The sequence below is a fragment of the Carassius carassius genome, chromosome 28, assembly GCF_963082965.1.
Source record: "Carassius carassius chromosome 28, fCarCar2.1, whole genome shotgun sequence".
Lineage (NCBI taxonomy): Eukaryota > Metazoa > Chordata > Actinopteri > Cypriniformes > Cyprinidae > Carassius > Carassius carassius.
In genome coordinates this window covers 14003009-14232769 of record NC_081782.1, presented here as the reverse complement: position 1 = coordinate 14232769, position 229761 = coordinate 14003009, and the positions used below count along the sequence as shown (strand labels likewise).

Below are 229761 nucleotides of genomic sequence, written 5' to 3'. Positions count from 1 at the left end.
AACTCATATGCATCTTAACCAGTATCTACAGCATATTAAAACTAAAATAATCATTCTAAGTACTTTAGTTTGAAAGTTATTCACAAGCACAAGCATATAATATTTCAGGGATATTTTAGCTAATTTTGGCATAACATTATTTTGGCTAATGTGTTCTTTACTTCATTAAAAAGTCAATCAAACTGTATAAAAAATATGTATACATAAATATGTATACATATCTATGACAAAAAAAAAAAAACCCTAATACAAGAAACAGATTTTTGGGATGCGTTTTGAAGAAAATACTATTTTAGTCATTCTATTAAAAAATTCCACAGTTTAATAAAATGTGTTTCTTTGTATTTTCTAATTGTGAAATACTACCAGTTTAAGTCACAATTGTCAGTGCATTCAGCAGTAATCCACTTTTGTGATATTCAGCATAAATGCACATGAAATCCATGGATTAAAAGCGTAATGTTAAAAGCAAAGGCTCTAAGGAAAATTTAAATAAAATGTTTAGTGTCTGATTTAGGTCAGGTAATCTCTTTTTGATAGATTAAATAGATAATGTAGTGTAAAAACAATGAGTTTTCACATCCTGTACAACAGAAAAAAGTCCTCGTCCCATTTTTAGATCAATCACAGATACAGTTTTTATAATGCATTATGCATGGGGCAAAAATACACAAGTCAAACAAAAAAGCATTAGAACGTTTAAAGGAAATAACTCAAAGCCTGCATAGGAATATCTCGGTCATATTCCATCCTTAAATCTGAAGGGGAAAAATAATTCATGAAGAAAATTTAGCATTAAGTACTTGTGGACCATTAACTTTTTTCTACATGACATTTCCTCCAATTTATTTATAATGAACAGTATGCTTATTTGAAATGAATGCAAATATATATGCATGGAATCTTATGCTTTCTGGGAATTTCCCTTAAAAACACATTCTTTGTAAAAAAAAAAAAAATAATAATAATAATAAAAACAGACTGATCTTGTCTCACAAAAATCAGTGGTTCAATAAATCACAGGTTATCCCATTTAGCAGAGGTTTGATTCTTTCAGGTTGAACAGGTGAGTAGCTTACCTAATGTTCTCACTTTTAGTGTTTTATTGATTTACAGATGTGATCTAGCACGAGTTTGTTCCAAATATCAGTAATCAGTGCATTGTCTGCCTTGTAAGCTATATGGTGATTACCTTAAATGGAGTTATGTATAGTCAGTGATGGTTACCGATTTTGTGATATTGTCCAAACAGAATATTGTAACATAATTACTGAAAGCTTATCCATCCCAATCTGAGCTGCTAACATTCACTTCCACCTTCAATTGGTCCAGTAGTACCTTAAGCGCATGAACATGTCTCCAAAAGTGCATTTGACCTCTTTACCAGTAACTCCTCTGGCTATTGCAGAAAAACAGTACGTTCTCCAATCTGACATAAATAAATGGACTAGTATGAATCATTTATTGACCTTCTGAACAAAAGCAGCATGCATTTAAGTGCCTGGGAATTTCCAGTGAAGTTATCCAAAATAAAACATTAATCATTTCCCCATGAGGCATTTGGTGCTATAACTGAATACATGGGCTTTTTAAGTTCACAACAGTGCAGGAGCTGCAATAAAATACACATCTCCCCTGAGGACACATTCATGGCTATTAAAGACACTAAAGTGTGTGAGTGCTGAATGTCTCTTTTACATGCATGAAACCCTTAAGCAGCACATTAAGATCAGGCTTAGAACTGTATAGTTTAAGTTCGTTTTCTCTTAAACTACCTCACCACAAATAAAACAAAAAAGATAATGCAAGGCTATTAAAGACACTAAAGTGTGTGAGTGCTGAATTTCTCTTTTACATGCATGAAACCCTTAAGCAGCACATTAAGATCAGGCTTAGATCTGCATAGTTTAAATTTGTTTTCTCTTAAATTACCCCAAAACGGAAACCTCAAACCACCTCACCACAAATCAAAAAATTAATGCAAGGTACCCACAGGATATTTAGACAGTAAATATTGATCTAGTCGTGGATAAATATAGTATTCAATATCTAACAATAATCAAACATCATTGAAAATGTCCATTTACATACCGTTTTTCAATTATTGTTAGCATCGTCATGTTGACACCATTTAGAACTCAAGAACTACACTCTATGACTGTTTGCTCTGGACATCTGATTTCCTTACAATTTCGTAAATACATATTTAAAGGTTAAATTTGTTCATGGTTGTAACATCATGTGCTTCACCTGCAAACCAGATTACATTTTCTTACATAATATTGTTTCAGTAGTCTTTGGACTGGGACGGTTTTAATAAAAAGCATATTAAAACAAAACAGTTGTTTAATCCAAATACCGTGATCCTAATTCAAGCTTTATAACCTAGTTTTTAGAACATAGTTTAGTTTTTCCTTAAAGTAGCAATTACTGAGACCCTTGAAATGACATTGAAGTTTAATACTTGGTAAATTTTGAGAATTATAAGATGCACGTTCAGGCATTTATTCTTTCAACTTTGCCTGTTGTAATAGTACAGTGGAAAATCATGTTTAGCCACCAAAGAAACCATTTACTAATAATAATAATAAAGAAAAAAAACTTATATTTTTCACGTATTGATTTTTCAAGTTCAAATACAGTGACCAGCATCTTGTAGCCACAACAATTAGTTCCTTTTGCTGTATCAGAAACACTGATTTACCAGACAATAGAGTGGATGACATGCAGAGATTTCCATCTTAAGCAAAAGCTAAGCATGTTCTGAACAAACTGACAACATTAACAATTAAAAACACTTGCTAATCGACACAATGTTGTCAAAAATTAGATATTTATAGAATTTACAAATAATGTCACTGTATACGATAAACTGGAACGCTGATGCCAAGAGCGGATCCCATCCTCCATCTCAGTCAAGTCATTTACTCCACAAGAGGGCCACAGCTTTACAAATCCCCACGTCATGGTAGTTGAAGTAGCACAGGCCAGCGAAGGTGATGCTCGACAGAAGGAAGAGGCCAGCATTAGCCATCTTGATTTTAGAGTCTCCGTGAACATAATCTGTCAAAACCTGGCCAAGACCCCTGGAAAACACAAAGTAAAATGCAATGCTGTTCTTTTCGTATAATGATATTGAAGAATTCAAAGATGTCCAAGATATTTAACAACCTACAAAATAACATCTTATTGCAGAAATCTACACTTCTACAGTATCTGTACTTCCTACACCATTATTAACTAGAATAAATTACATTAAATATAAAATACAATTTTAAATGCAATAAAACAATTTGGATTTTTAAAACAATATTTGTTTGAAATGTAGTCATGCATATGGTATTTTGTAAAACTTTCTACTGTTACCACATGTACACCCAACTAAAATAATAATAAATAAATTTAAAATCTATATTTATGTGTGGCCCTAATGTAACTAACAACAGCTTTGCTAAAATTAGAAGTGTGGTTTTTGAATGCCAAAGGTCCTTGCACGAAGGGTGCAACAGTCACTCATGACTTGGCTTTGCAGACCAAAGCAGACGGCTTCATTTCATGTCAGAAACTATTTTTAATGGTATAGTGCAATGCTCAATTGAATCTGACCCATCAGTTACTAAATTGCATATGGAATTACAACAGTCACTTACTATTAACAACTGACTGCGCTAACATTTACTGATAATTGATCTAAATTATTCTCAACAGCTTTCCATAATTCAGAAAAAATATCAAGGCATAAAAACTAAGGACCATTTCATTTTGAATATGTCAAGCAATCATTATAAAACACATATTCTCTTACCAGTGACCATGCAGAGTAAGTGCAGCTGCTAAAGTGTAGTCAACAGCAGGGACGGGGTAAAAGTATGCCATGGGTGCCAAACCCAGAAGAACTATGCTCAGGATCCGCTCTCCCGTCCAGTGCAGAGAAGCCGCTTTGGACACAGAGCCTGCTATTAAATGAAACAGTAACACATCAACAACTCTTCTTCACAACAGAGCATCTCCGTCAACAGAGTCTCCATCCTGTACCCCAACAGACGAAAAGACAAAGCTGAAGATGACTTTCTGAGTGTTTGAGCTTTATATGTTTAGTCTGTAGCTCTTAATGACCAGTGTTTTCATTCTGTCTTTCCCAGCGATCAACTTATTTCCCATTTGCTCTGAGAACCTGACAGGTGGATAGTAATATCCACATTTATCATCTGTTGCCTATTACACTGCAGTCACCTGTTAATACAATAGACTGTATACAAAACATACTCATTTACTTGACTAATGAAACAATCATGATTAGATTTGGACTTCTGAATGTTAAGTCACTTAAATTCAGACCAAACGAAAAGGCTCTTGTCTGGCAGTACTGTCAAACATATATTCGGACAATAAAATTATAGCAGTAGACAAAAAGCTCTGTATTGATTTACAACGTTTAAAACACACACACAATCTAAAATCACTAACCATAGTTGGATGGAGTTGCGTGGATCTTTGCTGATATCAAGTGATAAGGACAATCACGATCCTTCTTCTGCACGGCCAAAGGTCTGATGAGGGAGGAAGAGCGAAATAAAAAAGCTGTGGAAAGTGACGAGAATGAACATTACAAAGAAACTCAGAATTCAAATTTCACGCAATTTGATGTTCATCCGTGACGAATGAGGTCATTGAAGCATGTTCATACAAAGCTTATATAAATGATTTAAAACACCCACAGGAGAAAGTATTGTTTACTTTAAGCCTTTACAAATAACGTTACTCTCTATGAACGCAGACATTATTATATACTAATAAAGTCCACGTCATATTCTAATCTCATACTGTGTGCGTCATTGCCTTCACCAAAACTTTTACATAAATATAATAAAGTTAATTGTTTAATTTAGAGAAAGAGAAGAGACAGAGCTGATAAACATATTAAATGACAGGGTTTAGTTAGCATGGTAGCTTTTCAGTCCAAGTACGCATGCTGCGATTAACATGAAACGTCATTGGAGAATGATTCCTTTTACATACGCCTTGAAGCTAAACAACTGTACTACACTACAGGATGAGGTGCCGAGAAGAAAAGCATGAAAACACTCAAACTTACGGCTGACACCTCTGTGGCAAACAGAACTTATCCTTACAAGAGCCGCCATGATTCTCACGAGCAGTCCAAGGTCACTGGAATCACCCGGATGTGCTACTGCTGCCAATGACCGCTGAGATTAAATGAACCTTTACATAAAATGTGCGAATAAAATCGCTCAAAATATTTACATATATTAGAGTACTTTATTTTAATATAGCTAATTTCATCGAGTTAGTATTTTAAGCATCTGGTTAGTACCAATTTAAACAAAATTTCATTTATGATCTGATGTGTGGATGTTCTTTAAACTTACTCAACTTATGTTCGGTAAACACTGGTCACAGACACGGAGATGTCCCTTTGATTTCACCAAACTTAGGGTGAAATTTAAGAAAAACAAAAAACATATAAAGGCCATTGAAAGTTTTAAATGGAGGTGTTAAAGTGGTGATATCTAGTAGGAGAGTTATCTTTTTTTAGACTGAATATATACAGTATAAATAGAGGATGCAAGACAAAATATAATAACAAATACACAATTTTAATAACCTATAATCTATGTAACATTTTAACATTTCACTTAACTTGTAAATATATAACAAAACGCACGTAAATACAATTTCATTTCATTTGAAGAAAATATATGATTAATGTTGTTAATAATAAAATAGTCTGTAAATACAGTACTAGAATATTCAGTAAAGTACCATGTCAGTAATCTAAAATAAAATAATAATACACTGAATCTAGTTGCATTGTTACAGGTTAATTAATAATGATATATTGTACTGAGTGTCATGATTCTTGCATAACTGCTTAGAAGATCACTAGCATCTTAAATTTACATACAATTTAATAAAACATCAAACAACTCCAAAATGTCAACCACATCCCTCAACTCAATCTACTCATTTACTCCACAAAACAGTTGGTATTTGACATTTAGTATCATGGCAGTTGAAGTAACAAAGTCTGGCAAAGACGATGGTTGTCAGAGTGCGGTGATATCCATTGTTTTAAGTCATATTTTGACATCTCCGAGAGTGTAGTCGGTCAAAACCTGGCAAAGGAAGAGCACAAGAAGGTTAAATTTCTAATAAGGCAACTACATTGTTTTCAAAATGTCTTTAGTGTATTATTAAGCACACTGTCATGCTTTATTTCCTACTTTGCATTATTTATTTTATCTGCAGCTCTCAGAGCAGATTTCATGGCGGTCTCAATCCAGGCGTGAGGTCTGGCCGTGTGCTCTCCTGCAAAGTAAATCCTCCCCTCGTTCTGGACTATAGACTTACTATAGTCTCTCATCTGGAATGGAGTGAAAATGGCAAAGGCGCCATGGCTATAAGGATCCAGTCCCCACTTTTTCACAACACCCCCGGTGTAGAGCTGGCGGATGTGTTCTCCATGGATCTTCACCAGATCATTCAACACCATATACTTCAACTCATCTTCATTTATAGTCTGTAGGAATGCAGCTTCATCAGAGGAGGTGTAAGAAGCCAAGACAGCGCCGCCTGATATCCCAGAGAAATTATGACTGGGGTAGTGGATGAAACGTGATGGCAGATCTGTGATGCTTTTCCCACCCCGGATGCCATCATTCTCCCAGAACCTTTTGCTGAAACTCAGCACTACTTTTGTGGAGCTGGAATAATGCAGCGACCGCAGTGCCTCCATCTTTTCGGCCGACAGAGGAGGCTTAAAGTCAATGAGGAGCGTTGCTTTTGCTGTGGCCGTCGCCAACACATAATCTGCAGTAATGTTGGTCAGGGTGCCGTGGTTGTGCCGGTCTTCATATGAAACTGTCACGTTGTTCTGTGTTTGACTGATGGCCTGGACTTTTGAACGCTTCAGAATCGTTGCATTTAGTACCGTGTAGAATGCATTAGAGAATGATTCAAAGCCACCTTTAAATTCAGAATACCTGAAAAAAAGAGATGTAGATATTTTGATTATGTTTGATATCATCTTGTTATTTTAGCTGATATGTCCTACCATTAAAAAGTCTAGAGTAAGAATGTTTTTTTTTTGTTGCTGTTGTTTTTAAGAAATTATACTTTCATTTTGCAAGGATGCATTAAATTGATTAAAAAATAACAGTAAATACATTCTGGAAAAAATCCTGTCATGACTTACACCAAAAAAAATTCTGAAGGATCATTTAATAATAAACGCAGCCTTGGTGAGTGTAAGAGACTTCCTTAAAAACATTTAAAAAGTTTTGAATGGTAGTGCATAGAAGACATAAGTTTGGGTTAACTGTAATATCTTACGTGTCATTGTCATTTATATCACACTGGATGTAAAGCATCTCAGTGAGGGCCGTGTAGAAGAAGCTGTTCTCATTCAGGACATCACCAATCATTCGCAAAGCTCCTCTGCTCAGATTTCCCACGTTAACTAAATACTCCTGTTACACATTGGATTTAGAGACATCCTGCCATTAGTACTCATATTCAGACTTAAATACATTTTTAAAGCTTATTGTAAATGCTAATTAAATCTGATGACATATTACAGACATTTTACCTTAACTGAGTATGAATCATATTTGTTCAACATTTTCTCACAGCCCATTTTCTGCAGTTCATCTTTTAACTAATAAAGATCCAAGAAAGAAAGGAACAATCAAATATATTAGCAAATAAATGATAAAAGCAAGATAAGGGGAAAAGTTGTGTTATTTAACAATATTACATTGTTAATGAATTCATTATTAAATAACCTCATTCATTTTCCTTTTAAATAAACATCTGGCTGGCCAGATACATAAACATTTTTGAATAAACTGAATTTTGTCTTTTCACTCACCTTGCCCAAAGCCATGTCAAACAGTTCTCTGGCACTTTTCCCCTTCTCCCAGTCATACACAGGGTAGTTCAGGATGTCTGGGTTCTGCTTTACAGTGTAGGTTTTAAAACGCAATCCATTTATAAAATAGTATGTGTTTTCATCGTCCTGTACGAATGGTCCGAACTCCAGGCCCAGCTTTTGTGCAAAATGCCTAAAAATCCTTGAAAGTGATATAATTGAAAACAAGTTGATTAAATTGAGAGTTCACCCAAAAATAAAAATTGAAGAAATTGTTAAATTTTATTTTCTTTGTGCACAAAATGTATTCTCATAGCTTCATAACATTACGATTAAACCTCTGATGTCACATGGACTATTTAAACGATCTCCTGACTACCTTTCTGTGCCTTGAACTTGTCAGTTGTGTTGCGGTCTATGCAGAGTCAGAAAGCTCGCGGATTTCATCAAAAATATAATATGTGTTCTGAAAATGAATGACGGTCTTACAGGTTTGGAATGACATGAGGGTGAGTAATTAATGACAGAATATTGATTTTTTTGAGTAAACTATTCCTTTAAGTTGTGGCCTGCCCTTCCACCTTCTGACCACCAGGGGTCATTGTCACTTGAGCAGAAGTTTTGATCATGTCAGGTTCACATTTTGGATTTCCTGTTATTCATGATGAATAAATACATTTCTGCACTTTTATCTTTACTCTCAGCTGATTGTGGTACAGTTTCACACTAATTATTGTACTGTCTACCCTCAGAAAGTTACATGAGATGAATATGAAATAGAATTTGACTCTCATGTATAGAGATTAAAAAGAACTTACTTGTGGAAACTTGGGATCCTCATGGCACCGAGTTCTGCATACCAACCCTCTTTTTTGTCCCTATATGTTAGAATTCTTCCACCTATACGCTCACTTGCCTCAATAACAGTCACCTAAGAGCAGAGAAAAAAAGAATAGGCAAAAGCAGCAGAAAACAGAATTAAAGGCTATGTTCATTTCAATTCTATTATAATGACGTATAATTATAATACAATTATTAAATAGAAATTAGGTGTGCTTCTACAGAAAAGACCTTAAATAAACTTTAATCATGCAGTGCTTTACGGAAACATTTTCTAAGGGTTTTCTCTGCTTCACCCATTGTATATAACCTTGATTACTGTCTTTTTTTTTTCCTATAGTCACAAACATGACTGATTTCCTCATAAGTTAGGAAAAGCCAGGTCATGAGATTGGAGATGTCATTTTGGAACGTTAGTGGTCTGAAAGAATTAAACCCAGCAATATAGATAACTGAACTAACTTCTCGTATAAGAAAGAAATGGGGAAAACATATTGTTCTGCTTTTACCATTTATTTCTAATGATCTCTTGTAACTAGAGACATGATTAGCAGCACCAATCATTTTTCCTGTGTTTATAGAGAACTCTGCTAAATGTTGCTTTGTGCTATGGATAGTGTTATGAGACCTTATGTCCCGCGTCCTCCAGGAACTTTGCAGCAGTGAGTCCAGCAGCACCTGCTCCGACGATTACCACATGCTGAGGGTTCTGCGATGGAGGGAGACCTTGTTCTGTTAGCTTCAGAAGGTAATCATAATCAGAGTCTTGTAAGCATTTGAAAATAGGGTCTTCGTCTGTAGATCCACCAGCATGGTAGGTGAAAACCAAGATCAGCGCCAGTACTGCAGGTACTGTTGAAAACAGACGTTACAGTGTAAAATTATAAAATAAAAGAGTTACTGGCAGTCAGGCTATATGTTTGAAATTTATTTTCATTTACACAATGCAATTCCTTATGCGATTAAAATAATTAAGTGTTCATAATTAAACAGTATTTGAAATGTGAATTTTTGAAATCAAACTCCAGTAGTTCAGTCAATATTGTCACTTCAAAATGGATGCACTAAGAAATAGCCTACCATAAGCCTTTGGGTTTAGTTATGTATTTCGTTACACTTTTAAGAAGAGTGCGTAAAATAGGTATGAGTGGGCCTACTTTGTTAATATGAATATTTTCCATATTTATTTCCATATGCTATTAGGCTACTTATAGCCTAAGGGAGTTTCTTAAAAGTTTTTCATAAATTCCTCTTATTCTTCAACATTTGCTGCTACCTTTTTATAAGGTGTCAAACATGGAACCTATGCTACTTTTTTATAAATAGGCTAATTTATTTAGTTATTTATTTTTAATAGGCTAACTGAACCGCAGCTGATACTTTAAAAGTGCTGCCTTGCTAATTTAAGTTATGAAAATATTCAGAAGACTAGTTCCGTTTTCCAGCAAAACGATCCTGTTTTCCCATTTACTCAATACAGGAAGATTTCTCCGCACATGAAAGTGGTTTCGGTTTGCTTTCTTTTTATGAATGAAAAACACTCATGGCACCTTGGAGTCCTTATAATTTTAACTTTGCATGTAGCCTATGTCTCCGCAACTGATTCAGACAAGCATTTTGGAGAAATCAAAAGCTCATGTCCTTCTTATACTCACAGTATTTACACGGGCTAAAGTTGTGAAACATTTTGAACTGTGCGTGCCAGAAGCCGGAGCGCCTCGCGCACCTTCTCTTGCTTAAAGTGGAAAGCGAAACCTATGGAGAACAGAAGCAATATGCAAAGATATGGAGAAATCTGGGCAGCATAATAACTGTTATATCACTGTAACAGTATAAATCACAGACAAATTCAAGCTATAAAAATTCAAAATGATACTCACAATCCACTTGAATAATTTACTAGGTACTCACCTTCGTATTGAAAAATGGTTAAAAGTGGTCCAGAGCTTTACTTAACCGCTATAGATTAAATCTAAGGTGTAATTGCTCAAATTTAATTGACTGAAGAGACAGAAAAAGACGGATGAAGTATCTGGACAGGCTATTCCAGCTATAAATACTATGTCTATAACGAATCATGTGTGGGCTCCCCTATTCTGCAAGAAATATTTTCCCACACAGACTCAAGATTCAACCACACTGAACAAATTAGATTAGTGAGCTTTAGTATTCATTAACATACCTAATTTCCGCCAGAATCAATCATTTCTGCCTCTCATTTATGAGTTTATTCTTAGGACTTTATGACTTAATTTAACATCTTGGTAAATTTCTATCAAAATTACTTGTTTCCCCTTTCCACCAGACATTTTAAAATCTTAGGAAAAAATAATTCATAGATCACTTACCAGGTATCCTGTTACTCTCTCTGACCGACTGCCCTGATCTGTTTTATAGACTTCACCATGCAGAAACTGAAAGGATGGCTAGGATGTAGATGATGTATTAAGCCACAAAGTTTCCGAGGCAGTCATGTTGCAGGTTAAGGAAAAAAACTGAATCTTTATCTTCATGGGCCTATTTAATGGGACTTTTTTTTTTACTCCTGACTACAGCACACTTATTCGTTTCAACCTCAAAGTTCTGTTTCTTGAGTAAGATCAAAAGACTGGTCACAATTCTCCTCTTCCCTCTTATCAAAGCTTGAGCCTGTGTGAACTTGTCAAGTCAAGTCTGCATTACGAGTGAGAGGTATGTCACATATACACAGACATACACCATTTAAGAGTTGGGGGTCAGTAGGTTTTTTTATATTATTATTATTATTTTGAAAGAACTTAATTATTTCAGCAAAGACATGTTAAATTGTCAAAACATTATATTAAAGACTTAATAAAATATAAATATATATTTTTTATGAATGCTGTTCTCTTTCTCTTTCTTTATATTTTATAATCTGTTCATTGAACATTTACAATAATAACAGGATACAGATACAGGAGAATCGTGAAAAAAAAAATTCCCCCACACCACCCAAACAAAACCTTACAGCTTTAAAGTATATACATAAATATATGTAAGTATCCACACATATAATCACATACTCCAAACAAGATTCAGGCCACGATCATAATAACATCTTAATGCTTAGGTTAACACACTCTAAGAAGAAGTACTGAGATATTAATTTTCTAAATGAATAAAGCTCATGACATCCCTCATCCAGTCCTCTAAAGATTGAGGGAGTTTCTGTTTCTAAAGCAGGAGAATGCGCCGTCTGATTAATAATGTTAAGAAGGCAAAAGTCTCTGCAGTATTTCCAGATAAACCAGTGACATTTGAAGGAAGTCAAAAAAGTGCAACCAAAGACACTGAAGAAAGGAGTGTTGGTGATGCTTAAGAATAGGATATGCTTTTAATAACACTTAAATTCATCCCTCACACTTTATTTAGGGCAAGTGTGTTTCACATAGAGGTTTTCAAAGGCTGGTGTGAATAAATATAGATTTAACTTAAAAGAGACAGGATAGTTTGTGCATGCCCCGATGTTTTTAATTTTTATTTGCAGCCAGAATGAGGCTATGTGAACATCACAGAGCGCTCAACATTCTCATGTTTCATTCATACTCAAAGCCGGAGGGCAGAACCTCCAAGACAGAATCATAGAAGTAATAACTTATGCTAGGAAATCCCTAATATGGCCCTGTCCAAAATGGAACACTTCATGTGTGGACACTTCAGGTCCCTTTCGGACTTTTACACTGGTCACCACCTGTCCATGAGACCGTAGAGTGTCCCATTCATAATTTTAGCATCCAAAAGGGTGCTGTATTGTCCAGCTGTGGATTTGATTTCTTAGCCAATACAATTATAAAAAATAAGAGAAAAATACAATGGGTCAAAAAAAAGAAAAGAAATGACTACATTTGACATTTCTATCCCCCTCACTTCTGAAATGATGGCTACTCCCCTGGGCTGATGTAAATTCAGCTTTGCCACTGCAGGGGGCTGGGATCCGGAAGGCCATGGTGGAGCTGGAGGGCAGGAGGAGTCTGACAGAGCCAAAAGGACAGAGGGACGAGGTGAAGCCGGAGGAGTGGAGTCCCAAGGTGGCGGAATGATTGACGACAGACCAAGGTGGAGCCGGAGGGACGAGGGAGCCCGGTGGAGCTGATGGACTGACGGGCCACAGTGGAGAGGAGGGAGCTAGGAGCCATGGTGGAGCCAATGGGTCGAAGGGCCGAGGCGAAGTCTGGGACTCGGAGGCTGGAGGTGGAGACAAGGGATGCCGACTGAGAGTGGCAGACCCTGGGCGAATTCAGCACACAGATGGTGGGCTGATGGAGAGCAAAGGGGCTGACAGGTGACAGCGGTGGCGATGGATAACCAGAGATGACAGGAGAAGGCAGGAGGGTGGGTGGTAAATCCAAACAGACTAGATCCAGGCAGATAGATCATTCAGGGCTGACAGAGAGTTCATATGTAGGTGGGAGAAGAGGGTGCATATCTGCATATATATCCAGATTAATTTGATCCATATTAATGTCCCTAGAGCACTGCTCACCCTCAGCCATGGAGCAGTGGGTGGAGTTTCCCTCAGCACTCTCTCTGTCCATGACACTCTTAACCGGGACGAGCTCTGTTGCCAGCTCTCGTTCCTAATCTGAAGTTGCTGCTTCTGCCTCTGGGGCGATCCTCAGCTCTGTTGCCGTCCATGGCAATGGCTCATCGGTCGCAGCGGGCTCTGGCTCTCCATCAAGTGGTGGACTCAGACTTCGGCTTCCTCCAGCAGGGAGATGGTGGGCTGGGTCTGGAGTGGGGCTGGTGTCGTCTGCAATGTCTACACTCAGAGGCGATCCACAGGACACCAGCATGCATGCACAAAGGTGGCGAAATTCCCCCGAAGACCATCTCCGGACAACCATGCTCTGCACTCGTTGTTCAGGCTGGTATTGTAGAAGGTGCAGAGGCAGTAGTCCGGGTAGTGGAAATGGTTGGCGATTTCAAAGAATAGTCTTGTATGATCTTCGAGGGAAAGGCTCCTCTGCTCCAGCAGGAGGAGGAAGACAGCAGGATCAAACTAATCAAATCAGGATCAAATCAAACTAATGCCACGTTTCCACAGAAATTACCCAGAACATTTGTACCGGGAACTTTTTTTCCCAGGAACTTTTATTCCCCCCAGACCTGTATGGGATTTAAATCCTGCCATGATTCAAAACTGAAAATACAGTTCTGAAAGATTGAAACTAAGTGTTCGAAAACTCAAAATCTTACAAAAAAAAGCTTTGCAAGATCGAAAAATAAGATTTGCAAGCTTGCAAAATGTAAAAAAAAATTAAAATATCTCTGCAAACGTTGTTTTTGAGATTTCCTTCTTCAGAACTGCAACATTTTTTTTACGATGTTGCGCAAACATTTTTCCAGGTGAACCTTGTAAATGGTGATCTGAAAACTGGTGTGCGAATGTGTGAAAAAATATTTTTTGAAACTCTGAAAACAGAGTTTTGCAGGCTTGCAAAGTGGTAAAAAAAATTACATTTCTTCAAACATAATTTTGTTTTTGAGTTTTCCCTCTTCAGAAGTGCAACACTCTTTTTTATGGTGTTGTGCAATCATTTTTTCAGAGTTTCGAATTTGTCACTGTTCTCCCAGTGTATAGTTTGTTTTCAAGATTTGAAACCTTGTAACTAGTGATCTGAAAACTGGTGTGCGAATAGGTGAAAAAAAGTTTTGAAACTCTGAAAACTGAGGTTCAAAGGGGCGAAACTTATTACATTACATTACATTTGCACTCCTATTGCAGACTATTTTTTTTAGAGCTGAGTTTACAACACCCACTTTGCGGAGATACGCCCACACAGTTGCGAGCTTGCGACTCGCGTGATTTGTGGCAGCGTTGTCACACAGCTCTGCTCTGAAACTCTGAAACTCCAGACTGAGCGAAAATGAAGCTTTGCAACCTCGCAACTAAAAAAAAAGCCTGGAGGGAGGGCCTTCTGCTCTTGGCCAATGCTTTGCTGTCTGCTGACGTACAGTCCAATCACAAGTCGTATTTACTGGAAAGGTGGGATTGACCGACTGCTCCGCCAATGACAAAAGCGCACAGGATACGCAAAATAAACGGTCCTAAAATTTAAAAAAGGTTACCGACTTGTCGCTGGATTTCACCATACAATTGCCAGTAGCCACTGAGTTTACCACTGATAGGCCGGCGGTGCATCAGTATACACACTCACCTCACGCAGCGAACCACTCACTTTCCTCAACTCAGTTTCTTTTTCGGGGGGCGGGGGGTTGGTCCTGTAGCTAATTTCACATAATGATTACAAATTACAAAATCAGAATTTTTAAAAAGGTTTTATTGAAAATTTTGAAATTTTTAAAAATGTCAGCTCTATCCTCTCTCAATCCGTCACAAACAGCGTATGAGGACAATGGAAGCAATAAAAAACAACAAATATACAAGTGCTATAACAAGTCTCAGTTATCTTACACGTAACAAAGGCTTTTAAATAATATAATAAAGAAATACAGATAACAGATAGAATAGAAAAAGAATAGAGCAAGCTAGAGTTATAGGTCTTTTTTTGCCTTTGTTAATTGTATAATAAAAGAAAACCGATAGAATACAAAAGATTAGAAAACTTAATATTATTCTTTTTTTTAAGAATAGTGAGTGTTAAAGTTAGAAGGTCAAATAGATTTGGAAAAGATGTGTTTTAAGCTGATTCTTGAAGATAGATAAGGATTGAGTACAGACAATCCAGTAAAGATTTACCCAAACAAAGGTCTGAGATTACAGAATATCCTCAATGCAGAAAACACTTTCTTTCACACACACACACAGTATCAATTTTAGTGATGGGGTGGAGAACAAATAGTTTATCATATGTTTTAAACATTATATATTTATTAGCCTACTTATTTATGTTATATATATATATATATATTTATATTTATATATACTACTTATATAATGTATGAAAATACAAATGTTTAGATTATAATTCAGGTTTATTTTTTTATTATTTTTACAAAATATAGATTTTAAAATTTCTCAATACATATAGCCTATAGTGATTGCAGAAAAAAGTTAACCATGCATTCATAAATTTGTAATAGGCAATTATTTATAATTTTACTGAAATATTTTAATAAAAGTAAAAAAATACACTGTACGTACACCTTTCTGAATATTTAAATATAATATCTAAATATTCTTTTGGATGCACTATAGAAGTCACTTTAATTGTAATATTCGGTCCCTACATGAAGAGAGAGTCAGTGGTCCACTGCGTGAGGAAAGTGAGGTGAGTAAGGTAACCTTATTTTAGAACTGGACCGCACGCCATCCAAGAGTAGTCCTGTGCGCCAATGAATGCTATCTATCGATCTGTGCTCGATTACTCTGCCTTCATCCTCCAACTACCCGGATGTCTGTCTCAGTAACTTGAAATTGAATTTGAGAACTGAATCTGAATTTAGCAATTCAAATTCAGTTTCTGGTGGCACATATTTCAGCCCATACCTTGTGCCCCTGATAATTTTCTATTTAACAATTTTTTTTAGAAACATTTTCATGCCTGGAGTTTCATGCCTTAGACCGACCCACTTTGGTTTTTTTTTTTTTGTTTATTGTACAGTTTTTAGAGCAAGGTGCTGCTGTCAGGGGAGTCAAAAGATAATTACATCATCATTAGGGTTGCCAATTAACGTCAGAAATGGAAAATAAGGGACAATTGTGATTTTTTTATCTTTTACTCTTAAAGAAAATAGTGTTTATTCTTGTATTCTTGTAGAAAATAAGTGTTTATTTTTGAAGAAAATAAGGGACAGACTAAGGGACGCTCTACATATTTGTACTGTACCCTAATGTAGGCTGTCTGCATGTTGGGTAAAAGGTTCTCAGAAATAAATCACAATTGTTTTGCTTAACCTAACCTAAAAATATTTTAAATGTCATACTAAAAAAATGTCATCTGCCTTATATTTTAAGAGCACATAAATGGCAAAACTATTTAAACTGCTTGCACCATGCATAATGAATGCATTATGATGATTATAATTGATATTATAATTACGTTATAATTACGTATAATTAAGTCATGACGCAGAAAGTGCATAAATTAAAAATGTTGTCAAATCTTATGATTTTTCGTTTATTTTATTTTATTCGAACATTATTTTAATCAGTTCGATGATCGATCAGTACTAAAATTATGAAATCTGTCAGAAATTATTTTGCTTAATATATGGGTGTAGGACCGCGCAATGGTCACAAGAGGGCACATATCCAGGAAAAAAAACTTTCGTGCAGCTCCCCCCATTCATTTTGCGCCCTAGGCAACTGCCTATGTCGCCTATGCCATGGGCAACATAATGAGTTCAGGGGCGTGACAATGTTTTATATGACATCAACATGGCGCAAGAACGCATATAGAGAAATAATATTCTAAAGTATTTTAAAATAGAAAACCATTATTTTAAATCATAATAATATTTCACAATATTATGCTACTGCTTTTGATTAAATTAATGCAGTAAATAAGTAATTTCTTTTTGGGATTAGTACGATTAGAGACGCTGTTGCCCAGGTGCTTTCCCGAGACAGTGAAACTGTTTGGCCTTCTTTAAGTGTGTGCTTAAATGGACAAGTGAACATAAATAGTTGGAAAAGTAATCGAATTCTAGTTAGTGCATTAGATCGGTGCATTCCATGATAGAATCCTTCTGTATAAACCTGCTGCTGTCTATGTCATTAGTGTTAATCAAATCACAAAACAAAACGAGAGAATCATTCAGTGCTCTTACTGAATTAATTTATATTTCATATTTAAGACTAGTGCTTTTTTTTTTTTTTTTTTTTACATTTGATTACTTTATTCAATTTCTATATCCACCATCTTTCAATATTGGAAAAAAATATGTTTTCTGCGAATTGTGCAAGGCTTCCACTTTATTAGACATGGTAAATAATAAAAATAACCAAGTGCAATAAATAGTAAAATTATTTGTACTGAAACCCAGTTTTTTTATAATTAATACAGATATTAATACATATATTAGTGCTGTCAAACAAAGAATCGTGATTAATTGCATTCAAAATAAACGTTTTTTTTTTCACAATATATGCGTGTGCACTATGTATATTTATTATGTATGTATTACATACACACACATACAGTACATATTTTGTAAATATTTACATGTATTTACATGTATATATTTATATTAATGTAATTTATATTATGTATAGATATATTTAATATATAAACATAACATATTTTCCTTAAAGGTCCCATGACATGGATTATTTCCTTTTCTTTAAATGCTTTTTAATGTTTCCTTAGGTGTACTTATATTGTTAGTATGATTTTTACATTTAAAATTTAGAAATAAAAAGCATTTTTTATATCCTGATATTAGCCCTCTGGCTTGAATGCTCTGTTTGAAGGGGCGTGTCTGCTGTGAGACTCCGAGTAAACGACAACTGTTGTGATTGGCTGACATCTTTGCATTTGAAATGCGTATTTCATGTGGAACCCCTCTCAAATATATATATATATATATATATATATATATATATATATATATATATATATATATATATATATATATATATATATACTATTACAGCTGTCGAGATTAACGAATCGTGGATTTGTTGATTATATAATTATTTTTTCGATCTTGTCCCATCACATGAAAGGCTGCAGTGATGAGCATTGAGTAGACAGAGTCTATTTATCGCGTGAATGCAGTCATCTCGTCATTATTGCAACACGTTTTCTCTCACAAAATGCTTTCACCACAACTAACATCAAACACATGAATACAGTAAGAGCTTTGTTGTGCAGTATAACAGCATCATTCGTTGTAACAGCAGTTTAGTTAAGAGTATGGAATGATATTGCGGACATTATTCAAAAGGAATCGCAAATTGTATTTGCAATTGCGTTTTCAATTTGTGAACGCATAAAATGTGACATAATCCAAACGCAAATGCAAATCGCGCATTACCGTTTGCATTTTCGTTTAAGCGAACGCACAGTGTCTGCCAAATTTAAAATGGAAATGCAAAGTCAATTTGCAATTGTGTTTCCCATATCTTACGAGCTATGAGCCTGTCATATTTAAATAGCAATATTAATTACCACATTTGCCTTTTCACTCTCTCTGCACTGTGCATGTAAACTGCCAAAACTCATATGGAATCGCAATTCCTTTTGCATTTGAATTTCCGACGTCTACACGGACACCTGTCAATCAAGTGACAGGGGTGGGGCCATTTTATTGGGCGTGTTTGCATTGGGAAGTGACGTCACTCACAGTCGACGGTAATAAATAATGATTAATTAATTAGTGTGGACTTTGTCATTTAAATACTTAATAACCAATAAGGTTAAGGATGTGTCTTAAAAATTACTTCATCTTTTCTGTCCTGTGAAGCTTTACTTAAAAAAATATGTTTCCTGATATTGACACTTTATGTTCTTTTGTGGTGCTGAACACAAATCCATTTCTCATCTCTTCTGGTAATGCACATATTCAAGTCTGTTCTGGAAGAATTTTTGTATCTTCGAGCATACTAAAATGTACCATGTTTTACTATGTTAAATATGAGTTATCGATAGTGTTTATAATTAAACCACAGTAGCCACAAATGTACAGTTGTCTGAGACGTTATGAAATGTTCTTTAACATCATGAACCATAAAATGTAGTCAGTGCCTGCTATGGTTTATTTTCATAATATGTAAACACAGGTCACAAGTTAACACGGTCACATTTCCTTGATTCAGCAGCTGCATGATGTGCCGGCTTCAGAGAGATCTGAAGCTGATTCTCTGTAGATCGGTAGCTTGGTGGTTAGTGACTCGTCTGGCGGTGCGGCGTTTCTTCTTTTAGCGCGTGTTCGAAACCCGCGCCAACATGGACTTCATTTTGTGTTTATCCTACTTACTTCAGCCGTGAAACTGGCGATCATACTAATAACTTGTAATCTTTACAAGAATATCTGAATCATGCAATGAGCAAGTCTGCGTTTATTAAACACTTAATATTGCGTCAGTTTGTGCTTTCAGAATCGCAGAGTCTGCTGCCGTCGTTCCAGCACATCTGCAGCAGAGACCTGAACCAGGAAATTGGTCACCAGATAACACGGTAACCAGATAAACCGTAACACCGGGAAGATTAGGCAAATAGACTGGTGACGTAGGTCTGTGTGCGTTTCTCAATACAAAGTACGCTGATTTCGGACTTGCATCCTCAGTAGTTCCGACTTTGTGCATTCGACCCGGGAGTGTGATGTCTGTGAGGACGCAGGTCCGGTAATTCTGCAAACAGCAGCGTACTTGATAACATGTCAGCTCGCCTTGACTACTGCAATTTTCCTAACTGTATATTTACAATAAAACAAAAAGGATATGAAATACCACTGCCTCCTTTCATTTTTCATTTAAACATAATAATAGCAGCAGAAATGTACTTAGTTCAGGGAAATGTGTAATATGTGTAATATGTGTATATTATATCAATTGCCTCTTTTATTACCGTCGACTGTGAGTGACGTCACTTCCCAATGCAAACACGCCCAATAAAATGGCCCCACCCCTGTCACTTGATTGACAGGTGTCCGTGTAGACGTTGGAAATTCAAATGCAAAAGGAATTGCGATTTCATTTGAGTTTTGGCAGTTTACATGCACAGTGCAGAGAGAGTGAAAAGGCAAATCTGCTAATTAATATTGCTATTTAAATATGACAGGCTCACAGCTCGTAAGATATGGGAAACACAATTGCAAATGGACTTTGCATTTCCATTTTAAATTTGGCAGACACTGTGAGTTCGCTTAAACGAAAATGCAAACGGTAAGGCGCGATTTGCATTTGCGTTCGGATTATGTCACATTTTATGCATTCACAAATTGAAAACGCAATTGCAAATACAATTTGCAATTGCTTTTGAATAAAGTCCGGAATATAATTCCATACAAGAGTGCAGATATACTCGCGATGTGTGAGAGCTCCGAATAAAGGGAGCGTTCTTTGATCGCTCTCTGTAGTTAAATCACAATTTAAATAACAGATTTTTTTTCATGCTACTAATCAGAATCAGAACCAGAATCAGAATGAGCTTTATTGCCAGGTATGTTCACACATACGAGGAATTTGTTTTCGTGACAGAGCTCCGCAGTGCAACATAACAGCGACAGAACAAAAAACACAATAAAGAATAAGGAGAAACAACGTGAAGTTGATCGTTTAGTCACTGGCTTGATTCACTGATGCATAAACAGTATTAAACGATTTAGAAAGAAAGTCTGTGTGAACTTGAATAATTAGCTACACATCAGAAATCACTGATCACAGATCAGGCATTAATGAACACTGTTACTCACTGTTTGTGCCGGTGCTGTTGAATCCATATCATAAAAGTCTGTTTAAACAAAACAGACAGTAAATATTTGGGCGGGCAAAGCAGAGAAAGGGGAGGTAACAATTCTCCTTACAACGTCACAAAGAGGAGATTCCAGATCAGCCTGTTTGAGCTTCCATTTTCTCAAAGGCAGAGAAAGATAGCAAAATCTCGATTTACACCTATTAAAATTTCTAGAAACTTGGGGACCATATACAGGCTAGGGGAACTCATGTTAGTGTTAAAAAAACTCAGAAAGTGAAATTTTCATGTCATAGGACCTTTAAATATATACATGCATGTGTGTGTATTTATAAATACATAATAAATATACACTGTACACATGTATATTATGTAAACAAAAAAACTTTTATTTTGGATGCTGTCACGGAGACGAACCACCTGAATACTGACACACACGCATCCACCCATTCATTTACACTGACTACACTACATTTCCCACAAGCCCCGTCCTTGGACTCTGATCACCGTCACAGGTGCAAACCATCAGGACTAGTGAATATAAGCTGGACTATCACTTCAGTTCAACGCAAAGTCTTGATTTGCTGTGTCTGTCATTTCTGAGCGTTATTACCCGGTTTTGTTTTCCTGTTGCTGATCCTGTCTGATATCCTTTACGTACCTTTGCTGCCTACCTACCGACCCTTGCTTGTTTACTGGATGTTGATTCTCTGCTCTCCCTACGTTGTGGATATTGCTGTTACCGATCATTGCCTGTAGGACTACGAGTTTCTGAATAAAGCCTGCAAATGGATCCCATGTCGAGTTCTGGGTCATTACAGATGCAATTAATGGCCAGCAATTAACAGCACTTATTTAGTATATAGTGTGTGTGTGTGTGTATATATATATGGTAGAGCATTGCGTTAACAAGCACAAGGTTGGGGGTTCCCAGGGAACACATGATAGGAGAAAATCGTTAGCCTGAATGCAATGTAAGTCACTTTGAATAAAACTGTCTGCTAAATGCATTAATTTAATTTAATTTAAATATCTTAAAACTTAACAGACTTTATAGTGCACGATTCAAACTTAAATTTTTATAATTGTCATAAATTAATGTATTACTTTTCCTACATAATTTTTAACAAAAAAAATTTGGTAAAATATATATTTGGCAGTCTTAGACCTTTCCAACGATATATAGTTTGTCAAGATCAGATTAGATTTAATTGTAATATAGTGAAGTAAATGTAGGCGTCCCGTATATACGGGACAGGGTGACCGTTAGTGTTAAATATAATTTGATATTTTTATATAGTTTATTTGAAGTTGTTTGTGTGAGACACATCTCAACCAGTGATCTTCTAGCCTATATAAATGTATATATAATTCTCCAGTATAGATCAGTGATCAACATATTTCATGACATCATCTAGTCATGAGAACTACTGAACTACTGCAAAAACAGAAGTTCAAAGACAACACTGCAAAGATGGCTTCATGCTTGTTTTTCCATCGCATTTGTTGGCCACGTGCTCCTTTGAAGATGACTCATTTCAGAAAAACAACCATTATAAAATTTATTTCTTACTTTGAAATGTAATGTATACTTTGTTAGCTGTTGGTCATCATCATTTCATTGAGCACTCAATAAACACCCTAGCACTGAATGTGCTTTTGTGGTCATATAACTTTTTCTCATGAAAGGACTATCATCTAGCAGACACTTCCCCAGGCTAAAAGCATAACTGTGACAACCACATATCCTGCAGCAGACATAACCACATGCACCATGCTTGCATATACATGTTGTTCATGTAGCATGTATCAGAAAACAAAATTTCTTACATTGTTTGGGGAAATCCAGTGTAATTAAAATCCTAAAATCCCTTTTAATTTCAATTCTCTCTCTCTCTCTCTCTCTCTCTCTCTCTCTCTCTCTCTCTCTTTAGCTCGCTCTGTTTTTCATTGCATTCCTAAAGCGGAATTTCTGATGAATGAGGAACTGGAGTGATAAATTGCAACATTGTGTTGATGCCATTGTGACACAACAGATCCCATGATATGTAACTATAACCTACAAATCAAATTAAATAGAGAATTTCCATAATGTTCTGCTTATGTGTGTCATTGTTTAACATAGATGAACATAAATTAATATTCAAAACATTTTGTGAAAAACATTCATATTCTACTCGGTTCCACTCCTAATATTTAGAAGGACGTGATTCATTTTGACTTTTATTATGAAATTAATGCTTCGTGTATTCGCTACTTTTATTTTGAAATAACTCCTGTGCGTGAGTCGCGGAGGAAGTTAATACAATCTACTTGTTTTTGTTGCCACGTTCACGTTGCTCATTACATTTCAAATTTATTGAATAATAGAAAGGTCAGTTCATCCTTTACGGTTTTAAAAACACTATGTGTTTTAATGACTGAAACTTATTATAACTAAATAAACCTCTAATTTAAATGAACGGTTGTGGTAGCTAACGTTAGTAAGAAAACGTCAGAGGAAACCAATTGGTGAACTAAGTTAATGTCAACAGAGATGTTGCCAGACTAAAACATAACAAGTCTAATGTTTGTTTTGATATCTAATCGCTTATTTTTAGCATATCCAGCTCATTTGCTTGGCTATTGAATTTCCACTTAAACGATTCTGTCCAAAATAGATATTAAATCTTTGGTTTCTCAGACAACAGCCTTGTTTAGATTATATATAGAGCTTTTGAAATATTAAACGTTGTTCTGGTATGCTGTTTGAAGGTTTGAAATCATGTCGAAGGTGTCTATGGGTAAAGTACTGCTCCGAAATGTCATCAGACACACAGACGCCCATAACAAGGTATATTCTAAATTTGCATTATTTCAGCATTTGTATATAAGCTGAATCAAACCAGTCTTCGTAATGATTAATCTTCTCACTTCAGATTCAAGAGGAGTCTGAGATGTGGAAATTGAGGGATCTTGAGCGACAAGCCTCGTCTGCTAATTCACCAAAGCAGAGGTACAGATGGCACAACCTTTCATTTGTTGTTCATGATGTCTTTTTCTCTTTAGTGACCGTGTGTATCTCTCATTTAGGGGCCGCATGCACTGTGACCGTTACTTGAATGACTCCGAGGGATCCATGCGAGAGCGGCTTGGAGACAAGAGAGATGAGATGTCTGAGAGAGACGAGAGGGAAGCTCGATACTGGACCCGAAAACTGTATGAGTTTGAAGCCAATGATCCTGACAGGTATTACCGGTTGGTTTTGTTCTCATGGTAACTTAATAATTTTGTATGGTTGAAACATGCTTTCATTTTTGTATGCTGGAGGCATTTCCTGTGATCACTGTTCTGTGTCCTCAGGTGGGGCCACAGTGGCTTTAAGGAGCTTTATCCAGAGGAATTTTATCCTGATGGGTAAGAAGAAGCACCCCTGCCACCGTCTAATGAATATTCAGCATATTTTTGCAGGATCTTTAAAGCGCAGAGGTATTTAACATGGTCTGTTGTGGTAATGCAGGGGTCCATTATTCTTTGATGATTACATTCACATTATTGTTTATCTTGACTGAAACTTTGTGAAAATATACACTAAAGAATTAAAAAATAAATAAATAAAAAAATATAAAAGAATACATTCTAAAATAAAATCAAAATACAACACATAAACAAATAAAAATTTGTTTTACAAAAATATATAATGTTAAATTGAACTAAATGTTTCACCGTCCCGCGCAAATTAAAATGTGTTATGTAAAACATATGTACATTTATAATGATTATTTTTTATAGCTTTGAAATGTTACCATCAGAGAAAACATAAATACAAATGTTAATGAATGACTAAATTCTTTAAAAATTTTAATTTAAATTTCTAAAGAATTAAATAATCCTAAATCTTGTTACATATTTGAATTATGAATTTATTTAATCATAAAGTAATATAGGACTTAAATATAATTCTAGAATAATTTCATTCATAATCTCAAAATATTAAATGATTTAGAATATTCCAGCAGCATATTTTGGTTATTAAAGGCTATATTTATTCCTTTATTTCAGGGAAAAAGACCACAGCAGTAGTAAACACAAAAAGAAAAAACACAAGAACAAACTAGACGCTGACATAGAGAAATCTTCCAAGAAGTTGTCTAAGAAGAAGAAAAAGAAAAAGGAGAGGAAGAGAAGGAAGACTGCTGCCTCAGGCTCTGAGACCTGCAGCGATGCAGAGGACACCGTCAGGAGGAAACAGAGGAGGAAGGGAGGTAAGAGCAAGCGGAGAAAAAAGGAGCACAAAAACAAAGACAGAACCGAGGACAGCGACACAGACGACAGCCATTCAGACACAAGGACAAGAACGCACAGGAAGAGAGACTGCCCTGAAACAGACACGCTGACTGAACCTCTGAGGAAAAAGCGGAAAAACTGGAAAGTGGCGATTGAGGAGAGATCAGAGGAGAGCTCTGATGCTTGACTTTTCGATATTTCCTGTCTGCTTGACTATGCTAACTCTAGACACATTGTTTTAACTGTGCATATCATTCATATCTGGGAGACTCTGATCTTGGGTCTAGAGTCATTAACTTGAACTTTATACCTCAGAAAACGGACACTTGATGGCTTTTTTTCACCCTGTTCGCATCCAGGAGAATTTGTCCATTTTTTATGAGGTTGTATGTTTTTTCTAAACATTTTTATATATCTCTGAACATGTTTTTTTATTACTCATTAGACTGAAGAAATTTTATTGTCATAAAAAACTCAGGTATTCTTCTACCATATGTGAAATTGAATTAAATTGATATATATGTATAAAGTTTTTTTTTTTTTGCCAAACAATATTTGTGTGTGTTCTGTTTGAGTAATAGAATGTCATGTGGCAGTTGTCCGGAAGGTGGCACTGTTGCACATCAGACGACAATTTCAACTCGAGGCTGCCTGACTGTCTTTTACAGGGTCATGAAACCCAAAAACACAATTTTTGAGATGTTATCAGATACATACGCGTTGCACATTGGTTAAACCAATACTGGCTTTCCCAAAATGTTACGAAGTGGTCATTTTTGCGCTTTTTTTAGACCATTTCGTTCAAGGCATGTGACTGACGTCAATCCGAGTCATTCGAGTGCTCATTGGCTGCACATTACGACTTGTTTTGAACGTTTGCTTGTAAAAACCTACAGTAAATGGTATTTCGCTACTGTTTACTTCCGACATTTACTGATAATGGCTACTTCCCCTTGCTAATGTGTCCGCTTTCACTGATTCACTTGCACTAAACTGCCGGTCAAACATTCATGTCATCTAAATGTAATTATATAATTAAAGCTGACTTTGGGACAACAGGTTTTTATTCAAAGCTGAAGCCCCCCTCGGAAGGAGTTGCCTTGTTTGTCAGTGTTAACCGTTACTGCTCTCTTCCACGGAGTCCACGAGCGGTGTGTGTATCGGAGAGGGATGACCGTCATTATCCTGATCACCGGCGGTCATCTTCCGCTGTAAACACGGAGCAGTCGGCGTAAAGAACATTATGAACACTGCCATTTCCCAACAGCCTGGCACGACGACTCAAAACAACTTGGAAAATTAACTCTAAACAACTCGGAAAATTATCAAACACTTTAAAGCTGCCAAGCTTCATAATGAAATTAAATTTGGCCAGCTTTCATCAGCTGAGATTTTTTTTTTTTTTTCATCAGCTGAGATTGAGCTGTTCCTTGTCTTCATTAGCACGCAGCTCAGAGGAACACGCTGCCCTCTTGGTCTCTTTGTGACTGTTCCAATTCATATTTTGATGTTTTTGTCCAATTTGATGCCCCTTCATTGACACCAAACCAGTGTGCTCCTTTTAATTCATGTAACTTTCCTTCAGCATTATCAGAATGATCATATAATTTTTTTTTTCTTTTAATAATAATAATAATATAAAAATATATTGTTTTTTGTTTATTTTCAATTTAGTTTGCTTGCTTGATAAATTAATGATGTAGTTCCTAATGATGTAGTTCCTAATGCTCTGGAAATATGAGTAAAGCTGCTGAAAAAAAGTGTCCTCTATACAAAGTAATAATAGCCTGTTTTATTTATAGGCCTATGCCACCTTTCTAAAACCAAAGGTTGCTTTTACACAAATGGAGGAATCAGAGAAACCATTTATAACATAACATTTACTAAAAATGTACATTGGTGTCAGTAAAAAATATTACTTTTACTCAGCAAGGATGCATTGAATTAACCAAAAGTGACAGTTAAGACGTTTATAATGAAAAATAATAATAATACAACTTTCAAATTAAAACATTCTTTTAAACTTTCTATATGAAATAATCCTGGGGAAAAAGTATAGCAGTTTCCACAAAATGTTGAATATTAAAGAAAATGTTTCTTTATGAACAAATCAGAATGATTTCTGAAGGATCATGTGACACTGAGGACTGGAGTAATGATCCCTTGCATCAAATACATAAATTAAATTTTAAAATGTATTCTAATAGTTACTATAAATCGTAGTAATATTTCACAATATTGCTTTTTTTATTGTAATTTTGATCAAATAAATGCAGCCTTACATAATATAACTGAACATGTGAAGCCACTATGATAAATCTTTTGTTAACCCTATAATTGTTTGATATTAAAGTAATCATTTATGCTTTCTACGATTAACCAAGCAAAATTTTCCCCTGAGGAGGAATCAGCTGCATAACTTATCTACTTGTTGTTTGTTCAGTATAGAAGTCTGGACACAGTTGATGAAGAACTTCAGATTTTGCCTAGAAGGAAGAACGCTGATCCAATGTTTTATCTGATTCCCATTACTCTACAAGTGTGTGGGGTATGTTCCTTCTTCAAGTTAACCATGTCAGAACTACCTTAGCCATGCAGGTCAATCCAATAATCCTTCTTTATTGAGTTCTGCCTGCAGAGCACTTCATATTTACGTCATATTGTGACGGTGTAGAGATTTTTGTCTCTATCATAAGATAAGAGTGCATTACCAGAAATTGGGTTGAATTATTTCAGGATATTCCTCACAATATTAAAACACATTATTCAGGAATGAGCTATGGTTTTGAGTTAAATATAATCTTTATCTGTTGGTCTGGTTTATATATGAGGTAGGTGGTTTACAGAGGATCAGATGAGTGCATCACTGTGTATATTGCATAGAGCTTACACTGAAATGTGCATGTGCTTTTAGCTCTTTATTGACATCATATATGTGAATCCCCAGTCATGTGTTTGATAAAATTCCCATTCAGTTTGGTTTTTATAGGTGGATGTATTGCTTCTAAGTATCATTTATCGAAGCTAGAAAAAGGTCCATTCTGAAGAGGATTACAAATGGGCCAAATGGAGGAAGTATAATACATCCTCAAAGTTGATAATGAGTTGTGGTGATTCCCTACAGTAAGTTTCATTATGAATCATCTACTTCGTTTATGTGGTCAGTCATTCATTCTGCCTTGATAATAGCTTCTCACGTCAACAGTGTTGGGAAGGTTACTTTGGAAATGTAATAGGTTACAGATTACAAGTTACCCTGTTTAAAATGTAATAGTAGTGTAACTTTTTCAATTACTTTATTAAAGTAATGTAACTAATTACTTTTGAGTACTTTTTGATTACTTTTCTAAATTTGTGAAAATTAAAGAATAATAAATAAAAGCATGTACATCAACTTAAATACAGTTATCTAATAAGCATGTGACGTATTCTGTGTAATAAACTCCTGAAACATTGGTGTTTTTTTGAAACTGCTGTCTCTGTATATGATGATAGTTTTCTCAAAATAAGTAAAATGCACATGAAGTGACACAGAGCAGTTCTAGAAATTATGTTTATGTGCTCGTGTACTCCTATATTGAGGCGGCAGAGGTTGAAAACAGTGCGAGCTTCAGTAGGCCTATGTGTAGTAAATGAAACCATGTCTTTGCCATTAATTTACAGGAGGGGCGGACTGGGAAAAAAATTCAGACTGGACAATTCAAACTCATACAAACAAATTCATGGACAAAACTATTTTTTGTATGGACCTGACATAAAAAAGGTTTAAATCTTTAATTTGGGGACATGCAAAATAATTAAAAGTTCTCTCCTGAACTGCATCTTCACTTCCATTTTTCTCTTCAGTCTCTTTATTTTGCCCTGTTATCCATCTCTCTCATGACTTTAATACTCAAGATTGAACAAAACTATACTTTACAATACAATACTCTACAATACTACAATATCTTTATAGAAAAATCCTAATACTGTACACGAGTCATGTTTTTCCCTTACAAAAAATTACCATGCTTTTATTAGCCTATATAAAAGTAAAATAACCTTTTTTTTTCAAATGGATTTGTATTTATTTTTAAATAAATACATTTGTAAAATAATTTTACATTTTTGGTTATCACAGTTAAACAATAGTAACCATTTTCTCTGGATTTATAGTTACATATTAAAATGTTATTTTTCGTAAGGGTTGTGTTGTTGTCTGTCGTAGCTCCCCCTAAACCTATAAAAAAAATCTGAAATTTTTTCAGCTAAATTCCTACTGTAACATTACAACAGATAATAATGATGTCCTTTATATAGTATTTTGAGTGATGACTGATGAGCAACATGCTGCTGCTTGATTAATTAAAAAAAAAAAACAAAGACAAAAAAATTATCTTTACAGATGAAACTGACCTGAAACCCTGAACAGGAGTTCTGCTTCTCCACTCTATTCTCTCTCTCTCTCTCTCTCTCTCTCTCTCTCTCTCTCTCTCTCTCTCTCTCTCTCTCTCTCTCTCTCTCTCTCTCTCTCTCTCTCTCTCTCTCTCTCTCTCTCTCTCGCATTGATTACTCGGAGTCTGAAACCGTTTGGCGGAGGCGCGGAGAGCGCGCGAGTCATGACTGACTTATTAGAGATTTAATTATCAAATGGCGGATTCGCAAATGATCGCTTTAGTACATTCGGCAGGCAATTATACAATAATGATATTAAATAGTGGGGCAAAATCGGCTGCCAGGCCACCGGGAATTGTCCCGGTTCTCCCGGTGTCCAGTCCGCGCCTGATTTCCACAGACACGCAGAATGTGCAAGTCATATATCGCATTTTTGGGGCTTTATATTAACAGACACTAGTCGATGTCAAGTTTTGATTCAAGTGTACTGACCTACTTTTGATTTAGTCATCCAAAATGTGGCATATTCTGTCCGCGTTAGGCATTTCGTTTTTATGACTGGATTCTACGAACCAGACTGTATTTCCGCATCCCGGAAATTATTAGGGCGGTAGCTATGTCTCAGAATAGTCAGTGCAATTTGGGAAAGAAATCAGTTAAATCTGTATGTGGATGTGTGTAAATATTCAAATGTAATCCCCTTTGTAATCGTTAAAAATTTCATAAGTAACTGTAATTTAACTAATTACAGTTACAATAATTTTGTAATTAAATTACGTAACGCCGTTACATGTAACTAGTTACTCCCCAACACTGCACGTCAACATTAAATGATGGCTGCCATTTATTATATTTTCTTCCATTCTTTTATATTCAAAGCAATTTATAAAAGAAGAAAAACACAACTAAACACGCTAGTACACTGTTGTCGAAATTTAGCAGGAAAATGGTCTATTGTCAAAAGCGTGGCAATGTATGAAGCTCTGCTCACACAGAAGTCACTTTCTAACCAAGCAGCTTTCTGTTGTTCATCACAAATTCACGTGACCAACATGAAACGTTGGGAAATCTGTGGAAATCCTTAGCCTTCTTGTAAAATTGCTGATTGTGTGAATTCCTGTTGTGGTACCATTTATACCATAACCATTGATCAGTAAATTTTCATGGGCAAAATCAAGTAATTTCTATGGGAATCAATTCGATTTGAATCCAACACAGATTTCTCAACAGGAAGTTGCTTGGTTTGAAAGGTAAGACAATGGACAATTTTTTCTTGCCCATGAAATTTCACTACTGTGAGCGTAACTTGAATAGATTTCACCCACAAATATTTTTCAAAGGAGTACCATGACGTATGCGCGCAAACGGTTAAAGTGACACTGAGATGGTTCTTATGTTTTATACTGTAAAGCTGCTTACTTTAAAGCAGTCTATCGTATAAAGTGCTAAAAAATAAACATGACTTAACTGGAGTGCTGAATTCCAAACATGTCCACATCACTATGATCGAATGCTTTCTTAACTGCTCTTTTCTCACTGCTGTCATTCTTTTTAGTTCTGTGTTCATTTTTCCAGTATCGGGATGTTTGCTAACAGTAGACCATTGCAAAGATATTTCCAACATCTTTTTACCCCTAAAAGGAGAATGAAAAAGAAATAACTTTTTGATTTGAGTATCGGAGCATTAAATGTCACCACAGCTTAATACAGATTAATACTATTAATGTCAAGATTTATAACCTTTATGACATTCATTATGAAAGTTTAGCATTGAAAATCTGATCAGATTTGTTTATTTATTTATTTGTTTTTTGCTGGTTGAAAAAATAGCAATTATAGTAAAAATTTCTCAGTGCGAAGTCAGATGACGTGGTTTTAAGCATGGTGGACCCCATGGCGCTCATTAACATGCCCTCTGCTGAGAATCTTTAATGGACAGCTCCTGCAGCCCTTGCACTGAACACGCACTGTTTCCTGGACTGCTCTCCAAATCAGTTGTGCACCCAGGCTGACCCTCTCACACACTTTGCTTCAATTAGCCACCAAGTGAATCATGCTGCCGTTGCCATGACAACCTGACGTAAAGGATTTGGATTCTGTCGACACTACTGGAGGCTACACCAACATCACTGCTGAGAATTGGCATGTTATCATGTAGGGATGCGTTCAAATGAAGCATTCCCCAAAAGCGGGACATTTATCTTGCAAAACTAGAAAACGAATGTATTCATGTAGATGAGCTGAACATGCTAATTAACTTGACCCTGACATCATCATACTTATCAGCTGATCCAATTTCTTCAAATCTGATTGTAGTTACTAACCTGATTATGAAGAAAAGGTAAAAAAATATGCAAACTCATTGCCACAGTGGTAGAATGTTGTAGGTTGTTGCCTAATGCTGTTCTGTGGTTGCTCGGGTGCTCTAAATGGAGTGTTTCCTGTACAGCAATCTAACTTGCTGCTTAACCATCACATATCTCATCAATACAAGGCATTGTTGTAGAAACCAACTATGCACAACTGTTTTCCGAATATCACATATCCATCGTTGATTCAACAATTGTTCGTTAATTTATATACATCACATGCAGGCAGTAGGGTATTAACTTTTGCTATCTGATGACTACGTCATTATTTTTTGTTCCTTGTCAATTTGCAGTGTTATATTTTTTATTCATCGCAGGTTCCTTCTCATGCCATACTCCGGATACGTCATACTTATGCATTTATACACACACACACTCTACAAAAAAGGTGTTTATTAAGGGCATGCTAAAATTGAAATTTATATATATTTAAATGTAATTTAAGATATTGATTCTGCTGCATCATTGTTTGCGAATGTTTGTTTGAGCTATTGCTTCGGGTAAATACAGAATCGTCCACGTGAGCCGAAAGTTGCTGCTGACTTTATTTCAGTTTAGTAACGTATTTCCAGCTGAACAGTATATTGAGGAGAGGGCGTTGTTTTATTTTTGCGCTTCTCCACTCTGTCTTTCACTACCCATGTATTGGTCTCTGTAGGAAACTAATGGGAGTTACCAGATCAAGGTGTTTTTAGACATTGATACCTGATTGGCTGACGTCATAGTGATGGTAGGTTTAGGGGTGGGGTTAGGTAAGGGGGATCATTTTGATTGCATTATTTAGAAACACCCAGCAGTTTGAAAAAACCCACAAAGTCATAAATGCCCACTTTTGCTCTGCAGAGACCTAAGTCTCCTCACTCCTAATGGTTAAAGGGGTGTGTTTAAGGATATTCTGCCCAAGCCGTCAAACTGATGTCACCAGAGAAGGAATCCCATTCCAGAGCAGAAGCAAATGTTCAGATTTTAATTAAAGATTACCAAGATGAACTATTTTTTTGTTAAACTTGCATGGATTAACTGTTCACATCAAGACTTGCAATGTGCGCTAATAAAGTAAATAAAGCCCATTTTGATTTCATGTGGACTTTAACTATGTTGGTAATGACAGAAATAGTCTAGCAGGTTAGCTAATGAGGCTTTTGGGAAATGATAAAGACATTGCTAAATGCTAAGGAGGACCTCCTTTTTTCTTTATCTTTTTTTTTTTTTGGCTTGTTGATGCGTGGTAGTTAGCATGTAGCTCAGGTACTTTGGACAGTTACTACTACTGGTGCGTTTGAAATAATGTGCTGTCTGAATAGGAACTACATTTGAATTTGAACTTACTTCATGATTGTTAAAAACGTACTACATCTGCCATGTTGTCATTGCATGTGACCTACCAGCATCAGCTGTGTCACTTTACTATCAATCATCCTAAATGCCATAAAACTTCCTTTCCTTCAGAATCCCGGCGGAAGTAGAAGCTCAATTCGTTTTTGCCTACTGTTTTTCGAATACTATAAATTCAGACATTCTACTCTTTTGGTTTTTTGTTTGAAGGTGAGTGCTGTAATGAAATCAAAACATTTCAGTTGTACATAATCAGTTATTTCGAAATGATAATGTGCTTTATTGAAAGTTAAATGTGTCTAATGCAAGTTTAAATGTCATATTGCGTGGCATTTATGGCCATACTGATAGCAACAACAGTTTACCTCAGATCTTGATAATAAATAAAAGCAAAGATGTACGTTAGAACTGTAAACTCACTGTGAACCAATGAGTGTATTCCATAACAAAGATGGTATCAATCACTCAGTATGTACATTTAATAATTGCATACTACATAGAAGTGGATGATTTTTAGCATAATGCTATGCAGTTGTGCTTACAGCATTTCTAGGTTGCTGCTAAATAGTTCTGAGTGGAATTTAGCATGTTGTTCAGCAGTTCCTAGGGTGTTCTGGTTGCTTAAGGCTAAGACTAATATAAATGTTTTCAATTATGTAATGAAAGTCTACTGTAAAAATTGGACCAGACAGATAGCCTTATTATAACCTTGGTTTCATAATAGCACTCGCCTGACCTTTGCCTCAAACATCACACTCTACTGTGTTGTTTCATAATATAAAAGGTGTTTGAGCAACCAGTGCCTCATGTTTAGTTAAAAGTAATCCATAGCACATTTTAGCCCAAAAATACCCATCAGCAGCATGATATTCCTCCATCACCTCTGTTAATTAGGGCCTTATGGAGTGACGTCAATGAATGTCTTTGCTATACTCAGAAAAAAGAGGAGGAAATGGATGTATGATCCAGGTGGGGAAACAGCGTTCAAGAAGCTTTATTTTTGAGCAGTCAGCCCCCTGCCCTCCCTCACTTTCATATCTCTGCTATCACACCTCCGCCTGCAGAGCCTTATGGGACGCAAGTTTGACGTCAGCGAATGTCAGCTCAGCCCATAGTCTGCCTCTGCTGCTAAATGGCTGCAGTAATTGATTCGGAAGAGCAGAGCGAGCCTCCAGCTAATTGGTCTGTGGCCGCAGCTGCTCTGTTTCAGGTCTCTCCTCACATCTTCTCCCAGTTCACGTCAAACAAACAGAGCAACACACTTTTATAGGCTGTGCAAATATGAGGGGGAGGTGGGCCGTGCATCATCTGACAGATGATTGAAAAGTACTAAAGTGCTCTGCTCTGGAAGTTTCTGCAATATGTGTTATCAGCATTTCACTTTGGAGAAGTGCATGAATATGGTCTTTTTGTTGATCTTAAATTCATACCAACAAGTTGTTGCCTAATTGAACATGGTTTTCTTTGTGTAAAAGCAAAGCACAGTTTTGGGTCTGACGTTCATCCTTTAAGCTGTTTCATAAAAGAAAAATCCTTTGTGATTTTAAAGGTATAGTTCTCCAAGAAATTTAAATTCTGTAATTAATTACAAAATTAATGACACAAAACAAGATATTTTTTTATGAAATTTGAGAACTTTGTGTATAGACAGCACTGCAACTGACATATTTAAGGCCCAGAAATGCAATAAAGACATCGTTAAAATAGTCCATGTGATATCAGTGGTTCAACCTTAATTTTATGAAGCTATATATGAGTAAGAAAACAAAAATAACAACTTGATTCAACAATTTCTTCTCTTCCGTGACAGTATTCAAAGCATGTTCATGTCAGTACCACAACACATTTATGGAATTACCTTCCTAGCTAACCAAAAAATAAGCTCAAAACATTCTGAGAACCAAATACTAACGTTCCCAGAACATCCTTGTAACCAGAAACTCTAAACTGGGCTATAGATTTACTTATTATTATTATTATTAATAACAGTGCATTTCATGTGCAACTAAATGTTCAGGATGTGGTCTACATCAAGAAAGTATTATCAGCAAAAGTTATTCAGAATAAGGACAGTACAGAAATGGGGGGGGGGTCCACACTGTACCAACAAAAGTTTAATTCAGTTCATAACCTAATCATATTGTGACAAGACAAGCAACCCGTTACCTACATCTGTCTTCCTTTTCCTGTGACCCTGAGCTACCATTCTTCCTTTGCTTTGTTGTCCCTCACCGTACTTGCTTATTAGTGTGCTAGCTATTTTTGAAAAATGACTCACCAACATCATCCTCATTGTGCAGAGACAATGTACAATACGCATCTGTAACATTGACCCTGACAGCCATGTGCTCTTTGAATGTTATCACCATCAACGTTCAGTCTAAATTGTAACCTGTCACCAGCCCACATCTTCAGGCATGAGTCATTCTAAGTTGGCGGTCTATGGAAGTCGAGCGAACGAGCAGTGATGTCTGTGGTTGCATGAGGTGTGAGGCTAAATGTATTTCCACTCAATGAACATTCATCCAATTAACTGCTGACATCATATCCACCAGGATAGGTTCATCTGCTCGCAGTTAATATGTTTATGTCAGTTTGGCAAATGTACTGTAATTTTAACAATTGTATGTCTTTTGAATTTCCAGAGTCATCGGTTTATATGTGGTAATTGTACATAGACTAAATGAAATCTTAGCTGTGAAAATTGAACTATAAAATTGAAGAAAATTGCATGTCAAGATTCGCCCATGTATTTTTCAAGCAATATATAACGAAACAAGAAAGGGGATTAATTCAAGGACAAATGTTCTTTTCCAGGTAATGACTATACTTTTAAAGCAACATCTAATCAGACATGATGAAGTAATTTATGCAAATGGATTATTCAAGACACTGGTGTGTCCTCATATACCCAGAGTGAAATAAAAATAGATATATTAAGATTGTTATTCGTGACTCTCCCTTGCCTCAATGTTCCTCGACTCCACATAGAAGCACCGTGACAATAATACAGCGCCTTTGCTAAAATTTACCAGGCCTTGGACAATTAGTTTGCTCTCTTAAAAGAATAGTTCACCCAGAAATGATTAATTAGCTTAACTTGTGGATTATTGTGCTTCTTTCAGTGTTTTTATAAATTCTCTCATTCTGACGGCAACCATTCACTGCAGAGGCTCAGTTGGTGAGTTAGTGATGTAATGCTACATTTCTCCAAATGTGGTCCAATGAAGAAACAAGATTTTCAGCAAATTTTCATTTTTGTGAACTATTCCTTTAAATGACGTCCAAGATGTTTGAGGCAAAGTGATAATTTCTTCAAGCTAAATATGTTCTTAACAGATTTGTAAAAACCAAAAGTTGTCAGAAATATCCCTGCACTCCTGCAGCATAAAGTATTAAGGTTTTTCCATATGTGAAACAGATACACAATTATGCCTGCACTCCTGTAGCATAAAGTATTATGGTTTTCCCATATGTGAAACAGATACCAACCGACACTATGCACACAAGCTTAATATGCATGACAAGGGAAGTCGTGGCCTAATGGTTAGAGAGTCGGACTCCCAATCGAAAGGTTGTGAGTTCGAGTCCCGGGCCGGCAGGAATTGTGGGTGGGGGGAGTGCATGTACAGTTCTCTCTCCACCTTCAATACCACGACTTAGGTGCCCTTGAGCAAGGCATCGAACCCCCAACTGCTCCCCGGGCGCCGCAGCATAAATGGCTGCCCACTGCTCTGGGTGTGTGCTCACAGTGTGTGTGTGTGTTCACTGCTCTGTGTGCGTGCACTTCGGATGGGTTAAATGCAGAGCACAAATTCTGAGTATGGGTCACCATACTTGGCTGAATGTCACTTCACTTTCACTTTTTTCACTTTCATTTAGTATCATATTTATCCTTGAGATGAGGGTGTAGGGGTTGCAGGTTGAATCTTTTCCGTCTCAGTGGTTTCTAAAAGTGTGGTGCACATGAAAGAGCTTAGCTTGATGTTATATAAACAACAAGGGCCAAGGGTGGTCTGCGCACACCTGGTGGGGCCTGGAACTTGGAGGAGAGTGCAGGAATCATGTTCTAACATTAACAGGCTCAGAGTGGAAAATATGAAGGAGGCATCTGAGGAGAGAGTATACAGGCAATCGGGAGCAGGGCTGGATCAGAGAGAGCCTGATGTGAGGTAGGGATGCTTGACGTCATTCGGAGTGGCCTCCAGCTACTTGATTATTAACAGCTGACAACCACCCTCTGCATGCTCTCTAGGGTCATATACTGAACTAAACAGAATGCAGAGTAAATAACTCTTAATATGTGTGTGTTTTCAAAAATTATAAAACAGCAATACTGATTTCCTGGCATAGTCTAAATAAAAAATAGAACTACTTTCATTCAGTAGCTTAAGAACCTTTTAAAGAATGGTTCACACAAAAATGAAAATTCTGTCCTCATTCAAACCTCATCATTATATTCAGCACCAGCATTTTTTAGTGGTTGCTTGAATGAATGGGAACTGGAATGGCATATTCAAAGTTCAAACCTCGCAAAAGCACAATAAAAAGTATTCTAAAAATACTACAATAGTACATATGACTCATTAGCTACATTCCAAGTGTTCTGAATCTTTCCCTCCGGTGAGCTGTTCATTTTCATAGACCAGACGTGAGTCATTGCCTCAAACATGAATTCCAAAGCTGCTGTGTATTGGTTAACACATGACATCTACCGCATAAATGTAAGTTTATGTGCTTCAGACAAACCCCTGCTGAGAAAAAAAAAAAAATCATCACAGATTGCTTTTACTGGTTATATTGAGAATTGTTCTGGTTTTGATGGAAATTGGCTCTACTGGTAATTGGTCACCTTCTATTGGTGATAAAACATACTTGGTAACTTAACGTAACTTCGGTTCCCTGAGATACAGGAACGAGTACTGCGTCTTGCTAGACGCAAGTGGGAAAACTTATTTTTTTCTCCTGAACTGAAGCATTTTTCATTCATGCTGTGAAACTCCATGGCCAGTGGTTCATGCAGTGTATTGAAAGATAAACCAATGGATAGGCAGCGGAGCTGCACGAGCCTATGGTGACAAAGCCCGCCAAGCTTGCCGAAGCCCGCCAGAATGGGCAGGGCGATCTGGCTATATAAGCGGGCGTTTGCCACAGGATTCTCAAGTTACTGAGTCGTGCATTTACATAGCACGGCTAGCAACGTATTACTCGTTTCCGTATTTCAGGGAACTGAGGTTACATTAAGTAACTGAGTATGTTCCCTTTAGAAGCTACACTCGTACAGCGTCTTGCTAGATGCATATGGGAACAGTACAATCACGCCGGGCTAATATAGTGGAATGAGTAAGGTATCAAACTTCCATAAGCAATTCATTGCTATAGAGAAGTTAACTATAATACAAGGCTAAGACGGGTAAAGCTCCTTGAGGTCACACCATGCATGGTTAATCGTCCCAAATACTCCTGTCACTTCGACACCCACGGGCCGAGAGGTAACAGATGAACTGACAGTCAAGGGCTCTCTGCCAGATTTGTTTACATAGCGCGCGTCACTTAAGTGGAAAGGACCCTGGCCTGTCAGGCCGGGACTTCCAGGTTATAAAACTTTGCAAATGTGGATGGCGAGCCCAGCCAGCCACCTCACAAATATCTGCAATGGACACACCACTGGACCAAGCCCTAAAAGCATGGCAGTCTTCAGCGATAGCGACCGAATGCTGGCAGACTGTAGCGGCTCGAGGGCGGGGCACTCAGCACCGTGGGCAAATCCTATGAAGGGACGGTAGAGGGATGAGGTGGATTCAGCCTCCTGTCACCCCTTAGAAAGCGGATGACTGCACTGTGTCTGCCCAGAGATTGGCCCTGGATAGGGGCATAAGAAGCCGATATGGCTACCACATAGACTTTGAGCATGGATGGGGAGCGCCCCTTATCCAGGAGCTCTTGCAAAAATGCAACATCCCTTGTCAAATCGGTAGTTTCAGAGTCTTTTCCACAGTTTAGACACCAAACGGAGAAAATAGACCACTTTAAGGCGTAGAGGTGTCCCATAGACGGGGGTCTAGCCTCCGAAATTGTGTTTAAAACTTGCACTGAGAAGCTGGAAGGCTCCCGTTGAGCGGCCAGAGGTGAAGGGTCCATAGGGCCCATAGGGCTGAGGGGGCCATATTGTGCTGTCTCAGCAGAACAGGCCAAGGGGCAACTATCAACAGCTCTGATAGGCACAGCTGGTTCATCTAAAGGGGGGCCACAAGGAGAACCTTGTGTTTCTGTTACTCTCTGTTTCTGTTCTCTTACTCGCCTAATTACCTGTGGGATTACAGCGATTGGGGGAAAAGCATAAAGAAGGAGGTTGGGCCAATTGTGGGCCAACGCATCCTTGGTTTTTAAGAAATAAACTGGGCAGTAAGAGTTGTCTTCTGAGGCAAATTGGTCTACCTCGGCCTTGCTGAAGATCTCTCAGCTCCTCTGACCGGTTTGTGGAAGGAGCGCCCACTCCCTTGAGGGGACATTGCTCCTTGATAACATGTCCGCTCCTTGGTTCAGTTTGCCCGGTATATGTACTGCCCTCAGCAATCTCTGAAGAGGAGAGGCCTCACTGGTGATTTCTGTAGGACACCACAGACATGTTGTCCGATTGGATTAGCACATGGTGTCATTTTAGGGACTGGCAGGAAGAACTGACAGGTTCAACATACTGCTAGCATCTCCAGACAGTTAATGTGGAAGCCCTTTTTCTGCCTTTGACCAGTGGTCGAAAGTTGGTGTGCCTTCGCACAGCACCGCCCAACCTGAGTGACAATTATCCTTCTGCAAGCCATCCCCATAGTTCTGCCCTGTTCCATTCAACGGGAATTCATTCAGGGGCCAGGACTGTTACACAGGCCTGACACACCCTGATGTGCAGGCGTCCGTGACGCCAAGCATGGGATGGAACTTGTGGTTTCAAACAGTTCTGGAGTGGGCGCATTCGAAGCAGACCCAACTGTAGCACTGGCGATGCTGCTGCCATAAGGCTCAGCATCCTTTGAAACACTTTGAAACTCTTTTGAGTGGAGAAGGGCGAGACTCATTCTCGAGTGAGCATTCTGTCTTAGTAAGTGTGTAGCTCACTGCCCTTCTGCAGGTACCCGAGTGCAACGGAGAGAGAGCTTGCATGCACAAAGCCAGCATGCTCATGCAGCTCCGCTGCCTATCCATTGGTTAGTTTTTTAATACACTTCACACTTGCCAGACGCAGTATGATTGTAGTATCGAAAGGGAATGCAAATTCTTGATCAAACCACTGCATTCTCATGTAATATGTCTCAAAACACAGTACAGAAAAGCATTTTTAGTTGAAAGCATGGTTAAAAGTTTGTAACTGTTATTTTTTGTAACGATATTTGTAGTGGTTTCTATTGTATTGTTGTTGTTGTTTTCCCAGCAGGGACGATTTAGTTCATAACATCTTGCTAGCAACTCACGTTCAAAGTACACACTGGTATGAAATACATGTTGTAAACGAGTTTGAAAGTTTATTTTACTGGTGAATCTAAAACCTCTATGTAAAATAAATTAATAAATAATAAAAAAATTATATTATAACAGATCAGCTTTATATGCTTTATTTTTTAAAACCGTTTTGGTCTATTTTTATTTTTATTTTGTGCTAATCAATGTGCATTTAATTCATCATTTGTAACTGGACTTTAAATTTGTTGAGTGTTTTCCCATCAGCCCGCGCGTCGAGCGGAAGTCAAGCAGCACAACGCCAAAGTAACGCCTCTGCAGTGAATCTCCAAATCTAAAATGGCAGGAGCAGAGGGAGACGATTCTCTTTATCCCATCGCGGTTCTAATCGATGAATTGAGAAATGAAGACGTTCAGGTAGACACCAGTCTAAAATAATCCGAGACTGATTCGTGTGTATAAAAAAAAATCGCCTTTTATTTGCATCTTCCAGCACTGGCCGCTAACCGTGCAAGCGATTAATTTACAAAATAAACATAATTTTCACCAAGACCTTACTTTTTCCTCAATGTTCTGTCACGTAGCTGTTTCCATTTTCATAAAGTTTTTTTTTAGATGTCTATTTGCTCCATAACATAAAGCATTAAAAAAGACGTTGGTTCCGGGCATAACAAGCTCGAAATTGACCGGCTAATTAACAACATTTATCTTGGCGGCATTTTTGGGCCGTTAAAACGTGTACATTAGAATGGCAGTCATTTTGTCATCATCCAGGTTAGTGTTTCTAGATCCTGGCACTGCAGAGTGTGGTGTCTTTACCTGACACACCCATGTCAGGTCTTGAAGCCTTTAATTATGGGTGTTCAATTTAAGGAGGTTACGTTACTAATCTGTCTTCCAGTACCGTGGATGAGAACCACTGACCTGGAGTTTTATGCATAATGTGATGAAGCATAACAGGGGAGGTTGTGAATTAATGTGATTCTGTGCACATCCTCAGTTGCGGTTGAACAGTATTAAGAAGTTGTCCACTATTGCTCTGGCACTGGGGGTGGAAAGAACACGGACTGAACTACTGCCATTCCTCACTGGTAAGAAATCCCAGTATCTGTAATTCTGAAACAAATGATCTGTTAAATAGATATTAACTTTGGTTTGTTAATCATGGCTCATCAGTGTTATTTTTTTTTGTACTAGTAGGGCCAGTAGTTCAGATATTTACTTGGCCTGTCAATAAATTTCCATTGTAATATATTAAAACATTTATTTAGTGACTTTTTTGTAGTATAGAAAATATACATATATTTTATTAAATTATTATATAAGTGTTTTAGCCAATTTCTTTGGTTTTAGTTTGCAGTAATAGCTCAAAGTTGTGATGTAATGAGAATAGCAACAGATGCTTCCTTTTGTACTGAGATGTACATCTCAATGAAACTGATTATTGAAAAAGAAGAGAAAATGTAGGACAGGGTGTATTGAGGCACATGTGATTTCAAGTTTGCAGTTGATTGTAATACTTCGGCAGGGTTTAAATACACACAATGATTGGAGAAGTCCCTCATATGTCACCAGACAGAGTCTGTCGTTTCATCAGAAGATCAAGACATTTAGATTAATTGACCAGGCCAGAAATATTTTGCATAAATCTTTCTCTGTAAGATCAATAACATGCATTTGGAAAACAGTGTGAATGAATTATCCAGCTTCAATGCCTGAGCCCTTTGAATCAAACTGAGTTCTCTTTTGGTTCACATGCAATCCTTTGTTATATTAATTAGTCTTTATGTTTTTCTTTTTTTTATTATAAAACTATCATCACGTCCAAAAATTGAGCAGCTAGTTGTTATGAAGTATGTGGGAAGAGAAAATTGACTTTTTAAATGTCATATTGTTGTTTATTGGCCATTTGTTGTTCTTTCAATGATCTTGGTCTGTTACACTTGCTTTTAGTTTGTATTACTTACCTATATATCTATTAGCGAACTGACGTCCCTTTGTCTGCAGACACCATATATGATGAGGATGAAGTTCTCCTTGCCTTGGCTGAGCAGCTCGGGAGCTTTACTGTACTGGTTGGAGGCCCAGAGTTTGTGCACAATCTCTTGGTAAGTCACTAAAGGCAAGGTATTTGGTTACTTAATGACCAGATCAGATATAAGCCATAAGTTGAGACACCTCTCTACATGTTTTCATCTGGCACTTCTTCTCCTTAGCCTCCCCTGGAGAGTTTGGCCACTGTGGAGGAAACGGTTGTGCGGGACAAGGCCGTGGAGTCTCTGCGAAAGATCTCTCAGGAACACTCCCCTGTAGACCTAGAGGTGCATTTTGTACCACTTGTGAAGCGTTTGGCCAGCGGGGACTGGTTCACCTCCCGAACGTCTGCGTGCGGACTCTTCAGCGTCTGCTACCCACGTGTATCCAGTTCAGTTAAAGCGGATATCCGTCAGTAAGTTCTAATGATGCCTTGTTTTTACGACGTGCACTTTTGATTTCACCTTGATCACTGCGGACATGTTCAGTATTTAATGTTATGGTTGTCTTCACAGGCACTTCCGCACACTTTGCTCGGATGACACTCCCATGGTGCGTCGAGCTGCTGCCTCTAAGCTGGGCGAGTTTGCGAAGGTCCTGGAGCTGGACTATGTTAAGAGTGACATCATTCCTCTCTTTACAGCACTAGCATCTGATGAGCAGGTACACTGGTGCAGATTTACATTTAGAAAGACCGTTTATTTGGGCTGTTGGTTGGTCAGTGACATGCAGCTTTATTTGTTTTGCTCGTGTGTCGACCTTTGAGAGAAAAGAAAATCAACCATAAATGTTAGTATTGTAGTTATTCTGTTATATTAAATAATAAATGAGATATTATTGTTATTATTATATCAATTCATATTATTATTATTATTATTATTATTTTTTTTTTATTTTTTTTTAAGTACCAGTAGTATTGTAGTGATATTCATTTAATTCAGTTTTGTACTTTATTAAAAGTAGCTGGTGAAGCTGATTTGGCAATAATTTTAAATACAGCAAAAGCAGAATATGTTTATATTTAGCGATAATCATTATTAATAATGAATTACTATTAGATGCTGTCCCAGTTGTTGTTTTGTTTTTGCACATCCAGTTTCATAGCTGTTAAAAAAATATTTATGGCTAGCTGGTGAATTTTCTGAAGTAGCCAGTCATTGGCAGGTCTGACAAAAAACGTTTTTTTGGTACTTCAAAAAGGGGGGAAAAAACCAATAAAGATAATTAAATATGATAAAAATAGATAAAAGATGCAAGAAAAAAAAAATATATATTTTCCTTTTATACACTACATGACTTTTTTTATAGTCATTAAAATTTAATATTTCTTAAATTATATATATGTAAACATAAACATATATATATGTTTGTTGAAACCAACATGAATTTAAAAATTAAATTTCTAAGAACTTGGAACATATATTTAGAACTTATATATAGATATAGATATTGATATATATAGATATAGATATTTTTATAAGATTTTTATTTTTGTGTGTGCTCTTATGTCATTGATCCAGTCATTTCCTTTTCTCTGCAGGACTCTGTGCGTCTCTTGGCGGTAGAAGCTGGCGTCAGCATTGCTACTCTGCTGCCACAGGAAGACTTGGAGGCTCTGGTCATGGCCACTTTACGTCAGGCCGCCGAGGACAAGTCCTGGAGGGTGCGCTACATGGTGGCAGACAAATTCTCAGAAGTGGGTACTTATGAAACGCATATTTGGCAGTTATCCACGTCGCCTCTGACACTCTGAATCAACTCTGGTTGTTTTTCTGTTTGTGTAAAGTTGCAAAAAGCAGTTGGCCCAGAGATCACCAAGACCGATCTGGTCCCAGCGTTCCAGAACTTGTTGAAAGACTGCGAGGCAGAGGTCCGGGCTGCGGCTGCCAACAAGGTGAAAGGTGAGGTGTCCCATTGCCAGCTTCCCAAAATCTGATGTCTCTATGAAAAGAGCCACACAACAACACCCTTATCCCATGCCCTGTTTATCTCTGCAGTATTCTGTGAAAATTTGCCTGAAGACAGCAGGGAGACCATCATCATGACTCATATTCTGCCTTGCGTCAAGGTACACATTTTAATCTCTCCCATTTGTTTATGAAATTGCGTGTGGCTGAACAGTTATGCCGCACAGTTCCGGCCAAGTTCTCAGGAGGTGGTACTTAAATTCGAGCTTGTTTTTTGATAATGTGATATCATAACTGGGAAGGTATCCAGGTTGTCTCTGCAAGAGATCTTGCAGTAGGTCTGGTTGTTTTTGTGTTATTTTGGGGGTGTTTGCATTTTCGACGTAAACAAGTGGTAGCTTTATGACAGAATACTGGTTTCATACACATGCAGTAATCTAGTTCAGTGGTTCCCTGCCAGTGTTCAGAGGGGCTGGTGACACTACCAATCTGCCTAACTGCTAAGTATTAGCATTCTGTTGTGCATGATAAATATGCATTAAACAGCAAACGCACCAAATGTGTAACGAAATAGCGCTTCTCTTTTGAAACTGTGTGTTGCATGGACCTTTTATCAGCTCAAAAAAAAAAGAAAAACAGAAAGTGCAGTAAACACAAATGTTTTTCCTACAAGGAGCAGTCGCGATTACAAGACCACTAAACAGCACTGTGAAATCTAGTGATCACGCACAAGTTCGCCACTGAGTTTTCCAGTACAAATCACATAGGTGTGCAATTTAAAGTTTTTAAAGCCAAATAAATCGGAGCTGGATCATTCTCAACTGATGCGGAAACACCTGTGCAACAACAATCCAGTAACGAGGCGCTTCAATGTACAAATGAACATTTGTAGCAAATGTAAACAAGCGCAAGGTTGGGGGTTCGAATTAGGGCTGTGCGATATGGACAAAAAAAACCTATCACGATTTTTTGATACATTTTGCGATTTCGATTTTAATCACGATTTTGACACACACAGACATGCTTTACAGTCATAAATGCCTTCAGTATAAATTTGAAACATATTTCCAAAAGAAAACCAATGAGAGCTTTATCAAAAAGTTGTAACATGTCTCTAGAACAGAGTTAAGTCAAAATAATCATTAAGTAAAGATGTCAAACAAAATGTAGACATATGGCAAAAAATTATTATATAAAATAAAATATAACCCGTGTTCAGGGAGGTTTTTTTTTTTTGCCATGCATTGGTCATAAGGCTCATTGTAGCGGTGCCTCAGGTGTTATATGTTTTGCCCAATATATTTATTGCCCAAGGTTCACACGTACTCCGTCTGCAGTGCGTATACAGTAAGTTATGTTTACGCGGTTCAGAAGCAGCAATGAAAGTACATTATTGTAACGCGAAAGCACATTAAAATCATCATTAAAATCAGATTTCCTTTGCTTTTTTTTTTTAACAAAACTAGACGCGCATGCTCGGATCATATAAGGCTTAGATACAAGCTGCCTTACAACGTGTCTCCTCATGCTCAACCTGTGTCCTGTGCACTCACAACTCTCTCTGTGCTCATGCGCAAGATATTAAATCTTTTCGCACCTTTCTATTTATAACCTTTTCTGTTCTCATCTTTTACCGCGTGCAGTGTGAACGTTCTGATCCATTAACATGGGCTCAGAAAAAAAAGGCTACGCATCACAGACAGAGTGTGTGAACCTGGAGTTAGGCATAACCATTGTATCGTGTCAGAAAAGGAGAATATTCATATTGAATTTTATTATATTGAAGTGCCCCTATTCGCTTGTTAAGTCTGACGTCACAGTACCACTTCTGGGTCCAAACGCTCTATCAGAAACCACTAAAAAACAACAGAAGGTGCTAATATACACTCAAAATGTGATATAATACTAGCGAAAAAGGTATAATCCTAACCTTTAACTGCATACCGAAGTCCCAGATAGCCAAACAATGAAAAGAAAAAAAGATGGGATGCTGTGGGCACAGAGACTGTAGTGTACACCTTAAGTTTGAAAGCGTTTAGCTTAAATGATTAATATGAATAAACAGTGCTCATAAACGGCTGCTGAGGTAGTATTCTCAAGTGAAGCGAGTTGAGGCTTGGACCCGGAAACCGAATTATGCCATTTTTACGGTTCCTAATATGGTTTTGGGTGTCTCCTACAATAGGATTGCATGCAATGTCAAGAAACACTTTTGTTTTCTCAAAATATGCATTTAATTTCACCTCATTTTCCAGTTCAAAAGCAGTTCAAAGATACAGTCTCTCTAAACACCTCCTTTCCGTGAACATGCTCTGCTCAGGTTGTCATAAGTATGTTGGGGGCCCAGAGGAAAAAAGGTTGGGAACCACTGACCTAGCTCATACATCAGATATGCATAAATATATGCAGACTGAGGTTTATGCCTCGTCAGTACAGATTATAAGAGTTTACCGGTACTCATATTTTGGACCTCTTCAGCAGGCGAGTTCATTCGGATTGTTGTTGAACTGTCCGTCCTTTCTAAGGTGATGGGCAGCAGAGGTCACTGTTGTTATCTGTTACACCTTTATTGATCCCGTGTCAGCTTTCTGTCTCTAGGTTTATTTAGCATCAGCCTAGGGTTAGTCTTCTATTATTTTTTTTGTTTCCTGGTGTATGCCTGTGACTGACTGAATCGTAGTGAAGTGAAATGGCATTTTATATAAGTGGAGTTTCGTTTTACTGTATACAGCCTGAGCTTGCCTTCCTAGTAAATAATGGGAAGCGTACAAGATGTGAATGCTAGAAATATTTTACTATCAAATAGAATATGTATAATTAAGAAATTTGCTGACCCCCCCCCCTAAACCAACTTAGCTGATTAAAATGAAACAAACAATTTGTCTGATTTGTTTTAACTTATGATTAATTTTTAACTTTTTGAATTTGTTCATAATAGTGATTTTTTTTATATATATTCACATGATTTATAATCAAATGTGAATTAATTTGTTTCCCAGGAGTCTTCATTAGGCATTTTTATGTGTGCCATTAGTTAAATACATTTTTGACTAAATACTGCATTTAGAAATACAGATTTTTTTTTTTTTGATTTTAGTCTTAAAAATCACGAACAATCTTTTTTGCACTGTTTAAAGGAGATCCCATATTAATTTATAAGGCTGTAGTTCAGTTGATTTGTGTATTGAATCAGTCTTCTCAAAAGAATCATTCACCTGCGATTCCTGCGTAACATATGGTGTAATATAATGTTTGGTCTAACTTTCTATTTATAGTCCTTGTCTTATGGAAATAGGATTTTAGAGTAGAGGATATTTCTGGACAACCCTCTCTTTTACTGATCCAGACTACAAAGAACAGTGGAGCCTTTCGGTGTTCCTGTTTGAGCTTCACAGGGCGTTTTTTGCTCATGAGTAGCCTGAGAGTCTCATGACCTGATGTTTGATATCTGTTAATAAGCTTATGTAAGCGGATCGTTCTTCACAGATACAAACAGCTTTCTGCTTGCATTTTCAGCAGATGTGATCGGCAATTAGCCTATACATACAAGCTGTTCGCTGAAACATATCACAAACATCAAAGATAGCTCAGGATTTTAAACCTTCTGCAGCGTTTTACAAGCAAATAAATGTCCAGGTTTTCAGGCTCAATTGGATCTCGCCTCCCTCCCTCCCTGTGATGCTGTCTTTCTTCAAAGACCCCAGTAATGGGGGTGAGATGTTTAGACGCCTAATGAATCAGTTAAGGGGGTCATGGTCCGAATTCAAAACATTTACAGATACATTTCTGTTTTTTCAGTAATGGTGTAGGTGAGCTGTTTCAGTGGCTTGTTGCTGCGTTTGTTTTTAAAATAGACAGAATTATTTATCATTTTAAAGGAATAGTTTGCTATTAATAATATAATGAATCTTGTTACTTTTAAGAATAATAACATTATTATTATTATTATTATTGACTTGTTGATGATAACAATAATAATTATTATTTGGCTGTTAAAGGAACACTCCACTTTAAAAAAAAAAATAGGCTCTTTTTCCAACTCCCCTAGAGTTAAACATTTGAGTTTTACTGTTTTGGAATCCATTCAGCCGATCTCTGGGTTTGGCGGTAGCACTTTTAGCTTAGCTTAGCATAGACCATTGAATCTGAACAGACTGTTAGCATCTCACTAAAAAATGACCAAAGAGTTTCTGTATTTTCATGATTTAAAACTTGACTCCTCTTTAGTTACATTTACTAAGACGGCCTAGAAAATCACAACTTTTTCTGATATGGCTAGGAACTATACTCTCATTCTGGCGAAATAATCAAGGAACTTTGCTGCCAATACCACAGGTGCAGCAAGCGCAGTGATATTAAGCAGCACCTGAAAATAATCCCCAGCTAGTTTGTGTAGTTGCTAAAAGTGCTACTGCCAAACCCAGAGATCAGCTGAATAGATTCGAAAACAGTAAAACTCCACTTTTTAACTTTAGGGGAGTTGGAAAATGAGCCTATTTTCAAAAATAGTGGAGTGTTCCTTTAATAGTAGTAGTAATAATACAAGTATTCACAAGTATTTTATGGATGCTGTTAATAATAATAATAATAAACAAATGATAATACTGACTAAATATTATTATTAAATATTATAATACTAATAAATATTGTCCTGTTACTGTTGTTTTCGTTGCTGGTAAAAATAACAATTGTGAATAATAATGTTCATACTAACTATAAATATTATCTTATCTTTTTTGCTATTAACAGTATAATGTTCAATAATAAAATAAATATCTTGTCTCTGTTAGCAATAATAAGAATTTTATTGTTGTTATTATTGTTATTATCTGGTGGTTGATGATGATATTAATAAGTATTGTTATCTGGTTGTTAATAATAAAAACAAATTGTTAATGAAAATAAAAAAATGAGCTTTATTTATCAAATTTATTTAAACTATTGTTGTTGTTGTAGTGTATTATTATTATTTTTTCCTTCCCTATCCTGCAGTCACATTGTCTCTGATTATAGCTTCTTGTAGCTTATCTAAACTTGTAGATTATCAGGCCTCCTTCTCTTCCCTTAACAGGAGCTGGTGTCTGACACAAACCAACATGTGAAGTCTGCCTTGGCTTCTGTCATCATGAGTCTCTCTACCATCTTGGGCAAGGACAACACCGTAGAACATCTGTTGCCTCTTTTCCTGGTCCAACTGAAGGACGAGGTAACCCACCTGGAGCTCGGCCCAGTCTCTCATCTGTCTGTCTCTCTTTCCCTTGTGGTCAAAGATCCTTCTGATTGTACTAGAGCAAAGACTCCGCTGTTTATTTTCCCGGTCTGATAGGTCACCTTTTCTTGGGCTTAAAGGAACACTCCACTTTTTTTTGAAAATAGGCTCATTTTCCAACTCCCCCAGAGTTAAACAGTTGAGTTTTACCGTTTTCAAATACATTCAGCCAATATCTGGGTTTGCCGGTAGCACTTTTAGCTGTAGCTTAGCATAATCATTGAATCTAATTAGACCGTTAGCATCTCGCTCAAAAATGAATTTATTAAAACTATTTAAAACTTGACTCTTCTGTAGTTACATCGTGTACTAAGACCTACAGAAAATTAAAAGTTGCATTTTTCTAGGCTGATATTGCTAGGAACAATACTCCCATTGTGGCGTAATAATCAAGGAACTTTGCTGCTGTACCATGAGTGCAGCAGGTGCAGTGATATTACGCAGTAAAAAAGTGGAGTGTTCCTTTAAGGGCTGTTTGCTAAATTGTCTTTTCTAAGGTCCTTGATTGATGTTCCTTTTGATTTGGCTCTTGTTCATGACCACTCTCCAAGTTGTATTAGCTTTTCGATTGTACTAATAAACTCTTAGACTGTTTGCAAATGAAGTTGAACTTTGGCCTCAGCTTTCATCGAGACCATGCCAAACCGAAACACATCCAAACTCTTTCCTCCAGTGTTTGTGTTCCCTTCTGTTTTATTGGACTCCTCTCGATTGTCAAGCACACCACCTGAAAACGTTAAGCTGGATTCTGTGAATTCTGTGCTGAACTGTATTTCCATTGGCTGCTTATCTACCCGGCTCTGTTTGACTAACAAACTTTGTTGTTTGGATTTTAGTCAGTCATCACCAAAGTGCACTTGCTCAAGCAAGTCATCAAATATTTGGCAGCATGTATGCGTGCGCTGTAACAATATCACATGAGTGTGGCATCCTCCTGGAGCCATTTAAGGGAAATATAAAAGATGGATACCTTTTGCCTTCAGTAAAATACATACTTGCTTAGAAGAAATTATGGAGACGTATAAATCATTGATGACCATGTTTGTTTACTTTACTTCATGGTGTTGAAATTATGTTAAAGGGTATTACACCCAAAAATGAAAACTCTCGCCCTCATGTCATTTCAAACCTGTAAGACCTTTGTTGATCTTTGGAATAGAAATTTAGGAATTTTTTTGAAATCCAAGAGCTTTCTGATCCTCTGTAGACAGCAAAGCAACTGACATTTTCGAGGCCCAGGCAGGTAGTAAAGACATCAGTGGTGAAAATGTAATTTTATGAAGCTATGAGAATAGACTAACACGAAAGAGAAGAAAATTGTTGAATGAAGTCATTATTTAAATTTTCTTTGCAATCAAAAAGTATTCTCATAGCTTCATAAAATTAAGGTTGAACCACTCATGTCACTAGGACTATTTTAACGATGTCTTTACTACCTTTCTGGGCCTTGGACGTGGTAGTTGTGTTGCTGTCTATGCAGGATTAAAAAGCTCTCGGATTTCATCAAAAATATCTTAATTTTTGTTCTGAAGATAGACAAAGGTCTATTGGGTTTGGAAAGACATGAAGGGTGAATAATTCATGACAGAATTAAACATTTTTGGGTAAACTAGCCCTTTAAAACAAAATATGTAAAATAGTGTATTATTCTTTACATCAAAATATTTTATTTTAATATAGTGTCCTGGTGTCCATAAAAATAGTACTCAAGAATACACTATTTTCCTGTAGTGTCCTGAGGTGCGTCTGAACATCATCTCTAATCTGGACTGTGTGAATGAGGTGATCGGGATTCGGCAGCTCTCTCAGTCTTTGCTGCCAGCTATAGTAGAGCTGGCTGAGGATGCCAAGTGGAGGGTTCGACTGGCCATCATTGAGTACATGCCTTTGCTGGCTGGCCAACTGGTGAGTCTGCGCTCCACTCAAGATTGATTAATAGTATTTGGATGGAAAAGGATAATCACTCTCCTGTTGTTCCAAACAGTTTCTTTTTTTCTGTTCAACACAAAAGATATTTTGAAGAATGTCAATAACCAAACAGTTTATGATCGCCATTTTTTTTTCCATACTCTGGAAGTCAATGGCTACCGTCAACTGTTTGACTACCAACATTTTTAAAAATATCTTCTTTAGCTCAACAGAAGAAATAAACTTTCACAGGTTTGGAACAACATGAGGTTGAGTAAATGACAGAATTTTTATTTTTTAATGACCTACCCCTTTAAGCTTTAAAAGCACAGAGTGATTTGGAAACACGTGGGAATGAGAAATGTGGGTGGATTTTAACTAAATTCCAACTTTATTTCTAGGGAGTGGAGTTCTTTGATGAGAAGTTGAATTCTCTCTGCATGGCATGGCTCATTGATCACGGTAGGTTTTCTGAGTCTGACGATTCTCCTGATGAGTGCCATAAAAAAAAAATGCATTGAGTTACTGACAACAATGAACCAGAACCTTTAAACTGTATAGGTTCAAGCAGATGCATTTGCTTAAATTTAAAGACAGCACAGCAAAGACATTCAGAAGTTGCTTTAATCTCTCTCCTGTCCTACTCCTTCCCCAAAAGGAGAGAGAATTACACATTAATCTCAAAGTTTCTGCTATCAGCCAGTAATAAAGGTCTGATAAGATTCTAGCACTCTCTCGCTCTCTACATTTCTATTGCTTTCTTCCCTCTTCTTTCAATTTCACCTCCCTGTGTCATTCTGTCCTTATGATGTTATTTTTAAGTAGAAAAGGGTGTGTAAATATCTAAATCCACATCCAAGTAAAATCTCTAAATACTGTAACCCTTAAACTGCAAATTATCAAGAATATATATATACATATATATATATATATATATATATATAATTAAATCTACACTGCATGTACACCACTCTTCTACGGTTTGGTGAGAGTAAGAAAATATTTTTTTATTTTTTATTTTATATAGCAAGGGTCTATCAAAAAATAAATAAATAAAGCAACAGTAAAGACATTTTAAAATGTCATTTTATTGATTCAATTGTTTTTTTTTGTGCTTTTTATTCATCAAAGAATTCTGAAAGATAGCACTCAATCCATATATTTGAATGATTTCTTTAAGGTCACTAAAGACTGGAGTAATGGCTGCTGATAATTCAGATTTTTCACAATATCTAATATCCAGCTTCGAACAGGCACCACTTTTGTAGAACAGATAAGACTTTTAAAGTGCCTGCTCATCCCGCTTTGATTGGCTTGTCAGTGGTAATGAATGTTTTAGATTGATGAGCCTCTTAGTAAATCTTCAATTTAATGGTTGTCAGAATGGTTATGATCTCACTTTGAACCATGTGCAGAGTGGATCCAGCTGTTGAGGTGTTTTGCATGGTGATTTTCAGTGAGGACCTCGACCGTGTGCACACACACATACACACACAGTTTCAGTCTGACACAGTTGTAGACAAAGGGCCGCCAGATGGGTTACATCACTGGAATGTTCTTGTATATCCTGTGCTGCTGGGCCAGTGCTGTCCTCTTGCATAAGAGCTCAGAGCCAGAGCGGCGCTGTGCTCGGCTGTCTGTCATGTATAAATCTGAACTCTTTCTGACAAATACACACGGGCACGTCTGCAAGAGATTCACCTGCTTTGTGAAACTGCTCATCACATTTTGGCTGATGTGCAGCATTTTATATTTTTCATAAGCTCTGTAAGGACTATGGATAGGGGTTTGGCTTGAATTTTAAACTCTAAATTCCCAGTCTTGATAAAGGGGGTTAAGTCATCGTAAAACGGAATTCAAAAGAGCCGCCCGTCTGATGTTTAGCAGATTAGTGATGCACAATTTCACAGGATGTTTGTAGATATTTACTCTTCCCAGAATGAAGGTTAAATGGCTTGATTGTGATCTCTATTTGAGTTATTGTGTAGTCAGGTGGAATGTAATCTGTGGAGGTAATGCTGAGCACCAAAACAATGTTGATTTAAACCTGCTTGGGTCCAACTGTCGTGCCAGATAATCTGATCAAACAAACATACCGAAAGATGAAATTAGCAAAGCAAATATTACAAAACAAGTGCACTATTCATATTAAATCATCTTTTTAGGAGAATAATAATAAGTGGAATGGTAGACCTCTGTTGGATCAAGAGTGTAGTGGATAAAAATCTGGACTGGTAATGGAAGATTGTAGTTTTAAACCCCTTAAGGGACAATCCATGAATCACTATTGTGTCCTTCTGCTTCTCTCCACATCACCGTAAGTGTCATTCTGGAGAATATGAGCCGAACGCAGGCAGCGTATGCTCTTCTGTATCAAGGATATGTTTTTTATGTATATTTACGCTTTGATTTGAAAGGAAACCGTGCAACCTTGTGGCGCCACTGATACAGAAGAGCATACGCTGCCTGTGTTCAGTTCATTCTCCAGAATGGCGCTACGGTGAAGTGTAGAGAAACCGAGGAGAGGAGTTTTTGAATAAATCCTTTTTGTTTTCTTTCGTTGCTTCATAACATTACAGTTGAACCAACTGTCCACTGTCACATACCTTGCCCTCTGTCTCTCGGTCTGCGGATTGAAGAACACACTAAAAGACGAGGAGGAGCTGATAGAAGTCTGTTGCTGTTTTCATATACATTTAAAGGGGACTGAGGCAATCACAAATTTATGTACAGTTTACGGAGCTAATTGCTAAATGTATATTTTTCTGACATACACACAATCATTCATTCTCTACTTTTCTCTAAGTGAAATTTGTTTGTGATACTGAAGAATGTATGTCTTCAGTTTGTATGGCATGGTAGTAGACCGTATATCTGGTGGTTTGTCCTAAAAATTACATTTATCTAAAGGTTTTCATCTTCATCTCAAATCTCAATCTTCATGTTAGCTTGTAATTTAAAATTAGTATCTTGGCCTTGTTCTGCAGTGTTTGCCATCCGAGAGGCTGCTACCTGCAACCTCATGAAGCTGGTGGAGAAGTTTGGAGCAGTATGGGCCCAAAACACCATTGTGCCCAAAGTCCTTGGCATGGCCAATGACTCTAACTACCTGCACAGGATGACCACTCTCTTCTGCATCAATGTAAGTCTGGATGACCTGGCTGGTGCCTGTTTCTTAAACCTAAACTTTCTCCCAGTTGAAAGTAATTTAATTAATATCTGGTGTTGTAAAATGACAACAAATGAAAGCCTGTTTTTAATAAATAAATTTTTTTGTCAGGCTCTGTCTGAAGTATGTGGACAGGAAATCACCACCAAGCACATGTTGCCTGTAGTCCTCAAGATGTCCACTGATCAGGTGGCCAATGTGCGCTTCAATGTGGCCAGATCTTTACAGAAGATCGGACCAGTTTTGGACAGCAGGTATCTTTAAATAATAGCTGCCTGTACCCTTTTGTATCTTGATGGCATAAGCAAACAGTACTAACAATGATGTTTTCAATAGTGCTTTGCAGGCCGAGGTTAAACCAGTCCTGGAGAAACTAGCTACAGACCAAGATATGGATGTGAAGTACTTTGCCCTAGAGGCTTTAAGTGGTACATTTCCTTTTATCTCTTTAACCTTTGAAACATGAATCCTTTCAGAAACATTGCTTTATCCTCCCCTGTACTGTTTTTCACTCTCTCCATAGTTCTTGCCTTGGCTTGAGCAACTTCCTCACCACATCCAGTGAAAAACTGACAACACAAGACCTGTTGCATTATATTTATTGTTTTAAGTATTGTCGTTGTATTCTTGTTTACTCTCAAAGATATTGAATGATCAAAGGATGGACTTTCTATCAAGTTTCACCTCAAACATTGTTAGTGCAGCTAAGCTCTGCATGCTTGTACAATTTACACATAGTAAATCTTCGCAAACATCACCCCATGAGCCATTCCAGTGCGATCGTATCGGAATCGGTACATGTCTGCTTCAGCATGCCATTTGCTTTTCTTAGACCAGGGCTCATCCTGCCAGTAGCAGATGGTGCGAAATGCCTGTTTATTTGCTTTAGTTGATTTGCTAGCACACAGCACATTGTTTACATGTGTTCCCTCTCTAGAGGGGGAAAAAAATCTCATGTGCTCACACGGTTTAACCGCAGAGTCCTCCTTGTGCACAGGGCAGATTGTGTTCTGAGCACATGGTTGGATTGCGGTCTCTCTAGAAATTTGCTTTACGCAATGAAGTCACACCTTTATCATGAGCTTTTTCCATCTAGGGACCATATAATTTAATCAGTTGTGCTGTAACACGGGGTGCATGTTTGAAACCACATCAGTTCACGCCGTTTTGCCTGTATTTTTGTGCTCATTTTGGTCATGAATAGCCCCCTTTATAAACTTTTATATTTTCTTGAACTTTTATGCCAATAAACTATCTAGTTATGGTACAAATGATCATTTTATACGTTTTTCAATATATATTTTTCTCTTTAAGTGGAAGGCATGCTAAAAATGTGGTTGTCATAAAATCATTCGACTGGTATGGAGGAATATTTTCTTTTGTGGGACGTAATTCAGCAATTTTCATTGTTACAAACAACTTGCACCTACTGCATTATAAGGAAACCCTTTGTTCAAGCTCAATATCATGAGAACTTGTAGTTTTGTTTTTTAACTCCTTTGGGTAATTGGTGTACTTTTGGGACTAAATAAAGTCATTTGAACTACGTATCCTGCAGTTGTCCTCCTTTGACGTACTCTCACAGACTAATGGTTGCATAATTCTAATTGGAACAGGGCGTGCGTCACACCTGTTAGTATCTTCTCTTAAGAGTTTGTCATCCTATATGAATTTTAAAGATTAATGTGGAATCAGGTTTTTGGTCTCCTGATGAACTGTTTTCTCAAGTTACCTAGCTAGTGATCTTATCGACAGCGTTGGATTGCGTGTTTTCGTCACTGAATTTGGCAGGAACTGGTGGTGCCGCGCTCTGGCACTTCTCCTGAGTATTAGATGTCTTATTTAATCAGAATTATTTCAAAGGCTGTAAAAACTCTTAGGCTGGATTTGTGACTATATCTATTTAGAGCAAATTTAAACAGCTCAGTAACTCACTAGTAAAGGTAGTGAAGTCCTATATCATTTGAATTTGGAGCCTCGTAGAGCCCGACCGATATATCGGCCGGCCGATATTATCGGCCGATATAAGCTAATTGCATTTAAATCGGCATCGGCATTTATAACGGCCGATGAAACATGAGAAACAGAGTCTCATGCTTCACTCATGTTATGAGTGTTGCATAGTGTGCCCACCAGAGGGAGCTCTACAGCCCCAGAGTTAACAACAGCGCCAGAAGTCCACTACAGAAGAAAGCGATCAACCAAGGAGATGAAGCAGATGTAACTTACTGTTTTGACGGTGAGTCTGTCGTTCGTCATGTGAAATGATTGTAGATTTAGTTCATACCCTGTATGTAAAAACTGTGTGGTAGTTCTAGCTAACGGTCCTATCATTATCACTTCTAAATATTCTGTAACCTCACTTACAGCCGCTAATGCATTGCTATATTAGATTAGCCACAAAGCTAATACCATGTTTATCAGTGGAAGAGCGCGAACGTTAATAGGAGGTCAAACTATAACGTTAGCGTTTAACCTATTCTTATTCTATTGCGGTGTTTCCCACATAATGACCGCGTAATTGGGCCTTTCACACAGGACGCGGTATGCACGGCAGCGTTGCCCTTCAGATACAACGCGATTTGCGCTGCGCTATGGCGTAGGCGGAGTTTTAAAAACGTTTAGCGGGAGCTCTTTCATAGTCTGTTCCTCCTCCTTTCGGTCAGAAGCAAACATGTATCTGTCCCGTTGTAAGAAGCGAGCGATAGCGCTAGTCCTGCTGATGAGAATTAAGAGAGAAGCAAGGAAGAAGATGCTACCCTCAGGTCCAGAGAACAATTTGGTGAATTCAGGCTGGTTACGTTACTCTAACGCTAATAGCTTCCTTTTTAGCAGGCCCCTTAAATGCTTGCTATTAACTTGTTTGAAGGTGGTTCTTCTCAAAATTGACAGCGGTGTGTTCATGACACTAACGTTAACCATTCAACTTCGAATTGATTCCGTAATCTTCCGGAAATAGTAGGCAAGACGATGTTCTGTGAGAGCAAATATAGTGTAGTTACAGTAACTACAGTAGGTGCGTCAGAAATGATTAAACCAGAGGGGACATGTAAATAAATGTGAGCTGAACAAGCGCTTTTTTTTTTTTTTACATATTGTTTCAAAGCAGCTTTAAAGACATAACAGGAAAATGTTGAAATAATATTGATAATTTAAATATAAGTAGGTAATACCTATTGCTTGACAAATAAAATGATGACATGAGTAATGATACATGGTGATATTATAAATACACATGCTTATTCTTTCTCCGTCTCTCTTTCTGCCTACAGATGGCTGAAAAAGGTGAATGCTGTAGCAGCAAAGTGTGGGACTACTTCTGCAAATACTTTAACTTTAGTATTATAATTTATTTACAGTACACACACAGACTGTTAACACCAGCTTCAACTGGAAGAAAGTAAAAGTGTTAAATGTTTAAAACCAGACTGTTTTTTGATCATTAAAAAATATATACTTTTGATGTGCAATTCATTGACATCAATAGTCAATCAATTGCAATAGTCATTGAGACTGTAATCTAAGGCTTTTTTTTAACATAATCCATTCTGGAAAATGGTTTATACAGCCCACAGTTTATAGGAAATGGGTCTAATATCCAGATTATTTTTAAAATCAAAATATCGGCTTATAAATCGGCTCTTTTCGAGTTAATATCGGCATCGGCCCCCAAAAATCCATATCGGTCGGGCTCTAATTCTTAAGGCATGTAGTCATAGATCAGGCAGACTTTAGCTCAGTGGTTTGCATGGGTATTTAATACCATCTCATTACCTCATTACTATTCGTTAGTTGTCTAAACCTCAAATTAATGCTGTTAGCAATTACGCTTATAAATGGCCACGTAGTATATTATAGCGTGTAAAACAGAACTAAAAGTGATGTGGACCGCTGTCTTGAAGAAAGTGGATGTTCAAGGTACACCGCTTTTTAAGCTGCACTATTATCATTAAGTCTATGTACTTTCTGTGTAGCTGAGATGGGTCATTGTTGCCAATTGTTTTCAGATGTTCCTGCTTGTTTAAGCAGGATTATGCAATGGCAGCTGTGCTGAAGATGGCTAATAATCACTTTGTTTAAACATTCTGAAATTCAAAGACCCGATGGCACTGAGATGCGGTTACTCCCAAAATGCTGTGTTTAGTTTCCAGTGTTGTTACATCATTCAAATGGTCATTTTATGGAATCCCAAATCTACCATTTCTCCACTCTTACACAAGGTGTTCCCCAAGCTTCAGTATTTGGCACATTTTTCTTTTCTTCACTTTCGTTTCTTTGAGTTGATGTCATCTATCAACATGGTCTCAACATCCACTGCTACGCTGATGACATTCAGATTTCAGCACTGGCTGAATCATCACTTCTGTCAGCTTCCTTGGTGCATATATCTGTGGCATCAAGTACTGGATGAACTCTGACTTCCTGAAATTTGGCCATTGTGTGATGATTAGTCAAAGGCAAAGCCAGATTCATGAGTCAACATTCAAGTTTAAATTCTCTAAAAACTATCTAGGTGTTAGTTGACTCATCCCTATTTTTAAAATGACACTTGTTTTTTTTTTTTTAATCTGCATACCATTGTCAGAAACTCACCATGACAGGCCAGATTGAACCTACATGAACAAGCTAATCATGGCCTTCAAAATTACTTAAAAAAAAAAATTACAGGCATACTGCATCAATAATGCATTAGCCTTTTAACACATTGCTTAAGGAAATGTTTAGTGTATTTCTGTTTGCAGTTTTGAACATGGGTTCAAATAATGTTAATCATGTTATGTTAGAAGACAACAAACAATGCAATCAACTCACAAAGACCAACGTTCATTGACATGGGAACCTGAGGACTACTAACCTCAGTTGCCTTGGATTGAGATTAAAATCTACAGCAATTTTAAGGTTTTAGAAGAATAGCTTTCTCTCTGGTATACCTTCTGTTTCTGTTCATCTGGCTTTGAACATACAAATACCAATATTATTTCTAATACCATATATTTAATTATATCTGAACATTCTGAGAATTTGAAAAGATTCTAATTGTTACATAATCACTGTAGCAGTTATTGTTTCATTATATTGTAGCATACATTGTGTCACCATTTTAGTTGGTGCTAAACAATTGAGACAGACAGTTATAAAATGATCTATCATATGTCTAAACATGAGGAAAAAAAACTGCTGCAGGCTGATGCAAATCGAAATTCAAAAAACACTGTGCCTGAGGCTTATTAACAGGACCGCATTAGATCAGTTGTTTCTGTCCAGTTTAAAAGACTATTTTAATCTGTGCCAATCATGATGCTCCCCTGAGGATAAGATGTCTGATATCCACTTAATTATTCTTTTGTAATAGGATTCTACAGAAATGGGACTAGTGCATTAACCACATTTATCTCAGACATAGCTCTTCAAGATTATCAAGAGTAACACAATTCTACTGTCAACCTGGCTGCCATTGCAAGACATAAGTAACGATGTGACGTGTTTATGCTTTATGCAAGTAGAGCAGTAACCAAAAGTAGATATTGTACTGTAATTTCACACTTTCTCATTGTTCCAGGTAATAATGAAATGGATTGAATTCAGCTGAACTGCAATGAGCAGACAGCATGTGTGAAATGGACAGTTTTTCAAACGGTTGGAAAAGCCTTTTGCCCACAAAACGATTTGAGTTGGGTAAGAGAAATATTTAGTGGTTGTTGATTTCGAGAACAGTGGGGGGAAAAACAACAGTTTCTCCACTTGTGTAATTTGTGATCATTCTTGTGTGGTGAGCTGTCTGGAAATAGGACTCTTGTCTCATGTGTGACCAGAATGAGTGAGAGAGAGTGAGAAAGAAAGGGTGAGAATGTACATGGAAGTGTGAATGGGAACAAGTGAGCTTGGGTCATGTGAAAATCACAGCAGAGAAGAGGAAGCTCGCTTTGAGAGTGAACTCTAAATGCTCTACTGAACAGCACTGAACAAATTAATTGAAACGGTCTGATAGGGAATCGAATGTTTTGTAAGCAGAAGTGCACATAATTAAACCCACAACCCCCCTACACACCAACACTGAATTTAATTAAAATACTTTGTGATTTCTATAATCTGAGGATTTGAAAGAGGCTTTTTTTTTGCATTACATTGCTTTTCAATTGTTTTATCTATTTTATCTTGAACTCCATTTGAAATTAAATGGACCATACTGCAAGTGACTTTGCTATTTTGAGGTACATCTGAGTGAAACTTGATTTTGTGTATCAGCAGTTGATTGGATTGATGTTTAGTAATTGTTTTTAATTTGGAAATATTTTCATGTGAGTGACAGGTTGCCCAGTCCTTGTAGTGGTGCACATGAAGCAAGAGTCATGTCATAGAACTTAGTCAGGGCAATGCCATATTTAATTTTTGACAGGAATGAAACCAAGCCTTTAAGTTTTGATTCCTGTCAAAATGTAGGGATGGAAGTAGGTTAAAATGTTTTCAATGGATTGCACTGTTGCACCAACTGTTGAAATAGAAACCCTTTCACATTTCAGGGTTTCTCATTAGTGGCAGTCTTCATAGAACTGGACTATTTGAACTATTTGCTCAACAAAAAAAAAAAAAAAAAAGATTTCACGACTTGATTGATAACGGTAGACAGGAGAGAATGATGCCAAATCCATCCCTCACAGCATCATTTCCATAAATTACATTTTTTATTTTTAAGTGCATATGATTTAAAATAAATATAATGTGAACGAACGAATAATTTATAATAAATACTACAATATTCAACAATAATAATATAAAAAAACGTTTTGTTTTCATGATGACACTATCTTGAGTGGCGCGATTTTTAGAAGGCGCGCGAACCCATCATGAAAGGCGCGATTTATGTAACGGTCCGGCATATCCGTTTAGCGCAACGTTCACAGTGTCAGTTTAGGTTTGACAGAAATGTCTCGTTTATACAGCAGTTTAGAGGAGTGACTAACGGCTGTATTAACAAATACCCAAAGTCAAGCAAAATTGACGGGAACGGCTCCGGTGGAAGACAGTGACTGGATCTCAAACCTTCAAATGACACACGGCTCTGTTAGTTAAGTTACCTAATACACACATAAAAACCATAAAAGGTAGACGCCTGTGTGTGGGTCATTCCTGTTATACAGTGACGTTTATGTCCCAATGATTTATCTAATCATATTTTCTGTAAAATGAGTCACATATTTATACGATATGGCTTAAATTGTATATTTAGGACTTCTTTATAACTTAAACAGGGATAATAGAAATTATAAATACTATTTTGTATTTTCATTGATATGCATTCAATTTTATTATGTCCTCAGTGCAAATTAATCAACTTCCACAAGAAATATAAACCATAAAATGATTAAAAAAAAAAACTCAAAATGTGTTTTAATCATATTATAGACTAGGCTAAACTGCCTCTAATCATACATATAAATCATGTGAAAATAGTTTTTTTTTTTTTTACAATTTTCTTACATTTTCGTGTCCCTAAAGTCATTTTCCACCCTGTTATACTTTCTCGCCTTCCAAAAACCGACTGCAATTTCATTGAGACCATTTTATAAAAGTGACAATTTATTTTTCATACTGGAATTCATCTGTACAAACTGAGGTAAGCTTCAACTCTTTTTTTTTTTTTTTTTTTTTTTAGTTTTTGAAATGTTATCATGCTTTTCCCACCCTTTAAGTTCCACCCCGTTAGGCTATATTATGGAGAATGTTTGTCCTATCAAAAAAATGTAAAAACAAATCTAACATAGTCATAAAAGTTCTGTTAATCTGTAGAAGGTTAGCTAGCTAAATGTTGATCACTCAATGAGCTATGGCTAACTATGCTCAAAATTTTTCCACCCAGTTAGATTCCACCGTTAGGTTAATATGGAATGTGCAACAAACAGGGTGGAAATTCTGAATTATTATTTTTTTAATTTTTTTTTGGTATCGTTTTGAAACAATATTATATAGGTGCAGTTCCACACATTACAGATGGGAAACCATGCAGGACAATGACAGAAAGCCTGTCCACCATTAACCCACCTGTTAACCCTGTTATTCTCCTTTCCACCCTGTTAGACAAGTCATTTTAAATAATAATTTCACAGCAATGTTAAATGTTTGGCATACTTTTGTCTTATTTTGTGAGGTGAGGAGCACTAACAGCATATGTTTTTGAGCAATTTTTTTTATTATTGTTATATTTATTTGTTTTATTATTATTTTACAACCCTATTGGCACAAAAAGTACCTGTTCTTAATAATTAAGACATATTCTAATCATCAATCATTGTTTTGTTATTGTTTAAAAAAAAAAAGTAATAAGATGCCATAAAGGACATATACTATCCAAGAAAAACTAATTATTGTTTAACATTTACATTATTAACATGTTGTGATAACTATCTATATGTCCCTAACAGGGTGGAATATTTTCATGGCCAGTGTCTGAACAATCTACCCCTAATTAATATTTTTTGAGTCCCCGAGCTTGACCAATATCCATTCCTAATAGTTTAACATGTCACTATTTTGGTAAAATGCAAAAAACATAAAAATCATGTAACTTTTTTTCCCAACACTTATGAAGCCAAAATGTTACGGCATAGCAGGGATGACCCGTGTAGTGTAATGTCCACCAGATAAAATAAGACACACATAAACGCTTTTATTCAATAAATCTTTTTTTTTTTTATCTTAACAGCACATTAGCTTATGTGTGGTCAACAACCATGAAGGGAAATGCAGGATTGTAGGATGTCTAAGGAACGGTGTTAGCCAGCAGAGGTGTGATTATGATATATGGCAACACATTCACTAATCTGTTCTTTATGAACATTTCATAAGAAATATTGCTATTAATACTGATTGACCAAAAAAAAAAAAAAAAAAAAAAAAAGCACTGTTACGAAGCTGAACAAGAAGCTCCAAACTCCACATGGTGGGGTTATACAGGAACACTTCTGAGGGGACTTTGGTTTTGTACCTTTGTAAAACTTGGGTCTACATATGTCCTATAACAATACCAACAGAATCAAACTGAAAAACAAAATTATTAAAGAACAATTCACCCCAAAATAAAACTCTAACATCATTTACTCACCCTCATGTCACTCCAAACCAGTATGGGCCATTTTCACGATACTTTCATCATTCTTTTGCATTCTTTTTGATGCTTGAAAGTGTTTCTCAGACGAGTGTCATCCATACAAGTTTGGATTGACATGAGGGAGAGTAAATACAGAAATTTTAATTTTTAGGTGAACTATCGTTTTAGGATCTTAATTTAAAAGGAGGAAGAAAAAGGCACACCGAACACTATCACATTAAATACAAAATTTGTTGCATTTTGAAAGCACTTACAAAGTTTCTAATCCCTACTTTACACAAAACAATCACCAAGTCACGCTCTCTCTGCATCCTTCTTTGAGAGAGCGCTGGAGCACATTATTAGAAAGAGATGAATTTTGTGTCTCTTATTTGACAAAACTAGCAGAGCAGGTTCACCTCACCCATCTGCCGTCTCCTCAGCTACATTTCCTTAACCTTGCTTGACAAAGTGCTCCAGTATATTATCTGCCTTAATACATGTTCTGTTACAAAGCTTCGAACATTGTGATCAGTTTGTGTGATTATCATTTTCTGTAGAGTATCTGAAATCTGAGTTTAGTCACAGACTTGTCATTTCAAGTAGAACAGATTTACTAAGTACTGCTAACAAAAACAATTTCTGTTTTGTCTGACATAAATGCAATGAATTGGCCGAACTATCCAGTGTCTTGTGACCTGATGTGTATGCTAGTGTAAAGGGGTAAATACCAACAAAATAATAATAATTGAATTCTAAATCATTTAAACGCATACCAACACCACCCATTGAGGTGATGTAATCTGACTTATAAACCACTCCTTATTAATCACCAACATGTAAAGAGAGTCATGACTCATCTTTCACAGTATGTCAATTCTGAGGAACTGTGATACAAGCAAACAAAATAACACTGTTGTGGTTAAAGGAGAGCAGATTGCTAATTTTAGGGCCTTTAGGATGAGCGTGAGGAGGGAATCCAATAAAAAAAGATCAAAATCACAGCTTTGTCCACAAATATCTGCAGTTTTGGCCATTTGAAAGTTGAGAAACATCTGGTGATAGCAGTTTTGGGTGGTGCGGTTCCAACTTATGGCTTCTTTTTTTCAGTTCCAGATGAATCAGTATATTGCTTCAATATTGCCATATGTTTTTAACTAACATTGCACTTACTGAGTGCGCATGACTAGTCTTTCATAATCAAAGTCAGACGCTTTGAGTAATTTTGTTCAGTACAAAACGTGTCAATATTTAATTGTGCTGTCGAGCAGGCTCTGTATCGCAGATCTAGGCTGTCTTTGTGCTACATACGGGCGTGTAGCGAGCAGCTCCTATCCTGCAGCCGGTTCGGAGGCAAGAGGAGGTGGGCCCCCGATGTGGCTTGCCCAAACGCCATGCCATCCGGCACTCTATTGTGAGAGAGCAGCAGGTGGGACCACTGGAGAATGAGGAGGGAGGTAGGGAGGAGTTTCGTGAAGTATAAAGATCACAGCTCACGTTCGCCACAACCTAAACATTGAACGTACAAACTCAATCCGTCCCCTTGATGTCATCTCATCCGTCAATTCATCCGTAGTGAGTCAGAAATCATGGTAATACTGGTTATTCGAGTCTCGGCTTAGTTTACCATCACAAAACCATGCTGGGAGTCCACTGTCTCCATCATTTCACTGTCCAGAAATGGGTCGGCCAACGCCAGCCCTTTGTACCCAGCCGCACCGCCCTCTGCGGTTGGAGGCGGCTGCCCCGGATCAAGCGGATAGTCAAATTGCTCCGGATACTGCACTTCTCCTGGGGCAGAGTGGCTTGGATCGCAGGCTGGGTAGGTGTAGTTCAGGGGCTCTAGCTGTTGGGGATGCAGCTGAGAGGAGAAGCTTTGTGGCAGAGGCTGCAGCTGAGCGTAATGGCCCAGGTAGGGTTCATAGCTCAGGGATTCTGGGTTAGGCTCCATTAGGGGGCCAAGCAGCTGTGAGTGTGCAAACTGAGGTGAGGCCTGGGGGCTCTGCGTCTGGTGATGTGCTGGTGCTATTGAACCCTGTGGCTGAGGTGGGGCTCCAGAATCCTGGTGGCCCATGGTTGCACAGGGAGCATAAGGATCCTCCACAATGTGCATCTGGTTGAAGTAGACCTGCATTTGGGATTGTTTCTGAATATACAGACGTTTCTGTTGCAGCCTGCAGATCAAACACAAGGGGTTTAACAGATGGATCACTGGTTTGACATCAAGGGAAAGTTTGTTTGTTTGTGTTTAATGGCATGCCAACTTCTGTGGCTATTTTCACGGCGAGAATAATTGTATTAGGTTTTTAAAATTTACTTTTGCTAAAAACTCCAAAACTGTATTTGGTTTAAGGGTATAGTTCACCCAAAAATGAAAATTCTGTCATTAATTACTCACCCTCATGTCGTTACAAACCCGTAAGACTTAATTAAGATATTTTTAATTAAATCCGAGAGCTCTCAGTGGCACAGCCACTGTGGAAAGTATCAGGACACATGCGCTTGCGTCCACTTCATGTAAACAGAGCATGCGTATGGCACTGCTGCTTATGTTAACACGCACATGTATTGTTTACATAAAGCGGAAGCAAGCACATGCATCGTGATACTTCATGATACTAGTGCACCGCTGCAGACGGGATGAGGAGGAGAAGAATTGTTAAATAAAGTTTTCTTTTTTTTCCTTAGATTTTGATTTCTTTGTACACAAAGTATTCTCGTAGCTTCGTAAAATTATGATTGAACCCTGATGTCACATGGACTATTTTAACGATGTCCTTACAACGTTTCTGGACCTGGGAACATTTCAGTTCAGAGGATAAGAAAGCTCTCGGATTTCATAAAAATTATCTAAAATTGGTGTTCTGAGGATGACCGGAGGTCTTATAAGTTTGGAATGACATGAGGGCAAGTAATTATTGACGGCATTTTCATTTTTGGGTGATCTATCCATTTAACTATGTTAAAAATCTTTAAAAGGGTTGACTAAATAAAAAAAAGTTCTCACAGCGTTAAACCAGCAGTCTAATGAAACATGCTTCAGAGATAAAGGGTTTGACATCAAAGGGAAAGCAGAGTAAACTTTAGTACCTGTGTTCCTGCAGCTGCTGCTCCAGACTGCGAGGAGTTTCTTTGCAGAACATCTGACAGCTGCTGGGGCTGTTGGCCATCAGTGTGGCTTTCTGTAGAGATACACAATGTCAAGGATTTTGATTTTGAGTTGTAGAAATCATTCTGCACTGCCATGAACAACTTCAGAAATACTGCAGTTAACTTGTGGCCTTTTATCACTTTTATTGATAGCAATAACAGAAAGAGGACAAACTATATATAATATAACACAAGCAGAGAATGTTGCGAGTCAGATTTGATCCCATTCGCTAACTGCTAGAGTATTAAATAATAAATTACATTATCTGCAAATGTCAAGAAACTACTACAAAACTCACTGACAAAAGATATTGTATGCGGCTGCTGGCAAGGTATTATGTGGTTTCTAGGGTATTCTTGGTGGTTGGTAGGATCTTGCTTTGTGGTTCTTCCACCAGGTGAGATCAATTGATGAGTTATTTAGATGATGTTGGCAGAAATAATGGTGTGTCACCTGTATTCTGTGAGAGAGGTACTGCGGCTCCAGACTCTGTCTCCTTGACAACAGTGCTGGGTGGGTTCCACCTGAAAACAGAGCCATGTCGTGCTGACCTCTTTCCTCCTGCACAAACCATACATACACACAGAAAACATGTCAGCGCCTCTCTAGGCAGCCACATTGACGGCTGTGCACTCGAATGCATGAATTCATCACTTGGTTATGAAAAGGCTGAATAGCTGTCCACTGACCCAGAGGGATTCTGGGAAAAACATGCCAGTCTGCTCCAGTAGCTAAGCCTTACCATGCCACATGCCTCTAATGGAAGGTCATTTTCACTGCTCTTTTTCTGCAATATTAGCCTAGTAAAATGAACTTGATTTCGAGCAGATTTTTTTCCTCAGACTTCACCTAGACATTGGCGCCTGCCCTGTGCCGGTATCCCTATGTGTTATTCCCATAAGTATTCATTCATACTAAATCTCTGTCTTTTGGTGAGTCTGCATTGGAGCATTGGGAACCAGTCACCAGCCTGTTACTCAACAATGGCTGCATTCAGTGGGCTTGCCGGATGGACAGTAAACAACTGACAATTGGCTGCTTCTTGTCCAGCAATTACATAAGCGGGGCTGTCTGTGTGTCAGTAGGGAGGTTAGAAGGGTAGAAGAGTTCAAGGAAGGGCATTCTGATACTTTCCAACTAAAGTAATGCACAGTGCTTCTTGGAATTATGCATTTCACAAAAATGGAGATTGAGAGGGTTTTGGTACCATATACATATATCAGGAATAGAGTCAATAGAATAAAATAATTTAAATCTATTTAAATTATTTTACTTAGAAATATGTTATCAGTATAACAGATTGAGTGTCATGTGATCCTTCAGAAATGAGAGCGAGAGATAAACAGATATTTAATATATATATATATATATATATATATATATATATATATATATATAATTATATATATATCTTTAAAATATATACAGACCTGTTTATTACTTCTCATGTTTTAAAAATAGGACGTAATAATTTTGTCAGAATTTCTGACTGGTTTTGAAAGTATAATGAAACCATTATATCATCAAATTTGGTAACTATGTAAAAACACATAATAACATATGTAGTTACTATTTTAACTTATTCTAAACATTTTTTTTTCTGCAGACCTCCAGGCGGCTCTGAGTTTAAAACCTCTGCATTAGTCATTCCTGATAGTAAGGGTTGCTACAAAACTGATTGGGTTAGCTCAAATCTGTGATTTCTAATAGCTTCCCTCGAGAACTGACCTGTAGTGCAGGATCCAATACGTCATGTGGATGGGCCTGAGGGCTCAGCAGCCCCAGGGAAGGGGTTTCTCCAGAGCCCATCTGCTCATACACCTTATTTAGCTCCAGGATACCTTTGGTCCGTGCCAGATTCTGTAGGTGCTGTCTAAAGGCCACCAAGCCTACATGGAGGAAGGAGTAAGATTATGAATAATAGCACTGTATTTCCAAATGACTTACAGACCATCAGATGATGTTCCACCCCCAGTGTCCACATCCATGTGTGGTCATGAATTTTCACATGGGAGTGTCAGAAAACAGGAAGTGACTCTCATTCCTTCAAGCCCACGCCACCTTCGACTGCTCCGGTGTGGTTCTACCATGTGACCTCACTTAACGTAGCTAATCAGTCTATTTCAGGAGAAGATATGTCCAGGCAGGCTGCAAATGCTTTATTCATTGCTCAAGTGTACATTAAAATGCTGTTTAGTGGCTCTTGACTCCTCTGCTGCTGAACGGAAGAGGTTTGAAAAAAGGATTCTCAGGTTATTTTAGGACTTCAAGTGATTAAGGGTAATTATTCAGGACACAGGATGAGAGAACTCAATAGGACCGAGTTGGCCTAATCTTCAAAGCGCTCTCTGATTCACTCAGTGAATCATCTGACAGGGGGTGGTGCATTTAGAGGAAAACAAGAGAGAAACAGGGAGAGAGAGTGTGAAAATAACAGTAAGCGTGAGAGAAAGAGAAGGAAGAGATATTTAATCTAATGCATAAACCACAGTGGAGTTCAAACATCTAAGATCATTAGTAAATGTTCAAAACTGTGCACTTATTAAAATTATTTTATCCATTAGAATTTATCAGTATAACAAACTAAGTGTCACATGGTCATTCAGAAATCATTCTAATATGATGATTTGTGCTGCTTAACATTTACATTACTGTACATTTTAATGCATCCTTGCAAAATAAAAGTATTACTTAACAAGAAATCTTGTGACTTTGGTATGATCGTATATAAAGTCACAGGATGCTGCTCACCTTGTGTGAGTGAGGTGTCTGATGCTCTGCGGCCCTCGCGGAAGCTGATGGGAGAGCGGTTGTGTGTCTCTCTCCTCTGGGCACCCAGTGCCTGCATGGCAGGGTTAGCAGACAGAGCGCTTATGAAGGGCGGAGTCATGCGGGTGACTGGTGTGTTAGCCAGGACCACCTCGTTAAGAGAGGGTGCGTCCTCCAAGAGACTGAGGTCACTGTGCATAGAGCCCATGTCGTACTCGGAGTCCACGCTACCCAGAGAAGGGTTATGACCCACGCTGAACAGTTTACCTGGTTGAGAAAGAAAGGTGACAAAGATTTATAGTCTTAAAGGGATACTCCACCCCAAAATGAAAATTCTGTCATTAACCACTTACCCCCATGTTGTTCCAAACCCGTAAAAGCTTCAGTGTAAGATTAAACTAGAGCCCGACCGATATATCGGCCGGCCGATATTATCGGCCAATATAAGGTAATTGCATTTAAATCGGCATCGGCATTTATAACGGCCGATGAAACATGAGAAACAGAGTCTCATGCTTCACTCATGTTATGAGTGTTGCATAGTGTGCCCACCAGAGGGAGCTCTACAGCCCCAGAGTTAACAACAGCGCCAGAAGTCCACTACAGAAGAAAACGATCAGCCAAGCCAAGGAGATGTAACTTACTGTTTTGACGGTGAGTCTGTCATTTGTCATGTGAAATGATTGTAGATTTAGTTCATACCCTGTATATAAAAACTGTGTGGTAGTTCTAGCTAACGGTCCTATCATTATCACTTCTAAATATTCTGTAACATCACTTACAGCCGCTAATGCATTGCTATATTAGATTAGCCACAAAGCTAATACCATGTTTATCAGTGGAAGAGCGCGAGCGTTAATAGGAGGTCAAACTATAACGTTAGCGTTTAACTTATTCTTATTCTATTGCGGTGTGTTTCCCACATAATGACCGCGTAATTGGGCCTTTCACACAGGACGCGGTATGCACGGCGCTTGCCGCTGGGCTCAGCGTTGCCCTTCAGATACAACGCGATTTGCGCTGCGCTATGGCGTAGGCGGAGTTTTAAAAACGTTTAGCGGGAGCTCTTTCATATTCTGTTGTTCCTCCTTTCGGTCAGCAACAAACATGTATCTGTCCCGTTGTAAGAAGCGAGCGATAGCGCTAGTCCTGCTGATGAGAATTAAGAGAGAAGCAAGGAAGAAGAGGCTACCCTCAGGTCCAGAGAACAATTTGGTGAATTCAGGCTGGTTACGTTACTCTAACGCTAATAGCTTCCTTTTTAGCAGGCCCCTTAACTGCTTGCTATTAACTTGTTTGAAGGTGGTTCTTCTCAAAATTGACAGCGGTGTGTTCATGACACTAACGTTAACCATTCAACTTCGAATTGATTCCGTAATCTTCCGGTAATAGTAGGCAAGACGATGTTTTGATTCAGACTGCACAAAGAGAAGAGGAGAAGATATACGGGTCTGTTGTGAATGTGTCTGTGAGAGCAAATATAGTGTAGTTACAGTAACTACAGTAGGTGCGTCAGAAATGATTAAACCAGAGGGGACATGTAAATAAATGTGAGCTGAACAAGCACTTTTTTTTTTACATATTGTTTCAAAGCAGCTTTACAGACATAACAGAAAAATGTTGAAATAATATTGTTAAATATAAGTAGGTAATACCTATTGCTTGACAAATAAAAAATATATATATTTCTCATTTTTGCCTATGTAGGAGATCCCAGTTTATTATTATTATAATTCTAATGATGACATGAGTAATGATACATGGTGATATTATTAATACACATGCTTATTCTTTCTCAGTCTCTCTTTCTGCCTACAGATGGCTGAAAAAGGTGAATGCTGTAGCAGCAAAGTGTGGGACTACTTCTGCAAATACTTTAACCTTAGTATTATAATTTATTTACAGTACACACACAGACTGTTAAAACCAGCTTCAACTGGAAGAAAGTAAAAGTGTTAAATGTTTAAAACCAGACTGTTTTTTGATAATTAAAAAATATATACTTTTGATGTGCAATTGTTTAGTAATTGAGATTGTAATCTAAGGCTTTTTTTTTTAACATAATCCATTCTGGAAAATGGTTTATACAGCCCACATACATAGAACAGGCAGATATTTTGCTATTGAATGTTGTGTAAGTGCAGTTTATAGGAAATGGGTCTAATATCCAGATTATTTTTAAAATCAAAATATAGGCTTATAAATCGGCTCTTTTCGAGTTAATATCTGCATCGGCCCCCAAAAATCCATATCGGTCGGGCTCTAGATTAAATTAAAATTAAATTAAAATTTAATTTATGCATTTAGTAGACGCTTTTATCCGAAGCGACTTACAGTGCATTCAAGCTATCAATTTTTACCTATCATGTGTTCCCGGGGAATTTAACCACCAACCTTGCGCTTGATACGCAATGCTCTACCAATTGAGCTACAGGAACACTCAAAGATGTAAGATATTTTGGATGAAATCCAGGAGGCTTATGAATAATAGGCATGGGCCAGTATGAGATACATTTTTGGTTATATAATTCATATACATATTTATATCATTTCATATAGTTATATTAATAATGATTATCAAAACGCAGTATACCTTGAAACTGGTAATCAGCCCATGACTAATGAAACTGACTTGGCAGTCTATGAGACAGTCACAAGCATCCCAGTTTTCATCCAAAATATTTTAAATTATGTACCAAAGACGAACAAAGCTTTTACAGGTTTGGAACAACATGGGGGTAAGTGATTGACAAAATTTTCATTTTGGGGTGGAGTATCCTTTTAACACTTCAGAAATAGATTATTGTGAATTCATTTTCTCCAAACTGATACTATTAAAGGGATAGTTCACTCAAAAATGAAAATTTTATGTTTATCTGCATACCCCCAGGGCATCCAAGATGTAGGTGACTTTGTTTCTTCAGTAGAACACAAACTAAGATTTTGAACTCAAACCATTGCAGTCTGTCAGTCTTATAATAGAGGTGAATGGGAATCATGGCTAAAACATAAAATAAAACTACAAAAACATACAAACAAAACCAAATTTAACCCTGCGGCTCGTGACGATACTTTGATGTGTAAAGACACAAAACATAAGAAACTGAGCAGTATTTATATATATATATATATACACACACACCGTATTTTCCGGACTATAAGTCGCACTTTTTTCATAGTTTGGCTGGTCCTGCGACTTATAGTCAGGTGCGACTTATTTATCAAAATTAATTTGACATGAACCGAGAGAAATTAACCAAGAGAAAACATTACTGTCTACTGCCTGTAGATGGTTATGTTTTCTCTTGTTGCTTGGTTCTAAATAAATGCGACTTATATGTTTTTTTCCTCGTCATGACGTATTTTTGGACTGATGCGACTTATACTCAGGTGCGACTTATAGTCCAAAAAAATACGGTATATATATATTTTTTTACCTCTGATACACTGCAATGTCCGAACAGTTAGAACTCTCCTGAGCGCGTTCTCTTTAGTGCGTTTTCAAGAAGGCGCGTGAGGAGGCTTCTTCTTCTTGCTTTACGGCGGATCGCAGACTTATAGGTACATTACTGACACCTATCTCTAAAGTGGACGATTGTAGACAGTGTCAATGGTCCATTTGAGAGATAGGTGGCGGTAATTCTCTTATAAATCCTTGATCTGCCATAAAGCAAGAAGCACTAGTTGTAGGGCTGCACGATTAATCGTATTTTAATCTCGATAACGGTATCCGCCTTTCTCAATTAATTAAAAATAATCGTCACAATATTGACCAGCTCAATATTGATCCTGAAACGTTTTTAATTTGGCACTTGCGTTATCTTGCATTGCTAACAAGTCATCACAAGAGTTCATGCTTGTGGTTGCCAGATGTGAAGAGCTTTAAGCCTCAAAACAGAGCTTTCCCTCTTTAAGAATACACTTTCTGCCTGGTGTTTTATTTAATTTGTGCAATCTGGAAACCCTGCGTGCTCACTGATAGTGGAACAAGCGCTGATGATGATATGAAAACATACGAGTTTAGCGATCTCTCCACAGCGATAATCTGCTTACATGAAAGTGTCATATAGACAATGTGTGCTTTTTCACAAGCCATTTGAACTGTTTGTATTACCAAATGTGCCATTATCAAACTTTCACTGAGTTTCAATAATGGATCTACTGTGTTTGAGGAATAAATATGCTTTTCCTACCTGTGACAATACAATGGGGAAAATGTACATAAATTGGAATTGTTGGAATTTATATCAAGTTTCTAAAGTTTTTTTGTTGAAAGTGGCATGGCAATGTTAGTTTTCAGTGTGTATTAACTATCTTTGATCAAACTTACTGTGCGATCTGAGTGGCTTTTACTCATTTGCGAACAAATTGTCACTTGTGTTTAAATGTAATGTGAATATAGATGTCAAAACACTAACCAAAAGTTTTGTATTATCATAGATGGTTAAATGAAGTCAGTGTATAGTCAGTGGTGGTTGGTTAAAGGACACATGAAATGTTACTGCATTTCCCTGCTGGAAAAAACAAAACTAAACAAAAAAACCTAAACCCAGCATAAGCAGGTTGACTGATTTTAGTTGGTCATCCAGCCTGGTCTTTGCTGGTCAGAAGGCTGGTTTTAGAGGGGTTTTGACAACTTCCTTAGCTGGTCAGGCTGGGAGACCAGCTGGAACAACCAGCTAAAACCAGCTTGACCAAAGTTTAGGCTGGTTTTAGCGGTTATTTTTTTGCTGTTGTTGTTGTTTTTTTTTTTAGCAGGATAGACTCATCGTTATTAATAATCGTGACTATCATTTTAACCATTATTGTGCAGCCCTAAATAGTTGCCTCACGCGCAGGCTGTGTCGAGGATGCGATCATACAGTTCAGGCATTTCAATGCATTAGAGGCAAAAAATTATATAAATACTGTTCAGTTTCTTGCACAGACAGATGTGTCTTTACACATCAATGTATCGTCACGAACCGGGGTTTCATTTGGTTTTGTTTGTGTATTTTTTCTTTTTTCTTATTGTATGTTTTAGCCGTGATTCCCATTCACCTCCATTATAAGGCTGACAGACTGCAATTGTTTGAGTTCAAAATCTTTGTGTTCTACTGAAGAAACAAAGTCACCTACATCTTGGATGCTCTGGGGGTAAGCAGATGAACATCAAATTTTAATTTTTGGGTGAACTATCCCTTTAATACAGGGATTATGAAGTGGGGTTTGAGCCAATAACCTTGTGGTTACCCTGAATCCACACCCACCTCCACTGGTAATGATTCCTGGCTGGTTGGTGACCTCAGACAGCGTGTGTCTGCGCTGACCAAAGCGGGCCGTCTGATAGGCATTGAAGACATGAGTATGATCATCCTCAGTGTCCAGCTCCTCCGTCTCGATGCCCTCATCAATAGATGTCTCCATCATGTTGCTGGGGGACGAGACGCTGGATTTGCGAACAGCCACAGGGGGCAGGGGGTCCAGCATGCAGCCATTGACCTGCAAAACAATATAAAGATCTCTAAATACAATGTTGTTGTTTTTTGTAGCAAAATGTATTTGGAAAGCTTTTCTAGAAGACTTGAAAATCGCTAGTGGGAGATATTAATTCAAAGTCACAAACCTGAGACTTAGTTGCAACAAAAGATATGGTTGCGTAAGAGAATAAGTTGCAACTGTGAAATAGATGCAAATAGGTGCAATTATGATAAATTTATAATCTCAAAATATAATGTTATTGTATTTCTAAGAAATATAGTTGCAATTACCAGAAACAAATATAAGATATTAACACAGCAAGATACAGGACTAAGTCATATTGTAAATTATATAGCCACAATTGTGAAATATAAAATCGCAATTATGATTTATGATACAGTCATATATATTGAGGTAGGTTTTTGTTAAATGTGAGCCAAAATCATCACAATTAAAAGAAAAGAAAAGAGTTTAATACACAAGTTTTACAATTTTAGTTGAATTACTGAAATAAATGAACTTTTCCACGAAATTCTAATTTATTGAGATGCACCTGTATGTGTGTGTGTGTGTTTGTGAGACAGTCACATTGTGAGAAAAAAAGTACCCTACTATACAACTATAAAGTCGCATTTCCTAGAATTAGTCACAACTATGAGAAATTAATAATTTTGCTAAACATTAAGTCATATTATATACTCACAATTATGTGAAATAGAGATTTTTTTGAGAACTGAAATTGCAATGCCAATTACGATAAAGCCAAAATTTTGTAATATAAAGTCATATTGTGAGATGAAAAGCACAGTTGAAAACTATAAATTCATAATTTAGAGATATTAATTTGCAATTGTTATTTATTTATTACAATCATTGGTTGGTTATTTCCAGAAAGGGAGAGTGAGGCAATGTGGAAAATCCAAGCCACAGAAATCTTTCACTTTGCGTGATTGGGGTGGACTGTTTCAATTAACAACGGAAGGAAAGTAAAGCGGTTTAGTAAAGCTGGTCTAAAGACAAGTAACGGCTGCTTATCCACCTGTCCTGGTGTCTGACAAAATCCGCTACACTCTCCTGTTTCCTTCATGACTGCAAACTTGGTCAGTACCTCTATGCTGCCATTACACACACACACATTCATTCACTACTACACACGCACTCACACACACAACAGTCACTTTCGCACATTCACAAAATGTTTAATGTTTCATTTTTCCTCTTTTTCTATGGACAATTTATGATTGTGGACGAGAATCTCCATGTGTTGGAAACTTGAATTAGCATGACGCAATTTCTGCACTGATTTCAAACTTGAATAGAACTGAAGTGCTGTTTTTTGTAGTGCTTGTTTTATCTTTTTCGTTCGCTATCTTAAAACAAGTTTTTTTTCTTCTAATGGGCATTGTGGATTAAACTTCCCTTGTGAACAGAGTTTACTTTGACTGTTTTTTTAATTTAATATTGTAACAGGTGGTTTCTTTCTTCTTTTTTTTGCTATCCTGGGTTAATTTAAATTTGTTAGGATTAATCCTGACTTGCACCAGAACATTTTCTTTACTAGAGCTTATCTATGCTAGGGTGGCCACCACCAGAGTTACAGAATAGAAAGTCACAATTATGATAAAGTTATTTAGTTTTGAAATATAAAGTCACATTGCAAGCTAAAAACTGATAACTATAAAGTCACAATTTTGAGAATTCAAGTCACATGAGGTTGAGTAATTAATAACAGAATTTTTAATAATAAACAATAAAGTTACGCCTTCTTTCTTTGCGTGAACATTTGGGTGGTGTTATGCAAACCTACCCACATCGTGATGTAGACGTGTTTAAACGAGCCATTTTAGGTAGGCGTGGTTGACTCATAAGTTTTAAAAAGAATATCTCTATGGATCTTATCTATTCACAAACAGCTTGTAACACTCCCAAGAGAAAGGTAAACTTGAAATCGCATCACATGACCCCTTTAAAAGATCTGTAAGATGACAGCCTTTAAGGATGTTTCTATGTCTTTGGATGAACTCTCACTTACAACAGTATGTAGATAAGATATTTCACCAACATGCCTTCAAGCATTGTGTTTCCAAAGAACATGTTCTAATCTCCCATCAGCCCTCACAAGTCACTCACAGTCCTGAGGCACATCTACTCAGTCAGCACCAAACACAAACTTTAACACGCTTTGCGATGAAAGCCGAACTTCATGAACACATTCCCTAATGATTTGGGGACAGAGTGAGAGTAAACAAAAACATGGCAGTCTCTCCCTTTTTGCCTCTCTTTATTGCTCCCTCTCTTTCACTCTTGCTTTTTGCTCAAAGGAGTGAGTGAGCTGGAGAGGAGGGGGTGGAAGTCTGGAATGCAGGGACAGGAAGTGTGTTTTGGCTGAGAGGGCCGTCAGAGCCACATGCAGACGGAGTACACTGAGACATGCCATCAAACACAAATTCAACCGACATGGATCATCTGGATGAGTTGAGTTTCCTGCAGCATGCTGGGCCAGGAATGCTGTTATTCCAACACACATTTAAAGAACAGCTCCAGACCCTTTCTTTTTCTTCTTTCCTTCATCTCCCTCTTTTGTTTTTGTTTTTTTACATTTGAGCCCATCATTTTCCCCGGCCCCTTTGTTATTCACACACAATCGGTGTGATTATACAGACTCAGAGTAAATTATGTAATCCCAGCCATCCCCTCCCCACCAGAGGTTGTGCGGTACTCTCTGAGATCAAGCTTCATATTTTAAACATATATTGGAGAGAGTGTCACAATTCCTCCTCTGATCTTAAAGGGAAAGTGTCATTTTTTTTTTTTTTTTATAAATAAGCCATTTGTAGCCATTTATTTACCCTAAAAAGTGTAAACACCATCTCTGTGGTGCTTTCAAACAACTAGCCCAACAACAGCAACACTGCCTCAACCAATGGTGTGAGTTTGGGGCAGGGCTATCTGTTTGTACAGGCAATAGCACATGGGGGTTTGTTTGGGGAAACCTGTCTGAAAACAGACACTATTTGTGCAATTTTTTTTGTCATCTTTTTGTAAAGTTTAGTTTTTTGCTAATGTCAACTAGTTCTCCTATCCACACTCCAATCAGAAAAAGACTTTTTATCACCTAATCAGTTTGTGATTAAAAAAATAAATGATAAAATAATAAAAAATGTTATTTGAAACAAAATAAATGTTAACTGAACATGTAAAAATAACATTTTCAGTTTCAATTAAACGATGTGTAACAATCATTTTTTTGCATTAAATATCCTATTTGAATATCATAAATGTCATTAATATTAATACCATCCAAATGACTTCCTACTGAGTTTTGCATCAATTATTTCCTCTGCAAAACCAAACCCAAACATGAAACAGGTAACATTTACAGATACACGTTTTACAATAAGAGGAATTTTGTGAGGGATTGTTTATTGAACACATTTTTTCAAGAGAGGAACTGGCTGATGCAATGTTCAGTATGAAAGCCATGAATGCGCAATAACTCCACATTTCTGAAGTAAAATACCAGCGCACACAAAGTCAGACAGTTTGTGGTGTGACAAACTGAGAGAGTGAAAGAGAAAGAGTGGAACGACTAAGCCGAAGCGAATGGACAGCTGTCACGTCCAATGTGTGTGACTGCCAGCGACGACTGCAGTCTGACCCGCTTATGTAAGCCAAACAGCTGTGGATGGCCTCAAGGGGAAACACTCATAGTGTATGTCTCACCTCACCATCAGAAAGGCACAGAGATAAATAGGGCTGGCTACCGAACTTCGATGCCTTTATGGTATCGAACGAAAAACTCAGATACTATGAGTATCGAAAAATTTATTTATCTTTCGGTGCCAAACTTCGGTTCCAAAAGCCAAGCGACCATTTTTTTTTTTGCCAAGCGGCTGTGTCTGTGTGAGCTTGTAGCATACGTGCATGTAAGGACCTAAATTCGCCATTGATTGGCTGTCCACCACCACGTGACGTGACGGGGAGGATTTCTGAAGATACTCGTAGTCACACAACACAAGTGTAGTTGTTTTTTCTCAAGACGTTTCCGTTTTACAATGCCAAAGAGCAAGTGTGGCTACACTTTATAAAAGTGGATGCCGAGTCAGCAAAGTGCAACATATGCGATAAAAGTATTGCACCAATTTAATGAAGCATTTGTTTGGATGAGTGTTTTGCCCACCCTCCCTGTTTAGTTTGGTCTACTCCATTGCGTATCTTGAAACACGCCCCCTTTCACGTCGTCTACAAAAACAGAGAGAGAGAGACAAATTTATCCGGTACTAGTGGTGGAAATTATGATTCTTTCTAGAGATTCGTTCATTTCCAGTTCGTTCACCAAATTATTCGTTCAGAATCGTTCACTGATTCGTTCAGTGATCATTTCTTCGTATTACACAAAATATGCCAGCAGGTGGCAAAAAAAGAGTGTATTATGTGTTATGTCTTTAGTCAACGAACGTATTCACTTGTTACAAAAACTGATCTGACTTTATTAAAATGTGTGTATAATCGCATTCAATATATAAAGTCTAATTAAGTTGTTTAGATGAACAAAGCACAAGGTTTTCTTGCCTAATTAGCATTTTAATTGTTTGGTCAGACAGTTTGTATATTACATATTCACATTCATAAATTGGGGATTAAACGTGGAGTTGCTAAATATCAAAACAAGCGTATGTGCACAGTACTGTATACGGTGGCCGAGGCAGCTCAACACGCTGCAACTTAAGAAAACACATGCAAATTGAAAAAACATCAGCAGTGAAGAAAACATCTTTATCAGTTTGACAATACAAATGTGGTAAATCATCACAACACATGCATATAGCGAAACGCGCTACAAATCCTAACAACACTTGCATACAACGAAACGCGCTGCAAATACTTCACATATAACATATAACATATAACACATATAAATTAAGAAACGCTGCAAATCCTCACAGCACATACACATAAAGAAACAATTAATGAAGCATTGCACATTTATTTTCATTAACCTTGAAATTATATTTAGCTGAGGATATTAAAGTTAGCCATCTTAAGTATGTTTTACATTTAATCATGTAATTATTCAGCTTATTTAGGCTAATAATATCCAAAAGATAAAGATAAAAAAAAACAACAACTCATCTTTAAGTTCACCAACAACTCCACTGACCAGTAGCCACTGCACAATAAACAAATCCAAGTCGGGTCAGACACTTTTTGAGGTCTCCTTGAAACATTTCCATTGTGGTCAGTGCTATTTGTAGTGCGTTTGTTAATGCATGTGTTGTGAGGACTTGCAGCGTTTCTTTATATGTATGTGTTGTGAAGTATTTGCAGCGCTTTTCGTTGTATGCATGTGTTGTGATGATTTACAGCTCGTTTCGTTATATGCATGTGTTGTGATGATTTACAGCTCGTTTCGTTATATGCATGTGTTGTGATGATTTGCAGCGCGTTTCGTTATATGCATGTGTTGTGATGACTTGCAGCTCGTTTCGTTATATGCATGTGTTGTGATGATTTGCAGCTCGTTTTGTTATATGCATGTGTTGTGATGAATTGCAGCTCGTTTCGTTATATGCATGTGTTGTGATGAATTGCAGCTCGTTTCGTTATATGCATGTGTTGTGATGATTTGCAGCTCGTTTCGTTATATGCATGTGTTGTGATGATTTGCAACACTTGTGTTGTCAAACTGATGAAGATGTTTTCTTCATTTGCTGATGTTTTTTCAATTTGCATGTGTTTTCTTAAGTTGCAGCGTGTTGAGCTGCCTCGGCCACCGTAACAGTACCTATAACTGCGCTTTGCATTTTCCGTGATTGACATGCTAAATGGCAGACTAACCCGGTTTACTCTCATTCATTTCGTTCATGAACAAGATAAGCTATGTACCAGTTCATTTCATTCACGAACGACATGTATCCGTTCATTCAGCTCGTTCACGAATGACATGTGTATCAGTTCATTCACAAACGAGATGTACTAAATCATTCAACTCGTGCACGAACGACATGGGTACCAGTTCAGTCATTTCGTTCACGAACGATAAGATCTCTAGATCTAGTTCAGACTCATATGAAACTCGTTCATTGAAGGCCGTATTCGTTCACTATATTCAACAAATCACATACTCTGTCACATCTCATACTCGAAGGCTATTGGCTCAAGGTTGAGTAATTCTTTGACAGGATGAAATGGTTGTTACCCGGTTCACTGAGCTGCGTATGCACTGCTTATAGCGCCGCGCTGCTGTGGAGGGAGGAACTTCACTGAACGAGAAATAGGAGTCAGTGGATTACATGAACGAGAACGATTCGTTCACCTAAAAGATTCTTCCAAAATAATGATTCGTTCACGAACGACACATCACTATCCGGTACAGCGAATTTCTCTAAGCAGCAGGCCACTGTATACGTTCACTTAAAACATAACCGACTGTGTTTAAAAAAAGTGAAAGTGACGTGACATTCAGCCAAGTATGGTGACCCATACTCAGAATTCGTGCTCTCCATTTAACCCATCCGAAATGCACACACACAGAGCAGTGAACACACACACACACTGTGAGCACACACCCGGAGCAGTGGGCAGCCATTTATGCTGCGGCGCCCGGGGAGCAGTTGGGGGTTCGATGCCTTGCTCAAGGGCACCTAAGTCGTGGTATTGAGGGTGGAGAGAGAACTGTACATGCACTCCCCCCACCCACAATTCCTGCCAGCCCGGGACTCGAACTCACAACCTTTCGATTGGGAGTCCGACTCTCTAACCATTAGGCCACGACTTCCCAAAGATACGAGAATACATGCAGAGACAATTATTTTGATATAATTGTGTGTTCATTCAGAAGTTACGATACGCGAAAGATGAATTCATTCTCTGTACGCGCATTGTCTGAAATGCTGAATGTTTGTGTCTTGATGAGCATGTATCACTCACTAGGAGTCGCTAAATGAACAGCTGCTGCTTTTTTTTTTTTTTTTTCAACAGAGGATCAGTTGCCCTATTGGTTAAAATCCCTAAACTGTTTACTTAAATATTAAATTAATAAATGACATCAAAACAGGGGCGTTTGCATTATGATGTGGTGGGCTGCTGTGGGCCAGAAGGTCCAGGGCAACTTTTTGGTCCAAGTCCGCCCCTGAATGGCGCACCCCTATCCAAAAAGCACAACCAGTTGTATTAATAATGTTATCCTGAGTGTGAAGTGTTACCATAATTTGTTTTAATTAAGGTGAAAAATAAAAGTTTTGTGTTTAATGTATTTGTGTTGATGTTGAAATGGATTTTAAAACATATGGTATCGAAAAAAAGTATCGGTAGGAACCGGTATCGAAACTGAGGTATCGAAATTGGCACCGGATCGAAAGATTTTGAACAATACCCAGCCCTAGAGACAAAAATGACTGCTAAAAAACATCAAAGTAAACAGCTTCTCCCTCATCAAAACAAAGGCATTAAAACAAAACTAAGTATTTGCATGAAAGAAGAGTCTTGGAGAGAGCAGACTACAATCTCAGAGTGACAACTGAGAGAGAGACAGACAGATAAAAATGAAGACAGCGTAACTAGGACTCTAGTGAGGAGATAAGAGTGGCAGAGCTTGCCGGCTCCTGTGCTGTTATTCCTGTTCTGTATGCCAAGCTGGCAGCCAATCTGGCCGTCTGTCAGGATGGTTCTGAACAAAAGGCTCCTCGGGGAGCAGGCGTGATGAGGAGGCCTGACCAAACAGCCAGGCCCACTGCATGACCTAGTAAGGACTGAAGTTGCTTAACAGCAATGTAGGGAAGGAGTGCAAGAGCACTCAACGGTCTGCAGTCAGACTCAACTCTTGTCACAGCAGATGTTTGTACCAGCTTATCTATCTATCTATCTATGATCCATCCATCCATCTTTTATCTATCTATCTGTCTGTCCATTCTTGATCTATCCATCCATCAGTCCTTGATCCATCCATCCAATGTATAGATAGGCTGGATGGATAAAAGACGGGTAGATAGACCGTCTTTTATCCATCCAGCCTATCTATACATTAAAAAATATAGTGAAAAAATATTGCCCTTCAACAAAAACAATATTTTTGACTGGTTCTTGGTCTCCATTTCATCTAACGACGGTATTGGCACTCAAAATTTAGGAGATCTTCAAACATTTGCTATGCTACAGGCTACAGAGTAACAAAAGCTTAATTCCCCCATAATTCAACCTTTAATCCATTTTTCACTCACTTTGGGAGTCCCAACCTCCTCCTCCATAAGACTGTGTTCTGTAGCAGAGGAGGACTGTGGAAACGTGAAGGAGTCTGCAGAGGCTTGAGGCACAGCTGGGGATCGCAGGAGGCGTATGTTCTGAGGCAGGAGGCTCACCTGAGGAGCAGCGCTGCTCGCCTACAGTGCAGAAAAAGAGATAGACCAACAAAAACAGTCAACTGCATGGCCAATGCCGTATTTACATTGCTATTAATTTCATTTTCAGAGGCAATTTGAAGAGTAATACCTTGACGACAGTCTGCTCTGCAATCGTACTGGGACGTCTCTGGCGGGCATCGAGTCGGGGCTCCACTGGGAAACTGCAGCGGTGAGCCTTTAGCCTCTCAACCAGCAAGTAGTAGATAGCAGCAAAATGATTGTAACTCTTATTCTGAAGAGACTGCAGAACAGATGGAGAAATTATCAAAAAAGAGACAAATTAGTCAAGCCTATTTTGAACATTAAGAGTGTAAGTTCATTTCTTAAAATTTGTGTCATTTCTCACCTCTATGGTTTTGTGCTGATCGATGCCCAGGCTGTGCATCAACCGGAGCACCTGTTCACTGTATTCTCCCACACCAGCTTCCCCCTCTGCAGTCTGCTGATATAACATTGGCCGCTGCACAGGCACCTCCATCACCATCCACTTGTGTTCCTTTATTTGTCCTATAGACAGACGCTTGGTGGGGTCTAACACCAACATCCGCCTGATCAGATGCTCACAGTCTGCACAGAAAAAAAAAAAAAGATAAACATGACACTTGCCAGTATAACCCTTCATGTTCTACTCAACCGGGATTCAAACCGGCGCTTCCAGCATGAGATGAAGGTATGCCAACAAGGACACTAAAGACCACAGGTGAGTGAGGTTTACCTGCACAGCTCTTACTAGCTGGCCGCCCTTACACCAAAAAGAAAATGCAAGTTGATGGGTAATGTTTTTAAATCTCACTAGCTAGGGGTCATTACAATTTTTTCATTAATAGTTTTATTAAGCAACAACACATTTGCTTGACTTAAAAAGACAATGTTACAAATTTACATACATTTTTGAACTTTCTATTCATCAAAGAATCCTAAAAAAATGTATAATGGTTTACACAAAAATGTTTTTAAAATTGATAATAATACACCAAATCAGTATATTAGAATGATTTCTGAAGGATCATGAGACATTGAAGGCATTGAAGCAAAGGCTGAAATCTGCTTTGAAAAATCAGCTTTGCCTTTACAGGAAAACACAAAAGTAATTAAAGCGGAGACAATTTTCTACGTGTTTTGCTTAACATGTCTAAGAACACCCATTTTAATATACATTTAGTATAAAATACAGCTTTGTGGCAAAAAACAAAAAACATTTATGGTCATTAAATGTACTACAATGATTTAAAACCCACTGTAAAATATTTCTAAATACACGTGACAGCATATGCACCAAGTCACTATGTTGCGTTGCAAAACCCAAACAGCCTACAGTTTACTTGGCCGAGGAACTGTTTCTTCTGATAACACTTACCAGTAAACTATTATTATTATTAGTCAAGTATTATCATAATTGTGGGAGCAGAAAGAAAGTTCTGTGCTTGTCTAAGCAGTGAGAACTGAGCAGCACTGTACAATCTCAACCTGAAAGGTTCACCGTGTGTTTGCTTCACAGTAAACACTGCTGCATCTGAGGCAAACAGTACACTCAGAAGTGGTGACAGCCTGTACCGTCAAATGTTTGGGACCTGATTTGTGGTACAGCCTGTCTACAGCTAAAAACCATCCAACAAACACTGTTGGACTAACACAAACCCAAAACACATGATCTCATCTAAGAACGCACAAGGCCTTTTGTCTGTCACTGTGCTCTTGACTATTGACCATGTCTGCCTGAATCAGTGAGGCTGAATGAAACTGCTGCCACGTGACTGGTGATGATGTGGGCGTTCTCAATGCTCCTTTGCATCTCATTGCTGACCATTTTATTCAAGACATGCTCATTCTGTTAATCTGCTGCATGTACGGTTGCTGGAGAGCCTGTGAGACACTAGAGCAAACAGAGGGAGTCGCACAGCTACAGTAAATACTCCTTGTGCTGGAACACAGTGGGATGTCTTGCTGGAAACATCCTCCTCCTGACGGCTCCCTCACTTCAGCAGCGGGAATCAGAGAATCATATTACCATATTCATGTAGAAATCATATGCATAAATACAGCTGCGAGGAACAGTTTGTGAACCTTGATTTTAGGATGAATGGTTCTTCAGATGCAAACTGATATGTTATACTGTCTGATATTTCTAGCTTTTTGATCACCATGTGCTTTAAAAGACGAAATTGAGAACCGTATTTATGAATTAAAAATTTAAACTTGGTTATCATTTACTTCTCATGTCAGTAACAACCTGTATAACTTTTTTTCTTATTAGATGGAACAAAGTATTTTGAAGAATGAAGGTGACAAGTTTTGGTTCCTTTTACTTCCATTATATGGACAAAGAATACAATGGAAGTCAATGGGAACAAAAGCTATTTGGCTGCCAACATTCTTAAATATCTTCTGATTTGTTAAAGAGGAAAAAAAATGCATAAACGTTTGGAACAACATGAGGGTGTGGAAATAATTGAATCTTAATTTTTGAGTAAAGTATCCCTTAAAGCCCAGGATTAAAATTTTTTAATCCTAAAACCAATTTTAAAACCTAAACTTAAAGACAGGGTAGGTAAAAAAATGTATAAAAAACTTTTTTCCCAAATTTGTTTAAACTTTATTTATATATCAATACATAATTAAAATGTAAGTACTCTGAAAAAGAAAGTATAAAAATCGAGTGACTGTAGACCTCTCACGACTGTTTTAAAGACAGCTCATTATTTCCATTCACTCCACCCCCTCCCTTCTGGGCTCCTTCCAAAGCCTCTACTACGGCTCGCTAAGTAATGTTATGTTAGCTATATTACGCAGCTACGTGTGCTAATGACACATGCTTCATGAAAAAAATATGTATGATCAAAATACAAAAAGAAAGATTTACCTGTCCAGCAGAAATAAAGCCATCAAGGAGTCACTTTTCAGCCCCTTGAGTTCCCTCAGTTCTTGCCCTTGCTGGAAAGCCACGCCGATATTAACTCGCGTTTTATTTCTTTGTTTATCCAAAGACTTTTTGTTCATTGCCTTTTCTTGTACTGTTACTGTCTTCCTTTTTTTGCCTGGTTTGCCTTCACTAACTGCATAGGCTGGTACTGTGAAATTTGCTTGCTGTTTCCCTGCCATCTTGGCTGTTCAAAGACGCTCAACACCATTTCACCTCTTCAATCATTGTAAGGATGACGTTTTGGTGTTGGTATGCAGTGCTTTGTTTTCCCTGAACATTATATTTACCCAAAAAGTTCAAGTTTAGCCCATAGAACTTTGTTTCAGAAGTATTGTGGACTTTAACATCTGCATAAAAACCCCAGTATCAGAAGAGAATCAGATGGTATGCAAATGATGCAGCATCAGTGCAGCCTTAGAAGAATTTCAGTCAGGTTTCAGGCTCCACCATAGCACTGAAACTGCACTTGTTAAAATTACAAATGACTTGCAGACTTGGTCTGGCACAAGAAGCATCTAATTGCTAGTTTTACTTAATCTTAGTGCCGCATTCAACACCATAGATCATCACATACTCATAGATCGATTATAAAACTATACAGGTATTGAAGGGCAGGTTCGAAGATGGTTTAAATCCTACATGTCCTATCGCTACAACTTTGTATATTTAAATGGGTAGTAATCTAATTTATCACCAGTTAAATATGGAGTGCCACAAGGATCTGTCTTAAATCCTCTGATATTTTCAATATACATGTTGCCCCTTGGTAATGTTATTAGAAAATGTGAGATTAGTTTCCACTGTTATGCTGATGATACTCAACTATAAATCTCATTGAGACCAGATTAAACTTCTAAATTATCTAAGCTAACAGAGCGTGTTAAAAATGTAAAAGATTGGATGACCAATAATTTTCTCCTATTAAATTCGGATAAGACAGAGATATTACTTATTATTGGACCAAAAAACAGCACACACAATCTTGAAGATTACAATTTGCAACTAGACAGATGTACTTATACTTCATCTACAGTCAAAAATCTGGGTGTTATATTAGACCGCAACTTGTCTTTTGAAAATCATATTTCCCATGTTACAAAAACACCATTTCGAAACCTTGCCAAGCCACGAAACATGGTACCAGTTTCTGATGCAGGAAAGCTAGTTCATGCATTCATGACCTCTAGACTGGACTATTGTAATGCACTGCCAGGGGGTTGCCAGGTGAGTTCTTACCAGGTCAAGAAAATATGATCATATTACCCCAATTTACTCTGCACTGGCTGCCTATTAAGATCCGTATCAGTTACAAAATATTATTACTTACCTTTAAGGCCCTTAATGGTTTAGCTCCTGTGTTAGGAGCCGTCAGGAGGAGGATGTTTCCAGCAAGACATCCCACTGTGTTCCAGCACAAGGAGTATTTACTGTAGCTGTGCAACTCCCTCTGTTTGCTCTAGTGTCTCACAGGCTCTCCAGATTAAAATTTTTTAATCCTAAAACCAATTTTAAAACCTAAACTTAAAGGCAGGGTAGGTAAAAAAAAAAAATGTATAAAAAACTTTTTTTCCAAATTTGTTTAAACTTTATTTATATATCAATACATAATTAAAATGTAAGTACTCTGAAAAAGAAAGTTTAAAAATCGAGTGTCTGTAGACCTCTCACGACTGTTTTAAAGACAGCTCATTATTTCCATTCACTCCACCCCTTAATGGTTTAGCTCCTGTGTACCTAACTAGTCTTCTACCACACTACAATCCCAAACTCCAGAATAGCCTTCCTAATAACTTTTGGGGTTCAGACACACTCTTTCTGTTTAAATCTAGATTAAAGACACATCTCTTTGGCCAAGCATTCAAATAATGCATTTCATAATCTTGTACTGCAATTATATCTGATCAAATTTGCATTATTATTCTTTAGCTTAAACAAATAAATTTTACTTGGTTGGAACACTTGGTCTTTATTTGTTTCTCTGTTTTGCCACGGCATGTAATCTAGGATTTAAACAAGCTTCTCTCTGGATCCAGAACACCTGAGAAGAGACGGTGCCAACCCCTCAGAGGACCTCAGATTATGTCAACCCTGGAAAAACCTACAGAACTACCGAATTTTGCAATAAGTTTAATTGCATCATAATAATTGCTGTTAATAGTGTTCGTTGTCTGTTTGATTACGTCTTTAATTGATTTTTCCGTACATTTCTGCCATATGTACAAAAACTGAGTCACCACTGATAAGCTACTACTAAATATTATAGAAACATTAATTTTCTGTAAAGTTGCTTTGCAATGATTTTTATTGTAAAAAGTGCTATACAAATAAAATTGAATTTAATTAAATATTACTGTTGTATATAACAAAAAAACTGTACAGCTGTAAAACTTCTGTGTAAATGCACTGCCTCTATGCAGCAAGCAACAGCTTAAATGCACCTTTTTTGATATACAGTATATGCAGATTAAAATGCAGCTTTTGCAGGGCTTTTGCCATGTAAAGACAATGTAGACTCATAAGAGTCATGGCAACAAATGTTTTTCCATATTTTAATTCATCAAAATAATTTAACCAATTTCAAGTTTAAGTTATATGAGATTCAACTTTTTTTTTTTTTTTTTTAGGTTTTTTGAGGAATTTTTTTAGTCACACTTTATTTTAAGGTCCAATTCTTGCAATTAACAATTAACTATGAATTTTGCCTCAAACTACTAATTAGCTTCTTATCAATATCAAGGTAGTTGTTAAGTTTAGGTATTGAGCAGGATTAGGTATGTAGAATATGGACATGCAGAATGTGCTTTATAACTACTAATAAACAGCTAAATATATTAATAGGCATGCTAAGCAACTAGTTGCTAGTGAGAAGTGTTAATTTCTTTTTACAGTGTACTAAACCCCAAATTTCTAACTTAAATTATCTTCCTTATCCATAATTTTATTTTACCCTCTAATTATTAGAAAAATAATGTAGGAAAGTTTGCTTTTATGACATTTGTCCTACAATACATGTCATAGAAGATAATGCCATTATTGTGCAAGTTCCTGAATGTTCCGTCCAGGATAATTCTGGAAAAGTGCTCCTCCTTCATGGAGAAGTAAGCCAAAACTCCCTGTATAACCCACCAGGCGCTCATAATCTTTCCCAACGGTGCGTGTGCTGTATTCACGGTGTAGAGGAGTGTGTAGCATGTAGTGTGTAGTGTGTACTAGCACTCTTGGCTAAGAGCATGCTGAGGAGGGGTCGATACTCTGTAGGAGTGAAATCCTGTGTGATGAGAGCATTTGAAAAGGAAATGTAAAGGAAAAACACACGCTGTTCTTTTCATTTGAGGAGTAACGCTCAGCTTCACTCTGAGACACATAAGGGCTTGAATTAAGACCCCCCCCACACTTTACTTCCTGTCTACATACTGTACTATCATAATAAAGGCCGAAAATAAAAAAAATTCTGATACACTAGTCAATAGGGATGCATAATATAGCAAGATATATTCATTGATTTCATTTAATAATTGCATAATTTTTTAATTGATCGCTCATTTCCATATTTTTTTTAACTACCGTTTAAAAGTTTGGTGTCAGTATAAAATTATTATTATAATTTTTTTTTTTTTAAGTAATATACTTTTATTAAGCAAGGGTGTATTTAATTGATCAAAACTGTCATGAAAAAAAGTACCCACAAGATTCCAGAAAAATATTATGCAGCACACCCGTTTTCAACATTGATAATAATAAGGAATGTTTATAAAGCACCAAAACAACATTAGTAATAATTTCTGAAGAATCATTTGACTCTAAATGCTGGAGAAATGGCTGCCGAAAATTTAATATTGAATCACAGGAAAAAAACTGCATTATTATTTAAGTAGAAAATGGAAATCTTAAATTGCAATAATATTTCACAATAACTACAAATAAATGCAGTTTTAGTGAGCATAAAAGACTTAATATAATAACATAATAAATCATAATAAGTAACATAATAAATATTACCCAACCCAAATGAACAGGAAGTGTAGATTACCTTTGGCATCATCTAATGTTCCCTGTAAATTAATCTTTGAAAATGCTAATTTAATAAAACTGTTAAATGTAATTTAGCAAATCTCAAAATGTATATCCATTTTTTTACATGTACATATAATGCTGTGATGCTTAAATTCACTTGTAGCATTTAAAATTAATTGTATATAATGGAACTTAATTGGCTTATCATCAATAGAATAAATCAGTTTTTTTTTTTTAATCTCGACCAGAATTTAATATCACTGCATCCCTACCAGTCAACCTCATTAACAGACTAGACGTTTACAGGACGATCACTAGTGGATCATCATGACTCATTTCGTGTTCCACTGCTAAACATCTCAGAGCAGTTAGAGCCCTCCGTCTTTATACAGTCCACACACACAAACTGTAGCTAAGCACTTATGGAATGTTTTAATTGACCAGGCTTGAATTTCATGAAAAAACAGCATCTGCTGCCAGAAAACTCTCTGAGCGGCAGCTTCGTGTGCTACCAGAGCGTCTCACCTTCTGTCATGAAGTAAGGGATACGGAAACGGCCCTCCAGAACACGCTGCCGCAGGACGGGGAGAGAGGGGCCATCGAAGGGCAGGGCGCCACACACCAGTACGTACAAAACCACCCCCATACTCTGCAGGAACACACACACAGCGTCAGCTCACTGATGAATAACACGATTATAATGTGCAAATGTGCAGGTGCACACACTTAAAGGGATAGATCACCCTAAAAAGGAACATTTATTCACCCTCATATCAGTTCTAACTTTATATGAGTTTCTTTTCTCAGGAACACAAAAGAAGATGTTTAGCAGAATGTTAATGCTGCTCTTTTCTCTTTGTATATGAGAATCTTGCCTAATAAAAAAAAAGGGTTTGGAAGTGACTTGAGGGTAAGTAACATATTTTCACTTTTGGGTAAACTCTTTCTTTAATGGCAGTAAAAAGAGAGCAAGAGAGCTTTCACATGATCTGATCTCTATCTCTCTCACACGGACCACAGGGTGTTTGGTTTATGCTTTGACGTCAGCAGAGTTCTCAAAAGTTGAATAGGTGGTAACACAAACAACAGTCAGCTGACTCACTAATCATTAACTGTCAAACACACTGCAGTGTGAACCTGCATGGATACGCCGGCATTACCCAGATGTCAAGCTGGGGTCCTTCATACTGCTGTCCCTCAAACACCTCCGGGGCGGCATATGGAGGACTCCCACACCATGTGGCCAGGGGCTTTCCTGACTGGAAGAAATTTCCAAAGCCAAAATCTGCAAGGATGAGAAAAAAAATAAATAAGAGAAAGGTGATATAAGAACGAAACTGACAGGGTTTACTATGTCTGGGTTCAAGGACATAGCAGGGAACAACAAACGGGAAGGTTTCATTACAATATTGATTTTGCGACCAAGGTTCCGATACCTAGTGACTTGTGAACTTTCCCAGTCATTTGTGACTGCTGTTTAAAAATAAAAAGTTGATTAAATACTTCTAACAAAAACCCTACACATATTCTTATAAACTGATTTAATAAATTACAGTTGTTCAAAAGTTTAGGATTGGAAAGATTTAAAAAAAAATTTAAAGTCTCTTATGCACACAAATACAATAAAAACAGTAATATTCTGAGATATTATTACGATTTAAAATAACTGCTTTCTATTTTAATATATTTTAAAATGTAAATGTATTTCTGAGATAGCAAAGCTGAATTTCAGCAGCCATTACTTAAGTCTTCAATGTCTCATAAACAGAAAGTTGAAGAGACTAGCTTTTATTTCTTGTAACATTATAAATGGTTTTGATGTCAGTACTGAACATCAGTTTAATGAATCTATGCTGGATATATGCATTGATTTATTTATTTTTTTATCGTACTGACCCCAAACTTTTGAAAGGCAGTGTACATTTCATTTCCATGACCTTTCCAGGACCAAATCTCAACTTTAAAATTCTAGATGCTTATATGAATAAACTATTCATAAAAATAATGCCTAGCAGGTTTATGACTGGTGAGACATATTTTACTATAATATACTTTTTTATAGTTTTGGCAAGTGTGGCAAAAAATGAATGATGGATCCTGTAAGTGTTTGAATCATTTGTCATCAAATGTCGAGAGTTGGGAAAGAGGTGTAAAGTTTACCTTACTGTAAAGTTACTACTCATGACTCTGAAAGTACAGACACTGCAAAAACATGCTTCTCTAATAACCCAAGCCAAAAACACATTTCCTCCACACATCCTCAAAGCTCACAGAACGATGCTTTTGCAGCCCACTTCTTTCTACTTTGATGACTAATATTAGTGCTGTACTCATTGAGAGGCCATTACCAAAATAAAATAAAAAAATCATTTCCACACAAACTTTGCCATTAGTGTGTAATTTTGCAGTACAGACAGACAGCAATTTATATATAGACAGCATTTTAAAATATTTCAAATCCCAGGAAACAATATCTGAGTTTGCGGTGTGAGTTGAGTGTCTGAGGGCATATATTTGCTAGTCCTCTCCAAATATTCATTTTCGATTTAAGCATTTAAAATGTAAAGTCATTTTACTTTACACACTTATTGAAAACAGAGCAAAGATATCTGCAGTGTAGGCTAAATCTCTCTCCAATCAATGCTTTCTAAAAAAAAAGAAAATCCCTCCCTGTAATACTGCATGTAATATCATGGCTGTGATGTAACTAAAGTCCAACGGCTATTTTATAAAAGACACAAACCCTTTCAAATTCCGGTTTCAATAGCTAATACATCAAAACTGCGCTGGAAAACAATTTCATTGTGTCTTTATGAAAGAAATAAACAGTGACTTGATTCATACTATGTTTTTGTAACATTGTGTAATTATAAGAAAAGTTGACTATATTACATAAGGTCACTTAAAATTCCTATGTGACGAAATTTGCATTATATACCACACTACATCTACTGGCAAATGTTGTATAATATGGTATGCTGACAACAGCCAATGAAGGAACAGTGGGTCGCTGAGCAGCATCTGTAATAGGGCTTAATGGATCACGCCGTGCAAACCCTGAAGATGGAAACCATCACCACCTCACTCTTACTTCAATGGGTTGGATGAGCTTTACAAAGTGCTCAGAGATTATATACAAAGGCCACCACTGCCAGAAGTCAAAGACAGTGATGCGAGACTGCCAAATATAGCTCTTGAAAAAAATATGAAAGTCCTTGTGTATAACGGCCGACCTTCCTTTAAAACATAAGCTACAAGCCTGTATTTTTTCATAACTGCAACTGCAAAAAAACAACAACAACTTACATATTATATTATGTATATGTGTGTATATATGTTTTCCAGAAGAAGAACAAAAATCTACAGATCGTTTAAACAAGAACAGCATAAAAGGATCTTAGGATCTGCTTACAAACAATAGGCTACATCTTGAACTAGGTTTATTTTTCCTTACATTGGGATTTTCTTGTTTTAAGCATAGACTTCACTAAATTTCTGCTTAAAACGGGAGAAAATGCCAAGGTGTTAAGAAAAATAAACAAGTTCAATTATTGAAATGATCGCAATTATAATATTTTAAGGTTATATAAAAAAGAAATAAAACAAATAAAATCTTCATTTTACTTCCAGTGAGTATTATGAGTTTGTCTAGATTCTGAGCTTCAGGGGCCTCATAAAATGAAAATGTGAACCTTAAGGGAGAGATAAAAAGCAGCGTTGTTCATTTTACATTGTGATTGTGATGTAATAAGCCAGTATGATGAGTCCATATCAGTTGCGCTGACCCACTTCATGAGTTGAATGCGGAGCAGGAGGAATTGACGTCAATGCTCTAGGCAGTCCAGCGGCAGACACTGCAGGAGTGAGACTCAACATTCAATACAGGAATCACTCAATTTCATCCAGCCCTAGAGTTTAACTCCTGCAGCTTGGAAAGCACTGGCTAGTGCCATATTTACATGCAGAGCTGATCTTTTTGTTACTTTAAAAGCTTTCATTGAGGTCAATATCTTTGGCTCTCATAATTTCATCATGCAGTGGACATACGTAACATGCTGTGCACTTGGCTTGGTGCTGGAGGCTGATTGTGTAAATATCTCTGGGGATCCAATCCTAACAATTTTCATAGTTTCCCAATCATTGCCCACCCCCAGGAAGTCTTTAACTCCCACGGGTTTGCTCATTCAACATGATTTATGGGAAAACAGTTTCTCTTGCTTCATGCTTTGAAATTGTAATGTCATGTCATGTAATCACAATATAAAACCACTGTAAATTGAAACATATTTTGCTCTTTATATCTGTATAATATGGAAATATGTATTCATGGTTTATAGATTAGAGCTTCACTGTCTTTTAGTCATGATGCAAGGGGATAAATGTTTGAAGTGGAACATTAAAGGCTGATGACCTTTCTTTGAGTGACCCAACTTCAGTCATCTTCTGAGAGGCAGACTGTGAATCAGTGTGAGGGCTAAAAGAAAAAGGACCTTTAACAAAGCCTTGTGGGACACTCCTCTGTGACTGTCCACTGCATTACTTGCTGTGCCAAACATCATATTCTACCAACATGATAGTGGAGTTTTGGGCAGATAGCAGGTTGATGTGTCAGGGAAACTGACAATGTTTGGTCTGTGTGTGAATGTGTGTGCACATATGTGTGTGGGAAGCTCTCGTTTTGCTGAGAGCCTAGCATGAATGCTCAAAGCCTGGCTCACTTTATAGTTAGTAACCTCTTGATTGCTCAAATTCAAATGAAACTGCAAATGAACCTTAGTCTGGATATATAGCTCAGCACAGAAAGCACCTGTGTGCTCTTGACGCAACTCGTGGCTCCACCAACTGAGTCATCATCCTGAGTGGTACAGCTTTGATTAATAAACGGTCCATCACACCCTTTATTTAACCAAGGCGAAATCACAAAAACGTAGGTGAAAATCTTCTAAGGCAAAGGAAATTCCAAGCCATTCTGACTCCAGCCTTCAGATGTATATAGGTGCTACAAACTTAAATGATGTTTTACATTTTAATCCAAAGTCTCCACTTCAATTTTGATAAAAGCAAACACACAAAACAGTTTTTTTTTTTGCATTTACCCAATTGCATAAATAAAAAAACATAAGTAAAATAAATACAAACCCTATTTAATTGTGCATTTATTGTATTATATATATAGGAAAACTATAATTATTATAACAATAAATTCAATATTATTTAATATCCAATTAGTTAAATGTGTATATAATATGTAGTACAAATAATAAAACTATAAAATACTATAAAACAGCTGTTATATTTTACAACAATTCATTATCAATAGAACCAATGTACCAAAGATTAGTAATGTTTCAAAAGTTTAGTAAATGTAACCGTGACAGCCTTTACCAGCAATCTTGATGTTCATGTGTCCATCTAGCAGCAGATTCTCCGCCTTCAAGTCCCGGTGAACGATGTTTCGATTGTGGCAGTACTCAACAGCAGACAGAATTTGCCAGAACTTGCGTCGTGCCTCTGGTTCGCTCAGCCGTCCATGCTTGGCTAGGTAATCTGAAAAAAATATGAAATAACTGAACATCACAAATACACAAAGTACGGACATGATGAATCAATGAAAAATTTTGCATGGGTAATATGGGTCACAAAAAAAAGGTTGAAAACCATGACCACATGTTATACCGGGAAAGGCTCCGGGTTGAGTGGTGTGGCAAGTGGCAGAGATTGATGAGCCACAATAAGAAGGCTCTGTGGTGTGTGAGTGGGGTAAACATCCCCCCGCATGGTGTAATCATGTGGTCACCACACCCTAGAGTACTGGGTCAGTCCCTGGCCCTCGGCCTGTAGCCAAACCTACAGCACTCACACATTCCATTCCATACTCGCCTTGGGATTACATTGAGGTGGGCTGGCAGAGCGACTGTGGTACATGGCAGTGTGTTTAAGGCTTCATTCTCTACATAAGCTGTTTTTCAAATATCAAAATCAATAATCAAAAACAGACAGCAATTTGTGATCGCAGAATTACCTTGGATAACCTAGCCTTAAGGTGTAGTCACATTAGCATAGCTTCAGCAAAATTTTATTGGCAATAAAGGAACTATTGATTGTCAATAGTTTAGAAATGTATATGAACACAGCTCAGACAGAAGTCACTTTCAAAGCAATTTTTCGTTGGCAAATTCACATGATTTGAAAATGTGCAAAATCTACGGGGGAACTTTTTGTCCTCACATGGAATTTCCAATCGCACAGATTCCTACTGAAATGATTGATTTTGCCAACAAAATTTTGCAGCGGGAACACACCGTACTATAGAAAATATATTATAAAATAAATAAATAAATACTATATAAAACAATATAACATACAGTGTGTGTACAAAATTATTAGGCAATTTTTTTTTTAATGTGAATATCAACTTGCCTTATAGTTATGCACGCACTGTGTGTGTGTGGGGGGGGCATGTTTTTGTGACATATCAGGACAGAACTCTGTATAATGACATGGGTATGACACAGATATTACAAGAAGAGGGTGACTTATGAGGACATAACCCATGTCCCCATTTTTCAAAACGCTTATAAATCATACAGAATGAGTTTTTTTTTTTGAGAAAGTAAAAATGCACAAAGTTTCCTGCGAGGGTTAGGGTTAGGTGTAGAGTTGGTGAAGAGCGATAGAATATACAGCTTGTACAGTATAAAAACCATTACACCTATGGGATGTCCCCACTTTTCACAAAAACAAACGTGTGTGTGTGTGTGTATATATATATATACATACATGTTTAAATACATACACTACAATAATGTCAAATGTCAAATTCAATGAGCTAACCAATTAGATACCAGATGCAACATTCTGAAATTGTGCTCCATTTTAAACTTTTTTAGGACTAAGTCGCTAATCAAAAAACACACCTGGCATAAGAATGTCTCATATTTGTGTCAAATGGCCAGCAGGAATCTACTTTGAGATAAGATGTTCATACACTCAACTTTATACCACTCAACCGACTGTAATCACCCTCACTAAATCACAGACTGTGGACTTTGGCCAGCAGAACAACATATCATTCTGGTGTCAGCATACCAGGTACATCAGGCCTCTAAAATGCGCTTGTTACATGATTTTTTTCAGTCTCTTAGCCATGTGAGCATAACAAGATTGACCTAAAAGAGCCTGAGCTGGCCAGCTGACCTAATAAAAGTTGCTTATACTTTATAAGTAGTACAACTGGAGTTGCTCTCAGCTGACCCTTACAAACAAGCGGCAGTCGCACCAGTCACATGGACTGACTAAAGAGATACGCAAGAGGAGAAAGAGCACTTCTCTTCTCAGCAAGGTGCATTTCACATGGGGCTTGTGTATTAGGGGTTTTAAAGCATGAACTAGCTGAAGCTTGTAGCAGATTTGTCATTTACAAAAAACTCATGGTATTTTAAGTGTTCCACCAACTTTAATTCACTGAAATAAAATAAGTAAAACGAAGCATTTCTGATAATAAAAAATAAGTGTTAAATTAGATCATTTATTAGATAAAATATTTTAGAAATGAAAATATTTTGTTACATTTCAAAAGTATTTCTGAATATATAATTCAGATTATATAAAATAATTTTAAAAGAGTTAGAAATTTTTTTCAAAATACTTGAATGGATACCATGGTATTTTCTAATTCTTCTTTATTTAGATGACCATTTATTTTAAGCTTTTCATATCAATTTCTCTATGGTTCTTTCACCATAATTCTTCATACTCTTGCTATATGAAAAAATATTTTATATAAAAATATATCAAACAGCTCTCAATTTATGATATTAAATTGCATATAAAAACTTAAGAAATCAAAGAATAATATATCACATTAAATATATAATTTTCTAAAATATGCATGTCCTACATTTCTCCCCTCCACTTCCAAAATTCAAATCAATGTCCCTTAGCTTTCCCTCTCTCTCCTGCTTTGCCTGTGTGTTCTACAGCTTCTACTTATTCGAGGTTGACCCAGTTTCCAGGTCCCTCTAATGCTTCGGCTCTGCGGTGCTGGTGGAGCAGACAGGCTCTCGTGGCGGGCTTCTGCGCTGCTAAGCTCCACCACGGGGGACCGAACCCAGCACCCACCAAATGCTGCTCTAGCTCTCTCTTCTATCCCTCTGAAGATTATCTGATGGAAGTGAGTGCCTGTGTTACATTAGGATAGCTTAGATTCATTCTGATGCAAGAACACATCACTTGGTCTTAATGCTTCCAAAAAGTATCTTTCATAATTTGTGATTAACTGGAGACTTTTAGTCTTGATAGCGATGGCATGCTGTAAATAAGTTGCATAATCATATTCACATTTTTTTATTTGTTTGACCTCAGAAACCTAATTTCAAGTCTCTATTGGACATTTGTCTGTTATCTCACCCCATAGTACACTTGGGTGGGAAACACGTAATTTGGTTTGCCCCAGCCATGACATCACTCTTTACATCTCTTTCAAACCAGAGAGGCTGTTGTCACATCCAACACCAGGGTCATAGTGTCCACACAAATAAAACGCAACCGCAAGATTGTAAAAGAATCCCACTAAATGTCTGTTTTATTGTCTAGCAATAAAACACTTTACCAGTATGAGTGTGTTGATTGGTGGCTGGTCAAACAGAATATGCGTGACAAATATGTTTACAGAGAAAAACAACAGCCAATTATAGCCAATTCAGTTTTGGACCAATAGTATTTCACTGTGGGTGGGGCTACTCCATCTATAGGCTTTATATTACAGCATTTCACTTAAAATGCATTAAAACTGTGAACGCACATTAAAAACAAAAAATTACAAATTAAAAAAACTTGGCTCCCCAGGGTAGGAACAATTTCTTGGTAGCATATCACATTGCCGTGTACTGTGAAACAGACACAATGTTATGTAAGAATAATGTGTGATGATTATGTGAGTTTTCACAGGTGGTGCACAGCAGCTGCTGCTACAAAGTCAAAGAGATCAGTCACTGAAAGTGACTACTTTTACACCACTTTCACCTTCAAGAATCACAGACAAGTGATTTTTAAAGGGATAGTTCACCTAAAAGCGAAAATTCTGATTATTTACATCCATGTTGTTGCAAACCTTTATGACTCTTCTGTTTGAATATCTCACAAGAATATTATAACCGTAATACAAGTGAATTGCTACAGTGAAATCCTCATAAGTCATACAGTAGATTCATAGGAAAAAAAACAAATGGAAGAGTGAATAATGACCTAAATTTAAGTGCATTTGTCTCATTAAGTGATCATATGACTTTCAGGAGAACTGAATATAGCACATGTGTCAAATGGACTGTTATTGTGGGGCTTTTTGATGCTTTTTAAAGCATTAAAGGCTTAGTTCACCCAAAAATGAAAATTCAGAAAATTACTCACTCCCCTTTATGTCATTCCAAACCCATAAGACCTTCGTTCCTCTTTGGAACACAAATTAAGATATTTTTGATGAAATCCAAGAGCTTTCTGACCCTCCATCGACAGAAACAGAAATTAAATGTTTATGGCACAGAAAGGTAGTAAGGACATTTTTAAAACAGTCCATGTGTCACGATACTCTCATGAATAGAGTCAGAGACTGACCCGTAAGAGAAGAAATCATTGAATAAAGTCATTATTTTTGTTTTATTTACACACAAAAAGTATTCCCGTAGCTTCATAGCATTACGGTTGAACCACTGATGTCATTTTAACAATGTCCTTACCACCCGTTCTTGCCCTTAACTTTTCAGTTGCATTGCTGTCTATATAGGGTCAGAAAGCTCTCGGATTTCATCAAAAAGATCTCAATTTGTGTTCTGAAGATGAACAAAGGTCTTACAAATTTAGAACAACATGAAGGCGAGTAATTAATGAAATAACCCTTTAGTTTAAAACTTCAGTCCCCAATAACTCTAACTGAAACAGGTGACCAGTACTGGTACTCTATTAAAAAATTCTTCCTTTGTATTCAGTAACTCAGGCTTTGAATAAAGGGAGTAGGAAATAAATGATGATGGAATACATTTTTTGCATGAACTATTCCTTTAATTTTCTTTGACCTTCAGTTTTGCTCTTAGCTCCGAGCTTGTGTGTCAGACAGAACAGAACTCCAAAGCAACGGAAAGACAGACAGCTGAGCTGTCAGAATATGATCATCATCGCAGACACATTTGTTGCTTGTGACTATGATGGTTATTCACACAGACTGTGTTTGTCTCGCCTGAGCTAATTTCAGCCTGACCTTTGTCTCTATCATCTGAAACCAAGATGTTAGTCTGAATACACACTTTCTCTGTGTCAGTGATGTGGAATCAGGATAAACGTATAGTGAAATTGATAAGAGGTAGATCTGGCTGCCAGACAGCATAAGCAAAGCGTCATATCATTGTGAATCAACAACAAGAGCAAGAACAACAACATCCAAATATGGTAGTCAGCTTTTTGAAAAAAAAAAAAAAAAAAAGGCTTCAAAATTGTAGATTCTGTGAACTCATGTAAGAATTCAACGTTCATCCAATAATATATAGATGCGTATATATAAAGGCCCTGTGAGTATTATTGGTTGCTAGCTATTACAATACAAATGATTAATTATGGGACATATTTCATATCAGGTACCAAAATTAGCATCGCACCATAAGGTACCACTTACCAAAGATTTCCCCATTCTTGGCGTATTCTGTCACAAGGTACAGCATATTCTTGGTCTCCATGACCTGCGTGAGGATGAAAAAATAATGTGTTATGGTTAAAATCCTGTCTTTGATTATGTTCATAGATCTAAAATACACATGAACCACAAAGCTAGTGCAAAAAGTGGGTTGAGTGATAAAATGACTGCTACATTCAGCTGAAATCTGAAGTATCCCATTGAGTTCACAGTATTATAATGAAACACATGAATCAGAGTGGGATGCTGGTTTACTCGCAGGCTCGATTCACAATGTCATGTCAGAGCAAGCAATGCATGGGCGGACTCCAGAATTAGCAAAAAAGAAAACAAAAAAATTAATAGGCCTAAATGTAGTGAAGAGAAGCGGCATGTTATAATTCAGAAACATTCACAGTCCCACATAAACACTACCGTCGGCCATTTATACAGTCAGTTAGTTTTACTGATACATCGGCCTCATCTGTACAGAGAGGGTTTTGTGGAAATCAGCCTTATCTGGGCTCAACTTGTAAACTTTTTCCAGCTCTTGCCATTTAAAGGCATTACAGAGTTGACTAATAAAATCAGCAACTAGGCCAGAATATGAATCATCTTTTAAACTCCTAAACTAATTCTCCTTTCCAGAAACATGTTTTGATGGGAGCTGTGATCTCAGAGCTGTTCAGAACACAACGATCACAAAGCACTTCTTGTCCCAATCAGCTGCCAAATAAGCAAATAACTGGAAAAACTCAAATTAAAAATTGGACTATCAATCAATTAGAAATTACGTAATATGCCTATTCTAATACACTGCAAATAATTTATTGTAGAAACAATTGCTAGTCATTTTCTCAAACAATTACAAAAACGTAACACTTTGTGTACAAGTAACACATTGAATGAAACATCTGATGTAGAAAAACTAAAATAATTAATATTTTCTTGTAAAACATAGTCCAATAATATCGGTAATAAAAAAAAAAAAGATTAAAGTTTGTGTGTGTGCATGCAGTGTTACTTTTAAAAGTAATGCATTGCAATATTGTGTTAATTCATAAGTAACTAATTGTGCTATTTCTTTAATTTTTATGGAAAGTAATGCATTATGTAACCTTTGCATTACTTTTTCTTACCTGGGCTAGGCACACTTATTTGTTTTTTGATTACAAAAAACCCAAAAGTTAAATATTTGGCCCTTTCACACCAAAAGTGAAATTAATAAAATAAACGAAGTGCCTCTGCAATTTACTCCTAATATCTCTTAAAATGGGACAGAAGAGGTGCCGGTGAATAAATAACCAAGTAACTTTCGTTATTTATTTAAAAAAGTTTATACATTTTAAAAACCTAGATATTTAGTTGTTACTTTAAAGGTAATGCGTTGCTTTACCAGTTACTTTAAAAGTAATCTGATTATGTAACTCGTCGCATTACATTACCACAACACCGTATGTATATGTAAGATTTTATACACATTGGTGGCCAAAATTATTAGAACATTAGTATTTTTACCAACTAAAAAAATGTTTTTAAGTCTTCTATCTTTTGCTGTAGCCTGTCAGTAGCAGGAATCAGTTTACATTTCCAAACAATCATTTTGCCATTAACGGTTATAATCCAGTGAGATTTTTGTTTGCACAAGGAGTCTGACAGCAGCCAGTGCTCCACACAGAGATCTGATCTCACCATCATCAGTCTGTCTGGAATGACATGAAGAAACAGAACAAACTGAGACAGACTCAATCCAGAAGAACTGTGGCAACCTCTCTGAGATATATAGTGCTTTTACATTCATTTTATATAGTGTTTTTTTTTTTTAATATATATTAAATATATTAATATATTCATGCTTTATAAAGAATTTGATTATGAATATAATGAGCTTGAAATGCATGTGTGCTGCATGTGTGCTGCATATGCACGTGATCAAATCTGATATGACCAAAGAAAAAGCTGACATGTAATGCTGGTGATGTATGACGTGTGACTAGAGGCAGATCACCACAGTAATTATGGACCTGCTGCATTACGTTTACATGAGGGTGTGTGTGCGGAGCAGCTGCTTGGTGTTAGGACCCTGAGCCGTGGCAGATGGGGCAGAGGGAAACCGGGGGTTAGAGGGATGAGATGACAAGGCCTGCAGAGCTGCACTCGGTTTATGAGCCTGAAAGGAAATTACTAATTGACCCATGCAGTTTGAATGGAGTAACCATTGGAAATAATGATACACTACGATTCCACGGCAAGGGCTTGGACTGGTGCCACTACGTTGTATAATAAGGAAGCGCTATTCCCATTCCCGAAAACCAAAGTAACCTAAAGTCTTACATAATACTGCAGTGAAGTCACACTGGGGGAGAAGTTATCTCATCTTCTAAGTGTTTGTGTGACTTTGACTCCAAAGTGTGAATGATCTCTAGATCAAGAATTTTCTAGCTGGACAACTTTAATGTGTTCATGTAAAAGTTTACTGTAAAAAAACAGTTAGCTATTACCTTGGCTTAATGGCTGGTAACATGGTGAAAACTGCATGGTGTATCATATATTATTTACTATGAATATTAAATTGTTGATATGGACATTGACACTATATTTGCTATTACTATTGTTTTTTTTTTTTGTAAAAGACCCAACCTTACAGTCTTATGTATCATTTACATAATAGTTACCATTGAGTGAAAACGCTACAAAAAAGCCACATCTGTATATGACTTGGGCTGTTTGCATGTTCTGCCACTGGAATTATTTAATAATCGACTTCTTTGTTTGTCTTGCCTCTTGCTGTTTTTTCAGCATCCTACGCTATGAGTGTCTGTTTCATTCCATTTTGTTTGGTGTGTATTAATGCAAGAACAAGTCCTGGGTCCACACTCCCACACACAGACATCTCAACCCATCTTTCCACTGTTGCCTTGTCCTAATACCCACACTTGTGGTCTTGGCCATTTGAAAGCTCGCGCAAATGACAGGAAATAAGTATGCAAGACTGTCCCAGATCTTAAAAACGCCAAAGCGCAGTGCCTTTAACGCACACTAAATCCCCCCTATCTTGAATACCACTACGGAGTGCTATTCGAGGCTTAGTGTATCCCATCATGCATCATGTTCTAGAATAAATCATGAGATTTTTGCCGAGATATCTCAAGAGGTCATGAAAACTTTTCCAGTGTAAGTTAAATATTAATATAATAATTAGATATTATTATAATTTGGTAGAAAAATAAAGTGTTGTGCGTTTTATTGGTGCAAAGAGGAGTAGTGGTGACATTTATTTTGTACATTATTTGCAACTGATTCTTATCATGTTACAGGCTAGGATACTAAACAGACCTTTAGAAGTTGATTTTAAATGTAAATGTAAATTTATAAAACATTATAAGTGCGTCCCATCAGGTAATGAAAAGTTCTAGACACACTTGTGGTCTTCATCCTCACTTGAACACTTCCAAATACAGGAAATATGCCATGTAACTCCTCAAGTGGTCAAGTACCAAGTCAATTATAAGATTATAAAAAAGCTACTTTTGTGTTATTTATTAATTAATTAGCCAAAACTTAAAATCAGTTATTGTACCAGCCACAACAAGCTGTAGAAATTCCACACTGGTACATCCCTCATAAAACCTTACTATTTTTTTTTTTTTATAGTTTTTTTTTTTTTCATTTAGACATTTAGCAGATGCTTTTATCCAAATTGACTTAAAAGCGAGAAGCATTACCTGGTACAGTTTAATAATGTGCGGATGGTCCAGCATTTTCATGATTTGTACTTCACGATAGACCTTCTCCAGGTTCACAGCATCCAGCTGGGTCTTGTCGATGATCTTTATAGCCACCTGTTGAACCAAAGGCACAGAGACACACTTTCATTGGCACGGAGCCTAATGCGTCGAGCTACTCTGTGAAATTCATTAGTCTTGTTACTGTCTGCAGTGCAGGTCGATCCAGTCTTCACAAGCCCAAGCGCAGATCAAAGGCAAAATACACGTGAGCAAAGCTAATACGCACCTGAGTGTCTGGTTAACGGCTTACTAAAGTAGGATAATGATCCAAATTATCTTATTTTCCCATAGGATTTTCAACATTTGCCAGACAAATGGGAGAAGAACAGGAGTAATTTATCATTTCAAAACCACTCATACCTTAATCCCCATTTTGACTGTATAATAATCATCTTCAGGTAAGTACACAGAAGCGGAAAAAAACAGAACAAATCCCACAGTTAAGACTTTGACCTGTGTTTTATATCATTAGGGATATAAAACATTTATGTTATGAATATTTACAACACTTTGGTCCTTCAGTTTACTTCCTACTGTTAGTATAAGGAATCTTCAATGTATAAAGACATCTTGAAAAAAATATCAGTCAATCTTGATGTACATTAAACCACAAATATTTTTAAATGCCAAATTAAGGCTGAACAATAAGAATTTTTTTTTGCTGGTCAAGTCAGGTTGGATTTTTACCCTGTCAACATTTTCACCAGCCCTACCAAAATTTATATTTTTTTCCAACACTGTTGTATTAAAAATAATAATAATAATAATAAACCTAATAATAATGTTCTGAAAAATAAACTTGTGGGACCAGAGAAAATATTGGTAAGGACTACAAGAATTCAGGGCTAGAAGAAAAATTACATAATATAATGAAAAAAAGCACAAATTGCATACACACACACACACACACACACGTGTGTATATATATTTTATAATTGTAACTGATGCTTTAAAGGTTTGTTCTCCAGCAATTTCAACAAAACATCATTTGTTTGCCAAGCAGCATCTAGTTGAAATCAGTAGATTTTATAACAATCTTTTTTTTCACATGAATCCAAATGTTTACATTTGAAAGGCATTAAAACATTTGCATGATAAATGCGATCAATGCAAGAAAGACATAATGTACTTGACAAGTGACAGTTCTGTTTATTGGACTGAAACTGTCTCACACTGACCCCAGGCCAGCCTGGCTGTAACTGACTGAAAACATTAGAGCACGTCGCTATGAATCAGCTGTCATATGTGAATGTGGATAGTCATTCTCATTGGAAGTAACAGTGATCCAACTGTCCGTTGAAGCCATGAACAATGCAGGCGATACACAAAGCAGAAGACACATGCTACCACAGCATGTGTATTCTTAAGATAGCTCCAAGGAAGAACAGAGAAATCATAAAACACAAGAGACTGATGGGACGCTGAGACAGTGTCATCCCCAAAGATATGAAGCCGCCTCGAGGCAGCCATTGCAGAGATGTATCAACCGTCTACAACATAATCCTGTTAAATAGCATAATTCCACACAGTGCTCCAATGCTAAATTCTACATCTGCAGACAGTCTTAAAAAACACAGCTCTCTGGCCAAGCGTAAATTACAGCTCACACGTACTGTTATAACACCCTGAACCAAAACTTTACTGCAAAGCAACACAATGTCACTAAGTTCAATAGCTTAGATTTTTAGAAATCATTTAATGCAGACCGCGCTCGCAAAGCACAAACATTTTAGAGTGTAACTATATTTTTTAATTATTTATGACATTTTCTGTGACCACGGTAACCTTGTATCATGCAAACAGAGCTCTGCAGGGGATTTTTTTTTGCAAGGAATGCAAGACAATCATCAGCTCAGGTTTAGGGATGAGATGACATCCATTATCACAAAATCACCCTTTGCTTATGCAACCACTGCAAAAATGCACAACAGCATGGCCCACATTTAAAGGGCACTAAACCAGCATGATTTCTTGCTATTATACACAGCCTTTGTCTTTCTTTGACAACTAGTTTTGGACACCCTGCCCTTTTGAAATACTCTGCATATTTCAATTGAGGCGTTGGGCTGCTGGACGTGGCTTTGCTGCTCAAAGGCTTCAGCTAATTGTAGTCAACACACTTCGGACCAGGGTCTGAACGAATGGTTATAAACATAAAAACTATTAAAAAAGTAAACATGATTCAGAACATGAAAAAAAAATAAAAATAAAAATAAAACTGAAGCAACACAAATGCCTACATATATCTGGATATTGGCTTGATGGTTTTATTTTACAAAAAAATTTTTTTTTTAATTAAACATGTAAGTATTTTGCATTTTGATCAACAAATATTCAAAACACAAAAAAATCAGCCATGATTAGAAGTTATAAAACGGTCCTAAAAATCAAATCCACACCGCTTCAGACAAACAGGTTGTTTGTTACCCAAAGATACTAAGTTCTCACATAACTATTATCAACAATAGTATGATACAATCAAGCCAGTGCGAGTACAGCTGTAACTTGCTATATCGTAGTTTTTCTGTTCGATGCACAAAGGGGTAGTTGGTTAGTTATTTATTTAGTTATAGGGATGAGCAGCAGATATATTATCAAACTCACCTCTGTCTTGGTTATACGGTGTCTTGCTAGTTTCACAACAGCGAAATTGCCCTTTCCAAGAGTCCGCTCGATATCGTAGAAGCCCACTCGGACGGGACCCCTGAGCACTGGCTTTTGGTGACAGTCAGCCATGACCATGCTGTTAGTGAAACACTAGGGTTTGGGGTGAGAAGACAGAGACCTGCCACTTGAGCCTCAAGATAACGAGGTCAGCAGAGGCTAAAACGTGTCGAAATGCCAGCGTGCCGGCCAGGGTGCTCGCTCAAACTCAGCAGGAGAAGCAGGGGAGCGTTTAGGAACGCGGCGATGTGTCACGCCACCTCCTTCAATACAATAGAGCGCTAATATTTCAGCTGTGTTTGCGAGAGTACACGAGTTGACTTGCAGGAGGCATCAGGTTCTCTGGTTGACGTGCATTGACGTCAGAGCCTATGGGGGTATTTGCACAGGGGGCGGGGCTTCGAGGCGCTTCCACAAGAGAGTGCCAATTCGTTTCCAAGGCGACTAGAGCCACCTCTTACGTCAGCGGCCGGAGCGTCGCTGTGTTTTCTCGAGCGCTGGCTGTGAAAGTCTGTGATAAAGTCTCTCGTGCTTCAGTCGAGGAATGAGAGCCGACGGGGACGTGCTCGCTTTTTGAAGGCGGTACGCTGTGTTTTCCCGGCTTTACAGTCTCTTCAAATCAAAAATATCTTAAGTTCTGGGGTTTTCAGTGTTTTAGATTTCATGGAGCTTCCAAACATTACGTTCTTCGAACGCGGAAACATTTTTAGTTTTCTGCGTAAAGAACCCATGTATACTGTGAAAAAATATTATTTGGAAAATATTTAGTTTCTGATAAGTTACATTATTACAGTACTGTACTGTTAGATGCATTCATATACAGTCACAACAAAAAACATTCACACACTAGGTATCCTATTTGATATTTTTTACTAGTTTGTGCATATTGACACTATATTTATGTAAGTTTAACTTAATTCTTGTCATATTACAATTTTCTAAACTATAGTGAATAAACTGTGATAATTTCAGAACTGTTCAAGGTGTCTAAATAAATTTTTAAATTTTTCTTTATTTAAAATTTAATGTATTATTTTTTTCTCTAAACACTTCCACATCTAATCACGTTCCACTAATCACATTTTGACATCTAGGCCACTAAGACCAGTGTTTGCATCCATATAGACATAAAAGCGGGTGTGGCACTTATTTGTTCAGTTACATAATCATAATCATATAAAGCAGAATTTTGGTACAAACATTAAATGTGTGCCTTTGAAGAATCAACTGAGGGAGAGCGTATTGTGCAGTCCTCAACAGTTTAAACAACAGTTCAACAACAAGTCATTCATATCAAGAGTATGTAAGCGTAGAAACGCATTACAGACGGTGCATGATTTGTATTGGAAAATGAAATTTAAACACCTCCATGACATAAGTGCAACAAATATGTCCTCAAAGCTGCACGTAATTCCGTTTAAGGTGGCCTATCATATGGCGACACCTGACGGTCACGTGCTGCACTGCAGTCACTCAGGCCTAATAAAACAGCTGTGATGACGTCAGGGAACTCAGCCGAATAATGATGCATTTCCAAAGAATCGCGTTTAGCTCAAAATATTTGTAATAAATTGACACTGACGCAGTCACTAAAAGGGAACAAAATGTGAAATAACAGAATGGATTGGAAAATGAGTCATCTGAACCCGATGTGAAGACACAAGCATGCAGCAGTGTCATTTGACGATGAGATATTCTCAGCATGACAAAAGCCACTGAATGAGATTTCAAAAACGTTTATTCAAATCAGTATTATCAAGTACAATTAAATAAAAGCATGTGTTAGAGTTACATTGTGTCAAGGTCCGGCCACTCCCAAGACTTTTGCAGTCAAGTTCTTACCAATTAGTTAATATATAACCATTACTAGTAAAAAATCACTGTTCCAGGCCTTATTATAAATTTCCAAGACATTTCCAGGTTGTCCAGGAGTGTGCGGACAATGCTGATTAAACAAAAATACATTAATTAAAAGCTATTCTGTGCTTAAGAATGATAAAAGGATATTATTATTATTATAAGGATAGACAAAATATCATTTACAATCTAAATACAACAAAAATATTTATCTTTCTGCTCATAATTTGATACCCCAAAGCAAAATACATTCAATGTGTTACAATGTTTTATACGTATAAATCCTTTAATTCTGTTTTTACACAAAAGAGCTTACAAAGCAACTACCATTCATTAAAAACCAGTAGGTATCCTTTAGAGAGGCCACTCTCAGAGACACAGAAGGATGTTGTTGAGATGGACTGAGAGGTCAGCGCACTGTTTTGTTAATGTCCAAATTGAAGGTCCCATGCCAGGATGCCAGCTTCCACAGCGGAAGCTCTCACAAGCCGATGACACCTTTATGCTTCTCTGTATAGTCAGTTATGGGAATCTGTACACCCCATGCATTAGACCCCCACTGGCCCCCGCACTGGGTCACATGGTGCACATCAAAGAGCAGACATGGTGGGAGCGCCAGTCACACTAGTGGGCGAGACTTTTCCAGTAATAAGTATACACACTGTGTAGGCTTTTAGTATCCATAGATGTCATTGTCCACCCATCCGGCCTCTACCACCGAGGAGCTCCGGCAGGTCTCGTAGATGTCATTTGTGACAAAACCGCACTGCGTGGGGCGGCTCGGGACGTTCTCGTAGTCCTCAAACTGACTGATTGTGGACGTCACACTAAATGTTCTGTTAATTTCAGAGCTCATGTACTCCAGATGATCTCCAGAGTGGTTGGATTTATTGTTGTGTTTATAATCATTTTGACTTTTCAGAGCTACTGGACGCACCCACTGTCCTGGCACAGCATAGATTTCATTCTGCTCTTTCCTCCTGCAAAGACAAAGCCAGAGAGTATTGTATGGCAGGCTGACAGACAAAATAGTTCACAGAGAATACCAAATTAAGAAATGATAAAAATGTTTGCAGTGCTTTACACACCTCCTCGACATGACTCTGAAACTGAAAACCCCTGACACCACCAATATCAACAGCAGCATTACAGGCAGAGTGGCGAGGAGGATGTAGTAAATATTAGTGTCATCTGAAATAGAAATTGAGACAAAGTCCATAATTACTAAAAAAAAACAATTATGTCCAGAAGATAATCACGCATATACAAATAGATGGATAGATTCAACCAATATTCAATTCTAAAAAAAAAAATACCTGATGACTCAGAGAGTTCAGTTTTTATCCTGTCATTGTCCACTGTAATGGCCAGCTGCTTTGGCACCAGAGTCAGCTCATCAGTACCTAAAAACAAGAATTGCTGTGAATGATGAATAATCATTTATGGTGTTTGGCCTTGATGATTGACCTATTATGGGTTTTTGAGCTGGACTACTGTGAGCAAAAGTATAATTCCACTTCCACCACTAGAGGACATCATGAGCATTATTATTTGTCTTTCTAAACTAATAAATCAACCCAAAATTAAAATTCTGTCCTTATTTACACATCCTCTTGTCCTTTTAAACCTATATACTTTTATTTCCTCCTTGGAGCACCTAAGAATTTTAGCAGAATGATATTGTTTTTCCATATAATTACATTAATTAATTTTTAATTTTAACATTTCTATTTAGCTTTAGTTTTACAGTATATCCGTTTTATTTTTAGTCAGTTTAAGTACTTCAATTTATTTATCTGATTTTACAGAGGCAGCATTTCTAATTGTTCTTTAAGTTTTCCATCTAATATTTATTCTATTTCATCTTTATTTCAATTACTAAAAAGCATTTTAAATAGTTTTAGTTAATGATAATAACACTGGTCAATTATAAGATAATTTACACTTTTTGGGGAACTATCCATTTAATCTTCCATTTATGTGGGCTATAATTTTGTTTAATCTGTAATTAAAGATACTATAAAAATGGCAGTTAATTACTATAAAAAAACTAATATCTCACTATAATTTAGACAAGACACTCTCATGTTAATATACTATATATTATTAAGTAAAACATAACATTACTAGTACCATTATTGGGTCAGAAAAAAAGTAGCAAACGCAACAGATAAAGTTGAAGGACTTGTACCTGTGAGTGTAGTGATATTTCCTGCTGGAGTGGGGACAGGATGCTTCTCTAAACACATACAGGAGGCGGCACAGTTTACATTTGAAGTCCTCTTACATAATATGTTTACACTAAAGATGCTTGTCTCAGATTTGTTGCCTATCAAATATCTAAATGTGACAGCTAAGATTTACATAAGCAAACGCCTACCGTCTGAGTACTTGCAGATGAAATTATTCTTGGAATTGCAGTTGTAGTCTGTCCACTTGAACAGGTTGTGCTCCTTCTGGCCAGCAGAAGATGAGGGCCTGTAGAATAACGCCACACACTGATCAAGGCCACACGAGGGCTCTGTCACCAGCCAGTTCCTGGAAGCACAACAGACTCACTGAAAATTCTGTATCACATTTACTACTAAGGTGATAGTTCACCAAAAAATACAATTCTGTCATTATTTACTTACCTTCATGATTCAGAAGTCTTAGAATATAGAATACATTAATTAAGAAAAGAATACTATTTATATACTATTCTAGTATTTACAGTAGTTATTTTTTTTATTTACAATTAGCTTTTATTTTTAAATTGTCAGCTTGCATTTTCATTATAGTTTAAGTTTTAGTAATTATGTTGTGCTTTTGTCATTTTTTAAATAGTTCTATTCTATACATTCACATTTTAGTATTTTGCTTTCAGTGAAAGAACAGATCACCAAAAATGACAATTCTGTCATCATTTACTCACCATAATGATTAAAAGACAGAATACATTAATAGAATACAGAATTATATTCATATACTATTACAGTATTTATTTTGTCAAATAGCTTTTATTTTTACATTTACAGCTTTCATTTTAAGTTTTAGCAATTTTTGTGTTTTTCATTTACTTGCCAATGTGACATTTCTAATTTATATATATATATATATATATATATATATATATATATATATATATATATATATATAGCCTATATTTTATTTTATTTCAGCTTTATTACAATTACCAAAAACTATTTTGGTAGTATGGAGTTTTATCAATTAACAATAGCAACAGCACTGGCATGCAGACCACTTTTATGAAGTTTTTGAGGCCGTTTTGTAAAGAAAAGGAGCATGAGGAAATGATGGAAGAATTGTAATTTTCATTCAATCAGTTGTCAGAATATTTCAGGATGTTATTACTGCGAATATCATACTGTACCTGAACTTGGCCTGACTGTAATCCAACCAGTAATACTGTGATGAACAATCAGCATTATATTGAGGGCTTCTTCGTAGCCCAATCCAGAAGTCTCCATCAGAAGCCCTGAACTCCTGAACAAATCTCTCCACCAGACGCTGCTCATTCTCAGTCTCAATGCTGAGCAGCTCTCCATCTTCCTCCCTGCATTTCTGTCTGGCTGCCTCAAAGCTTGCTCTGAGCCCGATGTCCTGGAAGCTTGTGATCTTATAGCAGGGCTTCTCTGTCCCTCTCCGGCATATCCTGTGATCTGCAAACCACATCACCAAAAAGCACTGAAGTTAGTGTTGAACCTAAAGTACTATTATGGAAATATTGTAAGAACCGTTACAGGAAAGTTGGCACAGGGACATATACGAGCAAACAGAGGAAGAAACCAGCAGAACTTTCACAAACTATCAGGCGGAAAATCCTCTCAAGCAAAGTCATGTGTGCGACAGCCAGAAGCCATATCCTCCCTGACTAAAAAACAAAACAAAACAGCTGTGACCTAAAAATAAAACCCAAAAACTGTACATAAACACAGCGCTGTACATAAAGAGAACTCTGTGGTTAAACGTTTGTTGCATCACCAGACGCGTATATTCGTTAATGGTTCTGCAACACAAAGGCTTCAGAAATCTTTATTTTAAAAGACTGCACAGTCTCTTACCCGAAGCTATCGTATTATTTGACTATTACTGTTAAATATTGTGCATTTAAGAAGCATACAAAATCTAACGGAGTAAGATCATTTGAATATCACCGTGTATGAACCGACATTTTTCATATATAAGCACAAACTCACCACCGAACGCGCTTGATGTGCAGCAGGGATGGAAACAAACTGCCAAAACAGCTGCGATCAGTTTCATGAACTCCATCTCTACATAGTTTCAATGGGTGTGCGATTGCCACGACACGACTGTTTCTAGATCCTAGCAAACCGTCCCGCTGTCAGAAGAAACAAACGCAGGCAAGTTTTCGCTCTGGCTCAAGAAAGGCTCCTCGAGTCTCCGAGTGAAAGCGCCTGCTAAAGCAGAAAGTGGTGGCTCCCACTCATTACGTGTGAGTTTTAAAAGTGTTCCGAGGTACTTTTCCAGCAATGCATTTTTTTATACTTGTTTGCAATGTTAAATAAACATAAATTAGACATAAATTAGTTATTACATTTACTAATTTAACTAGGCTAATTAGTAAATTAGTATACATAACAAATCTATAAAAGATTATATAAATGCATTTATGTGTGTTTACTTATTTTTTTTACATATAACTTTGGAAACCAGTGTGCGATTTTCATTTAAAGGAATAGTTAACCCAGAAAAATAAATTTGCTATACAGTTTACTAACCCTCAGGCCATCCAAAATGAGTTGGGTTTCTTTATTGGAATGGGTTTGGAGAAATTTAGCATATCATTTGCTCACCAATGGATTCTCTGCAGTGAATGGGTGCCGTCAGAATGAGAGTCCAAACATCTGATAAAAACATCACAATAATCCACAAGTAATCCACAGGACTCCAGTATATCAATTCATGTCTTGTTGTGAAGTGAAAAGCTGCATGTTTGAATAATAATAATAATAATAATAATAAATAACTTTTAAAATGAGCTTTAAACTATAGTTTATCTTCAGAATACTATAAAGGAGTCTATAATCCAGAATAACACTTTCTCCAGTGGGAAAAGTCCATTCCCTGTTGTCCTCTCACCTCACCTCCACCTTGGACTTGATCTGTGCATATTTCTCTCCTGATGCAGACAAAATGACTCTTTTACTATATTTTGAATAGAGGATCTTTTTTTTTAAGCTGGAAGCAAAGGTTTTACATAAAAAGCCTTAATGATGGATGTTTATTACAAACAAGCAGCTTTTCACTTCACACGTTATTAATTCATGGACTTTATTTGGGTAAATTACTTGTGAATTATTGTAATGTTTTTGTTTGGACTCTCATTCTGATGGCACCTATTCACTGCAGAGGTGTGATGCTAAATTTCTTCAATCTGTTCAGATGAAGAAAGCCTGAGGGTGAGTACATTTTCAGCGAACTTTTATTTTTGGGTGAACTATTATATTGTTAAATAATCTTTAAATCGTGAATTTGTTGTTTTATTTTGTAGAGCTTTGACGTTTGTATGTTAAATATGTTGCAATCATGCACATAATTTTTTAGCAAAGTTTTGTGCTTTTCCTGTATCACTAACACATTACTGTAAGCATCAAAAACTGTGTGATCACTGTGGTGTACAGTTAATATAAAATCTCTTCAGAGAAATGTAATGCAAAGGGACCAATTTTGTTTGGCTCACTAGCAAACTGGCAGAGGAAATAAGATTACTTTTTATGAGGTTGACTGGTCTGTGCAAGTCAAAGGAGCTCAGTCACTGCTGTTGACCCTGCCAGCTCACAGCCAGACACACACTATCCTCACAAATAGGAAGCCAGTCAGGAAAGGAAGCACACAGTTTTTCAACAGCCTGTTTCCTCTTCATCTTTGTGGTTTGTTTTTTGTCCTTTTTTATTTCCAGACATTTTACCCATGACCCGACAAAGAAAATAAATTCATTAAACAGCTTAAGCTGGGAAATATAAACTATTAAAACCTTGCTGGTGTTCTTGACACTTACAAGAGGCCCAATTTAAACATGGGTTACATTCTTGGAAGAGTCAACCACCTACTGTGTTACTGTATGATCACATATGCAGTGAAATCTTTGTAAGGTATAATGAACAGATCCAGCAGATTTCATGAGGTTTTGGAGAAATAAGGGTGAGGCCATCAGGCCAGTGGCATTGCATGTGTAGTTTGTTTGTGCTGATCTCTGGCGGGCTGCCCAGACTCATTGCCCCTCCTCACTGCATGCAGTCTGTCATGTCCCTTTTATTAGGAACAAGTCACTTCTTTTGAGAACCACTGTATTGAAACCTTTTGAAAAACAGCACAATTGCGAGGGGTTTTTCATTGTTCTATTTACATCATTACATATGTATTTACATTTACATTGTTCTATTAACAGCTTTTACATTAATATTCCGTAACTTATATTTTAGACTTACATTTCATGTTAGTTAAAGGGGAACCTCCGAACGAAAGCAATACAAACACCGTGTTCAAGGCCCAGAAATGACATAAATAAAATAATCAATGTGACATCAGTGGTTCCACCGTAATTTAGGAAGCTATGAGAAAACATTTTGTGCCCAAAAAAACCCACAAAATAACAACTTTATTTAAAAATGTCACACGTGTTGTGGAACTGTCCTGAAAGTGTGTTGAAGACTGACATGACAGAGAAGAAATTAACCACTATTTCATCAAAAATATCTTAATTTGTGTTCCAATGGTTAGAACATTATTAGGGTGAGTATCTAATGACAGCATTAACATTTTTGAGTGAACTATTCTTAACTACTCCTATTTTTTCTCGGCCACGGCAGAATCGCAGCATGTCTTCAAGCAACATACTTTTCGTTTTGTACCTAATTTAAATTATTTATTTATTTATTTTTATTAATTGTTTGAGTGAATGATTCAATGACTCACGGATTACCAGAGGCTAATACCACTCTTTCTGTCATAGAGAGATATTAGAAAAATAGTAAGTATACTAGAATGCTATTCCAGAATCAGTGTTTTTGAATGAACCGACTGAATGAAGGATTCAGTGACTTGTTTATAAAGTCTTGTCACAACAGTGTAACCCATATGTAAGCACACTTGAAAAATTTCAAATTTGGGGACCAGAACTAGTTTTTGTGTATGCTGAATATAAAAATGACTATTTTCAGAGAATGCCTTCTTTGCATTTTCGACGTTGGCCTTATTTTACATAATCTACAGTAAAATGCAACTTGTACAATTTGTTTAGGTATGTTCAGCTTGTGTCACCTCGTGTGGTTGCTGCTGCATGCATATTTATTACACATGCATATAGAATGGACATTAAAGTTTATCTCACCAAATGCAATGCATTTTCTATAACCTGGAAGCAGCAGCCAGATATGAGTAATTAACATACCTACAAACTAACTCTTATAATAACTAAGAGAGGAGTTTGAGAAGAAATCAGATCTTTGCTCCCTAACAGGTCTAGAGGCCGAATGGTATTAATATAGGACGGACAGAACAAAAATGTATTATTATTATTATTATTATGAAGATGGCTGACGATGTCTTTGCTAATTTGCTGGCAAAAATATTGGTGTTGCTATGTTTTGTTTGGTTTTTTGAACCAGCAGGTGGTAGTATAGTACTAGTACTATTTGTTCTGAAGATGCTCAATCGTTCCTATCCTTTATTCAGATCTTAGATACTCTAATGCTGTAACAGTTGTCTTCCTTTCAAAAGCTTTCCTCGATTTTTTTTCCAGTTGTAAAATTTGCAAGCATTGTATTGTACAGATTTCTGACATAGCATTAGGCCATCAATCATAAAGGAGTCATGAATTATGATTTGAGTAAACATTGCAATGGTTTTCCCACACTGTGTGTAAATTCCCAGTATATCTTTTTACAGAAATGAAGAGGAATATTAAATTAGGATGCACTTTCTCTTTATGTGTTTCTTTCTGTTCTCTTGTTACTGTGTTTTCGGTCTGGCTAAAATATCCTGCAGTTAAAGGATGAAATCAGAAATTGTTGTAAATCCTTATTAGGGATGTTTCCCTATACATTTATGAATTATGGCTTATAAATTACAGAACATAACCACAGTATAGATTCTGTCAATTCTGTCCTTATCTGACTGTGCATGTTGTTTGACTTCTTGAAAAAGTATGATTCTCTTATGGAAAACAGAAAATCATCAAGGTGTGACGCATCCAAGGCAAGCATAATATGTGAAACATGTTCTCACACTGAGGGGCTTTTTGGCATAAACAGGTGTATGTGCTTCATTCAAAGTTCTTTGTCAGATATCACCATCACTCAGTCAGAAGTGACCCTTTAGCCTTTAGCAGGGGTGTCTTGATCTAGCAGCTCTCAGAACACAATAGATGATGCTCGCATGCGAGCCAGATGGACAAAGGCTATTTTCAGTGCTCTGTGTTTCATGCCTTGTGGCAGATTATCACATTTCTCGTATTCATAATGTTCTATTTCCAGGAGATGATGCAACATTTTATGTTTCAAATGATTTATACACAATAGACTCTTAATTTACATTCTAAGGCTTTGCCATTTAATACTGTGACAAAAAATAAAAGCGTTCTCAATTGGGCAAAAATAGACAAATCAAGATTCTGGACAGTTGTTTCAGTTGGTTAACACATAGACAACAAGTTTAAAGATATATGTTTCATGTAATTTACAGCAATATAACAAAAACATTAGTCTTACAACAAACCTGCATTCATTTGCACAATTAAACGTTGCTCAATTTGTTTCACTCTCTTTTAAAACAATCAGTCAGCAGATTTAATTAATGCATTTTATAAACAAATAGATGTCAGTGTACATAGAAGTTTCCAGCTTATACATAATGAATGCTAAAACTGATTCTAATAGTATTAAAAAAAATGCTTTAGCTTGTAGAATAATGCTAATATAAACCTATCAACATATGTCTTTTATCTGTTTGTGGTCATAATCACAACTCTATTAGTCTTCATTTATTTGGCTTATCTGAAAATCAGAACTGCTGTCTCTTGGATATGCATCAAATCTCATTGTCACTGTATTCACTGACTTTTATTGTAAACCAAAAGAAGATTGGGAAGGAACTGTACTGTAATTTAGGAGGAGGGATGAGACACTCCCTGCACCTGAATTATGCCTGGGGTCCACGCTATATAAGAAACATCTCATCACCTTTCTCAAATAGTGTCCGTTCCCTTGCCTGAGAGCTAAACAGGTATGGTATACTGTTTCTTTATACTGATATTTACTGCTTTTTTTCTCTTAAATGCTAAAAAAATAACACAATACATTAAAAGTAATTACTTTTATCATGATTATAACTGTAACAGAAGTTAGGGTTGTAATATTGAAGGACTTGACTTTTCGATCTGTGATTTTATTAGTTATGATCTGCCATTGCTCTATAGCAAGAATGATGCTGTGGCTCTGCGTCTGTGCACTGGCTCTCATCCTGCAGCCAGCTCACTCAGCCTATAACTGCTCCGCAGTGTTTAACAGGGTTCCAGGTGAGTCTCTGACCTTCCAAATGTGAGACAATCCTCCATTCTCTGCAATTTGCTCAACACTAACAGCTCTCTTTTTGGTTAGACAACAATGATCTGGTGGTAGATTGTGGCACTAACACGATCACTCTGGAGGTAAACCTGTGCACTGCTGAGTGGGCAGGCTTTGACCCCAACGGCCTGGCCTTGAACGGGGAGCGTAATGATCCCCAGTGCAAGGGTACCATTGATACCACTGTCAACCCACCTGTCATCCGCTATCATCTGCCATTCAACCACAGCCAGGAGAACCCATGTAGACAGTCTCTGCAGGTGCGAAGAAAAAATAAGTTTTTATCCTTTTGCCAAATTGCCAAGTAAATGGTGTCATAAAAGCTGCATGCATACTAATTTTGAAAAATAAATAAACAAATAGAGAAACATAAAAAAATCTAAAAATGTAAAAATACAGTATGCTAATAAATATGATATAAATAAAATAATGTATTATAATCATATAAAGTATATAAAAGTATTTTTAAATATATAATTTTTTTTAAATTGACCTGATAAATCCTTTTTAAAAATATTTTTAAAAGCAGTACAATGTAGAAAATAATTAAAAATTAATTACATTAAACAAAAAAAGAAATATATATGTATATATATATATATATATATATATATATATATATATATATATATATATATATATATATATATATAATTATATTAATTTTAATTTGAAAAAGATAAATTTATTATTAATTAATACATTTTTATATATATAAAAGTATTAAAAAAGTACAACAAATTATTTTAAAAATGCTAAAAATAATTCAAATGTATTGCATTGCATTTTTTATAGCACTTTGTTGAATTTCCCTTTGGACATTTTTAGATTGTGGATGAGGTGCCCAGCTCCTCTGGTCCATTCAGCATGTTCTCCAGCGTTCAGTCCGTCATTATCACAGGATACATTGATACGGCTAGCTCCTCAGAGGGCGTCATCAGTTACTCCACAGACCTCTACTACCACTTCTCTTGCCGCTACCCACTGGAATATCTCATCAACAACACTCAGATTGTAGCGTGTGTATTCAGACATTCACCCTCCACTGCATACTTCACCAATGACAGCAAAAGGCCTGATTGATTAATATTCTTCATGCAGGTCATCAGTGTCAGTGGCCACTAGAGACAACAATGGTACTTTCATTGACACACTCAGCATGGGAGTCTTCAATGTAAGTAGGGATTTGTCCTAAATCCTTCACTCTGATTTAAAAATATGTGCCATTTAAAACATACTCAAAACTACAAGGCATATTTTTAAATTATTTCTGTATCAGAGCACAGATTTTAACAGCCCATTGGTGGTTCCACCTACTGGATTAGAGCTGCGCAGTAAAGTCTATGTTGAAGTAAAAGCTGCCAATCTGACTGGAAAGTAAGAAAATCGCCGTTTTCTCTTGGCCATTGAATTGCATGTTTCTTAAGGGTTTTATTGTGAAATGAAATACAATTTTTTCAGTTTCCATCTCTTGCTGGACCACTGTTTTGCAACCCCATCACCTTATAATCAAACCAAGAACATACAGCACAGCTTTTTCACAGGGTGAGTTACTTCTTATTAAGAATTTATTGCTCATAACACAAAATTTGACTCTTAGATGTTGATGTTTGTGCTACATCAATATTTCTCTATTGTTTTATGACAGATGTGTGGTACAGAACCGGACAGCGGTGCTTTATAATGGCCTCTCCAAGTTTTCCAGATTTTCATTTGAAGCTTTCCGCTTTGTGGAGCACCGTAATCAAGAAATGTCTACTATATACCTGCACTGCATACTGCGACTCTGTGAACCGAACAAATGTCAAGAACTACTGGATGTAGGAATCTTTTACTGTTTGAAAAGAATGGATTGGCTGGAATACTACTAATGAAACTATATCCAATTATCATTTTACTTATTTTTCTCGTACAGTCTTGCAACAGAACACGAAGGCGAAGGGCCCTAGAACCTTACGGATCGCCAGTAAAAGATGCTGCCACAGCTTCTGTGGGTCCTCTATACACCGCAGCCCTGAGTAAGTCAGTCGCATACACACATGAATCCAGAATGAGACAAGTCTGAGATCCAGCTTACTATCAAACATACTGAATTCTAAATGAGAGAGATTTTGAGATGCCTCACTACTCTCTCTTTTTGATCCTGTAGAGAATGAGGTTCCCTCTGCATTGGCCTCTGGTATGGGATTCTTTTTGAAACTGCAATCTAAATATTTTAAAATGGTGTTAGAATACTCAAATTAAGGTGTTTAAAGCTGTATACATATTATTTATAGAAATATAAAATGTTATTTCTTTTTTAGAAAATGTGTGTAATATTTGAAGCCATCTGTATACCATTTTAATCTTAATTTTGCAATTAGGTAATTTTAAATTCTGTTAGAAAATATTTAATAATATCATAAAAGTTAATATAGTCAAATGTAAAAAAAGTAAATAGTATAGAAAATGTATACAAATATATTTGGTGCTATACCATCTTAAAGGGATACTCCACCCCAAAATGAAAATTTTGTCATTAATCATTTACACCCATGTCGTTCCAAACCCGTAAAAACTTTGTTTGTCTTCGGAACACAATTTAATATAATTTGGATGAAGACTGGGAGGCTTGTGACTGTCCCATAGACTGCAAAGTAAATAACTGTGTCAAGGTCCAGAAAAGTATGGAAAGCATCGTCTGAATAGTCCATGTGCTATCGTTAGTTCAACCGTAATCTTTTGAAGAGACGAGAATACTTTTTATACGTGAATAAAACAAAAATAATGACTTTATTCAACAATTCCTTTGTCAACAGTCTCCTCTGTGTCTCTCCACAAGGATGCGCTGTTTCTACGTTTATTTATGCTTTGATTTTGAAAGAAAACAGTGCATCCTTGTGGCTCGGCTGACACAGAAGAGCGATGTGGAGAGACACAGAGGAGACTGTTGCTAAAGGAATAGTTGAATAGTCATTTTTTTTTTTTTAGTTTTCTTCGTGTACAAAAAGTATTCTCGTCGCTTCATAACGTTACAGTTGAACCACTGATGGCAGATGGACTATTCTGACGATGCTTTTGCATACTTTTCTGGACCTTGACAGTGTAACTTACAGTACTTTGCAGTCTATGGGACAGTCACAAGCCTCCCAGTTTTCATCCAAAATATCTTAAATTGTGTTCCAAAAGCGAACAAAGCTTTTACAGGTTTGAAATGACATGGGGGTAAGTGATTAATGACAAATTTTGGGGTGGAGTATCCCTTTAAGGTCATAAACCTGCGGACATAATAATTACAAAAATAGTAAAAAAAATATATATATATTTAATATATATATATATTTACAAAACATACAAATATGATATATAAAATATAGTATAATAATAAAAAAATATATAAAGTATATAACAAAAATTAAACAATATATGGCATAGCATTTTATTTTAAAATAATAGGTCATATGAGCTGCACACATACAAAATTGTAAAATTAAAAACAAAATAGTAAAATCTCAAAACAGAAAAAATTGTTTTTTAAAGTATTTAAAAATAATTAAATATAGCACAAAATATTGCACTTTGATGCAACTGTAAAGGCTAAAACAACACAGTGCCATATGTTGACTGTAACTGTTTGTTTGTCTTGTGAATCAGGAGGCAGTGAGCCGTTAAACAGGGACAATATGAATGTGGCTGGAGTGGTGGTGGGGGTCATTTTTGCCACCGGCGGTGCTGTGTTGCTGGTTATGGCTGGATGGTTTGTCATGAAGAGGTTTTGCTGGGCCGGAACTCTGCCTCGGGCTTTCCACTAAGAGATCCATCAACTCGCCATCTGTTTTGTGTTGAATGAAGCTTAATTTGATATGCTGATAAGACGTCTGATCACATCACATAATGCATATTTAGCATATTTTAATCTATTTAGACAGCACTGTGTAGACTAGTCATCATGCGCTTGGAAGAAAACTCAAATGCTTAGTTATCTCATGTAAATGCGAATACTGCTGTTGAGTTTGTTTGATATGTTTTAGATGTGTGTTAGCAGAATGATACAGTAAGAGGCACAGCTGAATTACTGAGAGGAACAAACTGTGGATAAAATCCTTTTGTAATATTTTGATTACACATAGCTTCTTCTACACGTTAGCTCAGGGGTTTTCAAACTTTTTGATGCCAGGACCCTGATTGAAAGACCCTCATCTTGAAATATAAAGGCAGCTATATTTTACCATTTATATTGTGTGAGAAATATTAAGTTTGATATTATTAAGATGTTGTTTTCTAAATTAAATCACTGGCTTTTAGTTTGACTGTATCATAAAAAGGACAAGTACAAGTTTTATTTGTGTATAACTTTTTTTCTTATTTTCTGCAGACCCCAGTTTGAAAACCCCTGCATTAGCCAATGACTTGCTGCTTCCTGTAATCTATTATTTTACAATTGTTTAGATGTGATTTATTTAGAAATAACTTTTATTCATACACTGTAGTTGAGGCAATAATCAATAGACAACATAAATTCATTTCAAATATGTACAAATTGAACTTTTTATTTACATGTTTGTGAAACATATCCACACATTACACAAAATATCTTCAGTAAAAGGAAGAAAGCTTTTCTGTTCTGTCTTTCACTTCACTGTATTTCACTGAGCTTTACATAAGGTTCTTTCTGAAAACTGTACAAACAACAATATTGTTCTACAAAAGTTACAGGTCCCAATGTACAATCTGAACATAAATGCTATTATTTACACTACATTACATTTGAATTTCTGATTGGAATGGTGGTGTGTTGTTTAATTTAGAGTGTGTACAATGTCTTGTAATAGAGCTGTGAGTCTGGTTGAGAAATCCTCTTGTATGGACTCTATGTTTGTCTGATGGAAACCAGCTGATGACTCACCATGACTCTGGTTTTCTTGTAGAGCGATCATCTGTTGGTCTAAGTTAGAAATAAACTGTTGATTCCGAGCTGAGGAATTCTGGCAGAACTGATCCACTTTTGAAGTCATCACATCCCTTGGAGGCTGTGCCAAGGCTAGATGGTCTGCCAATGCTATCTTAAGTGCCGCCACCTTCCCTTGTACCTCTAAACTGAAGGTACACACTTCCTGTCCCAGCCTGGCAGTGACTTCCTCCCAAAGCTCCTTTACACTGCTGTCTCGTTCCTCCTCTACAGCCTCAAATGCTTTTGTTTTAAAGTCCTCGAAGGCTGCTGTCCTTTTCTGGTGGCTTTCATCCAGAGCTAGCGTGATCCTCTGCACTGCCTCCTGGTAGAGTGTGGCTTCCTCTGGGTTCAGGTCCTGGAGGTTCAGATTGAGTTTCTCACAGAGTTCCTGAGTGTTGGACTGGAGAGCTGTCTGGAGCTGCTTAGTGAAGGGGGCGAGGAACTCCTTGATATTGGCCATGGTGTGTTTTGGGTGGCTGGGGTAAGGAGATAGTCTGTCCCTCAGCTCAGCGAGCTCCTGCTTTAGACGATCCCTCAGACGCTCAGACTCCATACTCAGCTTTCGTTTCAGTTCAGCCGCCATGGGGTTGTGAGAGTCTTGGGAGTAAAGGTCACTGCTCACCACATGGTTCTTCCACACACCACTGCAAAACAGGATCAGGGGTTAATGATTTGGATCATGACTTGGATGTGGACAGGATCGTCCATGATAAAGAAAATGAAAAATCTTGTAAAACTAGTTATTCGTGATGTACTTTTTGTATTCCTGATGGTTCATATGGTTTAAGAAACTTTAATACAATTTTCAAGAAATGTTTCAATTTAAATGTCAAGTGGTATAACCATCAAGTAAAAAGAAACATTTTCCATACACTCTGAAAACATTTGAGCGTACACCTATTTCCAGTATTTTCAAAAACATTTCGTAAATGTGTTTTTGACTTCAAGTCCCCTCAAAAATATTAAAATGTGATTTTAATTTACAAACTAAAAACATGCTCATCACAAAAGGAATGTATTCAAGACATGTCATGTATGAATTACATTTTTAATAAAAAAAAATGAACAAAATAAATAAGCATCAAGTCATTGTGCCTGTTATTCAACACTACTATGAGAGTGAACTTACTTTGAATCTTTGGCGAAATTTTTCTTTTCAGTCGCCTGATTGTCTCTCTGCAAACTCCATGCTTCTCGACTGATCTCATCGATTGGAAATGCTGAAGGGAAGCATGGTTGCATTAGATCAATGTAAAATAAGAATGATGATAATAATCCCCGTTTTAGAGGTAATAAACTTAAAGAGACAACAAACCTGTTGTGGTAGCAAAGACCAAAGCCAGTGTAACAAACTGCAGATTCATTTTAATTAACTGAAGGTTATTCTAGAAATAGAAAATAAAAACAGAAAGAAGATTTAAGTATTTAGATCCATTCATTTAAATGTTATTGACTGATAATATTTTTTTTTAAAGTGGACAATTTACATGTAGCTAATTAATTATTCTATTTAAGCTGACATTTGTCTCTTACCTGTTGATGAGAAAATGAGAATTTCTTCTCAGGGTCCACATTTAAAGCTTTCTCTTATCAGAGGTTGTCCTGCTGTTCATCTGTGTCAATACATACCAATCTGAGGGTCAGTTTGATAACTATAGTCGCAAGAAACTTAAAGGTATTTTGCCGATTGGCCACTTCAGATCTGCTCTCTTCCAACAACACAGATTCAAAGTATTTACTAATGCCACATCAAGGCCAATATTGACGCAATTCCAAGTCAGGCGAGGTCAATGCTATTGGAACAGGTTTTCTACTAACTGGAGGTGTTTGGTCAACTCTTACTTGAACAGGTTTTAATACCTTTAATTTCAAATGTCCAGGCCTGTGCTTGCTGCATTATCTCTGGCTCAAACAGAGGTGCTGTTTGTTTGTTTGTTTCCTTTTAGGTTTGCTTTGAGTCTATGGGTCGTAGCTCGTGATGTACTGTACAAAGCAGCTTACTTTAAACATTTGATTATTCCAGTTTAGACCCCACTTTCTGGCAGCCGCAGTGAGCATTAGGCAAGAATGAACAGTGCAAAGGGAATTTTGCCATACAAAGGCCATCGTTTTAGTTACCAAACATTCTGTTTTGTGTATTGGGTAATGTGTTGAGCAAATCTACAGTAAACCACTACGTCATTGTAGTTTGCTCCATTCATTTTGTACCATGGCTTACTGGGCAATGACACAATTTAGTTAGAGATGTTATGCCGTGCAGTTATGGTACACTTTTACCTTTTCCTTATTTCATAATATCAGTAGTGTATCACTAGTTAAATTTCTTATCTGAGAAGAAAAAAAAAATGTTGGCTGTGAAGTTATATCTTATCATTGACCTAAAATCGAATGGAAACTAAACAGACTTTATACACTTCAGCAGATCTCTCATTGCATTCATTCACAAATTTAGCGTCCCTTGTCTCAGAAAAGACAAATTCAAGTGACACAGCACTTAATAAAAATGTTCTTCATCGCAGACAAACAATAAGATGCAGTTTTATGTTTTGTTTCATATATATATATATATATATATATTATATAGGCTAAATGTAATATATAAACATAACATATTTTCTTAAATATATAGACTACATTTATATAAATAAATAATAAATATACACAGTAGGCCTATACACATATTACGTAAACAAAAACATTTATTTTGGATATGATTAATCACGTTTAATCGTTTGACAGCACTATTATTATTATTATTATTATTACAGCGTTGGTTTGTTCTCAAGGTTTCCTGTTACCGCTTTGCTGAGAACTAGCTCTAAATGATTCAGTTTGTGAGTGAACTGTTCGAATGATTCAGGATATCACGTACTGATTCAACCTACTCAAGTCATAGCGACGCTTGCATCACTAGTGAAGTAAATAAGATCTTTAAATACAAAGTTGAAGAGCTCAGATGCAATAGCCTCTAAGTCCGTTTGATTATTTATTTATTTTTTCTAAAATTAGCATTTTTATTAACCTGAGAAAAATGCTTTTGCGTCTGAACTCTTCAGTTGTTCTCCAGGAAGGGACTGCAGGATAACTCTCCATGTTTGGAAACACCTTATTGAGTTAAACTTGCGATAACAAATTGTGCAACAGTTTGTTTTGTGGAAATGGGTATCAGTTAATAAGTAGTCTAACTATATAGTCATGTGGTTTTATTCTTTTTATCAGTATGTTTTATCATATTGCAATTTTACAACTGCAACACTAAAGCTACGTACATAATCATTGAGTTTATTCTCATATAGGGCTAAAAGTGTGTGGAATGTGAACCATTAGCTCAATAGTCCACACACACTCAGCTTAAAAATAATTAATTAATATGTTTTTGAAGCACATTACAAAAAAATTATGTCATTATAAGTATGGTAAGCATAGTGTTTAACTGAATAGATTCACGCTTTTTAAAATATTATTAATCACTTCAAATTGTATGACCGTTTTGTATTGTCAATGCTGGATATGATTTCCTTGCAGTTCAAAGATGTAAACATTTTGTGTTAATTCAAGCTTGTTTATACTAACATAGGGCTCTGGATCCTACAGATTCAACTTTAACCCAGATATCACAATCCGCTTACTAGGCTGACCATGGCCTTCTCACCTACAGGGTGCGCATCAAACAAATGAAGCCAAAGGATGTGAAAAACAAGGTTTGTTGTTTTAGTGTCCCACTGCTTGTAAGTATACAGAGAGCCTGGAATGTTCTCTTCTCCTGCCAAAGCATTTCAGAAAGTGCACCCTATAGTAAAAAAAAATCTGATAGGACTTTTTCTCATACAGCTGCAACTTGTGACTGATTTAATGATTTTTTAGGTGTGCTGAAAGACATTTAAAGCACAGCCAAAAACATGAAACAGTTTCATGGTTTCACTGTGGCCTGTAATCTGAACTGGCAGCATCAGGTTGCATCTTTCTACCTATTGGCATACTTTATCTTTAGACTGTTCATGAATCATTCATCATGGCAGGGAGAGAGCTTCCTGTATGCCTTCAAGCTGTCTCAGAGCCCTGGACCGCAAACTGACATGATTTGCTCGTCAGGGTTTGCCTCTGCTGGCCTACCCTACTTTATTGGTTCTTTACCCCAAGACTGAGCACAGCTGTTGGATCAAACACAACTCTAAGACTTCATGAATAAGATCTTCCTGCAAACCAGGTTTCTTGAATTTTTCTGGGACACAAAAATGTGTAAATGCATCAAATGGGTGTTTATTAAAAGTCCCTGGGTCTTCAACTCTTTACCATGCCTTGATCACATATTTTGGCAAATTTTATGTAAATTTAAAATTAAATTAGAATTTTAATTAAATTTATGCATTTAGCAGACACTTTTATCCAAAGCAACTCACAGTGCATTCAGGCTATCAATTTTTACCTATCGTGTTCCCGGGGAATCGAACCCCCAACCTTGCGCTTGATATGCAATGCTCTAACAATTGAGCTACAGGAACACATAATACATGTGTATTTTAATAATAAAAATAATGATGTTGTACCCTTTTGCTGTTAAACTCTGAAAATGCATTATACAATTACTTTAGATTACAATGATCTAAAAAGAGTGAATTAATCATTTTGATATTTATTATGTTAAAATTATTTCCATGATCATTTAATTGCAAGCCATTTACGGAGCCCGGCACGTCACCTGTAGGAGAAAAAAAATAAAATCTGTGTCGACGGTTTTGCAATCTTTCCCCTCAGTTTATAAACCGTACTGACAAATTTTTCAGTACAAAGCCCCCCTGTTGGATTAGATGATGGACAAACAAACAAACAGCTTTTAATTCACAAGACATTAATTGATGAACTGTAATCATGTGGATTACTTGTGGATTATTGTAATTTTATATCAGCAGTTTGGACACTCATTCTGACGGCACCCATTCACTGCAGAGGATCCATTGGTGAACGGGCAATAAAATGATACATTTCTAAATTGTTCTGATGAGGAGACAGACTCATCTTCATTTCGGTTGATCTGAGAGTGAGTAAATTTTCATTTTTGAGTAAATTATTCCTTTCAGAATGGAACTGAGTTTGATAATTGGAGCAAGATTACCCTTCTAATTTGGTGCACCCTGAAAGTTTTTTATTGTCCAGATGGAGGTGAGGGTCATTTGGATCAAGTTTTTAGAACCAGACTCCCTATAGTGGGAGTGTGGTTACCACTCTCACTGACAGTTGAATGTTCTTTTCATCAGTTACTAGTAACTAGGGAAATTAGTCAGGAATTATTGTCTCTAATGGCTGCCATCTTCCCAATCCTGAATGTAGGCCAGTGACGGACTGTGTCCATGTACTTTTGGATACGCACAGAAATGAGAAGACTGTGTTGAAGCTCTATGAGATCTGCAAGGATGGAAGAGCACATAACCAGCATGGAGAATGTCTGGACCACAAGTAGTGGAAACAGTATTGCTCTCAGCAGGTGAGTATCCACTAGGACAGAGGAAACTGAAGTAATATTGAGAAACCTGTATTACAGTCATGCTGTTTGCACTGTGATGATGACATACTCGCCATTCAGTCATCGCCATTCAAAATTTTATGAATGGTGTGTGACAACTTGGTTATTTTGCTTATGAAGGACATCCAATCTTCTTAGTGTTCAATGGTTGACCAGCAAGTCAGTGACCTCTAAAGCAAAATACCTTTCTCCATGAACTTTTAGCACACACATAGAGGCCACTTGTGTATAACTGAGCATAATGTGTGACTTATGACCCAGTGACGCAGTTTTCTCATTGAGCAATATGTCAGTTGTTGTACCCTCCAGTAATGTCCATATCCTGTTATGTATGAGGGTTATGATGGTTCCCTGGACCTGTTTGATTGCAGAAGACTGTCCAGGCCTGAGCCAGTCAGGGTCGAGTGTGTCGGCTGGTGCCGGAGCTTAGTTCTGAGTCTAATCAACTGGTCAGGCCTATAGTCCATCCACATCATGATTAAGTGTTAGTAAGGAGGCCCAAAACATGGTGAAACTGCCTCATACTGTAGTAGTGTTTGGTCTTGAGGTAACACATTACAAGCAATGTGCCTAATGGCTGTTTTCCCCCAGATAGTAAAATTGTATGTCATTTGTTTAATAACGTCTTGATAAATAAATTAAGTCTAACTTTTCTGTATTAAATTTATTTACTTACAAATGCAATTTAAAACCTCTCACTTTTTCATGTTAGGAGTAATTGGGGAATATTTTAAGGTGCATGCATTTAAGCATTGTAGCCTGTCAAAAGAAATATATATATAAAAAATACAGTAAGTAATTTTTGTCAGAAATATAATATTCAGGTATGATTAATTGATAAATGTGACTGTATTTCCAATATGGATGAAATTTTTAAATCATTGAAATCGTTTTATGCAAACTGTGTTGCAGTGCTGTTTTAGTTTTATTTACATTTTGTTATTATATTTATTAATATTTGAATTATTTTCATTTAATCTTTTAGTCTAGTACATTTATGTGCGTTTGCAATTTTCATGTCATATTTATATTTTATTTTAGCTCTTTTAGTTTTTTTGTTGTTGATAATTTAAGTTTAAGTTTCTTTTAAAAATAACAACACATATTTGTTGTTATGATTTTAAAACAATTATCTATCATAATTTCATAAATCAACATAATTTGAAATAAAATGTATTCAAATTAAATAATAACAATTAGAAATAAATTAAAGTGTATTTAAATATTTTTTTTTATTTTATATAAATAACTCAATGGAAATGTACTGTAAGTAATGTCACTGTTATGACATGACTGTGTACAGATCAACAGCAAGCAAAAACTTGATTTTTTTTTTATTCCTTCTTTCAAGTGTCATAATCCATAGGACAATTAACTGCAAAAAAGAAGGAAATGCAGTATGACTGGATAACTTTACAACAAAGTACACAATGTGAGGGACTTGCACAGGACACTGAGAGTGTAACACAGCCCTGTTTACACACAAGTGAGAGCTTAGCACAAACAGTGGTAGGATAACACTTTGACCTACTTGCCATTAAACTACCCTTGTGTTTTCTTAAAAGGTGAGCATGTCTGGAAGCTTGCTGGAGACTGTCCTCAAACACTGGGACTTCCGTGGGAGCTTGCAATGCAACGTTCATCTCAACCTCTCCAGGCCTGTGTACACAGTGTAAAACACAGGGTGAGTGGCCAGAGACAAGGGCAGGGATTAGAGGGGGTTTTGTGACCACGGTTTATCTGCAGCCTGCTCTCTGTTTGCAGTTGTGCAGAGGCGGGCGTCTTTGGTCTGCTTAATGCTGTCTCTGTGGAGGTCAGGAGGTTGATTCTGGCACATAGCCAGCAAACCAACAGCCATTTTGGGCCCACAGATACAGACCGAGGTTGTTATCTAATACATCAATATGTAGGCTACTATATATACACACAACCAGTGTAGTAGACCTGTTTAATGAGATATGTTTTATTAGGAAACATCAAAAAGAAAGAGGAAGATTGGGACTCTCATTGGTCCAGTAAATCATCAGTGTTCAGTACATATGACACAAGGTCTGGAGGAGTCTTGAACCCAACAGCATGTCTACATCCGGGAGACATTCTTGTTTTTACCATGACCCAACAGCACTATCCTCAGTATGATGTGTAGGTACATGCTGACATGTGATATATCTGCTGCCCATCCATTTTCACTGTCCCAGATTGTCACAGAGGGTATGCTGCTTTTTCTACAGAGACAGCTTGTACAACACTAATGCTGCGTTTGACTGGGGTTCTTTCAGATTATTGGCATGATCTGCCCACTCCCTTTTTTCCATAAGTCTCCATGAGCCTGGGGTGTAGGCCTTCAAATTCAGCAGCCACCTACATATGCACATGTTATTATGATCTATTTTCATTACAGCAGATAACCTTTATAATCCATTATGGCAGAAAATAATTAAGAATGTTATGAAAACGTCTGTACTATTTAGTCTAAAGAAATTAAAAATAAAATACTAAAAACTAAAATCACTTGTTTTAAACGAAAAAGTAAATTTGAGGGTTTGAATTTTAAATATGTTTTCACTCATACTTAACAGCATTACATATATTAATACATTAAAACAGGTAAAATTCTTACAATTTAAAATAACTTTTCTATTTTCATATATTTTAAAATGAAATGTATTCATGTGACTCAAAGCTGGATTTTCAGCAGCCATTAGTCTAGTCTTCAGTGTCAAACGATCCTTCAGAAATTAATTAACTGATTTGGTTCTCAAGAAACATTTCTTATAATTATCAATGTTAAAACACTTGTGCTGCTTGATTGTTATATGTAAACAGTGATACATTTTTCAGGAAATATTTTTTTTCTTTTAAAAACACTGTACTTTCTTTATTTAAAACAATAAAACTCTTGATTTCTTAGTTTTCCCCACTCATCTCATCTTATATTTTCATCTCCTCTCAACATTTACAGGCAAATTTGTTTGTTATTGTGAAAATTACATGGTTGTATTTTATAAAATTTACATACACTAACAAACATTGTTCATACTTTTCAATAAGTGACGTGACATTCAGCCAAGTATGGTGACCCATACTCAGAATTTGTGCTCTGCATTTAACCCATCCGAAATGCACACACACAGAGCAGTGAACACACACACACACTGTGAGCACACACCCGGAGCAGTGGGCAGCCATTTATGCTGCGGCGCCCGGGGAGCAGTTGGGGGTTCGATGCCTTGCTCAAGGGCACCTAAGTCGTGGTATTGAAGGTGGAGAGAGAACTGTACATGCACTCCCCCCACCCACAATTCCTGCCGGCCCGAGACTCAAACTCACAACCTTTCGATTGGGAGTCCGACTCTCGAACCATTAGGCCACGACTTCCCTAGCAATGGGAAACTAAGAAACTAACAATGAGCAATTATATATATATATATATATATATATATATATATATATACATATACATACAGTATATATAGTATACTGACCCAAATTTTTGAACAGTAGGGTAGAAACTTTTTGTGTAATGTTATCTAAAGATTTGGATTTTTTTTTTTTTTAGATTGGGGGAAACATTACTTTCATTATTATTATATTGACACATTTTATTTTCATTTTTATATATTTTGTTTACAAACATACTATTGGTGGAAGTAACACTATTTATATATTATTAAAATAACATTATTTATATAGTGTTATTATATATATATAATAATATATTCTCAAAAACAAAAAAGATGTTTGTAATGTATCTAATATCCAACAACCAGGAAAATGTTTATACTTTTTATATTTTTAGCAGTTAAAGCTACTTTTTTTGTGTATAGATAGAAAAATGTAGATGGTTAAAAACTAACAAACATTTGCTCCAATTTGAACATCCATTGCTAAGATTCCTTGTCTGCTCAAGATAACCATGACATCATTCATGATGGCTGTTGCAAAACGGACCTATTTTACCCTCATATGGCTCAAGTTTTTAGGATATCTCTGACGGTTTGGCCGAACCACATCTCTGTTTGACAAACACCTATAGTCCTAGACAGCATCATACACAGTTACCAAAGATTCCTCAGTCAATGCAGTGATTGTCAGGAGATGTATTGGGGCCTGACACATTTGACTGTCCTGTGGAATTATATCAGCTCCATCCAGAGCTAGCATTCCCACAGACTGTGCTCACATTGCCCGCAGCATTGGCTCTGGTGTCAAATCAATTCTGGGACTACGAATAGCAAGTGGATCTCGAAGCCTTCAGTTCCAGCACCTTCTATGACATCCTACTTAAGCACAGCGTGTCCGTCACAATACATATCGGGCAGCTCAGAGGAGAGGTGAGACTCATAGACTGTGAACAACAGTCTATTTTCCGCCCCTCTGAGCTTTAAATATCACCCTTGTAAAGTTCAAACATGTGTACCCATATTGAATAGCAACACTGAGATGCTCGGCTGCAATTTACAGGCTCTCTTGTTTCACGGTTCACTATGATACTGTGTGGAATACAGCAGTGAATTGTTACTTCCCTGGGGTAAAGTGTGTGGAATAACTTGTAAAATGAGTTGTAAGTATAGTGTTCCTTTGTTAACTTGTTTAATTGATGGAAACGTGCAGGTGAAGTAGCTCCACCAGGGGGTGCTGGGGAAGCCGAGAGAGCTAAACCCTTGCTGGAGGATGTTTGGAGGGAAAACTAAAGGTCTGGAGAGGCAGGTGGAGCAGGAGATGGTGCGACGGAGAGCACTGGGCAATCAGCTGACACAGCTACTGGACAGCCAGCTACAGATCCTGCGGGTGGAGATGAGAGGCCATGCAGAAGACCTTCAGAGCATGACTGAGAGATAGCGAGAGTCTTCTGAGACTGCTGGCTGAGGGCCAGACCTCGCTCTAGGATAAACACATCAAGCAACAGTATATGGAGAGGCGGATATGTATCTGTTATATCTCTGCTTGCTTATGCAAGTGTATATGTGTGTTTCAAACTTGGTGACAAACTCAAAGAAAAATTCTTAACAGCAAAAAACTGATTTGTATCTACATTAATGCTGTCAGTGTTATCAAATTAAACATTCTATCTTGAATAATTAATTCATTAATCACACTTAATCACATATATTGTATATACAAAAGCCTCCAAATGAAGACATTGCATTATTGTGCCAGAAAAAAATGCATTGAATTGATATAACAAAAAAATGAATTTAGAAGGCAATATACACTATTCTGTACAATCATTTTTTTTTTTAGCAAGGAGACATTTAATTGATCAAAAGTGACAGTGAGTAAAGACATTTATAATGTTATTTATAAGGTTCATGTGTCAAATAAATGCTGTTCTTTTGAACTCTATTCATTAAAGAATCATATAGTTCCATACAAATCAACCTGTTCACATTTATATTAGTGTTAACTGAAAGCAGCAGAATGCTATCATGTGTCTTCATTTACATAGCTAAGTGTGTGAATGGTTTCTGAATGTCAACATTTTCAAGGTTCTCAATAACTGTATTGTAATTATTGGTAGAATAACATAGTTTGTATAAGTATCTTAGTATCATCTTCATCCCAGCCCTCTTATCGCGTTTCCAGATCCATAATCACAAAGGAAGTGAATAAATTAAAGCTTTGTTCATAGTCCACTCAATTGTGATTTATTTTCACATCCGATCTTTAGAATTGACTGTCTAGTGGCTGTTGTGATGAAACTGAATCTGTTTGTTTAGGATGTGCTTTTTATATCCAATATATCTGCACAGCTGCAGTAACCAACGTCTGCCTGACTTCTGAATCTACCCAGCATGCCCTTCACCTCCCTCAGTTCCTCTCTCTGATTACACACTTCAAAGCCCAAATCCTCCACTCATCCCAATGTGTTCACATTCTCTAACTTTAGTTTGTGTCAAAATACCATTGTAAACCCATTCTAAATAATTTTTACTTAAATCATTGTTATTTAAATGTTATGCTAGTCTATGATTCATAAACTACTGTAAATGTTGTGCAGTGCAGTGTTCTGGAGCGAGTAGCTGTGCTGTCTGATGAGATGACTGAGATGGTATCAGTAGAGAGCCAGAGGCTGGGGGCCTGGGTTTTGCTTAAAGAGGGCACTGGAGCACAGTTATTATGCCCTGTTACTGGATCAGTCCTCAGTAAGGAAGATGTCATCGGTGAGACCTTTTAAATAATATGTATGAGTCGTTTACAGACATTAACGGTGTAATTCAGTCATAATGCTATTAAAAGTCATTGATTGTGCAATCACGTCCCCTAGTGGAATATAATAAAAAATTAGCCATAAGACTTGAAAAGTCTTGCTGCACCACTAGGTGGAAGTATTTTACAACAATGCCCACGTTTTGCTGGTCAAATCCTGACAAATGGCCTCTAAGGCTCAACTTGGCATCTCTGTGGAATGACTGATTGCGAAAAGACAGAAAGATTTAACTCTTTTTCTTTTCTCAGCTACTGGTGGAGATGTTAGAGCTTGTAATGCTGCACATGTAGACCCCCCACAGGCCTAATTCAACCCAACTCCAACACCCGTATGTTACTGGTCAGTGGACCTGCACCGCCAGACTGGTAAACTACTGCCTGTGGCTGGAAACATGGACTTTGATTCTGCTTCCATCACCCTTGTCTTTACAGCTGATGCTTGTGTGGGTGTCACTCGGTATGCTAGTTAATACATCTAAATGAATATTCTAGGTTCAGTACAAGTTAAGCTCAGTCGACAGCACATGTTGATTACAGATCATAATAATTAATTCTGAATCAAAAATAAAAACTTTTTACAGTGAGGTGCATATGATGTAAGTACAAGGGCCAAGTTTTGAAGGTTATACAGCTTTTTATTATAAAAAGTATTTCCATTATTTTTTGCTAAATTGTGTAGTAGTCTATATGAGCTGTAGAGTTATTCCCACCAGTTTTATTGATGTTTTAGATGTTATGTTGTAATGGCAATGAAGCAAAATTAAATATAACTTTAATTAAAAATTTTAGAATGTTTTTCCTGGTATTTTTTCCTTTCAGACTCCAGTTCCTTCCTACAGTTACTAGCAACAGTAACCAAGGGGCAGGGCTAAGCAAAGGGTCATTTCATATAATCTCATTGAAACAATGTAAGTGCTTTTAGAACCATTGTTATTTTGATACTTTTTATTTTATTGGTGATGTACACCAAATTAATTTTTTTAATTGTATTTAATAAAATGTATTGAATTTAAGTTTTATTGTAATATTATTAACAGTAGGTTAAGTAAGGAAGTGATATGAATATTGATATAGATTTAAAATATAAATTTAGCGGTTTATTATTTTCATACTTTATTTGTATTTATATAGTATCATTTATTTGCATAATTTATTTTTTATATTTAGGTTTAATATTTACAGTAGTCTGATTGGCTCTCCCATGCTAGAACCTATTACAGGTGACCTGGTGCTCATCACTGGCGTCAGTTTTGATCCCCATACAGGTCAGTTTCTGACTGTTGAAAAAGTGTCTCAGCATGTTCAAACAGCCTGATTGATGAGTGTCTCTGTTCAGGGGCTGTACTTCCAGTTGGGGGGCTTCTCCTGGGTGAGTCCTTCATTGAGCCCTTGAGCGGCCGGATGGCACAGCTTGGCGCATGCAGTGATCGAGGAGGAACAGTGGTGCCTCATGCTGGAGGTTTCCAGGCTCTGCTGGACAGCCAGGCTCTGGACGCTTGCTTGTGGGTGGCAGAGCTCCTGCAAGGATTCAGTGAGGAGTGGAGCTCAGCAGCTGCAGAAATACAAACCCGATTCCAAAAAAGTTAGGACACTGTACAAATTGTGAGTGAAAAAAGGAATGGAATCATTTACAAATCTCATAAACGTATATTTTATTCACAATAGAATATAGATAACATATCAAATGTTGAAAGTGAGACATTTTGAAATGTCATGACAAATATTGGCTCATTTTGGATTTCATGAGAGCTACACATTCCAAAAAAGTTGGGACTGGTTGCAATAAGAGGCCGGAAAAGTTAAATGTACATATAAGGAACAGCTGGAGGACCAATTTGCAACTTACTAGGTCAACTGGCAACATGATTGGGTATAAAAAGAGCCTCTCAGAGTGGCAGAAGTCAAGATGGGCAGAGGATCACCAATTCCCCCAATACTGCGGCGAATAATAGTGGAGCAATATCAGAAAGGAGTTTCTCTGAGAAAAATTGCAAAGAGTTTGAAGTTAGCATCATCTACAGTGCATAACATCATGCGAAGATTTAGAGAATCTGGAACAATCTCTGTGCATAAGGGTCAAGCCCGGAAAACCATACTGGATGCCTGTGATGCTACTGTAATGGAAATCACAACATGGGCTCAGGAATACTTCCAGAAAACATTGTCGGTGAACACAATCCACCGTGCCACTCACCGTTGCTATCTAAATCTCTTTAGGTCAAAAAAGAAGCCATATCTAAACATTATCCAGAAGTGCAGGTGTTTTCTCTGGACCAAGCCTCATTTAAAATGGACTGTGGTAAAGTGGAAAACTGTTCTGTGGTCAGACGAATCAAAATTTGAAGTTCTTTTTGGAAAACTGGGATGCCATGTCATCCGGACTAAAGAGGACCAGGAAAACCCTGTCACGCTGTCTACTCTCTGTTTCCCTGGGTGTCCACTAGTGGGCTCACTTCCCCTTAGGCATTTCACCGTAGGCACTACAATTCCCACTAGCCTTGTCCCTTCATCACAGTAATTGCACTCCTGCTAATTGCACCAGGTGTCTTCACTTATTAGTCATTAGCCTCCCTATATTTACCCGTCTTTTCCTGTTTGTCTTATGGAGTCCTTACCTTCCGTTTCATGTCATACCCAGTCTTCTTGTCTCCCGAGTTCCTCACTTTCCGAGTTCCTGTTCTCTTCCTGTTCATTCTTTGTTTGTTTGTTTGGACTGTTTTCTGGTTTTGACCCTGGCTTGTTTTGGATTACGTTTTGGATTACCCTAAATAAAACATACCTGCACTTGGATCTCTCTCTCCCTGTGTTTCACTGGGTCGCGATCGTCACAAACCCAAGTTGTTATCAGCGCTCAGTCCAGAAGCCTGCATCTCTGATGGTATGGGGTTGCATGAGTGCGTGTGGTATGGGCAGCTTACACATCTGGAAAGGCACCATCAATGCTGAAAGGTATATCCAAGTTCTAGAACAACATATGCTCACATCCAGATGTCGTCTCTTTCAGGGAAGACCTTGGATTTTCCAACATGACAATGCCAGACCACATACAGCATCAATTACAACATCATGGCTGCGTAGAAGAAAGATCCGGGTACTGAAATGGCCAGCCTCCAGTCAAGATCTTTCACCCATTAGAAAACATTTGGCGCATCATAAAGAGGAAGATTCGACAAAAAAGACCCAAGACAGTTGATCATCTAGAACCCTGAATGGGACACCGTTCCTATTCCTAAACTTGAGCAACTTGTCTCCTCAGTCCCCAGATGTTTGCAGACTGTTATAAAAAGAAGAGGAGATGCCACACAGTGGTAAACGTGGCCTTGTCCCAACTTTTCTGAGATGTGTTGAAGCCATGAAATTTAAAATCAACTTATTTTTCCCTTAAAATGATCAATTTTCTCAGTTTAAACATTTAATATGTCATCTATGTTGTATTCTGAATAAAATATTGAAATTTCAAACTTCCACATCATTGCATTCCGTTTTTATTCACAATTTGTACAGTGTCCCAACTTTATTGGAATCGGGTTTGTAATATCAAATTACTTTTTACCATTTTCTGAGCAGATTTTACTGAAAACCTTGCTGTTCATAGACATCTCCAGTTCAATCTTATGGGATGCTCTGTAAGGCAACAGTAGTCAATGGGGAGCAGAGCATAGTGAAGGGTCATTCAAAATGGGATTCAAACAGTGTAAGAACTTTCAGAATGTTTGTCAGTTTGATACATGTTTCTTTTAGGATATCAGTCATTATGTAGGTAAATAACATTAAAATAAGAATATGCTATACGGTACAATTCAAATGCTGTAATGCTCACTAAGTCTGCATTTATTTGATGAAAAATACAGTAATAACAGCAATACTGTGAAATACTATTATAATTAAAAAATTTTTTTTTATATATTTCTGAATATAATTTATTCTAGTGAATGTAATTTATACTTAAGTGTCACATGATCCTTCAGAAATCCTTCTATGCTGATTTGGTGCATGTTTATTATTATCAATGTTGAAAATGGTAGCGCTTGATATATTTGTGGAAACTGTGATACTGTGTTTTTTTTATTACAGGAATCTTTGATTAAAAAAATGTTTAAAAGAACATGATTTGTTTGAAAGGAGATTTGATTGTATAAAAGAAAGTTTTTATTTTTAATTTCAACATTTACAGTCATCTGAATTTCTGCTAAAGCTAATTTTGCCTCATTGCTTTCTTCTCTTCCTTTAGGGGAAATCAAGTGGTTTTGGGTTCTCCTTGCCAGCTCTCCCCAGGTTGGAGTATCCTGACCCTGGAGGCTCGGGTTTGCATGTCCCAGTTCTGGGAGCTCAGTTTAACTGGGTGTCAGGATGCAACATACCTCTGGCAGGAACCATGGAGGATGCAGATGGTAAAGGTAATAAAGGTTACTAGCAATGTCAAAATCCTGTTACATCAATCTCCAGGTGTTAAGAGTATATTTTGACTCTCAGGGCTAGTTCCCATATGTTTTGGAGCCAGTGACAGGAGTGCTGGCACCGGTTGTGGGGGCCAGTCTGGATGTTTGGAAGCGGACTGTGGTTCCAGTAACTGTGTCCTAGATTCTGACGTTAGGAGAGAACCCAGACAGTGTCACAGTGAGCGAAGCTGAACTAAATCACAGCCGCATAAAGGCTTCAGGGTGTTTATATGTGTGCAAATGTGTGTTTGTTGGCCTCTGGTGGAAGCCCTCCAGAAGGAGAGCAATGTACGGGGCAATTACTGGCATGAGCAGACACTGAAGGAAGAGGAGATGGTGGGAGATTTTGACAGAGCCATTAAACACTATCACTTCACATCCGTACACGAGTCTGACTGTGTGAGTTGACTCCACAGAGAGGACACTACGCTCTGTGGTCTATTTAAAATGCAAGTCTTTTGACCAAGTGTCTATTTTTATTTTTGTGAGTGTCAGTGTGATGGGAAGCTTTTCCACCATCCTTGCATCCTGAATGAGATTCTGTGCACGTTCATGTGTGTGCGTGAACAGATAGACTGGATGGACACAGACAGGCAGCTCAGGGAGACCACCGCAGAGATTAAGGAAAGCGCTCAGTGTGAGGCCCAGAGAAAAGCTCTCCAGATCTCAGAGTTATCGCTGCTCCTACCAGCCCATGTGTTACACGCTCTCACTGGAGGTCGGTCCTCACGCTCATACTCCCACTGAGAGTACAAACGGTTATGTTTTAAAGATTCAAAACACAGAACTCATGATCCTCATGTACAAGTCGCTAAGATTCGTTTATGTTTTAGAAAGAATGAAGTCTCTCTGATGCAAAGCTAAATTTTTTATTTTACTCTAGTGTCACATGATCCCTCAGAAATCATTCTAATATGTGACCCTGGACCACAAAACCAGTCTTAAGTCACTGGGGTATATTTGTAACAATAGCCAAAAATACACGGTATGGGTCAGAATTAGAGATTTTTCTTTTAATGCCAAAAATCATTAGGATATTATGTGAAGATCATGTTCCATGAAGATATTTTGCTTCCTACCATAAATATATAAAAACTTCATTTTTGATTGGTAATATGCATTACTAAGGACCTTATTTGGAAGGCGATTTTCTCAATAATTATTTTTTTTTTTCACCCTCAGATACCCGAAAGCTTATTTATTTTGAAAAATGTACACTTCAGACTGGTTTTGTGGTCCAGGGTCACATATGCTGCTTAAGAAACATTTCTTCTTGTTATCAATGTTGCGCAACAGTTGGAAAGGTTGGTAAGATTCTTTGATGTATAGATTGTTGAAAAGAACAGAATAGTTCTATACAGTGAAGTAGTTCATATTGACAGTGGCTACTCGAATGCAAAAATTACAACAACAACAACAAAAACAGCAAAATATCCATAAATTCAGTCTAAACTCCCTTTGCACTATAGTTCAAGTCTTCTGTAAGATGTTAAAAATCAAAGCTCTGAACCACTGAGTCATACTCTGATTTGTGAACAAATCAATACAATTTGTTCAACAATTACGATTAAATTGTTTAGTCTGATTGTTTAGTTCACAAATCGGTTCAAAATAATGATTCCTTCACTGATTGATTCTTACCATCACTAGGGTATAAGCAGACCGTAAGAAAATGTATGGGTGTGAATTAGCCAACGATTTGCCAAACTGTAACAAAGTTACGAATTGCATTGTTACAAGAGTTTGTTGGCTTAAAGTCATCATGAAATCAAAATGGTCAATTCTTATTTTTTTATGTTATATTGCTGTTTTTATTATAAATGAATTATCCATGTACTTTTTTTTATTTATGTGCGATAACTTCCTCTCCCTCTTGCAGCAACATCTCTTCCCGGATAACGTTCATCACAAACTGTCACTCAAACGAGATTACTGCAGTAGCAAACAACAGCAAATAAATGATCCAATCATTTTCTGATTGACAAAATTAAATCCTGCCCCACGTTTTATCTCATTTAAGAAGCAGTTCAACTCTGAAATACATCACAATACAGAGGAAAAGACAGTCGACTTTAACAGATGTGACTATAACTGTCATTGTTTGGAAAAAAATGTTTTGCCCTCAATTTTGTTTCACCACTTAAGGGTTTGGAATGACATGCTAGTGAATAAAAATGACAGTTTTTTATCTCTTGATTATCACAGGATGGGGAACTGAGGGAGCAATTAATACAGAGACAAGCAGAGCTGGATGCTGTGCTTTCGTCTCTCCCCGTCCTCGTCAGGTTTGCCAGCTGCGTGCTGACACCACACAGGTAACAAGTGCTGGAGGCCAGACGTGCAATAAATGCTCATGACACTGACTGATAATTCTGTAGTGATGTCCTTGGTTTACCTTAGAGCTGTTCTTTATCTGTTTGGTACAATTATGAACTCTTCAGCAGACTTGATTTCTCCTTTTCCACTGACAGTCTATTGAATTGATTGTTTCCCCTAGTCTTTGGTTTCTGGCACATCCTGGTATAAGGATTTTGGCGTGCTGCAGCCCAAGGGTGTCAGAAACCCTCTGAGAGTAATAGCCATGAATCAGCAGAAAATCCTTCCTCGACTTGAACGAATTATTTAGCTGTTGGAGGAAACCAAAACACTTGGCAAGTCGACCAGCACGCAGCGGCAGTTGAGCTCTTGTACAATATCTTAATTTATGTCTTATTATAGAAACCTTAATCATGATTTTGTCTAAATGTTTGTGAAAATGGTTGTGAAAAATTTCTCAAAAGGGAAGCAGGCGTTCGGCCGAGACAGCGCTGCCAGAGAGTGGATCGAATCTGTGTCTGTTGTAAAAGATATTTTTTAATGCAAGGAAAATAAATAGTGAGATTGTGGTTGTCATGCTGTAGAATTTCATCACTGTGTTTGTCTCTCCTGCTGCGCCAGGTGTCTCAACTCAGTCCTTTAAAGATCAAATGAAGGCTCCGTCTGCGAGTGAACAGAATGCAACGGTGCCCTCTCTTACTCCGTCAAACCCATCTTATATTCAGAAAGGCCAGGGAAAAACCCAGCTGAACCACAGCCAGGGTGAGGCTGTCTTAAGCCAGAGATGTTAGCAGCATCCTCAATTCAGATCACGACCGTTCTCTCTTGTTCCATTCAGATGTCCAATCGCTCCAGGAACCAGGTCTGTCCGCATACATCAGTATCCCACAGCTAGCAGGTCAGAGAGTTTTACTTGAGCGCTTTAAACTGAACAGTGTGTGTTTAGGACTCATAGGTTATTTTAACCTTGAAGATCACATCTGAACTACAGGATAACATTGATGCAAATGTGTTGGATTTTGCAACTGGTTCAGGTTAGTCACTCTGATTCGACACGTTGACCAACAGAAAGCTGGTTTCTGGTTAAACTGTAACATTTTACAGTTTATTCTTCTATGGCATTACACTATGAAACAATATTATATAAACTATTTTTTACAACAGCTTTACAAATAATATAATATATGGTTCATTCATGTTCATCTAATTCTGTCACTTTTATTGAGATCCAGAAGTGTTTTTGTGCCAGATAAATACTATTTCTTTTTATCAATGTTGAAAACAGGTGTGCTGCTAAGTACTTTTGTGGAAACAGTGATATATTTTTCCCCTTACATTCAGGATTCTTTGATGAATAGAAAGTTTAAATGAACAGCATTTATTTTATTCTTTGGTGTTGTTGTTGCAGAGGAGGACTGGTCCAGACTATTAGCTCTATCTCCTCTCTTCCAGCTAATGAAGGAAGTGGAGCAGCAGCTCAGGGATAGTGCCAGAGATAGAGGCCTTCTCAAGATCCAGCCCTCGGGTCAGACTCTAATTATCACCACTGAAACGTGCAATCTGAACTCGTCAGACCTGCAAAGTCATTAGTGTAGCAACAGATGAGTTAAAGCCATGAGAACCATCACTTACCTGTACATGACAGTGAGCTTTTTTATGTTATAACTGAATACTCTTCTGACAATGTAATTAATCAACAGCTTTATTTTTTGTTAAATTTTGAAAAGATGCAGAGTGATCAAAGTGTGACACATGACACAAATGGTGTGTTGATGCATGCATTAAGGTGCAGGCCATCATTCGTGGGAGTGTGAGGGAGAGCGGATTCAAGTCAACTCTGAAACACTCAATCCACGACAGCTTCTGCTCTACCAGTGTGGACAGTTTCTCCTCCAGCATCTTCACTTATATAAAATGGTCTGGATCTGTCTGTCTTTTTTTTCTTAATGCTTTTATGTTTGTTTCTCATATAAAATTAGACCTCTTGATGGCTGCAAATGTAGATTATCTTTAATAGGTTAGATAATTTAAATGTACCAACTAAAAAAAAACATTTGAGTTCCTGCATTGATAGTCATGTGACATTTTACAGTTTATTTTTATATAGTTTCACTACAAAATAATATTATATAAAGTATTTTTAACAGCAAATTTACAAAATAATATAATATTTGGTTCATTAATGTTCATCAAATTCTGTTACTTTTATTCAGATCCAAAAGTGTTTTTGTGGCAGATAAATACTGATGCTGATTTCTTATCATATTGTTGAAAACGTGTGCTGCTTAATAATTTTGTGGAAACTGATTTTTTCCCCCTTACATTCAGGATTCTTTGATGAACAGAAAGTTTGAAGTGAACAGCATTTATTTTAATCTTTTGTAATCTTATATATGTATTTACTGTAACTTTTGATCCATTTATTGTGTCCTTGCTGACCAATTTGCTGATCATTTTTCTTGAATTTCTTTAATCTTATTTACCTCAAGTTTGCAAAGAGCCTGAAGTTTGTTCACAGCTTTAATTTCTTCATCCTAGATACCAGCAGTAACCCTTCGACTGGCTTCTACTCTTCCTACCATAACAATACTTTCCACGACTCTTTCTATTATCAGGTATTTCTACACTTAGGCATGCATGTACTGAACCAGCTATATAAAGAACATATGAAAAGTTATTAATAATTTACCAAACTTTCAGAAGGGTCAATTAGCACCACTTTCTCTGTGATGTAATTGGTCTCATGACTAGTTTGGCTGCACTAAGGTTAACTGCCCTCAGTTGTCAGTCACTGGGTAAGCGATAATTAATTCATTTTAAGCACAATTAGTGCTCTGTCAATACAAACCCCTGTGCACTTAGCACTTCCTATGTCTTCAGGAGGGACAGAAGACCCGGTTTGTTCGCTGTCAGAGGTTGCAGTCAGTGGGTGGCCTCTCTCTGCTGCTAATGCACTGTGCTGCAAACATTTCCACTGGTCAGATGAGGACAGACTCTACTCCCACCTTCCAAAAGGGCCTTTTTCAAGGTGCTATTAGCTGCCCTACACCAGCACAGCCTGAGCAAACCAAGAAAGAATGTGCGAATGAGTCTTTCTTATAGACATCATGCCTTGTTCCATTTTGCAGGTTTTACAGGTGGCCTAAGTGAGCTGTACCATGCCAGACTGATTTGCCGAAAATTTGCTGTCTGATGCAGCTCTTGATAGTCTTCTGCTGGAAAGAGTGCAGAAGCCAAGTCCTGGGGTTTTCTCTGAGGATGTAAGTTTGATTTATTTCGCCATATTCGCCCCTCATGTTCTCAATAGCTGTTGCCAAGTAATTCACAGGGATGTAACAGATGCAATAGGATCAGACGGATGTGGCAGAAGTTATACTTTTCGGAGTGTGAGATTTCGAATGTGTGCTGTTCTCTGGGTAGGAGGTTTTGGGTCGTCTGCGCAAATGCAGAGAGGTCTCAATGTTCCGCCAGGTCCAGTGTCTCCTGAAAGTGTCTCCTATGAACCTGGAGATCAAGCATCTCAACACTGTCCTGTCACTCAGCGAAGGCCAAGACAGCCAAGACGCCGCTCCTCCATGAACTGACACTTTAACTTTGAACAGTGCTGCCTTTCTGACAGTGATAAATCCAGCTTTCAAAGGCATGTTTTAGGCTGCGAGGTAGCGGATGGACTTATCGTCTTGGATGTTAATGGCTCCTGGACTGGGTTAGAGAATCTAGTTTTTCTTCTGGTGGTGATCCAACACAGCTAGAACAAAAGTAAAAAAAAAACTGACAGTTTTCTAACGCTTCATTAATGGCGCATATTCCCTCAGAGATGATAAGTTAATGAATCTACTTCAACATATGCTAATAACTGTATATAACAGTCTTAAATAATTTCCTTAATATTTCTCTTGTGGCCCTTGAAAAGCATGAGAAGAAACATACATATTTTTTTGCGTTAAACTTTGTTTTTGAAAAACGGTGCATGAAACAGCTGCTCTTAATTTTCACTGATACCAGCAGTGTTAATCATTTTAATTATAGGCCTATATGTCACGCTGTCTGGTCTCTGTTTCCCTGGGTGTCCACTTGTGGTCTCACTTACCCATAGGCACCTCACCGTAGGCACTACAATTCCCACTAGCCTTGTCCCTTCATCACAGTAATTGCACTCCTGCTAATTGCACTCAGGTGTCTTCACTTGTTAGTCATTATCCTCCCTATATTAACCAGTCCTTTTCTGTTTGTCTACATGGAGTCCTTACTTTCCATCACCTGGTTTCCTCACGTTCCTAGTTTCCGAGTTCCTGTTCCTGATCCTGTTTGTTTGTTTGTTTCTGTTTTGGACTGATGTCTGGTTACGACCCCGGCTTGTTTTGACTCTGATTTTGGATTGCCCAATAAATCTCACACTGCACTTGGATCTCACGTCTCCTGTGTTCCCGAACGTGACACTATACTTCTTTATAAAAAACTTCAGTTAATGAATAAGCTAATAAACGTATCTTGTATTATCCTCCCAGCGTGTCATGCGGTGATGCGCTTAGAAATTATTACGGTGCAAATTAATTGTAATTTAATAATAAAAGTAACCTAATAAAAATAGTAAGCCTGATAATAAGAAAAATGTTAAAGGCCCACATTAATTAGAAATGTTAAGTCTTCTTAATATTGCCAATATTTGACGCTTTTGACAATATCTCTGGCAGTCGTCGGCACGCGATATGCCGCAAGTTTTCGTGAATTAAATCTTAAAAATGTCTAATTATTTAATGGATTATTACCATAAAAATAACTAAAATTTAGTTTTTAAATAGTTTAGTATTTAAACAATTAACCCCTCTGCTGTTGGTGTCTGAGTGTCTTTGTCACCTTTTTCACTCATGATGGATTTGCTTTGCATCCCTGATGACTTTCTTCTTTTAGACAAATTCAATCCCAGTTATATAAAAAATGTGCTGGCTTTTCCAAACTTAATAATGGCATTGAATGGGTATTGAGATTTGAAGTCCAATAAAGTGCATTCATCATAAAATGTGCTCCACACAGCTCCATGGGGTTAATAAAGGCCTTCTAAAGTGAAGTGATGTGTTTGTGTAAGAAATTTTTTTTATTTAAAACTCTATAAACCATAATTTCTAGCTTCCGCTAACTGTTGTATGAGCGTTCACGAGAAAGTGACGTTCTGGCAGAAGCTCCGGTCGCGAGAACCAAGTTTTGTTTACAGCAAAGAAAACCAGTCTCCTCTTGAATTATATTGAAATCCTCCAATATTCTTCTTTACAATCTTCACCTTGTACTTCTAATTTAATGGCAATATTGTTACCGGTGTTTTGTTTTGCTCTCACCTCTGCACTCACATGTTTGTTTATTTTCACCGGAGCTTATGCTACATCTATGTCCTACATCGTCTGCTTGAATGACACTCACTCATGAACGTGTGTACAAAAGATAGTGAAAGCAAGAGATTATGGTGTATACAGTTTTAAATATAGATCATTTTCTTTTACATATGCATCAATTCACTTCAGAAGGTCTTTATTAACCCCCCCCCCCCCCACCAAAAGCCAAATGGAGTACTTATGATGAATGGATGCACTTTATTTTGCTTCAAGTTAATAACAAGTGGAAATTCTGTGAAATGGGACCAAGTAATCATATGATTTATTGCATTTAATTTATTTTGTGATTAGATTTAGAACCATAATTTCCTGCTGTCCATGACCGTCTCGACACAGACCTCTTGACCAATTTTAGGGTCATGACCCAATAGTTAAGACTTATGGTATTAGATTAGGACTTAAATAAAAAGAAAGACTAGCATTTGCGGAATATATAGTGAAATAATTGGCCTGAATTTTGATTTTAAAATAGATTTAACAAAGCAAAATTCTCAGGGCGATATTCTAATGATGACATTTCAAAGCAGCAACACATAGCAACATCTGCCTTGTTTTGTTTATTGTAAAGCAGTACAAGACAGTCAATCTACACTTCTTATAAGCATATATGCCATTGTACTCATTGTATTGTCTTGCACTGTCTTGTTTGATTGGATTTTATGTAATTATAGTAGTGTTTTTCTGCTATTCATATTTAATAGAGCTGCTATATCGTGCCTGGTTGTCCCTCTAGGGATCAATAAAGTATGTTTATCTGGATGTTTATCGGCGCACCTTCATCTTCCCATAAACTCTCAAACATTTCACATTTCAACAGTAATTCAAAGTTATGTTTTCTGAAGGAATGAGTGGGTTCTGTCCTTGCACAAGGGCATGGTGATGATTTTCAGGCTGTCTTCAGTTGAGAAAACTGAAAATAGGCCATCGGTACAGTACTTACAGTCTACATTAGAAATATAATATGTATGAATAATTAAATGTTAGAGTGTATGATTATCAGTAATAAATGAAGTGACTGTTACATGCTTTATTTTAATGCCCAATCTTTCAAAAAGTGAGTAACAACGCTGTTGTCTTCTTTTCAGAACTTACAGTATGAATCCAGGCAAAATTCAGGTAGGTTTGTGTAGTGAAGACTCTTATCTGTTCTTGGTTCGGCAGTTGACAAGACTTCTGTCTCTGTTGAATAATTTGGTTTCAAGAATAAAACTTGAATGTCTGCCCTTGAAGTCTTGTAAATGATTCATAAGTCAATACAAACTAGCTCACCTTCAACTTCACTTCTTATCTTTTTATTATAAATCTTGCAACGGTTTGCTGTACCCTTCGATTCGTCAGAGAATTTCTTGAGGATATTACAAAAAGTTGCAGAGGAGTGTAGACAGAGAAGAAAAATGAAGGAAGGAAAAGCCAATGGTGGGTACTCTGAAGCCTGAGATCGAAATGGTCAGTATGTGTATTGCGTTGTCAGTTTGCAAAGTCTAGATTTGCTTTGTCCTCGTTTGACCAGCTTGGACCAGCTGCGTGACATGCAGGCTCTCTACACAAACAGAGCACAGGTACTTTGATGTTTCAGAATGAGTTCTTGCACAATAATCCGATAAGTCAGTATCATAACTGCTATTCCTGTGAGACTGCTCCTCTTGTGATTTTATTGTCTCTTACATTCATGTATTAAGTAGGCCTTTATCAAGTTGAAGAGATACAAGGAGGCCATAAGTGACTGTGAGTGGGCTCTGAGGGTGAGTAAAACACTGGGAAAGAGGTCAGAGAAGTGCCCTCTCATTTTTCAGTGTCAGCCAAAGCAGAGAGTTTCTCATCCTACTTTGTCTGGTGAGAACAGCAGGCTACATAGTGTGGTGTCTATTGAACTGGATAGTTGCGCAGCATTAGATAATTGAGTTGAAGTTCCTTTCGAGCTGTGCCAAATAGTTTTTGCTCTTGGAAAACTTTTAGAAAGTTAAATCAGTTAAAAATAGATATAAATACATATGGTCTAAAGGAAAATCCAACATATTGTCTATTGGGTCAGTGACAAATATGTCTATTATGTCTTATTTTTCCAAGCTACCTAATATTCTTTTCAAATATCTCATCCTTTTAAATAGGATGATCCAAGGTTTCCAGATTAGCTTTAATGGAGATATTAGAATTTATAATTTGCCCAATAAAGTAGTAGACTGGGACAAAATAAATGTCATTATTGATTGTACTTAATTACTTAAATGCAATTTTCTGTTGTGGCTAATGAAAATATAACACTTTTGTTCACAGTCCAGTGAGAAGTGTATTAAAGCGTATGTACAAATGGGAAAATCTCACCTAGCTCTCAAGAATTTCAAACAGGTAAGTACCGTTCAGTAGAAGTCCTTCTGTCCTTTCTTAGTGTAAGTCTAAATCTGGATTAGACTTACATGTCTCAACTTATCTGACCTCTCTCCTTTCATTCTGGCTGCTTTTGCTTCACATTCAGTCCAGGATTTGCTATCGAAATTTTTTGGAGATACAGTCACAGCGTGAGACCATGATCCAAAAATGCTGTGAGCATCTGTCGCAAGGGACGGCAAGTTCAATATACTAGTAGGAGTGGGATTAACACTGGATATGTAGCTTTTTGTCAAGCATCTTTCAGAAGAAACTGAATTCACTTGTAGTTTTTACACGAGTCTCTCTCACACGCTCCCTTTTTCTCATCACATGCTTACACCAGCAGTTTTTAGAACATTAGTTGCTCATTTATTACTTAATAATTACATAAATATTAGTTTTCAAAAAGTTTGCTGCTAAACTGCTTTTAGATCTTTGTTTCAGTTGTTTCTGTGATGTACTGAAATATAATTACAAGCACTTCATACGTTTCAAAGGCTTTTATCGACAATTACATGACATTTATGCAAAGAGTCAGTATTTGCAGTGTTGGCCCTTCTTTTTCAGGACCTCTGCAATTCGACTGGGCATGCTCTCAATCAACTTCTGGGCCAAATCCTGACTGATAGCAACCCATTCTTTCATAATCACTTCTTGGAGTTTGTCAGAATTAGTGGGTTTTTGTTTGTCCACCCGCCTCTTGAGGATTGACCACAAGTTCTCAATGGGATTAAGATCTGGGGAGTTTCCAGGCCATGGACCCAAAATTTCAACATTCTGGTCCCCGAGCTACTTAGTTATAACTTTTGCCTTATGGCACGGTGCTCCATCGTGCTGGAAAATGCATTGTTCTTCACCAAACTGTTGTTGGATTGTTGGAAGAAGTTGCTGTTGGAGGGTGTTTTGGTACCATTCTTTATTCATGGCTGTGTTTTTGGGCAGAATTGTGAGTGAACCCATTCCCTTGGATGAGAAGCAACCCCACACATGAATGGTGTCAGGATGCTTTATTGTTGGCATGACACAGGACTGATGGTAGCGCTCACCTTTTCTTCTCCGGACAAGCCTTTTTCCAGATGCCCCAAACAATCGGAAAGGGGCTTCATCGGAGAATATGACTTTGCCCAAGTTCTCAGCAGTCCATTCACTATACTTTCTGCAGAAGATCAATCTGTCCCTGATGTTTTTTTTGGAGAGAAGTGGCTTCTTTGCTGCCCTTCTTGACACCAGGCCATCTTCCAAAAGTCTTCGCCTCACTGTGCGTGCAGATGCGCTCACACCTGTCTGCTGCCATTCCTGAGCAAGCTCTGCACTGGTGGCACTCCGATCCCGCAGCTGAATCCTCTTTAGGAGACGATCCTGCCGCTTGCTGGACTTTCTTGAACTAATTGAACCTCTTTCCTTGAAGTTCTTGATGATCCTATAAATTGATGATTTAGGTGCAATCTTAGTAGCCACAATATCCTTGCCTGTGAAGCCATTTTTATGCAACGCAATGATGGCTGCACGTGTTTCTTTGCAGGTCACCATGGTTAACAATGGAAGAACAATGATTTCAAGCATCACCCTCCTTTTAACATGTCAAGTCTGCCATTCTAACCCAATCAGCCTGACATAATGATCTCCAGCCTTGTGCTCGTCAACATTCTCACCTGAGTTAAAAAGACGATTACTGAAATGATCTCAGCAGGTCCTTTAATGACAGCAATGAAATGCAGTGGAAAGGTTTTTTTGGGATTAAGGTAATTTTCATGGCAAAGAAGGACTATGCAAATCATCTGATCACTCTTCATAACATTCTGGAGTATATGCAAATTGCTATTATAAAAACTTAAGCAGCAACTTTTCCAATTTCCAATATTTATGTAATTCTCAAAACTTTTGGCCACGACTGTATATTTCCACATGAATTTGCAAAAAAAAAGAAAAAAAAGAAATATGTTCGTGAAGCAGATTACTTTGCATTACAATAGCTTATTTAAGAGCTACAGGAGGGGACGGAGAAGGCCATGGCAGTACCAGAGCTGCTGAAGAAGCTCGACAGACCCAATGAGATCAATCTTTACTACTGTGGTATCATCACTCCTACCACAAAAGACTGCTTTTTAAGTTATCTTCCTGATGTATCCAAATTCCTTAGTATATCCAAAACCTCAGAACAACTTGATGATGTAACAGAAACTATGGACTCTCTCTTTTCTAGCACTTTAAATACAGTTGCTCCTCTACGCTTAAGGAAGGTTAAGGAAAACAGTTTGACACCATGGTATAATGAGCATACTCGCACCCTAAAGAGAGCAGCCCGATAAATGGAGCGCAGCTGGAGGAAAACAAAACTAGAGGTATTTCGTATTGCTTGGCGAGAAAGTAACCTATCCCACAGAAAAGCATTAAAAACTGCTAGATCCGATTACTTTTCTTCTCTTTTAGAAGAAAACAAACATAACCCCAGGTATTTATTCAATACAGTGGCTAAATTAACGAAAAATAAAGCCTCAACAAGTGTTGACATTTCCCAACACCACAGCAGTAATGACTTTATGAACTACTTTACTTCTAAAATCGATACTATTAGAGATAAAATTGCAACCATTCAGCCGTCAGCTACAGTATCGCATCAGACAGTGCACTATAGACCCTCTGAGGAACAGTTCCACTCATTCTCTACTATAGGAGAGGAAGAATTGTATAAACTTGTTAAATCATCTAAACCAACAACATGTATGTTAGACCCTATACCATCTAAGCTCCTAAAAGAGGTGCTTCCTGAAGTCATAGATCCTCTTCTGACTATTATTAATTCCTCATTGTCATTAGGATATGTCCCCAAAACCTTCAAACTGGCTGTTATTAAGCCTCTCATCAAAAAACCACAACTTGACCCCAAAGAACTGGTTAATTATAGACCAATCTCAAATCTCCCTTTTCTGTCCAAGATACTAGAAAAGGTGGTATCCTCGCAATTATATTCCTTCTTAGAGAAAAATGGTATATGTGAGGATTTCCAGTCAGGATTTAGACCGTATCATAGTACTGAGACTGCTCTCCTTAGAGTTACAAATGATCTACTTTTATCATCTGATCGTGGGTGTATTTCTCTATTAGTTTTATTGGATCTTAGTGCTGCATTTGACACAATTGACCACAACATTCTTTTGCATAGACTTGAACACTTTGTTGGCATTAATGGAAGTGCATTAGCATGGTTTAAATCGTACTTATATGACCGCCATCAGTTCGTAGCAGTGAATGAAGATGTATCATATCGATCACAAGTGCAGAATGGAGTACCTCAAGGCTCAGTACTAGGGCCGCTACTCTTCACGCTTTATATGTTACCCTTGGGAGATATCATCAGGATACATGGTGTTAGCTTTCACTGTTATGCTGATGATACTCAGCTCTATATTTCTTCACGGCCCAGTGAAACACACCAATTTGAAAAACTAATGGAATGCATAGTTGATATAAAAAACTGGATGACGAGTAATTTCTTACTGCTAAATTCTGAAAAAACAGAGGTGTTCATTATAGGACCTAAAAACTCTGCTTGTAATAACCTAGAACACTGTCTTAGACTTGATGGTTGCTCTGTCAATTCTTCCTCATCAGTTAGGAACCTAGGTGTGCTATTTGATCGCAATCTTTCCTTAGAAAGCCACGTTTATAGCATTTGTAAAACTGCATTTTTCCATCTCAAAAATATATCTAAATTACGGCCTATGCTCTCAATGTCAAATGCAGAAATGTTAATCCATGCATTTATGAACTCAAGGTTAGATTATTGTAATGCTTTATTGGGTGGTTGTTCTGCACGCTTAGTAAACAAACTACAGCTAGTCCAAAATGCAGCAGCAAGAGTTCTTACTAGAACCAGGAAGTATGACCATATTTGCCCGGTCCTGTCAACACTGCACTGGCTCCCTATCAAACATCGTATAGATTTTAAGATATTGCTTATTACTTATAAAGCCCTGAATGGTTTAGCACCTCAGTATTTGAATGAGCTCCTTTTACATTATAATCCTCTACGTCCGCTACGTTCTCAAAACTCAGGCAATTTGATAATACCTAGAATATCAAAATCAACTGCGGGCGGCAGATCCTTTTCCTATTTGGCGCCTAAACTCTGGAATAACCTACCTAACATTGTTCGGAAGGCAGACACACCAGTTTAAATCTAGATTAAAGACCCATCTCTTTAACCTGGCTTACACATAACATACTAATATGCTTTTAATATCCATATCCGTTAAAGGATTTTTAGGCTGCATTAATTAGGTAAACCGGAACCAGGAACACTTCACATAACATCCTATGTACTTGCTACATCATTAGAAGAATGGCATCTATGCTAATATTTGTCTGTTTCTCTCTTATTCCGAGGTCACCGCAGCCACCAGATCCAGTCTGTATCCAGATCAGAGGGTCACTGCAGTCGGCCCGGATACGTACCCGGATCCAGTACGTATCCAGACCAGATGGTGGATCAGCACCTAGAAAGGACCTCTACTGCCCTGAAAGACAGCGGAGACCAGGACAACTAGAGCCCCAGATACAGATCCCCTGTAAAGACCTTGTCTCAGAGGAGCACCAGGACAAGACCACAGGAAACAGATGATTCTTCTGCACAATCTGACTTTGCTGCAGCCTGGAATTGAACTACTGGATTCGTCTGGCCAGAGGAGAACTGGCTCCCCAACTGAGCCTGGTTTCTCCCAAGGTTTTTTTCTCCATTCTGTCACCGATGGAGTTTCGGTTCCTTGCCGCTGTCGCCTCTGGCTTGCTTAGTTGGGGTCACTTCATCTACAGCGATATCGTTGACTTGCAAATAAATGCACAGACACTATTTAACTGAACAGAGATGACATCACTGAATTCAATGATGAACTGCCTTTAACTATCATTTTGCATTATTGACACACTGTTTTCCTAATGAATGTTGTTCAGTTGCTTTGACGCAATGTATTTTGTTTAAAGCGCTATATAAATAAAGGTGACTTGACTTGACTTGTGGTGGATTGGAGCTGCTCTCACAGGCTATTAAAGACTGTAAGTTTGCATGATTAATTAAGAATCCTTTGTTTTTTTTTAAATCAGATGCTTTTGTTTTTTTTTATTTGTTCCTCTAATTTTCACTGAACTACAGCGGTTTTTGTAGGATGAACAAATGTTTACGCCCAGTTTTTAAACATCGGACTTGTGTGAAATATGCCTTCGGTTTATCCGGTGTTGTTCCAGCAACCAGGGTGATATTTCTTGCACTCGGGATCGATACGGAGAGGAGAGGAGTAAGGAATTTTGTGCGGAGGGCTCATTGATTCTGCTCTGAGGTTCATTTGCAGTTCATGATGAGGAAACTAATTCTCATGATCAGCCGTAGAGGACAGACACAGTCCTATCACAAACACAAGCTCAAGGCTTTTACACTTTGTTAGTGTATGTGTGCATTATCTTTCAGTTTGTGTTTGCTCAATTCTAATCCTGTGCCAATATATCACTGCACAGATCAGTGCAGCAGACTCTTTTGACCATTCAGATTGAGATAAAATACACTATATACTATATAAAAGGGAGAACCAGGGCTTGTTACCACACTTCACAACAGGGGTAAAGTGAATATTTATCGAAATTCACTTTAACCTTGTGAATGTTTCTCAGGGTGAGTTTAGGTTTGAAACTCAGTTTCTGTACAAGCACAAACCTTAAAGTACTGCCTACAGCAAAATTGTAAAAGTATGTTTATAATGAAATCAAATGCAAAAGGACACACAAAATATCAATCCGTTGTTTATTAATAAATCGTATGCATTTTTAAAATCCAAAATCTACCTTTATTAAACACCTAGCTCTTCTTAATGTACACCGGTGTTCAAAAAATGTGTCTGTTTATGAAAGAAGCCTCTTCTGTTGACCAAGGTTGCATTTATTATTTGTTTTCTAATTTAATATATTTTAAAACATAATTTATTCCTATGATGGCAAAGCTGAATTTTCAGCAGCCTTTACTACATTCTTCAATGTCACGAATTCTAATATGCTTATTTGGTGAAAGAAACAATTTTATTTGTTATCAATGTTGAAAGCAGTTGTACTGCTTTATATTTCTGTGGAAACCTTGATACATATTTCTCAGGATTCTTTGATTAAATAAAAAAGTTTAGCATTTATTTAAAAAAAAAATTGTAAGATTAAAAATATTTGCTGTTTTTTGTTCAATTTAATGCACCCTTTTACTGGCTCAGAACATTTCAGCGGTGATGTATACAGTATGATGACTTTGATATTTTACTTTTCTTTTACCTTTTTCTGATTAGAAATCAAAAAACTATTTCTAGAGAAAAAAATTATTTAATGTCGCAGTCCTTTCCAGCAGATATTCTCCATTAAAAAGGTTTTAGAGTGTCAGAAATATTCTACAAGGGTAAAATATGGGTCGGCACATTGTGCTGCAAAATCTTGAAAGCACTCCAAGACAGAAAGTTTTTTGACACTGTTTTGTGCAGGTAAGATACCTGAATAATAGCTCTTTGTAAACAAATTTCTAGTATTTCCACAGAATGAACACTGCCTTTGTGTAGATAAGGCAGCACTCTCTTATTCTTGATGAGCTTTTGTTTATCATTCTCCTTGCACTCTCTTTTGCCCTTGAACAGAGCGTATTGTGTGTCTAAGTCTGGCTACTGTGATTTAGTGTTGATATATGGCTCTCACTACACACCTACCAACACTGAGCTTATCTGGTGTTCCTCACAGCTACTGGGCAGACATTCTCCAGATTAAACAATGGCTTCAGTATCATTAATGGCAATAACACTGTAAGAAGGTAAGGTTGCTAAAGAAGTGAACCTGACAGTTTGTGGTCAGAATGTACTTTGCACATTTGAAAATGGCTGATGTGGTGTTGGCTTGAATTTGAATCGTATGAGAAGATCTTACTCTAGTATCATAAAGTGTGCATGCGTAATCCACGTATGATTGATTGCAACTTCAGTTTTCTCTCCTCTGATCGGTTGTCTTGCTCAAAGCAAGTATGCTATTAAAATTAATTGACTAATTTGAATGCAATTTAAACAGCAGAAGTGTAATCTGGCTCTGCTGTGTGATCATGTCACATGTTGGAATTTACCTTTCCACCAGCAGAATGAAAATGAAAGGGTTTATCTGTGTTTGACCATGATTGATTGGTTTGGTTGTTTGGGAGATTCGCTGTGTTTGTTTCATACAGTTTGCACACATGTGGTCTCATCTTTAAAACATGTCTGTTTAAAAGGACATTTCATCATTTTTGCCACCTCATGCCATTCCAAACCCGAATCAGTGTTTTTTTTTGTATTGTTTGTGCACTTTTATAACATTTATTAATATTTTACACTTTTATTTCAATTTCATTAAAATTTTAGTTTGTGTTTTAGTAATTTGTGTTTTTTCTTTTCTTTTTTATTAGTTCTTAATATTTTTAGTTGCCTGTAATTCATTTTTATTTTTTGTAATGTTATTACTTAAACATATTCTAGTGCAAGTATTTGGTAAGGTTTTTTTTAATTTTCTTTCAAATCTGTTGTTTTTTAATTTTATTTCCTTAGTTTAGCCTTATTTCTATTTAACAAATACTGTTTTTAATTAGTTTTAGTTAACAATAACAACAATGTACTGTTTCTCCCATGGAACAGTTTTTGAAGAATGTGCCAATATACATTTACATGCATGAGGAACAGAACTTTCAAGCTTTCGATATTATTCTGTTTTTGAGAAAACTATTGCTTTAACATTTGACAGTGCATGTCTGAAATGTAATTACTGTATTTCAGTTTATCCTCTTCTGTATAGAGCTGTCTCTCACAAAATTCAAAAGATCCATATGCGGTTTATCTATGTATGTCTGTCGTCAAATTATGGAGGACAGTTTGCAATGGAAACGGTAAGATGAAATGCAGCATGTGAGCATATGAATCTTATTCAGAGTCCCTGAAAATGAAAGAAGCAATTGCTGAGGAAAAAATATCAGTCCCATTTGCACATTTCTTTTTTTATATGTTCAAACTGTCTCTGTTTGGACACCACTTTATCTGGTTCAGCTTTCCCCTGCTTCTTTTAAAGTAATGAGCATTCGTGAAATTGTCTAAATCCAAGACGATATCAATTTATCCTGTTCTTGCCTGATAGCAGTGAAATTGTTATTGCCTCCCACATTATAAGTCTCTTTAGTAAGTAGTTTGTGCCCTTCAGTTATAATCTCATTAACTGGTCAACTGAATCTGCATTCGTCTTTATTAAACCTTCTCCATAATTGTGTTCCTCCCAGAGCAGAACCAGCAGCTGTTGATGGAGTGTCCCAGTACTAGACAACACATGGTTCAGCTGTTGGCATCACCATTATGTGAAATACAGAGGGAAAGCCTGGAATTACTCAGCATATACTCACAAACTCAACACGGAAGAGACGTGCTCATCGACAACCTGAACTGAACCCAGTTTGTGTCATATTGAATGCATTGCATTGTAGTTTACAAAATTATGTGCACTGAGGCACATGAGGAGCCATTTAGTCATGACCAATTATGTGAAACAAAATGGATTCAATTAAGTATAGATATACAAATTAAGTATATAAATATAGATTAAATATTTAAGCAGCATGATTAATTTATATAAGTATGTTTATAATATTGCTTTTATAATATTACTAATATTTATTTGAATTAAATGTATGCATTTAGCAGATGCTTTTATCCAAAGCGACTTACAGTGCATTCAGGCTAACATTTTTTACCTAACATGTGTTCTCTAGGAATCAAACCCACAACCTTGCGCTCTTAATGCAATGCTCTACCACTTGAGCCACAGGAACACTTTAATGTCAATTTCTTCTCAAGAAGAGCAGATTTAAGTGTGGTGCTACTAAGATATCTGGGATTCATCTCATTAGCATAAGATATGGAGACAACCTCCTACTGTTATAACATGTTTTATTAAAGCCCTTTTAATGAGCCCATAATGAATGTGATCCATCCCCTTTAGAATGGCGGGGAACCTGATGAGCTGTGTTTGCTGGGATACGAGCTCTGTATTGGCACTTACAGTTCTGGAGAACTTGGCTGCAGAAAATAATTATGCACAATCAATATATTTGCCCTTACCATATACCATGCCCTGTTTTCATGTGAAGATGATGAATGCCTGAAACATGAAATCTTGGGCACGACCCACCTGCGAGTCCATTAGATTCCCATACATCATAGTCGCACGTTTTAAATCGAAACACATTCAAATTCATTCAACTCAACAGGCCAGACCCCTTGAGAATGCAAAGTGAACACATTCAAGACAAAACAATCCATCACATTCACAATTCCCTCGATTTATCTCTTTGAAAGAGATCAGCCGCTCGCAGTTTCTAGTGATTCCCCACCTTACAGATAGAATAAGGTGCTCCCGGTGACCAGGAGATGGAATTAAACAGCCACTTCATGCACAGGGGGAAATGAGAATGGCGTAACAGTTTGATAGATAGTCCATGAAAAGTGTTCAGTGAATTCTAGCCACTCTCTTGATTCTAGATAAGGATGGTTAGGCCTATTGTTCTTGTCTTGTGTTTTACTCTGAGCGTCAGCAACGTGAGTTTTGAAACCATTATTCTGCTTGGATCAGCGCCCACCACATCATGACGCCTTTTTATCTTTTGCTCCTCTGGCTCTTTGTGCATTACTGCGCGAGGGTTATTTGAGGATTTAAGTCGGTTTAGCTTTTTTAGTTAGTTAGTTTCTTTATTTAATCATTTGTTGTTGTTGTTTGTCTTTTGCAGATTTAAGATTCAGTCAAGGGAGAACTTCACAGCAGTGTTTGCCCTTCCTCTTGAACATCTGGTGATGTATTATGAAACATCATTCATAGTCATCTTCTTAATATTTATAATAATCTAAATTATAATAGCGTATAATATTCTCATCAATAATACTTTACTTGATTTGATTTATCAGACATTTTTGGATTCTACTTGGTCACCATTATCAATCACAACTAGAAAATATATGACAATAAATAACTTGTAGAACTTGCACCATGAACAGTAACAAAACATTTGTGTAATCTCACAGTCAGTCATATAATTATAAAAGAAACATTTTCATATTAATCATAGAACTTCTTAGCATTTGTATTTCTTTATTCTGTATATCAGCATCATAAACCACCTTCCTGCAGGTTGAAATTGGTAAAGATCTTCTTGATCTTTATGAATAAGTCCCCACATGACTTTTCAAAGGTAGTGTACTGTATATAATTAAAAACGTCCAATGCGCTTGTAATCAAATATCATGATAGCTGACCACAAGACACTGGCTTCTGTGATTTCTGTGATTGGGACCATGTTTCTAGATGCTGTCATCAGTAAAAAGCTAGCGGGATGTAGCGCATTTTGGAGATGCTCTCTCCAAGCAATGGTAAGCTTGGGGATGATAACCCTTTACATCACGACCGAGCTCCCGAATACTCTGTCCTTGAGCACTGCTGAATTATGTATGATGTCTTGCACTGTGAATTTTGTTTTGGAGGGTTTGTTTCTAAGCTCCTTGTGCTATCTTGTTGCATGAGCTGTGAAACAGCCATTTCCCACAGACGCTAAAACTGCAAAAGGACATGAATTTAATTTCCTGCACTGTCAAGATAAAGCTCTGTTTTGGTTGCAGGAGCGGTGTGTCGGCTGCGAATGAACGTAGAAGTGTCCTCTATCCCCTCCTGGGTTTGACGATCAACTTAGCCTCAAATCCCTCTCAAGTTATCCAGGTAAAGCAGGAAGTTTGATACGGTGGGCTCTGGGCCAGCCCTCGTTGGAAACATCCGGCACTTATGTAGCCAAAGGGCCCTGGATAGGCAGAATGTTCTGTTAGCGCTTTTCATCTCCATATGTTGCAATCATGTCTGAAACACCAAAGGGAAATTGGAGAGAATGTTTTTTTGCCTCTCTTTTAACATAAAGGCGCACGCTGTTCCGGTCAGCAGCAGGTGCTTGGACCTGCTGAGCAATTCCTCTGGAGGCGTCATCACATTGAGTTGAATTCGTTTTAGCAAGGCCAAGGCAAGTTTTAACCCAACCCCTGATGACTGGAGCTGCCAGAACGTTTGAACTGTAGATTTCTGCACATTAATTATTGAAATGTTCATCCTGCAGGATTGTGGAGCGTAGCGTATTAGCATCTCTAGAGCATCTCTACAAAACATTTACACATATGGCTTTTACAGGATCAGAAATGGAAGTTCAGAGTTTAAATATATGGATGTCCTTAGATGGCTAACATCCCAAGAGAAGGATTTTGCATGCACGGAAGTATTTACATAATGATTACTGTGGCAGCCGCAGGCCCTAGCCAGGAGGCTATTTTTTCTGACTATTTAAATCAGGTTCCAGGTTGTTTGCTTGGGTTTTGCTGCCTTGGCGCTTCATGTCTTTCCAGTCAGGCTGTTTCTCAGAGTACAAATTAAGGTGAAGGAACTTTGCCCTTAATGGAACTGACTGTTTTTACCTTGTGGTGGACTTTTGCTGTGATACAGCTTGAACTGCAATTTTGACAAGCCGCCACAAAATAGTTTGGAGTTACAGCCTAATGCTTTTGAAATGGCCTATCCATCCTGTTGTGGTATCAAACACATTATCTTGTTTTGTTTAGGCTTCAGAGAGCTGCAGCTTCGCTTAGCGTTCTGCTCCCGATGTCTTCTGATGCCACTCTAGAAGTTGTGTGGAATAGAATAGTAAAGAAGTTGCTGAAGATTCTGAAGGTAGAGCTTATATCAGGTTTTAGAATTCAGTATAGTGATAAATTAGTAAAAGGTATTGAAGATGGTAGAGATTATGTCCTTTGCATTAAATTGGTAATGTAATTCACTACTAAAAAAAGACCATCTTAGATCAGCATGGGATGTTTTTGTTTGAGAAAGTTTGCATTACTCTATTTTTCACAATCAGTGGATTATACCTTCTTATACATCTTAAATACCCACATACCTAAATCCCAAATTTTTTCAGTTAATTTAAATAATTACTTTTTAAGCCTTTATTGAAGAAATATATATATCATATTTTACTAGCATTATTATTTTTTATTGGAATTGAAAGTAATGTAAAGCTTCCTTTATTTATTTGTTTATTAATTTTAATATTTGCTTATGACCTGGTTTCATCTTTTTTTGCCATTGAAATCCATTTAAAGCCATATGTACTATTTTGCTGCATTATTTGTTTAATTATTTTTCCATAAATAATAAAACTGGTTTATAAATAACCTGGTTCATCCTTTGTTGGCATTGTTTGCTACCATTATTGTTTATTTACTGTATTATTCATAATGATCCATCAGTCTCTTTGTTTGTTTGTTCAACAAAATTCAACAATGTAATGGTTTAAATGCTTTATTCCTGTAAAGCCTGGATTATTAAATAGTATTTAGAAAAAATCATTAATCTCTCTATCATTTGATGACATTAAAAACAGTTTTAACAACCACAAATCAAAACAAAAAGGCTTAATGAAATTAGATCAATATAATCTTTTTTACAATAAATAATGTTTTGTGTGTGTGTGTGTGATCTATAAATACCCATAATAACTCGATCATATCAAACCAATTCTGTATCAAATATATTGTATAAAATGTAATTGCAAAACATATTTTAATACTCATTTATTTATTTCTAAATAGTGTTTAAAATTACTGGGTAACTTACAGGGTAAGGGGTGTAACTTTGGGGGCTTTCACCATTACACATTCATATATTCTGTTGACCTGGTGTGTTGGTTTTTCTCAGTAGAGTATTGCAGTTGCTATTGTCGAAAGGTTTAACAGAAATGTGCTTGTGAGTCTGTCCTTCTGTCCTGTCAGGTAGGAGGACAGATGACAGATACTCCATTAAAGCCCTGACAGTCTGTACTGCCTCAATTTCACAGGCCTGTGAGGAACTGGTTAAGCTTGACAAACGTGAGTTCTGAGGGTCAGGGAGGCAGAGGATTGGATTCAGTAACGTGTCTTAAGTTCTCTGGACTTATGGTGACTTTGTGTATGTGTGTGTGTGCTACCCACATTTATTCATTCAGGGCTGTGCACTTTGAGAAAACTCCAGGGTGGTATTGATGAGTTGGTGGTGGGGAACGCAGCTTTGTGTGGGCCATGCTTAGAAGTGGATGGAGCTCCCGGTGGCCTCCCAGGCACAGACTGTGTGCAGTTGCTGCTACACCACGCTGCTGGAGCAGCCGTTCGGCAGAATGCAGCCATTACTCTTGGGAAGCTGTGCACAATAGAGCCCAGGTATAATTAAGTCTGATTTGCCTCTTGCAGTCACCTGTATTATATTGATTAACATTTATGCTAATGTACTTATACTGTACACAACAGTGATACTCTGGGAAACATGAAGGTGAAAAGTTAATGCCTTCTTAGAATTAACCTTAACAAGAATGCATAATGAATTGAAACACCTCAGATCTGCAGTTTTTAATTCGATTCAGATATTAGTATGTTTGTTGCATTTGAAATCTCTTTATATTCTCGTCTCATTTTAGGGCAGTTAATGAGATCTTTAACAGATGGCAGAACCTGATTAAGTGAGACATGTTCCTGGGACAACATCTTTGTTGACCCTGGAACAACATTGTGATTAACCAATCAGATTTGACAAACAGGTTTATAGATTTTGTGAAGTTTATGCTTACCATCACTGTTTGGTTCTTGTACGTCAGTGTCATTCATGTATAATTTCCTCTGATTTTAGGGATTACTCGTGGTTAAGGTTAGGCTTAGGTGTAGGGATATGGTCAAGAATATATTTCTGGAGTAAAATGTTGTTCCAGGGTCAACAAAATATGTTGACCTAGGAACACATCTAACTCTGCAAAATCAGGACGTGCTTTACAGATGTGAGTCTCTTTCAATATTTACAGATTGGGCCTTTATACTTTCACTGACCTAAATATTAAGTTTTTTCCCCTTTATCTTTAATTTATAAAGCATCCACAAGCTCAGGTCTGAGAAAAAGCAGCAACTCTGTTAGTTAAGTGTTCTTGAGGCTTCTTATTTTCCCAGTCAGCATCAAAAACAAGAACAATCCAACGAAGAGGAGTCAAAATCTTACAGCATTCAACTTTGATTCTTAGCTCTGGTTTTATATTTGACTGTTCTGAGTTCATTGTGTGGTCAAAATGAGAAAAAACCCAATTCTGTTGGTTTAATATATCTCTGTTGGATTTTTTTCAGGCACATGGAGAAACTCAGGGAGCTCCATGGTTTAGAAATCCTTCACTCCTGTGTGAGATTGATCACATGAGCTACTACCACTCATTCAGTTCCTCAATAAATGACCCCATAACTCAGGACAGGCGTGCAAACACACACACACACACACACACACACACACAGAGATGAATGCTGTTCTTTGCTTCACAGCTTAAGATGCTCATCTTAAGTGAGGCCACAAATTACGCTCATGCCTTAAGGCCTATCTTGATTATGCAGCTGTTTCCTGTGTTCATTTTAATTAGAGAGAATTCACATTGACATGACTCTGTTATCTGCTGTTGTAGAGAACATGTTGCCCTGGGACGATATTTGAAACGTTTCAATTTCCTTTCATCCCAAAGGACTCGCTTGGGGAGTGTATTGCTCTGTTTGTTGATAAATGGATTAATATTAGTTGTCATGTGTTAAATGAAAAAGATTAATAAAACTGCATTTGAAGATAATTATGGTTAAAACCTGCTCATCTTTGCAGACTTGGTAGCTTTAGAAAGCATTTGATGATGTAATAAAAAAATAAATATTGTTACAATTCAAAAGGGTTTAGCAGATATGAGTGTGACAGTGTAATACAGGGTTTGGGAAAGGTTTTTACAAACAGATTGCAATATGGAACATCAACATTTCAGATTTGTCCCAGAACATAGGATAGGATAAGGGTAGTTCACCTAAAAGTGAAAATGTTGTTCCAAATCTGTATGACTTTCCTTTTTTCTGTGGAATAGTTAGCCACATTATTCAGAATAGCTTCTTATGTATTTCACAGTAGAACATAAATCATACAGGTTTGAAATTTTTTTTTTTTTTTGTGAACTATTCCTTTAATTAAATCACCTGAGTTTTGGATGATTAGACAACATTGACGTCCATTCAAAAGTTACCATGTCTTCTGACAAAATACTTTTTTGTAAGCATATTGCTGATGTTATATATATATATATATATATATATATATATATACAGTATATACTGTATGTGATATGTGTGTGTGTGCTTACTTTACTTTTAATTACACATTTTAGCCATCTGGGAATTAAGTTTTGCTAGCAATATTTTTGATACAAGACTTCAGCTGCTCAACAGTCCATTGTAGTTGTTGTCTGATTCTCCTTTTCATGATGGGCCATACATCTGCAATAGGCGACTGATCAGCTGGCCATTCAGTAGCATCCACATGTGTCTACGAAACCACGCTGTTGTAGCACATGCAGAATGAGACTTGGCATTGTCTTGATCTAATAACCATGGACTTCCCATAAATGATGTTATCTTGTTGGCAGTATATGTCTCTATCCCAATATATGCCTCCATGTCAATGGTACCTGTACACATATGCAAGTCACTCATGCCATTTGCACTGATGCACCCTCAAACCATGACAGATGTTTACTTTTGTTACTGTTACTTATTTAAGTCTGGATGGTCCATTTCGTCTTTAGGGCTGTCAATTTGATATCTGTTTTTCCTTATCTGACTTATCTGACCACACAACACACATTTTCACTGTCTTTTGGACAGTCTAAGATGAGCTCAGGCGTCTCTGTCTAGAACTGATGGCAGATTTCTCCTTGAGTAACAGACATTCAAGTCGTATTTCTTGATGCAGCTGCAGACTATTGATTGACAACAGTTTTACATAGTACTCCCGAGCCCATGTGGCTATATATCACACATCAACATGACAGTTTCTCATTCAAGGCCATCTGAGGGCTCAAAAGTCACACATATTCACCTGAGGTGTCCTGCCTTGGCCTATGCGTACTAAGATTTAAGTGGTGAGCCACGATCCAGGATTGCTGGCAAAGACAGGATCCTCCGTTTAAACTCAATCATACCCTGACCTATTACCAATTTACCTTGTTATTGTGGACTGTTTCAAATCAGTTTAACTTGGATATTCTATAACCGTTCACTTTGATTATGCTTCTGTCCCCAAATTTTGTGGAGTGTGTTGCAGCCATCAAAAAAGAAAAAAATATATATATTAGAAAATACATTTAGGTTGGTCAGTTTTTCTGTTTACAAAGCCAAGAGACAGGTGTGACTTCTCAAGACACTTATTTCATGATTTCAATGATGTCTGTCATGTAGGAAAAATGTAAAGTATTGCTTACAGTGCCTTTAATATCATATTTCTACATTTTACATTTATTCTTATCCAAAGCAACTAACTGAGTAAGACAACAAGATGATTCATCATAAGGAGCAATAACACGACAAGTGCTAACAATAGAAAGTTCCAAACATAGTTTAGAGTAGTACTTTCTAGAACAAGAAGGGTTTTAAGAAAAAGTGTAACCATATAAGACTTTTTTTTAAGAGTCAGCAGGATACGGTCAAGTGCTCACAGAAGAGATTAGTTTTTAGCTTTATAAACTACATTCATATATTCTTATATTAAAGACAGAACCAGGCCCCCAGAGACATTTGTCTTTGAACTTTCCAGCAAGTGAACAGTGGTGCAGATAAATACAATTTCTACCCAACTGTAGTTCTTGGCACACATATACGGTATTGACCATGAGTGGATTAGACTAAGCTTTGATCTTTCTGGCGACGGAAATGTGCAAACTCACCTGAAGATCAATTGACATGAAAACTACAAGTTCTCTACACTGTATTTAAGTCTTATCTGAATCAGTTAAATAATGGATGAGTCGATTACTGCAGCTCACACAAGCGAAGGCGTGCATGAAAAATTATACTCAGTCAAACACGATGAGGGTGATGAGGGATTCTACTGACGCAGAAATCTGTTTTATTTTTCTCAGCTTTTTTCACGTGTTCGTAATCTGATCTACTTATAAATGACTAGAGAGCAAGGTAAAAGCTCACAGCAGGCTCCTGCAGAGAGTGTAGTGTGAGCACTGTTGGATAGTATCCTGTGTAGTGCATCTCAACACAACTTCATTATGATGTTATGTATGTGTAGCTTAAAAGAAACCAAGAGAGAAGATTAAGTATGGGGATTGGTTTCATATTTTTCATTTTTGGACTTGCAGGTATGTAAACTAAGTTTTTCCTCAGTAATTACCAATAGCACAAATAAGTGATTTAAATATCATAAGACATAATTGATTAAAGATATATTTAATGTGTTAATATTTAATATTGTTATCAAATTAACATTAGTTATATATGTGTGTGTGTGTGTGTGTGTGTGTGTGTACAGATATATATTTATATATATAAAATTATGATTAAAATTATAATAAAATACATTTTTAAGTTAAAAAATTAAATTAGAATTTAAAATGATATAATATACAATTAATTTTTGTATATAATTCTACAATATGTAATCTACATTTTATGTATAAATTTTGTTGACATTTTCACAATTAAAATTATATTATTTAATTTTGAGACACATTACACCCACCAATGAGCTTTTAAATAATATTTACATGTAATATATTATAATAATACATTAAATATGTTATGATAATATATTTAATTGATATAAGATCAATATTGATTAGATGAAGGGTACATGTTTTAAATCGATCATTTTTACGCCCATCTTTAAGTGTGCAATTCTGCACTGTAAATTTTCTGTTCTGTGGTAGCAACTTACTCAGACTTCTTAATTTCCCACACTCTTACATACTCTTATTTATATATATATATATATATATATACACACACACACACACACACACACACACACACACACACACACACACACACACACAAAAGCTGTCGCTAGGATGATAAACTTTTTTTTGCTTACCCCTAAATGCATATTAGTACCTTTTGAAAGGATGGTTCCCCAGTGACAGCACTGAGACACAGTAAAAAGGGTACTGAATTATTAATTAATGCAAATGTTGCAACTTGCTTATCTGTATTATGTTATGGAACAATCCTTATGCATGCAATAATTTTAACTTCAACCATTTATATTTTCTGTATTCAGTCGTAAAATTTTAATGGCCCTCGAACTGTTTATATTATAGGTATTTATGTGTATTTTATGAGGTATCTCACAAGCAAAATTGCAACTCTGCTTTTTCAGTGAGCGCTAAGAAGGAGGACCTGCAAGGCTTTCAGTCCCTACAAACCGAGAGCGCAATATTCATAACAAATATGCCATCAGAAGAGCAAAACAGGTCCAGTGATAATGGTGGAAAAGTTTCCACTGAAAGCCCTGCTCTCCTGACTATGGTTGTAATCAGTTCTCCAGGGACAGATTTGTTCCATACACCACATGAGAGTCAGCACTCAAGTACAGTATATGCAACCACAACTGCTGATAAAGACGCAATTACCTCAAATAAACAGAGCTTTGTCTTCACTTATGGTACAAGTACACGTTCCAACGGTGAGGATGGCAAGGCAACAAGGCCGTTACAGTCTGACGGAGACCTCTCATTGATCTCCAGTGATGAGGAGAAGCTTCATCCCACAGCTGAGGCTGAATTTAAGTCAATGATGAATGACACCATGACGCCTGCTGCTCATCTGTCTGGAGGCAGGGGAAAGATCTCTGCTTTTTTTCACACTTCGCTGGAAAGCAAGAATCAAAGAGTCTTGGAGTCTATTACTCCTTCACCCACAAATGGCATTCCCATGGTATCGGCCACTGATCCAGCAGTAATTGATAACCTTGGGGAGTCAAACAAGAGCGTGGAAAGATGGGGCGAAAACAAGACAAAAAATTGGACTCTGGAGTCTATTGGAGCTGATAACCCTCTGAATCCTACTGAAGAGGTTTCAACCATTATGCATTTTACAGTTTTGCAGGGTACAGGGCTTTTAACCACTGAGCTTGGTCAAAATCCAAGAAATGGATCTGAGCATGAGCCAAAAGAACAGAAGAATCTGCTTTCACCAAGTTCACTCATCCTTGATACTCCATTACAAGTGAAATCAACCAGCCAAGTAATAGTTAATAAAATGGCAGAAAGCAGCAAAAATCCCAGCACCAATGGACCAAAACCCTTCGGGGTGTCACTAAAGCAACCAGACTCCATGTTTTTATTCTCCGCTTCAAAGCTGATCCCTGCAAAGAATCAAGACGTAACCACGCTGAATTCTTTTTCAAACATGGTAACAGCGGCTGACAAAATGCATGTGACAAAACAATTTGTGGCCTCACGGTTGATATCTGACTTCGTGCATAGATTTGCCTCAACAAGGGACCGACTAGAAAGCAAATCAATTTTTCACTCCAAATTAAGTGAAGAGCGTCAAATTAAACCAACATTCCAAACCTCACCAACAAGTTTCTTTCATCGTCTGAATAAAAGTGACCTTTCTTTGGCCGCTCAAAACTTTTCATCTTTACTCAAAATGTCCTATCTTTGTACCAAAGGAGCCAGAACATCTAATATCTCTTTGATGGAGAAACGTAACAGAATGGATGATTTTCCAGTTTGGCTGAGTGAATTGATGGCCTCTAGTACTGCCTCATTAACCAATGCTGAGGAAGCAACTACAGCGAGTGATATGCGAAAGTTTATGAAACAGACTCAAAGTTCACTCACTGGTCCTCGAACCCTTTCACCTCAAGAAGATGCTTCAAAACAGCTTGATCAGTTTGACAAATTATCTACAGCGGCGCCTCTTCCACCTCTGACAAAGCTTAAGAATCTGTTTCATGTCTTCAAAGTGAACGATCATCAGTCTCGACAGCCTCTAAATAATTTTCCCTCAGAGACATTTGTATCAGTTCAAACTCCTCAGTCGATTCCACCTTCATTTACATATGCAACTGTGAGGAGATTCACAAATGTGGAAGACTTTACCAAACTTGACTCTATGAACCAATACCAAAAAGCCCCATCTGACATATCAGAGAGGCCAGACATGATCTCAAACAGATTAACAAGACATGAAATGGTAAACACAACCACAATCAACATAAACAAATCACATTTTAGCATTCCCCCAACATATCAGACTCCTAACAGCTACATATCAATAACCAAGTCCTTGATTACAACAACTATGTTTTTAAAACCCTGGGAATCTTTTGCCAAAATCTCTCATGCAGTTCCACAACAGTCCTTTCTGCTAACAACAACTTTCGGTAAATCACAAAATACAGTGACAACAGTTTTGTTCATCTCTAAGAAACTTAATCGTGAGTATGACTTTATAAATCACTCAATGACACCTGGAAACATTGGATTGCCATTAGACGACAAACAACATCTTAAAAACCCAAGAGGGACTGTGCCACTTTTTTTGGGCAGCTACACAGTTAGCAGTATCCCATCAGTCCAGCAGCTCGTTGAAGCTCACCCTGGAGAGAAATTCCTCACAGAAACACTGCAATCACAATCTGGACTTCAGATTGAGTCAAACTTAAAGAAGAGAGATGGCGGGGTTAAACCAGCAACTCTGAAACAGCATGATCAGAGCAGTCATTCCATTGCTGGTATGAATCAAACCTCGTTCACGTCAATTTCGCACAGGATTGGTTCAAATCCAATTCACACTACTGTTTCCCCTGTTGCTCTGTCAAATACAGAGTTTAAACAACATTTGACCTTCTCTGCTTTTCCGTCAGTATCTGATGAGCAGAAAATGACACAGATAAATGGACTTGACAACCACAAAGATTCACTTCATATGTTTGTCAATTTATCAGATGTTAAAGAGCAACCTAAGAACATGAAATCCAGCCCAATTTCTGCCATCAGTAGGCACACAACAGCTGATGCACGACCAGAAGGGACCTTGAACACGTCACCCCTTGAATCATTCACTGGAACAACTTTACCAACTTTCACTATGGATCTTATTCATATGCAGAATGTGTTGCATAAAGAGCATGTGACCTTAGCTGAAAACCAGACTGAATTTTTCTCAACAGTAAATGAGCATTCACAAACGACGCAATCGAACTTTCCTGCTGACGAAATCTCCAGTTCAGATGCAACAGAAGATGTACAAAAACACCTTGGGCGGACTTCGCTGTCTGCTGTTACTGGGGAAAAGTTCTCTCCTATTGTCCACACAGATTTGAGTTTCTCAAGTACAGAGACACAATCGCTCCCCAAAGGTTCATTACAGTCCGGGGAAGGGAGTGAAGATATATCACATGGCACTACTCCATTTGCTGAAAGTGACTCAGGGGTATCTGCTGAGTTCATGTCAGACCTGCCAGTGATAAACAGGAAGAGGAGGATTATATCACCCGATTCTCTCAGTGGGTAATGACACACAACTCTTAAATGACTTTTAAGGTGGAAAACAAACAGTTTTATTAGCATTTAGTGCTAGATCAATCACCAGCATTAGATAGATGGATCTGAAACTATATATTAAATTTAAAAAACAAAAGCTTTATATGTTTGTTTAGAAAACTGCACTAATTTTATTTCAGTTTAGTGATATCAGTAAAGAAGTATGTCTGCTGTTGTTGTTGAAGGAATGTTACTTTACTGAATAAACTTTAGCTCCACAAGTACAGATGCAATCTATAGAGATGCCAGCATGGTGATAAACTGTAGTCAACATGATTAATTTTCACCGCCCTCAAAATGGATTTTGCCTGTCTGATTGTCTTCTTCCAGTCTGGCGCAAATCTCAGATGATATCTGCGGCACTGGTAACTACACAGCAGAGATGAGTCTGAACTTGGAGAGAGATATCATGCCTGGAGATCTCATCCCTGCCCTCGGAAACCTACGTGTCGTCATCAGCCTCAAAACAAATAACAGCCAGGTGAACCTAGAGATAAAATCCTGCTGCCTTTCGCCCACCGTCAGACTTGATGAATTTAATACCACCTGCTGCATTTTTTCCAGGTAATGTGCACCTCTCAGGTTATTTTAGATTAACTGAAATCACATGGTGCCCATGAACCAGGCCACATTTCACATTATGGTACCAAATCAGCTTCATGGTTAGAGCATGGCAGGATTATACGGATCCCGTCTCCCATATTTTTAAGTGGAAGTTTAATACATCAGCATTAGTTCCTGTTTAGATGACTCAGCTACATTTTAACTGGTCACCTTATCACAGGGGAACAGCATTATAATGATTGGCTAAGAAACATTCCCTCAAACTTGAGAAAGCTATAAATATCCTGTGCAAAGTATGCCCCTGTATCGAGCGTTAGAGCAGTACAGTAAACTGCTGATGTCTGTGTCCCTGCTGGTGTGTGAAGTATTCACTTTCCATCAGTCTCTCTGCTCTGTTGCCAATAGCACATTGCCAAAATATCCAGAGACAGCACTATGTGTACTTCAGCAAATGTATCTACTAAACCTTTTATCAAAATAAAACATCTGTGAGGTAAATTCTTTCCAAATTCAGTATTTTGGAAGTACAGTAATGTGCTTTTGTTTAACAAAGCTGTTTTTCTATCAGGGGAGATGTGGGAGGTCTTGTTTCATCAAATAAAATTGATAAGGAAGCATTTTTTTCAAATTACACTGGAAAACAGCAGATGAAAGTTCAGAGGGAGGCAGTCAGTGTCATTTTGCCAACTTTTACCCTATTCTGTGCCATTTACTGCATAAAAAGAACAAGAAGTATCTAAGAATTTAGATTAGATACTTATTTTATTTAATTTAATCCTAGTATTCTAAAGCCTTAAAAAAGCAGCACTAAATGTGTTCTTTATTGCATCATGGTAGTTAGTTTTTGAGCTGTGTAAACGTGTTAATTTTAGTGGAGTAATGATTGGAGAAGCCCAGAATATATTGCACAGAAATTTTAATTTAAAGCTCTTTTTTATGAAACACATTCATGGTTTAATTGTTCACAATAACATCAATCAATAAGATAAATTTAGAAAATAGACAGAGTTATGTGGACATTGATAAATGTACAAAAATATACTATTTTCTGTATACCAACGATAGTATAAGATAAATTATGTTAAAATAAGCCTTTTTTATGTTTAATGATGTTAAAATAACCCAGAAACTGTATCCGTCTCACATTGGATTAAATCAAACCACTGCTCTCATTGTTATTATAATTAAAAACCATCAGATATTTGGATATAGCACTCCATCCAAAGGATTTAATTTACATGCTTTTCAGCATCAGACGTTTCACCTCTGTTTGTGTCAGTCCATTATTTTAGATTTGTTCGCACTATCGGAGCTAATGCGTCTCTTTGATGTGAACTCCCTCAGGCTGCCTATAGACCCTCATGGCATTAGACTGCTTCCTAGCGTCCTGTCAAAGAGCGCCAGCTTCACCATCAGTCTCTTCCAGATGATCAATTACTCCACCGCGTACCTGCACTGTGACCTCAGCGTGTGTTTGAGGAACCGTTCTGAGTGCGACAAGGTAAGTCTGAACCCAGCTTCACAGATGAAAACTTGGGAATCATTTATCACTGTCGAAGAGGTCTCAATATTTCTACTTTTCATTACTCTCCCTCGTTTGATGACAGCATCTGCAGTTTCTAAATAAATGATCTTCCCCGGCTTGTTACTCTGTAACTGCAAGACAGAAAGTGAAGTAGTCGGCAATTCGTGGGCTAACAGAATAACTCATCGAGCCTGTAAACAAGTTGAAAGTATGCAGAAGTTTAGGGGATTTATTTTGGCGCCATATAATGGCTTGATTTCAGGATGATGACATTATTGTTTATCCATTTCTCATCATAGCAGTGCATTCAGAGTCGAAATGCACATCTCAGAGAGGAACCAGGGGCTATCTTCAGGAGCATGGGAAACCGCATTTCTTTTGGCCCTGTTTTGAAAGAAGCAGACAATTCATCATTCTCTGAAACAGCAGGTAACTTATTACCAATTTTATTACCTTATTACCATATTTCAGCAGAACTGTTGGTCTGATCTGGTTTGTTAATGCTGTACAGATGACACTGAAGCCGTGGTGGTGATTATCAGCTCAGTGGCCAGCTGTTTGCTGGCATGTTTGGCTCTCTTACTTGTCTGGATGGCAAACAGACGTTGTCTGCAAAGGTCTGCCTACTGCTGGTCCAGGACCCTTTGTGAATGCTAACTGAACAGAGCTCACTGCAAACCAGCCAACTGGACTGAAATCTGCATTGAGCATTCAATCATTATTTGACAGTTTTTGAATTGCTCATCATTATGTTTAGTTAGCTGCACTGGGAAACTGATTAAACTATTAAAGTTTTTTAAAAGAGGCCCAATGTGCTCTTGAAACGCGATTATTCTATCATAGTGTCATGCTTTAAATGTTACAATAGAGATGTAAAAAATGCAAGCCAGTCAGCCATTTCATTGTGAACACTTATACATGCTAAGTAAATGTATGTATTGTTAACAGACAGCCGTTTAAAGGGATAATTCATATAAGAGCTTGCCCTCATGTCATTCCAAAACCTTTCTTTCCTCTGCGTAAAGGTGAGATTTACCTTGGTTCCACAAATTTTCACCAAAAAAATTCAATAATTTCTGTGAATTCTCTGTGAGGGCAAAAGTTTTCGCAATGGGTTCAAGTTGGTCACACAGACTGTCTGAAAGTGACTTCTGTGTGAGTTGTTGTGTATACATTCCCATACTATTAACAATGTACTGTGACTGCAGACACTACAGGCAAAAACACTCATGCATCAATGTCATGCATCGATGACATTTCGTTTTTTCTCAAAATATCTCAGATGTATTTTTTTTCCCAGACTAGTAGAAAGAAAACATCCAAAATGCACTTCAAATGCTACTTTTATAACAATTTATCTATTTGTGTTTGTAGATTTCAGGCACAATTCATATCTTTAAAGGCCATTTTCTAAAAATGTGAGTCATAAATCTCCACTTCAGTATCACTCACATACACCATACATACACCATCTATATTCTATAGGTTTTTACAGAGGGGTTTGTTCTGAAATAACTTGCCTGGTTTTATACAACATTTTTATGTTATTATGTTTATGTTAGGTTTTGGGTTGCTCATTCTAACATTCCCTAGTTTCTTTGCTGCTTTGAGATTTACCATTCTCTAATGTAGGATGGACTGATGTCAAAGATATAGATGAATGCAAAGATATACATGAATGCTTTTCTTTATGTATCTCTACCCCAGTGCTCTCGAAGATTAAACATGTTGTTCAGCTACTTGTTAGGTTTCACATTATGTGTTTCCCTTTCAAATAATCGCCGTTGGAGGAAAAATAGAAGCAATTAAGTAGTAACAAGCACACTGCCTTTGAGACGCATCTCTTTGTAAGTCTCACCACCATGCTGGGACAACCTAGGGGCACAGCAGATTTACTGGCTTGAAGATCACTTAATAAAAAACATAATGGCTTCTTGTAATTTAAAGGACAGTCAAAATGGGCCCAATGGGAAGTGAAGCGAATATGTCCCAGAACTGAAAAGATGCAAACTTTGACAGTAAATGTTTGAAAGTAGAGAAATAGACTATTAGAAACACTTTGTTGAGTAATTACTCCTTCAGTAATTCAGGTAATTAGCGTATTGATTCCGTTATGTTTTGTTTTAAAAGGTCATTTGCAGCTGTTTCAATTACTTTGCGCACTACACACTAAACACTACTACCACCTTCACTTCATCATTACAAAGCAGAACATTATGACAGGTTTGACTGTGAATCTAGTCCTTGCATCAATATATACCCAAGCAGAAAATCAACAGAGCTGGTATTCATGTTGAAATGCAGAGGCTGGCTCTTTGTGCACTTCTTAAAGGATGAAGTGTCTCTTCAGGTGGCCGACAAAGACTGAATATCAGCGACTGAATGCCAAGTCTCTCCTTCAAGGCGTTACAAGAGCGCTGAAGAGGCAAGGCATCGTCACCTAAAAGTGCTGCTCACTGCTTGATTGTGAATTACTGTTATTAGTATCATTACTTTATTCTTTGAAAGCCTGTCATTGAAGGTTACACTAATTTGCATCACAGTTTGGTTTAGAATAACATTTGCTCCACAGGTTTTTGCTAATGTGCCAAGAAATTCAAGACATTGCGCTTGAGTGATTAATGAACAATGGAAAAACTTCCAGAGAACAACAGTAATTATAATGAAACTGTGACATGCACTTTATGTATCTGTTGAACTGTAAGACAATTAACCTTCAATTAAATATTTAGCTTCAAATATCTATGGACAGTCTGCTGAAATATATTAAATCAAATGAAACAGCTTCTCTAACAACAAACATGCACACATGCCTTATGAGGCCATTCCTACTGTTAAGTAAAAACATGAAGCTGGTATATCCGGTTATCAGGTGTCCCACACAAATCTCTCAACCTCATTCAGAACTGGCTTTGTTACATTTCTATTCTACTAATCAGGGCTCTGACTCCTCCCACCAAAACCAGAAGAGCCTTTTGTTTAATGTGTTTCCTTGAACTGGTTTCTGTGTGCAAAGAAGAAATGTCTAAGGGCAGCGTCTTCATTTCCTGAGACTGGAAAACAAAATGACAGCAGCTAATTCCAGCGTGCAGGGTTCTTTCAGAGACGACAGCCTGGAAAGATTTACTCATTTTAAAAAAGATGAGTTTGAAAGTGACTGGGAAAAACTGGCTGAGCGTAAGTTTGGCCGTGTCTATAAGGTGAAGGTTAAAGTCTGGCGGGAAACATGTGCACTAAAGACAACAACCAATGATTACAGGTACAAATATGCAAGAATGTAGAAAATTAAAACTATATATCACTGTTTAAACTATGAGATTGTAAGTAGTTCAAATGTATTGTATCTGACTTAAAGTTAACTAAAATAAATATTTATATTATACTGTGTATTATGTTTGTATTTTTTTTAATTCTGAATAATGTGTGTGTATGATTTTATACATACTATAATCTTATATATACAATGATTTTATATTTTGTGGCTCAGGAACATGACACAGATGTCCAAAATCGGAAGACTGAAGTTCAGCTATTTAATCTCCATTTATGGAATAAGCAAAGATCCACCTGGTTTAGTGATGGAATATATGAGCAAGGGATCCTTGGACAACCTCCTCGGCAGTCATTTCTTAATGTGGCCTAAGAAGTTCCAAATGATCCACGAGATGACGATGGGCATGAATTTTCTGCACAGCATGAACCCACCCATTCTTCATTTGAATTTGAAACCAGCCAACATTCTTTTTGATGACCATCTACACGTGAAGGTGAGTCAGATACTACTGAAGATGTTTCTGAACTTATTACTGGTAAAAATAAATAAAAATAAACTCCAAAAAGGCTTCATAAGAAAGAAAACTAGTGGTTTTGGAAACCCTTATAATACAGTTGAATAGTTTGCGCTTTTATCAGTCTTTAATGTTACTTACATATATGCCTTGTTTAGTTAAAATATAAAACCTCACAATATTGTTGCAGTTTCAGACTTATTTTATCTATAAAGATTTCAGATTTTGGCCTCATTAAATGGGAGGAGTTTTCTGGAAAGACAGAGTTTATTGAACACCTGTCAGCTCGGGGGAACATAAACTATGTGCCTCCAGAGACCTTTACCCAGAATCCTGAACCACCTGGAACGAAGTATGATGTTTACAGGTGAGAGTTCATAACTTAAAGAACTTTACAGTATGTGCATAAATTGACATTTTGACAGTGAGTTATGATATGCCATGAAGTAAACATCTAAACATTCTCACTTTGCAGCATTTCTATTATTATGTGGGAAATACTAACTCAGCAGCGTGCATATCAAGGTATATATTGTTCCTAATTTTGGCACTTTCCACAAATTTTTACACAAATAGTTGTTTTGCATTAATTAGATTATTATTATTATTAATATGTAGGTTAAATTTGCAAAAAATTATTTGTTATATATTTATTTATTGATAAGTTTTGTCTTTTAAATTTTAGTTTTTTTATAGTTAAACAAAATTTAAACTATACTTAAACATCCTGTAATTTGGTAATAATGTTGACTGCAACAAAATAAATAAAAAACCACATCAAAGTATACATAAAACAAACATATACAAGAATACAGAACAAAACAGCTTATAATATTCCTTTTTAACCACCTTAAGGTTACCAGTCGACATTTCTGAAACATCTTCCACTCACTGTTTATTGAGAAAAATGAGTTAGTAGCGAGTTCCTTTTCCTCTCTGTTTGTTTTGAGTGTGCTAGAAGCAAAAGAGTTCGTTTACACGTGCAATATTTGGAGTTTGTATAGTACAAAAATAACACTCCAAGCAATTTGTTCTATTCTCCTTGTCACAGGTCTGAATATGACAGAAATATTAATCAGAGTGTCATCTGGCAAAAGGCCTGGTGTAGAGAAGGTCCCTGAAGACAAGCCACTTGAGTGCGAGGACATGATTGGTGTCATGCAGCAGTGTTGGCATCAAGACTGCAGCCGGAGACCGGCTTTCTCTGGTAACAAACCTCATTTCTGTTCTTGTTTCTGTTAAATGAAGACTATAATAGTGCTTGATTATATACAGACAAAATATATTTGAAAAGTCCCAGCAGACGTTTACTCAGCCTCCCACTTTTATCAGCCTCCCAGCTCCTCTGTGACTGTTTCTTCCTCAGGTCACCTTCAGTAAAAGTTCTAATTCAATTATTTGATTTAGTGACTGCGATAATGAATTTTAATATTCACTGTTTGTTGTTAAGCATTAAAGTAGTTTAATAAGCTTCTGCTAATTCTATTGAGGTGTCTTATTGTATAATGGGTCGAATACAATTAATCTCGTACATCAGATTATTAAAAATGCAGTGTGATTAGCACAGCTATATCTCCTGCGCTATGTTTTTTTCTCATTCACTGCCCAATTAAGTTGCTCCTCTATTAAAGCGGCTAAAAGGCTGTCAATCACTAGCTGGCCATTTGCACATTTTAATGCAAATGAACACTCTTATTTAAGAAGTCCCGAAAAAGAGCTAGAGCAAAACTACTCCCCAAAGTGACATTCAGCTGTATCATCTCCATGTCTCTGCAGAAACCGTTCGATTGACTGAAGTCCTTAGTGAAATCCTAAAAATCCCAGACACGAATGCAAGGGGTGAGATAAGAAAGCGTCTACCTGAACAGGTATGGAACGTAAGTGACTCTTCCAGTTCATGTTTAGACCACTATACTCTGTCAGCACATAAGGTGTTAGTTTGAGTAATACTGACGGATCTGTGAACACATTCCACTATTTTCTTCTCTAACTTTGGAAAGGAAACCTGTAGAATGTTAAGGCATGCTTTGAACATGGTAAAATACTCAATACACAAAACTATTTACACCAAACTGTTTTTTTCTAGACTACGGAGTAATTAATCTTTTTTTTACTTCCTAAGCACTTGAAATTGTACCACCCTGTTGAAAAAAAGAAAACAGCAAATGCTGGTTAGGTATGTTTGGAAGCATGGCTGCTGGTTTTAGCTGGTCCTAAGCTAAAAGCTCCTGCTCAAAACCAGTTTAGGACCAGAACATTACCAGCTTAATCCAGCTCAAACTAGCAATCATGCTTCAACCTAACCAGCATATGCCGTTTTTTCAACAGGGCAGCCGTGTTCAGATTAATAGACCAAGAAAAATACACTGCGGTTTAGCTTGGTCCAGTATTTATACATGTAAGTCTGTCTACAATTGGTGGCAATGCTGAACACTTGCTTGATGAGGCACAACATGCTTTTAGACATGAAGATTAACTTGACTAGCAAGACAGCAGCTGGAGACCTGCTTAGTATGGTAACAAAACTAATTTTTGTTCCTGATTCTGTTTAATGAAGACTACAATAGGTTTCAGTTATAAGCACCTTAGTCTGACTGAAGTTGTGATGCAGTTGACCATTCACAAAGAGCTTGACTGACAGGTGATCTGACCAATCATAACGCTGTATCTGGGAGAAAAAAACCAAATCAACTTCAGTGGACTTAAACTTGAAAAACTGTGTATAAACGTCTTTCCGCAGTTGAAATAAAAATGTTCTGATGTTCATCCGCGTTTATTTTGTGCTTTAACTAAATACTGTATGAAAAGACGATCTGTTGAACTGAGGCAATACAATAATCTGTCACAACACATTAAAGAGCCTCAAAATGGGATTTATTGATTTAATTTCTTAAAAAATTTACAGAATTTGAAATCTGAGACCTTGTTTCATACCAGAAGTAACTTGGTCTGTTTTATCTGTCAGTGTGTTGTCAGTGTCCTCTTTGCCCCACAATGTATTTTTACTGTGTGAGAACATGGTGTGTGGCGTGAGATCGGCATGGCTTGTTGGACATAGCAACAGTAGTTAAGGAGGGTGGGTTTTTGCAAACAGTCAGTTGCAACTCGACTCTTCAGTTGGCTTCAGGGAGCATTTACAGATTACTGATTTCAACTAGAAATTGAGATTATTTCTTTAATTTACATAACAAAAGTATTTTGGGGGGCCGGAAAATGCAATCTTTTGAAGACAGGTTTCATGTTTGGCAAGTTTTTTGAAAATAATGCTCTTATCATCTCTGTGTAAATGAGGAAAAAGTTTGTGAAAACCATGACAGTGAACAAATAAAATGCACACAAAGTTTTAAAAATCCATTACAGTAACACAGCAAATTGTGTCATCAGTCACAAAATAGAAATAACATTTAATTTTGGTTTCTCTCCATTAGCCAAAGAAAACAGCTGACTCCTCAGGCAAGTATTTTATCCAAGTCTTCGCATTCAACCTTTGCATTTTTTTGTCTGTACAAACTATATAAAACTGTCCTCCATCCATTTTTTCTTTACAGATGATTCTAGCATTCACTCTCTCCTTGTAAAGAAAGAGTTTGAGAGCTTTAAGAAAGTTCTGCAAAAAGAGCACGTGTCTATGGTCTTCCAAGACAACAACTCTCTCCTTCATCACGCTGTGGCAAGTGGGGACACAGAGAGCGTGCAGATGGTCCTGAATCTGGGAGCACCTGTGAATTGCCAGAGTGCAAAAGGCTACACCCCACTCATTGTTGCAGTTCTGCACAAATTTTACGAGATTTGGAGCTTGCTGACAGACTGTGGGGCTGACGTCAACCTCAGCGATGGCGACCAGTGGACTGCGCTGCATTTTGCCGTACAGGCTGGCGACGACAGAGCCGTTCGTCTTTTGTTAGACAATAAGGCGAGAGCCAATGCCAAGGAGAAGGATGGGTGGACGCCTTTGCATCTCGCTGCTCAGAATGGCCACGAGCACATCGTGAGAATCCTGATCCCGCGTCTGGGTACCGTGGATGAGCAGGAGCGCCAGACTGGCCGTACAGCGCTTCACATGGCTTCCATTTACGGTCACGTGAACATCGTCAACCTCTTGCTCAAAAAAAAAGCTGACGTTAACAAACCAGATAACCTTCAGTCCACTTCCCTACACTTGGCGGCAGATGAAGGGCACTTCAGGGTGGTCCGTTTGCTGGTTAATAATGGGGCTGATGTGAAAACAGTCGATGAGCAAAGGTACAGTCCCCTACATTTTGCCGCTCTAAAGGGTTACACAGGTATCTGCAGACTCCTGTTGAGTAAAGGAATCGACCCTGATATCAGAACCTATCAGAATTGGACAGCCATGCACCTTGCAGCCCTAAAAGGCCATCCAGAGACTGTCCTCGTGTTGGAGGAGCACCATGGCTCAGTCAATGTCCAAGGGAAAGACGGCTGGACTCCTCTGCATCTTGGTTGCCATCATGGGCAGGAGGAGGTGGTAACAGTGCTGCTAACAGCAGGTGCTGACCCAAACCTGGCCGAGGATAATGGCTGGACACCCCTTCACTTAGCCTGTAACAGTAGCTGCTTCCCTAGCGTTCTGCAGCTGATATCTCACCAAGCCAATGTGAACGCCCACAATAACAGCCAGTCAACGCCATTGCATTTAGCCGTCCAGCTCAGCAATATCCCAATCATCAAAGCCCTGCTGATGAATAATGCACAGCGGGATATGCAGGATTCGAAAGGATGCACCCCCTTAACCTTGGCTCAAAGGTGCAACAATACAGAAGCCGTGGAGCTACTGAACCGTTAGCACACTGGTGGAGATCCTGGCAGAGAGCGAAGCATGTTTGGTGACAACTCCACCATTAGAGGAAGTGCAGCATTGATTTTTGAACAGTCTTGCTGTTGTTTGTGGTTTAGATTCCTAGAATTTAACACCTTTGTTTGGATTAGGTTAAAAGCTCAGGTGTGTTCTCAGAATGGAAGTGTTATGAATGAAGGATTTGATGATTAGCAGTATGTAGTGCAAGTCAGCATACAATTGAAATTGAGTTAGTTTATTTATCTTGAATAATTTATCAGAGCATGTTTTCCTAAGAAGACAATTGTTTGTTTTTGTAATATTTAATCAAAAAATAATAACTTGCTCCATCACTGAAACTACTTTCTATATCAGTTTAGTCACTTAGGTTCGCACAGACTGTTAAGTAATTTTAAAGGGATAATTTACCCATAAATTAAAATTCTGTCTTGATTTATTCATCCTCATGTTGTCATCCTTTATTTTTTATGTGTGGAATATTTAAGACGATATTATGAAGAATGCTGGCAACCAAAATGCTTTGGTGACAGTTGGCTTTCATTGTATGTAGAGAGAAAAAAACACTGAGACATTTCTCAAAATGTATTCTTTTATGTTCCACAAAAGAAATAAAGTCAATGTAGCGGCATTAGGGTGTATAAATGATGGCTTATTAATGGTAATTCATGTTGACAAAATTGCCTACAACAAAATGTGGTATTTTGATACCTAATCATGTATTTAGCATTATTCAATACAATCATACTTGGGTGATTTCTACTACTGTCAGACATGCACATGTCACAGTGAAAAAATCATAACCATTCATGGCATTCAAATTGCATGTTAATTTTCCAATCAAAAGCCAAACAACCTGTTTGACAACATGCTTAACGCTTCCCAGCAGGCTTCCGCTCACGTTCCACAAAAAAGAAAAGAAAAAAAAACTATAGAATGAATGTAACAACCTCCTTTCTCTGTCATTATAAAGTTGTGTGTGTATATACACACACACGCGCACGCACATACACACACACACACACACATACACACACACACACACACAGACACACACACAACTGTATAATGACAGAGAAAGGAGGTTGTTACGTGACAGGAAAATTATATATATATATAGTATAATTGAACTGGTAGTATAGTAGACAGCATTACATTGTTCATATTTAACCTGTGTAAACTGACCTGTGTGACTGAAATGCACCAGTTTTGTATTATACAAGGTCCATTAAACATGATATAAGATATAGCCTGAATATTTCACATACTCTCTTGTGTCACAGAGAAAGTTGTAATGTGGATTCAGATCTTTGGAAACAAACATCAGGACATAAATGACTTTTCAGCAAAAGTTCTGGCTTGTGTTTTTTTTTTTTTTTTTTCTCAAGTGAATATGTTAATAAAACATCAATGCCCTGTGAAGGAATCCGAACACATGCAGCCCATTATCACAGACTGTGGTTTGCACTGCAGCCGCTCCACTGTAATGTACATGACACCTTAAATGTCTCATTAAAGTCTGCATTATAACAAAAGTGTCTACAACACAAATTGATGCAATCCACATTCATATGCAGTAATATAAAATTAAACAATCTTTTACATAATGGTATGTTTCTTGGGTGTTTTTCTCATGCAGAGGAACCGAGATTGGAAAGTTCAGAAAATGTATGGATATGATCATTTTCCTGTCATGTGTCTAATTCAGCGTGTGCTTGTGTGTTACACAGTAAACCAAAAATCCTCAATTAAGTGTAAATAAACAGTTGTTAGCATTTGGATCCTGCTTGGAATTTATGAGGCAACATTTTTCTTTAAAGCTTAAAAACATTTATAATAGCAAAGCTGAAAATATTCCCCGTGGACTATTGTTAATGCACCAAAAAGCATCATATATGCGGATTAGGTTTAAATCTCCACAGCAAATTTTCTATATATATATATATATATATATATATAGAAAAAAGAATTTATACACAAGACTGCACATCCAAAGAAATGTGCTGAAAAATACAGTATACCATTTCTGAAAGGAGATTACTAGTGAAGTATGACCAATTATTGCTGTCAGACATTCATTTCATTACTTTTGGGTCCTTTAGGCAAGCACATAGATAGCTCTATTAATGAGTGCTTGATTAAGTTTTACCCAGCATGCACTGAACCCTCTTCCAGAGAATGACACCATGATTTCACTGTCAACACATTAGCTGTTGCTATAATAGACCATTAATATTATTTTGTTTACATAATTGCTATAGTAAGAGGCCACCACTGTTGTCACAAAGAATGGCATTTTCCAGCCCATGAATTATGATAGCTTTGAGGTCATCTACTACTAAGAGTTGACAAAATACTGTAGCATTTAGATATTGTATTTAAAATACACCAAAAATACTGCACTACACAGATTTTTAATTGTACCACTTTCTAAATATAACAGAATGATTTTTTTTAAAGAGCTATTAGAAAAGAAAGAAAAGGTCTACAGGAAAAGTAACAGTATATACAGTACAGACCAAAAGTTTGGAAACATTACTATTTTTAATGTTTATGAAAGAAATTTCTTCTGCTCATCAAGCCTGCATTTATTTGATCAAAAATACAGAAATAAACTGTAATATTGTGAAATATTATTACAACTTAAAATAATAATTTTCTATTTGAATATACTTAAAAAAAAATCCTGTGATGCAAAGCTGAATTTTCAGCATCATTACTCCAGCCTTCAGTGTCACATGTAACATCCAGTCTATCACATGATCATTTAGAAATCATTCTAATATTCTGATTTATTATGAGTGTTGGACACAGTTCTGCTGTCTAATATATTTGATGAAGAAAATAAAAAAATTCTAATAATATATATTCTAATAATATATTTTCTTTACTATCACTTTTTATCAATTTAACACATCCTTGCTGAATAAAAGTATTGATTTTATTAAAAAAAAAAAGAAAAAAAAATTACTGAGCCCAAATTACTGACCAGTAGTGTATATTGTTATTACAAAATATTTATATTTTAAAAACATAGCTTCTTTTTTTTTGTACTTTATTCATCAAAGTATCTTAAAAAAGTATCACATGTTCTGAAAAAATATTAAGCAGCAGAACTGTTTCCAACTTTGATAATGAATCATCATATTAAAATGATTTCTAAAGGATCGTGTGATAATTATCCTACAAATTCAGCTTTGCATCACAGAAATAAATGATAATTTAAAGTATAATACATTAAAAAACAATTATTTTAAATTGTAATAATATATCACAATATTAAATTTCTTAATTTTCTGTATTTTTGATCAAATAAATGCAGGCTTGATGAGCAGAAGAAACTTATTTCAAAAACATTAGAAATAGTAATGTTTCCAAACTTTTGGTCTGTACTGTATATAAAATTCATTTAATAGGCATGAATTTAACATGGCAAACTCATATACAATAGTTAAATCATAAGCTTACTCCAGACTTGTTGAAAGGAATCATCTGACAGGGTAATATAGGAATGAAATTAGTAATGTGTTTATTATTTTATGAACACATCATTAAATTCAGTGCCAAAGGAAAATATGTCTTGTTTCATATTTTATTCAAGAACCTTTTTGTTGCCAGGAATCTTTAGATGCTACTCAGAACATTTTTAACGAACCCAAGGGTCCCAAAAGTAGTATAATGCTTCTACCTAGGACCAACTCTCATCCAAAAAAACATTTGAATCACCTTTTTAGGAGCAAATTGGCAACCAAAGGTGCTGATACAGGATTCAGTCCCTAATGATATTAAATTAAATAATTAAAAATATTGGTTTTGAGATTATTCGTCACATTGTCTGAAACTGCAAGATTAATGCAAGAATTGCTGGATATGATTCAGGACTCCTTAGAGAAGTGCAAATATTTGAATTTTATGCCACTGTTGTTAATTTAACATTGAAATATGACAGAATGAGGTTAACGTGATTTTTTTTTCTTTTTTTTGTGGATAAAACCATAACATGGGAGTTTCACAGGCTACTGTATTCTGGCCAATGATATTAATCTTCATCAGGCTTCTTGATGACATTGTTCCTCATCTGGCACACGACGGCATGCTCTTGATCTATTTTCACCTGAAATCAGGAAATACTCAGTGTTATTGTGACACGATACCTTATCAAATTGAACCTTGTCAGGACTCCAGTAGATCTTCATCTTGGTTGAAGGTCACACAATTGTCACTTCCTGATGCATAACACACCAATGAGTTCCTTAACTGGCCTTCAATGATATGGGTCACATGTTGCACAAAATGGAAATTAGATTTACATTTTTTATTTTTTTATTTATTTTACTTGTTTCACCAGAACAGGTGGACATGGCTTTTATCTACTCAAAAAGTTTTTTGTTGTTGTTGTTGTTGTTTTTAAGAGGAGATTTGATCAAACACATTTAATGTAAATAGGCTAATGTTTTTATAATGTATGGCGTTTAATGAAATAGTTATATGATATATGATATAGTGATTTTAGCGATATGCTCTAATGCTCTAGATCTAGAGAACTAACAAGTGGATATTCAATGGCTTTCCTGATGTAAACTAACATGATTGTTAACTGTCTGTTTTTTGGATGTCTTTTCATAATCGACTGGATGATTACATGAGAAAAAATACACATCTGTAATTTGTACTGTTTCTTTCAATATACCCTCCAATGTTTATTCATGTTAATTTCATGCTGTAATTAACTAGTATTTAGACCTTAGATGGCTACAGCGATCTGTCATAGCTACCACATTAAAGAGCATCAAAACCACATTTGTTGTTCATTTATTATTGGAATTTGATTATGAAATTAATGACTTAAAATCGGAAACTTTTTTTTTTTTTTTTAAATAAGAAATTCAAGTTGCTTAGGCTATAATCAGGTTTCTCTGATTATATCCTTGCGACATACTGTAAGACCCCAAAATCATCACATTTCTGTGCATGTCATGTGTTTTTTCTCTGGGCAGGGGTGCCCCTAGAGCAGATCTCCAGGCATGCTGTGGTTTACACGGATGCCTCCACCACCGGCTGGGGGGCCACGTACAACGGGCATGCAGTCTCAGGGGTTTGGACGGGCCCGCAGCTGCAATGGCACATCAATTGAGTTGTTAGCAACGCACCTTGCCTTGAACTGTCTCAAAGGTCTCTTACGAGGCAATCATGTGCTGGTCCGAATGGACAACACTGCGACTGTTGCGAATATCGACCGACAAGGTGGTCTGCGCTCTCGTCGCATGTCGCAACTCGCCCGCCACCTCCTCCTTTGGAGTCAGAAGGTTCTGAGGTCACTTCGTGCCATTCACATTCCAGGCCTGCTCAGTCGTACAACCTACGAGCTGTCTCGAGCAATGCTCATGGGACGGTCCCCTGACGGTCCAGCTGATTTGGAGGTGGTTCAGAGCCGCTCAGGTAGACCTGTTTGCTTCTCCAGAGACCTCTCACTGCCAGTTGTTCTACGCAAGTATGCGTTTCCCCCAGTGAGCCTTCTCGCACAGACACTGTGCAAAGTCCGGGAGGACGAGGAGCAAGTCTAGCTAGTAGCGCCGTATTGGCCCACGCGGACCTGGTTCCCCGAACTAGTGCTCCTTGCGACAGCCCCTCCTTGGCCAATTCCTCTGACGAAGGATCTACTGACTCAGAGATGGGGCACCATTTGGCACCCGCGTCCAGACCTTTGGAAACTCCATGTCTGGTCCCTGGAAGGGACGCGGAGGTTCTAGGTGACCTACCCCAAGAGGTAGCAAACACCATCACTTCGGCAAGAGCACCATCTACGAGACACGCTTACGCCTTGAAGTGGAACCTGTTTGTCGAGTGGTGTTCTTCTCGCCGAGAAGACCCCCGAAGATGTCCGATTGCGGTCGTGCTGTCCTTTCTGCAGCAAGGGCTGGAGCAAAGGCTGTCTCCCTCCACCCTCAAAGTCCAGTTTGCTGCTATTGCTGCGTACCATGACCCCGTAAATGGGAAGTCTTTGGGTAAGCATGACCTCATCGTCAGGTTCCTTAGAGGGGCCAGGAGGTTAAATCCATTCCGGCCCCCCGTATACCCTCTTGGGACCTGTCTCTAGTGCTTAAATCTCTACAGCAGGGCCCATTCAAGCCTTTGCATTCAGTTGAGCTAAAGTTTCTTTCATTGAAAACTCTGCTCCTGCTTGCACTGGCCTCCATCAAGAGGGTAGGGGACCTGCATGCATTTTCGGTCGATGATTCGTGTGTAGAGTTCGGGCCGGCTGACTCGCAGGTAATCCTGGGGCCCCAACCTGGCTACGTGCCCAAGGTTCCCACTACACCCTTCAAAGACCAAGTGGTGAACCTGCAAGCGCTGCCCCTGGAGGAGGCAGACCCAGCCTTGTCTTTGCTTTGTCCCGTCCGAGCATTAAGGTGCTACGTAGACCGGACACAAAGCTTCAGGACCTCAGACCAGCTCTTTGTCTGTTACGAAGGCCGGCAGAAGGGGAGTGCCGTCTCTAAGCAGAGGATGGCCCACTGGATTGTGGATGCCATAACCCTGGCTTATCAGGCTCAGGATGTGCCCTGCCCGTTCAGGTTGCAAGCTCACTCAACTAGAAGTGTTGCATCCTCCTGGGCGCTGGCTCGTGGCGCCTCGCTGACAGATATTTGTAGAGCTGTGGGCTGGGCGACCCCCAACACGTTTGCTAGGTTCTATAGCCTTCGTGTAGAGCCGGTATCCTCCTGTGTTCTCACCTCAAACGGGTAGAGGCACTGAGAGGCCCCGGTTAGTGTCGGCTTGCTTAAACTGCTCCAGAGTGTCCGTACTGTAGACCCTGTTGAGATCCTCCATCACCTTAAGCAGCTGGACGCGGCGGAACGTCCGGCGCCAGGCCTTCATAATGTATCCGTGAGAACCATGGAAGGGTGGGTTCCATATTGAGACATAAGCGGTACTCGTATGTGTATAGTCCACGGTATAGCCTTAGAGCCTGTGTTTCCCCGGCAGACTTCTGCCTTCCCAAGAGGGTTTTTAATCACCTCAAATTTCTCCGTATACTCCTAAACGGATGCTATATGTGTATTTGCCTCCGAGACCTCCTTCTGAAAGGATGGGACTTCCGCAGCGTCCCGGTTCCAAGCGGACCGGGTACGTTTTCCCAGTGTTATCCAATCTCACCCAGTGAGGTAGTGCTTTAACAAAGGTGAGTGGAGCTACTTGTTCTGAGCCCCGGCCTACACCTAATAGGGGCGCAGGCGGCTCGCACAGGGCACTGGAAGGGGCAGCACCCATGGCGCTTTGATAGGGATCCCATATTCGTCGACTGAAAGGGAACGTCTCGGTTACGTATGGTAACCCTCATTCCCTGAAGGAGGGAACGGAGACGCCACGTCCCGGCTCCATGGTTGCTGTACCGCAGCTGAGCTGCCAGGTCCCCGGCTCGGCTCCTCAGCGAAAAACTGGAATGCATTGCACCTGCTGCCTTCTTATACTCACGCAGTGATCAGAGGCAGCTGGATGCAATAATTGCATGCCAATGTGCATTGGCTCGTTTAGTTTACACTTGAAGTAGATTGGTCTATCGAAGTGATATCCCATATTCGTCGGTCACCGACGTGGCGTCTCCGTTCCCTCCTTCAGGGAACGAGGGTTCCCATATGTAACCGAGACGTTCTTGGTTATTCAATTGTCAAAATAATTGTGAAAACAATTTTAAATAGTTGCTTTACTATTTTACATTAATGAAGCAAAGCTAGTCTATATAACATGATAAAAATTATATCAAAAGTCATTTACTGTACATTCTGCAAAAGTTTAACGTGGAGACCAGTATAGTGAAATGAGGCTTATTTAAATAATTTTCTAATTGGGCAAATGTTTCTATTTATTTCCCTTAATAACTTATTGGCTGATTGTAGCCTATACTTTCCTGTAAACTGATTTAATGGAAGTGTCTGCTTAGAAAATGAACTCATATGGCATGTCTAGTCGATCAAAATATCCTTCAAATCAAAGCACAGCTTTATTTTGACTCAAAGGGATGGGAGAGCCACAGTTCAATGCCATTTCCTCAAATAATTACATAATTGTGTGGACAAATGATTTCTATTTGCAGTTCCTGACAGCATTGCCCTGTTAAATCAGCACTGTGTGGTTAGACTGGGTGGGGTGTGTGAAGGACGGTCCAGTGGGCAGCAGGAGGACTCTTATTAACACATCAGAAAAACAAACACAGCACCTGCCTGTGGCTCAGCTGGCCCAGCTTAATTCTCTTTAGTTGGACTCATAGAAGGGGATTCAAGAAAGTGATTAAAGCTTCAGTGCTGTGGGAGCCATCACACCCTCCCTTCCTTTCTCTCCCTCTCTCCTTCTCTCTCTTTCTAACTACTTGCTTGCACAAATCATTCTCAGCCCAACATCTCAAGCCCAGAGACTTAAGTCCCAAAGTCTTTTACTATGTTTAGACTGAGGAGACAAGAACACGCGTACATGCTTGAATAAGTCAAGTGATTTGAACTTATTTGTGTTTTAAACTCAAATAGCATCAAATGATTCGTAAATGATACCCTTCCTCTCTTGTTGCCTTCTGTCATCTGTCACATCTCCAAAAGGACTTAATATCCCACCCACGTGACCCCTTTCAGGTTCTGTTAAGTGCCGACAGCAATCAAGGGCTGTTGAACGCCGTGTCTGACGATGAAACCTCCCATGGCATTAGTCCTTCTGTTGACTCGCAAGAAAAATAACCTTGATTGCTGGGTATCAAAGGAGCAATTTAGTTAATTAGAAACTGTCCAAGTTCATGAAGCTTCTTACACGCAATGTCATACTTTGCATTCAGGAATTTTTAGTGCAAATTACCAGGCTGCTCTATGTTGTTAACGGCCGTGCTAACAAGTTATTTTTAACAGGTAATTTAGTCGGCTAATGAAGCTTGAAGAATTTTAAGTTCTTAATCTGTTTCTTTTGAAAAGCCAAGTGGGAAGTTTACTTTGCTCAAGTGTCTCATTTTCAGAGCAAAATCATTATTTACATGCTGCACTTTCACATCCACCCGCATTAGCGATTACAATGCAGACGAGTGGTGAAAAAAATTATCTTGACAGATTTTATTTGCAAATGTGAAATAAATGACTAGTGCCCTACACATCCCTGGTGTTGAGGGTCAAACACCACAGGTTTAATCTCATCTTAAGGCTTGACAGTGATCTGTGCTTCACAATCAACACAGGCTGATGATTTATAAAGTGTCACTTTACCTTACACACTGTAAACTGTGTATATATATATTCCACCAATACCAAAGTATTACACTCTTAAAAATAAAGGTGCTTCAAAAGGTTCTTCAAGCGATGCCATAGAAGAACCATTTTTGGTTCCACAAAGAACCATTCAGTCAGAGGTTCTTTAAAGAACCATCTCTTTCTTACCTTTTTATTATCTGAAGAACGTTCTTTCTCTACAAAGAACCTTTTGTGAAACAGAAAGGTTCTTCAGATGTTAAATGTTCTTTATGGAACCATGACGAAAAGGTTCTTTTATGGCATTGTGAAGCATCTTTATTTTCAAGAGTGTAGGTAGTATTGTTATGTATGTATGTATTTAACCCAGTATGTAACTAAATAATATTCAAGACTTAATGTTGGAAAATGTAAAAAAAGAAAAATCTGCAGTTCACCCCTGCTGGCAGATACTGTAACTGCCCCATAATATTTCTCCATTAACAGCCATTGTGGAACTGTGTATTCTGATGAAAGAACATTTTGGAGAGTTTTCTCTTTCTGCTGCCTTTTTATGTCATGGCTCAGGATTGTTGTGAGCCAGTTAAATGCTTGGGAGCTTATTACCTTATATATAATATATATAAAACGCTTCAAAACCCACACAAAACAAACACAACTGTAATGCATATGACCCCAGTTGATGAATCAATGAAAGAAAATTAGTATTTTTACTATATTTAAATTTTTACTATAAACTGCTTGCCCAATTGTCAAACAAATACACACTTATATCAGTTGGCCTATCATTTGGCTTCAAAAGACATTAATTCATCAACTGGAGTCATCATGTTACCTTATTTTCACTATGTGTGGTTTTTTTACCTCATTTTTGGACTCAGAGATGGATTATTTTTCAAAAAATCCCTGTGTTCATCTGAAGAAACAGTCATATTCATCTGTTATTTTTTTTACCAGGGATTTTCAATTCTTATAAGAATTCTGTCAACAAAAACTACATTTAAAATACACAACCTTTGTATAGCCTAGAGTTTAGCAGTAGCCTAAATGTGTAGCCAGAAAAAAGCAGCGTGCTGATCATCAGCTGTGTCCACAGATGGTTGCCATGGGGCTAATATCATTGTGTTGTCCACAGAACATGCATTCATAACAAATGCTTGATCTGTGCCACATCAGTTGAGTCAGCCCTCAGGCCAGGGACTCAAAACTTTGTTTTCTAGTGTTCTTTTGCTCCATGAAGTTTGCAGGAAAGTCTGTTCCTATAGTTCTTCCAGGGTTTACAGCGATAAACCAAGAGATTGATTTCAGATAGCAGATTTTGTTGGGTTTTCTCACTAAAAACATCTGTCATGATACGGCAAACTGTCAGTGCACAATTACTTTATTCATAAGCGTATATCATTGTGCCACATACATCTTATGAGAACATGCATTACAATGTAACGACAGGCCCATCACATTCAAAGTGTGTCATATAAAGCATGAAGAGTTATGCATATAAACATAATAAATAGTAAAAAAAAAATCAAAATTTAAATGTACACTCATTACGTCAGTGACTGCATGCAGTTAGTCCTTATCCTCTCCTTTCACTTCATCAGTATTATCTTTACCGCCTCAAGGCCAAAACAAAGAGCTGCAATGTTTAATGCTTTCACCAGGAAGGCTGACAAATGACGTTTAATGTTTGTTTGTTTTTTGTTTAAATATCATAGCATTTTAATAGAAACTGTATTTTTTATCTCTGCTTTTTTTATGTTAAATCCACTTTGCTCTAGACGTGGCACAAATGCTTGGTGCAAAAAATTCAGTTGATTACAGATTTGCTGTATTTGCTGAATGTATTATTTAAGGTTTCTGCCTGCTGTTAGTTTTCTGAGAGAACACCTAACAAACATTATAAACGTGGGACATAACATTGCAGACATGACTGGCATAAGCTTTTCAGCAAATAAATTACAACCTCCATGCAATGCATGGCTTATTGGTTACTACAAAGCATCTGTTTGTATCACAGTATGTACTACTATGATTTAAAACGCTGTTTCCACCTAGTTACATTTAGGTTTTGAGCAAATAATCAAAATAATAATAATACTGACAAACAGATATGCAAAGGCATTGCTTGAAGCAATTCCAAACAATTGTCTGTGATGAAAATACTGCTTTAAGCCCATCTCCCCAAGGGATTTTCTATGTGTTTTTCTTTTATTTTCTGGGCAGTATGATCTTGGAACAAAATAATTTTTATAATACATACAATTTATATACATTCCTTTAATTTTAATCTCTGTGAAATGCAAGATATGTAGCCCCCAGGCCATAGTCCACATGGGATCCAATTTAAAATCTTTATTTGAAGTTTTACAGTGTGTCCACTGCAGATGAGGTACATTGTCATTTCTATCCCTTCTGCTCCGGTGAAGTGAGTTCTCTTTCAACAGTGTAAAATCTTAATGAAAGCTTTGCGAAACTCAATGTTGAAAGTGGTGTATATGATGGGATTTACAGCACTGTTCACGTAGCCCAGCCACGTAAAGGCAGTGTAGAGTTCAGGAGGGACTTGGCAGTAGGTGTTCACAATGTGCGTGATGAAGAACGGCAGCCAGCAGATGATAAACACACCTGAAAATAAAGCACAGAGTTAATAATTCAGTTTGGGTGGGATATGTTAGTTAAAAAACCTATATAAAATATTTCATTTAGGGGTACATATGTACATTATTAAATTAAATGAAATCAAACAGTATCGTTAACGCTGAAGTGAGTAATTTTCACACCATTATCTTCACCAAATGAAACTGCAAAAATCAAACACAATACTCTGCATGTATGCTTTTGGCTGAAAAAAAAAAAACAGATAATACTGCCCCGAAAGTCACACCATTGGCTGTATCAGTTTTGCTGTTGTCAGGCCAGTTTTTGAGGTTGCTAAGTCTAGAGTCTTCCCTTAAAATTGGGCTACTTTTCATCTGTTGCTGAAGGATACTGTTTTTTCTCTGCCAGTTAAAGGTTTGAAAGATTATTTAACTGTGCTAGATCTTAACAGTTTTGTGAGGGAAGGACACTGGTAGGGAACTTACTCATTTGGATAAAAGCGTCTGCTAAATGTAAATGAGGTCCTTTACAAAGACTAACAGTGTTTACGATTGCTGCTATATAGTAAGCTACAAATGCATAACAGTGACTGTAAAATATACATTTTACTGTACGTATGGGAGCAGCACATGTTGAGTTTTGATATTTGGGCTTGGGTCATTGACCTAGTTTTGATTGGCCATTGGACTAATTTTGTTACACAGATCTGGCAACCCTGCTGGTTGTAATGACGAAATACAAAGCAATGTTTTAAAAGTGCCACAGTGTTTACACTTATGAGATAATCAACCAAAAATGTTTAACTTCAAGTATTTTTGCGTCAAAAAAACAAAACACACACTTCACCATTAAAGTATTTTAAAGCAACACTTACCAAGGACAATAGCTAACATTTGAGTAGCCTTCTTCTCCTTCTGCTGGGAGATTTTGCGTTTGTTAAGAGTCTTGACCGATGTCTGTGTTTTGCCGGTGGGGGAGACCTGGATCTCAAATGCTTTGGCCCCTTTGGTGATATTGCTGGTGTTGCCATTTCTTTCAGGTTTGACACCAGCTTCAGGCGATGGGGGTGATATGTCAGTCTCTCTTAGATTAGAGTTAACCAGCCTGCTGTGTTGTTGACTTGTACCAGACTGATCCTGCTTCCTCTGTCTCGAAGGGTTTAAGTTTGTCATTTCATCCATTTGGATGTCATCGCCATTGTTTACCACCTCCTTTATGAAGATCTAACAAAAAAATGAAAAAGAAGTCATTTTGGTTCAAATTAGTGCTGTAGTGCTCACGCTTTGATAATGAACTGAATTGGTTCACTTTATCAGGTCATTTAATAACAGAACAGTGTATTGTTTCAGTCAACATAACTTTATATGAAGTCTACACTGGATGCAGAGATTAACATTTAATATTTGCTGACACACTGTCATTTCTCAAATGTCATCTGTCGTTATTACTTCTGGTACATATGACAAACAATTAGAAGCTCAAGAATCCTGTCGAGAGCAATATTTGGAAAGAAAAAGTGAAATTGGCTGTACCACGTTTTTGTTGTTCACAGGAAAATTCCCACTGGACTTGACGATCACAGTGCAGAGTTTCACATCATCAGGGTGGGTGCATTTCTGAAACACATGGGAGAAACAGCAGACTGTTTTGACAGATTTAGACCAGAAAGAAATTAGTTGTCCTGCCCTGGGTTCGGTTTAAATTTATTTGCAATTATAGAAACATGCAACTGGAAGATTGGTAATTCCATTCAGTCACAGTGATATTTTATGCAAATGTCAGCTTATAGATCATGTTTATAGGTGATGCGCTAGGAAAAGTTTCCAAATCCTTTAACATTTTAAATTAGCTAAGGATTGCCAAAGCTTTGAATTCTCAATCTCAAAAGCATACGTAAGTGGCCAATCTAAAGATCATTTCAGATCTAAATCCAAAACTTCAGCATTTTGAAAACAAGACACTTGCTGTATAGAAGGATAAGGACGAGTTTTGCATTTCAAAATGAAAGCGCTCCTGAAATAAACATGATGTTGATCTAAGCCTGTTTTCACATCAGAATGCTTTGGAGGAGACACAGCAGTGGCAGAAACCACTGATAGGAGATGCTATGTTTACTTATGCCGTCAGGACACAGTGTGAGAACTCCCTTACCACAAATGGCTCTCAATAATGCACTGATGCCCTTGCAGAAGCATAAGACTGGGTAGATAAGCTATCAGTTTCTTTGAATAATGCTATATTGAAATGATTCTGCTGTGGCATGCACTCCATGGAGAAGCCTGGATGTCATTGCTCCGTGTAAATGAATGCAAAGACTAGCCATGTATTATAATAACAGTCATATGAAGCAGCGGCCATTTCCTGCATGGCACACATTGATTTGCTGTATGTCGGCAGAATCAATACAAGTAAAAAAAAAGGGGGAAAAGGTCATTCTAGACACGCTATGATCACAGATTAAAAAAATTGTGCTATTATTTACTACTATCCAACTTTTCATTAGTGATGTACTGCTACTGCTTTATTACTGATATACAGCTAATGGGAATTGCAGTGCTGATTAATTACTTTGAAATTCATTGACACTGCAGTTTTTAACAACCCCAATTCACTTAACTCTACTGGAGTGCCAAGTAAGTAGAAACTTTCGTAATCCTGCAGCTGTTCTCACCTTTAAAGTCGAGCTCATATCCATGTCTGTAACTGGGCATGTGTGTTTGGTGTTGACACGTTTCCGTCTCTTTCGCAGTACCACGTAGATCTGCACGTATACTAGTAGTGTTATGATGAAGGGGACGTAGAATGATACAATAGAGGAGTACACTACAAAGGCAGGGTTTGCGATCACACACAGAGCATCGTCATGAGTGACTGCAATGAAAAAAATAGAGTGGAAATTAGGGACATTGTTGTATGTATTATGTATTATATAAACAAAATGGAGTTTACTGACTTGATAGGTAAAACAGATGTCTGGGTCAGTAACATATTTGACTGTACATGTTACAGAAAGTGAAAAATGTAACACTTATTAAATATACTTTGTATTTATTGTATTGTATTGTTATTGGTTTAATGTGGTTTTGATTTTTTAAATGTATCGTAAAAAAAAAAAAAAAAAAAGAATTGTCATGTAGTGTACCCAAGTAAAAAGTAAACACGTATTTCTTTGCACTTTGAATTTATTATTATTATTTTTTTTATTATTATAAATGTATTCACATTCAAACTTCTGCAGGGGTCCTTTTTTGATATAATTTCCTATTTTATGATTGTTTGCTTGTTATATTTATTTATTGATTGGTTGTACCACATGACCTCAGGAAACAAAGTTATTCAAAAATGAGTTAAAATATTTTATATTTGAATATTTTATAATCCTCTAGGAAAGAAAATCTAAATGAAATCCGAAATGAAAAACATGCTAATCTTAGAAGTGTATTTAAATCACTGTGTATGTGTATTTTTTTAAATCTGTTTTTGAATAATGAAAAATTTTGTGGAGAAAAATTCTCAAAATTCTCTGCTTATATACTAAACAATTAAGAGGCACAGAGATAAAAGAATAAAGCTATCAATGCAGCAGCTGACATAATACTTGTATTTAATACTGTGGAATATAACACTCAACTTCCCAGTCTTTTACATTATAATTAGTTTTGTTCATGCCTAAAAATCCCTGACCTCATCCTCCCAGCACGAGCATTCAAGTAGAAGAATACTGAGTAAATGACTTCCTCAAGTATAACTTTTAAATGAAGTGGTGACCTAACTTAATTTTGGCTGTCCCTAACACCAGTGTGCATGCAAGTTAATGACATTGATACTCTGTAAATTCAGCTCTTAAAGTGCAAGCTGTTGTGCCATAATAATATTAATAAGCAGAAGCCATTTGTTCAAGTTTAAGACAAGAGGATCCACTTACACAGATTTTAGCTATCATATTCCTTATGGTTATTAATTCACATGCAGAATAATGCATATAAGGTAAGACAAAGTGCATGGTAGGTCAGTGGACCTAGTGGTAAAGAGATAAGCTTACAGTTATAAAACATTAGATTATATTTTATCTTTCTATCTTTCATAATGCCTGCCACAATAATTTAATGTCTTTATTTTAATTCAAGGATTGGCAAGATTTTTTTTAAGTCTCTGATGCTCACCAATGCTGCATTTGTTTAATAATAAAAAAAAAAAAGTAAAACAGTAATATTATAAAATATTATTACAATTTAAAACAAATGTTTTCTATGTAAATATGTTTTAAAATGTAATTTATTCAATTGATAGCAAAGCTGAATTTTCACCAGCAATCAATCCAGTCTTCAGTGTCAAATTATCCACAGAAATCATAGTAATATGCTGATTTGATGCTCAAGACTTATTTTCAGTGGTGAAAACAGTTGTGCTTTTGTAAAAAAAAAAAAAAACGTCATATATTTTTCAGGATTCTTTGATTAATATAAAGTTCCAAAGAATAGCATTCGTTTGACAGAAATAATTTGTACCATTATACTGTAAATGTCTTTACTGTCATTTTTGATCAATTCAGTGCATCCTTGTGAAATAGAGGTATACATTCCTTTTCAAAAAAAATAAATAATAAAATAATAATAAAATAATAAAGTAGTAAAAGTAATAAAAAATGATTAATTAATCAAATTCGTACTGACCCTGACCTAGCGAATAGTGTTGGCCTGGCATTTAGTTAGTGAATATTTTTTCACCCATATTTACCAGTATTATTGAGTCCAAACAGCAGTGGACATGATATTGCAAAAGACAGAATCCAGACAACAGAAATCATTACTGTGACTCTCCTCTTGGAGCTGTAGCGTGTGTTGTACAACATAGGCATGGCTACAGCTGTGTATCTGTGGGAGATACAAGAAAAAAATTTATTTGTTGTTATCTTAAAGGCATTATATTATCTGTATCATATTCCTACATGCCTCTGCACACTAGGGCTGCACGATGTGTCGTTTAAGCATCGATATCGCGATGTACGAATCCACGATAGTCACATCGCAGGATGTGCGATGTAGGCTGTCGTAGTTGATCCGTTATTCATTAACTGTACGGGCCAGCTACTCCCCTGCCCTTGACAGTGTGATTCGCGGATTAATTGCACAGTTTAACCATCATAGAGTGAAAGTTTATAATTGACAGGACTGAAAACCACATGTAAGTTTAACAGGGCAGAGAGAGAGGGAGCGCGCGAGAGAGACAGACAGAGAGAGAGAAAGCGCGCGCGAGAGAGACAGAGAGAGAGAGAGCGCGCGCGAGAGAGACAGAGAGAGAGAGAGCGCGCGCGAGAGAGACAGAGAGAGAGCGCGCGCGCGAGAGACAGGGAGAGAGCGCGCGCGCGAGAGACAGGGAGAGAGAGCGCGCGCGAGAGAGACGGAGAGAGAGTACATTAGAAGTACCATCAATGTTTATAGAAATGTATATGGATTTATTTTGCATGTAATTTTTTTTTCTTATGAATATATATGTATTTTTGTTTTGCTTGTTTCTATTGTGCTATGTACAATGCTTTGGCAATATGTACCTTTGTATGTCATGCTAATAAAGCAATATGAATTGAATTGAGAGAGAGAGAGAGAGAGAGAGAGAGAGAGATACCGAGAGAGAGCGAGCCGTTTTCAAACAACACGAAATGAGAATGTAAGTGTGCTCACCCCATTTTTGTTTGTAAGAAAAAATATCGCAATATATATCGCAGAAAAATAAAATATCGCAATGTCATTTTTTCCCAATATCGTGCAGCCCTATTGCACACAATTGTCCAAATATACCTGCAATCAGGTGACCTATGATGAACAGTATAGAACCACATATAGGTTATTCCCAATCCCATGACCTCTGTAATCCTTTTAAGACTTTCCTTCTAGTATCTGATTACTTACTATATAAATAGAGAGACATTTAGTATGAACCGCTATTGATCTCACAAGTATTTCTTACTATTCTGAGCTCATGTGACATTGTAAGTGACAATTTACAATGAAGTTTTTGCCGTCTATTTATAACGACAACAACAGCACCATATCTGGCCTATTTTCAGTTGTGTGGAAGCTGAGTTGGTCCCTCTTTTGAGCTGAGCTCCAAATGATGTCTTGGTCAGCATTAGACCACTCTTATAATGGCAGTGCAGAAACACCTACCTGTCGATACTGATGGCACATAGATTGAGTATGCTCGCTGTACACATCATCACGTCCAGGGTGACAAAGATGTCACAATGGATTGTGCTGAACCGCCACTCTCCCACCACCTGGGAGGACAGACATGGACAACTAAACGCTCTGCTAATTGTAGAACAACACATCTTGTGAGCAAACCTACAATGTTTGCTTGCAAATGTGCAATACTTAGCACTCTGGCAAGCACTGCATATTACTAATATCTTTAGAGTCGAAATATCCATAGTAACACCACAACCACCTGTCTTTCTCATCTGCAAGTCTGCGTCTGCAAATTTGCAACAGCCTTAGCCACTATAAAAATGTTTAAACCAATAAAATATTGGCATTTTCTCTGGTTTATGCGATAAAACTGGCAGAAAGAAGCAATATAGCCCAGGTCAGCCTCATCCACAGTTCGCATCTCCTGAGTTGGCTGGCAGAGCTTTCTGAGCTGCCTCTGATTAATGTGTGTCCTCAGGCAAGCCGAGGGACTCAGAAACCTCTAGATGGTCTTAGGTCCCCGACTAGAGTTTGCATCTCTGTCATTGATTAAAGAATTATTTGACACCTCTAATGAAAGCGGCTGTGAGTTGCCTGAATCAGTTCATCACCATATCTGTAAACTAAGATGAAATGAGCCTCACTGCTATAATTCTCAGACATCGCTAGTGATCAAAACATGTCCTTGCACTAATAGAGGGAGAAAAAGAGAGAAAAGTCTGTAGAACAAGCATGTAGTGTGTAGAGAAATAGAAACTTTATAAAATTGCTGTGCACAGAAAGAGCTAATTAGTATGGAAACTTCTTTCCACCACAGATAAAAAAATTGCAACTTTTATCTCATGATTCTGAATTTTTCTTGCAATTCTGAGTTTATTTCTGACGATTTCGACTTTTAGAAAAGTCAGAATTGTGAGACATTAACTTACAAGTTTATTTATTGTTTAAAAGCTGTTTTTTATTTTGTAACAGAAACATGCTCCCATAAATCAGAGCTGTGCGGTACTGACCTGAGAATGCACTTAAATTTCTATTTGACTCCTGAATTAAGGAAAAAGATTTAAATATATAAAATGTATTTGGAAGACAAACGTTGTGAAGAATGGGTGGATGGAAATGTATTCCACTGCTATAAGAATGAACTATGTTAGAATGCAAGTTGACATTTCATTCTAGTTGAACAGTAATCTGTGACAAATAAGTTTTGGATTGAATTTGAATAATTTTTGAATTCTTGAATTTTGTTAGTGGCAGTGAGTCTTTTTAACAATTACATTGTTATGTCAGTAGTCGGTGATGAAAGACTGTTTTTGTGAGTGAGGCATTGAGTCAATTCTAATTCAACACACTGTGAGGCGGGGACAATTCAATTCAAATTCATATTAATGAACTGAAAGGAGAACATTCTTAAAATGTCAGTTTGGCCCAACCTTGCAGCTAAGATAAAGCACTTGATTTTATTGGTCATTTCTTGCTAGTATAATTAGGTTATATTCATGACTCATTTTCATTCACATTCTGAAGATATCCTGAAGTTGTTTATGGAAATTTGGAATGATGATCTCATCGGCCCTAAAAATAATGTTGAGGACTTTCAGCAATTTTTATTTAGCCAATAAACATTTCAACCATCTCACAATAGCGCTCCTTAATCTGTTCATGTGTATAAATGATTGAAACTAAATAAATGATGACCTGAGTTAATGCCCTTTAGGAGAAAAACAACTAATCACAAGATATCAAAAGGCTAATTTAATACAGCGAGTTATAATAATGCTGTAAATTTGATGTGTTACATCTGCAAGTGTCCCATTGTTCAGAGCTCAGTTTAAAATCACACAGTCAACCTGCTTGCATTATTCTCTGAAGGACATTTATTTTCTACAAGTACATTACAAACCTATGGATTTTGCTTGATATTTGATAGCTTTGCTAATATGTATAGCTCAATGATATACACAAGGAATGCTTCACTTGGTTGAAAATAACTACTAACCCATGGCTAGGATCAGATTTTCTAGAATTAGACATTTGCTGGTGGCTACTGCAAATTGATTGGCTAGAATTAGGTTTAATACGGTGCCTGCAGCTTTTCTTAGTTAATTCATGCCCAGATTGACTCTAATGAGTTATTAAGAAGATGGCCAAAGAAATGACAGTCTTATCATGTGAGAATAATTCAATAACCTGTACTTGCATCAATGTACACCACAGATGGTTGGTTGTTAAACCATTTTAGCATCCAATCATGCTGATACCTACCTCAAGGTAAACCACCCATGGCATTACGAGTGTGGCAACTAGCAGATCAGCCACAGCCAGGCTGACTATCAGGTAGTTGGTAGTGGTCTGCAGGGCTTTCTCCCTTGAGACGGCCATACACACAAGCACATTGCCAAAGACAATGACGAATATGAGCAGTGTGAGAAGCATGGCATAGTAATTGTACTGGTGCCGCCTCCCTTGTTCCGTGCCATTGAAGCCCTGGGATGCATTTCCAAAGAAGCTTTCATTATAGGCATACTCCGTGAAGACTTCCATCAGATGGTTGAAGCCAAGCCGAGATCCTATAACAAAAGACAATATTTTTTTTCTTTATGAATGAAATCCAGATTTACATTTTTTTTAAGTCATGTGTTTTGTATCAAGATTGCACAGTGTATACCACTCATTTTTGCCATGAAAATCAATTTCGTATTGGAACACCTGAGAAGAAGTTTTCACTAGAAAGCACAGGGCACATGGTACACTGTGTAAAGTCTATCCTTTATTTATGGGTGCTCGTTCGCACAGCTGTCCTGAAAAGCCTGTGTTTGAAATCTGGATGTGACTTGACTAACTAGGAAAGAAGTCTCCTTCCTCCCTACTGTTTCACTTGTACAATGTCCAAGAAAACAGACAGAAACATAAGCAGTATCAGCTAAATAATAAGTGGACACAGGGAGGTGAGGTTGTTACACAAAATATCACAACAAACTGGCTTGTAGTATATACTGTCTCTGCAAATTAAAGAAAAAAAAAACAGAATCTGCACAGTGAGCAGTTGCATTTCATCCCATATTTAGCAGATTTAGCTAAATTTGTGTGAGCTCAGCACCAAATTTATTATAGCCCTAGTGTGGAAATGGATTAAATTAATTTGCATTTCATGACAAATGAACCCATTCTGGCCATCTAAATGATATCAAACTCGGAACAAAGGTCTACTTGTCTTCTCAAATGGTTTTTCACATCATGAATAGATAATTGCTTATGGCTTTGAGAAAGAAGGGACAATGTAATTCTTAAAGAGATAGATCAATGGATTTCTATTTTTTCTAGACACCCCCCACCCCTTGCAGCATACAATAAATGTAAATCTTATTTTGTGTTCCTCTGAAGAAAGAAAGTCACACATTTGGAACGATGTCCTAGAGATTACAATTTTTCATTTTTGGCTGAAAATTTGACTGTATTTACCATAAAAGTTTTATAAATGACTGGCAATATATCAAATGGTACAGTAGCATGTTGCAAATTCTTTTTGAACACATCACATTGGACATTTTACACTGCTTTGACACGTTATGTAAATAAAAAAGATATATAAGGGGAAAAGACGGAGGCAAGAATGCTTGAACCTTGTTGCACCTCAAATGTAACATCACTCAGGGTCTGGGCATGCTTCTTGTTGGCAGATGTGCATAAATGAACAAATGTGCAACAGCAATATGTCATTACTTAAACCGTTCAATATGATAGTAAAATGCATTCTGTTGGGGGAAAACAAACCCATACAAAACACAATCATCACAGATATAACCCACTCTTGTGTAAAGGGACCACAACTTATTGGTTTTTCCACATAATTGCCTCTTTAGCCTTCTCAGTGTCAGTTTTGATCAAGAAAGCTGTCTCAGAGTTGACACCCCCTGCAGAAGAAAAATTATGCATCACTGCTCAACTAAATGATCCTTTTTTATTTTTTTCTCACATCAATAATTTGTGATGGTGTTTGTATGTTTGTTTGTTGGGTTGTAATGGGATTTTCAATAAGAACAATTCAAGATGTCCATGCATCTTTAGATTACTTTGTTTTTGTTCATTAGAAGAATTTTTTTTTCTAAAGGAACAAACACAATTCACAACTTATATTATGTTAGTTGTCCTATTTAGATTAAAATTTAAAGCATTTGATACAGTGTAATTATTGTGTAGATACATGATGTTATGTGAAACTTGAGATCAGGGGCATCATGCATTAATAATTTTTTTATAAAGCATGGGTTGGGGGTGGGGGTCGTCATGTGACACAGCAGCCACAACTGAATTTATGTTTTATTTATTTTTTCCATTTTATTCTAAACATTCCAAAGCGCATTAAATAGGCTATATCATGAAATATCTTGATTTTCATCTTTATAGATTATGTTGATCTATAGTGGACGATGGTCAAAATAACCTATTGCAATGATGTAATCTATCATCTATGTCTGTTTACTTAAATAACAGATTTGGGTATCATGCCATAACATATTTTAATATGACTGAGCATGTATTTAATGTGAATTTAACATTGGAAGTTATTGTGAATAAAAACATTGCAAGGCTATTAATCATAGCACCGTCATTGTACAGAAAAAGAGCAAAAAAAACATTTTCACTGACAGACTAGAATTCAAGCACTCTCAAAAACTTCCATAATCACTGAAGCTGTTTACACTGAAATTAATATCTTACAGATTCGCACAAACATTTGCGCTTTGTTGTTTCTAACGAGAGAATTCGCCAGAAAGAGGTAGGCATTTTCATTCAGCGAGCGAGTGAAGAAAACCCCGGAATTTTAGCTATGACTCATCTGAACAGCTCTGATTGGTCATTGCAGTCATTATATCAACAGCATCGTTTGTGATTGGTTATAATGCACAGTGCTGTAAAAACGTGAATGCAGATTTGAAATGAGCAGCTGCTGATATGATGCACTGAACGCCAAGCCGGTGTAATTGTAGGTTTATCAAATATAGAAAATATTAATCTGCTATTCTTTGTCTTTTGGAAGCTGCATTCAAAATCCACTTGGCTTAAAAATCTGAGGGGACAAGACGCCTCTGCTTGAGATTTGAATCTGCTGCAAAGGTTAGGGTTAACATTATGGTTATGGTTACTGCAGGACTACAAATAAACAGTGTATGACTATCAGCCACCACTGTGCCACTCTTCTCCCAACTGTTTCCTGTCTTCACGGTCTCCATCAATACAGAAGTCTATCAATCAATCAATCTATCTTTTACAGTTGCACTGTATACGTAGTCCTATATACTACATAGTATTTATATTGTGATAGATTTTAACGCAGGTATGTATAATTAAACATTTGATTAACATAATTGCATGTGCAGTTTGACCTATATAACATATGCAATAAAAATACATACAGAGAGTAGTTAAATTCTAATATTCTAATATAGCCTAATGTGTGACCCTAAATACCAAGCCTAAAACTCTAAAATTAAACTATTCCAAGTTCAGATATATTGAAAACTACAGTGACAATGTCTATAAAAGACATGGGTTACAACCCTATTTCCTCCCTCTTTTTCTCTCTTTCGTTCTCTCTCTGTCAAACGCACGCTCACACATAATCGCACGGAGAAATTACAACAATTGTGTCACTCTGAAAGGAGGTTTAATTAATTTGAAAAGATAACAACCAGCAGTTCACACATACTCGTCTAAAACAAATGCTTGTTTTTCCTCACGCAGCGGAATAAAGTTTCTCTGAAAGTGTCAGCATCAGTGAATATCTGTTAAGTAGCAGCTCTACTATGCTTTCTAATTATTAATGAGCAGAAAAAAAACTAGATCACAAAGGAAAGAAAATGCCGTGCTGTACCTTCAAAACCGCAACTTTCATCCAAAGAGCGGAAGTATCCCGTTTCTTAGATTTTAAATCCACTTTTCTCCGTCGGATACACTTGTCCACCCAAACGACTGCAACTATATTCCTCTTCTGTCTCAATTACAGTTCCACGGGTGAATACAACCGCTGTAAACCGGAACACACGACTACTTCCACGAGGAAATTTCATTTTGTCGATTAAAAAGAACCTGAACTTGATGTAAATATGCTTTCCCCCTGGTTTTGTGGAGGAGTTAAATTGCACTTAGCAGGAGCAACCCATATCCGTTTGAGTCCAAGCGGCGTGTGAGCAGCGCGCAGGATCCGAGCGCGCGCTTTACGCACGCGGTAACCTTCAGCATCCACTGAGGGACAATCTCAGTCCCTCCAACAGAGATTGAGAAGGTTGGAAACGAGGCGTGACTGTTACATAAACATCAGTAAGAAAAAAAAAATACGAGTGCTGCATTCTTTCATCAAAATCTCCTTCTTTTCAAAACCCTGTAATTGATATGAGTGATTGATAGTTTTGCTTCCCTGTATCTTTTTCAAGGCAATGAATAATACGTGGTTCCCATTTCAAACTGTAAAGTTTATTTATTATACAGTATATAAGTAGGCTACTTATTTTTTATTTTTGTTTTTATTAAATATTTATTTGGAATTAAACGGTTATAATCAGCCCCCCTCCTCCCCCCACTATAATATAACATAAATAGCCTACTAATAAGTATTAACATAAATAAGTAGTAAATAAATTTCGATAATAAATAAATATGCTGAAGCGCCTTGTAGGTATTTTATCGTGAATCTGTTAAAATATCCTATTGAAGAGACCACAACTATGCCTACAGTGACAAGACTTATTACAACAAATAGATATATGTGCAATATGAAATGCCTAAAATAGTCTAACAGACAACAAAGCCAACAAAATAAAGGCTACATTTTGTAATTTATTTGTAGATGTTAGCCAGCTAGCTAGCTATTTAGTCTAATTAGCATACCCATACCTTTCATTTAAATTCTGTGCATACAGTGGAAAATTACATACTTCAACTAAATTTTATGTGTGCTAGATTATAGTCCTTGCCATGGTCTTTTTCAAAATACATTTGGACAATTTTTGGTGAAATAAAAACAAGCAGTAATGTAACTGAAATTAAAACAACATTACAGAAGCTTACATTTATTGTAAAGTAAAATTAAATGAGCAGTTAACTCAAGAAAAAAAAAAAAAAAAACGTTTCACGGTGTCAGTGTTGCCAGCTTAGATGTGTTAAAAAAGGCTATTTCAAAATACTTCATAAACATCATGGGCTAATGCACAGTCCTTAACTTGTGATTTTTTACCTTTCTTCTCCACTTCTTTGCTTCGCTTCCTGCCTTGTGCCCCTGATAATTTTCTTTTTTTTTTAGATATGATACTTTAAGAGCAAATAAATGGCAAAACTGTGAGCTCCATGCATAATTAATGCTATGACGATGTATTGTAAGTCATGTTGCAGAAAGTGTTTAAATTAGTCCAACATGGCATGTTGTCAAATCTTATTTTCCGTTGATGTCAATTTTATTTTATTCTAAAATTATTTTAATCAGTTCGATGACTGATCAGTACTAAAATTATGTTAAATGTCAGAAATTATTTTGCTTAATATATGGGTGTAGGAGCGCATTTGGTTTTCCAAAAAAAAAAAAAAAAAAAACTTTACTGCTCCCCAGTCATTTTGCACCCTAGTCAACTGCCTATGTCGCCTATGCCATGGCCGGCCCTGGTTATAATTAACTGGGGTTGGCGATGAGGGATGGCATTTAGATCTATATTTTTGTTTAATTTCCAATGGACCTCCAGATATTAAACCAATAATCCCCAAGAAACCATTGTTTAGTTTCAATTTATGACAGCTAAGGGGCGTTGTTAGGACCTAAAACCCCCTTAGCTGTTATAAATTCACTGTAAACCACAGCTTCACGGGGCTTATTGCTTTTATAAAATGGTTATTCCATATACGTAGTAAGGTTTCACAGAATAAAACAAATAATGCAAATAAAGTGTAATGATATAAATAAAAACTGTATTCAGTCATGATGGTGCCATATTCAGTAATGTAATGATATAAATAAAAACAGTATCCGAACAATTTTCAGTTCTTAATTCATATGTCCCCATAAGAAAAAAGTAAAATAAAATCCCTTGCAACATCAATTCTTTTGCCCACTGGCACAAGGTCTTGGCAAACCTTTACTCCCGCATCATGACACTCATAAAATTACAGCATTTAGCAAACAACAACTATTCAATAAATACCTAAAGGAAAAATTCAAGTCCCGCCCTCATTCTTTTTGCATTAGAGAAGCCATTTCACTAGAATATAGGCCTACGTCACAACAGGGAAGAAAAGATGATCGCAGTTTCCGTTTTATGGGATTTTAAATGGCCTTTATCTGTCATAGCTCAATCTTCTGATTGTTACTAACAGCTGTTAGGTGACAAATTTTCTAAAACTAGATTGCATGGCACATTATAGCCAAATATGAGCAAACATCACTGGTACTCACAGAAGATTATTTGTGTGTCTTGTCTTGGGGACAAGGATTGAATTAGATGCCTTCAAATGGTCTTCAAGACTTTGGACACAAAAAAACCAAGCCCCCACTTCCCCTACAGCAATAGAAAGCGGATTTGAGGACTGGATCTGAGTGCATGGACTTTAGACATGGTAGACAGAAAAATGGATTTGGTGCCAATGTGTGGTCTCAACCATGTGTGCTAGGGCTTTAACAACGTAGGGAACTTCAAATATTTACATGCATGAATGGAGATGTTTGATGGATTTTTAATCATGCTTCAGATTTGTAGTAGGTCATATACTGTATGTGCACTACACTGCCAGTGCCTCACTTATAGTCAGCCCTTGGATAAGCTATAACTCTCATTAGAGAATGATGATAAGATGTGAGTAAATCAAACAACCCTGTTGCCTTAGAAACTGGCAACAACAGTGCCCTTTGGTTTTTTGAGATTTCTCAGAAATCAGATTGATTCACCCCCTCAAAAAAATAAAAAAAATAAAAATAAAGATTCTGTTATCATGTTGTTCCAACCCTTACTTTCCTTCCTCTGTGGACTCCACTGACTTTCATTATTTGGACAAAAACATGAAATACCTCCTTTTGGGTTCTGCAGAAGAAATAAGATCATCCAGGTTTGGAATCACATGAAGATGTGCAAATAATGACAGAATGCTCTTTTTTAAGTGAACTATCACTTTAAGCATTTATTTCATTTCATTTATGCATTTAGCAGACGCTTTTATCCAAAGCAACTTACAGTGCATTCAGGCTAACATTAATATTAATATAAAATATTAATATTTTAATTCAGAAAGGACACTTCAAATTGATAAAGTGACAGTAAAGATATTGTTACAAAAAATATATATTTCAAATATTTTCATTGTTCCTTTCATTTTTTTTTATTATCAAAGAATCATGAAAAAATATATATCATGGTTTCCACAAAAATATTCTCGTATTAGAATGGTTGCTGAAAATTCAGCTTTATCATCACAGGAATAAATTACATTAATTCATTTTATATATATATTAAAATAGAAAACAGATATTTTAAATTGCAATAATAATTTACAGTTATACCGTACTGTATTTTGATCAAATAAATGCAAACTTGGTGAGCATTAGAACTATAAAATATATATATATATTGATGAGTAGTATACAGATCTTGATATTCTGCACGTGTACTTCAACTAGCACAGTGGTTACATTTTGTTTATACCAAAGCTCTATATCTTAAACTATTCAGAAAGCGGCTTATAGCTTTCAAGCTGAAAAGTTCAGCACTCAAATAGCCTGGTGGAAAATGTAGGAGTCAGCATTCATTTGGCTCTGAAAGTCAAATGTGAAAGTGACTGGTCTCTGCCGTCGGTGCGCTCTTTCCTTCCAACAAGGTGATTCAGACCAAAAATCTATTCTATCTAGTTATTCAAGTAAATAGAGTAGGTGTGAAGGTAAAACCTTCTTTTGATTGGCTTACTTGGAACTCTATGCATAAATCCATGTTGTAAATGAAAGGACGTTTCTTGTAAGGCCAAAATGTCACAAGTTTGTATCAATTTAAACGTATATGGATTACTTTTTTGGTACTTTTATGATACTTTTGTAAATCTCTTTTTATTTATAATTTTTTTAAAGCTAGACAGTGCCTCACCCCCATCTACTTTCTTTTTCGGAACAGAGCAGCTCAGACATTTTTCAAAATACCTTCTTTTCTACAAAAGAGTTTGTAACAACATGAGGGAGAATAAATGATCACAGAATTTACAGTTTTGTTTGAATAACTCCAGTCATTTGGCAATACAATTTACTCTGCATAAACTGCCAAGGGTAAACACTGGTTCATTAAAATGTAGCTTGTTTTGTTTTCTTTTTTTGTTGTAATTTTGATGCTGATATATGTGAGGAAATTCACCTGGATATGCAGGGCATATAAAGGTCAGCTTGTTTAAAAACTTTCCAGTTGATTGTTTTGGGGACTTAAATCTGAAAATGCCATCCCTTCAATGATAATAAATCACAATGCACAACACAAGGCAGACACATTTCAGAGACTAATGTCCTTTAAAGTGTATGAGGGACGGCCTTACATTACCCAAACGACTTGCTGCCATCCCTCAGGAGAATACAGTACAGTCTGATCAGGAACATTTCCTCCACTTTAAGGGCTGTACTATAACAATGAAACTTCTCTATTTAAACAACTGACCCTGGGTTCTGGCAAATCGTGGGAGAGAGAGAGAGCCACAGGGCTATCATCATAACCCAGCTCAGACTGAATGGCCTCTATTAACTCCTGCTGATGAGCAGGCTTATATAGAATGCTAAACAAATCACAGCGATAAATAGCAGCCACTATGAAATGTGACTTTAAACTTTATGTCAAACTATCGACAGTTGGCGAGAGCTATGAAAAGACTTATTTAATACTCAGACCTGTGTTGATGCTGCATGTTCTCGATTGGTGAAAAGCTGTGAGAAGAGAGTTTGGCTGCATAAGACTGGAGTTCTCAGAACAGATGGTAGAATTTTTTTTATTCTTTTTCTGACTCAGTGGATGTGAAGACTGACAATGGGACATACAGAACTTGAGAGCTGTCTGTCTGGCAAGTTGATGCAATGAGCTTTTGGCCAAGATGCCTTTGGAAAAGGTGCACTGAAGCATTTCCCTGCCTGTCTTTGAGCAAACTCTCAAATTATCTGTGAATGGAACTTTAAAGCACCATTATGCGGTTCACACAAATCTGTGCCAAACAGTACACCAGCAAAAGCACTTTAAATGAAGCTAATTTATTACATATTCAAATACAGTATTTAAAGGGTTTGTTCACCCCAAAATTAAAAATTATATCATTAATTGCTTACCCACATGTTGTTCCAAAACCATAAAACCTTGTTTCTTCTTCTCAAAACGAATTAAGATATTTCGGATGAAATCCGATACTTAAATAAACAGAATAATATTTAAATACACAATAATAATAATAACAACAACAATACTAATAATAGCTTTTTTTCCTACATTTGAATGTTTTTGGTCACTGTGGAGCTTGATTGCTCCATTCCTCTTTCACTTTCATATTGAAAAAATAATAATTTTCACATAAAATGTAGTGCATACATTTTTGTGTGAGCTATCACTTTAAAGTCAAAAATAGATGAACAGAAAATGTTTGCACATTTTTCTATCACTTTTAGCCATCAGAATTATTAAATATATTTTGTCGACATTGCTGAACAAGCCATTTTTGATTGACAATGATTTGCACCATTTTAGTTTACTACACAGTTTTTTTTAATCCTTTTAAAGTGGATATGGCAATAAATCATGCTTATTTCAACTCTATGAAACTATACGTAATAATGCACATAGAAATTAAAATACATTTAGCCTGGTTTAACTGGAATAATTGACACTCGATAGTGTAACAGAGATGAATGACATGCAGTATGTGAAAATAATTCCATTGTTTGGTTTCAAGGTGATTTAAATGAATGTCTGAGCTGAGTCTACTAACAGTATTATTCATCTTTGTAAAAATGACCACTCAAGGTTGAGGTCGAGGTCATGGTAACCCTCAGTATTTAGCTAAACATGAAGATTGCTATCTTATTGCAGGAAATGATTCATCATAATGAATGCTCATACTTCAGCAACTAAAACTGCAGTTCTTGGCATTAGACTCGAATATCCTGAATCACTCATTTCCATTACATGTTTTAAAAGGATTTCATTCATGTACCCAAACTTTTAGCAGTCAAAATGAAAAATATATAGAAAAAATATCCATATATAAAGTTACACATGCACAAAACATACAGTGATTTTATATAGAGCTGTATATCTATAGGCTATGTAATGATTTGATTCTTTCTGCCGCTTACATCCTTAGGCAAGTGGTGACAAATTACCCCTTTTTTCTCATTTAAATCATTCACTCCACCAACTCATTCAAAAAGGCAGATTTATTCAAAATGAATCACCACTATTATATGCTGTTTGGAGTTTGTGCTAAGAAGCTGTTCACAGAAACTTTCATACCTTTATAACTTTTTCTAGTGTTTTATGAATAACACAGCTTTTTAAAAATGCAGTGTTCACGTTAAAATAATTTTAATGCATCTGTATGTCACAGGTTGTCTGCAGGAAGGAAAACGGGTCTTAACACTTAAATTATTTTAATTTTTATTATTTTTTTATTTAATTACACTGTCCTGCATCTCATGTTTTTAAACATCAAGAAAGGCATTCTGTTTGAAAAAAGCAAAGTATCATTTGACCCTTCCCAAAAACCCGCTCTCAGTGAATGATAGCTATAAGACCTCAGTTCAAGCAGCATGAGAACTGATCATCTTTTCATATTTACTTAAAGCGTGAAATAAACATGAATGAACATCAGAGGTTATTTTATTTAAACTGCGGAAAGATGTCAAAACACACAATTTTTCAAGTTTGAGTCCACCTAAATTTATCTAATCTCCTGTCTGAGTTGTTTGTTGGACAAAATAGCAGATAGGGCATTATGATTAGTCAGATTACCTGTCAGTCATGGACCCTACACCTATGTTTTTTAAAAGTTAAACATTGTGACATTAAACATTAAAAGTAATTCATTGTTATTGTGTTGACATATACTGTAGCACAACTGCTTTCACACAACCCAAGTTTAATTCCAGCCTCGGGTCTTACCGATCCCGCTATTCTCTCTACTCCCAGTAATTTCCTGTTGCCTCTATACTGTCCTATCTGAATAAAAAGTAATTAAAAACCCATAAAAATAACTTAACAACAACACTGCAGCACTGTATCTTTCTGCACATTTCGCGGCATGTTCAAAGTGAAACGTCCAGTGATTGGTGACAAAATGTGGGTTCAAAACCTTGCTAATCTTCAAATGCATCTCGCAGCATCATATCTCATATCTTGCAGATCTACTTGCATTTCTGAAAAAGCACGAGACTTCAATCAATCAATCAATCAATCAATCAATCAATCAGTCAGTCAATCAATCAGTCAATCAATACTAAGTTTTTTATTAACCAAATGCAGCCATATTCCATGTTATGTCCTCTCATCCCACACTAAACAGCATTAATTTGCTAAGGGTGGCTTTCAAAGGGAGATCATAGCTGATTTTTTGATAAGAGAACATCTGCCAGGCATCCCAGATCTCCCTCATCACATCCAGGTCTTTGACCCAGAACGTGGTGATCTGGCTCTGACCGTGCATCTGTCTTTTTAAGCCAGTTAAGCTGTGCTGTGCTGTCAAGGCTGTGAGCCTGCTGCTGCTAAACGATAAGTAAGAGTAAGATAAAACTGTGCCAAGGAAACACTTACGAGTCTTATCCTTCTTTTCTCTGATATGCAAGAATGAATCGGAGACAAGCAAAGCTCTTAAAAATGAAGATGGAGGATGGGCTGATCAAGATAATACAAAACATATTAGAATGATTATTTCCACTTATTAGTATTTTGTTTTTTTTATCTAGATCAACCTGAATGTCCTTTTTTCTGTTGAATGAGGAACATTAACGCATGCAAATAGGATGTGATAATAGAATAGAGTGTGATAAAGCAGGCCCAAAGTGATGTCTCTGGCCTTGACAATTTATCAGTGCAAGTCTCCATCTCTGAAAACTCCATCTCTGCCACAATGTAAAATTCAACCTCCCGCTAGAATGTCATTATAAAATTCACAACTGACTGACTCACTATTCCCTTCCACCGGTTGGCTATGGGTGACTGACAGGTGTTGTCATCCATTTTTACAACAAATCAGACAGACTGCTCTGTTGAATAACGCTTCCCATACATTAACTTATTTTCTCTTTCTCAGCGTCCCACAGAGCGTTTAATGGTTTGTGTGTCAGCAGGAGAACTGCTGACATAGATCTTTCGTTTTTGACAGAAGAGGAGAAAACTTTCAAGGTTCCTTTTGAAAAACAACAACAACAGCGGAATATTACTCATGTGAGATTAATCATAAACTACAGAAAATGAGGTAATACTATATGTATGTTTTGAAGAATAACATTTTCTTTGATATTTTGATTCATAAGAAGTCACTGTACTACAAAAATTACTCAAAAACAAAAACATATCTTCAGCATTCACTCTTTGCAAAAATATATACCATACATAATGCACACCATGTTAAAATATAAGAGTTAGTTCTGATAACTGTAGTTATTTATTTTGAAAAACACACACACAATGATTTTGCACAATTCTTCATCATGGTGATGGAAAAATAAGATGGGACCAAACATTCTGCTCAAAAATTAGATTGCTTTTATATTTATTTTGCCTGCAAAACTTTTGCATTCCCCAGATAATATTTGTGTTTGCTTGCAAAATGTAATGGTTTTGTAAAAGAATGCAAAGTTTCACTGGGGAACAGAATCATTTTGCAATACTTGAATGCAAAAGCATTGAAATATATTTTTTCTCCCATCTAATTTTTTATTATTATTTTTTTATCACCATGTCCCGTTAGGGGCTTTGCACATTCAAGCTTTCATTAATTCTATGGACAAAGTGGAGGAATTCATGAAAGGATTCAGGCTCAGGCCCTTTCTTACCTATTGCCATATGGAGCTTTTTCCAGACCAGTTTTAATTTAAAAGCAAGATTGCAAAAGGTACTCTATAAAGACTTGCTTTTATGTGCTAAACCTTGAAAACCTAGAACCTTGAATTTATTTCTCCTACATTACTGAAGAAAATAAGCATTCATGCATGTGTCTAATGAAATGTAGTGAAATTTATGCTTTAGAAAGACACAAAAAACGTATATTACTCTTTTTTTGTTTTTCAAGTATTTATTTTATTGTTAACATGATAATGGTTAAACTTTATTAATATTTTACTGGAAATCAAAAGGTAAAACTAAAACATAGCCTGTGGATCAGTTGATAATATTGATGCTACAACTGTTTTCACACACACTGGTGAATTGTGGCAGGTGTGCTGCACATTCAGAATATATCAGTGGGATACTGGCAGATGGGCAGGGTTTGGGAACACCATGACCTTCAGCGTTGTGAAACTGGGCGTGCTCAACACTTAACGTCCCTGTGTAATTGGCAGGCAGATGAAGGCGCTCTGTGCCATAATGTGTTCATCAACTGCTGTTTGACTCAAATCACACTTTTCATAGTTCAATGAACCCAGTAATTACTGAATAGCGAAATGAACTGCTGCGAAGAGCAGGGCCAATAGCATCGACACGGTTGTGTCGGAGAAATGCTGGGCAGTTAAGATCTTGTTAAACATATTGGGCTTCAAGATGGACTTGAATATTTCAGTGAGGTGAGTGTTAGCACATTGGGAGGTCTAGCGCTCAGTTCTGTTGTGACATTAGGGTTGATGTGGCATAATGTAAAATACACTTTTATTTTGTCAGTTTCTTCTTAAATGCTTAAAGTAGCTCTATAATATAAATAAAGTTATATGTAGCATTCAATTAATCTGCTGTAGCACTATCCAGGATTATCATATGAAATTGGTGAAATATTCGCTATAACGTGACTCTGTACCACAAAACCAGTCATAAGTTTTTATTTATTTTTTTATTTTTTTACTGAAATGTATACATCATTAATAAATCAGCTGTTCATTGATGTATGGTTTGTTAGGATAGGACAATATTTGGCTGAGATACAACTATTTGAAAATCTGAAATCTGAGGGTGCAAAACAAAACAAAATCTAAATATTGAGAAAATAGCCTTTAAAAGTTGTCGAAATGAAATTCTTAGCAATGCATATTACTAATAAAAAAATTTAGGGTCCAGGGTCACATACTGTATAAAGACGTTCACATTTAAAAGCTGCTTGCAAAAATGTATATCATCAGAAATTAAAATAAGCTGAATGGCTGTCAATGGAAACAGATGCTTTTTGCAGCCAGATAGTGTTGTTACATACAGCATGGATGCCTATTTCCACCATGGAGTAATAAATTAATAAAATAAATGAATAAATGAACAAAAGGTAATTGCAAATTTTATTTCACAATCCTGACTTTTTTCAAGCAATTCTGAGAAAAAAAAATTCAGAATTGTGAGATTATGAAAACAGAATTGTGAGATACAAACTTAGAATTGTGAGATATAAAATGTGAATTGCAAGATATACAGATATAAACTGCGATATTGTGAGAAATAAACTCAGAATTGTGAGATAAAAACTCAGAATTGCGAAATATAAACTTAGAAAGGCGAGATATAAACTCTGAATTTAGAAAAATGAGCTCAGAATTGCAAGATATAAAGATATAAATTGCTAATTGCGAGATATAAACTGTGAATGGCAAGATATAAACTCAAAATTGTGACACATAAACTCAGAATGGCGAGATATAAATTAGAATTGTGAGAGATAAACAGTGAATTGTGAGATATAAACTCAAGAATTGCAATAGATAAACTCTGAATTGCAATAGATAAACTCTGATTTGCAATAGATAAACTCTGAATTGTGAGAGATAAACTCTGAATTGTGAGAGATAAATAGCAAATTGCGAGATAAACTCAGTATTTCGAGATACAGTATGTGGCGAGGTGGGCGTGGGAAGCCGAAAAAGCTGCAGCGGGAGAAAGAATGTGGGGACGAGCGGTAATAAGGAGGTCAAATGATTAATGATTAACACCTGTTTGTAATTCCAGTGATTGGGGAGAGAGGAGTTATAAGCGCCGAGCAGACCGGTGAAGGGGAGTTCGTGGAGAGAGCCAGAGCTGAGCAGTGTGTGTGTGGAAATAGATGTGTGAAGGCAGAGCGCCGAGCCGCAGTTTACTTTTGTTTATTCTGTTTATTTTTGGAGTTAATAAAGAGCCTTTGTTCGCCACCCCTGACTTCCTTGTCCATCATCTTTCCGAACTGTATTACACTGGTGCCGAAACCCGGGACAAGGAAGCCGGCACGCCGCCATGCAGCCAGCAACAGCAACGCCACTTGCGGAGCTGGTGAAGTCACTCGCCGGTCTTCACCAAACCCAACATCAGGCGCTGATGGACCTCAAGTTGGAGCAGGAGGATCGCTTCCGGCTGTTGGTCCAAGCCCAGGATGAAGACCGGCGAGTCCTCCGGAGCTTTCTTGGCCAGGAGGGCGCCCCAGCAGCAGTCCCTTCTTTAGCGCACGTCCCGCTGATGAAGATGGGTCCACAAGACGATCCGGAGGCATTTGTGGACCTCTTTGAGAGGACAGCGGAGGCATGTGGCTGGGCGCGCACCCAATGGCCGGTGCGCCTCATCCCGCTGCTGACTGGGGAGGCACAGGTGGCGGCCCAACAGCTGCCTGTGGCGAACCTCCTGGCCTATGACGACCTAAAGCGGGCCATCCTTCAGCGAGTCGGCCGTACCCCCGAACAACATCGGCAACGCTTCCGGTCAAGGGAGCTGGGGGACAGCGGCCGGCCTTTCATGATGGCCCAACAGCTCCGGGACGCTTGCCTCAGGTGGTTATTGGCGGAGGATCACGATGTCGATGGAGTGGTCGATCTGGTGGTACTGGAACAGTTCATCGCTCGGCTACCTCGGGGGACGGCCGAGTGGGTCCGGTGCCACCGCCCGACATCGCTGACGCAGGCTATCCAGCTGGCTGAAGACCATCTGGTGGCGTGCCCGGGGGGTGCCGAGCCCCTTTCTAACCTCTCGCTCTCTCTCTCTTCTCCTTCCCTTCCCTCTCCCTCTCGCCCTATTCCTGTTCCCAGGTCGCGGAGTAACGTGCCCCCTCGAGTCCCACAGCGGAGTGGGGCCTTCCAGGGGAACAGACCAGGGACACGGGAGGGCGCCGGGGCTACTGGTCCATCCGCCCCTTTTCCCTCTCTCCACCAATCTTTTGGCCATCCTTCTGCCGCTGGGGCGGCGGGAAGGCCTGGGCCGGCCTGCTGGAGATGCGGGGACCCGGGGCATTTCCTGGACCGCTGCCCAATGATGGAAGTGGGGGCATTGATCCGGGTTCCCGACTCCCCAGCGGCTGCCCCCGATCAAGCTGGGCTGTACCAAATACCTGTGAGTATCGAGGGGGGTACATATCAGGCTTCCGCCACCTTTCAGCGTCTTATGGACAAAATTCTCCGGCCCCATTGCGCATACGCCGCTGCCTATCTCGACGACATCATTATACACAGTAATGATTGGCAGCGGCATATGGAACATCTGCGTGCGGTCCTGAGGTCCTTAAGGGCGGCTGGACTCACGGCGAACCCACGGAAGTGTGCAATTGGGCGGGTGGAGGTACGGTATCTGGGCTTCCACTTGGGGCATGGGCAGGTGCGTCCCCAAACTGACAAGACAGCAGCAATTGCAGCTTGCCCAAGCCCCAAGACCAAAAAGGAAGTGAGACAGTTCCAGGGGCTGGCGGGATATTATAGAAGGTTTGTTCCTAAATATTCGGAGCTCACCAGCCCGCTGACTGATCTCACCAAAAAGGAAGCACCAGATCCGGTCCAGTGGACGGAGCCGTGCCAACAGGCCCTAACCAAGGTAAAGGCTGCCCTGTGCGGCGGGCCGCTCTTGCACTCTCCTAACTTTAATCTCCCGTTTTTGTTGCTGACGGACGCGTCAGACAGGGGGCTGGGTGCAGTCCTGTCTCAGGTGGTCGCAGGAGAGGAGCGGCCAGTGCTGTATCTAAGTCGAAAGCTCTCAAAGAGAGAGACTAGATACAGCACCATTGAAAAAGAATGTTTAGCCATTCGGTGGGCTGTCCTCACCCTGCGGTATTACCTCCTGGGACGGGAATTCACCCTCTGTTCGGACCACGCGCCCCTCCAGTGGCTCCACCGCATGAAGGATACCAACGCGCGGATCACCCGTTGGTATCTCGCTTTACAGCCTTTTAAATTCAAGGTGATCCACAGGCCGGGGGCCCAGATGGCGGTGGCCGACTTCCTCTCCAGGAATGGGGGGGGGGCTGCTGCAGGCCGGAGTGCTCCCCGGCCTGAGTCGGGCGGTGGGGGTATGTGGCGAGGTGGGCGTGGGAAGCCGAAAAAGCTGCAGCGGGAAAAAGAATGTGGGGACGAGCGGTAATAAGGAGGTCAAATGATTAATGATTAACACCTGTTTGTAATTCCAGTGATTGGGGAGAGAGGAGTTATAAGCGCAGAGCAGACCGGCGAAGGGGAGTTCGTGGAGAGAGCCAGAGCTGAGCAGTGTGTGTGTGGAAATAGATGTGTGAAGGCAGAGCGCCGAGCCGCAGTTTACTTTTGTTTATTCTGTTTATTTTTGGAGTTAATAAAGAGCCTTTGTTCGCCACCCCTGACTTCCTTGTCCATCATCTTTCCCGAACTGTATTACACAGTATAAACTGCAAATTGTAAGATATAAACTCAGAATTGTGAATTTATAATTGTAAATTGTAAAATATAAACTCACTATTGAGAGAAAAAGTCTGAATTGTGAGATGAAAAATCGCAAATGCCTTTTTTTAATTCCAAATTGTGAGATTTAAATTTAAAAAATCTGATCTTGCAATTCTAAATTGTCTAAATTGTGAGAGAGAAAAACAGAGTAAACTACTTGTATTTCTAAATTCTGTGGTGAATATGGGCTTCCATAAACACAACATCTGCCAGCAAGAGGCAATTATGCTAACCAGTCTCTTTGACCCCCTAAACTTCTGTATACATTTCAGTATCATTTTATGTGCTTATTCACATGACTGTAACTCATATACACAAGGGATTCCTGTAATTCCTCCAAGTGCACAGGTTAGCAACAAATTGATTGTACATTTTGGGATTTGATATCCAGTGTGATGATTTTTAGAGCACTTTGGTCTAATTAGAGGTATTTGAGCACAAGGTGACTGCCTGAATATTTAATGGAGCTAAAGGTCGCATCCTCTGACGGGTTCTTATTCAATAAAACTTTACTGAAACAATTACAAGACTCCAGCTCTGAAACAGGGATAACCTTTCCTCACAGAGCACTTGATAACTGTTCACTTTTATTTAAATAGTAAAAAGTCCGGTGGAAATTCAATACCTCACTTAATAGGCATATTGGACACTCTTTATCTATAATATGTAACTCTTCCATATGAGACGCTGACAGATTTTTAAAGTAAACAGAACGTTTTTTTTGGGGGGGGGGGGCTGAATGCGGCTTTTGGTTATTTATTGTACATTTTAAATTATTCTCTTCTTTATCTGTTCCTGTTCCAAAGCTATAAACCTCAGGTGCATGAGTTCATACTGAGCAGGGCAAATCAGCTCTCCTGCTAAAGCTACTGTAGACTGTACTCCCAAGAAGTCAGGACAGAAAGGTTAACACCAGCATAGAACCTCTGCTCAGGAAGATAAAGAGTGGTTTCCTCCCTGCCAATTTCCAAAACTACTTAGTTCTGCACCACAAGGGAGTCTGAGGCAAAGCAAAGCATCCCTGCCAAGTGTTTAAATTGCTTGTACTCCTCTGAATGGATTGAAATCCAGAATTTTCATGTTAGCCAAAGTTAATCTCTCAACACTGATCCTTTCAAAGGGAAAACTGGTTTCACATTCACTGGTCAAAGTGAGGTTCTTTTAAAACGGACTCATTTTAGTTGATATATTTAGTGAGTTTCAGAGACACTTAATTTATATGTTGTTTTTTCTGTCTCTGAAAGTATAGTTTTTTTGGGGGGGGGGGATTTGGTGAAATCCTAAAGTCTCAGTGGAGAGAAATATTCTTTTAGTGAAATGACTCATTTACATATTTATTTCTTCTTCTATAGTCATTTGTTTGGTTTTCGGATAGTATGCATTGTGATTCAAGAAGCATATGCTACAAAAACATGTTCTGAGAGCAAAACCATGTGGATAAAAGTGATAAATCTAAATTGTCATGACACCTTATTGTGACAAATGATGTTTACTGAGTCATCAGTGCAATATTCATAAAAACACTCAGCAGGTGACTTACAAAAGCAAACAGTATTTTTGGTTCTATGACAAAAAGTGCAACATCAGGCCATGAGAAAGAAAATCAACATAGCTTATCATGTTACGTGAAGTTTTCATTCTTCCTTACAGACTGGGAACCTTAACCCTACCCTACCCTAGTGACACCAAATGGTGAAGATGAATCACAAATCAGAAATAAACACCTATAGGTTTACATTTAATTTTACAGAGCAGTCTCATGCAGTAGTCTACCAAAGGCGGTTTTAGGAGATTCAAGAAACACAGTCTGAAATCCAGCTGTGAAAATGTGACAATCCAATTAATTGCTCCTTTCTGGCAGTGAAGTGGGTGTATTTCACCAGGATCACATGTATTTCAGGATAACATGATTGCACACAAATTAAATTTGTGCAGATAATGTTTATTGTAATTGTCCAATTATGCTGAATCTGTAATGCAAACAGATTCAATTTGTACTATGAAAAACCAAAGGTTGATATCTGTCATCCAAAAGATTAAAACCTCAGATTGCTTTTAGGAGCAATCTGTCCCAGCCCTTCTTCTGACATTAACTATTTTGTGAGGACAAGCACAGATTCTGCAGCAGAGTCAAACCATCACAGACCGAAAAAGAGCTGATGTCCACCGAGTTAGTGGCCCATACAAAAACTGATGTGTTATGCTTAAGATAAGCTGAGAAGTGATAATGCAAGCTCTTGGTTTAGGCATCTTGTCCTCTCAAAACACATTTTTCAAAATTGTGCATGTTATTTGGATGACAACCCCAGTAAATGAAACCAGCACTTCAAAGGCCCCCCTAAAGCTAGCTAGTGTCGTCTGACAGATGTGATCATTATTAACTCATTCCTTCCTTATTACAGCCGTTGGCTAATATATTCAGTAATTGAATAGTTTTTATGTACACATGTATAAGCCACTACTTTCAATCCTACTGCAGCTTTGAAAAAAACTGAATATCATGACAACATATTTTATATGATTTAAATATTCTGTAGAGAGAGAAAGAAAGAGAGATTTATGTTTCAAGAGATTTCTGTCAAATGAATGCTGTTTTTTGAATGTGCTATTCATCAAAGTATACTGTAAAACAAATAGAAAAATGCAGAAACAGAAAACATGCTTGACATGTTTTTGATTCAATAAATGCAGCCCCGGTGAGACTTCTTTCATTAAAAAAAATCTTACCAACCCCAAACTTAGATTTAGAGATATTGGAGACCATGCTAGGCTCTACTATATATGAAGCATAATAAAATAATCATCAAAGAAGGAACCTTTTCTACTTTCACTCCTGCTGTGATGTCTGAGAAAGTCAAGGCGTAATGTCTGAAAGTTTCATAACCTTTTTGGATTTTAATTGGTCTCTTCAGTTTGGTCAAATTGGCTTCAGCTACACTCGGATCATAAAAAAACTTGTGTTCCCAATGCACTGGAATAGACCACATACTGACCCATGCTTTCACCGAATGATCTTAAAGAAATGTACCTTAGCAGCAATTATTGAAAAACTGTCATCAAGAGCAATATCAGTTTCCCTCGAGAAGGGCTTGTTATTTTTAATCATGCTTAATGAAATTCTGGAGTGATAAATTATGCACATGCTCTTGCGGTTTCCATTGCTGTGTAGTTAAGTGGGAGATGTGTGTTCTTATGATTTTGGTTTTGAATGTGGCTGATGAAATTTCTAACAATTTTGATCTCTGTTGGTGTAAGTTAGACTCTAATGATCGAAAAGTCTTGTTCGTCCAAATCTTATGTCCACAAAAAGATGGCCTGTAATCAGGGGCGTCGGACTGGGGGTAAAACCAGTACTGTTTACCAGGGCCCCAAAGGAAGAGAGGGCCCTTGAAAAGTCTGGAATATATATTTTCAGGGCGTTTGTATTTACTAGAAAGTGAAGCATGTTAGTTATAGTGGTTGTGGTATAATAGAAGTGCACTGCATGTTTTGCAGTTCAAACATCCTCTCGTTGTTTCCTAATTTGCTAAACTACACTATTGGGCAAAAGTTTGAAATAATTAAGATTTACTCATGTATTTGAAAGAGGTCTCTTATGCTCACCAATGGTGCATTTATTTTATAAGAAAGAAGGGTAAAAACTATTATTACAATTTAAAACAACAGTTTTCTACTTGAATACTTTTTAAAATGTAATTTATTCCTGTGAAGCAAAGCTGAATTTTCAGCATCATTACTCCTTCATCATTACGCTTCAGTGTCACATGATCCTTCAGAAATCAATCTAATATGCTAATTTGCTACTCAATACATTATTGTTGCTCAGTTATTAATAATGGTTCTCATTATCATCTGTTTTTTTGTTGCTTTTTTTGAGGATTTTTTTTTATTTTAGTTAAAAGACAGTTTAAAAGAATATATATTTAAAATAGAAAACTTTTGTTAAATGTCTTTACTGTCACTTTTGATGAGTTTATTGTTAAATAAAATGATTATTTTTTATTAAAAAGTATTTTATTATTATGTTAATGTATCACAGTTTTTACAAAAAAAGAACGCACTTCAACTGTTTTCTACATTGATAATATTAAGAAATATTTCTTTAGCACTAAAGCAGCATATTAGAATGATTTCTGAAGGATCAAGTGACACTGATGGCTGCTAAAAAGTCAGGTAAAACATACTGAAACAGAAAACAGTTATTTTAAATTGTAATAACATGTTACATCTAATGCATCTTTGGTGGGCATAAGAGATTTCTTTCAAAAGCATTTACAATTACTCACTCTTTAAAGTGTACAGTGTGAGCTAAGTTGGCATGAAACACATAATCAGCTTTCCTGACTACAAAGATTTCATTTTAAAAGGAAGCGTCTTGTGTTTCAGCGCTACAGATGTGAAGAGTGGCTGCTTCCCCGTATCTGATTTAGCACTACACTGATGTCCAGGTGTTCATTACACTAACAATAGAGCACATACGTCACCATGTGCTGTAGTCCACGCTTGCTTCTGTGACACTCATTACCAATGCAGCTGGGTTGTTAATGCTCTTTTTGTTTAAGGTAACACCGGCCTGGATTTTAAATACAGATGAAATAAATTAGAGAAAGGCTTTGGTGTTGATTTGTATGTACGTGTTTTGCTGATTTGTGCTTTCTGACGTTTTGAGCCAGTGATTTCACTATTACCTTGCAACAAAACCATTTACATACACAATTACTTTGTGGATCAGCCAATTCAGAAAGTATTCCAGAGTCACAAACTCCTTCAGGCATCCACAGAAACAGAGTGACATAAAAGATTAAGAACATTGTTGTTTTCCCACTCTGAGATGTTAGTATGCAGAACATGCTCTTATAGGGGTCAAAGCAGGTAAAAAGTGCTACAAATAGAAAAATTTGCCACTGTGGCTGCTAAAGCAAGCCACTCACAATGCCCCCCATCCATGGTGACACTCTGACAGCAGTTTTTCAGAAACAGAGTGACACAACAAAGCTCAAAAATAATCTTCGGGTACAAGTGGAGGACAGTATGAGAGACCGTTACTAACTTTCTGTGAAACTGATAGAGTGTGGAACAGAGAAATAAAGTAATGGCAGAACATCCTAGAGGAACGTTTGAGTGGAAAGCATTTCTAAAAGGATCTGACAGATTCCATATTAACAATGCGATTCTGTGGAAGGAGGTTTTTAAAATGATAATGTTTCTGAGAGCACTGGGAAAAGTCCTCTTATGGATTCATTTCTTGTTCTTAATTAAATAAAGCAAGAACTCTGTCATCTCTCACAGCATTATTCTCATTAGTGTCGATTTAAATTAGATTAATTCAGTGCTGAGGCTGTAAACTTAATCCTCCTTTCTCTCGGCAGAGTCTGTTTGCGTGAGAAGCGGAGGCGTGTTTTAGATGAATGTCTTATTTTACATTTTATGGTTTGCGATGACAACATGCTGGGCATGGGTGACTGCATTACTGTAATTTAAGCTTATGTAAAACTGAGGCCCAAGGCCAGTCACCATGATGTTGAGCTTCAATTACTCCATGTCTAGAAGCCCATTGCCTTGCTGTGGAAAAGCTGACATTGACCACAGGCAGCATGTAATGCACTTTTTATTTAAGCTATAAATTGACAGGGAAAGGTATTTCATATTTGGATAAAATCATGTTGAGATGTTAATTAATTAGAATTTTTTAATTCTAAAGTCCGCATGAAACCAAAATTTCTAATGTTCATTTTGTTAGTGCCCATTGCCAGTCTTCCGCTCTGGAATGCCGTTTCTTCTCTGATGACGTCAGTTTGACAGTTTGGTCAGAATATCCTTATATCCAGAATATCCACGCCCCTCCAACCATTAGTTTGTTGCGATTGAGCGATGTAGAGGAGGAGTGCAAAAATAAAAGCCCGCCCTCTATTCAATATTGCATTAAAAGTAAAAAACTAAAGTAGACAGCAACGTCTTCCACGGTTCACGTGGACTTTAACTTACCTTTGCAGTGTCAGTTTGTATTGCATATTTCTAAGCCTGAAAATAAATCATAATGTGTTATTCTTGTAGACAAACTGTTTCTTTTATACAGACTTTAACTGTCAATAAAATGAATAGGCCTTGGCTTATACTTTATATCACATGTGTAGTCAGTGGTTCTTTATGGGGGCTTCTTTTAAGAATTGTTTACTGAATGGTTCTTTGGAGAACCAAACATTTCTTTTCTATGAGATTGCTGGGAAAACCTCCTTTTGGGAACTTTTTAAAATAAGATTATTGTTTATTTTTCAATATTACCTGGAATTGTTCACTTCAAAAACAAAAATGTTCTTATATTTTACTCAACCTTATGTCGTTACAAACCTGTATGACTTTCCTCTGTGAAATATAAATGAAAAAAAAAAAAAATAGTTTTGCCCATTGAAATGCTAAATTCCATAAAAAAAAGTCCACTGCAATGTACAAAGCAATTGCTTAAACAACTATATCTGTGATAATATAAAAAAAAATCATAATATTATAGTGCTCGGAATTAATTTTCACTACAATCGAAAATTAAAGGGATACTCCACCCCAAAATGAAATTTTTGTCATTAATCACTTACCGCCATGTCGTTCCAAACCCATAAAAGTTCGTTCGTCTTCGGAACATAATTTAAGATATTTTGGATGAAAACCGGGAGACTTGTGAAGTGACAAGAATACTTTCTGTACATGAAGAAAACAAAAGTAATGACTTTATTCAACAATTCCTCTCCTGTTTCTCTCCACATCATAGCACCATTTTGGAGATTATAAGCTGAATTCAGGCGGCGTAAGCGCCATAAGGTTTTGCTGTTTTCTTTCAAATCAAATCGTAAATATATGTAAAAAAAATTATCCTTGTGGCGCCGCTTATACAGAACAGCATACGCTGCCTGCATTCAGCTCATAATCTCCAAAATGGTGCTATGATGATGTGGAGAGAAACCGAGGAGACAAATTGTTGAATAAAGTCATTATTTTTGTTTTCTTCGTGTACAAAAAGTATTCTCGTAGCTTCATAACATTACGGTTGAACCACTGATGGCAGATGGACTATTCTGATGAAGTCTTTCATACTTTTCTGGACTTTGACAGTGTAAATAAATTATTTGGCAGTCTATGGGACAGTCACAAGCCTCCCGGTTTTCATCCAAAATATCTTAAATTGTGTTCCAAAGACTAACGCTTTTACGGGGTTTAGAACGACATGGGAGTAAGTGATTAATGACAAAAATTTCATTTAGGGGTGGAGTATCCCTTCAAGATGATAAAACTGGGGCAGCCGAGTTTGTATGAAATGACAGAGCGCGAGTCCGCGGAGTGATACGAAATATGAAAGTAGCGGCGGTTTCATTTTACAGTGAAGAGTGGACTCATATTATACAGCTATACAACGTTTCCATGGAGTCGCTGAGAAAATAATTTAAGCTGCGAGAAGGTATTTTCCCCTCCAACACCCCAACAGTAATGATGTCCTTTTATACAGTAGCTCTTCTTGCAAGAGAGAGAGAGAAAAAAACTCTTTGAGGCTCCAGCGAATCGAATCAGATCAGAGTGAAGTGAAGTCACTGAGGTGCGTCGGGTTTTCTGCCTGGCCTGCAGTGCATCAGATCATCTACGCCCCCTCTGGGTTTTGGTCGTGATAGATCCTCTCAATTTCTAAGAAATAATTTTTTTTCTTTCTAATTCTCTGCCATTATTAAATCTTACAGATCTCGGAGTTGAAAATACAATCCGCTGTAACGCATCTTAAAATGAGTTCAGTAGGGACTCGCGCCGCTTTGTAAGGAAATGTTCTGAGAGCACTTTAATCAGCGGGACTCTCTTTTCTTCTGTCCCTAATCTCTGAACTTTGAGAGGCAATTACCAGACAAAACAAAGAGTCTTTTTTTTCTTAAGAGGAGCACACTGACCTTACTGAACAAAATCTGTCACTGTAGATCCATTTAATGTGTCGTTTAATATTACAGATCTTCGTGAGAGAAGTCGCTGACCCGCAGTGTTTTTAGTGGTAGTATCTTCTATCGTATACTCCAAATAAAAGCACTGCACTCTTGTGGTAAAAGAATACATAGCAGAAATATGTAAATATGTCTGTAGTTGTCAGTTTATAAAATGCCCTCGAGTATGTACGTAGACAACCATACAAAAATGTTCGTTACATTACCTGAAATAAAACTTTAACTGAAGAAACATATAACCTAAAAAAACGTGAATCTTATTTCAGTTAGTTGCAAACGAAACATCTAATTTCACTTATTTTAATTTAATTTACTAAGATAACTAAAACTAAAAAGAAAAAAAAACCTATAAATATTCAAAACTAAACACAAAATTAAAGTAAAAATAATAATAAATAAATCGGTCAAAAATGACCAATGAGCACCATAGGTTTAATTGAGTTAATATAGATGTTATGTGTAACAAAATCTTCATGTTACATTAAAGAGTTATCCAATCACTGCATGATGGCAGTCCCGACTTTATGAAGGTCTGAATTTGTTCTGTGGTGTCACTGTTTGTGCCACTCTAATTGAAGAATGACCCGATATGTGACACATGCATTTAATTATTTTTCTGGACATTTTCTAGATGGTAGACACTAGTGGAACGTGTTATGAGATTGCATTCACGTCAACTTCAGTTGGTTGATTTTTTTTTTTTACTAAGTTCTGAGAGTTGATTTAGCATCAGCATTCTTACTTTGGTAAGTGTGGGATAAATATAAAATAGCAATTTCTTTGTGACCTCAATATGCTGATGTATTGGTCTGTATTTGTGACGTGTGACACTGTCAGATTTTGAGAAGTTGCTTTTGTCTTAACTGTTCTAAACTATTCATTAAACGTAAATGCACAAAATATGAGTTTTAAATCCTCAAAACAGCCAAACAAAACGAAGAGTGTATATCAAAAGGTAAGTGTGTAACGTCTAGTTCAGTCAACTACAGTTACACTGTATGAACCACAGAGGGAGACAAAGACCATTGTTGACAATGCCCTCTTTGTTCATTAGTGGCATTACATATTCATTATATAACTAGAATAGTTGTTCACAATGTGTGATCAAACAGATCAGC

General features: G+C 37.2%; 11 protein-coding genes, 1 long non-coding RNA gene and 1 pseudogene across 16 annotated transcripts; 7 read left to right on the top strand and 6 right to left on the bottom strand.

The window, feature by feature from the left end:
- Positions 1-2816: 2816 nt before the first annotated feature.
- On the bottom strand, positions 2817-5227 carry sdhdb (succinate dehydrogenase complex, subunit D, integral membrane protein b). Of its 2 annotated transcripts, none has more exons than XM_059514499.1 (4): positions 5096-5227; positions 4468-4581; positions 3806-3956; positions 2817-3086 (listed from the first exon to the last, which is right to left on the bottom strand). In XM_059514499.1, the coding sequence occupies exons 1-4, from the start codon at positions 5142-5144 to the stop codon at positions 2921-2923; spliced, it is 480 nt and encodes a 159-aa protein (XP_059370482.1). In that variant the 5' UTR covers positions 5145-5227; the 3' UTR covers positions 2817-2920. The 2 variants fall into 2 exon arrangements, with proteins under 2 accessions (XP_059370482.1, XP_059370483.1); XM_059514500.1 differs by having other exon boundaries at positions 3806-3953.
- Positions 5228-5660: 433 nt separating this feature from the next.
- On the bottom strand, positions 5661-11300 carry il4i1 (interleukin 4 induced 1). Its single transcript, XM_059515132.1, has 9 exons — positions 11080-11300; positions 10387-10486; positions 9360-9583; positions 8710-8822; positions 7892-8093; positions 7610-7678; positions 7354-7490; positions 6246-7004; positions 5661-6137 (listed from the first exon to the last, which is right to left on the bottom strand). The coding sequence occupies exons 2-9, from the start codon at positions 10415-10417 to the stop codon at positions 6131-6133; spliced, it is 1542 nt and encodes a 513-aa protein (XP_059371115.1). The 5' UTR covers positions 10418-10486; positions 11080-11300; the 3' UTR covers positions 5661-6130.
- A 12045-nt stretch (positions 11301-23345) lies between these two features.
- On the top strand, positions 23346-25657 carry nkapd1 (NKAP domain containing 1). Of its 2 annotated transcripts, XM_059515130.1 has the most exons (6): positions 23346-23446; positions 23827-23905; positions 23991-24067; positions 24145-24300; positions 24415-24468; positions 25114-25657. In XM_059515130.1, the coding sequence occupies exons 2-6, from the start codon at positions 23837-23839 to the stop codon at positions 25523-25525; spliced, it is 768 nt and encodes a 255-aa protein (XP_059371113.1). In that variant the 5' UTR covers positions 23346-23446; positions 23827-23836; the 3' UTR covers positions 25526-25657. The 2 variants fall into 2 exon arrangements, with proteins under 2 accessions (XP_059371113.1, XP_059371114.1); XM_059515131.1 differs by lacking the exon at positions 23346-23446 and having other exon boundaries at positions 23460-23905.
- A 15464-nt stretch (positions 25658-41121) lies between these two features.
- On the top strand, positions 41122-56705 carry ppp2r1bb (protein phosphatase 2, regulatory subunit A, beta b). The gene is made up of 15 exons (XM_059514484.1): positions 41122-41285; positions 41869-41959; positions 42876-42976; positions 43085-43317; positions 43418-43565; positions 44443-44598; positions 44689-44803; positions 44900-44970; positions 49881-50015; positions 51810-51983; positions 52388-52448; positions 54974-55128; positions 55267-55409; positions 55492-55583; positions 55679-56705. Exons 1-15 carry the CDS (start codon positions 41208-41210, stop codon positions 55693-55695), a joined length of 1770 nt encoding a protein of 589 aa, XP_059370467.1. The 5' UTR covers positions 41122-41207; the 3' UTR covers positions 55696-56705.
- A 7095-nt stretch (positions 56706-63800) lies between these two features.
- sik2b (salt-inducible kinase 2b) lies at positions 63801-108423 on the bottom strand. The gene is made up of 15 exons (XM_059514483.1): positions 108006-108423; positions 105339-105455; positions 101617-101680; positions 96339-96500; positions 92114-92238; positions 91479-91602; positions 84366-84586; positions 84108-84260; positions 83840-83998; positions 75410-75641; positions 70143-70427; positions 69120-69280; positions 67845-67952; positions 67331-67422; positions 63801-66414 (listed from the first exon to the last, which is right to left on the bottom strand). Exons 1-15 carry the CDS (start codon positions 108141-108143, stop codon positions 65859-65861), a joined length of 2697 nt encoding a protein of 898 aa, XP_059370466.1. The 5' UTR covers positions 108144-108423; the 3' UTR covers positions 63801-65858.
- A 1362-nt stretch (positions 108424-109785) lies between these two features.
- Positions 109786-114373, bottom strand: laynb (layilin b). The gene is made up of 7 exons (XM_059514481.1): positions 114122-114373; positions 113296-113584; positions 112303-112460; positions 112114-112161; positions 111239-111325; positions 111011-111113; positions 109786-110902 (listed from the first exon to the last, which is right to left on the bottom strand). The coding sequence occupies exons 1-7, from the start codon at positions 114195-114197 to the stop codon at positions 110596-110598; spliced, it is 1068 nt and encodes a 355-aa protein (XP_059370464.1). The 5' UTR covers positions 114198-114373; the 3' UTR covers positions 109786-110595.
- A 4467-nt stretch (positions 114374-118840) lies between these two features.
- Positions 118841-123826, top strand: LOC132108028 (zona pellucida-like domain-containing protein 1). The gene is made up of 11 exons (XM_059514480.1): positions 118841-119171; positions 119365-119463; positions 119546-119772; positions 120341-120531; positions 120614-120686; positions 120792-120889; positions 120974-121057; positions 121161-121332; positions 121428-121530; positions 121662-121691; positions 123146-123826. The coding sequence occupies exons 2-11, from the start codon at positions 119370-119372 to the stop codon at positions 123301-123303; spliced, it is 1230 nt and encodes a 409-aa protein (XP_059370463.1). The 5' UTR covers positions 118841-119171; positions 119365-119369; the 3' UTR covers positions 123304-123826.
- Positions 123827-124021: 195 nt separating this feature from the next.
- Positions 124022-126091, bottom strand: zgc:162608 (uncharacterized protein LOC100037332 homolog). Its single transcript, XM_059514479.1, has 4 exons — positions 125976-126091; positions 125758-125827; positions 125572-125662; positions 124022-125086 (listed from the first exon to the last, which is right to left on the bottom strand). Exons 2-4 carry the CDS (start codon positions 125804-125806, stop codon positions 124291-124293), a joined length of 936 nt encoding a protein of 311 aa, XP_059370462.1. The 5' UTR covers positions 125807-125827; positions 125976-126091; the 3' UTR covers positions 124022-124290.
- Positions 126092-128070: 1979 nt separating this feature from the next.
- On the top strand, positions 128071-130389 carry LOC132108425 (uncharacterized). The gene is made up of 3 exons (XR_009424444.1): positions 128071-128143; positions 129771-129924; positions 130335-130389. It is a non-coding gene; the product is annotated as an uncharacterized LOC132108425 (long non-coding RNA).
- An 18799-nt stretch (positions 130390-149188) lies between these two features.
- Positions 149189-164995, top strand: LOC132107609 (tetratricopeptide repeat protein 12-like; annotated as a pseudogene).
- A 6448-nt stretch (positions 164996-171443) lies between these two features.
- Positions 171444-175044, top strand: LOC132108424 (uromodulin-like 1). Its single transcript, XM_059515127.1, has 5 exons — positions 171444-172127; positions 172491-172724; positions 174069-174225; positions 174549-174678; positions 174761-175044. The coding sequence occupies exons 1-5, from the start codon at positions 171499-171501 to the stop codon at positions 174904-174906; spliced, it is 1296 nt and encodes a 431-aa protein (XP_059371110.1). The 5' UTR covers positions 171444-171498; the 3' UTR covers positions 174907-175044.
- A 2095-nt stretch (positions 175045-177139) lies between these two features.
- Positions 177140-182917, top strand: ankk1 (ankyrin repeat and kinase domain containing 1). 3 transcript variants are annotated; one of them, XM_059514477.1, is made up of 8 exons: positions 177140-177508; positions 177737-178016; positions 178253-178404; positions 178513-178562; positions 179089-179244; positions 179814-179905; positions 181466-181490; positions 181586-182917. In XM_059514477.1, the coding sequence occupies exons 1-8, from the start codon at positions 177315-177317 to the stop codon at positions 182839-182841; spliced, it is 2205 nt and encodes a 734-aa protein (XP_059370460.1). In that variant the 5' UTR covers positions 177140-177314; the 3' UTR covers positions 182842-182917. The 3 variants fall into 3 exon arrangements, with proteins under 3 accessions (XP_059370460.1, XP_059370459.1, XP_059370461.1); XM_059514476.1 differs by having other exon boundaries at positions 179814-179914; XM_059514478.1 differs by lacking the exon at positions 181466-181490 and having other exon boundaries at positions 179814-179930.
- Positions 182918-193826: 10909 nt separating this feature from the next.
- drd2a (dopamine receptor D2a) lies at positions 193827-203425 on the bottom strand. The gene is made up of 7 exons (XM_059515126.1): positions 203120-203425; positions 200837-200946; positions 199407-199543; positions 197341-197540; positions 196202-196285; positions 195544-195892; positions 193827-194696 (listed from the first exon to the last, which is right to left on the bottom strand). The coding sequence occupies exons 1-7, from the start codon at positions 203396-203398 to the stop codon at positions 194509-194511; spliced, it is 1347 nt and encodes a 448-aa protein (XP_059371109.1). The 5' UTR covers positions 203399-203425; the 3' UTR covers positions 193827-194508.
- Positions 203426-229761: the final 26336 nt, after the last annotated feature.

Excerpts from the sequence above, each read along its gene's own strand:
- ppp2r1bb (XM_059514484.1), top strand. The coding sequence starts at position 41,208 with ATGGCAGGAGCAGAGGGAGACGATTCTCTTTATCCCATCGCGGTTCTA. Across the intron at positions 43,318-43,417 it reads GTTAAAGCGGATATCCGTCA|GCACTTCCGCACACTTTGCT; the intron begins GTAAGTTCTAAT and ends TTGTCTTCACAG. Across the intron at positions 52,449-54,973 it reads GGCATGGCTCATTGATCACG|TGTTTGCCATCCGAGAGGCT; the intron begins GTAGGTTTTCTG and ends CTTGTTCTGCAG.
- sik2b (XM_059514483.1), bottom strand. The coding sequence starts at position 108,143 with ATGGTCATGGCTGACTGTCACCAAAAGCCAGTGCTCAGGGGTCCCGTC. Across the intron at positions 96,501-101,616 it reads CAAGAATGGGGAAATCTTTG|ATTACCTAGCCAAGCATGGA; the intron begins GTAAGTGGTACC and ends TATTTTTTTCAG. Across the intron at positions 67,953-69,119 it reads TATTGGATCCTGCACTACAG|GAGGAAAGAGGTCAGCACGA; the intron begins GTCAGTTCTCGA and ends TGGTTTGTGCAG.
- nkapd1 (XM_059515130.1), top strand. The coding sequence starts at position 23,837 with ATGTCGAAGGTGTCTATGGGTAAAGTACTGCTCCGAAATGTCATCAGA. Across the intron at positions 23,906-23,990 it reads ACACAGACGCCCATAACAAG|ATTCAAGAGGAGTCTGAGAT; the intron begins GTATATTCTAAA and ends TTCTCACTTCAG. Across the intron at positions 24,469-25,113 it reads GAGGAATTTTATCCTGATGG|GGAAAAAGACCACAGCAGTA; the intron begins GTAAGAAGAAGC and ends CCTTTATTTCAG.
- sdhdb (XM_059514499.1), bottom strand. The coding sequence starts at position 5,144 with ATGGCGGCTCTTGTAAGGATAAGTTCTGTTTGCCACAGAGGTGTCAGC. Across the intron at positions 3,957-4,467 it reads CGCAACTCCATCCAACTATG|CAGGCTCTGTGTCCAAAGCG; the intron begins GTTAGTGATTTT and ends TTCATTTAATAG. Across the intron at positions 3,087-3,805 it reads CTTACTCTGCATGGTCACTG|GGGTCTTGGCCAGGTTTTGA; the intron begins GTAAGAGAATAT and ends TGTGTTTTCCAG.
- il4i1 (XM_059515132.1), bottom strand. The coding sequence starts at position 10,417 with ATGTTTCACAACTTTAGCCCGTGTAAATACT. Across the intron at positions 9,584-10,386 it reads CTTTAGCCCGTGTAAATACT|TACCTGCAGTACTGGCGCTG; the intron begins GTGAGTATAAGA and ends TGTTTTCAACAG. Across the intron at positions 7,005-7,353 it reads GATATAAATGACAATGACAC|GTATTCTGAATTTAAAGGTG; the intron begins GTAAGATATTAC and ends TCTTTTTTTCAG.
- zgc:162608 (XM_059514479.1), bottom strand. The coding sequence starts at position 125,806 with ATGAATCTGCAGTTTGTTACACTGGCTTTGGTCTTTGCTACCACAACA. Across the intron at positions 125,663-125,757 it reads GGTCTTTGCTACCACAACAG|CATTTCCAATCGATGAGATC; the intron begins GTTTGTTGTCTC and ends GCTTCCCTTCAG. Across the intron at positions 125,087-125,571 it reads AATTTCGCCAAAGATTCAAA|TGGTGTGTGGAAGAACCATG; the intron begins GTAAGTTCACTC and ends CCTGTTTTGCAG.
- drd2a (XM_059515126.1), bottom strand. The coding sequence starts at position 203,398 with ATGGAAGTCTTCACGGAGTATGCCTATAATGAAAGCTTCTTTGGAAAT. Across the intron at positions 197,541-199,406 it reads GTTTGGACTCAATAATACTG|TCACTCATGACGATGCTCTG; the intron begins GTAAATATGGGT and ends TTTTCATTGCAG. Across the intron at positions 196,286-197,340 it reads ATATGAGCTCGACTTTAAAG|AAATGCACCCACCCTGATGA; the intron begins GTGAGAACAGCT and ends CATGTGTTTCAG.
- LOC132108424 (XM_059515127.1), top strand. The coding sequence starts at position 171,499 with ATGACACAGATAAATGGACTTGACAACCACAAAGATTCACTTCATATG. Across the intron at positions 172,128-172,490 it reads TCACCCGATTCTCTCAGTGG|TCTGGCGCAAATCTCAGATG; the intron begins GTAATGACACAC and ends GTCTTCTTCCAG. Across the intron at positions 172,725-174,068 it reads ACCTGCTGCATTTTTTCCAG|GCTGCCTATAGACCCTCATG; the intron begins GTAATGTGCACC and ends GAACTCCCTCAG.
- LOC132108028 (XM_059514480.1), top strand. The coding sequence starts at position 119,370 with ATGATGCTGTGGCTCTGCGTCTGTGCACTGGCTCTCATCCTGCAGCCA. Across the intron at positions 119,773-120,340 it reads CATGTAGACAGTCTCTGCAG|ATTGTGGATGAGGTGCCCAG; the intron begins GTGCGAAGAAAA and ends GGACATTTTTAG. Across the intron at positions 121,692-123,145 it reads TCCCTCTGCATTGGCCTCTG|GAGGCAGTGAGCCGTTAAAC; the intron begins GTATGGGATTCT and ends CTTGTGAATCAG.
- ankk1 (XM_059514476.1), top strand. The coding sequence starts at position 177,315 with ATGACAGCAGCTAATTCCAGCGTGCAGGGTTCTTTCAGAGACGACAGC. Across the intron at positions 178,563-179,088 it reads TCAGCAGCGTGCATATCAAG|GTCTGAATATGACAGAAATA; the intron begins GTATATATTGTT and ends TCCTTGTCACAG. Across the intron at positions 179,915-181,465 it reads TACCTGAACAGGTATGGAAC|CCAAAGAAAACAGCTGACTC; the intron begins GTAAGTGACTCT and ends TCTCTCCATTAG.
- laynb (XM_059514481.1), bottom strand. The coding sequence starts at position 114,197 with ATGGAGTTCATGAAACTGATCGCAGCTGTTTTGGCAGTTTGTTTCCAT. Across the intron at positions 111,326-112,113 it reads AAATATCACTACACTCACAG|GTACTGATGAGCTGACTCTG; the intron begins GTACAAGTCCTT and ends TCTTGTTTTTAG. Across the intron at positions 111,114-111,238 it reads TGAACTCTCTGAGTCATCAG|ATGACACTAATATTTACTAC; the intron begins GTATTTTTTTTT and ends TTTCTATTTCAG.